General features: G+C 48.7%; 4 protein-coding genes across 9 annotated transcripts; 2 read left to right on the top strand and 2 right to left on the bottom strand.

Moving 5' to 3' along the window:
• Nucleotides 1-17,949: 17,949 nt before the first annotated feature.
• COL9A2 (collagen type IX alpha 2 chain) lies at nucleotides 17,950-57,114 on the bottom strand. The gene is made up of 32 exons (XM_090057939.1): nucleotides 56,916-57,114; nucleotides 54,651-54,725; nucleotides 51,722-51,757; nucleotides 51,560-51,622; nucleotides 48,967-49,020; nucleotides 47,814-47,849; nucleotides 46,711-46,734; nucleotides 45,320-45,373; nucleotides 44,043-44,096; nucleotides 43,139-43,186; nucleotides 41,726-41,782; nucleotides 41,082-41,135; nucleotides 40,486-40,539; nucleotides 38,238-38,291; nucleotides 37,411-37,464; nucleotides 36,571-36,624; nucleotides 35,532-35,585; nucleotides 34,685-34,738; nucleotides 34,034-34,087; nucleotides 32,511-32,555; nucleotides 31,682-31,735; nucleotides 30,907-30,960; nucleotides 29,936-29,989; nucleotides 27,238-27,309; nucleotides 24,761-24,796; nucleotides 24,034-24,078; nucleotides 23,712-23,744; nucleotides 22,041-22,187; nucleotides 20,478-20,532; nucleotides 20,204-20,392; nucleotides 19,696-19,773; nucleotides 17,950-18,873 (listed from the first exon to the last, which is right to left on the bottom strand). Exons 1-32 carry the CDS (start codon nucleotides 56,985-56,987, stop codon nucleotides 18,668-18,670), a joined length of 2,073 nt encoding a protein of 690 aa, XP_089914065.1. The 5' UTR covers nucleotides 56,988-57,114; the 3' UTR covers nucleotides 17,950-18,667.
• A 7,485-nt stretch (nucleotides 57,115-64,599) lies between these two features.
• Nucleotides 64,600-97,369, top strand: SMAP2 (small ArfGAP2). Of its 2 annotated transcripts, XM_090057943.1 has the most exons (11): nucleotides 69,500-69,632; nucleotides 70,577-70,713; nucleotides 85,819-85,952; nucleotides 88,136-88,221; nucleotides 89,189-89,267; nucleotides 89,747-89,833; nucleotides 91,247-91,328; nucleotides 93,590-93,696; nucleotides 93,806-93,971; nucleotides 94,311-94,633; nucleotides 96,125-97,369. In XM_090057943.1, exons 4-11 carry the CDS (start codon nucleotides 88,139-88,141, stop codon nucleotides 96,248-96,250), a joined length of 1,053 nt encoding a protein of 350 aa, XP_089914069.1. In that variant the 5' UTR covers nucleotides 69,500-69,632; nucleotides 70,577-70,713; nucleotides 85,819-85,952; nucleotides 88,136-88,138; the 3' UTR covers nucleotides 96,251-97,369. The 2 variants fall into 2 exon arrangements, with proteins under 2 accessions (XP_089914068.1, XP_089914069.1); XM_090057942.1 differs by lacking the exons at nucleotides 69,500-69,632; nucleotides 70,577-70,713 and adding an exon at nucleotides 64,600-64,789.
• Nucleotides 97,370-106,856: 9,487 nt separating this feature from the next.
• RIMS3 (regulating synaptic membrane exocytosis 3) lies at nucleotides 106,857-163,427 on the bottom strand. Of its 2 annotated transcripts, none has more exons than XM_090057952.1 (7): nucleotides 163,377-163,427; nucleotides 127,855-128,122; nucleotides 111,651-111,792; nucleotides 110,930-111,042; nucleotides 108,388-108,489; nucleotides 107,986-108,125; nucleotides 106,857-107,069 (listed from the first exon to the last, which is right to left on the bottom strand). In XM_090057952.1, exons 2-7 carry the CDS (start codon nucleotides 128,072-128,074, stop codon nucleotides 106,857-106,859), a joined length of 930 nt encoding a protein of 309 aa, XP_089914078.1. In that variant the 5' UTR covers nucleotides 128,075-128,122; nucleotides 163,377-163,427. The 2 variants fall into 2 exon arrangements, with proteins under 2 accessions (XP_089914078.1, XP_089914077.1); XM_090057951.1 differs by lacking the exon at nucleotides 163,377-163,427 and adding an exon at nucleotides 143,939-144,084.
• Nucleotides 163,428-172,742: 9,315 nt separating this feature from the next.
• NFYC (nuclear transcription factor Y subunit gamma) lies at nucleotides 172,743-231,626 on the top strand. 4 transcript variants are annotated; one of them, XM_090057947.1, is made up of 11 exons: nucleotides 182,277-182,510; nucleotides 184,305-184,370; nucleotides 204,450-204,562; nucleotides 209,064-209,135; nucleotides 211,786-211,899; nucleotides 215,717-215,812; nucleotides 221,461-221,634; nucleotides 223,784-223,942; nucleotides 228,229-228,336; nucleotides 229,435-229,494; nucleotides 230,768-231,626. In XM_090057947.1, exons 2-11 carry the CDS (start codon nucleotides 184,340-184,342, stop codon nucleotides 230,885-230,887), a joined length of 1,047 nt encoding a protein of 348 aa, XP_089914073.1. In that variant the 5' UTR covers nucleotides 182,277-182,510; nucleotides 184,305-184,339; the 3' UTR covers nucleotides 230,888-231,626. The 4 variants fall into 4 exon arrangements, with proteins under 4 accessions (XP_089914076.1, XP_089914073.1, XP_089914075.1 ...); XM_090057950.1 differs by lacking the exons at nucleotides 182,277-182,510; nucleotides 184,305-184,370 and adding an exon at nucleotides 172,743-172,915; XM_090057949.1 differs by lacking the exon at nucleotides 184,305-184,370.
• The last annotated feature ends 14,870 nt before the right edge of the window (nucleotides 231,627-246,496 follow it).

Here is a 246,496-nt window from a genome sequence, read left to right as displayed (position 1 = left end):
AGCCATGGGGGCCCGATGACATGGTGCCACAGGCTGGGTCTGGCCTGCAGGCTGGGGGTTGAGCACCCCTGTTATCAGTCCATCCTGTGACAGGTTAGGAGTATATGATATGTAGTAGATTACTGATCCATCTGGTCCAGCCCCTTCCCATCCCTAATGCTTCTGGCAGAGGACAAGCTCTCTTTTCAGCCCCTCCACTCCCAAGGGAATCACAGGGGCCCCTAGCTGCCGAAATGCTGAGTGCCCAGCACTTCAATGGCAGCCAGACAGCTGCTTCCCCTGGCTTATTGTGCAGCAACAGACATGGGAAGGCAAACTTCCTTCCTCCCTCCAGCTGACATTAGGCCCTGAAGCATGAGCCTGAGCCATACCCCAGCAACAGCTGGCCCAGCTGTAAAATCCCGCTCGTTGCCAAGCCCTGCAGGAAAAGCCATTTCTAAAGTAAACCCCGCTTTTTCTTTTAAGCAACATCAAACAATAATCCGAGGATAAAAATAAGCCTGTTTTATGGCATCTCTGATAATTAACTTAGTTCTTAGCCATTAATTGACGTACCCAGAGTCCTCTGTTTAATATTCTAATTTGTGGTTAATCATCTATCAAGAGAGAACAAATGGTGATGAGTTGGTTTTTACCTCCTCGAGGGTTAGGGAGGCAATTTGATCTAATCAATGCATTAGCGTGCACAAGGAAACTTTCTCTCAGCCCCTTGAATTATTCATGTCACCATGGTATGCATCTTGCCATGTGTGCCCATGTTCCAGCCTCCTGTGTTCTCCATTCCCAACACACCTCACACTTTAGCCCCCTGCCCGCTCAGGGCCACAGACAGCTCTGGTACTGCCAAGCTCTTCAGCAGGAGCGGCTTAGGCCAGGCCCTACAGTCAGAGCCCTCAGGACACTGCGATGCTCTGGACTGAACTGTTCCCCGAAAAGTGCTACTGCCAAAGGGAACATGGAAGATTTTTGCAAAAGGAGTTTGCTTCCTTGCAGGAAGGGACCTGCTGCAAGACGCACTCAAATGACACCATCCAGCAGTTTGCACAGAACCAGTCTTTGAATAGTTGGCCCTAAAACCATCTCAATGCCACAAGTGTTGGGTCACATTAGCAGAACACCAGGACTGTGCATCAAGGCATCGGCTCCTCCTTAAAATCAGTATCATTAACGCCCTCCCCCTCCCCCTATGGCCTACAGTCATCTCTGTTCAGGGCACAGCACCCTTCTTCCCTTGAAAGGTGCTAAAGGTGGCACTACATGTTATGGCATCGAAATCCATGCTGCGCGGCAGCACTAGGTGGTGGGGGGCTGCTACATCTGATCTCTACGGCTAGGGGCAGACATGCCAAAGTCTGAGCCTGAATTGATTCGATTTTTGCAGGTTAGTCCAACCTGACTGAGCTGAACTGGTTTGAAACTGGACAGACTTCCCCTCTGGACTGAGGAAGGGATCTCTGCTTAAGCAGCAAGTGGGGTGGGGGGAGAAAGATGGGGGCATGGGCAAGCCAACAGACCCTGCTGTGCCTGCAAGTCTGTGCCGAGCTCCAGCCAGGGAGCAGAGGGGACGGGCCAGCACTGCTGTGGAGCAGAGAGCCCTGCCCAGCCCAGAGACCATGCTGGCATGCTGGGGGACTCTGGTTTAACTTAAACCTACCAGCAAGGGGTCTGGGGCAGACATTGCATAAACTGGTATGAGATAAATCAGTTAAGTCCAATACTACATTCAACCAGGTTGATCTCAAACTGGTTTCAGCCATTTTCAAACTGGTTTATGTGCATTGAACATCTGTTCCATAACAGGTTTAAACCAGTTTCTGAGCACTTAAACCAGTTTGTGTAATGTCTGTCCGTAGCCTATGAGATCAGTAGCTTGCAAACAGCTTATAGACCACCAACACGACACAAAGCATCTTGTGGTCCATCCTCCAGCTACCAGCAAGAAGCATGCCGAGCCTAGAGGAGTTCAGGGACCACTGACCATAAAGTCACATAAAGAGACCACTGCTTTAAAAGAGATGCAAAGCCAATATCCCAATTCCCGATGAATCATGCATAAAAAAAAACAAACCCCAGTAGCAACTCTCCAGAGGGCAGGTGGTGAAGGCGGGCATCCTAGCCACGTTTCTACCAGGGCACATTTTGCTTTGCTTGGTTCCTCTCCACAGCTCAGTTCTGATATGATATTCTGCCCCATGCTTCCCATTCAGAGCTGTGGCACAGCATTAGTTTGTGCAGTTAGCAGCTACCCCACACTGGAAGTGGCTGCAATTGTGTGAGTGTTGAAGTAATCTGTAATCCTCTCCATACGTGACTCCAGGTGGGGTTTTGGCAGTACTAGCTGCTATTTATAGGATATTTGGGGTTTGCAAGGCCAAATGTCACACTTGTGACATCCTGACTCTGTACTTGAGGCTTCCGGGAAGGAAAGAGGCCCACAGTGTGCACCTGGCTATTTCAGCCATGTCGTGCTTGGGGAGCATCTACACTGCAGTGCGGTACTAAAAACTGTTTGGGAAAACAGCTTGAGCACCTCCGGTACCCAGAACAGTCTGATCAGTGACAGCAGGCTAGAGAGGCTCACAGGGAGCTCCAGGCTACTGTGGCAAGACCCATCCGAGATGCAAGATTGCTCAGGTATCTCTATGATGCACCGTGCCATCTTTGATACTAGGACGATGGTTTCCACTAGCAGAGATGCCAACTGGGAGAAGGAGGAGGGGAAAGGGCTACTGTCATGAAACACGACAGCCCTTCTAGCTCCATGGCAGAAGAGTTGGACTTCCGTGTGTTACTCCACACAGGAGGGAAGAGCTGGTGTCCCCTCATTTCCTGCTGGGGACATGCTTTAGTAAGGCTGCCAGCTCAGTCAGACAGAACAACAGTGCACCTGGCCTGCAAGTCCAACATGGGTCCAAGTGATACTTGTCCAAATGCAATCACTGCTGCAGTCCTCACCCGCCTTGACTGCCAGTGAGCAGAAGACCCTTATTACTGGGGTTCCAGAAATGGGACTTCAAAGCTTCCAAGAAAAAGAAGAAAACCAGCAACTTCTGCAGGAGACGTTAGACAGGCCTGGAAGGCAGCCGGCTAGAGTGAGTGAGATGCAGAGGACCCACCACAGCTGACCTGCCTTTTTTTTCTCTGGTTTTCCTTTTCCAACCAGCTTCCCTTCCTCCCGAGACAACAAAATAAGACCCTTCCAGCAAGCAGATAGGAGAAGTGGCATTTTCCCATCCAGCTGGCTGGTTCCTGCCCAGGTTTGGCAAAGGCTAGGGGGCATTTTCCCCCAGGGACAATGCAGTGGCCCCTGTGACGTGAGCTTGTGGCTCTCTTGCTGGGGAGTTACATTCAAACGGAGAGTCCTGTAACAAAGCCTGGCCTCGTCTCCCAAGAAGCAAACGAACACCACAGAGCTTCCAGGTGGGATGTTATTCCTCTCTGCTGAAGCTGTGGTGCCCATTTCCAGGTGGCCTCCACTTCCACAAGGCAGCCCATTGCCCTAATTTACACAGTTGGTGTTTTTTAAACAGGTACATTCAGAACATCTCTACAGCTACTGGACATTTCCACTGCAAATACGAATGGATGGGCTGTAGTGCATCGTGGGATTAAGCAGGGCAGGTTGAGCTACCAGCAGAGATACTTGGTCCCAATTCAATACCGAATGCCGAGAAGAGTGAAGGTACCCAACTATCCACCCCAGTGCTTCTTGTTGGTGCCCAGCATCACAGCAACCAAGTATTTAGAAGATACAGCACTAGGCAAAGATGACCTGGGGGTTGGACCTGATGATTTGGGAGTCAGACCTGATGATCTGTTCAGGTCCCTTCTGACCCTAAGTACTATGATACTATGACCAAGCAGGGAGGATAGATGCACAGATAGTTGCTACCTCGTGCAATTTTATTCCTGAAGTTCTAGCTTATGGAGCGATGCAGGCTTGCAGGGATTGCCAGTTTAAGCACCTAGCCCTCAGGGCTGCAGAGAATAGTGGAAAGGAAAAAAATCATCATCATCAATGCTCAAAAGCTTCAAAATAAATCTGAAGACTCAACATTTACAACAAAAAAAATCCCTTGTGATGTCATGGTTCAACTCCGCATTGTCTGAATGCCTGGGGTTAGCACCACAGATGGTCAAACAACACTTTGCAATCAACTACAGCTGTATCCTAACTTCTTAGTCCTCAGGCACACTCTGTGCAGTAGATGGAAACACCACGCACACCGCTTGAGAGCAAGAGAAAGCAAAGGAAAGCATGTGTGGGGAGGACTGTGCTAAGGTGAAAGAGCACACATTTTCTACCTTTTATTGTAGTTGATGAAAAGCCTTTATCCAGGCTCTTGGGGTGTGGGGTAGAGGGGTTAATGAACTAATGTCTACCTTAGCATCCAAGTAGGTTCAGGAACATCTTGATGCCACATTTTGCAACTACAAATCATCAAAAGGCATAAGCCACGAGAAGATGGGAGGAGGGTCAGAGCCACCAGCAGGTGGACAAGTCAGCCCCGTAGGTTCTTAAAGGTCTTATCTGGGCTAAGAACGACCCCCTTTAATACATTAACTGATCTCCATCCTCAGTTCATGTCCTCTTCCTTACCTTTTGCCTTTCCTCAGCTCGGAGAGCCAGTCTACACATTTTGCTGACCCATCTGCAGCTGATGCTCTGTTTACAGTTACAAACAGCAGGAAGAACCAAAATTCAAAGTTGTTTTTCTGAATTGTATTCTTAAAATAGTATTTAACATCACATTGCAAATGCACAAAAACCCAGTCTTCAGTCCGCAAAGGGAGGGTACCGGGACTGGGGAGTCAGCTCTCCCGAGGTCTTGCTACTTGCACTGACCAACTGTGTAAGTAGTTAGATCTCAATTAACACATCATTAAAAGGAAAGCTAATAAAGGACACCCACTTCAGTAAAGTGCTTTGAGACCATCTGATAAAAAGCACTGGGGGTATTTTAATCTTCCCCCTCAATGCCAACTCCCCTGCCAGACTAAACATGTCCATGTGCATTTCCTTGATGGTATTCTTGGAACTGAATTATCAGTTACTGCGCCCCTCAACCCACAAGGTAGCACAGGGATCGGCACTGGGACAAAGTTCCCACTGAGCTTGCCCAGGGAACAAGCACAGACACCACTGTCCGTGAGGAAAGCCCCCTCCATTAGCAGTCCTTATAACAAACTGCTCAGACTGGCTCCAGCCCCTTCCCTCTGGAGCCCACCCTTCATTTCAGCATTAACAGAAGCATTGCTTGAAAGAAAGCACAGCGTTCAGCGAGCAGGGCCTGTCATGCCACGTGGTAGCACCATAAGCCACTGCAGATCACAGCCTCCCAAGGGAAACGAGGCGTCTCTCTTTAATTAACAGCCCGGTGGAACTGGCAGCAAAGCCTTCAGCTGCTTACCCGGGTGGAGAGTCCCCGTGTCTGTGGCTACCTGAGATTTGCTCTGGTGCAAAGCGGTACTTGCAGCATCCTCATGTCTGGGAGCCTATAGCGACATCACAAGAGGCAGAGGCTTCGGGGGCAGGCAGGTTAGCTTGGGGCTGATGCACGTACTGCTCACAGCTCTTTGCTGGCAGACGGTCAGCTGCCTTCACAGGATGAATGGCCAGGGTGGCTAGCAACTCCAACTGGTGGTTTAGGGAAAGAGGTGAGAAGTAGGAAGTTGAGTGTGCAGAAGCAGAGAGGAAAGGCTGAGCTGGTACCTTGGAGCAAGTGACCTGCTTCAGCAAATCAGGGGAACTCAATGAACTGTTGTTAGCCAGGTGGGGTGCTCCTGGAAGATGCCATCCACTTTCATATATGCCAGTAGAGCAGGGATGGTCAAAATACAGCCCACAGACCAGATCCAGCTCACTAAACGGTTCCAGCCACCCTCCACTCCAGCCAGGAGCCACATGCCAACAAAGCCCTGGCTGGGAGGATGCGGCTGGGGACGGTCCTGCTTTGAGCAGGGGGTTGAACTAGGTGACACACCACCTCCTGGCACTCCAGCGGGGAGCCGTGTGCCATTGAGCCAGATCAGCTCCGTGCCGCCACACGGGACGTCCGGCAAGCCAGTTGGGAGCTGCAGAAACCACGTATGATCGAGCCAGGCTGGCTCCGTGAGGCTCCTGATGCTCCAGCCAGGAGCTGTGCACCACCAGGCTGGGCTGGGCCAGCTCCATGCTGCTGTGTGCGGCTCCCGGCACTGCAGCCAGCAGCCACAGGAGTTGCGTGCGATGTAGCCAGCCTGGGTGGGATCTGTGCCTCCACGTGGGGCTCCCTCCAGCCAAAATAATTGTCCACCCCCAAGGTAGATTCTCACTGGGATCTGAGCAAGGAGTCACCCCATACCTTCCCACAGGGAAAAGTCATCATTGAATGCAGGTTTCCTATGATTAACACCAGTCTGCCACCCCACCTAGCCCCTAAAGCCAACTAGGCCTCTCCCAGCCCACTTCACTGACAGCCACAAACACAGGCCACTATTAGAATTGGTTTTGCAGGCTCAAAGCCAAGATCAGGAACTGGTTTGAACATGTACCTTCATGCACAAGAGGAGCCAGAGACGCACAGAAAAATACTAGTCACTTTATTGCGGCTCTTTTGAGCTCCAAGTGTGGGCCAGGACATCTTTGGGCTAGGGACTGTATACTGGGAGAATGACTGGGATACAGAAGGCAGCTCAGAATAGCTCTTCACCTTGTCCCTCAATAGAAGAAGTGAGCATTGAATGAGACCAGAAAGCAACGCATCTAGAATGGGTCAAAGGAAAGCCCCTTCCAGCTTGTGGGACTGACCGCCACGTGATACCTTCAAGGTGGAGTTCACCAGGGTTTAGGAAGGAAGCAGGCATAACAAGGAGAAGTTAAAAGTTGATGGGCATTAGATGCCCAGTACTTCAGAGGAGCTGAGCCCTCAAGGGCTTGGGAAAGGACACAAAACTCTATTTTCAGCGTGTAGATGAGGACAACTGATCTTCACTGGAAGTTTTTAAGAAGAGGTTGGATAAGCGTTGGCCTTGCAGTTCTCTAAAGGACTTTCCTAGGGGACAGGGGGGTTTCCTCACCAGCACTGCACAAGCCAGGACTGTGAACAAGCTGGAGCTTGGGTCCAAGACAGGAGGGATCCAAAATGTGAGCACACCAGCTAGAGCTGGCTCCTCTGGGCTCTCTTTACCAAGCCCAACGCAGATCTAAAATGTGAAACACAAGCACAAGACCAGGAGAGGAAGAAGAGAGACTGCTCCAGGCAGCCACTTTCTAGGAGCTTTAATTAAAGTCAAATTCTTCCTAATCTTCACAGGCATTAGCCTCTCCAGCCTCAGACTTGGAAGGTTGTTCTAAAAACAGCTTTAATTGTGGCTGCCCTGTAGCATTTTGCTGGCTGCTGCTCCAGCACAGATTAACCACTGAAGGTCAAGCCTTGCTTTGCTCAACTACCTACTCAGCTAGCACCCCTGCAGTTAACACCTTTTGGGAGGCCACTGGCAGCTCTGCCAAGACCAGCAGTTTGGTATCACCAATGCCGGCAAAAGGCTGCGTTCCCCATTGCCCTGTCCTCCAGCACAGCACTGAAAGAAGATGGCAACCCATAAAACAACCTTTCCTCTATAGGGCCTTTAACAGCTTCCCAGACCAGCTGCTTTCTACCAACTGACCAGTGGGGCATGTGCAATGCCAAAATGGAAGGAATTTTACCCTCCTGGATCCAACAGGCAGGGATCTGGCTATGATGAGTTTCCACCTTCCCCCTGTGGCATGGAGCACAATCTTTGTCCTAGGACCTTCTAGACTAAGTACCTATTAACTACCTGCTGTTGCAGTGCAGTGACAGCTGTGCCCTCGCCTCCCCTGCTGCTACCTGTGGCATATTAAAGGGTGTCCCCGGCGTTTCAGGTACTGTGGTTAAGTGTGTAAAGTGGCAATTTTGGGAATTCCCCATTGGTGTCTGCAACAGGAAACCCTAGCCCTGTCACCAGAAGACAGGTTGGCCCCTTTAAGGCCAAAACTTTCTGGCCACAGAGTGCCGGTAAGGAGGGGGTTAAATGCTAAGTCTGGCCAGCTAGTCAGCTGACCGGAAGGGGCAGGCCAGGACTATAAAAACCCTGAGCAGAGCATTAGTAGGGGTCAGTAGTCAAAGGGGAGGGAGTGTGTCCCAGAGCTCCATGGAGAGGCTTGGTGAGTGGTCCAAAGGCTGGAGGAGGGGAACTATGGAGGACCCTGGAGAGATGGCAGTGACCCCAGAAGAAAGACTATAGAAATGTAAGCCTTCTTTACAGGACTGTTCATATTTCTATTTGTCACTGAACAACACTGGTGGTTTGAGTGAGGCTATCTGGGGAAGGAGGAGGCCTCATCGGGACCCCATGACAATGTGGGGACCTGGTGCCAGTGTGGGTGCAGGATTTGGGGTGCATTGACACCATTGCCAAAGAAGGTGCAGTGTTGGGGGTACATAGGCCTTCAGCACCAGTGTGGGCACAAGATTGTGGGGTGCACTTGCCCTGGCACCAGAGGGCACAATCTTAAAAGGCCAGGGTGGTCTGGTGCACCTGAGGTGCAATTTTATCTTTTATTCTCTTTGACTAAGATGAGTGACCCCCTGGCTATGGGACCAGTGGCCAGGCCTCCAGGCCAGGGAGGCCAGGCTCCAGAAAAGAGGGCCACGAGCCTCAAGATGGCGAAAAAGTCTAGAGCCTTGGAGTCTAACCCTGTCTGGGTTTAGATGGGGAGGCCTAGCTACAGAAAGACCAGGGTCAAGGCCTGTGGAGGCAAAAGACCCCAACATATGAAATATAATAGGCAGTCTCCCACTTACAAGAACATCAGCATAACAATTTGCATTAAGACATGGCAGGCAAGTAGACAGCAGGACATAAGAACCTTAAAGGGAACTCCAAGGGCTCCCCATGTAAGGTGTGAATTAATGGGAAAGATGGCACTGGGGTGGGTGACCTGTTACAGTGACCACTAGCCAGCTAATGATGGCCCCTCCTGGGCCATAGACACTGATTCTGTGTTCCTATGATAGGACCAGTAGAAGGGGTGAGTGATGGGGACAGCGTCTCTTCACTCTGGCTGAGACTCTCTCCAGGGATGTCCTCTCTGATTTACCCATGCCACCCAGCTGGGAACCCCGCTCCCCACAAATGATGCTGCAGCATATTTTCTTGCATCTGCTATACATGAGCTGCCATTGCCCTGGTGGCCTGTGTATAGGGAAAGGAGGCAGAAACTAGGTTTTTAATTCCAGCTCATTGCTACCTGTTACAGATCCCAGGGCAAATAATGACTTTGCCACAACCCCCTTACATGCATCTTGGACCAGGGCCCCAGCCAGTCCATAGTGCCACTCAGGGAACCAACCCTGCAGATGTGCAGAGTTGGCTGAAAAGTTTTCCAGAGGAACAAAGACGTGACATTTCTGAGGCTTTTCCCTAACAGCACAGGAAGACGCTGGACCTCAACCTGTGCTGTACAAGGCCCAGCAAAGTAAGGGGGTGGGGGAGGGAGAATAGGGGCCATTAATACCCCTTTGAAACAAAACTAAGCTTGTGTGTATGGGTCCAAAAGGAACTTGTATTTTAAATGGAGGGGTAGGAAGGAAAGCATCATAACCCCACTAGGATGACTTGGACTGTTTCCTAGTGGTAGAAAGAAAATACCTTGGATCAGTAATCTGAGCTACAGACTACTCAGACTCCGTGTCCGATTACTCTCCATCCAGGGGTACCATAAACCCCACTTCATCCCACACTATGCCCAGAGCTCCTTTAAGACCCAGCACAATTATTTCCAGAGATCAAGCCATGGATTAACCCACCCCACCCCCAGCACACTTGCAAGACAGTTCTGCTGCAGTCTGATTTCTAAGGCTAACTGCTCAAAATGATTTGAGTATAAATATGGTTTTCCCTTCCCCCTAGGCTACAGCTAAATAATTAAGCAGGCCCTGTCCCTCATTGCCTGCTCAGTTCCCAGTTTCGAAATCCTTGCTTGTAATTAAGTGAGGATTCTTCCCCCTCCCCAGCACTGGCTAGGCTTTTTTGAGGCATCTGGGCACCTCTTGCCTTGGCTTTGACTAGGAAGGGAGCAGGCGATGAGCATTTCACTAATAATTGTTGCCCAAGATTTAAAGGGTGAACAAGCACAAGACTGCGTGGGGGCTTGCTCAGCAGCAGAAACCCAGATCAAATACTGCAGTAATGTCTCTTTACGGCACATGGTGTCCATGATGAATTGGGCACGCTGTTATTCATGCATGAGTCCAGAAAGTTTCCCCACCTATACTGTATAATACATGGATTGTCTAAAAGAGTGCCCTGAAAAATACTGGGGTTGTGGCAACGCCACAGACCAACCCCAATCCTGATCAACCCTATGTAGCAACCTTCATCTCTCCTACCCCTTGCTGAGCCCTTCTCTCAGGTATTGTTTTGGGATTCATCCTTTCAGGCAAGCTTGGAAAGCCACACTTTCACATCAGATGTTTCCCAAAACCCATCAAAGGCCAACCGCTTTCTCGGTGGCATAGATTATCGTATTAAAAGATGCCACTCATGTATGGATCAGGCCATGCATTGACCGCTAACATAGCTGGCCAGTTCATGAATCCTTATAGTTCTACTGGAAGAAACTGGAGAAGGGTCTTCCTCTTAAGGAAAGGTGTGCACACCAAACTACCCTGACACTATGTCCCTGGTCACTGGGAGTCCCTGGGATGAGAACAAAGAGACGAAGCGGTCACTGTAACATCTGCTCTGTTGAAGTCAATGTGATGCAGCAAAATAAGCAATGGGAGTTTAATCTTGGCATGCTCCGAGCTCTGGAAATAAACCAGGATTACTACTTGCCCCTTTTTGGTGAGTTAAGCCCAAATTAGGACCTAAACCTGGATTCCCCTTCTGCAATGCTTTGGTGGACGCTTAAGAGGTGACCCCAAAAGCAGATTTCTTTTAGAGGAATAGAGAAGCCAAATAGAGCAAGAGGCAGTGTGGGCATGTAGGAAAAGGGTTTAAGAAGAATGGCTCCAAAACAAAAGCCCACATGCAAACATTTCCCGCACCTGGCGAAGATGGGATCCAACAACCTGAGACCTAAATCTGGTGTCGGGCAGTTCCTGGGTCATTCACATCAGAGCAGGTGCAGGTGGTTCCTCTGGCATCTCTACACCAATAATGGTGGATGCTAGAGAGGGAAATGAATAAGGGAGAGATCACTCCCGATAGATCTAGAGTGCAAGGTGTGTCGTTCTGCTCTGACAGTGTGGCCCGTGCTTTGCACACCGCTATCAGTGCTGGCAAATCGGGTCTAGGTGCTTCCAAACATCACGCTTTAAGAATTGAAGCCCTATGTTCAGACAACTATCCTTCTTTGGTTTGCCCAGCCTTTCCACGTACTCCCATGCCTCATCACCTCCTGACACGAGGATTAATATGCATAACAATTTATTCCCACTGTCCATTATTAAATCCCAGGCTGAAAAAATTAGGATAAATCTTTTGACTCATCCAAAACGCAAGACAAGGACTCAACAGATCTATTTCTTCACCTCCACATAACAATGATTTATTAATATTTAGGGCATATCTTGGAGGCAATCCAAACTTTTCATTTCCCCGCATATTCCGATTTCAATCTCTCTCGTCTCTTTAATGGCATCCAATCTTCTATTTATGTGATGAATATTTATGAGGACTCTGATGAAGAAGACCGATTCTGATCGTATTTGTCATTCATTGGATGCATACTGAGCCTGGACTCTAATTAGTATGCAACCTGCTTAATTTCTTGATTAAGTTTTGCCTTACAAATAAAATATTTGAGATTAGCTTCTACTTTGGGAGGGGGGTGTTGGAAAGAGTCCTATTGAAGTTGGCTGAGTGGAAATAAGGGAGAGGGGGTGGCTTGTAAAGAGCTCCTGGAAGCCAGTCAGCAATTTCAAATTGAAATTGAAAAATTAGTTTGCAAGAAATCTATGCACAGCCTGGGGAAACCAATCTAAGAGGACTAAAGAGAACTAGAGTCAAAAAAAATTGCATGGGGAACACAACGTGCATTGAAATGCAGCAAAATGAGTGAACCCCAATGTTTCCCTGGGCACTCGCACACCTTTGTCCTTTCCTCTCCCCAGCATCAGCAGTTCTGATGAGCAATGCTTTGTGGAAGGGCCTGCAACTTCCAGCTGAGATGTGCGGTCCTTCACAAGCAATCGGTCATCCAGCGAAATGGAACAGGAGTTTTCCAGCTTTTTTGCTGTTTCTGCATACCCCCTTACTTGCGCGTACCCCCAACTCCCTCCAAGGCGTCTCTGCACATTCACTCCTTAGGAAGTGTCAATGCCAACATCGATACCATGACTCCTTGCGCATTGACCAATCAAAAACTCCATTGTCGTGATTTAAAAATTAGGCATGTACTTCTTGACAAAGCACCACATACCCCAGGGGTAAGTGGTATCCCCACCTGAAAGCCACTGAAAGAAACTAAACATTTAGTTTCTAGATGGAAGCCCGCTCTGGGCAGGCCCTTCATCCACAGTCATTCTGCCAGGCATCTTAGAAAGCAACCAACCCATAACTAAACTGGTCCTGTACTCCAACTCCCCTGTCCTGTGTGGACTAGCCAGTAAGAAGAGATGAGATGCATGCATTTCATATAAAAGCTTCTGGTTTAGTACCCGACTGGAAAATGAGAATCACTTAGACGGATGAATACTGCATGGCCCTGCCCAAACGCCACATGGGGCCAGACCAGTTTAATTATTTTTAAAAAAGGGACCATGCAGCGCACACCACTTCAGGAGTGCCCTCCATCACTGGATTTGTTACCCTGCTGAGCTTAACATGCTTTACTAATAAACAAAAATCCATTTGCAGTTATCTTCCAAAGCCCAGCTCCAGCCCCTCTCCGGCAGAGCTGTAATCCTTTACATTGTCAGTGTCTGTAATGAGAAAGACACCTGTAGGTCTGGACACAGCCACAGGCTTCTTTTTTTAGCCTATTAAGAGATCAATACCATTCCCAGCCTTGTTAATAGATTTCTCACATGGCCGACTGCAGGAGGACGGAGCTGAATGCTGCATTATTTTTGAGGTGCCTGGCCACTTTCCTACCAAAGTTCAGCCTTCTTCCCCCAGCTGCTCCTCGGGGAACACGGCAGGCCTCAGACAGCCAAGAAATTAAGACCTTGAGTCTTTTATATCAACACCATTTTGTGCTACTCTGGGCAGGAAATTATTTCACCACCTCCGTGCACTTGCCCAGGGGTCTGAGCCCCCAAGAACCAAACTAACTTGCTGTGATTGCAACTCCCTGGAGCTTCCACTCCCAAATTTCTATGCAAATTGAAACACCAGCACATGAAGTAGCATCCAGCAGCTCTAAAGCAGCTGCTTCTTACCTCTCCTGCCAGCCAGGTGTCCTGCTGCTAGGAGTCAAGCGTGCCTCAGTTTCCCTGTAAAGGAGCTTGGTCCTTAAGCCAGCCATGCCTGAGGGAAGTCGAGCAGTCCAGACCGGACCCAGCTCTAGCAGCGGCTCTCCCCCGAGCAGCACAGCTCTTCCAGGCGGTTGGCACAAGGCGCTCGACATCGCAGTCCCTTCCCCAGGGGGAGGCAGTCTCTTATCCCAGCCAGCAAGGGGATGAATGGGACTTCTTCCTGCCTTTGAAGGCAGTGGACCTGACCAAAGACAGAAGGAACAATTGCAAAAAAAAAATGCCAATAGAAAATGAAACCCCTCACAAATTCAGTGGAAACAGTTTACAAGAGCACCTGCCTTGCCTCTAGCCAGAAGGGCCAGGCCCTAAACTCATGCAGGAGTCTGTGTGCAGGTCTCCCTCTCAACCCAGCTCTCATCGTAGCCGGTGTTTGGCCTCACCCCCTGTCCCCGGGGACTCCTGCTGCCTGGTAAGAATTTCAGCTTCAGCTGTGAAGGAAAGGCAAGTTTGGGAACTTCACTTGCAGCTGCACAAAGGGAGCTGAAGGCATGAACCAAGCACCATCAAAAGCCCACAAACCAGGAGGAAGCAACAAGAAGCAAGTAATCTATCTTTTCTTTTCTTTTTTCCTTAAATAAAAGCCTCCTTTTTTTTGTTGTTGGCTTGTTTTGTATTCAGCTCCAGCTACTCTCCCAGCCCAGGGAAGGGCCTCAAAAGCTTGTCTAGCATCTACCCAGCTGAGCCAATACAAGACTTCGCCAAACCGTCCTGGCTACCCATTATTTTGAGCATTGGGGTGATCAAAGCTGCACCTTTATGCTGCCCAGACCCTTCTCTAGGGGCTCATTGCTTACCTTCTGCCATGCATTTCCCCTTTCCAGGAGGCTCTTCTCAAGGACTTCAGCTGCCCCACCTGTTTCCCTCTCCACTCCCCCGCTCCCACCACCTTCATCTAATTACAACTGTTATCACCTGGTCTGAGCCTGCACTTCCCAAGGGCTTCTGTCTAAAACTACATCTCCCAGAATTTATTGGGCTTTTTATAGGATGAGTTCAAGGCAGGCTGGATGTAAAGATGTGGGGAGAAGTGGGCACACTGGAGGAGAGGAACAGAATCCAGCTAGATCTAGACAGGTTGCAGAGGTGAGCAGATGAGAACAGGATGGAGTTGAATGCAGACAAGTGCAAGGTGCTGCATCTAGGGAGAAGGAACCTGCAACACACCTATGGGCTGGGGAAAACCCTCCTCGTCGACACAGTGGCTGAAAGGGATCTTGGAGTCATTGTTGACTCCAGGATGGACGTGAGCCACCAATGTGAGGAAGCAGTCAGGAAGGCTAACTGCACCTTGTCATGCATCTACAGATGCATTGCAAGCAGGTGCAAGGAGGTGATGCTCCCCCTCTATGCGGTGCTGGTCAGGCCGCAGTTGGAGTACTGCGTCCAGTTCTGGGCACCGCACTTCAAGAGGGATGTGGCTACCCTTGAGAGGGTCCAGAGGAGGGCCACTCGCACAGTCAAGGGGCAGCGGGCCAGGTCCTATGAAGATAGACTAAAGGGCCTGAGTCTATTCAGCCTCCACAAGAGAAGACCAAGAGGGGATCTGGTGGCCATCTATAAACTCACTGGGGGGACCAGTGGAAATTGGGTGAGGCTCTGTTCCCCCGGGCACCACCTGGGATAACAAGGAATAACAGCCACACATGGATTGAGAGCAGGTTCAGGCTGGATATCAGGAGGCATTACTTTATGGTTAGGGCTGCCAGGCTCTGGAATGGGCTCCTAAGGGAGGGGCTGCTCTGCCCTACCTTGGGGTCTTCAAAAGGAGGTTGGATAGATATCTGGCTGGGGTATTATGATCCCAGCACTCGTTCCTGCCCAGGGCGGGGGTCGGACTTGATGATCTGTTCAGGTCCCTTCCGACCCTAGAAACTATGAAACTATAAACCCAGTGACTATAATCATCAGTGCACAGACCTTGACCTCTGCTTGTACATCCCTCACTCAGTATCAAGTACTTGACTCCTGTCAAGGACCATCCTTTATATTCTGTGTTCATAAAACACAGGACACACACTCCCAGTCTGTGGCTGGGACTCCTTGATGCTATGTTAGTATTGGAGAGATAAGGACCTGTCATAGGCATGTCATGCCCCTGTGTCTCAGTCTCAGCCATTACCAGTAGGTCATTCTCACCAAAGAGCTTTCAGCTTCAGAGCTCAGCTGTGCCCACTTTCTTCCCTGGGGATGTGATGCTTCTGTGTGCTGTGGGTCCAGCAACACCCAGTGCTAGAGGATAAACCTGGGATCTGTAATACAGCAAACCAGAGGCCTCAAAATCTACGATGTGCCCCAGGAAGAGAGCAGGCAAAACTGAGGGCACTGCCATTGGATTGGGCCTCTGCCATGGCAGAGAGTTTGCTGGGTAAAACATGCCCAGATGAAGGAAAATTCTTTCTTGACCCCAGTGCTCAGTAGTTGGTCATTGGGCTATACACAGAGACATAGATATGAATTGCCAATAGCTGGTCATTGGGCTTTACGTAGAGGTATAGATATGAATTGCCAATAGCTGGTCATTGGGCTATACACAGAGATATAGATACGAATTGCTAATAGCTGGTCATTAGGCTATATGTAGAGGTATAGATATGAATTGTCAACAGACGGTCATTGGGCTACATATAGCGATATAGATATGAGTTGTAGATAGACCTGCATTGGAAATGCAGCCTCTACCACCTGCCGACACCGGTATGTGTCTCCCATGTACAGTCCTAGAGGGAAATTCTCCCTGACCTTTGTAAGAGTATATTGATGTAGAGCATGTTGAAAAGTTGCTTGTTGACAGATATTAGGCCCTGCCTCTTGAGCAGGCTGACCCACTGCCAACGGGGAGCTCCATCCACCATGGAGTGGGAACAGAGGCCAGTCTCCAGGGTTCATTCAGTCCCTGAAATCTGCTTAGACTGACAGCACATGTGAGGGAAGGGCAATCAGAAGCAATTGCAATGGATGCTCTGTGCAACACGGACAGCATCCAGTAGGAGCAAGCACGAGTCCCAAGGAACTCGTCTCATTTGGCGTTTGAGATGTAGTACGTGACCTTCCACTTCTATCATGAGTTAGATTTGCCCCATAAATAAGAAGCCACAGTCTACTGAGCTAAACCCGCTCCTCCTCACTGTGCTCCTGCTCTGGGTTGATAAACAAGGCAGTTAAAAGATGAGGCAGAGAGTTTCTCAGCAATGAAAGATCACCATGCTGGTGGCTGAGCTGGGGAAGCCAGCCCAAAGATGTTGTCCTGATTGTCAGCCCAGGAGCTCTGTGAGGCCCGGCGGTTGAGCTGGTTTCAATGCTGGGATGCCCCCAGGGACTGGAAGCAAAATGCTGGGATGTAATAATCACTCTGCCCTTCCCTGACACGAGACCGAACCACCAGGTGTCACTCCCCTTGCACACTTGCTGCCTCATATTATCCCCCCACCCAGCAGCCCTACTTAACTGACTCTGACTGTCAGTGATTTGCAGCCCGATCCTTCAAAGGGGCCTCAGAAATGCTGTTAACATGCTATAAAGCAACTGCTTAGAAGCCAGCATGCCTGTAACAATCTCCAAGCCTTGGGAAAAGCCTAAATTTGAACTGTGTGTGTGGGTTCATTTCTAACAAAAACAAAGCAAAATAAATTATAGATACATGAATTGCATGGACGTTTGCACAGAAACATGAATTGCATTGCTCCAGTCTTTGCAAGCTGGACCTCCCTTGATGCTCTAGAGAGCTGAATAATGGCAGACAGGCAGCGAGAGGCAGAGCATGCAACTGCTCCAGTGTAAATTGATGAGGCTACTCCAGTTACCTGCAACAGCTTATTTTACTTTCAGTTTGGATCAAATGTTTCCCAGAGCTGGAAAAAAGAGATTGTGTTTATACAGCACTGGCCTGGATGCACAGGGCGAGCCCCTGGATTTGCCAAAGACTGTGTGCGTGTAACCTCAGGCACCTTCTGTGCCTAAAGGCTAGCTAGGCATTCATCTCCAAGGGACTTTCAGCAGCAAAGGAACCATAATTTTTTGTTAGAAGGGAACGAAAAAAAAAAAATCAAGAATAGAAATAAGACCAAAAATTCTGCCCATTTAAGTCCAACCAAGAAATAATTCCACCACTTTCCTTTGGTTTGTGGGTAGCTGTGCAAATTTTATTAGAGTCTAACACACAGGGCATCAGGAGTAAAGATGTTCCAGTTGCAACTCCAGGCTTCCTGGGTCATCACCGAGGATGGCTCCGGAAACAGCCCCTTTTCCTTTGAGATGCTTTTCCTTTGAGACTGGGCACATGCAGAATAAATTATTCCTGTTAATGAAGTTAATCCAGAGCCTGGATTCAGTTTTGTTTTCCACTGGGGAAGTAGTGAACCCCTCCGACTCCTCACCGAAATAAATGAAAACGTTCTCTTAAAAAACAAAACTTGCAAGGCAACAAATTCCTATTCTGTTCAAATAAATCTCAACGCGTTAATTAAGTTAATTAACCTCCCATCTCAATTTTATTGTCCATTTTGTTAAAAAGTGGATGAATGCGTTCATTCTTAATTATAAAATAATCCTATGTTACACAGATTTACAGCTTGGGAAGTGTCCAACGTTAAAGGCGGCTGGAGCAGGAGACTTCATTAAATAGGCAACCATCATTTTTTTTTTCTTCTTGGAAAACAACTAGGACAGAAAGGGGGACAGACAACAATAAGCTTTTGCCTACACACAAAATAGAACATAGAAGAATAAAAGAATATGTAGAAAAAGGCAATTTATTTCTTTTGGGGAGAATGACAGTTGGGCATGGGCAGTCAGACTGAGGTAACTAATGAGCCCTAATGAAGAGGACACAATATTGGAGCCAAAGGAGTCTTATTCTTCTGGCTTTCACCCCCACCGTGATTTTTTTTTAAAGTGTTTGAGGGTTTTTTATATGTCAAATTCAGTCCCCAATGATGTCTTTTCCCTTTAGTTGTACGTCCCCTGGTAACCATTTGTCTCCCTCCTACCAGAAGAGAGCAGGTGGTTTTGATGCCCGGGCATGTAGGTAGAGGTTCCCCATCTATATTGCTTTACACAAGTTGGGAGTGTCCCATCTCTTTGGTTTCCAGCCCCAGACCAGCTGTGTCTTGGTGGTGCTCGGCCAGCTTGGTCGATAAAAGTTCCCATTTAATTTCTCCCAGGATGCCAGCATGCATCACTCAGTACATAGGTCCTTTGACAGCTCCTGGCTCAGTCAGACGTGCCGAGGCATAAGCAGAGGCTCCTAGGCAGGCAGCGGGCTCGCAGAATCCGGGGAGACCAACCGGCCCAGGTAACCCAGGTCGTCCTGGTTGCCCAGAGGATCCAGGAGGGCCTCGCTCTCCATCTTTGCCACTGAGGGCATGGCCAGGGATGCCAGGAAGACCTAGAATGAGAGAGAAATACTCAAGGTCTAGGTGTCTGTTTTCTAAGATGCAGTCCTCTCACTATGAGCCTGATCCAAGGTTCACTGAACTCAATGGAAAGATGTCTACTGGTCTTTGGATTGGGACCTCTCTAGGGAACAGGCCTAATTCTTCCCGGTCGGGGTACAAGCAACTCCCATGGAAGTTAATGAACTATTGGCATTGCAGTAGGCTATTCTCTGACCGGCCAAAACATCTTTATACTTAAACATCAAGTACCCAGGTATCTAGGCCCCCTTGCATGAGAGGTCTCATGGGTTCCTTTGACAGCCATAATTCTGAGTCTTGGATTCAGCTCCTGTGTTGCGTGAGAAGACAACACCTGCTGAGCTCAGCAGACAGCATCAGGAGGGGGATTAAGGAGAGCCGGGTATTGGCAAAACAGTACGAGAGGAGTCCAGGAGTGGAGCATCAAGGGGTGCCATGGAGCAGGCTGGAGAGTTGTCCTCTGCTAGAAGGAATCGGAGTCAGAGCTGTTCTCAAGTGTCTACAGCCCGGCTCCTTCCCAATAGCAGGTCCAAACAGACGATCAGGAGCTCTTGCACCACTCCCAGCCTCGTGCTCCAGCACTTCTAGGATGTCAGTCTTGGGGAAGGCACAGGAGGTCCCATTAGCTATGCGACTTAAAGCTAGATTGGACAGAGCACCAGAAAGTGGGTCCATCGTTCACTAGTTGGGGGACTAGGTGATCTACCGGCGCTTTTTCCATCTTCATGATCTGTACTACAGTAATCTTGACCTTCCGGTTCTGTGTAGCGGTCAGGTTTCCACAGAGGGCTCACCTGGGATTCCCGGAGGTCCCGGCATGCCCTGATGTCCACGTCCAGCATCTCCACGCTCTCCTTTCTCTCCTCGCTTCCCTGTGTGAAACAAGAGAGGTGGCTGGTGTGAACACACCATAGAAGCAATAGCTTCAGGTCTCTTGAAGGGGTGCAAGGGGCAGCAGGTTGTGCTGCCTGGCTGCTGTGGTACAGGATGCGGAGGGCTGAAAGTTCGTGGTGGGCCGAATGAGGAAAAGGAAGAGGAGGAGGAGGAAGATGCAGCCCCTGATTCCACACAGAGACAAAACAAGGCGCTGGATGCGGGGTTGAGGCTGTTATAATCCACAGGGACATTGCATTTGTTAGGAGGAGGGGGGAAGAGACCAATTGCATCTCATGACAAAGCTGACCAATCAACATTGAAAATAGTGGGGACCATTAAAAATAATTAAATTTAAAAAAAATTAGCAAAAATAAAATCCAAAAATAGCTTAGGGAAGAAATCCCAGTTTGGGGCAGTGGCACTTACCTTTGGGCCCAGTGTTGCCAATCTGCCCCATGGCTCCTAAAATGCCCGGGATGCCACGTGGTCCAGGGGATCCATGCAGGCCTTGCTCACCAGGCGGCCCAGGGGGCCCTGGGGGGCCAGGCAGTCCCATCACACCAGCTTCACCTAAAGCTGCTCTCTTGGCACTCACTGCCACCTCTGCCAGCTGTTCTGTAAGGCAGACACAAGGCAAGGGGGGTTGGTGCCTGCAGAGCCACAGGGAGCGTCACCCAGCAGGGGCAGTGCTTCTACTCACCTTGCAACATCTTCAAGACTACATCAACAATGTGCTGGTCCCCAGCATCCCGGCCCTGGGAGCAGAAGGGAGGAGAGAAGCTCAGAGATGCAGCTGCCCGACAAACAGAGACCAATACCACTCCCCAGCTATTCCGTTCAGGGTCACTCCCGCCACAACCCACGGGCAGGCTGGGCAATGGCATCCCATCAGCTGTGCTGCCCCCCACTAAGGGGATCAAGAGCAACTGCTACTTTCTGGAGCATGGAAATCCAGCAGCTTGCTCCTTTGACTGATCTTTGTGTAACACAGGGCTGGCGATTGTCTTAAACCCCACCTACGAATGACTTGCTACCAGGTAGGACAGTCAGAAATAGATATTGGGGTCATAACCACGCTATCCTCTTTGTGCAGCTGCATGGGAAGGAATGCTAGGGTCCTGGCAGGGAAAACGTGAAGTCCTAAGATAAAAGGTATGCTGTGCCCTCTAGTGCTGATCCCGGATTTGGCAGCCCAGGCAGACCTGAGGGTTGAAGATTTGTTGTAGATTTTTCTTCTTGAGATCTGTAAATTTAAGGCAAAATCCAAGCCCTACTTTGAGCCCCTTGATAGTGTCTCACCTCAGCGATTTTGCGCAGGGTAAAATACCCATAATGAAAAAACACATGCACGGCAAAAACAGCCCTTCCTCAGGTACATGCCCATGGAGGGCAGGAATGCATCCTTGTTCAGCCTCCCCAGCTTCACCTGTGCATTGGAAAGCACCTTGAGGTTGTACTAATATTAGCAATTATTAATTGCCAGTTGCAAGTTTTAACATGCTGCATGTGGAAGTGCAGAGATTCCAGTCCATCTACAGCTAAGCGTTCGCCGTGTGCATGAAAACCATCCACAGCCCATGCGTTGCTTAAGAAATAAGCACCCACATTGGAAGCATTTGCCCAATGGAAATAAAAAGAGGCCCAACCTCCAGAGAGCAGAGCTGCAGCAAAGCAGTTATGCAGCCCTGTGCCTGCCTTTGCACTGCTATTATTGGGCACAAGAGGGTACTCTTGTATCACGCCTACTAAATCAGCAAGAGCCAGGGAGCTCACTTAGGAGTGTCCAGCCTGTGCTGTCTATCTCCAGACGGCATCTGTCCTTGCTCCCACTGAAATCAATGGAGTTTTGTCTTGTGACATCAGTGGAGCAGGGCCTGGCACACTGTATCTGCCTGCCCGTGTCCCTTCTCTGGCTCCACCCGCATCGTGGGCTGGATTCCTCCTTTCATGTGGATCAAAGTCGCACTTCACCTGGAACATGTGCTCCCTACCCTGCAGAGCAGGGGTCAGTGACGTTTTTGGGCAGAGCACCGAAAACACCCATAACTTCAACTTGTAAGATGTTGGTGTGCCAGGGGTGGATGACAGGGGAGCCACGAGGGGCCCGATCCTTGCTGTTGGCATATAGCCCTGGCCCCTTCTCCACCACCACAGGCATGTGTGCCAAGGAAAATGCCTTCGAGTGCCATGCTCTGGCATCCATGCTGGGGGTTGCCTACCCCTGCTGTAGAGGGTACAAACCACATATGAAGGGGTCACTCACCGGCATGCCTTGCCGCCCAGGCATTCCTGGCACGCCGCGCTCTCCACTGAGCCCACGAGGGCCTGGTGGGCCTGGGTAACCTCTCACGCCAGGTGAGCCAGCATCACCAGAAGGACCAGCAAAGCCAGGCTCACCACGGATGCCTTGCTGCAATGTAGAAGGAGAGAGGAATCAGCAATTGGAGGATCTCAAGCTAGTCTTGCACTGTAGGCTCTGGACCCTGTGGGTGGACCCAGGCCAGAATCCATGTAGGAGGAGGGCACTTCAAGATACCAAAATCCATCTATGCTCCTGGCTGAGGCTCCCAAATAACAGGCTTATTAGCAGCAGCTGCATTTATCAGCATCTTCTCAATGGGAACTGGGCACCGATTTCCAGTGCCCTTGGAACAGCATTCGATTCACAGCCCACCATTTCGGATAAAGCCCTAGACTGAGATTGTGCAGAGCAACATGGAAGCTTGGCCATGGGACCCTGTGGCAGAAGGCCACCTCTGTCTCTCCCCAAAAACTCTGCCCTGTGATAGTTTGGTTAAAATGGACCCCGCAGACGTCCCATCTCTTTAGGTAACCTGAACTGGCTACATTCCTGGGGGAGGGGGAAACCTGCTCTCTCTGCCTACATGACTGGCATCACATACCTGGGTTGGGGGCTTAGGCTCCCTATTGTTTGAAGCAATGCCAGTCTGCCCAGCAACCAGTGATACATTTCAAATTGGTTGGCTGGCAGCCAACAGGTGCTGGCCTCCATTGGACCAGGTAAATGAGGTCACAAGGTCTATATAAATTAAGGGCTGCCCAGGAAGAGAGTCAGTAGTCATGATGAAAATTCAGAGGGAGAAGAGCTGGACCATCTGAAGCTTGCTCTCTCTCCCTCTCTTGATCAGTGAACGGCCTGCCTCTGGATGATACTTGTGAGTAAGCTACCTGAGATCTAACTAGATATAGAGCTTGCAGTAACTCAGATGCGTGATTAAAGACTACCCAGCCATGCCAGTTTGCTCTGTGGGACTTCTCTGATATTGCTCTACCCTGTACCCTATTCCAAACCTACTCTTTTTAACCAGTAAAGTTCTCCTTTGTACCCAGTGTGGGAGAGTTATTGGGAATGGATCTAGATTATGCCTTGGGATCCCCTTGGTTTGGCTGAATAAGGGAGACCACTGTCTGTGCTTAAGACTGAGAGAAGCACCCCAAGTTCATGAAGCGGGTCGAGTACCCTCAAGGGCTACTAGGCCTGTGTTTCCCAGGGGGCACAGAGCCAGGATCACTCCAGACCCTGGGTGATGGCAACATTACCCTCAGACTAGTGAGTGTGCTCCAGGAAGGGACTCGGCTAGATACAAGGCATCCCCAGGGAGGCACTCAAAGCCTGGAAGGTGGTCGGGCACAGTGAGATGGGTGGCTCAGGCGCAGCAGCCCCCACTACTGGCCCGCCACAGACCCCAGTGGGATCACCCCAAGGTAGAGCCTTACTGTCCCCTCTGAAAGCAACTAACAGACAAAGGCTAGTTCCCTCCCATCCCACCAGCCCTCCACAAAACCCCAGTAGCAAACCCCACTGGTCCCTTGGACACCCAAGAGCCAACAGGTGGTGGAGGGTTATCACAGAAAGAAAGTTCACATGGAAAGGTGCAGGAAGCTGTTAATTCCTAGATTTATAGGCACTCACCTGCCCTTTTGGTCCTGGCTCACCTGATTCACCCTAGACATAAAATAAAGAGGGAACATGGGTGTGAAGTACTGCCACAAGCTCTTGGATTACTGCTGAGCACCGTCTGCTGGGAGACTGTGCAGCAGAGGGTCAGCACCCACCCCTATTCTTGGTGGATCATCTGGGCACATCGGCATGCCCTTAAGCCATCAGTAGGGTCCATGCAACCTTCAGACATTGAATAGCACTGTGGTGTAGCGACACTGTCCTCTGGGGGCATTCTTGTCATGCACGTGTCTCTCTCAAACCAGGAGCAAAACCTGTCTGAAGGGCTCCTTACCTTCTCCCCCTTCTCCCCGGGAAGACCTTCCACGCCAGGGTCTCCCTACATGGGAGGAAAAGAGTCAGTCAATACAATTAATCTCATGCCCTCACCATGGAGAAGACAAACGCAGGCACACACAGAGCCATATTTTTGCTTGGCTGAGCCTCTTATCTGGAGGCTGTAATCTCACATGCTCAGTTACTTGCAAATGCAGTTTAAGACGGTGAGATGTCCAAGCACCTGATTTGCAGCTGCAATTACGTGGATAGAGATTTGTGACTTTGCACCCAATCGTTTGCAGCGCCCATAAGAAAGCAAACAAGCCAGATACCTTTGTTTAAATGTTCTTTGTGCAAAGTTCTTGCAGCAGGAATGGAAAATTACAGTGCAAATTGTTTCTCTTTCAATAAATTGGCATTTTTCTGATGAAAAGCTGTTTCATTAAAACATTTCTGACTTATTCTAGGGGTTTGTTCTTTGCTTTGCTGTCAAGTGTAGGGTAATAAAGGCTCTGCGGACACTAGCAGTTAAGACCTATGTTTCTAGGATGTGAATAACCACTTGGCATTTGATACAGAATGACAGGACCAGGGAAGCCAAGCCATTGACCCATGAAGCTTTTGGGTTAGTCATTGAAAGCAAGTTCCCCATTCAGTAAACAGAAGCCAGTACTGTTAAACCTTACAGACTTCAAGCCCGAGAAAAGCAGCTTACAAGAGCAGCAAGAAGCTCAGAGACTTACCACGCCACCTTTGGAACCAATTTTTCCTGGAAAGCCCTGGACAAAGAGAGAAGAGAGTGATCAGGATCCAGGTCTTTGTGCCTTGGCACGAGACGACAAAGGCAGCTGCATCGCGAGTGTTTTACAAAAGTGGCTAAGCAGGGGCTCGTGACACACCGTGAGACTTCAGAGACCAGTACCTACCCTAAAATCCCCATCCCAGGTTTTACATCAGCCTAACTGTATCAGTCAGTTCCATCCATCTACCCAGCCTTGTTAGAGGTAGGCATTAAAGCCATCAGTGCACTGCTTTAAATCCAAGCCCCAAGGCCAAATTGTCATCTGGGTAATAAGTGGTGCAGAAAACCTAGCTTCAGCTGCACATCAGCATTTATTTGCACTCTTGCTAAGCTGTCTCTGGTCTGATCCTTTCCATGCCCAGAGAGGTCTGCGGGAAGCTTTCCAGAGGCCTTGGATCAAGTCTCCACATCCCTGATTAGGCGCATGAATCAGAGGCTAATTGAGCGCAAATGTGATTGTAAACAACTGCCTGTGCAGATGAATTGCCACTCCACTTTTTGCGGCAAGCCTCCCACCGATGAAGCTCAGCAGAAAGCAGGCAGCTAAGCAGGCAAAGCCCCTGTGAGCTGAAATCAGAGCCTGGGGCTTTCTGTCCCACCAGGTCCTGGGATAGTCCTCTAGGCCATTCTGTCCCAGGGGACAGCCGGACCCTGATCCAGAAGAGTCAAGAGTTATTTAACCCACAGATGAAGTGGGAACAACAGCACAATATAAAACCTGTTTCTCAGGGTTTAATTAATGTCAAGAGCATGTCACCAGGGAAATACATGCTGCCCACCCACTCCCATTCAGCTGGTGCCCATGGGCTGGGAGTGGGCCCTGAGAAGCACCCATGGCACCAAGACCTAGGTTTCCAGCAACCTTAAGTGCAGCTGCTTGGGGCCGATCCAGGCCACCCTCACTTTGGGGTTGGTGCACAGTGAACAGGAGGAGGTGAGTGAGGCTCGTTTCTTTAGTAGCAAGAGTAAGCACCCTGTTGCTGTGACAGGTTAGATATCAGGAGGCGCTACTTCACGGTCAGGGCAGCTAGGATCTGGAACCAACTTCCAAGAGAGGTGGTGCTGGCTCCTACCCTGGGGGTGTTTAAGGGGAGGCTGGATGTACACCTTGCTGGGATCGTTTGACCCCAGTACTCTTTCCTGCCATGGCAGGGGGTCGGACTAGATGATCTGCTCAGGTCCCTTCTGACCCTGGAAACTATGAAACATGGACCCAAAGTCCCAAGCACAGGGGTGGCCCCTGCTTTGGTTTGCAGAGCTTCTTGGATCTGAGCAGCCTGCACAGCTCTCGTTCCCTTCTCTTTCCCAAGGAAGCCTCTGAAGCTAATCCCCATCTGCCCTTCTCCAGCCAAGGCTCTTTCTGCTGCAGCCCAGCATGCAGCATCTATCACGGTGCAGGGAGGTCTTTCGAGGAGCTTGGTAGGAAGGCATGGAGAAAGAAAAGACTTCACCAGACTCAACCACTGCCACCTTCTCTTCCATCATGCTGCTTCTGCTCTTCTCCAGGCAGTTTTCCCTTTCCCTGGGACTCTCAGCCCTAACATGCAGGCATGAAAGGAGCCCTCAAAGAGCACTGAGTCCCATTTCCCTCCTGCTTTGCACTGGAAGCTGCCATTTACGCTTGTACTCAAGGAGAGATCAATGTTTCCAGACCACACCGGGTGCCGTCAACAGGCATTTCTCACTTAGCAGTGGTGCAAACTCTCTGTGCAGCAGCCCCCTGCGATGCCCTGAGAAAACTGAACCTAGGCCAAACAGATTCTCACAACAGCCTCAGGAAAGGTCTCTCCCACTTCTGGTGCTAGCTTTGGTGAAGACCATGTCCTGCAGCAAGTTTTTAAAAGAGCCACCGGTATCAGTAAAAATCAATGCAAAAAGAATTGGCTACTTCTGTATCTCACACGCTGTCATCTGACCAAGCATGTTCAGTGCTATTTATCCATCCATCCACCCCTTCCAGTCATTCACTTGTAACACCTACCCTTATCAATCCATCCACTCTCTGTATCCATCCATCCACCATCATATATCGCCCAACTATGATGTCTGCTCATCTGCCCCTCACTGTATCCACTAGTAAGTATGCAACCATCCATCCAGATCTGCTGTCATCAATTCTATCCTGTTAGCTATCTGTTCTTCCACTTTATGAACCAAACAGGCACATACTATCTCCATCCCCCAACATCTCTGCCATCCATGAATCTGTCTACCATATATCCACCCATCCACTGACCACACACATTGTGTCCAATGTCCATCTATCATAACCAGGGTATATATTTATGGGGCAACCATTCTTCTCTGTAGTATATCAGCTCTTTGCAAACTGTGCCCCTGTAAACCTCTTTTCCCTTCTGCTCTTGCCCTTGGCCCTCTCGATCTCCCTCCCTTCAGTCAAGTATTTCAAGACCTTACCTTGTCTCCTTTGACACCTGGCAGGCCTTGGGATCCTGGGATGCCGGGAGGACCCTGCTCCCCTTTAGATCCCTGGAAATCCAAACAACATGAGAAAGAAAGAATTAATGTTGGAGGGGAAGAAACAGACCTTCAGTGAGGAAGACTCGCTGACAACTGAGCACAGACAGGCAGCTGGGAATGCAAAAACTAAATTTAATACAGTCATGTTCAGAGCCCACAGTGGTGGCTAATGAAAAAACAACGAAGCGTATTCAAGACTGCTGGGGTACTGAACCCATAAGATTAGGAAACTAGACAGGAACAGTAGCTGGGGGCTTCTGTACCTATGTATTCCAGATGCTGCCCTAAGGTAGGCAATGAAATGGTCTGCGCTGCAATGGGCTTGCAAAGAAGTCTGAGACAAAACTCCCATTAGCAGAGCACCGTGCGCTGCAGGATCCAGGCAAGCATCATCCCCACCAAATGGGTCATCCCTCTGGTGTCCTAGCTTTAGTCTCAGTGCCATGAGTACCATATTTTCCTGCATACAACATGCCCTGGAATATAATATGTACATTGCTTTTGAAAGGCAGAATAAAATTAAAAAGCTCTTTCTTGTAGGAAGGAACTGAGTACCAGCAGCTGGGGAGACAAGTCTGCTCGCTGTTCTTTTCCCTGTGAGTTACAAGCAGATTTTACTTTTGCCCTTAAGGACAGAAACTGCTCTTCCCATATTTCTCACAAAAAATGCACACTCCAATTCCCAGCAGCTCGTTTTGAGGGAAAACTGTGTGTTATTTGAGAGAAAATACAGTACCTCTATGGCAGAGAAGATGAATCGTTCTCAACTTTGGCATGTGCTGGCAAGCAGAATACATGCCCAGGGTCTCAGGCAGGTGGGCACAGTCTACATGCATGGTCATGTCACCACATCTTCTGTGTAAGGACCTGGACTTCATTTAAGGAGACTTTTTTTTTATTCACTCAACTTGCTAGATACTGAGAGAACTTCTCTCTCAGTCTCTCTTGTCTACAAGGCCACCCACAGGAGACAGGACAGCCCTCCCCCTGCCAAACAGCCTTACAGCCTCCATTGCACCCTGCAGAGAGACCAGCAGAAAAATCTGCAAAGGCAAAACCCCCCCTCCCAGCAGCACACCCCTCTCCCAGGAGACTCCACTCCCAGCTCCGGCTGCAAACACATAACTGGCATTTCAGGACTGTTAATCCCCAAGCAATTCAGTCCTGCTGGCTAATCCTCTGGCTGTCTGGCCACTCGCAGCAGGCACCAGGCTGGTTCTGTTCCCCTTTCAGGTTCAATTGCTTGGAGGAGGCTCCTGGGGCCGGAACACAATTAATGCCGGCGTTCCTATTAGCGCACCAGTTGGCTCGGTTAAAATGCACCAGGGCTCCCAAAGGGCCAACCTCCCCAGGCCTGAGCCTCAGTGGCACAGTCACGATTCCTGAGTGCAGAGGGAACCGAACGGCGTGGTGCCTTCCGGCCCCACCATGAGAAGAGTCCACACAGCAGCATCACTGTGGCTATTTATGCAAGTCCCCGCATGGAGCTGGAGGCAGTCTCGAGTGCACTGCATGCCCAGCCTTTGGCTTTCAGGTGCAGAGGGTACATAATGCATGTAATACTTCCCAGATTTTCTCCTCTGTGCTTTACAAAAGGAGGGGCATGGGATTTTGCGGGTGATATCTTTTTTCCTACCTCTATAAAGGAGATCAGCATGGCTATTCCCACTTCATAGAATGGGGAAACTGAGGCAAGCAGACGGAAAGAAACTTGCCCAAAGTCGCACAATGGAAGAGCAGGGACTAGAAGACAAGGATCCTGAATCCCAGGCCAGTGCTCAGACACCCTGGCAGGAGCATGAGGTCGATCCCACTTTGCTAATGAGGCACTGACACACTAGTTCCCCTCAAAAGGCTTGCCCTGTCCAGGCACATGGATGTGCAGGCTATGGGATCCCACTAACACTGCATCTACCCCCAACTCTAACCCCAGCCTCATGCAGTACCCATAGGGAACTGAGGGCGTTGCCCTTGCAGTGCAGTAGGACTGTGGCCAACAACTGCCTTGGCAAGCAAGCTCGGATGGTTATTTCAATGTCCATCCATGGGCTGAAATGCACTGTGGCCATGCTGGTTTGGGCTAGGGGGGCGGTTATTCCTCCTCAGAACAATGCACATGAAACAGATGCAGTTTCCCAAGTGCAGACAGATATCTGAGTGTCCCGCCCCACCTGGGAACTTCAAACCAAGCTGCGTTCTTCCTGCTTTGTTGGTGTCCTCTGGCCAGGATGGCTCTGGACCAGAAGACAGGCAGTAACTTTGCAAGGGACTCAGAGTAGCTGGTCTGTCTGCAGAGACACTGGCTTTGCCGGGAGTGGTGACAAGCTGCACCAAGCTGATATGCTTAGGGAGAGGTGCGATACACATGGACCACTAGTGCATGCTCCACAGAGACCCTTCTCTAGCTACAGACCTGATCCAGCCCAGCCTGATCGAGCCATTTGAGCCCTGTGGGCACTGGGCTTTGTCTGAGGAGGAGGAAAAGGTGAAATTCCACGTCCACGTCCTTGCCAAGGCTTTGGTGCCGGAGTTGCTGTATGCACATGCACCTATGCATGCGTGCATGCACTCATGCACGTGCACACACACATGCACATGCGCACATGGGTATGCATGCAAGCAATGCCATACTCACCACTTTCCCCTGAACACCTTGGGGACCCACAGGGCCACGCTCACCCCGATCGCCCTGCAGAGAGGAAAGAGCAGTGGGTCCTGAGCAGATTATGCCTGGTAGCACTCTCCCCATTATTTCACTGCCACCTTCCAGCCTCTGCACAGCCTCTATGGCTGTGCCCCTTCCTCCCACCCCACTACCTACAGTCCCCACGAGCCCCTCTCCTAAATACCAGTGAGGGAGTGCAAGGGTGCTACCTGGTTTCCCATGAATGAGAGGTTAACCCCAGCTTGCCCGTCCTCTCTTCCCATGCCAGGTACTCAGGTGTGTAGCAATAGCTGCCTGGGAGGCAGAGCTGGGTAGGGTGGGATCCAGGCCCCCTGTGCTTGCAGCTCCCTCCCCATGTATGCCAAGCTCCTGCTTTATCACCACTCAGTGGTTGTGTATCCACTCTCCCCAACAGCAACAGGTCTCAGCCACAGGAGTGTGGGAGCTCCCTTGAGCAAATGGCAGTGTCTGCCCTTCCTGGGATGCATTTCAGCCAGAGCAATCTGCAAATGGATTAAACCCCCCACACCCCACATTGCACAGGGAAGGATTACACCCAGTCTGCAGACAGGGAAAACAGAGGAGTGGAGAGGGGCAGGGTCTTGCCAAGGGTCCTGTGGCAACTTAAAGCCAGAACAGAGAGTCCTGATTCCCAATACATCACATCCAAGCAGTGCAACATGTTCCCATCCAGATGAGGAATTCAACCCCGCACTCCCGTTGTCTTGCTCCAGCAATTACTGAAGCACAATACCTGAGTGCGCTCAAGAGCACGCTCCTTCCCAGATCTCAGAAAGAAGTCAGGAGTCCTAGCTCTAGACCCCCAGTGCTAACTTTCAAACCAGGTCCCCTCCTAGAGCCTGGAGAGGGTCCAGGAGGTCTGGATCCCATTGCCTTGCCCCAACCACTAGCTAGTGCTCCAGCGTGTTTTCTGGACTCACCTTCAGCCCAGGAACACCTTGCGGCCCTTGCTCACCTAGAGGTCCGGGCTCACCCTGTGGAAAAGAAATCCTTATTAGGATGGGCTAGTGCTGCAGCACCTCTTGCTGCTCGTCCAGGGCTCTGCAAGCATCCTCCAGGAACACCCACCATCTCCCACCTCTCAGTATTCCCATGCACTCCTTTGCCCTTTGGGGCCTTCCACAGGCAACTTGCACATGGGGGTGATTTCTGCGTGGCGCCTCCTTCCCAGCCATGCCCATGTGAAGGGCTGCAACAAAGTCAGACCCCCCCCAGCTAGTTAGGACTCTAGACTGGACTTACTCAGGGGTCTGGGCAGGGATCCTGGAGCTTCTGGGTACCAGGGGATAGGGCACAAAGTCTTAGCAGGAGTTGTGGAGGTTGTGGATAAGTGAGAATGTGACAACGGGCTGAGCCCAGTGGAGTATGCGTGAGATGCAATGTGGGGCTGGGGCTGGGTTCAGCATCCTTTTGAAAATATCCCTATGCTTCCTCCCACCTCCCGGGTGACTTCGTGCCCCAGCCCTGCAAGCAGGGCTTGGAGCTCCTGCTCTCTGCAGCAGAGACTGCACAAACAGTGGGAGGGGGGAAATGGGGCAAGGGGAAGGGGCCGGTGTTGTTTTCTAATCCACGGGGAAGCTCCAAGAAGAAAGAAAAGCTAACACAGGCAGGAATGGAAGAGCCGGCCCTCTTGCATAGATGGGAAAGGAGCCAGGGGGGCCCAGTAACACACACAGACGGCGTCGCTTTACTTACCGTTTGCCCCGGAGGTCCGGTAACTCCTGCCAGCCCGCGGGGACCTGGCTCACCCTGTGAATGATGCAGAGGCAAAATTGATGGCATGTAGTATGGAGGCCTAGTCACATGCTAGTGCCTAGGATCCCTGGGCATGGACCGTGGTCCTGCTGGGCATGACACTGTGCAAACATAGCACAGAAAAACATACCTTCTACTTTCAAAAAAAGAGGCAGAGGAGAGAGTAAAAAGAAAGCCTCAAAGCCAACCTGAGAAGTAGTGTCCTCAACAAATCCCCAGCTTTGTCCCTGTAAAGATTTTTGTAGGCATCCTGGCAATGGGGAGTTTCCAGGGAGGAGGAGGACAATGAGGAAGTGCTGTGGATGTTTTCAAGGGGCTTTGCCCACCTAGGAGGGGCAGCACATGAGAAGACACAGAGAGGCGTGTTTGACCACTTAACCAGCGGGCAAGGGAAGTTTGCACTGGTGGCCCAACAGAAACAAAGCTGATCTCTCAGTATCCTACAAGAGGTGTCAGGCCGGGAGGGGAGGTGGGGGGCAGCCTTGACCATGAAGACTAGCAACTTAGGGTTCCTGTGATGGAGAAAGGGAAGAGCATGGAGGGATGGAAAGAGAGCAGTGCCATGGTCAAAAGAGCCAGCAAGGAAAATGATAAATAAAAGGTCATAAAGCTGTTTCCATCCATTGACAGATTTGGTCTTCCTGTGCACCAAGCATGCCCATCACAGCCTCCAGCTGCAGGGCTGGGAGTTAGAGAAAACCCACAGGCCAACCCCACCTTCAAAGAGGTTATTCGTTCCAAGAAGCACCCAAAGGCTCTTCTCACCCACCTTTGTTCCTGGGCCACCTTTGGTGCCAGACTGGCCTGGTAAACCCTGCCGAAACAAACCCAGGTTAGTTAGTGTGTGGAAAGTGTTGGGTATTACTGCCCTCCTCGTGCATTTTGGATGGGTGACCGAGGGGGTCAGGGATGGATCTGGGGTGGGTGCAGAGGGGTAGCTGCACCCCCTTTAAATTCCTGGGTTTTAAACCCCAAGTTTAAAAGTAAGTGCATGGCAGTGGCAGCATAGGCATAGGCAGATAAGGCTCTTTGGGTAAATGTGAGATCTTGCATTAGACCAACTCAAACAGTTGGAAAAATTCTTCTTTGCAAGTTTTCAGGCACCTGATTTGTACCCGAAAGTTTGCAAAGAAGAATTTTTCCAACTATTTGAGTTGGTCTAATAAAAGATCTCAGGTTTACCCAAAGAGCCGTGTCTGGCAGCAGAAGCATCATTTTTATTCAAGCAGCAGTGAGGGGGTCACTAGACTTCATGGCTCATTACAATTAACCTGATTCCTCTCATACTCTTCATTGCACAGGTGTTAACGACCAGCTCTCCTTTTTAATGGTCTGAATGTTCCTCTAATGAAACTCTTCTTCCTTCTGCAATTCTGCTGTCTGTCAGCTCTCTCCAGTCATTTCACAGCCCTGCAGCCTGTTTTTAAGTTTAGCCAAAACTTTAACTCAGGTGTGAAAATAACTTTCAATGAAACTCAAGAAGGCTAGATTTTGTTTTATGAATCTAAAAGAGATGTACATTTAATTCAAGTGACTACAGGACAAAAGAACCACCTGATTGTATTTGCCTAGTTCATTGTGTCTTTATAGGTATGATATAGCAAATTCATGCATGTTCCACTAAAGTTGTATTTGCTTGTGCTTTGATCTTAAACTGCATATCATAGCCTTAGGCCCCTAGTATATTAGCAAAGCTTCTAATTTCCTTTTTCCTGGACAAAAATACGTTGTGTTATATGTGGTGATGCACCACCCCATCTGCACCCCACTTTTCAAAATCCTAAACCTGCCCATGGAGGGGGTCCCCATCCTGAGATGCAGTCCCAGGTGTTTTGAGATTCCCCTTGTAGGGAGGGAGAGGTCTTTGCCAGAAGAACATGGTGCTGCTGGGATGGAGCTCTACAGACTGGGAATAAATAGAAAAAGCCAAGATGTAGGGTGGGACACGTCTCAGAAAGTTGGGGTTGAATGAAGGAAGAAGTTCAGAGTCTTCTCCCAACTGCTTGGGCCACAATCCCAAGACTTGCCTGTCCTGGGAGATTGTCTGGACTATGAATCCTGCCTTAGACCATTGCTCAAAGGGCCACCAGGTCACAGGTAGCCTTCTAATAGCAAAGCAGCTGAATGGTCCTAAGGAGCATGAAGGCCTCTTCTCCTTTTCACATCAGAGAATAATAAGCTTTTGTGCTTTATAAGTTTCCACTCTACTTCCTCTCTTCAGATGGCCCAATGACACCGCAAGGAAGGTTGTGACAGCCTGGTTGGGGATGGCTTCTAGGCTCCCATACTTACAGCCATTCCTCGGTGCCCCGGTGGTCCTGGGCGGCCCGGTTGCCCTGCGTTCCCCTGCAAGGGAGATGATAAGCTGTTACTGGGTAGCAGCCAAGAGCAAAGCAAATCACAGAATGGGGTCGAGGCCCTCTGGGCTGAAGGAGCACAGCGCAGATGGGATAAGCGTTCAAGAGCTTTGGGCAATCTGAGCTGGAGGAGGCCAGAGCACTTCCACATGCAACCGTCGCAATGTAAAGGGGAGAACCATGCAACAGCCCCATTGGTAGCCCCTTGTTCTAGAAGGGGGTCCCACCTGGGCATTCCCAATATCCCAGAATACCCAGCCTGAGCTACAAGGATCCCAGTGGGAGGCTGGGTGCTAGTGGTCATGCACAGCATCAGCCTCCATGTCAGGGACACTGAACCCTTTGGTGCTCATCACAGATCCCAGGTCAGAGACCCCTTCTCTTCCAGGCCCGAACACCAGCAACCTGAAGGCTGGCGACTCAGGGTCTGCAAAGGAGCAACTCTAGCTGGGGGAATCTGACTAACAGGAGGCGGAGGAAGAAACTTTCTAATCTGTAAAGGGACAAAGAGACACTGAGACAGACGGATGCCGGGGAGAATGCGGGAACATCTAGAGACATCTGAAACCCCCTTCTGGCATCTTACCTTCACACCAGGGATGCCGGGGGTGCCATCTTTACCATCAATGCCAGGGAGACCCTGCAACAAAGGAAGAGGAACCATCACTGCATAATAATGTCGTCGAAGGGGGTCAGGACTCTCAAAAAAGCATGGAGCCTCCCAGGGGAAAGAGGAGGACCTGCTCCAGGTCCAGGGACATGGGGAGCTGGGAAAAATGGAAGTCCTTGGCTGGTAGAGCAGGATGCATCACCTTGCAGCCTCCTCTCTGGAGGTCTCATGGAGCTGCTCATGGAGCAGGGAGCTCCTGGGTGTAAAGGCAAGTGGTAGTGGGGATGGGATGGCACACAAAGGGCAGCCCCAAACACAGAGAAGATGATGTGAGTAAGGAGCTGGGGAGAGGAAGACCCTCCAACCCCAAAGGCAGCAGGAACACCAGGTGTAAATGATGGGTTTCACCCTTCAATCCAGAGCAGCTGGTGCAGGCACGGGGAACAGCAGCCCCTCTGAGGATGCTCTGGCCCACCACGGAGCAGAGCACAAGTGACAGAGACTGGCTGCGGAGAGGTTTTAGGATGATCCATGAAGAGGGAGGGGAGAAGCAGGTGAGACACACGTGTTCCCCCTGGCACGGGACCTAGGCGGATGAGCTGGATAGGCACAGCATTGAGTGAGCCTTTGCCTAGGGGTAGGACAAGACGGGCTCTGATGGGTGCAGAGGTGGGCACAGAGGAGGTAATAGTGAAATGTCCATTCCCTTCCCTGGGTTTCAGTCCCATCCAAGAGCCACTTCCCTGACTCCCCACCCTGCAACCTCCTCCCCTGCAGCTGCACCAAAGCCAGTAGCTTGAATCCAGACAGGGTCTGTACTTACATTCTCCCCCTTGGGGCCCAGGTCCCCCTGGGGTCCCCTGATGCCACGGCCACCCTGCAGGAAACAAGCCAGACCAGAACAAGCATTACTTTGATAGCTCAGCAGCTCAAGAGACATTAACCAAACCCCAGTGGTTCAGTGCAGGGATCTGCAGCCTGCCTGCAGGGGAAGAGCTTCCTTGCATGGGATACAGGGCAGATTTCAGCTCTGCATCGTGAGTGGGGAGGTGGGAGGGGGTTGGAGGAGAGCAGAGAAAGGCCCTAATCCAGGGTTGGACAGGTACAGGTTTGCCCAGCTCCCCTGCTGCTTGTACACATATCTTCACACTCATGCACGCACAGGAGGCCTGGAGGTCCTATAAGTGCAAGAAGAGCAGACCCCCGGGAGCTCCAGTCCACAGCATTCAGAGGTACCTGTGCTGACCAGAATATGGGGTAGGGGCGAAGGGAGCTGGTGGCAGGGGAGTGGGCACAGACCAGCGTGAAGCTACTTCCTGGACACCAGGAGTAGGATTCCTCCCTTTACCCAGGCACTGCTCCAGGTGGGGGGGTCTCTAATCCCTTAATCCTGTTTGCATGGGAAGTGAGTTGATGGCATTTCCAGCTATGGAAAAACGGGGAAAGCTGAGGATACCAGGACCAGAATAGCAGGCAATTGCTGGGAATCCATCCACAGCGAAGTGCATAAACACCGTGTCTGCAGCACAAGGGCTTGAGGCGCCTCTGCCCCAGAGATACACCTCATGTCACACGTGTGAGGTTGAAAACACCCATTCCTATATATGAGATGGCACCTGGCAGGATACCTCTGGAGGTAACACATCCCAAGTACACAGACACTTGTGCATGAGTGCAAACCAGTGGAAAATATGCCTGCAGGGATAATGGACATAGGCATATCTTGGACACAGCCCAACACGGCTACAACCTATACTGGTAGAATGGACAGGAGCTTGAGGCATTGTAGTGCCCAGGAAAACACAGCTCAGGCACTAACCCAGGAGGCCCCTTAGCACATTTCAAGGGAACCCTTCACTTACAAAATCTCCCTTCTCGCCGGCTCCCCCGGGTGGCCCTTTGGGTCCCTCCTCACCCTATAAAAGAAAGGAAATATAGAAGGGTTTAATTCCAAGGCTCCCAACATCCATCACCCTGTCCAGATGGCAGTAGTGAACAGGATCAGTCTGACGGGGAGGGATGAACACTATGCACAGATCCGGGCCAGCTCTGTACATCTGCTAAGGATCCCTGAGCGTTACTATAGGCACTTTTCACCAGTAGATCTACAAAGGAGATCACCATCCTCATCCTCATCATACAGAAGGAGAAACCAAAGTGCAAGGCAGACACGAAACTTGCCCAGGGTCAGGCAGCAGAGCTGGGAACGCATCTGCCGAGTCCAAGCCTGGGGCCCATTCCAGTGGGCCACATTACCACCCATTTAAAGCCATTTGCTTTGGGATCCTTCACAGAGACAGAGATGTTGCTTCCACTCATGTCTGTGGCTTCCCAGGGTTTGCAAAGGTGCTTTGACCCAGAGATTTCTCAGGGGGTTGGAGACTGTGGCTGCCCTGGGAGGAAGTGGTGCTCCAGGGGGAGTTGATGAGTTTGGGAAATGTCCTGGCTCTTGCATATCTAGGCTGGGGGTCTCGCTTTAATTCTACAAGGGTGTCTTTTAGACCAACGGCCTTCCCTTCTGGAGTTAGTAGGGGACTTTCTCCTTACTCCACCTGGGCTGCACAGATGTTCCCAGGAGCAGGGACTAATGTAGGGGTAGTAGTGATGTAGGATGTGGTGGCCTACGATAGCAAGTCCCTTACAGCCCCGCCGGTCCTCCGTTCACAGCAGCAACCCCGAGAGAGGGAGGGGAAAGGACTTACCGGCTTTCCAGCAGCTCCAATAGAGCCAATCATTCCTTTATAACCACTGGGTCCCTGCAAACAGAGCACAAGGAGGAGGGGTGTGGGTCAGGGTGTGGATGGGAGGCTGTTCAGTGACAGCCACAATGCTGTCCAGACGATGACAATGACAACTGTGCTGCATTCAGATGATGATGACAGTTATGCTGCATCATGCTCTCTGCCATGGATCAATGCCATGGCCCCCATTTTACAGGTGGTAAAACTGAGGCACAGCACGGGGAAGGGAGCTGCCTATGGCAGGGCTGCGTCAGAGAATTCAGCCCCCCCTATCTGCTTGCTCTAAACCAGTGGGTCTCAACCTTTTCAGACTGAAGGCACCCCTTGGGAAATGCCAAGTTTTAGCTTTCCCTCATTTTTTGACTACAGAGAAATAAAAAAGCAATTTTTCTCTTACAAAGAACTCAGAAAAACCACAACAGGGCAAGAGGTTTTTCTCACACTGCATTCCTGCCTGAAATCTCCAGGTTCTCTTGTGACTCATGCTTGCACACCCAACAGTGCTAACACTGTACGCACCCTGTGGCACCCTTGAAAGGATCTCAAGGCACCCCAAGGTACCGTGGCAGCCTGGCTGAGAATCGGTGCTCTAGACGCTAGATTTCATTCTCTTCTGAGAGCTGAAGGAGGCTTGACTCCAGCACCCACCCAGCGTCCACCCACCCCTGCTCGATCTCTCAGGCCCTCCCTCGGCATCAATGCCTTTTCCCTACCCAGAGGAAGCCTGCTGGAGCAGGGCATAATGCAGGCAAGCAGAGCTGTGGTCCCAGTGCCCCCTGGGTGCTTACCGTCTCGCCTTTCGGACCCTCCATGCCAGGGTAACCCCTGGGTCCCAGAGGACCCTGTGCCAAAGAGAAAACACACAGGATTAATTTGGCGCCTCTCTGCATCAGACCACGTGCCAGGAGCAATGGGACTGTGACAATACCACCCCCGTCCTCCCACCAACAAGACGATGATTACTAAAACTGATTGGAAACTCGTCCTTCCTGCCAAATCCCAAACATTTGCAGATCCTGCTGCTCCCCCCAAACTCTGCCAGCCATTGGCAATGCCCTTTCCCAGCTGTCGATGTAACAGCATCCGTGAGTCAGAGCTTGTCATCCTTGCTCATGTGAAACTCCCACCAGCTCCAAAGGGATTTGGGCCTGTTAATTGCTTTTCATCATCAAACCACTTGATAATCACAAAGGCATTAATCCTTCCTGGAAGGTAGGCAGGATAAGCCCCATTTTGTATGTAGGGAAACCGAGGCAGGAAGGAACTTGAGGACTGCGTGCCTGAAGTCAGAGAGAGAGCTGATGTCAGGAGCAAGACGCCCTGGCTCCCAGGTCAGGGCTCTCCTCTCGGGGGTTAATCACTGATTCCAAGCAATTTCTTGGCAACTTAACAGAATCCCACCCCGTAGAAATGGAAAAATAGAGCCTTTCTTGATGCTCACTCATTTGTCATATAAATTCCAACCTATCGGTGCCGTATGCCCACACATCTCTGCCCCAGGCAGGAAGGCTTGGTTATTATAACCATAACCCAGATCATACCTTTGCCTCCCCTCAAGGCAGGTAAAGGGATGAACTTGGGGAACTAAGGAAAGATTTGGGGCAATAAACTCCAGATAAAGGATTTTCCGATGCTATTTTTGAGTCATTCCAGTACAGACCAAAGCACTTGAAGTAAATAAATCCCTATTGCCACGTACTGGTAGGGGACCATGTCACAGCCCCTTTCCTGCAGAGCTTCCTCCTTAATCTAAGGAGCAGGGCTTTGTGCCTTTGTGGCCAGAGAGTTTGGCTGGGAAGACCTGAAATGCTGCAGTGTGCAGACAGCTGAGGACACCGAGCAACCTCCCGTCAGCTGCCTTGGAAACCCATTTCGCTTTTAGCTCCCCTTGTGATGAGAGGGGGAAGGCAGAGACCTCCCATGAAAAAACACACTGCATTCATGTGCTAGAAGGCAACAGCTGAACTCCTTCCATGTATTGTACCAGCCTTTCAGCTCATTTGAAGAAGTATCCCAAGAAGAGGCCTTCCATGAAGCCCACTACCACCTCGAGCACGCACAGCCACCTGTGTTACCGATGCAGATCTGTTATGCTGGCCGCATCCCAGAGAACAGAGGCACACCAACCCATGCGAGCTCTGAACTGGACCCACAGCCTTTTAAAGGGACTCTTGATTTTTAATAAGGGAGAAGACAACCAGATGGCCTGGGGGATGATGAGTTGGCTTCAGAGCCTTTCGCTGCCGAGGCTGGGAGTGAACAGAAGGCATCGCCGTGCAGCAGCTGTTCAGGAATCTGCCTCCTTGTGGGACACTGGAGGACTAGCAATGACACTTGGCTCTTATCTAGCATGCCTCATCTCTGTATCCCAATGGAAAGCCAGCATGACAGTGGATGGGCGGGGGGAGTAAGGCCAAGAGAGGGACAAGGCATGTCTGGCCCAATAAAGCATGTGAGTAGGAGTCCTGAGCGACTCCCCACCCAGCGCTGTACTCCTCAGTCTCTCATCCCTTCCTATAGCAGCAGGCCCAGCAAGGAAATCAAGGCCGGAGAGACAAAATCCTTCAATTCCCATAGGGTTGAGCTGTTTGGATGGCATTATGGGAGGTAAACTCCCTTGTTCATACTGCATTCAGTATAAGCAGAAGACTTCAGACTCCAGGGCTGTTGGAGATCCCCTTGTCACCCTCCTCCTGTCAGTGGCCAAGATGGCCAAGCATCGCTTGAGATCTCATCCTCTGTCAATGGCCAAGACAGCTGTCCATTGCTTGAGATTTTCTCCTCCTGCCATAGCTAAAGCAACTGGCCACCAGGAACAAGGATACTCTTTCTTGTTTCCAAGCCCCTGGCCTGAACCACGCCCCTAATGAGGAGGTGGATCAGGTTGTGGGGATGCTGGGCCCTTCGGGGAGACCCAGTGGAGCCCACTCCCTAAACATCCAGGAGGAAGAATAAGTGGCAGTGACCCTTCCCCACAAGAAGTCCATGTGAAAAGCACCAAGCGGTGACAACAATCAATGGAAATAAATACGTTACTGGAGGGCCGGGGATGCCTTGTTCGCCGGAAACACCCACGTCGCCTTTGGGACCCTGAGAGAAAGCAGGAGGGAGGAGAGATGTCAGTGCAGGGAGGTCTTTGGAGCAGGTGGCAGAGACCGGAGACCCAAGGGCCTCTCTTCCCCACCACAGCACAGGACCTTCCTGGGATGCCAGGGGGGCTCTGGCGCTGGTGTGGAGCAGCCCAGGCCCAACCAACCACACCGTGATGGGAAGAGCAGGAGACCCAAAGCAGACTGTGGGAACTGTCAGCTCCATTAACCTCCTCTCCAGCTTGCCAGCCCCAGGGCGGGCGCCCCTGTCTCCCATCACTGTCTCTACTCATCATCTCCCTCTTCCCCTGCGCTCCTGGTATTTCCCAAACCCCAACTTGTTTCCCACCTGGCATTTTCCCTCCATACCTTGTCCCCTCCTCCATCCCTTTCCTTTGGTCTCCCTTCCTCTCTGTCCCCGGTCTCATGTCCACACGGGGCCCCCCACACTCCTCTCCATCTGCCTGTGACACCTGGTTCATAGGCAGCACTAATCTCTAACTCAAAAGGCCCCGAAGAGCTGGTCAGAGGAGCTGTACTCACCGGCCTGCCCTGTCTGCCCGGCTCCCCGAGGGCACCAGGACGGCCTCTGTGTCCCTATAGGAAAAAAGAGACAATGATTAAAGCACTCCGACATTCAGTGCCACTTCTCTAGTGCTGCAGCTGCAAGGGACATCCGTGGCCTGCCAGTGGGAACATACCCACCCAGGCATGGACCACATGTCATCTGCACATGCACACACAAGTGAAGAGAGGGGGGAAGCACTTTCCTGCAGCTGCAGTTAAGAGATGCCTGTGTTCGCACGGTGCTGCAGCCCAGAGGCAGCAAGGCTGACGGCACATGGTTTGCCCTTTGCTCATAGCTTAGCTCTAGCTGCTTTTACATAGAGAGCTGGCCAAAGGCAGCAGGAAGCCTCCCAGCCCTTTAGACACTGCAGCTATCCTTCAATGTGGATTTGAAGGCTAGTAAAAGTGGGAAGGGCAAGTCACCCCTGTGTCCACAGCAGCTCCCTCCATGGACCCCACGGAAGGGCACGGGCAGGAGTTACTAGTGTGACCCATTGGGACAGAGTTTCCCTTTTCCCTGCTAGTGGCTGGATTGTGTAGAGCAGTTTTCGAGTCTGCCCCATCAGCAGCAACTGATGCTTCCTAGATGCAAAAGTCCCCAGCTGGAGCTGTCACCTTACCTTCAGGCCCTGCAGTCCCTGGGGGCCTTTGGGTCCTGGCGGGCAGTTGGTTGGACACTGGTGGGGAAAGAGAAGTGCACGTGCGAATTAGGAAACAATGTCAGACTGCAGAGTAGCAGCAGAAGGGTCACGTCCAGGCACAGGGCTTGGTGTGAGCGGAGCAGGGATTTGGAACTGGCACTGGGCATCTGAGCCAGGCTGGTATGAGATCTGGGCTGGCATTCAAGGGGCTCAGACTGCCTTGGGGAAAGCCACCAAGGAGGCCAGGCTCTGCCCAGTCTCTCTCAACAGCTCATTAGCAGCGTCATTTCATGTCACCCCAACCCCTGCAGCATTAGCACGACGGAAGGAGAGCGCTGACACCTCCTCCCTCCCCAGCACCCAAGCCTGTCTGATGCTCTGGGGAAAGCCCGCGGGCCTGCCTCTTGCCGAGGCTGCTTTCCTGGGGCCTGTCCTTCACCATGAACTCACTGCTTGGGGCCTGAAGAAAAGGGGAGAAGCAGTGACTCTTGGCAGGGATGGAGATGGCTATTCAGGCTATGCCAAGGCAGATCCAGATCTGCCATCACACACACTGTGCTCAGCTGATGGCTGCATCAGCCTTTCCCCTCTCCCATGGACCCCAGCATCTCTTGGACTGGGCCCTTTGGAGACCTCTAGCCGGGAGGTGCCCTGCAGGGAATAAGCGCTCTTCGTGCATCGACCTGCACCCCTCCGCGATGAAGCCCCCGCAGTGCTAGGCTTCCCTGGAGAAGGGGGAGAGAAGCAGGCAGGCTGTTTATGATGCCCAACCTGTGAACCTAGCAGCTGCTGGGCAGCAAAGAGCCAGGGACACCCACAGAGCCCGGGCAATTGTGAGCTGGTTCAGCGGGAACCCACAGGGGTTTAGGTGCCCATTCAAGGGCTCAAACTGCCTCAGGAAACCCACCCAAGGAGGCCAGGATCTGCCAGGCTCTCTCAGCAGCCCGAAGCAAACCTAGTTGGACTTATGATGCTGCCCTTAGGGGATGTGCTGGCCTCAGAGGCTGAGTGATCATCCTAATGGGGTGGATCAGACTAGCCAGCATTGAGGGCACATGAACTAGAGCCCCCTGGGAGGGAGCTGCTAGCACTGGTTCATAGAGGGAAAGGCAAGAGCTGGCAGATGAAACAAACCCCCAGGGGAGAGCAGGGTGAGGTGCAAAGTCTGCAAGCTGTTCAAGCCCCACAGAGATCACGATTCCCAGCAGCACAGGGATTGGGAGTGGGGGGGGAAGGGGTCTGAGCTCTTCAGCAGCTACAGATCGCTGACTGACCCCTCCCCAGTGACATCCCAATGAGAAGTGGCAGCAGATCTCCAGCTCTGGCCCTACATGTGCTCCCTGCTGCTGCTCGGTTGTGAGGGGCAGTTGGAAGCATCACTGCAGCTCTTACCAAGAAGTCAGCACTGCCTTCTAGGCCTTGGATGTGCCCCGGTGGGCCCTGGAATAAAACAAAACCATCAGGCACCCTAGTGCAGGAAGAACACTACAAGGCATTTTCCTCTCAAAGCACATTGCAAAGGGCGGTGATTATTACACCCTTCTTTAGAGATGGGAAAACTGAGGCACAAGAGTGGGGGGAAGTGACCTAACCAAGGTCGTACAGTGAGTCAGTGGCAGGGTCAGAAAAGAGACCAGGGTCCACTCCTTTCCCTGCGCTAGCCAACAGGCCTTACTCTCTTATCTGAGATACTGGGGGTCCAGACTCCCAGTTCTTCTCCAGAGAGCCAGGAGATATCACCATCTGCAAGCAGTGCCCTGGGAAACCAAGCAGCTCAAAGCAACACTGCGGTCCATGCATGAATCCTGATGGTCGGACTGTTAAAGCACAGACCTCTGTGAGCTGCTTCCAGTGTAGGGGTGAGGGCCTATCTGAGCAGCACAAACCACTGGTTCAGCTATTCTCATACTGGATAAAAGAACTGGGGTGCTTGCTCTCAGCGCCCACCTCCTGATCTATCTGCAGGGCCGTGGACTCCTTCCTTCCTGACCTCTGCAGAGACCAGCTTTACACCCGGAAGCATGAGCCTGGCTCAGCTCAGGCCACCCCCATCCCAGGTGGCTGCCGATAGGGTCAGCTGTCCACTATGGGCCTGCTCTGGGGAGGCATTGAGCTCCCTCCACTGAAGGCCCGATCCTGATCCCCTTGATCACCTTGCTGAGTCTGCACCTAAACCCACTGCTCCAAGTCTCACCCACTAGCCCAAGGGCTGGGATCAAGGACTCTATTTTAATTCACACCCATATGCAAGGCCCCCAGCTAAGAAATGCCAGGGGAGATGGGGGTTAATACTCACAGGTCTTCCTGGGGGTCCTGGGGGGCCTCGTGGTCCATCAGGTCCAGGATCCCCCTGAAAAAGAGCAACCCCAATGAGAACCATAGGTGTAGGAAAGGCATGTAGCTACACAAAGGACTGAGGCAGGGGGAGAAATGAAATACCCCTGTACAGACCTCTGTGCTAGCTCAGGCACCATGGCAGACGAGCCCACAGGAATGACCCTGTGAGGTCCAGCACCGAGCACCGGGCTGAAGAAGGAACTGCATAGGTAGCGGGCTGAGACCAGGCATGCAGCAGAGGGGGAGAGGAAAGGAGACTTCACCAGACCTTGGACTCCAAGCCAAAGCCCGCTGGGCGCAACACGAGTCTTTGCATTGGCTTCAGTGAGCTTTGTATCAGGCCTAAACCAGCATATCCAGCTCAAACCAACACAATGCGCATGCCATGTAAGTCCCACCCCCACCCCTGTATGGCTGGTCCGTAGTGGTGTAGGTAGCCTTTCATATTACGGGCATGCTTGGCCACATCCATCGTACCCCTGGTGCCACCTTCTGACCCAGCTCTGCCCCAACATGGGTAGATGGACACCAGCATTTGCAAAGGGCTTAAAAATGAAGGGGTGGAAGGACAAATCCTATGGGATGGCTGGAGAACCAGTAGCCACTGGAGCAGGAGCGGGCAATTATTTTGGGCAGAGGGCTGCCTGCTGAGTTTTGGCAAGCCATCGAGGGCCACATGACAAGCAGCTTAGGGCAGATAAAAATTGATTTTCTAAATTTTTTAGGGGCTCCGCGGGCCGGATAGAATGGGCTGGCGGGCCGCAACCAGCCCCCAGACTGCATTTTGCCCACCCCTGCACTGGAGGCTTATGTTCACTGTTCCACCTTGCCTAATAAAAAGACTTGCAAAACCAGGGGAGAGAATGAGAAAGCCTCCGGGCTGGGGCTGCCTGTCCCTCATTCAAGGGGAAGACTTGGGAGGCACCAGCGCTACAGGTTCCAGTTCAGGAGAAGCACCGTGCTGAAACAAGCTCGCAGGATCCTGCTCACCCGCCACGCAGTCCTGCAGTGACCCGCAGAGGATGCCATCTCCCGCTCTCTGCTACACAGAGGCAGAACGGGAGTCACTCCATTGATGCCAGCACATGCATGCTGGAGTGGAAATGAGACTGCTAAGGGGGCTGAGCCCCTTCACCATGGAGTGCAGGAGAAGGGTGGCTCATTGAAAATCAGGCTCATTCCTACACTGAGTCGCAATGCACCCAGAAAGATCCTTTGTCCAGCTGGATTCCTCACCTTAGGTCCCAAGGCACCGATTTCCCCAGGAAGTCCAACCTGACCTGAAGGCCCCTTAGCAAAGAAAAGAAATATTCCTTGAACACAGTGACAGATTCTGAGAGCTTGAGCAAGCCAAAGAGCGCTACTGGGTGCATCCCAGCTGCATCTGCTCTAAATGTTTTGTGTGTCTGCTCTGTCCCATGGAAAGTGGACCTCATATCCCATGGAAAGGGGATGTTAAACCTCAGTAAACTCCATCTGTTTTATTCATGGGCAAGTCATTGCGATTTGGCTTCACTCACTGTGGGATAAGAGAGCATAAATGAAACAAATATGACAATGCAGCTGATGCAAGCTCACAAGCAGCAAGTTTGTTCCTCTCATATTAGTTGTTCATCTGACCATGCCTTGATCTAGAGGGTTGGCAAATGCTCTAAAACCAGCTCCTCACCATGTTTAATTCAGCTGCCTGCTCCAAGACTTCAGCTTTCTCATGGAGTAATAAAGTGCTAGGGACAGGAATCAATCCCTTTTTTTTCTAGAAATGTACTAGAGAGCAAATGCACTGGCCTTTTTTTCCCAGTGTTGAAAGTCTTAGGCCCATACAAGACAACTCTGTGCATGTAGCAGGCAAACGCCGCCTTTCTGCGTTGAACGGCAGCAATCAGGTAGACTGAACTGTGACAGAAGTGAAGGCAAGTAAAAACTACCAAATGAGACACGTGACGTTATTGAGAGGGACTGTATAACTGTTATGAGGGCTGTAAGACTTTCCTGTGTTAATGTGCTGAGCTAACCTGTGTTGGGATGAGTGGGATGCTTGCTGTACTGCTCTGATGTATGAATTCAAGGGGAACTCTACAGGAAAGCAGCACCGAATTCCCACCCAGCAAGAAACACATGGGTCGGGGTCCACCTGTGGATGACCCTCAGCCCACGATGGGGTGAGGATGCCCTTGGAGTGACCTGGATGCATCTGAGGTCCACTTAGCTCAGGGAGATAGCACCCAGGTGGAGCACAGCTATGGTGCTATTGCATGCACCATCAGGCCTGGGTAGAATGGGTGCAACTGGACTGTTTGTTGAGACACCGAGAAGATACCTCAAGGTGCTGCCTTGAGTAGTGATGGAGAACAGTAGCTCCAAACCAGCTGCAGGAGGGTTAATTCCTTTGCCTGGTTCCTGATCTTCTCCATTCAGCCCTTCCCAGCTCCAGGGTGGGATGCCAGGGGTTACAACAACCTTCCCAGGGCACCTGGAGGATCTGGCCACAGACCTGGTTTGGGTGCTAACAGGGCTAGGGCAGTTTCATCCCCACTCACAAGGGGCTAAATGGGTTCGATTTCTTCACATCCTATCCTGACCCCACCGCTTCCCAGCCAACCAGCCCTCAGCAGCACAGCACTTACAGGCGGTCCTGGCAGCGACGGGCCCTGCAACAAAAAGAGGATTACAATGGATTACTAAAGTCCTCCAACTCCAAATCAGCTTGCGGTGACTCTACTGCCCTTCTGGGTGGTCAGGATACAGCTCTTGCTCTACATGTTTGCATTCTCCTCCCAAGGGTGAATCCAGAGCACTTCCAGGGGCTTCAAGGCCACTTGCCACTGCAGAAGCAGCCCCATGGAAGGGTAAGTGCTATGGAAAGTGCCTAGGCAGTAACATCTCCAGCTTGAACAAGCTTATCCCCAATGAGAATTGAGGCTCAGAGAGGTTAAGGGGCATGCCCAAGGTCACACAGGAGGTCTGTGGCAGGGCAGATCTCCTGAGCCAGGCCCTAGCCACTGGGCCTGCCTTCCTGCCTAAATGAATGTAGCCCAGAACCATGTTTTCCTTTCAGGGACAGAGCAGGGATAATCTATAGCTATTCTTTTGGCTTGCCTGGTCCTTGATCCACCCCACCCCACCCCAGCACCCTCTGATCCCCCTACCTGAGCTACAGGAGGAGAGTCTGCACTGGCAGCATCTTGGAAACCCAGTGGGATCTCCCCCAGGGAGGCATCTGTGTGATGAGGGACAGGGTTTCACAGACAAATCTGGAGGGGATCTGACAGCTTGGGAGGCCTCTGTGACACCCACAGAGCAACAGAGAACTAGTGACCTCAAGGCACGAATCCACAGAGCAGGGCTTCAGACCAGCTCCAGGGAACAAGGTGCTCCCATATATAATCCAGCAATCTCAGCGGCACTAGCCCTGGCCAAGCCACTCAACAAAGGGGCCATGGAGGCTGAAATCCTTTCCCGTTCTTAGCTCCAGGGGAAGCTAATCGGATAGGGAACGTAGGAAGTCTCTGCTGTCCTTGCTGTGTTAGCTGTGGCCCTTCCCAGGGGAGCTGGAGCAGGGTCATTTCCATGTTGCACCTGGGGAAACTGTGGCCCGGAGGGGTTTGTGCACCTGCCCACAGAATGAGTCCATGGCACAAGTGCGGTTACGATCCTGGCTCCCAGGCCATTAGCCATGGCCATCAACCCACTTCCCCAGCAAGCATTTCTGATGGAAACAGATACTTACAGGGAGTCCCGGAGGCCCTGGAAGTCCAGGCTGGCCCTGTTAGTGCAAGAGGAGAGAGTCAGAGCTAGGAAACCAGAAGCAAGGGGAGGAGGGGGCTAGATTTTCTGACTGGGGAAAAAAAATTCTGCTTTTGGTTGGGGAAAAAAGTTAACAAAATCTTTCCGAGCAAGCTCAATCCATGGGCTAGACCAGTGATTCCTGACCTTGTTAGACTCAAGGCACTCGTCAGAAAATGCAGCTCTTCGCTCATTTTTTGACTACAGAAAAACAACCGGGCCGCTCTCCTGTTGCAAAAAGCTCAGGAAGCCCACAACAGGGCAGAAGGTTTTTGGATGCCTGTTTGAAATCTCTGGGTTTCTCTTATAAGTCACATTTGCACACCTAATCGTGCTAACGTTGTGTGGCACCCTGCGGCACCTTTGAAAGCATCTCAGGGTGCCAGAGTGCCCTGGTCTAGACCCACCACTGGGACAGTACTGATTGACCACTGGGTCAATGAGTACAGCTCTGGGGGCTTCAGTCCAGCTGTGCTGGTTCGAAGCTGCTTGGGGCACTTTTTTAATTCCCCCCGTGTTTGGACAGCACCTAACACAACTGCAGTCCCCATCTATAGCTGGCATTGGGGTCCCAACCCCTGTTGCAATAGTGATTTCTACTAGCTGAGGATCTGTCTCATTACAGACCGGACCCCTCTCCCACTGATGTCAGCTTTGTCCACTCTGCCCATGCTAACAAGCCCTTGTATTTTAATAAGCCCCCAGGCCCTTTGTTCCCCACACAGCTGTCCAAGGACAAGCTGACCAAGGCAGCTCTGGCTAAGTGTGTGCACAGTGCTTGGCATACCGAGCAGGCTACCGAAACGCTAAGATGAAAGTTGCTGCCAGTGGCCCCTTCATTCTGGTCTTGGCCTGTTGCAGAGGTACGGTCCATGAAGCCAGGTCCTTAGCTGGCAGCATCTCACCAGAGATTGCACCAGCCCTGTGCTGATTCACAGCGGCTGAGGGGCTCAGCCTGGTTCCTTTGCACGTCTGACTAGATCCGAATCCCTTGAGACGTGGCAGCACCACCCTGTACCTCCCCCATCCATGCCCTTTGCTTCCAGGAGGAGAGGCCATGCTGCTAGACAAAACAGGCACACATGACCCATGCTTACTTTAGGCCCTGGACGTCCGATGGGCCCTGGTTCCCCTTTTGCTCCTGTCAGGCCCTGCAAAGGGAGAAATTGCGGGAGGTTAGTCTCCATCCTAGACCATTTTTCCTTCTCATTTACAATGTAGTTGACTTCTTCCAGCAGCTGATGTTTCTGCAGGGGCTTCTTTAACCACCTGGTGTTCAGGATTATTAACAAGCTGCTAACATCTATCTCCTCAAGCTGTCGGGCAGGTGACACACGGAAAATACTCGTGTGTAACTTGCATTTGGGGTGAAGTCCCAGTGTCACGAGGCACTTGGGAATGCATCGCTCCAACCTCTCAGCAATGTCCTCTCAGGTGTTTTACCACCTACTCATGTCACAAGACTCTGTGTCTCAATGCAGGGGCCTTGCTCCTTGGAGGAGTGCATTCAGAGCAGATAGGGATGTGACTTGGGGTACCGTCAGTGCTGGATATCTGTCCACACTGGAGCACGCTCAGCTGTGTCTGAATAGCACCAGGCAGCAGGCAAGAACCGTGGAGCGCAATGCCAACAGCAGAGTTGGTGGGGAATGGGGAACAGACCCTGGGGGGATGCAGAGGGGGAGAGTGGAAGTGTCCTGGGAGGAGCAGCAGTAGCCTGGCAGAGGTCAGGATGGAGGGGCATTGGCAGAACTGGGGGTGGCTTAGTCTGGATGGCAAGGCAGGGCTGCAGGCTAGGACTGATGTGTCGGTAGGGAGTGTTTGCTGGGAGGAGGGGTGTGCACACAAGCAGCCCAGCACTAGCACAGCAGGTGCTGGAGATCTGGAGAGCAGTGCAGTTGCAGGGCTCCCCCAGGTTTGAGCTACGCTGACAACAGCTTTCCACACTCCACCCTGCTCTCAGGCTAACGCGTCAGGGCGTTTGTACACGCAACGTTTTTTTCCCTTTCCTGTGCTGCAATTGCACGACTGTTTGCACAAACAGGATTTCCAGATGCTCTCTGATCCACAGCCCCTGCCTTCCCTCCTGCTTGGACAGCAAATGAGCTGCAACTGCTGATGGGGTCTTAGTGGTCATTTGCAAATAAAGGGCTTGGTCTCGCAGACCTTGGCTCCATGGACATCCCTGTATGGGCACTGGATGGAGTCTCATCTCACGTACCATTGCTGCTCTGGATTGATACCAGCAGGTCAGAGCTCACAGGAACTTGCTCAGATGACCAAGGGCAGCAGGGCCTGACACAGCATGCACATACCCCGTTACTAGCCACCCTGTCATCTCTGTATTAAGGATGTGGCTCCTACTTGCACACAGATACAGAGAGCCCTGTAATTGTGTGTGTGTGTGCATGGGTGTGTTTGCAACCCCCATCACTGAGAGCAAACAGCCCAATGTCATTCACATCTCCAGGCCAGGAGACAGATTGTTACAAACCAGGGGCCCAATTTTGCAATGGTCATGGGAGTAAATCCTTACCTAGGTGAATGAGGACAGATTGAGGGGTTTTGGGTCAAGTCCTCAAAGTGAAAAAATCAGCCCAGGCTCACAACTCCCCTCTCCTCCATGGAGCACAGACTTGAAATGATGTAAAGAGCTAGAAAAGTGATCAGCTCGTACGTCTGCTGTTGCTGAGGGAATCATTGACTCCAGGCTCAGATGCTGCAGGGAGGTGGGCTGATATACAGCAGAGTCTAATCACAGTCATGCCTAGATCCATCTGAAAGGACTCCATGAACCTCAGCAGAGCGCAGGGGAAAGCTGGGCCTGTCTCACTAAAAAGAGGCTTATGTAGCCACAGCTGGATGCTAAACTATGCGCAGTGTTAGGTCTACTTCCAATTGCTTTGCTAAAACCCATGTGCTCAACCCAGCTCTGCTCTGCGAAGATTTGTTCTTTTGCAAGAGGATGCATTATTATAATAACTTCCGAATACTCCATTTAGTATTATGGAGGGGGTGGGGAACGAATCCAACAGGTGCATGAAGCCACTTTCAAGGGCAAAACATAGGTCCCTGCAGTTTAATTAGGCTTATTTTTGACTCTGAGTTGCACACTTTAATCCCTGGTTAGAGCTACACCCAAGAGGTGTGTCTCCCAGGCACCAGCCATGCTCAAACAGCCCCTGGACACTGCGAGCACACACAATACACCCCACATTCATACTCACATGCACCCACTCTCACTCCCACCACTTTTTTACCCCTGTAGGAATGTAATCCCCTCCCCAAAACGAATCAAACATCCCAGCACGCCCCAGCCAACAGCAAATATTCCAGTGCACACAGACGCACTCTGATAACACATGAAGACGCCCCTCACTCCCCGTCCTCCAGGACAGCACTGAGGTGCAAGGGTATGTCTAGCAGAGGGAGCGGACAGAAAAGCTGGGACTCAGGAAAGGGTTAATATGTATGGACTGTGCATAGCCCAGGGCTGCAATAGTGGAGGGGGAAGAGGCAACAGCACCACATGTCCAGGAAGATAGGGAGCGAGGGCAGGTGTGCAATACTAGGGGACAATGAGAGGGGGGTAGAGCTAAGTCTACGCAGCCAAACCATATGTGGAGGAGTCTGAACACAGAGGCAAAGCCCTGTCACCCAAGGACTGGCTCTCACGGCACGCATACTTACATCAATGCCTGCCTTCCCTGGAGGCCCATCTGGGCCCGGAGGTCCTGGTTCCCCTTTGGAGCCCTAGAAAATAGGCATTTGGACAAATTCAAAGCCACTTTCTGGAAAGGCGTGGACATACAATGGGTTGGGAGCAGATTGGAAGGCTGGCCACATACTCACCGGGGACCCGGCAGCGCCCGGCGGGCCCTTGTCACCCTGCGGGGGGGAAAACAAGAGGATTATCAGCAGAAAGCAACATCGGTTTCTGCAGCATCTCTCGATCTTAAAGGCCATACAGGCCCAGCCAAGATGCTGAGGTGCTGCTGTGCAGAGCCGACACGCATCCAGCCTGACTAAGAACCGACCTCCACACCCTGAGACTAGAGACAGGTCTGTGCTGCTGGAAAACTCCCATCCAGGCCCATGTCCAGCCTCTGAACAGCTCCTTCCCCCTGTGCCAAGTCATTTCTCTGGTGTAAAATTCAGCCAGGCTCCAATGCATTCAGGAATAGCAGCAAGCACATGGCAAGGGGAAGGCCAGGGGAGCAGAGGTGTTGCGGGGAAGGGGCTGCAAGACCGACCCTCCATCCTGTCTGGGTGCTACATGCATGGAGAAGAACCCCTGGGCAGGAACCCAGGGCCCCCCCTGCTCATTCCTGGAAAGCAGATTTATCTCCAGGGCTTCCCTGCATCTCCAGCATGCTGCTCTGATATCGCTGGATTGTGCATTGCAGGGTTTGGGATGGAGCCACCAATTCTGGGAGGGAAGATGCCCAGGACACACTCCCCAGTGGAAGAAGGGGGAGCCGCTCACTTGGAAACCTCTAACATAGAGCGATCCCTCCATGCCCCCGTGCTGTGAAGCCACCCCTGGGGCATGGCGACTGCTAAACACCCATGCCGTGATGGTCCAGAACAGGATGGGGAGAACACTCCAGCCATCAGAAGGAATTTGGGCGAGGGAGAAAGACTCAAGCTGGAAAGTAACCACTGCAACTGGCTCTTACCACCCAGACCTCCCTTGTACCTCATGCCTAGGGGATGGGGTGTTAAGCAGTCGGACACTGCTGGTCTGGCTGGATTTAAGGGCTCTGCCCACACTGGATTCAAGCACAGGTTAGGATACACCCTGACTGTCCTTTTGATCCAGCCTGCAGGGATAGGACTGCAGCAAGCAACCTCTGGCTGCAGGACCTCCCCCTCTCATTCATCTCTCCCTCAGAAAGGGACGATCAGTCTTTGAAGCCTCCAAAGGCCCCTCAGGACACCAGAGCTTCAGTGTTCATAAAGCCGTGCAGCCAGAGAGGCTGCATCACCAGCCACCAGCTGTGCATTGGGGTATGGAGACCTTCCAAGCAGGCACATGGGCAGCGCCGCGCCGGCCCCTTGGAGATGCCACTCACGCCCCAAGCAGCTGGCATCGCTGTCCAGGCTTGGCTTGAATGCATTGCAAACCTTGGAGAGGGACGGCTTGTTAATGCCCACTAACCCCGCCCCGCCGCCCAGCTCCCATGGGGTGGTCTAAAAGGAGAAGGTCACTGCGTCTATAAATAACCCTAGATAATTCTCCAGGGATGGGGCATATGGGGCTGGGCCCAGAGAACAGGTCAGGTCTTGATACCTTAAAGGGTTGGTTAGGTTCCAGGCTCCATCCCACCGAGTCCCAGGCTGGCGGGTATTCGCGCTCAGACGCCACGTGTCCAGCAAAGATCTCCAGTCTGCTCAGCCAGAGATCACCCCATTGCAGGAGCATCCTGGTCCCTCCCACACCCAGGCCCCAACCCCTGCTAAACCCTGTCTGCCCCATTGCAGCTTTTGATCCAGATCCTTTGGGGCCAGAACCATCCTCACCATCCCTTCTTCCTCCCTTAGGACCCAATCTCCGCTTCTCATCTTGGGCCCTGATCCTATAGGACTTTCTCTTGGAAGCTGATGGGAGCAACCTTAGCAGGAGAGGCCCAGGCTGGGGCTCTCTGCTGGGAGCTGGACAGAGGCGGCTTTGCTCTGGACTGATCCTTTTCCAGTGCATTTCAGAGGTTTGCATAGGTCACTACCATCCTGAGCAGATTAGCACAGACTCTAAGGGGCAGAGCCAGGGTGAGTGGGAAAGCAAGTGTTATTTTAATTACTAACCACAAAATTTCCCCCACAAAAGGCATTTTAGGTCCAGTTTTCAAAGGTATTTCAGAGCCCAAGGATGCAAACAGGGATCTCCTAGGATCTTCAGAACCTCTCTAAAGCCGACTTATTAATGCAACCCTGGCACTTTTGCCTATATATGTATATGTATTATGTATGTATATATGTGTCCCAGAAGCAATGGCCTGTACAGTCCCAGCTTCTGGCAGCTTTCCCCCTTGCCTAGGATGTTTGGAAATGGTCCAGGAGGCCTAACCCCACAAGTGTCTTGGCTTCGAGGCCATAACAGTGAATGGTCCATTGTTTGTATTGCAGTGTAAGGCAAAAGCCTCAGTCAGAATCAGAGCCCCACTGTGCTGGGAGAGGCAACAACACAGAGAGAGACCACCACTGCCCTAGAGGAGCCAGGGGAGTCAGCAAGGAGGGGGTTGCAGAGAACTGGGACAATCCCACCTTTTGGGTAAGTGTCCGCTGAGCAGAATTTTACAGGGTTTGTGTCTTGAGACTCACTGATTGCAAGCTCAGCTGTGACCATTAGCATCCTAAGAGTCTGGGTCTGACCAAGACCTTGCCTCTGATTACGGCCAGAAGCAGATGCTTCAGAAGAAGAGCACGAGAACATAGGGCATGTGGGGAGTGATCCATCCCCGCCATCCAAACCCCGTGTAACGCCAGCCTAAGAGCTGTGCTCGATGATTCCCGCATTGAGAGCAGGATGCGCACGGACTCACCCGAGCTTGCATCAGGCCTAACCCTCTTCCCTGACCTGGGAATAAATAGGGCTTTGCAGAAGCAGCCCAGTAAAACCACATGTGCTGAAAGTACGTGCTCCAGTACCCTCTGCCGCCCACAGCTGAGAACTGCAACTCTGAGCCTATACACAATGCCCCGCTTTGTATCTATGCCTGACTCCCTCCCTCCTCCTTCCCACTTTCTCAGCTCAGGCTTCTGGACTGAACTGCATACTCACATCGATGCCATCAGATCCTGGCACTCCTGGAGGACCCGGGGGCCCTGGTGGTCCAGGATCTCCTGGCGGACCTCGCTACAGAAACAGAAAGAGAAGCACATGCCCCCCATCAGAAAGAGGATCACGGTGACGGCTTCCAGACCTGACAACCCTGAGAGGCGGCAGGGCTCATGCAGACTCTAGCAGGACTAGTACCGACAACGTGGGCTCTTAGCGTGGGACAGCCAACTGCTGCCATGGGGTGTCTGTCCCCCTGCGGGCCCATTCCCTAGGGAGCTGGGAACAGTGCCCAGTGAGACGAGATCTGCAGACCAGACAGCTCCGGACGGGGGATGTTTCAGCTGCTTCCCCCTTTCTCCATTTGCCTTTACAAAGGTCCGGTCCTTAAGTCCTCCAGTGCTAGCAGCAGTTTGGAAGCAGCTGGAGTATGTGTCCTTCAGGCAGGGAGTTATGAAGAGCCCCAAGGAAATCCACTATCTGTTCCTGGCTTCCCCTCCTCATTCCCTAACTTTCTGACCAGGGGCTGTGTTTTCCCCTTCTCTGTATAGTAATTCCCAGGGTCTGACTCTGCTCTCAGATGCACCCATGAAAATCAGGAGTATGGAAAGCAGTGAAATTAAAGACCCATAAGTGAGATCAGAATTGGACCCCCTTCCCCCCCAACCCTGAATCTCCAAAAAACATCCCCCACCTTAAGAACAAGATTCAAAGCAAGCTCCCTTTTTGCCACTCAGCTCTGCCTGATCTAGGGTTAAAAGTGAGCCCAAGAGTCCCAAACCCACTGAGATGGATTTAGAGGCCCAACTGCAATTATTTTAATGGGAACTGAGGGTCCAAATCCCTTGGTCAACATTGCAGATCTCATCCTAGCACTCTCCTAGACAGCTCAGTCGTGCCAGCCCCTGCTTACAACGCCCTTTCAGCAACATCCCTGGCTATTTAGCTCAAGCCAAGCGATCTTTGCAAATACAGCCTGGTCCACAACCCTGCTTGCCTACGGGGCCAGGAGAAGGAAAGAGTTTCTAAGAACCTAAATGGCAGTCCAGGGATCCTTGGAAGTAAAAGCAGATGAACTGGGTGCATGGGAGAGGGTCATCGATGGCTTGGAAATGTATTTTCTACTTCTCAGGGCTCACTGATTTGAAAGCACAGAGGACATTTGGTTGTGCAGATTTGTTAGCAAAAAACCCAGACAAACCTTATAAATAAAACACCAGCCTCCCAGCAGGGAAGAGGTCAAGTTTTCCTGGAAGGGCCCCATGAATAGGCACCTTTGTCCCACACAAATGAGTTCCCAATGCTTCTTTGTTTGGAGAGCTCCCTGCCCCGCTCACTGATGTCCACTCAAGCCAGGTTCTCGCAGTGGGTCCAGGGACCTGCAAACCTCTGGGTAGCCCCAAAGTGCCTCCATGCAAGTGAGCAGGGCTCTGGCCAGGCTGCCCTCCTCTCGGCTCTTCCATCTTCTGCTCCGCTTGCGGCTGGGGAAATTTCTTTTAAAATTCATCCTTCCACGCTTTTTAACTGCAGTTGATTTGTGCTGGTGCCCCCATTGGAGGACTGTTGTTCAATTCAGAGGGTTAAAGCCCTGGCTGGAATAAAGCACTCAGACTGGGGCAGGGAGTAGGGGGCATACCCCATCCTACCAGTACTGACTTTGATCCACGACTCTCTAAAACACCTCCAGGACCACATTTTCCTCTGCTGTTGCAATGCTTCTGGCTGCACAAGTTCCTCCAGGGAGGTGAAGAGTCCCCTGAAATCATCCTGCCATGGGCTGTATTCACCTTAGGCCTCTCTGCAAAGATCCCTGGACCCACACAGGCCTTTGGTCCCTCTGCAAAGCCCTGAGGTCAAGCCCGGGCCTGGCCACAGCCCTTCTCCTGCATGCCTGATGGAGCTTGGCACCCAGATACAATACAGAAGTGCCCCTCTAAGGCACTTCCCCAAGGTGATGAAAGGTGAGACCCTCCTTGCTGGATGAAAACCTGTCAACCCCACCCCCCCGGGAGGACTAGGTATTTCAGCTCAAAAGCCCCCTATCAGATGGAGCCAGCGAAGATGGGGGATCCCAGCTAAGTATGGTATTGGAGGGGCCAGGTGGGTTCTCCTGGGTTAGGTGCTGAGTCCGAAAGCTGATCCCTGTGGCCAGGGGTTCGAGAGCCCTTCAAATAGGGGAGAGACTATGCAGAAAGGGGCCCTTTGCCTCGCCCCCCTCCCCGCATCATCCCAACCCGGGTGTGCAAGGAGACAAAGGAGCACACTTACAATCTGGGCCAGGCACAGGCAGACGGCTTGGAAGATGAGGCAGAGCGTCAGGCTACCCCGGGCACCGGCCATGGTCAGGACTTCTGGCTGCCTCTGAAGCAATGTGCGGTCCCTGCTCCTTTCTGCGAGCTAAAGCTCCAGGAACAGCCAGGCAGCCTTCAAATGCACCAGCCCCGGCTCCAACAGCTGGGCAGACTCCAGCTGCAGCCTGGAGGAGGGGAGAAGGTGGGGCAGGCTCATGAATATGGAGCGGCTCAGTAGGTGAGGGCAGAGGGATTGGCTGTGAGGCCCCTTCACTCCCTCCGTCCCATAAGACCAGGGCTGGCCAGCTACGGTTCATGGCTCAGGTGAAGGGAAAGTTATTTCAGGCAGCCCAAGCTGCAGGAAGGAGTCTAGCCTGCAACGGAGGAGAGACACTAACCCGAAAAAGCAGCCGAGCACAGAGCACGCTCAGGGCTAAGGGTGCTGTGCTGGATGCTGCAAGATCCCAGTGATGACTTTACACCAGGCAAGCTCGGCAGGCTGGGCTGCATTTGGCCCTCGAGCGCGAGGCCTCTAAGGAAAGTACCTGTGCCGGGGGGGAGGGAGTGGGGCAGGGGAAGGCAGCTTACGGCCTGCTGAGCAATTTTATCCAAGCCGAGGAGCTCGGATATCGGCAGCAATGTGGCGGCAGGGGGCTTTTGTGGTGTTGTGTGGGGGTCACATGCATGGCAGTGTCATTTCAGCCTGCCTCGTCTAAAGGGAGCTGTCCTCTGACGTAGGGGGTTTATGGCCAGTCCTGCCCCCGCACCAAATACCTGGGGGTAGAGAACTTGGGGGGGAGTGCTCTGCCCCCTCATTTTCTCAGTGCCAACCCTAGCCACCCTGAGGTGGCTTGACCCCAGTTGTCTTACCTGCTTGGTGCAGGGAGCTGGACCCGATGATCTGCTGAGATCCCTTCCAGCTTTACAATCTATGAACCTATGGGTGGAGGTGGTTTTACTTACCCAGCAGGGGAGATCCCCTTCTTCTTGGCCTTGAATGACTTGGTGCAGTTGAAAGTGAAGCACTGCAGGCAGGCTGACCCCTGCGAAAGTCTACTAAAGCCTCCAGATGCGAGGATCTCGGCTACCGTATTTACGGCAATGGGGGATTGCTCTTAAGCTTTCCCTCTAGCTTGCGCTTTCAGCCTTTTGGCTGGGGGCAAGCGAGGCTAGGCAGCATCTGAACTCCAAGGCCTCCAGACTTAGGGCTTGCGCAGGATGCCTGCCTTGCATGTGGGACTATCTGAAGCCCCAGGCTGAAGTCTGGGCGACAGATACTTGCTGGTGGTAGCCCCATACAGACTTGAACAATTGAGCTCTGCTCCATCGATAGAATTCAGAACTGATTTGGCCTGAGACATGAAATTAAACAATAATTTTCAATGTCAACCATAGCCTGGTACCGTGGGGTGCTGCAATACATATGAGCCAGCAAGGTGGGGGTTCCCCTCCATGGGTCAGTGCTGACCCCCGGGCTGGGGGGCTAGAGGCTCTGCATTCGAGATGCAGTGTAACCCCGAGGCCCCGAGAAATCCACTCAGTACAAATCCAGCCCTAGCAAGACATTAGTCAGAGGATTAATTTATTTTTATAATTGCAGCGATGCTTAGACCCAAATGCCTCGACGTTCCTCTCCTTTGGATTCTGTTGTGGCTTGGATCTAACACCGGGAAGGGCCTTTCTGCTTGCTCCTGCTTCCTTTGCGGCTGACACGACATAAGAACTGCAGGTCACTGCTCCAAGTGAGACGCCAGTGCGTAGAGAGGCATTGCCATCACTGCAGCTGCTGTCTCAGGAGGCTTCTACAACATCTCCTCCAAACCCAGCCCCTAGTCCAGATCTCACCTTTAATTTGCACTGCCTCTGAACCCATGGCAGAGCCAAATTCTGCATCTTTGGCCCATCTACCAGATGCATCGAGCTGTTGCCTGGCTAGACCGAGCCAGGCAGAAGGGGAACATTGCGGGCACTAAAGTAGCAGAGGCCTCTGTCATGGGGAGGCTGCCAGACGAGGAGGACAAAACTGCTCACTGGATTCCGGGTGAGGTTGGTAAAAGCAGGGGAGAATTGAAACTAAGAATTCACCCAGCGCTCATACACACCAAGCCTTAATGGAGGGAGGGACAGGCCTGATTTCTGCAGGAAGGAGGAGGATGCACGGGTCACAGACCCTACACGGTACCATAGGGGTTGTTATCAGGCTGAGCTGCCCAGAGCTGCCCTTGTGCTCTGCTTCACCCTGTCGTGCCCAGAGACCGGGAGCCTACCACCAGGGGGTAAAAACAATGGTCTGTCAAGGCTGAAAGCCTTGGGTCTCCATGCAGGAAAACTCAGTGGGTGTCAGCTTCCATCCCAAGTTCTGTGGTGTCCTTCATGAGGCCTCAGCTCCTGGAGCCCTGGGGATCTTTCCTTTCATTTTCTAAGCAAAGGAAACATATCACCTGGAAACGTATCACTAGGGCTGCCAAGAAAAGCTAGATCCCAGATGCCAGCGTGGCTTAAAGGCTCTGAAAGGGGGAAGCAGAGAGGCAGATCCAATGTGAAGGTGAAGCAATCTCATGATTTTCAGGGCTCCACTCATGACTGCTGCAGCCTCGATATCAGCCGGGCTCATTGCTGCTTTGGCTGACACGTGAACCAACCCCTGATGACATTAAAACTGACCCTTTTCACCCAGCACGTAACCTGTCTCCAGCTCTGACCATGAGGCAGCATGTTACGAGTTTGTCACATATACTGTACATCCCTTCCCTGGACCACGAGCACCCTTCCTCTGACAGGGTGGCCTCTTTCACCTCCCTCCAGCGTGGAACCACCCTGGGGCTGGATTGCAGCCTTCGGCACCTGCCCCTCTGGGAACGTGGGGCTATGTCTGCACCGTGCTGGGCAGTGCCATGCAGAAGTGCCCACCCTGGCTCTGAATACGTTAGCTCTGGGGGCAGCAACCTTTCTGCAGGGTGACCTGGCCACGAGCATTTCCATTGCCATCAATGCCACTGATTGCTACCAATTCCTTCTGCCACCAGATCCCTGCTGAGTCCCACCTCTGTCTGGTTACAATCTCTTCGGCCCGCAGACTATAGGTTGCCAGCCTCAGCACTGGCCCCCATGCCAGAAGCAGCATAGCAATGTTTGTCCGGCACTGCACACTAATTAGCCTTGCTGAGAGCCTCGCAGATGTGACTATACTGCGGCTAGGTCAAGTCCAAGCACCTCTCCCCCTTCTATAATTAATTATTACACGTGTACATTTTTTCCAAGCTGTCTCCCACAGTGGTCTGTACAGCACCTAGCACAATGGCTCAGCTGAGGCCTGCAGGTGCTGGGGGGATCTGATAAACAATGACTGTTATTTCCTAGCTTAGATTTGTATGAGAACGATGCCCAGGGTTCCCAACCCAAGGGGCCCAGTGTGATGGCTGCTGAATAAATGCTGGGTGGAGGGATGTACTCTGCCTCAAATGGCTCAAGCCAGGATACAAGAGGCGAGGAGATGAACAAAAGAGGAAAGAGGAGGAGCGGGGGGCAGGAAGGAAGCAAGCAGGGTTTGGCATACAAACTGCAAGAAATTAAACTCAACGTGACATTTTCATCACATGTACGTGTTACTGGCGTCACGTGTACAAGTGCCCGCTGTGTCCTCTAGCATAACTGATCATGCTCTCGGGGGATTTTTGGCATTCCCAATCCAACAAACACCCATCTCAGATCATGAAAGGTTTTCAGTATGTGTGTGGGCAAGTCAGAGATTCGTCCTAGTGATTTCTTTACAGCAAGATGCACATAAAGCCAAGCAGAAACGCAAAACTCTAGGACTCTTGGTCTGGAGATGACATCTTTGATTAGACCAGCTAATAAAGCCAAGCAGTGCCTCTTGGCTTTATGTACAGCAGGGTGTACATACATAAAGCCAAGTGCCAGCCCCCTGCCACAGCCGTCAGCCAGGTTTGGGCATCTCCTTGGCTCCCAGCCGACGGGGCAGAAGAGAGCCTGCAGCCCTGAATCCCAGCACTGCTGGAAAGCTGCCAATCTAAGTTAGCTCTGAATCCAGCTGTTCAGAAAGCAGGACCAGGCGAGGACGGATCTGCGCAGAGGCAGAGGGGGAGAGTGGCAGAGGGCAGCAGAGAGCAGAGGAACCGCGCTGGCTTTCTCCTGATAATCAGCTGCAAGGGTCAGCCCCACTCTGCCCTTGCCCTGCCTGGGAGAAGGAGAAACCATCCCGTCATGCAGCGAGAGATTACGCCTCTGTTACATCTCAGCTTATCTGCTTTCAGCCAAAGCCTCCCGCTGTGTGCAACAAGGCAGTTTCCAGCTAGCGTTTCCCTTTGCAAGCCTCCGCATAGCACTGTCTGCATCCAAACTGGACCCTCAGAGCAGCATCTGCTGTGCCTTAGGGGGCTTGCTGATAGCCCAGGCAAGAGATGTGGATGGAGCAAGAGGTAGAGTCTGCCCTGAAGTTATCTGCCAGTCACCCTGGACTCCTAGCTGAGTTTCCAATGAATTATTCACTCTGAGCGGCAGGGATAGCAGGGGATCATCTTTTAGCTGCTTATTCCTCCAGAGCATCTGAATCAAGGTGGACGGCTGCGTGAGAAAAGCACGAGACTAATGGATCCTTTCAGGGCTCTGCCACAGACTCCTCGTGTTACCATGGGCAAGTCACTTAGTCTCTCTCTGCCTCAGATCCCCATTTATACTAATATACAGGGTGTGTGAGGATAAATATTTGTGAGGCTAGTTGCTCAGCACGGCAATGAGGGATAGTCGTGTCCCCAGGCAAGCAGGTAGAGTAACAGAGAAACCAAAGACCTGTGCATTGAACCATGAGTGTCATGTATGCACTTTGCAGAGAGTTTGCTTCATTTATAAAGAAGTTTCTATAACAGAATAGAGCCCGTTTATGGCCAAGGAATGCCTCCGCGCCCCCGTGCAGCCCAGACTTAAGTCCGCCTGTGAAACCCGCTGGAGTTCAGTGGAACAACTCACCAACTCCTGTCAAGCCCCTTGCTGCTCCAAGAAGCTGAAGGAACAAATGAAATCAAGTGCTCACTGTGTCCTCTAGCATAGCCATGCTCTCGGAGAGGATTTTGGTAGTCCCAGCCCAGCAGCCACCTATCTCAGATCATGAAATGTTTTCAGTATGATTGTGGGAAATTCAGAGATTCGTCCTAGGGATTTTTTCCTCCTCATCACTTTCCCATGGGGGATAAGGAGGGCAACAAAGCGCTTCAAGCCTAGAGCAAGTTAATTCATGGATATTCTGAGTTGCGTTAGCTCGTCTCCCAAAAAGTCCTGTCCCTGGATCACTTTGCATCAAGGTAAATTAGGAGGAAGTTCATGGCCGTCGGTGGATGTACATCAACACAAACTGATGTCACGGAAAGAAGGATGAGATTCTTGCCTGGTGTAAATCTGTGGCCTGCTTGCAGCAGCTGAGAATCTGTTCTCCAATTGACTCTTCAGTATCTCTCCAAAGTTTTTATTTACACTGGGGTTCATACCTTGGGAAGCCAATGTTTTTTGCAGGATTACGTCTACCAATTATGATAGTTCCAAGCAAGCAAGACTCTCAAAGGTATTCACGTTCAAGGCAAGGGCTTTCAAAAGCATGGAGAGCAGTCACAGGTCCAGTTCCCCCTGCAAGTCAGTGCATACTGGGGGCTTCATCCAGAGTCAAAGATGGACTAAATCACCTCTGGGGTCCCTTCCAGCCCAATGCGTAAATGAGCGGTAACTGAAATAAATGACCCGGGGGAGCAAGGAAAACATTTAAGCTGCTTTTTGTTCTTATTGTTGCCAACCTTTTGCATTTCAGCTGGGATAAGGGAATAGGCAAGGGTTTCACTCAATTAGTTGCCAGTCGGGTCTACTCCTGTACTACAAAAAGTAACTCGTGAATTCCAAACACTGCAGGGAAATGCTTACATTCAGACAAAGATACCAACTTGGGGTGTAGTATTTTGTCGAAACCAAAAATGAGAGATCTTTCTCTTGGCTTTAAGCTTAGGAACATCTCGTTTCCACGGCACCTAAGTTTGGCTCCTGTAAAGTTTATTATTGCCGTTGCAATATTTAATTTTTGTGACCAGAATTTCATCCGTATTACTATGCACACGTAAGGATTTGGGATCAGTGTCACTTTTGGAAGCATTAGATCATTTCAGTCATGTCACCTACTGCTGCAAAGTTTTTTTTTTCTTTTTGACACTGTTGCTCTTTTACTTGCTACTTCTTGTGTAGTGCATTTTTTTTTAATTACTCCACTTAGCACCTCACATTGAGACCTCCAGGATTTGGAAAGCTTGTGTTTATAACACACACATTTTTACTAAAAAGAAAACCCTCAGCTACCCTTTTTCTCACTGCTTATTTTTACCTTGGGTTTAAACTAGGACATTTTTTCCCCATTTGATATCTCTCAAGTGCTGCTGGCCATTTGTGTGAGTGGCCAAGCTGCAGCAATGCAGAGAATTTGTGCTGGTGTTGTTCTTGTGTTCCCACATTGCATTTCCACTTTCAGGGGCATTAATCTTCCTTCTCTGCAAGAAATACTCTTCAGGGGATGTATTTAGGCAAAGGCATGCGGCTAAATATTGGTGCCCTTGACATGACCGCAGGGTGCTGGGTTCACACTACAGCTGCTCAGTTGCTGGTGCAGTGAGAAGACTATAGATGTGTCTCAATAAGCAGCTTTTTCTCCAAAAAACACCTAATTTCTTGTCCCTGCTCTTTGCTCTGCCTCCATGTCACAAGGTGCAGCAGAGCCCTTCTGCTGGGGAGGTGGGTGGAACACGAGCCCCAAAGGCCTGCACATGGGAACCTGGCTCTGTGCTTATGTCTGAGTTAGAGACTAAGGATTCAGGGCCAAGTATTAGTGAGGCCAAGAGGGATGTCAGGGATGGATGAGGCAGGCCCCCTGGGCCAAGTACCTCAGCAGCCACCCTGGCAGTAGGCCTCCGCTACCAAACCCAGCCCCAGTTTAGGGGCAGTTCTGCTGCAAATCTCCTGGCTCCTGCACTCTGGGACTCCTGCTTCCTGACCCACACTGTTGGCTTATTTCTGGACTTCAGCTTTGGATTTCCCTGCAGATATGCTTCCTGGCTCCCGACTCTGGTTCCACTCCGTCCTCAGACCTCGCCCTGTGAACCAGCCCCCCAGACTGGCGCTGCGCTGCTGAGCCCGGGGCCTCACCCCGGTCTGCGCTGTGGACTCTGCCCCCAGCTTTCCCTCTGCTTTCGGTAATCGGTCTCCCAGCCTCTGCCCTAGCCCAGGCCCCTGCTGCCTCAGTGCTCTAACCATTAGGCCAGCACCCCTACGAAGAATGAGGGGCAGTGTCGTGGCTCCTCCAGGAAGCTGCATGGCTGCCTGCCTGCCCATGCTCTCCATCCCTCTTTCGTCAGCTATCCATCCATCCCTTGCCTTGCCCATTCCTTCTGTCCCCTCTTCTCGCCAGCCAGCCAGCCATTCCTCCATCCCTTCTTCCCCCGCCTCGCCTCGCCTCGCCTTGTCCATCCCACCCCTCCCCCTCCCCCTCCCCCTCCCCTTCCCCACGTGACCCGCCCCATTCATCCCTTCCCGCAGACACATCCCGCCCTCTCCCCGCCCCCTCTCCCCTGATTGGCCGCGGCGGCGGATCAATGGCGGGGGCGTGGCCTGGCGGCGCCCCGCCCCGCGGCCGGAAGCAGGAAGCGGCGGGCCGTGCCGTGCCGGGCAGCGCCGGGGCGTCCACGCGCGAGCGCGGCCGGGCCATGACGGGCAAGTCGGTGCGCGACGTGGAGCGCTACCAGGCCGTGCTGGGCAGCCTGCTGGGCGAGGACGAGAACAAGTACTGCGCCGACTGCCAGGCCAAAGGTACCGGGCCACGCGTGTCCGCGCCCGGCCCGTGGGGCGCGGAAGGAACCCCCCCACCCGCGTGTGCGGGGGCGGCCCCGGGGGGCCTTTTTGCGGGGCCAGGACCCCCCCTCTGCCAGCCCCTTCCCCCCGGTGAGGGGAAACCCGCAGGTTCATTCCCACATTTTTCTCCTTTTAAAGAAAAATACATTTTTTTTCCAAGTTCCTCTAGTCCCGCAGCCCGCTCCGGGGCTGAGAAACGTCAGGCTGGCCGGGGGAGACACGCTGGGCTCGAGCGGCCCCAGGGTAACAAAATAGTCGATCGTTGGGGGGGGTTGATGCCCTCTCGGGCTGTTTCTGCTTATCGCGAAGCTGCTTAAATCCCTCCTGTTTTGAGCAGAAAAGTAAGCTAAAAATCCTCTTTCCACACCCATCAGACCTCCCGATGAAACCTGAAGGAAGAGGGCTTTGCAGATCAGCCTGGCATGGGACTTTGGTTTTATGCTGAAAATCCTCTTTTTAGCATCAAACCATCCTAAAAAAAGGGGCAGGGCTTCAGAAGCCGGTGCTGTGTGACATTGCGAAGGGCCTACCCCCTCCGTGAAGTAAAACCTTGCACCGGAGGTGTAGCGTGAGCATTGGGTTATGTTTTAGGAGCCTGATAGTACTGAAGGTTTTGAAAGGAGGCTTAGAGCTGTCAAAGGACAAGACTCCCCCCTCCCCCCTCCCAATAGGATCTTCTCTGCTGGTCTTGACATTGAAATTGCTGCTGATTATTGTGTTCAATGTCAGAGGATTTCTGCTAGCTCTTGTAAACCCAACCTACTTCCTTATCCAGGTTTTTTTTTTTTAACTGAAAAGTGGGACTTACGCAATACAGACGTGGTCCAAGGAGCGTGGTCCAGTGATTATTTTAATTAATTTATTGGGAGTTTCGTTTTACTTGTTGCGCAAGGCGTCTCTGAAGAGTGCTTGGAGACCTGGATGGAACGAGTGGCGGGGCAGGCAGGGGTAGGACTTTGGGCTGAAGTTGGATCTTTAACTTCTTAAATGCTCCCTGTGTATTCATGCTGAAAATGTGATGTCGAAGAATGCCAAACCATGCCTTGTGTTTCTGTGACCCGCACGTGTTTCTAGCATCGTGGCGGTTGGGTCTTTCACAGCCGTGTAGGCTGAACATGGCAACTGGAGAGCTAATTCCTGGATGTATGTATTGGCTATCAGGTAACGACTATGCGCTATGGCTATACTCATCTCTTATAAAAACCCATTTTGAGCAATATAAGCTGTTAATTTCTCCACATCACTATACACGAGGAATCCCATTGGAGGAGTCTTCCGGCGAAGCGTGGATTCAGTGTGACTCCTTATCCTGCTTTATAAATATCTGGAATGCAGCAATTCCAGTATGTATTAATATACAGGAAATGGCAATTCCACAGCTGAGGATTATTACCAAAAATGGCAAATGGCTTGTAACACTGAATAATCAGTCATGTGACCCAAGAATACCCTTGTTCTAAAAACTAAAGAAATTAGTCATGAAGAGTGGGCCTGTGTTCTGTGGGACTGACTAGTAGGTTATTTCTGCAAGAGATCTGTTCTCAGATCTAATGAGAGAGTGCTTCGGCTCTGGGGAAGCTACAGATGGAGTTTCTGCAGTTCCTCACAAACGCACTTTGTGACTGTTGTGGTCAGCAGTGTACACAGAGATACCCAAGTAGTCAGTACTAACTTGCTTACAAGATCAGGTAGGTTACATTTCCATTAACATCTTTTTAATTGCAATTATTGTAGCCTTGAGGCATGGAGTGCTCTGTCTTTCCAGTTGCAGCCATTAAGACCTGGGCTTTGCTTGCAGAAACTAGCCAAAGATCTAGCACCTCTGAAGGCAGTTGCAAACTTCCTCTTCCTTGGCATTGAAAATAGGCCTCTAACACAGTGATTCATTGGCTAGATGTACACCTTGCTGGAGTCATTTGACCCCAGTACTCTTTCCTGCCATGGCAGGGGGTTGGACTCCATGATCTGCTCAGGTCCCTTCCAACCCCTGAAACTATGAAACACTTGTGCAGCGTAAAGAACTTCTTTATGGATACGTGCCCCTAAATCTCTCCAAGGAGACTTCCACAAATGAAAAACCATCTGCCACTTCAGTCCCTTTTTAAGGAGCTTTCTCCTTGTAATAATCTTGGTGTTAAAGAGTTAACTGGTCTGATGTACACCCAGTGATTTCCTGCTGCTAATGACATGCAAGCCTACTCCCGTTACATGAATACGTGTGCTGGTACATGGAGCAGCTTGTACCCTGACATTCTGATGCACTTAGAAAGCTTTTGCTCAGAACATGAGGCTCTGGGGCAGCAAGAGATGGTCTAGTTCCTGGCAGCCATATTTCTGTGTCTGAGGCACTGTTCTGTAACTTGAGCAATTCCAGCTGGAAATGACACACTTTTCTGCAAAAGAGCAATCATTCAGCATCCTCATTAGACTAGGTAGTCACTGCCTGTACGTTGAAAATGGTCCTCAGGAGCATTTTATGCTCTTTTTTTCCTCCAGCTGGCTTTACTTTTAAGGTTTTCTATGTAAAACTATATTACATGTGGAGCTGGAAGCCAGGAAGAAAGATGGTCAAGGCTTGGAGGTGAGGGAGAGCAGGACCTGTTTCTAGCCAGATAACCATGGCAAATCTGTCCAACACTGCACCAGCTGACTTCTTAGCTCTTTGCTTTTTATCTCTCTTTACTAGCTTCTGGCAATCTCATGCTGCTCTAGGTTGTAGTGTCTTTTGAAAGCTAGTGTGACACACATGGCTGGGGACTGCTCAGATGCCACCCACACTTCCATTTCTGTGTGCTGTTCCTGATGACCTCACTCCGTTTCTATGTAGCGGGTTTGACAGCTCAACAGTTGAGCTTGCGAGGAAGAGCTGAGTGAAGTCACTGTACCTGTTGGGGTCAGCTGGTGTCCAGCCATATCTTCCTTCACTGCATTCACTAAAAGGAAACTACCCAAGAGATGTGTATAATGGCCTCTTCTGCATGTGCGGGAGGAATGTCAGCTGTCTGGCTTCTTCTGACCACAGTAGTAGGAATGCTATTGTAGCTACGACTTCTTCCTCATTGCTTAACCCTTCTTGGGGCAGGTCTGCGTGACGTGATGGCAGTGACTTGAAGGCCTTGTTCACAATCGTCCCTTGCAAAGAGTCTAGCCTGCCAGCTACACTAGTTTCCAGCCACTGAGTGTGAAGTAAATGGCTTGCCAGTTTAAGTTGGTGAGTACCATTCAATGTGATTTAGGTCCCCTTCCTTCATCCCACACTCTCATTCAGATAAGTTAAGCTCTCTGGGAATAGCTGTTCTCTAGAGCCTTCTGCCAAACAGCTGCTGGAGCAATTATAAGCACCTCCCTTGTGCCTTCTTGCAATAGCTGAAGTCTGCAGGGATGAGAGCACAGGGCTTTCCTAGCTTAATCGAAGTCTGATAGCAGATGTGCTTTTCAAAGGCTGCTGTTTAGTTTCCTTAAGACTAAGCAAGGAGGTCTGCATGACTCCCAGTGTTCAAGTCCCTGGCACTAGAAGGACAGCCTGACGAAACTGTGGGAGCAGCTCTAGCAGCAAAAACCATCTCGCGCTAATAAGCATGATGGGTGGTGGTTGCAAGTTATTTATTTTGCAGGAAGTTGAGCAAGAGCTCTGATGCAGGAAGGAAGAAGATGCACAGCTAAGTATGACTTGCTGTCCAAAAGAAGATTGCTCTGTTTAATCACAGTTACTTCAGTCGAGGCAGGTGGGAAAAGAATAAATGCCCTGGAGTTATAATAAAGTATGGTCCCCTTCTGCCAGCGGACCTTGGGGATCAAAAGTGCCACCTGTATTATGGGCTTCCGGTAACATGAAGGCTCTGATCTCGTGCTTGTAACAGTGATATGAGACCACAGTAGTACAGTGGTGTACTGCAAGTATAATGCAAATCATTAAGAGTAGGCTCTACTTTGCTTTTCCTGGCCCACTGATTTGGGGGTTATGGAGCTGTTCTCCTCTGGCCAGAATGGCATCTTGTACAGGAAGTGCTTTGCAGGTGTAAGTCAGCCATTTAAAAACACCCTGTTTCTGAGGATTCATAGTTGTTGGGGGCTGGAAGGCACCATATCCATAATCTGGTTACACTCAAAGCAACATGGTAGTGCTTATATTGTCCCAAATGAGCTATGATCTGCTGTCGTGTGAAGGAAGAAGTCTTACTCGAAAGCTGCCTGTCTTCTTTCTAGGCTGCCAGGATGCTTCCATAGAAAGAGACTACTCGTATTCAAGCTGAGGGCCTTCTAAGGACATGGTTTTGCTTTAACACAGTTGTATAATATGGTTATCACAAGCAGACTTGACACTCTCCAGCAGAGATAACGGATGCAAAAGCTACACGAACTTGGACTACGGGTAGACTGTCAGGGTCATGATAAAATTGTGGTGTGATATCAGGAGGGATGTCTTGAATTCTGGATAACAATACCACGCCAAGCTGCTTTTTGAACTACTCCCTCTGTGAGCTGCTTGCCAGCGGTGGCACTTTGGTAGATGCCTGGTACTCAACTACCGCTGAATTAACATGGGGGCTTCGGTGTGTTTCTGGCTCTGAACTTTGACGACGTGTAGATGTTGTATTTGACTCTCTTCCCTCTCCCAAACTCCTCCCCTCTATTCTTCCAGTCCCGTCTTTCCCACAGGCTCCTTGGATCCAGTATCACTGATGGCAGAATGGCAGGTTCCTTCTCGGGGGGAGCTCCCCAGCGATGACCCTTCTCCAGCTCTGCTGTGTCCACTCATCAGCTTAAGGTTGCCCCTGTCATCATCGTCCTCCTCCTCCTGGTTTGTCTGAGTACCCCTCTCCTTTGTCTTGTGAGGACTCTACCCTCAGTTCCATTTGAAATCCTGCCCCTCCTGTATGACTCATTGCCAGCTAGATGCAAAACCTTACCTCTGCATTATTGTTCCTTTCTAACATAGCATAGATTGTTTCCAGAGCTGGTCTCAGTTCTCCATTCTGAGTATTTTGCTTGCTGTTGGTACAGTCATTCTCACCCCTCTCTTGGGAGGGTTAGCACATGTTTTAAGCATCTGTAAGTAACTGATTCAATGCACTACACAAATAAGGAGCCCTGTTACTAGTGGCTAGAAGCTGCACTTTCCTTGCAACGCCTATTCTGAAAGATGCTGTGTTTGTCCTTCTGTCATTTAAACCTGAATTTAATTTTTGGAATCCTGTGCATCGGATTTATCTCCTTGCATTGGTGGCCATGCTACTTGGGCAGATGGATGTATCAAGCCTGCTACTATTCTCCTCCCTGCTCCCCTCCCCAAACTTGCTAATAGTTTTACTGTATCAGTGTGTTTCAAAAAAAGTGTGGTTTTTAAGCATACCCTGCAGCATTTGCAATCCAAATGTGCCAGTACATAAGGACCGGAAGGAGAAAACAGTGAGCCATTGTATATATACAGCGCTGCCAAAGCTGGACCGTAGCAAACAAGTTGCAGGTCACTTCCCTAGAAGGATTTCCCTAGAACAGGTTTTGATGCAAGACAGAATAACTGCACACAACTCTACAATTAGTTATAGAAACTGTATGCTTCACTGTGGAAGGAGATGGGAAGACCCTGGTGAAAGCTAGATCAGGGGTGCCCTAGTCGGAAGGTGCCCTAGTAGGAAGGTGAAAAAGCAAGATGGTAAAACAGCCTGGGTGGAACCAGAAGGGCAAGGGGATAGTTTTTAGTGACACAAAGGAGGGAAGCCAGCAAGCACCTTTTTCCTTTAGGTGAAGATGAAATCCGGTTTCCTCTTACTCTGTTCCTTGCCACTCTGACTCCACCTCAGCTTGTCTGACTACCAGGTTGCCTGCCTTATTGACACCAGCATCCTTGGTCTTGGTAGTGCCGCTGACTTAACAAGCAGGTAGGCTTTCTTGACTTTTTGGGGGGGTTGTTTTTTTTTTTCATGCTGGAATAACAGTTAAACTCCCTTTCTCACACAGCAGGAGTGTGTAGAGTCCTCCTATTAACTAGCTCCCTGTAATAGTTTCATGGGATGAAGAGTGAATTCGGCTCTGGTTCCCGTGAACAGCCTCTTGGATGCTACGTGCCTGTATGATGAGGCACAGCAAAGGCCTGCTGAGTTGCCTCTTCTGTTTGAGGCTGACGTCAGCAGCTCTTTACAGAGAATTGAATAGCAGATGCACTTCCTGCTGCCTGCCATGAGTTCAGAGCAGTTTTTGGAAGCCCTGCGATACATTGCCGTCTTTAATGTCACACAAGAATTCAACTGAAGCTGCTTTTAAGTATAACATCCGCAAAGCGGAAAGAGGAAGTGTGGCCTGGTGGGTGGGGAAAAGGGGAGGCAGGACGGGGATGCTTATATTGGTACTCCTTTTAATTCTCCATGGCTTGATCCTGCTTCTTAATTTTTGAAACATCAGCTTAAAATTACTGACATAGCCTAGTGCACATTTTCCTCGCTGCTTCTATGTTGTCAGCAGTTGTCAGAAGCTACAGAGTTAAACTGGAAGGGGAGAGAGATATCGGTTTCCTGTATGGCAAAGGTTAAAACAACACAGAATTGCCTAGTTTGCCTGGCCAACTGAGCACCGAGCAGAATGAAGTCAGTTTAATGCCTCGGTCACAGCAGTGGGGACTTGCATGAACAAACCTCTCTTTTTAAGCTTTACTCTTATCTATTGCAGATTGCCCTACTGGAAGCAAGAGTTATTTTAGAATAAGTGCCACAGCAGTTCGCAGTCATCACTGAACAATAGAGAGTGAGCTCCTGGTGGGATGGGAAGAGGGAACAAGCTAGGCCCTAGCTGCTGCTGTTTATGGTAGGTGGAGGTAACAGATGCAGACCTTGCAACAAGACTTTCACTTCGTAAGGCTAGGGGAAAAGTCTGCATGAGGAAAACAGCTTTGTGCATGGAAGGCATTGCGAGAGCAGGAGCATTTGGGAATGATGTTGCCAAGTACCTGAAACAACCTCTATAAATGCGCTGACTGCAAACCAGCAGAGAGAGCACGTAGTGTGCTAAGCAGAGGATATAGATACAATCCCTCTGCATCATCATCCCAGTGCTGCCAGATGCTGACCTTGGGCTAATCACTTAGGCTGGCTTAGAAACTGTAAAATGTGGCTAACACTGACTTCTGTAGCTAACTCGCAGCTCTACCACCTTTTGCATGTCAAAAGCCATGACAATCCATATTGCAGAACACAACTTAAGGGACCAAATTTATAGAAAATGACTATAGCTGGCCTCTGAGCTATGCATTGTGATTTGAGTAAAAATTGTGGTTGGTTACTATAGTAACTGCCGGATAAATTACTCCAGACGTCAGACACCTTTCACAATCCCATTCCAGCCTATCTTGCAAACGTTTATCATTCTTTTAGAGATAATTCACCTTGGGGAAAATACAAGTAGTTTATCAATGCTAGAGAGTCAAGAATAATTTCCCAGCAAACTTCAGTCTAGAAAGAGGCTGATCGGCTGTAGTGACTTTTGCTTTACAGGCATCCCTTGAAATCTAGGACAGAACATAATTGGACCTCAAATAAAATCTGTCCTCGGAGCACTGGTATCTTCTCTTCTCCTCTAATTTATGGAGACAAGCCTGATCGTGTATCTAGGGCCTCTCAGTCCTTTCCACTATAAGCAGTTGAATACTGGGTTATCTAATGGAACCAGACTTACACCATGTGGGCTGAAACCTTGCATGCCGTGAGATCTGCCTGAGGCTGGGTTACTTTGAGAGAGCTTCAGTTAAAATACTGGCTGTTTCCAGGAATGATAGAGGAATACATTTCTCCTTCTTGAGAAGTTAGGGTCTGTGCGCATATGTGATTCTTTCAGCATGCGTGTGTGATATTATTGCAGTAAGGGCTTGACATTTGTCAGGTTCCTACTATCCAGAATAACCCTGGACAGCCTGGTTCTCCTTTCTGTCTGAATTACACCCCCTCCCTCACCCAAATGGTCTTTAAATATGCCAAATTAAGTCTCTGAAAATCTCCCTGTAGTGCACGCTTAAAGGTTTGGTAGCTAATTCCTGTGCACTGAGCATGTACTATTCCCCTTGCAGTACCTGCACGTTGAGTAACCTGCTCGTGTGCTGCTCCAACATCGCTATCGATGAAAGCAGGACTTGGCTCCAGTCATTCCTCCAGCTCTGTTACCGGGCACCAGATGAGAGAGCAGGGGCTTTCTCCTAGGCCCTTTCAGTGCCTAGCCAGAGGAAGAAGTCTCTTGATCCAGAAAAGGAGGGGGCAAGAGGTTGGGGGTGGCTAGGAGCAAGGAGGAGGTCAGGAAAATAGAAGGGGGTGTGGTCAAGTGGGGTCTGTCCCTAGGCCTGTGATGTGGACGAGACCTGGAACTGCCTTCATGATGAAAGTTAATGGAGATAATGCTTCAAGGTGGATAAGGAAGAAAACTTAATGGCAGTGGTGGATGTGGTTCTGCTCTCCTCCCTCCTTTTGACCCCACAAAGGGATTTGAGTTCAAGGAAAGGGGAGAGGCATGTCTCATGCGAGATACTGTTCAGAATTGGCTGCGTCAGAGCCCTGTCTTGCTCCCTTCAGATAACAGCAGAAGGAAAAACCATTTTACTCAATTTTGCCAACCACCCACGGGAAGTCCCAGCCATGAACTTGCAGACTGCTTTAAAAATGCTTGCCAGGAAGTGGGGTACTTCCAAATACCCCCCCAGCAACCCTAGAGAGGTGCATCAGACAGCTGCGCTAGACAGCAGCATGTAATGTCGAGTGCAAACATATTTAACGAGAAGAAACTTTCCAGCTGGCGAATAAAGGGAAATGCAGGATCTGAAATGCCTGAGCAGAGCTAAATCCAGCTTCACCACTAAATATAGTTTCATAGTTGGTAGGGTTGGAAGGGGCCTGAGCAGACCATCAAGTCCAACCCCCTGCCATGGCAGGAAAGGATGCTGGGGTCAAATGACCTCAGCAAGGTGCTTTTCACCCCCTCGTTCTAGCCTCCTTATGAAGACCCCCAGGGTAGGAGCAAGCACTACTTCCCTTAGAAGTTAGTTCCAGATCCTAGCTGCCCTGACTGTGAAGATCCTAGCCGCCCGACCTGAATCTACTCTCAGTCAACTTGGGTCCATTATTCCTAGTTACTCCCGGTAGTGCTCGAGGGAGCAGGGTCTCTCCCATTCCCCACTGGTCCCCCTGGTAAGTTTATAGATGGCTACCAGGTCCCACCTCCTCCTCCTCTTGTGGAGGCTGACCAGGTTCAGGTCCCGTCGCCTCTCCTCGTAGGGTCTGCACTACTGCCCCCTGACCATGCGAGTGGCCCTCCTCTGCACCCTCTTGATGCTGACCACGTCCCTCCTGAAGTGCGGCGCCCAGACCTGGACGCAGTACTCCAGCTGTGGCCTGACCAGTGTCGCGTAGAGGGGGAGGATCACCCCCTTGGACCTGCTCAAGATGCATCTGTGGATGCACAGCAAGGTACGGTTGGCCTTCCTGACTGCATCCCCACACTGTTCATCTTGGCCCATGTTCATCTTGGCATCAACAATGACTCCAAGATCCTTTTCTGCCTCTACACTGATGAGAAGGGAGTTCCCCAGCCTGTAGTTACGGTACAGGTTGTTCCTTCCTAGTTGCAGCACCTTGCACTTATCTGTATTGAATCCCATCCTATTCTCATCCACCCACCCCGTAACCTGTCCAGATCTAGTTGCAGCCTGTCCCCTCCCTTCTAGCGTGCCCACATCCCCCCACATCTTAGTGTCATCAGCAAATTTGAACAGGGTGCTTTTTACCCCCTCGTCCAAGTTGCTGATGAAGATGTTGAACAGTCCAGGTCCAAGGACCGAGCCCTGGGGGACCCCACTGCCCACATCCCTCCAGGTCGAAAATGACCTGTCCACCACCACTCTCTGGGTGCAGATATATAGCTTCTCTAGGTCTAAAACTTGGAAATCTCTTCTGGTGCATCTGTATTGGAGAGCAACGCATCTCTAGACTCAACTTCTAGTATTTCTTCCCCCTTTCTAGTTGTCGGCCCCTGCGGCTTTCACTGTTAGTGACTGGAATGTGTTTCGTGACTTAACAACAATATCGGTTCTAGATACTTAAGTGGCCCTCGGCTATGCCAAATGATACTTTCTGGCCATGGCTGTGCATAGGCATCTTGAGGAGGGAACTTCCTGGCTGTATTTGCAATTGTCCTTAAGAAACTGTGGAACTATTGCTTGGCATCTCCGCTGTCCGGAGAAGAGAGGAGGTGGGAGCTGAGCTGTACATAAAACGGGAGTGAGTGCAATGAATGAAGGAGGAAAAAGCCAGGAGAAAGGTGTTCTTGCATGTGTTTGTGGCAGAATAATGCCTTGTTACTAAAGGCACAAGAGTGACTTTCAACCAGCTGTTCAGTTTACACCTGCAAACATGATTTAGTGTGGGCTTTTTGGGGTTTTTTTTTTAACTTGGAAAAATATTGCGGCTTCCAGAGGTATGTCTGACCTGGTTTTCTTTGAAGCCCAGAGGCATGCCTGTTTGAAGAAATTACTGTATGTTCTTGCATATTTTTGCATACTTTCCCCCAAAACCCAGCTGCTGGAAATGAGAGAGCATATTATACATGAGGAAATATGTATTCCTTATGTATATGAGGAAACGTGAGCTCCCCAGCTGCTCCTGCTCAGTTACTTACTACAAGGAAACATCATTTTTTTTCTTTATTCTGCCTTTTGGATGCAAGGTGTGTATGTCCTACTGTGGGGCATGTTGTATGCAAGAAAATATGGTGTTTTTCTTCAGGTGCGGGCTTTCTAAGGACTACCACGCTGGAGTGTTTGTCTTTAGCAAGTGATCTCCTTTCCCCCATCCTGCACATACCACAGCCAGAACTCCAGAATAAGACGCACCACTATAGGCTGTTCTCAGTGCCCAACATGTAACTCGTGCTTTAATGGAGAGGTTACTCCTGCTTTATTTTACAGAGCGAGTCATGTTCTGGTAGCAGCACTCGTCTGCAAGAGCAGCCCCTGCGATTTGGTCAGCTTCCGTTGAGTTTGCATCGTGCATTTTTGTAGGGTACATACAGTTAACTCTGTGGGTTGGCATGCAGTTCCTGGTGAAGCGTGAAGTTTCCAGCTTCTCATCTCTTTGTAAGCCAGTGCTCCCAGTTAATCCTAATAATAAGCAATAATTTAATAGCATCTCTGAGCCCAGATGCTCTAGGGTGGGAATAGCAGCAAAATGAATCCATTGTTTTGTATTTGAGCAAATCTTAGGCACCAGGGCATATGACAGATTTTGGAAATAAGATTATATTGGACTCTTATGAACTGTAGATGTTGGACACGCACCTTGCTGGGGTGGTTTGACCGCAGCCGTCTTTCCTGCCCAGAGCAGGGGGGCTGGACCCAATGATCTCACAAGATCCCTTCCAGCCCAAACCATCTGTGAATGCCCCACACACGGGAGATTTTTCCTCGGTGAAACGAGAATTGAGTCCAGACTTCAGGCTTTTGCCCCAGTCAAAACAGCAGCGTGAATCTTGGTTCCAGTCAGTACCACTACAGTCCTGGAATTGGTAACAAGTTCCTGGAAAAGGACCATCGCTGCTTTTGGAGACAAGTCCAAGGGTGCTGTGTTGCAGGCTTGTCCAAAGTAAAGAAGCTATCATTACTACGTTAGCATCGTCTAACATCTTGGTGGCACCGGTCCATGAAGTCGGACAGGCAGCCTCTGGATGTTTCAAGTATCTGGAGCACGTGGCCATCTGTACAGTGGAAAAAGAGCTCCTCGCTGACTTCTAGAGCAAATAACGTATTCTTCGGAGGCATGAGACTTGACCATCCCATTCTAGCTTGCATTGCCACTTGTAATATTGGTAATTTGATCTAGTTGCTTTCCCCCGAATCCCACTGCTGCACCTGCCTTGCAACCTTGGCTTGCATAGGGCTCCTTGTCCTACGCAACACATCTTCGTCTCTTAGTACTCTAAACAGCAAGGAGGCCCCTCTCTGCTCTTCCCAGCCCTTCTTTTCCTTAAAGAAGGACAAGTCTTGGAGCTCCACTCTTAAGGCCAAGTAAAAGTGCCTAGAATGTGGTTTGGTTGCAACATGCTTGCCTGGCATCATTTTAAACACTTCCTTGTCATCTTGTTCCCTAGTTTTGGGGTTGATGGGACAAACAGTGCCTTGGTGTAGCTTCCCCCAAAACTGAGGTTTGCACCAACTGTGCATTTGACTCCTATTTTTTTTCATTGTACTTAAAAGATCAACTAAGCTATTGTAGAAGAGAGAAAATGGGCATTTGCCTTGGACTTCAGATTCAACCTTGTTAGGCACAAAGTCGTGTGCAGAGTGGTGCCTGCTGCATATTTGATCATGAGGGTGGACCACACCAGGAATAACACTCTTTAAATGTAAGCTGCTAATAAAAAGTCATCATTCCTCACTTAGTTGGCTGGTGGCAGAGTTCCCAAATGCTGTGCGCCTGGGCCAATTTCCTCTGGTAGTTGATCAAAATCTCATTAGTTCTTGCTAAGGGTGGGCACAGGCTCCATATGTTATGTTAAATCTTATGGATAGTTTTGCAATTCTAAAGTTCAGCTTCCCTTTTTTTTTCTTTTCTTCCCCTTCCCTTTTATGAAGTTATTTGTAAAAGTTGCCTTTCTAGGTGTCGTGACCAGCTTCCTGTACACTTCTAAGGTAACCTTGGCTTACCCCTCGCTAGCTGTGATTCTTCTGCTTTGGCCTCCCCTTGCAGCAGCTAATTCATACTTCTCTCATAAGAGAGAGGATGGAGCAGCTGGGGTTGTGCTTGCTGCTAAGAATATTTCCAGTTTTCTGGATTTTTATTTTGTATTTCTTGCAGGGGAGGCAGAGGAAGCACTATTGCTTGAACTCACTGCTGTTCACAACATGCCTTGCATCCCCGGTATCCAAAGGGCTACTAGGGACTCCAAACATGTTGGGTCTAATGTTGACAGCTGAGTTTTGAGAGTTGCATTTGGCACATAGCTAACTCTCTCTCACCATGAAGCGTGGAGAACATGACTGTCCTCATAGATCGCTAACAGAATTCAAGGTCCGTGGGGCAAATGCTGAAACCTTCTGCTGCCATATCAGTGTAATGCTGTTTGCGTGACCACGCATGCTGCCCGTGGGACCCGAGAGGAAGCAGTGTTGTGTAACATGTCTTGCCAAACTCACTGGTTCCTATGAAGGGAGGGGATTCCAGTAAGTTATCTTAATATCTGTTTCCAGAACAGACTTCCCTAGTCAAAGGGCAGCATCGGACTCTATTTAGGGATACGTTGCCTCGTTGGCTGGCTGAACAACGGAGCTGTTCAGCTTCGGTTCACTGGAAGTGCTCCAGCTGGCTAGTAGTAACCCTTTATGCTAGGGGATATGGATGTCTTCATGCTGGGACCATCCCATCCCTGCAAAAGTTCCCTCTTCTGCATCCCTCCTCTTACATGCATTAAGGAAATTCTTACAGTATGTCGGACACCAGCACATGCAGTAATGTTGGTATTGATTAATTGGTCCAAGAGGAAACGTGCCTACTGTTCCAGCTGAGCTTTTGCTGAAATAATTACAGGCAGGGAGCCTGCAAGTTGAACAATTGTTTTCACTGAGATTATTTCATTAGGACTTGAATAGCTAAACACTCTCCTTCCTGCCCTAGGAAAGCATCCATAGTCCCATCCCCCTTCTCAAAAAGAAAGAATGAAAAAGGCAGTGGCTTTAGAGCCAATTTCTGCTTATTCATAAAAGCCTTCAGCAGGGTCATTAGAGGGAACTTTGCATTTTGGCTCCAGCTCCTTATGCAAGTGCTGAATGGATGGTGGGGAGTGAATCCTCCTAGGGATTTTTTTTTAAAGGAAACTCCACTCCACATGCAGTTTGCTCTCTGTAGCAAATGATAAAGCAATAGAATGAGATTTAACCAGCTGAGGACATATGTGACTCTTTTCGTATTTTTATCCAGATGGCTTCTAAATGCAGGCAGTTCTTGTTCCTAGTTAGTCTCCTTTTATTGAAGAGACTGAGGACACTTGAAACTGAGATACTAAATCCTTAAACAGGTAAAACCATTAGCTTGCAGCATGGTATTTTGCTGGAGACAAGAGACTGAATAGTTCCAGAACAGAGGTCGGCAGTGTTTTTGGATGGAGTGCTACCAACCCCACAGCCTCACCTCGTAAGATGCTGGCGTGCCAGGGGTGGACGGCAGGGGAGCCGTTCGCCCAGAGGTGCACGTGCGCCTCCTGCCAGCTGTGAGCTGGGCCAGGGCTCTGCAGACCTCAGTGCAGGGGTTTGCAGCCTCCCCACTGCCTGCTGTGAGCAGCCCAGGGGCTGTGGCGGGCAGCAGGGGCCTTCCCAGAGCTTGGGCCAGCCACGGCAGATAGCCTGGGGGCTGCAAGCCCCATACTGAGGATTGCAGAGCCCCAGCCTGGCTCATTGCTAGCAGGTGCACGTGCGCCTCGGGGCGGAAAGCAGAGGAGCCATGGGGGGCCTGATCCTGATTGTAGCGGTGCAGCCCCAGCCCTAGCCCCTTCCCTTCCCAAGCACATGTGCCAAGCTAAATGCCTTCGTGTGCCACACTCTGGCACGCGTGCTGGGGGTTGCTGTCCCCTGTTCTAGAGATTACAGGCTTCATGTTCCCTCCTTACGGATTAAGGGTTCAAATCTGTTCTGATTTGGTAAACTTTAGCTTATTTAGGTCCTTCTCAGCAATTGTCTTTTTTCCACTCATGCTGGCACCAGCTGGGTAGCTAAATAAACTGGAGACATGCCTTTGAGCTCCCTGTTTTTTTGTAGGGACATATCCCCAGGTCAAGAATGTTTCTGGAGATGCTGCACCAAGGAGAAGAGGTTGGATCCAGGCCTCCTGGGCTCTCGGTGTGCATTCGGCTTCCTATCCCTGCTCAACATAACACCATGTTTTCACCCTCTCTGGCCGGGGTGTAGAGAAGACGCGTCTTTGCTGAGATGCGATTAGAGGCAGGTGTAGCAGTGCTGGGCCCTTTGCTTCTGTGAACACTAACTCCACCTCTGATGGCATCAGGCTTGCTTGCCTAATACGAGCAATTGGCGCAGCCAACTTTTTTATTTAGCTCTTGAAGCCTTTGAAGAAGCCCGATGGCTGTGATTCTGCCAACTTGGATGGAGCTATTCTTACAGAGTTGTTAAAGGGTTGGGTTTTTTGACTGTTTTATGGTCTGCTTGAATTATACACGAGAGCTGCTTTTCTTCCTGTTTTGTTTTTTCAATCATTTGAGTCGGACATGTATCACAATCACAGAGCAAAAGGGTTTTGCGGTAAGTCAAACTGCTTCTGGGAGGCCAGGGGTGGCACAGATGTAGGGCCTAAGCCTCCAGCCCATCATCCACTCAGATACTCTGTGCATTGCTGGTGTAATAAGGGCTGCAAGAGAAGGCAGCACTTTGCATCAGTTCTGCAAGCTGTGCTAACCAACCCCCTTAGGGGTAGGATGCTGCTCTTCTCTCCAGCTTTAAAAGCTGTGTCTTGCCACCAAAATAGTGTTCCTTCACAAGGTTGAGTACCTCTTGCCTCTGTTCATAATTCAGCAAATCCTCTGCTTGCCTTGTTCCCCTCTGGCTGTAACTCTGAATTTCAGCATAGTTTTAGCCTCGATTTTCCTTGTATAATTTTCCAAAAGCTTTAAATTTTCTAGATCCTGAATCCTTCCTGCAGTGTTGCCCGTGCCTGCTCACATAGTGAGGATTTTGGTATACCTAATTGAGTGCAGGAAGCAGTATACTTGAAATACAGACTGTGTAGCTTGACTAAAGAGTGGAAGTAACATGGTGCAAGATGATGTTCTGGGTTAGACTTTCAGACAAGTAACTTCCTGTTTTTTGGATCCCATGATTCTGTAAAAGGAAAAAACTGCACTAAAAATTGCACAGGGAAGTACTGCAGCTTGCTCAGATTTACATTAATAGGCTAAACTTGGTCCCCAAGGTCTGCAGGGCTGGGCAGGCACAGAAATTAGAAATGCTAGCAGCACTTCAATAACATTTTAAAGAATAGCTACTGCTGCAGCTGGAGGAGCAGTGAGGAAGGGTGGAGGGCTGATGTTTTGCTGATTTCAAATACCCAGCCTCTGGCCCAGGGTTGCCTGTTCTGAACAGGCAGTCTCCATTTTGCTAACACCAGGGCAGTCCTAAAGAAGTCCTCTACATCCTTCCATGCTCCGTATTGGTTGAGAAGGCCTGTGAGACTCAAATGGACCCTGGCAGCGTAGTAGCTTGCTGCATGGCTTCAGCTGTGCAAGTTTTTAAGCCACCCTCGTGTTGCCATTGACAGGCTGGTACTTGTGTTCTGCCCATCATTAATGCTTTATTTATATAGTTCCTCTATTTCCACTACCTTGACCCTTGCTGTGTCGGCGCATCACTACCCTGTAGGCAGGCAGGTCTTCCAGTGTGCCATTTGTCTCAACACATTTATTTTACCCTCAAGGAGTGTGTCCAGATGAGTGCAGGCGTGCGGTGTGCAGCACCGCATGCTGCACATGCAGACATTCCCCCGTGCTGCTACTTTGCAGCGTGGAGGTGTTGGGGTTTTTTTTTTTTACCCCGGTAGATCCTGGAATTAAAAAAAAAAACATGCCTAAAAGCAGGACAGCACCCGTGGCAGCAGCGTGCATCACCCAAAACTGGAGCCTGGCCGACTGGAGCCATGCTCCGGCTGCCGGCCAGACTTCCTGCTGCAGCTCCTGGACTCCAGGTAAGGCTGCTGGGATCATCACGGTTGCTGGCCCCAGCCTCCCCTACCCCACCCGAGGCAGCGTGCCGCCAGAACGTACGACGTGCTGCTAGAGCGCGCATGGCACAGGCATTCCCTGGAGACAAGTAGCGGCGGCACAAGATGTGCTGCTGCCACTGTTTGTCCCCGGGGAAATGCACATTCCCACTCATGGAGATGCACCCAAGGAGTGCAATGGTATTTTGTTCCTCTTTGAGGAGTTCACATCACCCTGGCTTAGTGCATGAAGTTTTGAGCAGCTACTACTTGACACAATGAAGAATAAGGGTTGGGCTGTGGATCCCGAATGTGCACGCTCCCACAGGATTGCAGTAGAGATGTAATAGGGATTTATGATGCAGTATTTTAGGTACATACTTCTGACTGTCACCACAGTTGGAGTGTCAGTTCTTCCTAATAATGTGTCAATCAAAACATTGGTTTTGTATCTAAAACACAGTCTGGTATTTCTACTTGCCTCCATTTATTTTATTTTATTTTATTTTATTTTATTTTTTTTGTAGCTTGTCCCTTGGGACTCTTGACTTCACGCGCTTCTCTTTACCTCGCTTTCTTCTCGGATCCTCTTCATTGTGGCGAAGATCAGAGAGAACCCTTCTGTTGGCTTGAAGGATAGCATCTGTTGGTGCCAAACCAGCATTGGCAGCTTGCAGGGTTTTGATGGCTTACATATTAATTTTTAGAAGACCTCCATTAGCAGAAAGCATTTTCGGCTAATGCAAAATGAAATCTCAGGGCTGTGGATGTTACAGCCAGGTTTTCCCCAAGCTCAGATTTCCAAAACAGGGTGGCAGACACCTGTCACTTTATTACTTTGTCCTTGCAGCTTCTTGTCCTCCCTTGTAAATGAAATATTAAAATGACAAGAGATGCATGGAGCACTGAAGACATGCTGCCTGTGAAAGTACTCTATTATCATTGTGAGTAGAAAGGTAAATAGTTTTAAATAAGAAATGCAAAACTCTAAAACTCTTGGTTCAGAGATGATCGCTCTTGTTTAGACCACCTAAGAAATCACAAAAAAAAAAAATTCTGCAAGCTTTCTTGCAATGGTTTTAAATAGCACTACACGAACCTGCCTAGCAAGCTGATTACTATGGCTCCTGAAGTAGGGTCTGGTGCACCATTCATTCTTTTGATCCTACAAACACCAAATATAGCCTAAACCTAGCATTGACTTTAACCCTAAATGATTTCTAGGATCTGTTAGGGTTGGGAACATGAAGTCTCCTGCCCTGTAGGTATTGTTGAAAATGAGTAATCTAGACAACTGCCTCTAAGGATTGCTCTGCTTGAAGACTGGAAAGTGGAAGTCAAGGTTTCTCGGTTCTTCCTGGCTTTACCGCAGACTTTGGAAAGCTGCTTACCTCCCTGCTTGTGTTTTGAGACCGAGCGCTTGCCTCCTGCCAAGAGGCTGTGGCCTTTCCTCCGTGAGCTTTGAGGGTGTGTTGTAGGGCATGCTCATGAACTACTAGATGCTGCAAAGCAGGCTTTATCTTCACCAAGGAATACTTCCGTGCCCCTTGTTGTTGGGTTGGGGACAATCCAATAAAGATTCCTGATGCTCAACTACGATCACCAAGACGGTCCATCTCAGAGGCTGCTTCTGGTAGCAAGGAAGCTGAGAGCTGTGGCGATGCTGACTCAACTTCCATCTTGATGTCCTTGAAGCGGGACTAGACTCCATAATGCCGGCAAAGGCACTGCACAGGTGGGGAGAAAAAAAACCCAGTGCCCTCTGACAGATGCAACTCTTAACTACTTGTGATGTCTTTGCTGTCAGCAGTGCATATGCAAAGCTACAGGAAGGCCAGAAAACGGGAATGCTGTGGGCTGTGAACCCCGATTGCCCTTAAAGGGGAGAAGGACCATCTTCTGCATGGTGGGCCTCCTTCTCTGGTTAGCTTCTGGATCCATCACTGAGCTTTCAGGTCCTGGCTTCTGAACTAGAGACAAGGAAGCTGATGACCCCGTCCCTGAACAGATGTCCTATTGAAGCAAAGCCTCTTGCCTAATGGCGTACTGTTTGCTCGACTAAAACTCCTCTTCGGGGCAGGAACTGTGTGTTTGGAAAGCATTGGCCTGTTGTGGGAAGTACTGCAACGTACTTCCCATTGCTGCCTTTCTAATAGGGGTTGACAGCTGGGGGAAGAAGGGTATGGCATTGTGGTGCCCCATGTCTCACTGCTCCAGATACGTTCGCACAAACCCACCCGTTGAAGTTGCAATGGAAAGACTGAGGCTGGTATAGCATACTAGGGCTTGAAGCCGAATGCCAGGGCAGCGTATTCTGGTTGACAGCACAACTTAAAATGGCACTTGATGGAAGGGGTGTTTGCTCATGGAGAACCAAAGAAAGCATCCTCGCTGTCTTATCTGTCTTTAACTCCAAAGAGAAACTGCTTCAAAGAACTAAAGGCAACCTGGTTCTCCAAGTTCGGGAATTGGCTGTGGCTATTTGAAGATTAGCGAGGAGGTATTTTAATACAAAAATCTGTCCTCTGAGCATTCATATAGTCAGGTGCATGGCAAAGCATCTTCCACCCCGTCTTGCACAACAGCTCTGCATCTCGGGGAATAATACTTTTGCAAGCTTCTTAAGCAAGCAACTGCCTTGGCGTAACATGCCCATCATTTTGATGCAGGGCGGCGAGCAAGCTCTCCTGCGACAACTTGCTGCTGCTGAGTAGATGCACGCGCCTTGTGTACATCTGGGACTGTCTTTCAAATGGCCTTGCTTGAAATAAAGAGGAAAAACAAGCAGACGGTGCCATCCTCCAAGGAAAGACTAAGGAACAACAGCATGCCGGCGCGGGGGACAGGTTTTAAATGACAAACCTTTCTGGCCTTGCACACCCGCTGGCAAAATAGATGCTTGCCACAAGGCCACAGCTTCTCTCTTTATTATCTACCTATAGCCTCTGTCTCTCTCAGTAGGCATAATTCAATGTGCTGGTATTTACTTAATCCTTCAACCTACTGCAGCACAGTTCAAAGGCCAGAACAATGACCGCTTAGGCCTGATATTGTGCTACTTATACTTGTTTGCATGCCGTTGCAGTTTGCAAACCAGCTACGTAAAGGCCCAGCCAGGCTAAATATTCAGAGCTTGGACCTTTTGAGAAAAGAGCCAGCTCTCCAGAAACAAGCCTGATGCTCAGCAAGGTAAGAACATTGCCAAAGCTGTTCTGATCTGGTCTAGCTCGAACGCGGGTAGTCGAGTTGTTTTTGGGGTGCTAATTCTGAGTCCGGTTGAGAGCAGCGTGCGAGCGCCACCTGGTGGCTCCGAGGCGCCGTCTCCGGAGTGGTCTTGGCACTTGGCGATGCATCCGTTTCCTTCGGCAAGAGCCGTGTGTGCCATGAGTGACGTAAACCATGTAAACCTCTCTCCGTTTGTGTCCCAGCATGCCCTCCCTCCTTCAGCACCTTGGAGCTCTCCTGTCTGTCAAAAGCTGCATGCTAATGGTACCTAATCCAAAAGCGTCTAAAACCAACGTCTCTTCCCTCCATCGGGATCCTAGCCAGGGTTCCTGTTTGCTGTATGAATTGCCATCTTAATCAGTCAGGCTATGGGGATATGGAGGGGTTCTGAATGTCCTTGCTACCTTCCTCCATTCTCCGTAATCTTTGCAGCATGGTCATCTTGCGTGTAGCCAACTTCATGGCTCTTCTCAAAAGTGAGGTGCACACATTGTGCTTTGTCTTGGGGTCAGGTGGATCAAACACTAGATGCTACTCATCCTCAAGCAGTAGCGTTTGGCCTAGTTTGATATGGAAATCCAGTTCTTCAGAGCGTGCTGCCCATAGCAGTGACTCTGTATCTCCCTCTGTCCTAAATCAAGGCTTTGAAACTTGATTGCAATGCAGGTCTGGCCTGGCAAGACCTGCTGACTGCACACTGATTGCCCCTGTATTATTCAGGGAGTGGGGAGAGGGGAAGTAAAAGGGTCTTGTTTTAGTGCCATGGGGTTGCTGCCCTTTCACGTGTGTTTGGCTTCTCCCTTTATATGCCAATAGCCCAAACTGGAGGTGGGAATGAACGCAACCCTTGTTGCCTACTCATAAGGATTCGATCTCTTTACAAAACCTGCTGGTGTTTGTAATCCCGACCTCCATTTGAGTTGGAAATACAAAATGGTCAATCCCAAGTTTCTCCCATAAGAGCTGGCTCAGGGTGGTTGCAGGCTGAGCATTGCCAGAGTCTATGGTACCATCTTTGTCTCTCTTTTTTTATAGGGCCACGATGGGCATCCTGGAATATCGGAGTGTTCATTTGTATCCGCTGTGCTGGGATCCATCGCAACCTAGGAGTTCACATTTCCAGGGTCAAGTCTGTGAATCTCGACCAGTGGACACAAGAACAGATACAGGTGAAAATGGAGCTGGGGTGGGATGCGACCACAACTGCTGTGCTGGCGAAGTGGGGGTCAGTAAGCCAAAGGAACGGTCATTTATTGGATCAGACCATAGGTGCCTCTAGTTCAGTATCCCATCCCTTGGAGCAGCAGAAGGTGGATGCCAAGAGGAAGGCTGAACAGGCCATGTCCTGAACCTGGAACAGGATGGTGGAAGCTCCCAGCATTTAGAGTTGTGGGTTTGGGGTGTTTTTTTTCAGGAAACTCCAATTCGGGGCCTTCCCCTCTAGCGACTGTGTTCAGACTGTCTCGTCCAAGCATCTGCTCACTTCCCTTTTTTTGAACCAAGTCAAACAGCCCCTACAACATCTTGTGGCAATGAATTCCCCTCCCTTCCCCCACACAGTTAATTAACACTGTTTTAAAATAACCTTCCTCTTGTTAGTTTTAAACTAACTACTTAATAGTTTCATTTTGCAGTCTCAAAATACTAGAAGTAGGAGACATTAAAATCTCTGTTTACTTTCACTGTGTCATTTTAATATTTTCATATCCTCTATCATCTTCCTGCTCAAGTGTCTTTGTCTTCTAGGCTTGAAAAGTCTTAGCCTATTTAGTCTGCCCTTGGATGGAAGCCCTTCCATGTTCCCGATCATCCTTGACTAGTTTTTTTTTCTCTTTTGTAGACTCTTTAATTCTTCTTTCACCTTTTTTTGAGGTCTGGGGACCAGAACTGCACACAGTGTTTGAGGTGTGGACACACCATAGATTTATAAAGGGACTTGTTTTTTTTCCAATTTCCTTCTTAATCCCTAACATCTATTTGCCACTGAGCTGATATTTGTAATGAACCATCCTCAGTGACTCCAAGATGCTTCCTGCGTGGTACAAGTTTATGTAGAACCCATCATTGCCTGTGGATATTTTGGGTAGCTTTTCCCCATGTGCACTACTTTTACGTACCAACATTTGAATTTTACCTGCCACTTTGCCCATTTGCTCTTTTTTTTTTTTTTTTTTCCCCCCCACAAGATCCTTTTGTAGGTTCTCAGTCTGCCGTGGTCCTTGCCCCCATCCCATCCCGTCCCCCTTCTGCCATGGTCCTTATCCACTATCCCCGCCCTTAAAATAACTTTGGCACACTTAGCACTCTCTCTCTCTTTCCTCCCCCCTTCCCAGTCACTAATGGCATTTGTCCCAATGCAGACCCTCTGGACCTCATTGGTTACTTCTTTGCATTTGGAAAATTGAATAGGTTGGTGAGGCATGATCTTCCTTAAAAAAGCCATGCTGACTTTCCCCTCAGCAAATCACCCAAGTACTGAACAACGTTACTGTTTTCATTTTATTCCTTTAATTATTGTTTCTACCAGTTCACCAGGAACAGGTGTTAAACCCACTGGCCTGTAGTATCCTGGGTCTACAGAGGAATAACAGGTGCACTTGCTTGCATTTGGCCAGATTTCTCCCTCTGGTACATGCCTCCATACACATGCTCTGACATCAAATTGTTCTCAGACTTTTCAGCTTCTTCCCTAATTAGTTTCTTGAGGATTATTTTGAAACTTGGCACGGCTGTTAAGCTGCAGAGATGAAGATCTCTGTACAAACCGTAGAAAATGAGAACCTGAAGTGGAGAAACCCATGTATGCAGAATCTGCCGAGGGAGGGATGGGTACTCCTGCCCTGAAACAGAACTATATCTAGAGCAAGTGGGATGGAAGCGAGAGAAGGGAAACTACAGGGCAGACCCTAACTAAGGGCAATAATTCACTGGGGTTTGAGTTAGACAGGCTACCAAGAAAAATGTTGAATCTCTTGAGTAAAAAGAATAGTGTAAAAATAAAGAGTAAAATCACTGGTCAGATGTATGGGATAATTCAGTAGCACTTTCCCTCTAAATACTAGTCTGAAATTTTGGTAAGCATAGAAATGCCGCCTCTGTGCTCCTCTTGTGCCAAGAAAAAGCTTCAGATGCATGGGGGTCCTCTAGCTGATCATAAGCCTATGCCTCAGTTTCCTCTTTCTCCTCCCTCAACTTAAGCACTTGCTGGCATCCCAGGGGAATATTAAGCTAGACACAAGAGTGCAGGCAAGTTTTTGAAACCTGTGTGCGCCACCTCTAGCCTAAGAAATGAATGTGGCTCACACTCTTGTGCTTGAAACAAATGGCTTGACCTCTGTCTTTTGAATTGCAGTGCATGCAGGAGATGGGGAACGGAAAGGCAAACCGTCTGTATGAAGCCTACCTGCCAGAGAACTTCAGGCGACCTCAGACAGATCAGCATCCTTTTTTGTACCTTGCTACTGGAGGATAATAGAGACTTTTAATCTTGTGTAGAAGGCTTAGCAGCAAGGAGGGTCGCTGCCCTAATCTTCGTGTGCGTGTGTGTCAGCCATGAAAAAGGCTTCCCAGCCAGCCGCCCTCAGTTCAGTGCTTCAGATTTGTTACGTTACAGCTCTCCACGGGAAAGCTCTCAAAAGGATCACTCCTAAGCCATGGAGTGTGAGAACTAAGTAAAGCCAAATGGTTACAACTGTAAGTCCTGGCATGAAATGCCTTGTCGGTTCTGTAGTAAATGAAAGGCCGACTGTCAAACGGGCCCTACAGAAGCTAGTGGGAGCTGAAAGTGTGCTGTGTGTCTCCTTAAAAATAAGACTAAATACTTTTTTAATTACAGAAGGGTACAGCAGGAGTCTAGTGATGATTAAGCTAATGAGAAACAGGATTGCTGTCCAGTGCCGAGCTAGTAATGTAAAAGGAAGCTTAGTTGCCTTGCGTTGAAATGACTGCTGTCTTGTGTAATGTTGTTAAATGTTGCTTTGGCAGAAGTATGCTACTAAATGATAGTAAGACAAATACTTAGGTAATATAATTTGATAATAGTTACTGTACCATCCTGCTTAACAAATGGTATGACCTTGCCTCCTAGCCTGACCTACCTCCTCTTTGTATTGTGTGTGATGTCCATCAGGCTAGCTTACTGGGCTGCGGCTGCCTGTAAAATAGAGCAAAAAAATGGTTCACTTGTTTTAATCTTAAACCAGCTCTAGGAATCCCAGCCACATATTACAGGAGCCTGTCTTAATATTAATGTTGCCTTAAAGGAATGAAAAAGAGCTACTGCTGGAATAGCTTTCTTGAATAGCATTGTTTTGTGGTTGCAAGGTGCTTTTCTAGGACTGTTTGACTCTCTGTACTCGTATAGCTTCCACTCTTGAATGATTCCTCTTTAACAAGCCTCTTGCAGAGCTGTGGAGGGCTTCATTCGGGATAAATATGAAAAGAAGAAATACATGGACCGAAGTATCGATGTCGGCGTTTTCAGGGTTAGTGTCTAAATACCTTCACTTGCATAAAAGAAGCTTTGAAGATGCATCTTTCCTTGTTTGATTCTGAATTGATAACTCTGTCAGGTGGCAGACATACAGGACTAGTGTTTATTTGCTTAACAGTTTGAACATTTTACTTAATAGTGACACTGGTGAAAATACAGATTTCTTGAAAGTGTTGTAGTGGCATCATACACCCTTCTCCAAAGGGAGAGTGTATCTAGGTCATTTGTTTGTTGACTGTTTTTATTATGGGCGTAAAACTATTGTGTGAATGTGCTGAAAACCGATTGTAATCTCTCATGCAAAGCACTAGGGAAACCTGTTTGTTTGCAAATGGGGAAGTGATGTTTACAAGGCAAACAAGATGTTCTTATCAGTTAGTGTGAAAACTGTGTGGAAAACTAGAACTTTGTCTTTCAACTTTCTCCCAATGTTGTCAACTGCAACTTCCCCTTCTGTCTGCCTTGATACAGAAAGAAAAGGATGACAAATGGAAGAGGAGTGGTGAGCCAGCATCAGAAAAGAAACTGGAGCCCGTAATCTTTGAGAGAGTGAAAATGGTAAAAACCAACATTGTTGTGAGTCTGTTGTGAAGGACTGATTTGGAAAGGGAGGTTTCTTTAAGCAGGGTAGGGGTAATACAATACCGATTGAGACTTTCCTGGTCTCTGATCAAGTGAAGAAATTGATGCCTCAAATAAATCACTAGCTTGATGATTCGCAGTCCTGTTTCTCATCTACAACAGTAGTCAGGATCTAGCAGTTAAGGAAAGGGGAAACTTTTTTTTTTTCCCCCCAAATTTTGGAAATTCTGAATGTCTTCTACCATCCCTGTCTCCTGAACCTGGATTGTTAACTGCCCCCTCTTCCCTTTCCAATCTAGCAGCAGGGCTTATCCCTGTGCAGTTGAAGCCCTGTGAGGGTAAATTATAAGCGGGCAACAAGAAACATCGTTATTTGTTGGACCTAATTTCCAAATGGAGTGCCCGGCATGGTACATCTCTCTTATCTTCAAGAGTGATAGATTCCATCTCCCTTCAATTAAAGAGAAGGCAAGAACAGACTAATTGGGTATATCCAGGTCTGCACTGTGCCTTCAGGAATAAATACCTTTTCTTCCTACCCTGCCATGCTAATGTCAGCAACTGCTTGAATCCTGGACTGTGTTCAGGATACACCAGCCACAGCTTATGTTGATGATAAAACCTAAACTGGCTTTTAATCCCATCAAGGGGATTGTGGACCAGTCCAGCTGAGGGAGAGCTGTCTCTGCAGAAAAAAATGAACTTGCATCTATTTTTACTTCTAACTGACCTGATAAATCTGTCAAATCACCTGCAGCTCATTAAGTGCCTGAATACCTAGTTACAGAACTACTGCTGAGGGCTGGCTTTTCAAACGAAGCTGGATGATGCTTGTAAAACATGCAGGGCTGTAAATGGAGTTTCTTGTGATGTGAAGCTTGACTGGATCAGCTGCAAGAGAGGAAGAGCAAGGTTGTGCGCTGAGACCAGCTATGCTTAGGAAGCCTTTGCAGTCTGATCCCTTCTTCCATGATGGGACTGATCTACTACCTTGCTGAGGGTCACTTAAAAGTGCCTCATGTGACAACATGAATACCTCTGCCATGCTTCATAGCAGAAGGAGCAAATGTGTGACATTCCCTTTACATGGCTAATTCTATATAAGCTATATGGGACTGATCCAGCAGTCCTAGGAAAGCCTGTTGAGTCTGCAGTGGTTAAAGTCACACTCCTGACATTCCTCTTCGGGTATCCGGTTTTGGGCTTGTGGCTTCGGTCCTTACAGAGGTTGGCAGACCAGAGTTTGGAAGCCCACTCAGTTTGAACTGGATCAATACAGTGTTAAGGCTTTTTTGAGTTTGATCTCTATTACTTTACCCGAATAAGAGCAAGTTTTGAATCGGTGAAAGGCTTTTGATGTCTGACTGTCTTATCTTGTTTTGATTTAAGCCTCAAAAGAAAGAAGAAATGCAACAAGCCAGGAAAAGTCCCCCGAAATCAACAGAACCTGTAGTGGACTTGTTGGGACTTGGTAAGGGAGCCCTTAAAGAGCATTTTATAGCCCCCTTGGAAAGTGCTGAATCTTTTAGAGAGATTCTCAGTATAATACTCTGTGGCCTGGAGGCTGCCCCTTCACCGTCTCAAATGCCCTCTAACTTCTCTTCTCTTTTAAAAATCCTTTGAGGTAAGTAGGACAAACATGTGCCTCCAGAAACAAGGGTGACCGCTTGTGTTGCATGCTTGTTTGAAGGCTTTTCTAATGCAAAGCTAGAGATTATCTGACTGGAGGGTCTGACACTAATGATGCAGGGAAGACCACTCTTAATGGTGATCTCTCATAAGCGTTTTGATACACATGCATGGGGTTGTATTTGCAGCCTGCTGAGGTGCGTGCCTCTAGGGAGATGACTGCCACTGTAGGCTAGTGTATTCTCTGAGAGCTCTTGACCATAGTTAGGCTGAGCCCTGCGTTATCATAATGAATCTTAGAGACTTTTATTAAATCTACATAATGCAGTCTTGCTGCTCAATCGTAGTCTGGCAGATGCTAGTTCTCATTTTATCAGTGTGGGGTGAAGGCAGAGGCCTCCATGCCAAGTGGCAGGCTGTACTGAGTCCTTCTTGTCTCTCTCTTGGTCATTTGGGATCCTTTCCTGAGATCATTTGTAGATAAGGGGTGAGCAAAATTACAGCCTGCCAGCTGATTGGCTCTGACTTATAGGGGGTGCCCACCAGTTGGTTGGATCCAGCCTGTGGTGCTCTGCATGGGGCTGAGCCCGACACAGGGCAGCCCACACCTTGCTCCAGCCCGTGTCTGCCAGTCCTGGGCTGGACCAGGGCATGCAACTTCCAGCAAGGCTACTTCTGGTGCAGCTTCAGCCACGCAGGTGCTGCTTAGCTCCCCTCGCCTCCATCAGCAGCTCCTGCTGCGCCACTCCAGGCAGAGTGGGCAACTCCCACCCCAGCGCGTGGGGCTCTGGCTCCACCTTCCACCCACCTGGCATGGGTGGCTGGGAAGATGGGAAGCAGCCTGGAACTTCAGCAGAGTGGCTCCTGCCCCAGCGTGCAGGGCTCCATCTCCAGCTCTGGGGTTGGAGCTGCCCAGCTGAGCTGCTGGCTGCTTTCCACCTACTTGGCTGCCCATGACTGGTGGGTGGAAGGCAGCCTGGAGCTGGAGCCCTGTGTGCTAGGGCAGGAGCTACCCAGCTGAAGCTCCTGGGTTCCTTGCACCCACTCGGCAGCCCAGCACAGGCGGTCGAGTGGGTGGAAGTCAGCTGGGAGCTGGAGCCCCGTGTGCTGGGGCAGGAGTTTTCTGGCTAGTTTCCACCCACTCAGCCACCCACACTGGGTGGGCTGTGGCTGGGAGGCAGGGGCATGCAGGGGACGGATTCGATCCCTGCCTGGCCTGCTCCCGAGCCCTGCTCCCCACCCTCCTGCAGCCCCATCCCACATAGAGAGTATTGGTTAATTGGTGCGGGGGGGCAGGGGTGCTGACCCAGACCCCCAACTCGTCAGAACTCCCTGTGTGGTCCCCCCGGCCCAAATAATTGCTCACCCCTGTTGCAGATGTTAAGCTGACATCTGGGTTGCCTTCTTATTAAAAAAATCTAAGTGGCCTGGAAAACCTAAAAATGTTAAAATATTCAGTGAACAAGTAACTTTCTATTTTGAGGCATGTAACTGCCATTGGGGTCCTGGGTCTCTGATCCTGAACAGAGCACTTTCACCCTTAATGTTTGCACTATCTTAAGCTAGTTCATAGTTCTAAGTGTTTCCAGCTCACCTTTTTGGACTGCTTTAGCACAAAGTGCTCTTGGCTGACACACTGTGATGCTGCAAGTCAATGCTTCCATGATTATTACACAGTTCGGAGGCTGAGTTGTGAAACGCTGCCAGGGAAAGATGCTTATGCGTACTAGTCCCTCTGCAAATGAGTAATGAAACTACCATTCGTGAAGCACGCTGGTGGGTTTTGCTTCAACAACTAGTGCAGCTCGAGCACTGCAGCAAAACCTTTCCGTGGCTTCCCCCACGCGGTGCCTGTGCCATAGTATGTGTGCACTGTACTTGCTTCCACCGGCTCGGGCAGCTCTCAAGGCTGACGGGGGAAGGTGGAGTTGGCTCTCAAAACAGTGAGCATTGCCTAAAATAACTGGCAGCTCAAGCAACTGAGGTGAGAGCCTCAATCCCTAATGGCTGCACACTGGCTTTGTGCCCAGCCAAATAATCCAGTCAAGCTAGGGGTATTGGTGGTCTCTGATACCTTCCCCCTGTAACCTTCTCTTTTCCCAGATGCTCCTGTGACCAACACTGTTCCAAATGGCAGGCCTAGCAGTTTAGAAAAGGATCTTGACCTCTTTGCCTCTGTGGGATCAAACTCTGTCTCTGACTCCAGAAAGGTAAGGGGGTGGAGGAGGGGGTGGGATGTGACGTTCCTCAAACACAGCTAGATTCCTAGCGGGGTTGTATGTTGGGATCAGCCTACTGCACTTTCATTTTCACCCCCAGGTCGTTGGTTCCATGCCAACAGCTGGAAGTGCTGGGTCTGTTCCTGAAAACCTGAATTTGTTTCCTGAGCCAGGGAGCAAAGTGGAGGAGACAGGAAAGAAACAGCTCTCCAAGGACTCCATCCTTTCTCTCTATGGTTCCCAGACACCTCAGATGCCCGCTCAAGGTACTGTACATCCTAAGGAGAGGAAAGGTTGTGCTGGCTGGGGTGTTTCGAGCAATGCACCGTAACCGAACAAACTGCTCTGAAATGTCTAGTGCCACACCTTGGATTCATGTGGTCCCTTTTACAATGGATGTGGGCACCTCCTTGACTCGAGTATCAAATGTGCTGCTCATGGGATGGGCCTTCTAAAGGGGCCTGATGCAATGCTGGGTGAGTTTGGCCTTCTGCTCCCTACTACTGAGACAAAGCACAAGAAAACTGAGTACAATCAAGTGGGAGGGCACGTGGTGGACAGCTCCAGGTTCTTCCTTGCCACTCATGTCCCTGTCCTCTTTGCAGGTGCAGTGTTCATGGCCCCTGCTCAGGTGACGTACCCTGCAGCCGCGTACAGTGGTTTTCCAGGCGTCACTCCACCCAGCAACATGATGGGAGGCATGATGGCACCGCCCGTAGGAATGATGCCACAGCCTGGCACTGCAGGGATGGTGACTCCTATGGCCATACCAGCTGGATATGTAGGTGGCATGCAGGCAGCCGTCATCGGTGTTCCCAACGGCATGATGGCCACGCAGCAAGCTGGGTATGTAGCGGGCATGGCAGCAGTACCACAGCCAGTGTATGGCGTGCAACCAGCACAGCAGCTGCAGTGGAACCTAGCTCAGGTGAGAGGGTCGTCATCATCTCATGATCTGGGGGCTTAAACATTTCTTTCACCAAAGCATCTGGCACATAATCTGATTCTGCCAGTGGCATGGAAAGAAGATGTTCCTACTTGGAGATGGGCAGCTTCTTTGGAGTGTGAGTAAGATGCTGACAGCCTGGAATAAACATGGGTGTCCTGGCACTTAGTCTAGAGACTGGACCAGGCTGTTTCTGCTCAGATTTCTCTGATAGGATGTGAAGTCGGTTGGCTTTTTCAGCAGGTAACAGCTCTTTTGCTGCCTGGAGCAAATGTACAGGCAACACTGGAATAGAAATATGCATGTTTTTCTAATCTCTAGGAAAGTTTATCCACATGGAACTTACTTTAATGGAGCCCAGTTATGGATGAGAACGTGTTGTGATTGATCGTGGCCTAACTGCTGTAATGAGGGAGATGACATACAATCTGTACCTCTGTGGCGGGGATGGAGTAGATCAGCCCAACCTATTTATGTGGGGGGTTACCCAAACAGTCTGGTAAGCAGGGGCAAAATAGCAGGAGACATTACTTGAGTAGACTGAGTTGCTGCTGTAGATAAGCCAGCTTAACTAGCCCATGTTGATGCTCGTAGCTCTGATGCCTATTTCCAGGCTTATCAGTTTGCCAGAGCTTGTAAAACGAACACCTGCAGAAGCAACGTGCGTGACTGATTCTTCCCGTTTAAAGTCTATTGCTGCATTGCATCTGTCACTTGGAATAGGCTCAGAAAGGGGTGATACTCCCGTATTGGTATAATTAGACTGGGACTTGGTCTGGGTATAGCAGTTCGCTGAGCCTGTGTAATTGGATTGAAAGTAACTCAGTCTAGCCTCCCTGGGCACCTAGGAAATGAGATTGTACTGCCTTGATTTTAGCCTTGCTTTGTAGCAAAATCTCCATTAAATCGAGCACTCGCAGCTAATTTTCCTGCAGATGGGGGGGGCTAGAGTCCTTCATTGTCCTTGGGTTGCACTGCTTTCCCCATTTGCCTCTGGAAGGCACATGCCTGGTAAAGCACTGTTGCATCTACTTGATGCGAACATGTGCCATAGTACTTTGATTGCATAGCAGGTTGTGCCCCACTGATGTAGCTTGCTCGGCTGTTCCACTGCAGTCTTAGCAGTTGTATCAGTGCAGCTGATGAAAGCAAGGGGTGCTGCTTCTCACTGCCCACACCCAATGCCTCCACGGTCCTGTGCAGCTGTTAGCTGCAGCTGTGTGTGACCCCCTGCCCCCTGAACTGTTTTGCAAACCCTCATTTCTGCGAGGGCGGGAGGGAGGCTAGGAACCCGACCTGTGAAAAACCCAAGTTCTGCTGCACCGCAGGTCAGTGGCATTAAGCGCGTGCTTGAAGCCCAAGCACGTACCAAAGTACTGTTCTAGGCTGGAAGCCTCAACTCGTGTCTGGTTGGTATTGGAATGGCTGCCCTGACTGACCTGGCCTTGATTTGTCTCCTCTCCTCCTCCTCAGATGACCCAGCAGATGGCTGGGATGAACTTTTATGGCGCTAATGGCATGATGGGATATGGACAGTCAATGGGCGGAGGAAGTGCCCAGGGAAGCAATCAAACCCTCAGCACTCAGATGTGGAAATAACCCCCCCTGCGTTCTGACCACTTCTCTGCCTTCGTTTTTTTTGTTTTTTTTTTTAACTGCTCCATGAGACATTCAGGGTTTTGGGGGTTTTTTTCCCTTTCTGATGCTCTGCTCAGCCTGAGCCTCTCTTTCCATAACTGAGACCCATCTCTGCCTTGTTTGCTGTCAATGCTACAGCGAAACCTCAGTGGCCAGAACACCACTTGCAGCTCCCCTGCACTCTGCACAGTCAATGCACACTCGGAGGGGCCATCTCTTCCCCCTTGAGCACACGCACGCAGCTTCACTAATGCTTCTGGGATCGTCTCTGCAGTCAGAGAAAAGGACATCCTGGAGAAATCGTGACTGAAGTAGTGGATTGAGTATTTAGTACTGTCTGCACTTACAGGCCTTTTTAGAGATCACTTAAGCAGTGGTACTAGGTGGGAGAGGGGGCAGGTCGCTAATGAGCCTTTATTTGGTGCTGAGGAACGGGATTTTAATACAGCCCAAACCCTAAGGGGCAAGAGAGTCTTGCCACACCTGCGTTTTTCTTTTCCTTGCTGTGGAGTTGTCTGGAGCCGAGGCCTTGCTGGGCTTGGCTGGTCAACCTTCATTGGAACCAAAGTCATTTTTGAAGGCCCCTGCTGTGAGCAAGCGGGATCTCCCACGGCGCGGGGCACAAACCGTTTGGAATGTGAAACTTGCACTTCTTCAGAGTGGCTTTTTTTTTTCCCCTGTCTAATCTGTGGTGGTGATGTATTTAAAATGAGCAAGCAAACTTTTAATGAACTAACCAAGAGAATTTACTTTATCAAGGGCCAAGAGCTTGTCGTTAAGCTTTTTCTTACACTTTAAAAAGTGATTCTGACATCCTAATTTATACTTTTTCATATTGCTTTGTTTTGTTTTGTTCCTATGTAAGCCCAGTTCCTGGCTATCTCCTGACCTTCTGGTCTCTAAGTATAGAAAAGTGGGTGCGTCAGACTTTTTTTTTTCTTTCTATCACATCCACATCCCTAGAAAACATTCGCTTGAAAGACTTCATCAGTGTGAAATAGAAAAAAAGTGAGAAGCTCTCGGTTTACTTTATCCTGTGTATATGTAAATTCCTTAATAAAATATTGCAGTGAAACATCAGCTGACTTCATAACCTTGTTTTGCTTTCTGCCTATTTCATTCCAGGTCTGAGGTGCAGGTGAGACGGCGAGTTAATCATGTAGGCGCACGGTTTGGATTCATAGTTGATTAGTTCAATCTCCTTTTTATTCTTCAGTGGGGATATAACCAGGTTGTACACTGTATTCTAGTCCGGAAATTTATCTGAAGGCCCTGTGCTATAACTTTGTCTAGCTGTGTAACATCATATGTTAACCAGAGCTGTCAGTTAATTCACACAGGGTTTGCCCTTTTAGTTGAGAGAATAATTATTCTAACTATAAGAGTGTTCTGATTATTTTGGGGGGTTTGGTTTTTTTGATAGCAAATCAAGCAGGACTTGGAAACCTGGTAGACACAGTGGACCTGCTCAAACTGCAGCAAGTTACAAAGCTCTAGCTCCATTCTCCTGATCGGTGTTTTGATCCAGAACTGAATTCAAACAGTTTTTGTGATGATGCAGTGGAAGAATGGCTAGTCCAGCATGTAAAACTCAAACTCTCTACTTCATTTGTTAATAGGGTGCTAAACATCTAACTGATGTATATAGGCTCTGGAAAAGTGCCCTCCTAAACTTCTTCAGAGGACAGGTACTGCAGGACTGAGGACTGGCAATGTCCTGACTCTTACTATGAAGAATTTTTTTTTTTTTTTCCCCAGTGCAAGTGTGTTGGGTTTGAAAGCATCTACTGCTATAACAAAGCTGGCATAGTGGACAGGAGAGGAGTGATCTAATATAAGTCAAATCCTGCTCATGCAGTACTGCCTCATTAAGGAGGGTACCCCTTTTGGCTCTTATAGGAAAACTATTTCAAATGGTTACCTTCTGCTAAATCCTGCATCCCTACCAAGCACGGGGTGATGAAGACATGTACCTTGGTAAGAATAGCTTTTGCTGTGTTAACTGCCTAACAACAGTTTTACGCCTTGTAGCTCAGGTTAACCGATGACTGCATCGCAGTCTTCCCAGGCTCTAATCAACTTGATGCATGCCTTTGACCTTGGCCATTCCTCTGCTACATTATGCTTTCTTCCCCATCCACCCCCAATCCCCTGCCTTCTCAGTCATGCAAAGCCCTTTACTTGTCGTGTGGGGTCAGAGGTGGAATGTCTTGCATAAGAAATATTCTGCAATCCAAGCACAGGACAAGCGAGCAGTTTTCAAACTGACTTTTAATCGTCTTTACTTGCTGCCCGAATACTGTACATGCAGGTAGAAGCCAATGAAGAATGTGAACATCTCGCTCTTTGTTTTTGTTTAGTTTCTCCTTGGAAAATTGGCTAAGAATATCTTACAAAATAGCGTGCACCCTCCCGAGTCATCAAGTCTTGCTGCATATAAACCACAAATATACAAGGAGTTTTACGTTAGGAAAGACCACGCACATATATAAAACATTACATAGCACAGGTAGAAAATTGCCATTTGCTTTTGAAATCTACTACTTTTCTCAAGTACCCATCACAAGCCCATCCCTGTGTCTCCAACCATGGAATGGGAGTGAGAATAATTCACCCCTTCTGTGATGATTTTTTTTTCCCTTGTCTAATGTCAAGTTGTTTGTTTCTGAATCTGTCATTAAGCCAAGAAGCTTATTTCAGAATGGAAAACGAGGGACATAAGAGCTCCATCAATAAAAGCAGCCAGACCTGACCTGTACTAGCTAAACTGCTTTCTTCCCTGCAGGATAAATGCCCATCCCAACCCTGAAGTGCACCGGTGCTGTTACAGATGTTAACTGCTCTCCTTTTGACTTTTCAAATGGAAAAGTTTATAAAGCTTGCTAAAGACCGTAAGCACCTCTGGTATCTGCTGCTGAATTGAGTAGAACTAACACATGTCTACTATTTAAGTTTTGTACTTATAGGAATTTGAGGCATTTCTGTTGCTGGGGGTCCAATTTCCCTCTTAACTACTGTTTCAAATCGAGGGAAGGTAGTGGTTTTGGCTGGCTTAATTAGTTTGGAGCAAGGGCCATGCAATCTGTTACAACAGAAGCACCTTCAGTTCAAACAGCTGGAAGGCTGCAGCAATCCAGTTAGCTTAAAAATACTCATCTTGCTTTTGGCTTCCCAAAAGGGAGCTTAGCTCTAGGAACTGAGCTGCTCCTGGTCATTCATGCCTGGCTGCGCAGCATTAGGCTTCCAGCAGATCTTCAGGAGCTGCCCAAACACTTGCTGAACATTGGACCCAAAGATGTCCTTCCTGCTCAGGTGTGTTAATAGCTCCTTAAATCATCTCATTTCCCTTTTAAATTAGGAGTCTGGCCAAGGTTGAAAAGGATGATCTACCCTTACTTAAGCACAGAGTGAGGGTGAGACTTCTCAAACCCTGCAGTTCACTGGAAGCAAGAGTCTTGCCTTTTGCTGACACTTGTGCTCTTGGGTATTTACAGGTAGATGCTTTGGGAAAATCTCATCCTTGGTTGCTTCTTTACCCTTTTTCTTCCTTAAGTAAGTTTGTATAGCTGAGCTATAAGCTCCTGAAAATAATGACAGATTCTTGGGTGTCGGGCACGGCTACAGCGGCCCACGTACTTGTTTGTATTACGCTGTTTTGAGGTGGGGAGTAGGACGGCACGATGGGGGGAGATTTTATTTAGCTTTTTAACTGCATGAAAAGATCAAGCCCTTTTAAGAAAACAAGGCCACCAACTTCAAAGTGCTAACGTTCGAGAGGCATTCGGTGCCAGAATACCTGGCCGGTTGGTTACAGAAGAGGGTAGTGCAGCTACCTCCAGAGAAAAATAAAAAAAAGATGCCATTTCCAGCATCAAAACATTGCTTCAAGATCCTTGCTATAAACATTAGGACACAATCTTCCTTTCTAGCAAGTGCTGGGACGTCTTGTCCGTATCCAGTACGTGGACAATTGCCCCTTGAGGAACAGACAGGTCATCTGCGACGCTCCCTTTTCAAATTGAAGTAAAACCCCTCTGCTTCCTCCTAAGGCTTCCTCTTTCCACCTGCACTCAATGCAAATACTGTAGGGAGGGAGCAGGGTCCCCAGGCTCCCCCTTTTGTATAGCTGCTTAAAAGCCCTCAGATCTCACATCTGAGCCATGTACTTCTTTGCTGGCCCTTACAAATTTAAAAAAAAAAAAAAAAAAAGGAAGAAACTTTGCCGGATGAGGGAAAGGTTTAACAACCCTGTGTGCCAAAATAAGGGTAAGAGAAAAGGTGCTAGACCTTTTAGAGAAGAGGTGGAAGAATGGAAACCTCAAGGCCAATTTTTGCGGCAATGGTGTGTCGTCAAGCCGAATTATCCCACGCTCAAGAGAGCCTCAGTGCTTCTTGTATCCCTTACCCTTTAGCTTGGCAATTGTTACCCAGTGTGACAAAGCAGGAGCAGACCCAGAAGCACAGGCTTTGGAGCAGACGCGTTGATGAATGCCCCAACACACCTGCCCTTCATCACGGACATCTAAAATAAAAACCGAAACAGTACAGCGCGCTGAACTAGTTATAAAAACGTGAGGTATACTAATGATGCGAGTGCCGGAAGGGCCGAGTACTTGCACTGCTCAGTGCATCTCAGTGGCGGTAGTGTTGTCCTGGGTCCAATGTCCAGGGAAACGTGCTAGACACATGATCGGGGTGGAGAGGATTGGTTTGGTAAAGGGTGTGATGGTTGCCCGTATAAACAGTGAGACGAATGGTCAGCCCCTTTACTGAACTTGCTCTCCGTTCTCGGGTCCCGTCTTCAGAGTCTGTTTATTCCACAATGTACCGTTGCCACTTGATGCGACTGGCCGAGCAGATAGCTCTCCTCTGGACGTTGTTGGAGTAATAGGATTTCTGCTTTGTTCTATACAGGATGCCAATATTTATATTTCCCCCGCTCCCCTCCACTCTAGTTGCTAGTGGCCGCGTGCACGTCCAGGTTAGCTTCGAAGCAGGTATTTTCCTGGTACTAGGAAGCTTCCCTGCAGGCTGCCACAAGTGTAGCATACAACAGTCTTCAGTACTTGAACCTCTAGCCAGCTACCTGGGTCCTAGCATGTCTTTGCATCTCCCACTAGCATAAGACAGAAGAAGACCTCCATTTGAAACAGCTTCATTAAGAGCCTTTTAAGACCGACACAACTGGCAGCATCCCCTACTGCGCCATGTCACAAGTTGCTAACCGTTACTGGAAGGAGAGGAGTGATTTTTTTTGTTTTTCCCAGCATGTACATCTCTAGACACTAAGTGCTCACAGGAACTAGAGAAACGTGGCAACATATTTCTGCTGTGGGTGATGGAAACGATAGCAGCCGTGCTTGGGATTCAACCGCTAAGGAGCACGGCGGCTAAAAGCATGTAAAAGGCTGGCGTTTTTCAGTATGGGAATGCATCAAAAGGAGCGCCTGGATGTGTTCACAAGCCACCTGCGTGGGCAACTGCTTTGGGTTTGTGTTTGAATCAACTGGAGATCATTGGAAAGGGGATTATTTGCCTGAATCAAAACCAGGCCAGTGCTGTTTCTACAGATGGTCTTCCGCTTAAAGGCCCCTAGATTACATGCTGATGCTACGTATTCCGGCAGTCACCGATGCAATTGAGACTGTTTCAAGGCATTGGAAATACATTCTCACGTGTGCATGCAAGGCTGGAAATAGTCTTTCAAGAAGCTGAGCAGATCAGATCAATCAGCGAATGCAATCCTGACCCCAGTCCTTTAGCTAATAGTTTCCGTCTTCTCTCCAGAAAACAGATGCGTTTCGTATACAGATGAACTGTTTCAAGTGCCATGTCCAGCACTGCTAGCAGCGCCGGGGATGTGGTTAGGGGTGGAGTACTTGTTATAATCTCAGTTGCACGTGGTATTTTCTGGTCCAGCTTCGGGGATTCTGAAATCAGCTGGCAAAAACCGGGATGGCTCGATGCCTCCTTTGATTGTTTTGCAAGACCAAGCCTCAGCTCCCACCACATTCATTAGTACCTTTGCAAATGCCATGAAGCTGACAGCATTGTAATATGTTGTCTGGTGAGGGCCCACCCTTTGCTCTCGCTGTATGGATTGGGGGTGCCGGACAGCAAGTAGCTGCTAGACGACTGCATATACTAGCAATAGGGCCTTAAGCGCTGATCTGCTTTAAAGCATCTTCACAGCATCGCCTAAAAGGAATGGGATTAAACAGTACCAGTCGTGGAATCGCGTCACATTCTCTTGCTAATGGTTCGTGTAATCCTGCCCTTCCTTTCATTAAGGGTCTGTGAAACTTGTACAGCAAAACACAAAGCTTCCCCAACAGGCCCTGGCTTTACGGTTGCTCACAACCTTAGAGCAGTCCATGCTGTTTGTGTGAGTGCTTCCAGCTAGCCAATTCCTAATTGAGCTACCCAATTCAGCTCCTAGACTGTAGGCAAAGTTTCACTCCAGACCTAATTATGGCCAGTCGGGCCTATTGCTAGCTTCCAGCAAGCCTAGAGCCAAGGCTGAGTTTGCATCAGAGCCGTGCAGGGTTGCTCTTTATAGTGCATGGTTGCAGCTGGCTTTTGTTTGTAATTATTTGGGGTGGAAGATATTAATGCTGGGACTCAAGGGAAGTCGTTTAGGCAGCTCATCCTTGTAACTACCATAGGGTGCCCGGGGTGAGATCCTGATGTCTCTTACGCCAGCACCGCTCCTCTGACCTCAGCTGCGTCGCTTCTGTTGCCCACAAAATCAGCATTATTGCATAACTCGGTGCTGTGCATGTCTTGCGGCTTCCTGGGGGCCGGCTACAAAGAGGCAAAAAGAGACTGCAGGCAAGTTCAGCTTAAGACAAGCCAGAGCCATGGGTGAGTTTTGCAACCTAGACAGATGTGGAATCAGTCTTACCTGCCGTAGGGGCTCAAAACACCCTAGCCCTGATTGTTGCTGCTGTGGCCTGATCTCCCTGTACCCTGGCCAGCCAAGGTACAGGCTCTCTGGGGGCTGCCAATCTTGGTGCCCCTCTTAAGTCCACCTGCCTCCCCCTAGTTAGGCTGCTGACACAAGCAATCCCCCGGGAGAGGGGTCGGTATCCTGCCTTGATGGAAAAAATGATTGTGGGGTGGAGAGAAATGCCTAGTGGTAAGTAATGTTCAGTCAAATCGTCTGTCCTTTGCCAATCGAATAACGCAGACGAAACGCCCTTTGCAGTGGACCAGTCCCTCGAGCCCCTCGGACAAAGCCTTGCTGTCCATTGGGTTGTGTCTTCTGTTTTATCATGTGCAGAAAAGCCGGGTCGAGCCTTTTGTCTGAGTGAGGAACGTGTCTGACCCTTGGTCTCATGCAAGAGGAAATAAAAGTTGCTGACGTCACAATGTAAACACGACACACTTCAGTCTTTCTTTTTTTGTTTGTTTTTTGCAAACACCACCCCCCCCCCCCCCCCAAAAAAAAAAAAAATCCCAGGAGCCTCTGTCCAGAAGCTCCTGAAGGTGAATGCAAATCTGTCAGGCCAAAGATGCGGTGCTGAGAGTGAAGCATCGAAAGGTTTGAAGGGGTTTCAGTCTGTCTAGAGGATGGTGTCAGTCACCTAAAGTCCTTGGCCGGGTGGCTTTGTCTTGCCAGGCCGTCTTGGTCAGCAGAAGGAATCGTCCCCGTGCTTTGCTTTCTGGTTTTATAGACTTCGGTCTGTACTGGAAAGGAATCTGGAGTGGTATTTGTTCTGATCAGAGCGAATTGCTTTCCCTCCAAAGCACGGTCTTTATTCATTAGAAAATCACAAAGCCACAGTGCTCGGGATTGTCCCTGGAGGTCCCAGGCATCTCCCTTGGAGCAAAGCGCTTTTGTCTCGGTGCTCGATTTTCTGCTGTCAGTGTGAATGGGCATTTCCAGCTGCTGCTTAGCAGCGGACCTCTTCATACGTTGTTGTCTCCTCGTTCTTGGTGGGCTACAGCTGTCCTGGAAGAAGTGGAGGAAGAAGGCTTGACCACTTCAGCTCAAGCAAAGTGCTGTACCGGGGGGAAATGTCCCGTGGAGTTGGAGGTGTCGCATCCCTTACGTTGGTGATGAAGAGGATGGGGCTCTTTGTAAGGCTGTTGATGCTCACGGGAGCTAGGGAGAGCCAGCAAAATCTGCTCTAGCCAGTCCAAGCCAGCGACCAAAACTGCCTTTAAACTTTCATGTCAGCTTTTTCTCTGCTAAAATCAGACCTAGTCATTGCTTTAGCAAAAAAAAAAAGGCAGGCCTTTTCTATCACTCAGATGATGTTAGCCTGGAGGAAGTAGGTAGTTCCCTTAAGTTTCCCTCTTTAGACACCTTCCTTCATGTGTATGCAAAAATCCAGCGCTCTGGAAGAACAAAAAAAAAAAAGAAGAGTCCAGCCAGCTCACGTGGACCTTGAGTAACAGCTTCGTGCCCTGGAAGAAACTTTAAATTTTTGTCTTCACATTCTGCTAGTTCCAATGACTTGGGCGCAGAATAGACTCCCTCAAAGGATCTGCCTGAGGTTAACCATACTGCGGTCCAGCAAGTGGCCCTTAGGTGTGAACCCGAGGATCGGCGCATATTGCTTGCACTGTCGCCCCATCCAGCATAGCAGACAAGCTGTGATACCTTAGGAGATGGGGACTGGGGAGCATTCAGAGTCACTTGTGGCTGTGGTTAGCCCCCTGCTCACAGCTCCATTTGGTTTGGTAAAGTTGAAATCCAAAGTCCAGCAGAGCAGCTGAAATCCCTTGGCGCAGCATTGTAGAAATCGTGGGTGGTGGTCACACAAGACAACCGCCGTGCGGTAGGAAGTTGCCAGCTAGCAATTTCCGTTTTGTAGAGAAGACTGTTTCATAGTGGACTTCTTTCCTTTTAGGTTCATCGGTGTTTCTCTGTGGCAACAGGTTCTGGTTACTTCATCTTGGCTAATAATGCAAGAGGAACTGTAGGCTGTGTCTTGTGCTCTGTACATTGCGAACTGCTCTTCTTGCCAAAAACTAAATGAGTGAGTAACCCCAGCTTTCATCTTAGCGGATTTGTCTCAAAGACTGAAGGTCGGAGCTACCCCTTGTCCCCCTTCCAGTCTGATGACTGATCCGTCTCTGGTTTTTGGAAACTGATCCTTCAGTCCTTTTATAAGAATTTTTTTGTTTAATGAAGAAACTGCAGTTTGTAGTGGTGTCTCCCCTGAGTATTTTCAGCAAATTTCATTAGGCACCTTCATAAAAAGCTTCCGTAATTCTCAGTTTTGCTACAAGAACTGGTCCACTTCAGGAACCAGAGTGCTGCTTAAAAAAATAAAAAGGAAGTAAAACAACTCATCGTTGTCATAAATTGAAAGCATTTAGATTTTAGTTTGTTCTTTTTATTTATTTATTTTTTTGTAACCTATCCGTCATCCTAATTCCAGAACAGCAAGGGATGCTACTGAGATCTTGCCCCGTCATGTACCGATGAGTCGAGGGTTGGAAAAAGGTGCATTCTGCCCATCTTTCTGGTAAGCCCCCTGCTCGCTACTTGCAATTCAAGCAACTGAGAGTGGAAATGCTCAGACTTCCAGCCGGCCCTCATGCAGCTGTCCACACACAAGGAAGAGATTGATAAGGAGCCCAGTTCCGCCATGGCTGCAATTTTCCCTTTTTCCATCACCTTCTCCCCGTTTCAGTTGCCGTGCGAGGCGTCACAACGTCGACACTTCGAGAGGGGAAGGGGAGAGCCTGCCCGCTCATTTTAAAAGGCGACACGTCAAGCGAGAACCATCTCGGATGTCGGTCAAATGCACCTTGTTCTTCCCTCTCCTCTTGCGGCAGTTGCTTATCGTAGGCTACATGCTACCCAAAAAAAGAAGCGTTCAACAGAACTGCTTGCACAACATTTCGCGATCCATGCCAGGAAACTAAGAAACCAGGAAGCAATGATGGATGTTTCCTGCGGGGTACGTAGCATGTCCCTTGGAGATACTGCAGAGTGGACAAGTGGGTTAAATTAGCACGTGGCAGGCTACATAAGATCATAAGATGCTACATTACTTGAAAATAAATTAGTAGTGCTGACTTGGATCTTTTTTTTTTTTTCTTTTTCCCCAAAAAAGCTACCTTTTTCCTCAAAGGAGAAATTTAAAATTGAGGGAAAACAAAACCAAGTTAGCATGCTACTTGCAGTCGGGTGGAGTGAACCGGATCAGAGAGGCTCGTGCCAGGTTTCTGGGTGGGAAATCCATGGCGTCGTTGGACTCCCGTTCAAAAACGACTCGATGAGTTGCCGTAACAGTCTTGGGGCTGGTAGTCACAGGACTTGCTCTGCATCACAGGGTTTTTCTTGGGTTTTTTTGTGGGTTTTTTTTTTTTCTCTTGATTCTCCTTTTTTTTCCCTTCCCGTCCCTGTGCCCTCACTCCAAATTCCCCCTCCCTGCACGTCGGGATGGCGAGGTCGGTGAGGAACGCAGCGCGAGAGCGTGTTTGTTTTGGGAAGGGGGGAAAAAAAGACAGAATATTTACAGCTGTTCCACAGAAATGTTTTGGTAGGTTGAGTTGCTTTCGTCCCCGTTCCCCCCCGGCCTCTCCCAACAGCCCCGATCCCCACCCCCTACGGACAGGAAGGACTCGTGGAGCTTTCTAGAGAGGACTGGGAGAGGCGGCGGGTGAGCGGGCCGATACTGGAGTCTGCCAGCGAGGAGGTGGGGAAGAGTTTGTACCAGCCTGTGACCATGTTGGACAGGTCTAGCTCCTCCAAGACGATCTGCGCCATCCCCATGAAGCACTTGTGGTCCATGCGGCCGTAGTCTCCCCACACGATGACCTGAAGGGAAGAACGGGGGTTAGCTGGGTTGACCTGTGCTTATGAGGAAAGCCTGGGAGAGCTGGGGTCATTCAGCCTGGTGAGGAGAGGAGGGAATGGGTATTTGGTAGGCGACATCCATTGCAAAAACAGTTGGTTGCGAAGAGGGCCAAGATCAATTGTAAGGGGCTCAGATTGCAGCAGGGGAGAGTTCGGGTCAGTTATTGAAGAAGAGCTTCCTCCCCACAAAGGTGGCTGAACTCTGGAGCAGATCGGCTGGGGAAAGTGTGGCGTCACCAGCACGCGGTGTTTGCAAGGGCATGCTGGGCAACCGGTTATCAGGGATGGTTTAGACTGGGATGGTCCTTGCGCAGAAGGATGGACTAGACATGACCTCTCCATTGCCCCTCTGGCCCTGTGTTGCTCCAAGCCTAGGCAGGGCTCCATACCAGAGGAGGAAAGCTGGATAGATCTGGGGATTTTCTTGCCCTTGTTCCTCCCATCCAGCAGTGCTTACGTGGGGGAAGGCAGGCAGGCCCTTCCATATATGTACCCGTTGCCATTTTTTGTTGGGCGGGAAGGGTGGGCCTAAGACAAAAGCAGTGGGTTTCATGGTTCATGGCCTTGTGCATATATCTAAAAGAGACTGGATGGAGGGAAAGGTCAGAAGTCCCTCCATCCCAGGGTCAGTGCCCCTTTAGGCATAGCAATGCCACTCCAAGGCAAAGCCGCCATTAGGACTTGTGTTGAGCCAGTGGGACTAGGGTGAGGGGAGGCGACTTGTCTAAGTTCATGGAGGGGCAGAGCTGCAGATGGACCCCAAGCGTCCCAAACTGCCAGACCCTGTTCTCCCTCATCCCTGTGAAGGAGTCCCAGGTTCTCCGGTGAGGCCTGCCTCGATGCTGTCCCAACTCCCCTTGCTGTACCGCTACTTCACCTGCAGCACTTTGCCCTGAGGGCCCTCGTCAAAGAGCAGGGCCTGCTGATACAACGGGTCACAGGTCTTCTTGGCTGTCTTGGTCTTCTTTTTGGCCAAGCAGGCTCCGTTCTCCAACAGATAGACTTTAACATAGGTCGCTGCATCAGCAAAAATAGAAAACAATGAAGAGAGAGATGGAAAACAAGCTCTTGCCATCATCGATGGCAACCACTGGTTTTGGCCCTCTTTTGCAGTGGGGAAACTGAGGCACACTGCAGCGCATGCCCTGCACTATAGTGGGAAGAGTGGGTGATTTGGGAATGGGGTGTTTGAAGGTGGGTCCCCTGGCTGGTCAGAGGTAAGGTCATGCCCTACTTTGTTGCATGGCTGTTGTGCTAGGACTGAGACGTAGACACCTACCAGGGATGGACTTGGAGCCCATCTTCGGCATGAGGCCCCTGGCCTGTATCACTTCCACCTCCAGCTGCCCATTCCTGTCGGTCATCCCAATGTGGACATCACCTAGAGCAGACAGGAGAGACATGAGACTCAACAACCTTATCAAGTGCCATTGTGTGTGAAGGAAGCATCACGCTCAGCTGAAGCCATATGTCCAAACCTGCTCCAGCAAACAACCCATCGTTGCCCTTGGGTTCGACAGCCATGCCCTCTTTACCTGCTGGTCTGGGGCTTCCTCCACCATCCCACAGCTGCTCTAAAGCCTCAGGTGTGCTGCAGAGCCAAGTCCTTCATGCCCAGGGTCTTGGAGCAGCTCGGGTGCTGGAGCTTGGCTGGAGCACAGGGCTGCTGAGCAGATGGGCTTCCATCTTGAACAGCTTAGAAATAACTGAAGAGCTGTCAGACCCCTTTCTGGAGAAAGTTGGGATGGGAACGTGTCTCAGAGAGCCTGGGCACCTTACCACAGCAGGGCAAAGTGGGAGACCATTCAGAGGAGGGCAGTGCCTGATGGGCAGCCATCCAGGGGCCAAGCTGAGCATGCTAACACAGGATGTCTGAAACATCCAGGGTCTTGTGTCTGTCTGTCCATGCACAGCCACGTCTCTCCGTCCATTGCAAAACACACCTTCTCCCCAACCCGAAACAACTGCTTGGGAGGTTGCCGCTTGTTGGGGATGGGTGTGCTAGGAAGACAATTCAGCAAGAACGGGAAAGCATTTGCAGGCACCCGAGGAAGAGCTGAGGACACGGTGCTGGAGTCGGGGGTGAGGGAGAGTCCAGGGGTCGTCGGCCTCTTTCAAACTGCGGCGTGTTGTGGGTCCAACTCGGGATGAGTCCCCAACAACTAGTTTGCTATAAGTCTGGGGTGGAAACTTGCCCTGCCTCAGCTGCAGCTCGTTTTCGGGGGGCTGCTAGAGAATCCTAGGGAGGGTCCGTGTCTCCATCCAGGCTTCGAGATTCCCGAGGCTCTTTGGCGTCAGACTCCTTCCACCACCCCTGTCTTGTACCTACCAAGGCCTAATCCTCCCTCTGGTCATACATCTCCCACCTCCGTCTAAACCTCTGATAGAAGGCAGGGCAAGTTGGCACCTTAAAGCACTGAACCAGTTCAAGGTGCTGACCTGCCCTACCTTGACTTTGCACCAACAAGGCTACCTCGTTCTAAAACTCAGTCTTTGTGCGGGTCATTTCTATCTTTGGGCAGAGATCCGAGGAAGGGTACGGTGAGACCCGAAAGCTTCTCTCGAGTCTATCCCAACCGTGCAGCTGGTGCAAGAAGGGAACACCCACAAAAATCCATGATTTTTTTGCTTTTGTACCCATTCCTTTCCTTGGCTGGCAGAGGGCAGCAGAGGCCCACGCGTTCTCCCCCCTGCAGCTGCAACAGTGAGCGGCTCAGCAGGGAGAGAGTTTGGTTTGCAGCAGCAAGAGGAAGCAAAGACAAAGTCCTTCCCCAGCGCCTTTGTGCAAGGACTAAGCATCCGGCAAAAATGACACGACCTGCAGCAGGAAAGGCCACGGAGGGGAAAAGAGAGACGTGAACCAGAAGGGATGTAAAGGGAGAGAAAACGCTTCCAAGGTTGCAACACTGATGCCTTCTACTGCTTGCTTTGTCCAAGGCAGCACCTGCACCCGCGAGCCTCAGGAATGCATAGCCAGTAGGTCCCGTCACTGGATGGACACCTTCTGCCACCACCTCCCGAAGCCTAGGGGGAGGGAGCAGGTGAGGGCAGTGTGTTGTCCTGGGGTTTATAAAACTTGGAAAGCTTGGAGCAAAGTTTGCTTTTAAGAGGCAGGTGGGACTAGAGGCAGGGCACCCTGCAAGAACTGGGAGGGCGCTGACGAAGATGACTGTGGCTGCGGCAGGGATGGAGGGTGAATGGCTCGGGGGTTTCCCTTGTGCCCTAAGGCAAAGTGGCTCCTTTCCTCCCCCGCTCTCAAACCTGCTACAGAAACTTCTATTCAAAAAAGGCATTAAACACACAACAGCCCGCAAGGCAAGCTGGGCCCTGCCTCCTGCTGCGGAGAGGGGCGCGGAGGCAAGACCTCTCTGCTATTGAAGGCCTGGCTATTCCTCCAGCCACCACGCAGGTCTCCAGATCACCCATCCCTGTTCGGATGATCCCTCCGATGCTGGTTGTCTCTGCTCCACTCCAGAAGTGGCAGAATTTCACTGCAGAGAGGGCAGAAACCCTTGGACAGGACGTCATTGGGGGAAAAGGGGCCTGCTTCACTCAAAGCAAGAGAATCATTTTAGGAGCACGGGGCTAGACGGGGCTGCCTGAGCTGCTGAGTCCGGTCCCCTACGTCTGCAGGCAGGTGTGAACCAAAGGCATCCCCCGAAGAGCTGCCCTGGACCCTGGCGTGCAGCTACAAGGCAACTGCACCGAGGAGCGCGAGCATCGGCCTCCTTGGAGCGCGAGATGCAGGCTGGGCACAGAGAAACACCGCTCCTTCCTCCCTGGGCCGGGGGTCCCCACCCTCTCGTGCCACGGGGACTCACCCATCGGAGGTGTCGCCAGCGTCTGCCGGCCCACGATCTGCGCCGGCCCCAGCCCATCTAAGAAGTCGCTGAACTGGCTTTCGGCTCCCAGTCGGGTGGTGGGGAAAATGAACCTGAAATTGGGGTGGGGGGGAGGGAAGAGGAAAACGACGGGACGTTTGGGGTGAGACATGCCCCTGTAGACATGGGGTTGCAGCCCCCAGGCTTTTGGATGGGGAAGCGTCTCCTGCCCGAGGGTCCCAAAGCAGGGGCCCATTGATGCAGAAGGGGAAACCGAGGCACGGGAGAGGAGAAGCACCTCCTTGCGGTGCATCTGTGGTGCATCTGTGGCTGAGCTGGGAGTGATGGAGCTCACCCATCCCCTGTCCAGACCCAAAAATAAATCCAATTACTCGTCTCCGCCTTCTGGGGGCTGCTCTGAATTGTTCATAACCCTGTGGTCCTGCTGGGCTGAGCCCAAGGGCACCCGTCCTTCCTGTTTCCCTGGAGAATGGCTCAAAGCGAACCCCATTACTTAGGGCTTGCTAATGAGGCCAGGCGAAGCTCAGGAGACCACTGCCCTAGGCAGCCTCCTCATCACAGAGGCCTCCTTGCTGCCTACGTCGGACCAGCCGCCGCAGCCCAAGCCATGCGCCCTGGAGGCAGAGCAGCAGCCATGGCCTCTGAGCCCACCCAGGTCCTTGCTCCTGCACCTGGATGCCCACCCGAGCCCAGGCCTTACGTGCCGTCGGAGCTGTTGCTGTTGGTGCTGCCATCGGTGGACTCCCGGCTGCCCTGCCGCGTCACCCTGCTCCTCATCTCCACCGCGATGCCGGTCTCCGTGCTCCTCCGGATGTTGCTGCGCAGCTTCTTGGGACCGCCGTCTGCAAGGGGAACGTGGTCCACATGGGCTGAGAGATGCCCCTCTGCCCCCCTCCAAGGGATGGGAGCCCAGCGTCTTCACCCAGCCCCTCTCTGCGTCCTCTGGGGGGGACAGCACACAGCCAAGCCCCCTGGCTATGAGGATCCCTGCTGAGTGTGGCCTCCCATGCAAGGAGATGCCCTTGGTGCATTGAGCCCACGTTGTTGACCAGGCCCTCGTGGGGTTCCTGTAATCCAACTCCGCTCCTCTGACCCCTTGGCACTGCCAGGGTGAAGCTCGCATATGCAGGAAGCCTGGCATTCCTGGAGCCTGTTCCCAACTTGGAACAGCCTTGCTGAGAAAGTAGAAGCCACCCCCGAGACCATCCTGGCCACCCACAATACCCTCCGCTTTGGCTCTGCTGAATACAGAAATAACACAGCCGCTTAAAAAAAAAAAACCCACGTGCCATTTCCCCTGGGAAGGAAAGGATGAATCAGCTGCACATGACAGATGCTAGACACCTCTCCCAGCGCCGCTGCATCGCACTTAGGGACCACGGCAGAGGTCGCACCCCCTGCCCGAGCGTGGCAGGAAGCAGGGATGGGCGCCGGTGTGGGGGAAAGGGTGTAATCAGGAGGGAGGCAAACTCTGCTGCCCTGGCAAAGGGGCCAAACTCCCCGCGGACAGGGGGAGTTCTTTCCCCTGATCTGATCTCTCCCTGAGCGAAGTCTGTCGGGGCCAGGCAAGTCCCGAGCTTAGCAGGGCACCTCCGCACAGCTGTCCGGGAGCCTGCTGGACACCAGGACCTCGAGGGCACCTCCCGCACAGCGGCACTGCCATGTGCCCAGGTGAGGCGGAGCAGGCAGGTGGGAGCATCCTTCCCTGAGCCCGCAGGGCAGGGGTCCCAGAGGAGGCAGGCTGCTGGGCCCGGTGGAGCTGGCAGCCCCCCCCCATCAGCTGCACCCCCTTGGGCCTGTTTCTAGGACTCGGGAGCCTGAAACACCCTCCAGCCCCTCTGCCTGCTCCCTGCCGGCGTCACGATGGACAAGCCCGGCCCCTGCCCTCTCACCGGTGCCGCGCTCCAGCCGAAAGGCTTCAGCTCTCCTGGGGGACGTGGCCTTTGCTACTGCCCTTTCCACTGCTGCAGCAGGGAGTGGAGAAGGGGCCGGCTGTGGTGGTCTCTGCCCCCAGGGGTGCTGGGGGGCAGAAGAGAAAATCAAAGGGCTCCAAGCAGAGAGAGCATCGCAGCAGGGCCCCAGGGCCGTGCTGGCAGCGGGCTGCTCCTGGGCCTTTGATCCATTATTCACCAGGGGGCCATGCAACCTTTGCACAAAAGCCCTTCAGGGCCTTTCATGTGCTTGCTCCCCTCCCAGCCGGTAAGGGCATCGTTGGCATGTCCCAGCATGAGCCTTGCTGTGCTCCCCCCTGGTAGGACCCTGCTGCCCCAGACACCCCATCACCCCGAGCTCCAGGAAACCTCCTGCCCCCCTGACCCCAGCCTCCAGGAGTCTCATCCTTGTCTGGCAATAGCAAATGGGACCCATGCACAGGAAGCCCCCACAGCAGGTGCCCACCTGTTATACCTGCAGTAGATAGGCCACCACCCCCATCCATCCACTCTCCATCACTTATAGGAACAGAGTCCTGGCAGTAAGCACACACGAGCTGCAAAGAAGAGCCCCCCCGCTACCCTCCTACGGGGTCTGCACTGAACAGAGACCTCCCAAACTCAGCCCACCGGTAACCACGCCACCCCTGCCCGGTGCCCAGCCGCAGCGAGCTGCGAAGCACGCGGCGGAGGTTTTCATGTAAGCAGGCCACCTGCCGAGCCAATCGAGATCACAAAATAAACTAAGCTATATTTAAATACACCCAACGCAGAGCGTGGCTAGGAGCCTCCACTTTTACAACCGCGGGGGCTGGACTCCCTCTCTGTGGAGAGGCGACCTAGCGGTCCTCTCTCTGCTGGGATGGCCTGGATGCTTCCTCCCATACACCTGGCATTTACTGGGAACCTCCAAAGGGCCAGGATCCAGCCCAGATGCTGAGCTGAACTCGGAAACGTGCGGGATCGGTGAACGCTGAGCTGAATCTGCACCGAACACTAGGAGCTGCTGTGGGAGGAGTGAAACCCTGCCTGAAATCTGGGTTGCCCCTTTGAGAGCAGCCCCATACGCAGCATGGGCAAAGCCCCGGACTTGGTGAGGCATCAAGCCCCACATCCAGGCGCTGGAAATCCCATGGCTGCCCGGTGCGGCCTGGGTGATTGCAAAGCCACGGTATCCTAATGTCGGAGCATTGCACCATGCCCCCCTTGCAAGAGAGTGCTAGCCCTGCCACTGTGCTGCTGTGAAACAGAGGTGCTGGGGGCTGCGACTTGCTCAGGATCCCACGAGTCAGTGCGATGAAGCCGGGCACTGAACCCGGGTGTCCTGAGCCCCAGCCAAATGGTTTAACCAGAGGAAAGCAGAAGAGCAAAGGAAGCAAAACACAGGGGGACCCTTGATGCGGCTCCTAGAAAAACCGGCCTGGACACAGGTGCCGGGAAGGAGACGCAGTTCGCAAACTCCTACTACCTCGGGGCCGGCAACTTCTTTTGCTCAACAAGCAAAGCCCCAGTCTAGTTTTCACGGTTGCCAAGATAAAGGGCAAGCAAAAAAGCAGATGCCACCGGAGCTGGCCAGTTATCAGGGTGATTTTGCAAGCGGGGAGGGCGCGCTGGTTGGATTCCCCAGCAGGACTGTGAGGCTGCTTGTTCCCTGGCTAGGAGCCTGGCTTTGAAATGATATGATTCATGTGTGCAAATATCTAGTTGGTCTAATAAAAGACACCACCTCTTCCACGAGTTTTGATTCCTCCTGCCTCTAGACCCCTACAGCTACCACCTGGATGCCTGCCATTATTGCTGCCACTGCAAGAAAGAGCCAGGGATTTCTTTTCTGCCCTGAAGGCCTGCCTGGTAGGCCCGCCAAAGGTGTGGGAAGGGGGTCGCCTCGCATAGAGCTTCTTCTTCCTTAATCCCCCACCTCCTCCACCCTCCTTTCAATTTGACTCGGACTCTGTGCAGCATCTTCCCCGTCAGGGTTGCCATGGCAATGCTGTCTGCAACGCGGCGGGACCCCTGCAGCCAACCCCATGCTCCCCTCCCTGCTAACGGGATCAAGGAGATGCCGCGGAGACCTCCCACCCGCCGGGGCGGGCAAGACAGGGAAGGCATCAGATCAGCTGAATGAGTGTGGACGAGGGGGAGCAACTAAGGAAAGGGTTGGGGTCAAACGGATTATTACTGGGGTCGCGCAGATCGTTACTCAGCTCCAAAAGCCCGTCAGGGTGCCTGCTTGCTCTGCTCAGCACCATCCTGGCAGTAACACACATGAGCTGCAAAGAAGAGCCCCCCCGCTACCCTCCTACGGGGTCTGCACTGAACAGAGACCTCCCAAACTCAGCCCACCGGTAACCACGCCACCCCTGCCCGGTGCCCAGCCACAGCGAGCTGCGAAGCACGCGGCGGAGGTTTTCAGCTGACGTGGGCGGCTCACCAGCTCGAGTGTCACACACACGTGGGCTGAAGGTAATGTTTTGGCAGGGCCCCAGTTCTTCTCTGGGAGAAGGAGCTGGTTCTTCCACCTGGGGCTGGGTGATGCCCTTAACCCAGCCTGGCATGGCCAGCATCGCCTGGCTTGCATTCGCTGTTGCCTTCACAACTGCTCCCTTGATTCACATCGTTTGCCAGGGACACGGGATGCTAGGAAGCACGTGCCCATGTTGTCGTGGCTTGTGCATTACTAGTACCCTCCCCATGGATGGCTTGAATGCAACCAGCAAGGTGTCTTGTAGCAGCAAGCCTTCTGCTTCCCTGGCACCCTCTGGTGTGAGTCTGGGGTGCAGCTGGCACCGCCTTGAGCACGCACGCTGCATGGCCTCGGAGCCTTCCCCCAGTGGCACGGGTTTATGAGTAAGGAGATGGGATCATTGGGAAACCAGAAGTTGTTTAGTGCTGTATCCTGTTGGCCATGGCTGTGACTGCTCCTCACCCCAGACAGCTGCCTCCTCTTCCCCTCCGGCCCAGCCTGGGATACCTGGCCGTCCTGCAGCCCAGGGACAGTGGTGGAGAGGGACACATAGCCTTGGCGGGAGGTAAAATGAAGCACTCTCTCCTGGGCATAGCAAATGAGCAGGAATCTTATATCCCTTCCACTGACCTTGGCCCATTCACCTGTGTGCCTCAGTTTCCCCACTTTTTCTACCCTCTCGTCAGACAGGGATGCATCGAGAGCTAACATCAGCACTCAGGCAGAGGAAGAGAGACGAGTGGAAAGAGTCTGACCCCAGCCACCCTTCCACCCAGGGAGCAGCGTCCCGCTGGCTGAGTTGTCCCTTAGCATGTGTGCTGGGAGCAAGGCCATATATGCCTGTGAGCTGGAAGTGGTACCCCTAGCTGGTAAAAGAGGAAACCCATGCTTCTGGCAGCAGCAAGCCTGCTCAAGTGGCCAAATGAAATTGCTCCTGCAGACTTTGGCCTTACTGCAGCGGGACTGGATGGGCAGGGTATACTCCAGGATGTCCCCTTTGAGACTGGGGGGGAATCTCCCAGTCACCATTTGCTAGGAAGAGGGAAGTCAGAGGGCATCCGAGCCCACCCAGGCTCTGGATCTCAGCTCCAGCCCCCATGTCCCACTGGTGTCCATTGGTGTCGGCAGGGGAATTGGCCCCCTGGCATCTCCAGGGAGCTTCTTTCTCTTCGATGGTTTTCCTTTGAACTTCCTGGTCCGAGTTGAACTCAGAGCCAGAGACTTCACTTTTCAGTGCAGGGCCCCTCTAGACTGAGGCAGGGAGACTGAGGCTTGGCTCAGGGGCAAGGAGGTGGAGGTGGGACCAGGCCCCAGAGGAGACAGGTGAGACATGCCCGGGGCATCCATGGCTGGGACAGAAGTGGTGTCCTGCCTCAGCGCGGGAGCAAAACCCAGTGCTCCAGGAGTTCAGGACACCCTTGATCTGCCACTTGGGAGCCGTGGATTTTGGCCGTGGGCTGGGATAGACATCCCAGAGATGGCAACCGAGGAGCGATCCAGGGCCAGGGAAGGAGCCGCTCCTTCTCCCGTGTGCTGACAGGAGTGGGAGCCGTCGGCCTCCGTCCCAAGCCACTGGCTTGGAAATGCCCCTGCCCTCCAGCACGAGCCCTGGCTATCATTCCCCTTTGGCTCTACCGCAGCCTCCTCCTCGGCCTTGCGGGGCAGGAGCCCTTGCAGCCCAGCCCACAGGAGAAGGGCCGCGGGGCCTGGCTTTGCTTCAGGTGCTGCGGCCTGAGGAAGGAGGAGATGGGGAGCCGGAGCAAGGGAAGGAAACAGGGGAGCGAGACCAAGCAAATGGAAAACCCGCGCAGCCGGGCGGGGATAATAAGCAGCCGAGAAAGCAGGCAGAGCCACACGAGACTGCTCCCCTCCACTCGCCTGGTCCCAGATCATCCCCATCCGTGTTTCGCACTCGCCTCCCCCATCACCTCCCCGCTTCGGTCACAGGTTGCCATGCCAACCCCTCCCCATCCCTTCCTCCCTACCCCCCATCTGGTTTCTTGCCCTCGCTAACACTAATTTGCTCTGGCATCCCTCGGCTGCCCGTGGACCTGGTCCGCGGCTCATCACGTGCCCGGCTGTGCCGTGACAGAGAGCAGGCGCTGGCCGAGGGAGCATCTCGTGCCAGAGCAAATGACTCCTGCTACTTCCAGCCTGGCTCGCTTGCATGGACCAGCCCTGCCCTGGGCTTCAGCGGGGTCGTTTCCCATCTACCCCAGAACGAGGGGGAGCAGTGCGAAATGGGTCTTTTGGGGGCAAGGGAAAGAAGCATCAGGGTCCTGATTTCCACAGGGTGTAGCAAGGTTTTGCTTGTACTGGAGCCCGGGATGGGTCAAATTCATCCCTGACACTTCAGGGACATAGTGAAGGTGCTGGCATGTAACCCTGAGAAAAGAAAGGGCCCAATTCTCTTCTTGGCCCCAGGTCCTCAGACCCTATGGGAGAGGCTTAGGCTCCAGTGGCTGAAAGGGAGGAGATGGGAGCCAGCTTGCTCTGCGCCATCTCCCCACCCAACTCCCTGCTGTCCCCGGAGGCCCATCCAGCCCCCGGCACACTCATTCTGCACATCTCCCACCCTCTGTAAACGGGGCTGAACCAAGCTCCTGACCCCTGAGAGTGAGTGGCTTGTGTCACTAGTCCCATTTTCCAGATGGAAAAACAAAGCCCCAGGTGGGGGTACGGTTTGCCCATCATCCCACCAGGAGTCAGTAATATCTTTTGTGTTAAAGAGGACTTCAGTGGTCGCAAAAGGGGGTCTCTCCCAAAGCTGCAGGACATTTGCACAGACCCCGTTGTTCTCTCGGGGCGTGGACAGACAAATTATCTCACTTAAAAGTGGGGTGAATGACTGCAGATCCGCCGATCCACGGCAACTGTTTCGTCTCTCCTCTCTACCGGTGATACAACCTCTATCGTGCAGTGCACTGAAGCTAAACGGGAGCAGTTTACCCCTGAATGAAACCCCTGGATGATGAGGCAGAGTGGATCCATATAAGAGACACTCTGGATCAACTCGTGCCGGGGAAGCACCCCTTCATTTTGCACTCAGTATATTTTGCCAGTTCAGAGATCCTGTGTGGACCCCTCTTTGCCAGCGTAGGCTACCACGTAGGTGAGGAAGGGCCTTCCTACATCCCAGGCTGGCCTGAGCAGTCCCAGCCAAACCCCGTTGCCCTGCTGCAGACCACGCTCCTTCGGGCACTGGGGACTGCTGGTAGCTGTCACGATGCAAGCGAAGGCAAAGATACAGCCAAACCAGTTTCATGCTTCGGGACCTAACCTGATTACTGCGGAGGTCAAGAAGAAACCTGCCCTCTCCTCTTGCCACGTACTGCATTGCACCACTGCCCGGGTGCATTCGGGGACTGGGGGTGGAAGGAGACGGTTTTGTTTTCTGCAGGAGCTCGAGGCATCGCCCGGTGTCAGAGGCAGGAAACTAGATGAGACAGTGAGCTGATCGGAGATGGCAGATAATCCCAGTAAATTCATGATTCATCTCCCTTGACTAGACACTGAATGTGGGCCAGTCTCCAAATGCCACCAGCCCACATATGACCAGCATCTCCTGCTTGCTGGAAAACCACCCACCTCCCTTGGGGGCTGGGCAGGGCATGAAAAGAGAAGCCACCAACGGGGCTAACGGCAAGCGGGTCCTTTTCTTCCACTATCTCCAGTGCTGCTTACAGCACTCGACTGGCACTCAGGGGACATGGGCTCTCCACCCTCTCCCCAGGGCCACAACAGGAGACCCCCATCATGCCCACCACTTGACAATGGGATGTCGTGCCCACCTCTCTCCTGCCAGCGAGCATTTGATACCTTCATCTATTGCTGCTCCAAGGTGGAGATAAACTTGCCTGTCACCTGGGACTCGGTCTTCATTTCTGTTAAATGGAACAAGGTACCAGCAGCTGTGATAACTCTATCTCTCTCTGGTATTTCTGGGTCCCTCATCACCATAGGAGGTGAGCACCTCAGCATCCTTAATGAGTTCTTCCTCACAGCCTCCTGGGAGGGAGGAAAAGGCTGGATTTTATCCACTTTTGCTTTTGTAAGGTTTTACTGGAAACCTGGACCATGGGGCTTGGAAATCACAGGCTAGCACCCTAAATTGGGCAGGGTGGACCTGTGTGAAGAACTGGATGTTTGGTTCCCTGGCAAATGGAAAAAGGAATATTGAAAGCAAAAAAAATAAAATAAAATCTGGGTCACCATGAAAATCATCCAGTTTTCTGGCTGAAGACACCAAAAAAACGGGATTTTGTTTAAGTCAAATGAAACATTTTGTTTCAGCCAAAATGAAATACTTTGTTTGGTTTTCTTTTTTTTTTTTTTTTTCCATCTCGCTGTTTTAATGTTTTATTCAAGTTAGGACAATTTAGTCCTGGCATGTTGCTGCCGCAGGAAAAATCAAAATGTTTTCTTTCCAATTAGTCATAATAAAATGGTTAGACTTTGCCAATTTTTTGGGGGGGGGAAATGAAGCAATTTGCCTATTTGGTGATTCTTTTTTTTTTTTGGTGAGAAACCACAGCCCATGCAGTGGATGTTATTAGAAACCAGACCATCATACAGAACAAGTCTGCTCTCTGTGACAGTTGTGTATTGCAATTCTTCAGCTCACCATTTCCCCCCATATATAAAAGTAGATAAATAAAGGTAAACTATTTGTGGCGATATTCTGTGTGTGGAATTTCTTTTCTTTCAAAATACTCTGGGTATTTGTTCAAAAATGCAAAAGAAAAAGTGACCAAAACTTCAGTTTTTCCACTGACAAGGAGGGGCAGGGGGTAGCGGGGAGTGGAGGGAAGAGGTGGGAAATTCCATGAAAAATTTTGGAACAAAAAACTTTCATTTCAGTTTTCATGGAAAACCTTTACTAGGGTTTACTGGGTCTAATAGGTGGCCACCAACTGGGTTGTTTTCTGCTTTACATATATACAACTGGTGGTGCCTACAGTTTGGTTCCTGACTTCAAAAGAAAAGAGGAGCTGATCAGTCACTCTCAGATCTCATGGGAAGCCCATAGGAAACAAAAGGCTTCTTTAAAAGTCAGGTATCTAAAATAAGCAAGTGACCTTGCATCCTGGGTTGCACAGGTGCTTTAAGAGCCGGCAAGAAGTCCAGGAGCTCTGGGGCAGGTGCTAAGAGCAGGCAATTAAAGGTTGAAAACTGCAGGCTGGGGCTTGAAACCGGAGCCAGGCTCCTCTCTTTTCTTCTCTCAAACAATCAGGACAAGTTCTGGGAAGGAGGACAGTATATAATCTGCATCGTTCTTGCTAGCCTGCCAATGAGCCCTAAGATGAGATGGGCTGGAGGTGGGTTTTGGTAGCTGCCAGCCCTTGGAGGACCCCTGGAAGAAGCAAGCTGCTTCCCTGCAAAGGTGAAAGTATTTTCTTATGCTGGTTTTGTTTCAAGCCTTTCCTTCTCAGCAAAACTTTCCTGCCACTTCCGGCAGAGCTGGGCACAAGTTGGGTAATGGGCCAGCTAGTCTGGGTCGCACCTTGCTGCCCTTAGTGAAGCACGTACATGGTTGCTGGGTTCCTGTCTTCAGGAAACCGTTCTTGGTAACTGGGGGGGAAAGGGCTGAAAAGTGCAGGAGGGGACTGCAGAGCTCCCTAAATCTCCCAGGAATTAGTAAAAGGTTATGGGAGGTTTAAAAGACTGACTTTTTCCTTCCCCCGTGTGCATACCTGGCACTACTAGGGATCTGAAACACTTCCAGCCCGGGCAGATAAAGTTTCATTACCTGTAACTATCTTCCCTGAGATACAGAAGAGGGCTGGAAGCTGCAAAGCAGCGATGGCACTACATCTACTCGGGGCTGTGACACTAATTGATCAACAAAGTCTCCCCTTCTACTCCCAGTTACATCTGTGCTGGTGCCAAGTGTCTCAAGGGTCAGTGTGTGATGGCAGATGGAGGCAGACAGCGTGATGGATGGCAAGGTGTGGACTGGAGGTGAGAGACAGCCAGGAGCTGGCGCTCCTGACGGCTTGCTGCCCATTCCCTGTGCATATGAGTGTTTGGAAATGCCTGGCATGGATCAGATTTGTCTGGCGAACCGAGGGCTGGCTCAATAGGACCACTCGCATGAGTAAGTGTGAGCTAGCGATGAGTAATGGGATGAGGGAACTCTCCCTCTGTCTTGGAGGGTGTAATCTCCTCTTTCAAACCATGGCAGTCTGACAGCGGGACGGTGCTAAGGTGCAGGTGAAACGGGCTGGAGAGGTTCTGCTTGGGTTGTGTATCGCCGACCTGCAGGAGCCCAGGGGGAAATTTCTAATGGGATACTGATCTCTGGCACCGGCGTTCAAGGTCAAATCTATCTGAGCATGAAAGTGAGATGGCCTGTCAGTGCTTCCCTTCTGCCCTCCCATGAAATGCATTGGTAGGAGCATGGCTTACCGCAGCCTAGTGCACAGCCACAGTGAGTGGCCCCTCCTTTTTCCCCCCCCACCCCTTGCTTATCTTGACAATCTCTGTAGATAAAGCAGGAGTTGAATATCTCTTTCCCCCCCTCCCCCCCCAATAAAAAGCCTCATCTTTTTAACCAGCTCCTCTTGGCCTTTGGCCTTGAACCTCTTAGAGTAAGGTTGTGAGATGGGCCTCCTAACTGTGGGCTGTCCAAGTTTGAAGCCAGTGGGGGCCACACCAGCAGGGGTGAGGTGAGCCCTGGGTCACTGAGCCAGACAGATGCTCCCCGTGCATGCACACGGTGCTCTGCGCACCCACTGCTTTGCTGGACTGTGCACCCCCCACCCCCACTTCTGCACTGCATGGGCACAATTCCCTCCTTCCCTCCCTCCCATTGCAGTGTGTTACCCTCTCCTTTCCTCTGCCCCCACTGTTGCTCCATGCGGGTGTGATTTTTCCCTCTGCACAGCTGTGTGTGTGGCCTGAACTCACCCCTGGCTCCCCTTGCTGCACTGCCCTGGAGCAGGTGCAGGAAGTAGCTGCTGGAGGAGAGGGGGGACCCCAGAGATGCCAGCTGCTAATCCACTGCCCTGTTCTTCCCCATGTCTATCTGCTGGGTCACATTAAATCAGATCTGGCCTCCGCCCTGTGAGGCAGCCCAGATGACCTGCCAGTTAGGACAGGACATCAGCCTAGGACTTGGGGGAAATTCAGATTTAAGCTGCTGCCCTGCCACAACCTTCACGTGACCTGGGGCAAGTCAGTCTGTCTGGGCCCTTGGTTCTCCACCTGCTAAACTGGGATAACAGCCCCTCCTTTCCTCACAGGGGTGTGTGAACTTGAGCACATCGAGCGTTGCAAGCTGTCCGGATACTGCCCTGAGGGTGGGCACACGAGGACCTCTTTGAACGCTTCTATTCTGAACTGCGTTGGGCAGACCCCTGGGACGCGAACACAAGGTCTTGCAATTTCTGTAGTTTAAGCCAAAACCTTAGCAGCAAGAAAAGGAGGGCTGGGGAAAGGTGCTGAGCAGGCGTGCCCCAGACAAAAGCGCCACCAGGCACTTGCAGTGAACTTCCCCTACAGTGCCTCATGAGCATGCCCTGACCCAGATCTAGAAGCCCAGTGATGGGAAGTCAGTCTCACTTAGTTGACCTGGGAGGTCAAACTGGTGCCAGATGTAGGAGGGGGGCTTTAGTGATGTGGGCACTTGTCTGTCCACTTCCCACCCAGCACTAAGAGCCCAAGCCAGGGCCTTTCTATACAACATCTGAATGGAAAAAAGGCCAGGGTGGGTTATATTGCTCTTGGTGCCTTTAGGCTGTGTGATGGGATTGATTTCTGTGTGGTTCTACGCATAGACTACACAAGGATTTGCATGGGGTGGTTCGGATCAGGGTGATCCTGTCTCAAGAAGGGGGTTGGACTAGATCAGCCATTCCCAATCTGTAGTATGGGTACCGCGGGTGGTACGCAGACACCCGGTGAGCAGTATGCATTAACAGACTTATTATAATGACTTGAAGTGACAAAAAAGTGCTGGTGGCACTTAAGGTTGAATCATTTTAAATTGCCGGTGTGCGATCTGTCAGAGTTTGGGAACCGCTGGGCTAGGTGACACCTGGAGGTTTCTTTTCAGCCCTACTTTCCTGTGGCAGTGGCTCTGTTTAATAGCAGCTAGTCTCTATTTGCTTCAGGCCCAGGCTTAGATGAATTTTAGGCATGGCTCTTTGAGGAGACATCCCTGCTGGAGCGGAGACTGGGGGGAGAGGGGGAGGCCTGGCCTGGAGAGACACCGAAGCGGGAGGGGGTGAAAGCAGCACGCAGCAGCTGTGCAGGGCGATGCTGTTGCCAGACCAGGCGTGATGGCTTCCGTGATTCATCCTCCCTCTCGCCACCCCGTATGTCATGGGAACGGGCCCCAGCACCTTCCCTTGAACTCCGGGAACATCTGCCGCCTGCCTAGCGGCTGCCTGCCTCCTCGCTGACGCTTGTCCATGGTGCTGAAAGCTTCGATATTTTCAGGGCAACGTCCCGGGGGGGCCCATCGCATCCTCCTGCGGGGAACTGGGGATGCTCTGTACCAACCCATCATCCCCTTGAAGGAGCAGGTCTAATGGAAGTGGCATATCTGTGCTGCGCTGGCTGGAGCGAAGCAGGCACGCGCTGTCTGTTTGCTGACGCTGAGCTCTGGGCTCGGCCGCAGAGAGGCTTTTCTTCCTGGCACCGTGCAGGGTAGATTTGCACTGTGCGGACTAACTAAATCAGCGATGTGTAGCATAAGCTTCTGTGAGTGTGAGCTCACTTCATCAGGAGCTGTGAAAGGACATGCATGGAGCCATGTGTCAAATTCAGGAAGGATGTGGAGAAGCTTGAGAGAGTCCAGAGGAGAGCCACGCGTGTGGTCGGAGGGCGAGAGAGCAGGCCTTGTGAAGAGAGTCTGAGAGCCACGGGACTCTTCAGCCTGGAGAAGCGAAGGCTCAGGAGGGACTCGGTGGCAGCCTATAAGTACATCAGTGGTGAACAGATGTCCTCCCAGATCCTGATGCACACCCGAGCGCCCCAAGGGATGACCAGGACCAACGGTCACAAACTCCAAGACCATTTTAGGCGGCACATAAGGAAAAACTTCTTTACTGTCCAAGTCCCTAGGGCCTGGAATAGACTCTCCCCAGAGGTGGTGCAAGCAAATACTCTGGACACTTCCAAGAAGCATGTGGATGTCTATCTTGCCAGGATCCTTTGACCCCAGCTGACTTCCTGCCCCTTGCGCAGGGGGCTGGACCCGATGTCTTTGCAAGGTCCCTTCCAGCCCTAATGTCTATGAAATACAGAGACTTGAGTACAAAAGATGGGCAAGGTGGGGCGCGGTGCTGGAGGGGATTGTGGATGTGTGTCTAGGTGAGGGCTGGGAGTTGGACAGGATGGCCCATTGCTGTTGGTTTAGATCTGCTGGCCCAGAAAACTCTTTTAGGGCTACACTTATTTTTTCTGGCAGCCTCATAAATTGTCTGCCAAACTGCAGGGGCAATAGTGCTACATTCAAGAAGGCCTCTTTATGTGTGTGTAAGTGTGGCAGAAAGCCACCTTGGTTTCTCCCCAAAATCTCTGCCCTGTGACAACATGATTAGAGGGACCAGCACAGAGGAGTCGCACCTCAGCCTGTCTCTTTAGGTAACCTGAGCTGGCTGCAGTCCTGAGGGAGGGGGACACCTGCTCCCTCTGCCTAGGGGACTGGCATCAGCCACCCGGGTGAGGGGCATCTACCTGGGGAGCTGGAATCTGCCCGGTAACAGGTGATGCATTTCAAATTGGTTGGCTGACAGCCAACTGGGGCTGACCCCCACTGGCCCAGGTGAATGAGGTCACAGGGGTATATAGGTTGGGGGGGGGAAGGAGGCTCTCTCTTCGGCCATGAGGTGAAGCAGCAGCCATGCGGGGGACACAGGAGCTTTACCATCTAAAATTGGCTCTCTCCCCCAAACTCACGAGCTAGAAACCGCCTGCCTCCAAAGGGAAACAACACCAGCCTCTGGAAGATGCTTGTGAGTAAGCTACTCGAGATCTGCTTAGATCTCTAGCTGGCAGTAACACAGATGCGTAATCAAAAGGCTACCACAGCCACACTGTTTGCTCTTTAGGATTCCTAAGATATTGCTCAACCCTGTACCCTAGTTTCCCCTACCCCTCGTAATCAATAAAGTTCTCCTTTTTGACTGGTGTGGGAGACTTATTGAGGGGTGGGTCTAAATTATGCCTAAGAGACCCCTTAGGTCTGCAGACTAAGGGAGACTTTGCTTTTTGCCCCCTGACTGGGGGAAGTGCCCCAAGTGCCTGTACCGGGTCGAGTATCCGTTGGACTATTAGGCCTGTGTTTCCCCGAGGACACAGGGCCGAGACAGTCCCTTCTTGGGGTGGTGGTGGTGACGTTACCGCCCAGACTAGCGAGTGTGCTCCGGGAGAGGGGTCGGCCGAGCATAAGGCGCCCTAGGGAGGCGTTTGGAGCCTGGCAGGTGGTCGGGTGCAGGGAGGTGGGTAGCTCAACGCAGGAGCGCCCCCTACTGGCCCACCACACAAGTAGGTGGGTGGGGGCAGAGGATGGGATGGAGTTCACCCAATGTATGACTACATGGCACCTATTGATGTGTCAACACCTTTGGGTGCCCATGGGTCTCTAGGTGGTGTGGAGGTGACCGTCAAAAGAGGCATTGCACCCTCTGTATGAAACTCATGTGCACTGACCAACTTGGCACACATCAGACCCCCTGAACACGTGGCTCCAGCCCTGCCTGTGCTGGGGGTGGAAGCTGCCATCAGCATTGGCTTCTTCAAGACTGTTTGTTTGTCTTGGTGCATGAATTGGATCAGTCTTTCCAGTTTCTCTTCCCCCTCAGGCCCTTCAGGAGGCCTGGGCTCTGTTGTCCCCAGGTGGAGCTTTGCCCAGCTTTGTTTTTTTGTTGGGGTTTTATTTTTATTTTTTTTGGATATGCTCTTTGCCTGGCTCGGGGATAATTATAACCCTTCAGAAACCTCTCCGACGTGCAAGGCTTGCAAGCTCCAGATTAACTCCTCTTTATATAACATCTCTTTACCGAGCCATGAAATGCCAAGAAGAACCCAAATTACAAAAAAAAAAAAAAAAAAAGCAATACTTGAAAATGCTGGGACTAAAATGGGCTTTCCGATTTTCTTTAAACAAAAAAAAAAAAATCTATTTTAAGCACTTAAATTTCCCTGAGCCGGAACATTTTGACATTTCCCCCCCCCCCCCCCGCATTATCTTCCTCCCTCCTCCTTTAACATTTACTATTAAGTTTTCAGTGAGAAGCAACTACAGCTAGATGAAAAGGAGGCTAGATCCTGAGAAATGTTCTCACTATTTGTCTTGGCAAAACTCCCACTGAATTTAGCAACTTCTCTCTCCTGGAGCAATGGAGCTCTTTTGCAATTGGAGTAAAGGTTTTCTGTGCAAGGGGAACTGGTTTGAGACTGGGGGATGAACAGTCACAACCTTGCTACTGTCCCAGAGCAACATGATGTAAAAGAAAATGCCCGACTAGAACAAGCCATTCCAATGTCTAAGCTTTTTGGGGAAGGGAGAAGGCAGGAGAAGAAACGGGAGACAAAAATACCATATTTTCTCACATGCAATGTTCACCAGAATAAAATATGCACCTTCATTTTGAAGGGCAGAATGAAAGGGGAGGGAAAGATTTTTTTTTTTATAGTAAGTAACTAAGTAGCAGCAGGTAGGGCACCTGGCTTGCTCACTCTCCTCCCCATGGAGCACCAAGTGCAGAGTGACTTTCACTTTCTCCCAGCCCAAAGAAACTGCTGTGACTGTATCTCCTCTCCTATAATATACAGCCCAATTTCCAGCACCTGATTTTTAGGGAGAAAAAAGTAAGGTGCATGTTTATATTCAAGAAAATATGGCATTAGTCCTGTTGCTCAAAGCACAATAGAAAGGTGCTGTAGTGTAGTAGCAGAGCAGGGGTCTTCCCCTGGAGATGCCAATCTCAGGATTTAGCCCTAAATTTCTCTCGACCTCTTCAACACATCTCCCATCCTGCAGTCCAAGCTCCACTGATGGGCCCCGGTAATTGGACCCTGCCTGGAGATTGCAGGGCGTCCCAAAAACCCAGCTATAAATGGAAAGGCAATGCAACGCTAGCATGGGTCCACACTGCCCCGTAAGGGAACTACCGAACCAAATGGTGCTCACTGGGGTTATAAGGGGCATTTGTACATGTGCTCTGGGGGGGAGAGGGGGTGCTTTAATTTAGAACGGCTCTGAGAGCCACTCTATTACAGCACCTGGAGCATCACGTGCATCAGTGTCCCCATGCTGAAAAATGGTGGCGGGGGTACTTTAACTAAAGCTTGTCAAACGAGCTTTACTTAAAGTGTCCCCGCTGCCATTTTTCAGCGCAGGGATGCTAATACACATGACACTGGAGTTTGCTGGAGCGCAGTAATTGCCATGCCCCAGCAGACTCGATTTAATCGAATCTGCTCCGATGCACTCCAACAACGTGGAGCAAGGACCTCCTCCCCGTGCCCCAGCTCTGCCCCTTGCCCCATCTTCCTACCTGGCTGGTTGAGCTGCAGGGTGCTCTTGCTCCACTGCGACAGCCCCACGATGGCCACCATCTTGGCGCCCAGGCTGGAGCGCCTCTTCTTGTTGGAGGTGATGCTGGCCGAGTCAACGTTGCCCCCGTTGCTCTTCTCGATGTTGTACATCTCGCCGCTGATGCTGGAGCTGCGGACCACGTTCCGCGCCGAGGAGGAGCTCGTCTCCCCGTTAAACATGGTCGGCTACTTGCTCTCCGTCTTGGGGACTCCTGGGTGAGGTCCGCTCTGTGGGGAGACGAGAGGAGTGGGTTATGTTTCGCCGTGCAGCAACATGGCACAGCACTCGGGCCCGCAAAGGGAGCTTCCCTCTGCACTGCAGGAGGAATAGGCAGGACCGTGGAGAGGAAGCCTGCACTGATGGTAGAGGGGCATTGCCTTTTGAGCTGTTGGTGGCACTTGCTTTAAGACCAAGGGAGCAGGAGTTGGGCAGTGACCTCTATGGTGCAGCCCCATCACAGGGAAACTTCCCCAGGGCTTTGGTCTGTAAACCTCGAAAGAGGATGTGACTGCTACTTGCTTCCCCGGGTCCCATCCAAGACATGGTCCCTGCCTCTGAGTGCATGCAACCTGGATGGATCGTAACACCTGCTTTAGAGAGGGGAGCTGAGGCCCTGAAGTGACTTGCCCAAGGTGGGGGTTGGTGGCAAAGCTCAGCACTGAACCCAGACGTCCTCAGTCCTAGCTCAGGCCGTAACTGAGATCAGCCTTGCCCTAGAAAGCATCTGGCTCCAGATGTTCAGAGTCCTGGCAGCCTTGGTCCTAGACTTACCCCCAGCCCCGGGCAGGATTCAGGACTTTGGCTTGCACTTGGGTTCAAACCTGCCACTTGGTGTGAAAGGCAGAAAGTTCAGCCCCATGTAGGTCTGCCCAAACAAAGCTTATCACGTGCCCTTCTAGGAAAACCCCAAGACCCCGGCAGGATTGGCACTGCAGGGCCCCAGGAAGGGTGTGAATCACTTGACCGAAGAGGGGCCCTGGCTCCCACACAGGAGAGGTGCTGGTGCCCTGGCACTGCAGGAAGGGTGGTCCTGGGTGAGCACAGAGGCTTTAGCTTGGTGCATTGGATGTGGCATCCCTCCAGCTGGTCCCCAAGGCCCCCTGGCAGAGGCTCGCAGACGCTAGGTGATTGTTACCGCAGCTTGGGGGGCTTCTGGCCCCCCAGGCACTAGGGATGTGGATGGGGAGAGAAGTCTGGAAGCTGGCAGCTTGCGCTCGCCTGGGCTGGCAGGGTGTGGGGGAGGGCTTGTGTGTAGGAAACCTTATCAAAGCACGTCAGCCGAGCAGCTTTGCAATGGCAATTGTCAAGGGAGAATGAAAGCCTGCGGTACGGAAAAGCGGCTTGCACACGCACATCCTGCCATCTTGACTGGGCTTGCCAGCCCTGCTCCCAGGACACCTCCTCGGCCAATGGGCCGGGGGGGGGCCAGGGCATGGGGAGGTCTCCTGGCCCCAAGCTGCAAACCTCCAGAGCTCAGGGCAGCTTCTGCATTCATGGCTTTCAAACTGGAAAAGCCAAGCCTAGTGACAGCCCCTAAAAATCTCCTGCAGTTTTCCCCTTCTCTCCCCAAACGAAGCCTGCTGCAAACCCAGGTGTCCAGGCTCCTGCCTCCCTTGTTCCACTTTGCTACATTTCTGCACATTCACTTCTCAGATGACAGCTATTGTAGACTAGAGTGACTCTGCAATGCTACAGCAGCGGCCTGGTTCTACCCCAGAGGTGGCTGCATTTCACTCGCATGGAAAGCCCCTTTTCTTGACGTGCATGTGGCATGCGAGTTGGTTTTGCTAGTGGTATTTTTTTGGTGGGAGAAGGCAGGAAGGGGTGGGTGGTTTCAGGCAGGCGGCAGTATTATTCCTCAGGAGACACGGTTTTACACGGGGTTTCAAAGCCCTTAATAAAATTGGCCCATCCATCCATCCCTGCTGGTCATTGCTTCTAGTTTAGCCTCAGTGGACAGTGCAGAGGTCTGGGGGCTGCTGGACACAGAAGCAAAGGGCAGCCCTGGGTGCCCCTTTCCTTGGCGCTGTGGCCCACGCTGCACCCTCTGATCGCAGCAGCTCCTCGCTCCTGGATGGGCTGCCTTGGTGCCAGTTTGTAGCAGGCTGCCTCTCCTGGCCCGTATGCCCCAGCTGCACCAGTCCAAGCCCTGCTCATCATGGCGGTGAATTGTAGGTGGATGTGATCCAGCAATAAGAGAGAACTTGGCAGCACGATAGCTTGGAAATGCACACCTTTCCTCTCAGGGGGTGCAAGTACTGCACTGTCACCAGGAAGAAAAGGGGTACAGTGCACTCGGTATGGTCCCTGCAGTGCTGCCGACACCCCAAAAACATAGCAGACCATGCTCTGAAGGGGCCTGGAAAAGCAAGGGAGGCTGCAGGGCAGGTTGGAGGGGCCCTGGCAGACCGGTGGGGAGTATGAGGGACACTGTTAGAGCCTGGGGATATGGGGGAAGGGACTTTCATCCACTTTCCCTACAGGGCTCCTAGCTCGAATGAGCCCTGCACTTTCACATGTACCAGATCCATCCTCAAAAGGCTGGGAACAAATGGTGCAGGAAGTGGCAGAGATTTGTTTTAATTAACAAGGCCAGACAAGCGAGCGCGCACGCACGATAATGACCCCACGCCTCCCTCGCTGCACCAAAAGCCCCAATTACTGCTCAAAACTGCAACCGTGTCTCTTCCCTGGAACTGCTATCTGTGCGCGCTCCTCTGCACTTTCATATTTTTGTGACAAATGCCATCTACCAGACCCTGTTAAATCTAATCCGTGCTGTGCTGATGAGCTAAGCCAGCCAACAGCTCTCAGGGCTCTCAGCGAGACCAAGTCACCGGGGAAAACATAATATCACCACGCAGGCACAGATGCTATTACCGATGCCCTGCTCCTGTGGACAGATGCTGCTGAGTCGCAATGAAGTCCATAGGGATCCATGCAGGGGTGGGATCCTGCCCATGCAGATTCAACCACAGGATCAGGGCCCAGACTTGCAGAGCAGCCTGGCGTAAGAGCTCAGCTCCCAGCCTCCCATGTAACCCTCCGAGATTTAAACACCCCTCTCTGGTTGTAGCCTTGTGCGTTTGATCTGGGCCCAGAAGTGAGTCTTGTCAAAGGTGGAGGGAGATCCTCCCAGCTCATCTGGAGCCATCGTGGTGCTAGCGCCCCAAGGTATTTGGGGGTGTGGTACGGGGGAGGCGAAGGGGGATACACCTCCCAGAGAGCGTTCCCGCTTCATGCCAATGCTGGGTCCATGGGGAAGGCCTTAGCTTAGAGGAGGACTTGGAAGATCTGACTCTACCTCGGAAGGGTCCTTTGGTCTCCTTTAGACCTTGTTTCCATGTCTGCTTCCCTCCCTGCTTAAACTGGACCCCCGAGCAGGATTCATCCAGACGGAGAAAGAGGATGCAGACACAGCGTGACACCGCAGCTGAGCTGCTGGAAGGGGCTGGGGCGAGTCTCGCCTTCCAGCCCCTGCTCCCAGAACGGTTTCTGTACGTTGCCTTAAATGCCCATGGGGTAAAAACAGAAGCAGTCATCGAATCATAGAAAATTAGGGTTGGAAGGGGCCTCAAGAAGTCATCCAGCCCAACCCCCAAATTAGGGTTGGAGAATAAGGACCAGAACCACCCTTTCCCATACAAGTGTTTCTTCTCGCATATACAGTCCTTCTCTCTTTACAGATCCATAGCGCTTGCATTTCCCTGTGGAATAGCGTCCCCGCACCCCAGCATAGCCCAGCCTTTGGGGCAGGGCAAGGGGGAGATGCCTGCTGGTGGCAAAGGATGGACTTGAACCCGGGGGTCTCGCTTTCAGGGCAAATGCTCGACACGCGATTATTACCCTAGAGCAGGAAGGCCGGCAGCGGTGTCACCAGTGCCAGCTGCCACGTTTTAAAAGAAAAGCATGAGCCCTGTTCTGTGCATCCCTAGGCGGAGGAGCCCGGGTTCAGAAGAGGGCTCCAGGCCGCAGTGGGTCCCGTTCAGAGGTGTGTAACTCTCACCGAGTATTGAATAGGGAGAGCAGGTACGTAACTTCGGGTTCCAGCTTTCCCCTCGGTGACTTCATGGGGTTTACTGAATCTGGCCCAAAGTCACTTTTGAACGTGGGACTTAATTCTTTTAATAGGAGGAGATAAGCAGCAGGGAGACCCTACGGATCTGTTCCTGATCCCACTGTGGATCTGCTCAGCCCTCCTGACGTGAGCCAGCCTTGCGTGGCAGGAAACACGGTCAAACGTCCGTCAGCTCTGGCGTGTGTTGAGTGGTGTCAGCCTGCAGAGGCCTCACACACTCCAAAGCAGAAATGCTTTGAATGAGGCTGGGACTCCAAGCGCTTGATTCATATGACTGCCCATGCCCTAAATAACGTAGACGCTGGAAATACTACCCGATAACTCCCTTCTCCCACCCGTGCCTGTGTTGTCCCTGGATGAGTTTGTTTCTCTGTTTAGCACATAGCGCAGCAGGGCTCTGATCTCTGCCAGGGCCCCGAAGTATTGACTGCAATCACTTATGAACACTTCAAACAACCGGGCACGCAAACCTGGAGCGCGGTAGGCAGCCAGCCCTCAAAGAACAGCATTAATTACAAAGTGAGAGCTGACGACAGGGGCGTTTGCACAGGTGCGCCCAACAGCCGTAATTAATTTTTTCAAGCTGCATTTGCAAAGAAGCGCGCGTGCAAAGGACTTGCTGCTCGGGGTGGGCTCCACTGCTAGCTACACCCAAATCACTTGGGTGCCAATGGATCAACACCAAGCAGGCTCCAGGTCACCGTGTATCTGCAGGGTTGTTGGTTCGGCTAGGAGAGGAGGCTGCCCGGGAGAAACGGGATTGGGTTGATGGCAAACTCTCTGAGGCGGGTTGGCAGGAGTAAGGCCGAAGCTTGGTTTGCAGCCAGCAGTGTCCAGAAGTTTGTCTGCCTCTATTCTCCTACTTCCATACCAGGCCTGAAGCAAATGTTACGGGGAGACTGTCCCATGGGGATGTGAGGACCGTGCATGGGAGGAGGTTTCGAGCAGTGCAGGCAAGTGTAGCATCAAGTGACTCCCTGGGTTTAATTAATTGAGGGGAGATTTCAGGGGTGACAGTTCCTGGTTCCTTCCAGGGGAAGAGAGGTCTGTGAGTAGCAGTGATTTGGAGGTCCAACCGCGGGGAGTCAAAGCCGGGCATTTGAAACAGAAATCAGCCAGGGATCTTAGGTAATTAACCCCCGGAGCCACATACTGAGGGCGAGGGTGGATTCTCTACTCCAGACCAGATGCTTTCCCTCCTCTTGCTCTGGCTCAGTGAGAAATCCCGGATGCATCAAGGCCCGGTGTCATGCAGGTGGCAAGGCTGATGGACCACGATGGTCCCTTTTGGCCCAATCGTCCATGAATTTAGGCCAAATCGGAGCCTGGAGACAAAACGGCTCCATGCTCCACGGTTTCCGTCGTCCCTTGAGATGGGAAACTGAGGCAGAAAGAAGGGTAGTGACTTGCCAACTACAACACAGCATGGTCAACAGCGGAGCCGGGAGCAGCCCGCAGAAGTGACTCTGGGCTGGCTCCACTCGCTGTGCCAAGCTGCCCCTTCCAGCACCAGCCCTGTCAGCTCCTCCCTTGTCCATCCCACCTGGTATCCACCCAGTGGGCAGCTATCCCAGCAGCCAGGGCTGTCCCTCCCCATGAATATTTCAAGGGAAACAGGACAGGAGCATCCATCTTCCAGGGAAAAGGAAATGATTAACTCCATAGCAAGTGAAGACACTTTATAATCGTAGAAGTGGTGGCTGGAAAAATGTTTCTCTTGAGAGCAGCAGTCAGGCCCGCAGGAAGATGAAGGATGGCTGCCTGCTCCGGGGACCAGGTGTTCTCCAGGGGCCCAGAGTAGCTATGGGGCTGCAGCTGGAGTCGGATCCAATCAATGCCAAGGGCCAACATTTCTGCAGTGACTGTTTCCCTTGGAGGCGCTGACGCTGTTGGGTATTTTGGCTGCAAGGGTGCAACAATGCCTGGGGTTTGCATGGGGTGAGGCAGAGGCATTCAGCAGGGGAATGGGAAATAGCTGCCTAGGACTTTGGTCAGGACCTCAGCCATGCCTTGCGCTAGTGTTGGTGCCAGGGCAAAGCAAGCCCAGATTGCTCCCAGATGAGCGGTCACCAGGATTGCACCAGGAAAGGCCAGGATGAGGAGCGGGAGTTGCGGGATCGGACCTGAAGAAGGAACCCTCCTGCCCAGGGGGAAGAGCAGGTAATTCAGCTCAGCACCAAGCTTGGTCTCTGCTCAGCAGGGTCCACAAAAGAGGCTCCCCCCTGCCCAACCATCTCTGTCTCTCTCATGAGCGCCTTGATCTAGTGAAGCGGGGGCCAACCTTTTCGGCAGGAGTGCCACAAATGAGCCCTCCCCAAGCGCCACTCCGATCCCCTTCCCCTGCCCAAGCTGCTGCTCTGTTTTCTGCTTCCTGTCCTGTGTGCCACCGGGCCACAGGTTGGACACCCTTGGTCTAGTACTTGCACCCTGCTAAGGTCTATCACACACCTCCTGGCTCAGGCCCAAATGCAGGGAGGCAGCTGCGGTCCTGCCTTTGAAAGGGGAGGAGGAAATACTGAATTCAGACTCTGCCCCAAATTCAAATCCTTCCTCTGCAGAAGGGGTTTTAACCCATGTCTCCCACTTCCCTGCAGCAGGCTACAGGCTATACTGCGGGGAGGGGGACAAGCATTCCCGAGCCCATCTTTTGAAGCAGTCTGCTTTGCAGAAGAGAGTTTGAGGCTCTTCAGACCTGCAGCCACGTGAGCTGTGCAATGGTACAGGGCCCTGAGCTGGCCAGAGGCACTGGGACCTCGCAGTGATGTACCCCATAGGGTCCTGGGGGGCTATGTGAAGTAGCCGCCTGAAACTCAGCCTCTGTATGGGACCCCCGAAGGGTACACACTGCTGCCGATGGGGCGAGGATGAGCAGGGCACTATATTTGCCCTTCTCCAATCATTCGGGACCTGACCACCATGAGTTTCAAAGATAATGGCCAACACCCTCAGCACGCTTGGCTGCATCGCATCCAGCCTAATGGACGTGTACGCACCCAGAGTTTCTCAATAGTCCCTAACCTGTTCTTTTGCCGCTGTCAGCTGCTCACCTCCTCCCCAACCTATGTTGCCAGGTATCGTGATCTGGGAGCTGCCCTTGCCTATGAGGACTGAAGGGAAAAAAGGCTACCTCCCCCCGAGCTGAGCTCGTGTCCCCGCTCCCCAGCCCCATTCCACCCCATGGTTGGCAACGGATCAGTGTTCACGTTGCACCCACCGTCGAGACCTGGGCCCCACCAGGGAAGCTAATGATCGTCCTAGCGATCCGAATACGGAGAACTTTCCAAGGAATCCCGGGGATACTGCTGCTGACGTTGTGCAATCCTATGGCTTTCGTGCTCGGGGGCCTGCGCTCCATATCTTACAATGTAAATGCGGAGGGTCTGTCAGCTGCCAAGCGAAGCCCCAGTCTGCATGGTCTTAGGGACTGGGACCGGGGAGATGGAGAGAGTTGAACCTGATCAGCACTGTAGCCAGGGAGCTGCTGCATAAAGAAGTGCTGGAGCTGTCCCTGTACAGCTCCATCCATTAGGATCTAAAAATGCCTCCTGGGCCAAGCCTTTCAGGGGAGGTCAGCAGAGGAATGCCCTGTTTCTGGCTCTTTATAAGGTTTCGATGCAAACTTGGCCATAACTGTCCTGCCCAGTGCAGGCGCAGGCACTCGTGGGTGGAAGGAGAGGTCTTTCAGGCTCCTGGGAAGAGCAGAGGACCGCCAAGCTTAAGCAGCAGTGAAGGGGCCCTACCCACCCCAAATCCAGCCTCTCTTCCCTGAGCCCTGCTGGGGATGGAGGCCTGGGAGCCTCCCAGCCCACCCCCGTAGCATATCCCTGCCACGAGGGACGGCGGGAGAGAACCTGCCTATCTCCTCCGCGCCGGCCTGGAGCGCGTGGGTAGCCGAAGCAGCGACCCCACTGGTGCTCCCTGCCTCCGCCTGACAAGCTAATGAGCCCTTGGCGGAGCCGGTGGGCCCGTCACACGGCTCTGCCTGAACTCGGGTATTTATCAATTATAGAGGGATGGAAATAGGTTCGCAGACAAGCAGGGCGATTAGTCATAATATCATTCATTAGCTCCCACTCGCAGGGAACGGGAGCATTTCAATATTTACCTTTGGGCTGCTATTTTCCACGCAGGCATGCAGCCTTGCCCTTCGGGCGCGTGGGGGGAGCGAGGAGCTGTTTCCTTGTACAGCGGTGCTAGTCGGGGCCCTGGAAAGGCGGCCTGACGAGGCCGGTGGTCAGGGAGAGGTGCCCCCTGGCTCTGAGTCTGCAGGATGACATTTCACAGGGAGCACGAGGGCCAAAGCTTCCCCAGTAACCCTTTCACGGCTGGTCCGCCTTGCCCCCCGCTGCTGACCACCAGCTTAATGCCCAGGGCCTTAGCTCTCCAGAGCCATTGTCCCCTCCTGTTCTGGTCTCCAGTATCCCACGATTCCCTCACAGGGAAATCAGCCTGGTCATAGAGGAGCTTGGGGAAACTTTGGTACAATGCCCAGCTCTGCCACTGACTCGATGTCTGGCCTTGGGCACATCACTTAGCCCCCACCATGCCTCTCCCCTTTACTCCACCCATCCAGTTCCTTACCATGTGCCTACCCCATGTATTAGTCTGACCCATCATGGCCATTGGGTGCTGGACGTGGGCTGATGCTGTTTAGAGGTAGTGCCCCACAGCGACCTATGTATTATGGTTCAGAAATGCAGTCAGGTCCTGCTTAACTCAGAATCAGTCATTCTGTCCTTCTGCCCTAAGGAGAGCCTGCCTCCACATACATGTCCCGCTGGGTGGTAAAGCAGCTTGGCTGGCATGTGGGGGAGTGACTTTTCATCTTAGTCTTCGGGGTGGCAGGAAACACGGCTGTTGTTTTGTTCTGGGAGCTCCAAATAAGTCCGGAGTCGGACTCAATACTTGGGTGTCCTTCCAAGGGCTTGTTTTCCCACCTGAAACACTGGATTGCTAGAAAGCCTTGAGCCCAAGGTACTCAAGGCTTTCTAGCAATCAACAAATGCTTTCTAGCAATCTAGGTAGAGTCAATAATCTCTCTTTTTTTTAGTTTATTTTGGTAAGGGGGAATAGGGATTTTAAGCTGGGCCCACATTCTGCTCTCAGTTACAGCCCCAGAGGCAGCGCTGCCCGAGTGACACCACAATGCATCCGGAGCAACAGAAATTTGGTGTGTGGCTGCCCATCAACAGCACCCACGAGACTCACTAAGGAGCTGACAGCTGTACTATGTCAATGGAAATAACATGGTTATGGTGGCAGGGACTCAGTGCACCCCCTTACTGTTTGTACTGGCAAATGGAGAGGGACGAGGTTTGCCCAGTCATCCAGCAGGTCAGGAGTTGAACCTGGCATGCTGCTAGCTCCATGGAAGCAGCATTTCGCCCTTGGCAAGGTGCCTTCGCATTGAGCATTGGCCCCTGTCACGTAAGCATCATGCCCATTTCAGTGGTTTGGGAAACTGAGGCATGGAAAGGTTACATCATCCACCCAAAGGAGGGAGCGAGGAACCCAGGTGTCTCAGCCCAAGGTGTGGGCGCTCAGTGCCAAGCACCAAGATCTCCTCTCCAGCAGCTGGTCTCTCACTTTCAGCAGCTATACCCTCAGCTGCTCCAACCCAACAGGGCTTTTTTTTGCTAGCGATTTGCATTTGGATAAATGCAAATGCCACGAAAATAATATGGCGGCTGAATGCTCAGCTGCAGGAGTCAATTAGTCCCATAAATCAGCCAGTCTCAGGGGTAAATGCTGCCTCCTCCACTAGCCTTTTGTGCAGGACCCTGAAGCTGGAAGCAAACCCGTGCTTGGCAGCCAATGGCGCACCTTCACCCACGGCCGGTGACACGCATGAAATGGGTTAGCGTGTCGCGCCATCCCTCCCCGTACGGAGGCGCATGGCAGGGGTGCCGTTTGCTAAGCAGACAGTAATTGCCAAAGCAGTACTTAGCACCGTGGTGAAATTAAAGGGCGAAGTCGTGCTCAAACAGAGGCCTTTCAAATAAAAAAGCTCATGTTGGCTTTACAAGCGCTTGCTTTTCTTGCTCTCGTCCCGGCCGACCTTTCTGACACCGCGCAGACCCCAATCAAAGGCTGCCGCAGGCCACGGCCATCTTCCAATTGATTTCAGGGGTCTTTCAACCAGGCCCATTGCTGGCAAGCTGTCTGGGGCAGCAAGGGCCAACCTTTTTGGCAGGCATGCCACAAGCTAAGTCCCACCGCCTCCCCGAGTACCACGCTGATCCCCTTCCCCTGCCCAATCTGCGGCTCTGCTACCTGCTCCCTGCCCTGTATTCCTTGTCCCATCTGCTGCTTTGCTTTATGTGACCTCTCCTGTGCTCCCTGTCATATCTGCTGCTCTGCTTTCTGCTCCCTGCACTGTCTGCCACTGTTCTTCCTGCTCCCTTTTTGGTGTGCCGTACACAGACTGCTTGTGGCATGCATGTCGCAGGTTGGCCACCCCTGGTCTAGGGCATAGGTTGGCAACAAAGAGCCCACAACTTGGCCACCATCACTGCCACTGTTTGTCCCTGCCACTGCATAACCTCATGGCTGGGAGAAGTAGCAGCCATGGTGGTGGCAATTGGGCCAGAAGCCAGGCAGATATAGCCCACCCCTGCAAAACCCTGCTGTCCACTGGGCTGGGGCAGTGTGCTCAATGTTTTGGCCCCATGGGCCAAATGAATGGTGCTGGAATGGTCCACAGGCCAGACTGGACCCCATATGCCAGGATTGGGCCCTGGGCTGCCCCCATGTGCTGGGATTGAGCCCTGTGCTGCCCCCACCCACCCCTGGGTGCTGATATCAGGGTCTCAGGACCCCGTGCCACCTCTGCCCAGCCCTGTGTACAGGACTGCGGACCTCTGCCACCTCCTCCCAGCCCCACACACCAAGAACAGGGCCCAATCTAGCACACCAGGCATGGGAAACCCTATAGACCAGATGACCCAGGGCTGGGGGTTGAACCCCCCGTGGTCTAGGACATGGGATCTCCTCCTGGAGGGTGCAAATGTTCCCAGGAGGCATGAACCTCCCTTCCCCTCTGCTACACGGGAGAGGGGACCTGGCATGTGACAGGGCTGTAACATGGGATGCTCCAGGTGACGAGCTGCTGTGCTGGGGAGCTGTCACTGGCAGTGGTCCAGAGAACTGCCGCCAGCCTTGCCAAGGGGGGCATCTCCTGTCCCTGGAGTGTCCCTGAGGTCCCAAAATGAGCAGGACTTGGGGGTCTTCTCTTGGCCTTCCCCTCCAGCCCAAAACAGATCTGCGCAGACCCCCTCCCAAGCCTCTTGTCCACCCCGTGGAGTCTGCTCCCTTGGATTCCCCATAGAGTTTCTCCAGCTGGACGAATGCTGCCATACCTCCCAGACAGCCATTCAAAGTATGGCTGCAGAGCGCCACGTCCCAGCTCAGTGCTTCAACAATACTGGCCCTGCGTCTACAGCCCAGCCGACCACCCTGCCTGGCCTGTGCCCACCCACTCGCTAGCAGTTCCCTGCTATCAAGCATTGACCCCTGCGTCCTCTCCATGAGTTTTCAGTATCCGTTTGCCATGTTTCGCAGCCAGCTCCCCTCCTGTGCCAAGCCACATGCCTGGAAACTGCTCCCCTTAAAAATACTAGTGGCCACAATATTGCCCTCCTTACAGTTCACGCCCCCAGCTTGGAGTGCTACAACCACAGCTTATCACCAGCGATGTCCCCTCGTTGTGCTCCTCCTCCCACTTCCCTGCATTCACCCCTTGCCTCTAACCTGGTACATAATCTGCAAGCCCCTTGCGGCAGGGACCCTCTACCTTTATGTTATCTGTTTGCACAGCACCTAGCACAGCGCAGTTGGGGCCTTCCCCAGCTAGTGTAAACACAGACAGACTGGCACAGTCCTAGCATCTGGGACTGCGGAGCTCAGGCAAGCTGCGGGGGCACAGGGAAAGCCAAAGAGAACACCACACAATGTACAATCAACGGTAATTTAGTACCAGCAGATGCCACTGTGTCTGCCGCGTGCTTTCATCTGCCGGGAGAGGGGCGGGGGTCCCTGTAGCATCTCTGCAGGAGTGACTGGAGTGTTTACAAAGTGCTTTGAGACCCTTAGTCACTTTATAAGTGCAAGGTGTTACTATCACAAAGCCTCCCATCATGACAAGGGAGACTGGTACGGAAATAGCCCTGCGCAGCATGCCTGAAGAGCAAGCTGCTGCTTTTATGAACCTCTCGCTTGCAATCTGCTTGTTGAAATCTGCTCCAGATTTATAGGGAACACCCAGGATGGAAATAGGGAAGCAATGTAATCACAGCGGAGAGCATGGGGCTGGATTCCCTCATGCCCGTGGCTCAGTCCCAGACTCCAAGAGCGATCTGGGATGAGTCACTCTGTCTCTTTGTGCCTCAGCTTCTCCACCTGTACATGGGGTATAACTGACACTCCCTTGAGAAGCTCTTTGAGACGCATGGATCAAAGCAACTCCATGAGTGCAGCTGAATGGGGCAAACTCTGCTGTTACGTTGGTGTAAATCAGATGGAACTGCACTGATGTAAGCAATGGCAGGATGCCTCCCAGTATCGCCATGTATTTGAGAACTCTACTGATTCGGAGGCAGCTGAGTCCAGTCCAGGTTTGTTGCCTCTTCTCTGCAAATGAATTCAGCAGCCTGGGAGCCCTTTACCTGCCTGGCACCAGTGCTGGCTTCATTAGCTATGCTTTCTCCTTTGCAGAGCAGCAAGTAAATCCTGGACTGGAGCTCAGCCCCTGGTTGCAATGCAGGCTTCCCAGTCCCAGCTGCTCAGTGCCCCGATACCCACATCCCAAGGAAGGACCCCAGGTCCTGGGCATGGCCATGGACCGGGCTGCACCGTGCCCAGCTTGCAGCATGGTACTGACTGAGCGTGGGTGTACCAGCTGCATGAAGGGCAGGAAATCTACATTTTGAGACTTTGGGAAGCTTCAAGACTGTTAAGTGCTTGTGCTGAATCACCAGTTTTCCCTCTGGAGAGCACTCACTGCTTAGCAGATTGTCTCCTTTCCAGGCGGTGCTTGGAGCACGATGGATGAGGGCTGATCTGGACATCTTTTGCACAGCTTAGATCTGGGCTCCATGATGGATCTGGGTATCTTTTGCACAGCTTCTGGGCAGCAGATCGCCCCAGCTAAACAGGCTTTGGAGGTAACCTCAGTTCTACCCTGACCCAGCCGTGCTCACCCTGCCTTGCTCTGTGATTTACCCGCGTCTTCCATTGCATTGCCTAGCAGAAATCCAAGACAAAAACAGGCTCCAGGGGCAGGGACTGAGCCTGCCAGGTTATTTCTCAGGGAGTGAAATGCATTGGGCAGAGCTGGCGGATCTCTCTGCCTCCCCTGCCCAGGCCAGTCCTTAAGCACATGCTTAATTTTAAATGTGGGAAGCAGCTCCAATGCAGTTAATAGGAACCATCCTGTGCATGTGCTTAAGAGGTTTGCTGGGCTGCACTCTGGATACAGGTTATTTATTTTCCCCCGATTTCATCAGTTAATTGGCCCCGATATTCTGCAAACTGCATTCCTTACCACCTTTGCATCACCCTATGGTTGTTTGGGAACTAGTCTCTTCAGCCCCCTGCTATTGGCCATTCCTATTGCGTGGGTGGCTACCTGGGTCACATGCTATTGTTTCTGTGCTCTCAGTGGCGGGCAGCTGTTTCCAAATTGGAGGACAACACACTTCCCAACTGGACGTTGCCATTAGTCTTGCTCAATTCCATGAAATGTTTTAGATGGGGGGATATTTTCATACACAGTCACTGAGTGTCCAGATCCTGGCCTGTATCTAGTGTAGCTTCCCCATGGGATCCAACGCTGCTATCCACGAGTGGGCTTCTTGGGAAGTCATCGTGTCCCTACAACAGCAAGACACTGCCCTTGGGCGCCTAATGCCCAGGGTCTCATGCCAGTTCTGATGCTCAGTCCATGTGATGCCTCCAGCATCTGGTATCCCCTCTCCATGCCTCAGTTTTCCCATCTCTACAATTGTGACAAGACTAATGCAGCTATCACAAATCTAGGGCCGCTACCATGTCACTGTTTCATTATAGTGGGTAGGAAGAGCTTCTGAACTTCCATGAAACTATAAGAATATATTCTCCCTTGGTCATAAACAAACCCGAACTCCTGAATTGTATAAATCATGGGATTTATCTAATTCTTCTCATCTGAAACGCTCCAAGTCCTTCAAGGGGCATGAACATATGTACTATTTCGCCTGCTCTGGAAATGCAACTGTATCTGGGGTGGGATGTAGCAGCTTTTCACTAGCACAAAGCAGTCCCATTACAAAGACAGGCCCCAACCCAAAAACACATAGTAGGGTTATTTGTGTACTTCAAGATAAGCATGTGTATTGTAGGAGCAAGGCAGAAGACACAATGCAGTTACCCAGCTGGGGCTGGACTCAGAGATCTTCCGAGGTCCCTTTCAGCCCCAAAGTCTATGAAATGAATGACGGCAACCTCCTATTTTTTTACACGCACACATACACACACGTGCACACACACGCAATCACACGCCACAGTTTTCAATGTCATTTGAAAGAGAATACCCCAGGCAGCACAGTGCCCCCTTGCAACACCGCAGGCAGAGGCTCCGATCTATGTCTGGAGGATAAATGACAGAGGTCTGCGTTTCTTTCTCACCTCCAACGCGTCCCGCAGCTCGCTACAAGATCTGCAGGCGAAGGCTCCCATAGAAGGGCTAAGTAGCCTTATTATTTATAAAGCCAGGAAAACACAAGAAACCCTGCCGCTGTCTTCTCCTCTTCGCCTGCCACTGACAATCACTGAGCTCTGGTGGTAACAAATTAGATCATTACAGCACAATGCTAATAGGATCCTTTTCAATGCAACGCACACCGGATAATCCACAGGAAAGGAAGGAGAAAGCAGGCTCTTTTATTACTAAGCCCAAAGGAAGGATTTGCTGTTCCCCGGCCTCAATTTTACCTCTATCTCTGCTCCTGATCTGCTTATGGCTTCTTCGGAGGATGGGTGCTCCCAGCTGGGTACAGTGGAAGTGCAAAGACACACTGCTCGCTCTAGTGAAAGAAGCTGGGTGCTCGAACATGCCCAAGTATCTAGAAAGCACATACAGACGCCAGAAGCTCTGACCAGTACCAGCCTGTCAAATGTAACATGCTACCGCAAAAGCATCTTCCATCCAGCCTCTGCACCCCTTGGGGTTGGGCTCTCTTTCTCTCGTCTTCAGTTTTGCAGGCAGCGGATTCAGAGTCAGTTTACGATTCCCTTTGTCTAGCCCCCCACCGCCTTCCTTTTTTGCTCCCTTGGCTTGATTTTGCCGAACACTAATATTCTTAGAGCACATTGCTGCAATGCCTAAATGAAACGAGAGCTTCTTGCTCCTCTGCCATGAAGAGAGCTCCAAAACTGTGAGCACGGGAGAAGAAGAGAAACCGGAGAAAGATGAGGGCTTGCAGCCCCTAATCTGGTTGTTTCTTTCTGCCGGGCACCATTCTTACGGTTAAAGGAATTTAAAAGAAAAAAGGATGGAGCATCTGAAGAAGTTCCCCAGTAAATGAGCTCCATTTCCCTGCATGGTCTGGGATCAGTGCTAGGGTTTCAGCAGGCAAAATCACTTCGGGACATATGGAATAGCAAGAAATCAAATAAAGGCAATCCAATGAAAGAATGATACGATGATAGCAGCATTTCCCCTGACGATCTCTGGGTTTCATGTAAACACACACGCGCGCACACACACACGCTTGCACGCACAGACAGAAATCTCTCTGTATGCACCGCAGCAGCTGCACACCATGCAAAGGCACAATCAGCTGGAAAAAATGAATTCCCTGTTGCATTATTCCGATTCACGCCACCCAGGGCTTGCCTCTGCAAACGCGATGCGAGATCCAGCCCTATCCCTCCACATGCTCTCCCCTCACCTTTAAGGAAAATAAGTAATAGGAACGATGCATCTTACCAACGAGACGAGTCCTTCTGCGTGTGGGTGCCAGAAGACTCAGACCCCCCTCTTGCGCTCCCAAACGCGCGCACCCTGCCTTCCCTCTTGCCTGCAACAACAACAACAAAAAACCCCAAACCCAAAATAGCTTGCCCAAATCAAGGGATTCAACCCCCAAATCCCATCCCTGGCACCGGGAGAGTGGAGATGACAATCTAGTTAATCTTTAAAGGTTTCAGGAGAGAGACGGGAGCAGGGCTGCACACTCTTTGCTTAAGCATCTCCATGGTTACCTCACTGACCCAGTTCTCCTCGCAGCCAAAAGCAGGGGGAGAGAAGAAATTCAGAAGTAAGATGGGAGGCATGTGTGGCATGCTCCCGGCAGGTATTCCTCAACCCCTTTTTGGTGGGAGCAAATGAACTGGGTCTTGAATATGGGTGGTTACTCCTCCTAGCACCTGTCCCGAGGCTTCTCACCCTCCTGGAGAAACAGGGACACAGTTCAGGTGTTGCAATAGTGCAATACTATACATTATGGGCCCCCTGAGCCAAAATCCCCAGATTTTGGAGGAACTCATCCCACATCCAGCTGTCACTAGGGAAGCCAAGACGCGTAGAAGAAAAAAACCGTCCATCAGGTCTGGAGGAGCCTGATCCCAAGACGAACACTGCCACTGGGCACCCATCACTTGGGGCTGGGGGACTCAGTCCAGGAAACAAAGAGCTAACTGAGCTAACGGGGGCGGATGCTAGACCTTGAGGACGCACCCAGCACTGCCTCTAGATCCCCTTCCCTAGTCGTGAACTTGTGCATCTACAAGTCACAGCTGAGATTGGGTGCTAACTGTGCTAGGCGCTGTACATAGCCTCAAGTTTACAATTGCAGCGAGGAAAATGGACACAGGTAATATTATCACCCCCTTTAACACATGGGATATTGCAAGACAGAGTGACGTGGATGCGGTCACACAGAGCATCTGTAGCAGAGCTGGGATCCAAATGCCGACTGTCTAACTCTCTAGGTCCCTAGCCTAGCCACTCTTTCCACCTTAGGTGAAATGAATGCCTGGAGCCATCCGGATGAGCTGCCCCTTTAAGGTGCAAAATCTTACCTGTGCCAGGTGTGATTCTTGCACCAGGTGGAGGGACCTAAAGAGGTCACATGATGGGGAAAGCATGTGGCTCAGCTCCAGGCAAGGAGAGAGAAGAGGGGCTGATTTGTGTGTTAGTTAGAAGGTGGTTGTGGTCTTCTCCACCCAGACTGGGGCTAGGTATGCAAGATTAAATCCTGGAAAGATACTGCCTTTTGTCTTATGGGGTGATCAGCTGAATGGTTTAGTTGCCCCATGTGGGAGATCAGATCACCAGTAGGGGTGGGTGTAGGTCCTTCCCATGGCATCATCTTATGAGACGGTGCAGCCATCCCAGGCAGAAAAGGATGTCAGCTGAGGAGCCATGGCAATGCAGACTCCAGAAGACTGCAGGGGAAGAGGGCAGATGTGAGGGACAACAGCTGTGCCTGGCTACAGTGAGGTGGAAGAGGCTGGGAGGGCCTTGGGGGGGTTGCTTATTTTAGGGCTATCTGAAGAATTAAGGTGCATCTTTACTGCACCAAAGGCTCCTCATAAGGGCGTTGCAGTGGCTTTGGGGTGGCAGCAGAGAAAGGAAACTGAGGCAGCAGGTGGGTTTGATGCCAGAGCTGGTAAGTCCCCACTACAGATGTCCTCTTGCAGCTTCCAAGTGCTTGTAGCTAGAGCTCTGCTTTCATGTTCGCCGCCCCTCCCTGCAACCTGGTTCCTGTTGGGTCCCTAGCTCTACTGCCCAGGGAGGCAGCCTTCAAACAATGACCCAGCCTTGGCTTTATCAAGGCAAATAAAACCCCAGACTCCTGCGTTTCAACATCATTCCCCTCCCCACATTCCCCAAAAGTTGTATGGAGGGTCATGTGGCTGCCTATCAGATGTGCAGTGGGAGCCCTCTACTTTTCCCCTTGGCTTGGGCTAACATTTGAAGGGCGTCTGGGTACGTGTGTGGTGCAAAGTGCTATTAAAAGCCACACTGGGAGCAGCGGCCCCAGGAAGCTCTCCCCGGTAGGTTTAGTCTCCTGGAGGAAAAGGAGGGAGAAGACTCCTTGTAGCCTTTAAAGGATGGTCCCCTAACTAGGATGGGGAGGGGGATAGAAAGCATGGTCTTCTCTTGATTAGCACAGCTGCATAGAAAGCAGCTGGGCCATCTTTTGCCCAGCCATCTTAGTAAGCAAACAGGAATTTCTTGCAAGGTGATGCTCTACTACTGGCATATCATCCCTGCCCTCCTAGGAGGCACCTGGGCAACAGGAGAGCAGAGGTTACTGGCAGAAAGTCTCAGCTTCAAGGAGCAGGGTCCTTTTCTTGTTGTCTGTTTCCAAAAGGCAGCATTGCTAGCCACGAGGGCACCAGAGCTTGCGTTCTGAAGAGTTAGTTTGGGTAGATGCTCCAGCTCCCCTCCCATTACCCCAAAGGGGGCAGGGATGGGGCTGCCACAAGGTAGAGGACTGCCTAGGGATAGCGTGTATGGGAATTGCGAACCCCATTGCAGAGCCATCTCCCCATGGAAAGTGTGAGCCCTCTTGCTAAGAGCCATCTCCCCAGTCCTCACCCAGCCAAAGTACATGGGCCATTCCCGTTCCAGCCACCACACTGGGCTATAGATACTAAAGCAGAAGTGCCCGCTGGGATTTCCCTCTCTGGTCACTTTTGCTCCACTAGGGTTTTGAGAAACCGCACACTTGCTCAGCTCCTAGATTTAAGTTTCGGCTCCTTGGGAGGGGCAATTGCTGGGACTCCTGTAGTATCTGCTTGGATTTGGGAGCCTGTTGATCAAAGCCCATGGAACTGAATGCAAGAGACTTAGGCCAGAGTCTTGAAACCCAAAGCAGATGTTTCGGCGTATTCATGACCCACAGGGAGGGCAGAAGGGTAAATCCAGGGCACTGGTCAAACCCCAGCAGAGTTCAGATCCAGAACACAGGATGCTTCTTATTTCCTCTCAAGTGCTGAGATGTAAGAGCCACTGCCAGAAGAGCCCTGCCAACTCTTAGCGTAGTGTAACGGGAGGCTTGGAAGGTGAGGAAAAACAGACACTCTTAAAACTCACGAGCATGCAAGTTTAAGTCTAGTTAGGAAGGGGGGGGAAAAGTCTGTCCCTGGATTTGCAATTTTAAAATGCACTTGGGTGCTGGCATCTGGTTTCTAATGTTTAAATCGCTCACCCAAGCTGAGCCAACAAGGAACTGTGCAACAAGATGAATAACTGCATGCAGTGGAACAAGAACTTGCAAGCGTAACTACCAAATACACTCGCTCAGTTGCTTGCACAAGTCATATGCACCTAATGTGCTGCCATCAGGTCCTTGGGTCTGATTTGGAAGGAAAATATCCTACTTGTGCAAGCTGTAATGGTTTCTTTCTAGAAATCTGGAATCCAAAGCTAGGTATGGATGCACCCAGTTGGTACTGTATTAGCATTTGGGACAGAGGTGGGCAATTATTTTGGGCAGAGTGCTGCTTACTGAGTTTTGGCAAGCCATCAAGGGCTGCATAACAGGCAGCCCAGGGCAGATAAATACTAATTTTCTAAATTTTAGGGCCCCGCGGGCCAGCTAGAATGGCCTGGCAGGCCGCATCTGGCCCCCGGGCCGCATTTTGCCCAGCCCTGGTTTGGGAGGACCGCGGCCTCATGGCCTTGCGTTCCAAGAAAAGCCTTTTCATCCCAACTGCATCTTGTTTTATTTTAGTGACTTTAAATCTCGGGTCGCCCAAAACTGGCATGTTCTGATCTGCCGGAGAATCAAACGGTTTGACATGGTAACAAGAGCTGATACTTGGATTTGCATGCTGCCGTCTAATTGGGTGGCTTCTCGACCAGGCAGAGCATCACCCAATTGAACAGCACCATGCAAATGTTAGTGTGTATTCCTAACTCCAGGGGATGCAGTGGCGAGGAAACGAGTGAAAAAATGCCGGATTTGGATTATTATTATTTTTTTTTTAGAGCAGAGTCTTTTTGGAATGGGAAGCAAGAGGCAGCTGGAAACACGACGGTTAGGTTGGCAGGGAGAGGTGATTTGATGTTAGTCTGCAGTCGGGCAGAAGGCAGAGTAGATTTGTACCTTATAGACTAACTAAATGAGAGGCGGATGTAGCATAAGCTTTCGTGAGCTGGAGCTTGTGGCAGAAAGCCACCTTGGTTTCTCCCCAAAATCTCTGCCCTGTGACAACGTGATTAGAGGGGCCAGCACAGAGGAGTCACACCTCAGCCTGTCCCTTTAGGTAACTTGAGCTGGCTGCTGTCCCGAGGGAGGGGGGAAACCTGCTCCCTCTGCCTACGGGACTGGCATCAGCCACCCGGGTGAGGGGCATCTACCTGGGGAGCTGGAATCTGCCCAGTAACAGGTGATGTATTTCAAATTGGTTGGCTGACAGCCAACTGGGGCTGACCCCCACTGGCCCAGGTGAATGAGGTCACAGGGGCTATATAGGTTGTGGGCAGGAGGGAGGCTCTCTCTCTTCGGCCATGAGGTGAAGCAGCAGCCATGCGGGGGACACAGAGGAGCTTTACCATCTAAGGTTGGCTCTCTCCCCCAAACTCACGAGCTAGAAACCGCCTGCTTCCAGAGGGGAATTTCAGCCTCTGGAAGATGCTTGTGAGTAAGCTACTTGAGATCTGATTAGATATTTAGCTGGCAGTAACACAGATGCATGATCAAAAGGCTACCGCAGCCACACTGTTTGCTCTTTAGGATTTCTAGGATATTGCTCAACCCTGTACCCTAGTTTCCCCTACCCCTCGTAATCAATAAAGTTCCCCTTTTTGACCGGTGTGGGAGACTTATTGAGGGGTGGGTCTAAATTATGCCTAAGAGACCCCTTAGGTCTGCGGACTACGGGAGACTTTACTTTTTGCCCCCTTGACTTGGGGAAGCACCCCAAGTGCCTGTACTGGGTCGAGTACCTGTCGGACTATTAGGCCTGTGTTTCCCCGAGGACACAGGGCCGAGACAGTCCCTTCTCGGGGTGGTGGCGGCAATGTTACCCCCAGACTAGTGAGTGTGCTCCGGGAGAGGGGTCGGCCAAGCATGAGGCGCCCCTAGGGAGGCATTCGGAGTCTGGAAGGTGGTCTGGCACAGGGAGGTGGGCGGCTCAACGCAGGAGCGCCCCCTACTGGCCCGCCACAGAGCTCACCTCATTAGATGCTGTGGAACAGGGAGGGGGGAGGGTTTTTTGGTAGCAGGAAGTTGCTTCTGCAAACCACATCCAAATTAGACATCCAGCTAGTTTGTGTAACCTTGAGGAGGTGAATGAAATCAGCCAGAGGGTAAGGGTAAATGCATGGCATGCTTGCTGACCTGCAAGGCCCGGATGCAGATGGGACAATTAGTGAAAAGCCAATAGGAGTCACTGGATCACTTTGAATTAGGAGTGCAAAGAAAAAGCAAGCTGCAGGATATGACTTCCAATAGGAAGGTGGACTACCAGAACTATTGCCCTGCAATACTAATGTGAGGGTAACAGAGCGGGACTTGCCTGTGATTTAATGAAATCTTATTGCTCTCACAAGTCTTGTGATGTCTGGAGTTGTTTTGAGTGCCAGCTCTTGAATTCCTCCTCTGCTTTTACCAAAATGATTTTTCTCCCATCTGCTTGCAGAGATGCTTGCACAGTCGACCTCCTAAAAGCTTCGAGACCCAGCTAAGAACTCTGAAATGTTGTAGTAACTGGCTTATGCATTTCAAACGAATCATGACTCTTTTGAGAGCCCAAATCATGATTTGGGGACACCTGAGGTTGGCAATACTGTTCCAAGTCTGAACTAGAAATACATAAAGCAACACTTTTTTTTTTCCAGTTGATTGCACTAGTCTCATTTTGACCACGACCCATCACTGTCAACATCGCTAACAGCTTTAAGAGGTGCCACGGAGGCCATACTGATCCATATCAACTCATCCCTCTACAGCAGTGGTTTGTAACATCTTTTCAGTGGCAGACCCCTAAAAATATTTGATTGGAGGTAAAGACCCCTTTGGAAATGAACGGCTTCATCTGGGCTCAGAAACTTTATTTCACAGGCGTCTTAAGTGGACCCTTCAGACGTAGTCTACAGACCCCTGGGGGTCTGCACACCACATGTTGAAAACCACTGCTCGAGGGGGATCTCCTAACTGCTACATAGACTTGCACCTTGAATACTGGGGACTTCCTCTTAGTTGCTTTCCACTTCCCATGTTCCTTTTGATCCATCTCAGATGGCTCTCATGGTTTATTGGATTTGGTCGAGCCACACCCAGACACAGGCATGGGCGAACCGGGTAGCCATCAGGGGCCCGAAAATGGGGGGAAAAATATTACAATTGCAAAAAAGAAAGTGTTAATATTGCACATATATGGGACTGGCAATGTTATCAATTGAGAACGAACTATTTAAAGACACCGATACCACAGATGCAATAAAGACTTTTGCAACAAGTCCGATTATTATTATCATTATCTCTGGCGAAGCAATACTAAAAGTTTGCCTGGGGCTTCCAGGAGTCTAGGTACGGCACTGGCTATATGAAAAGAGTCGCTCGGGGCTAGGGAGGTAGCAAATTTTATACAAAAGCAGGTTGCTGAAGAAGCCCAAGAGCACCATTGGCTACTCTGTCTCCCTACTGCATGCCTCTAGCTGTGTCTATTCAATTATACCTGCTGCCCTCCATGGGTCTGCTTCTATTTGGATCCACTGCTAAGTGGATGAGCACACCCCATTCTGGGTGCCTGGTGTGAAAATAGTTAGTGATGGAGAGCCTCCTGTTTCTGTAGCAAATTGGATGGTTTCTTAATGCTGGAATATAGCTATAATCCAGTTAATGGAGCAAAAGGACACTTCCATTATAGCTGGTAGGTCAAAAATGCTACCACTTGGAAATATCAGGTTTCTTGGCCAAGCCACCTCTGCAATACTCCTATCGGAAAGTAGGGCTCGGGTTGGAAGTGAGGGTGACTGCGCTTCCCAGATCCACAGGAAACTTAAACCCTTTTGCAGTGCCCTTGGTGCGCGTGGATTTACCGAAAGGGCCTGTGCATCATGTGGCTGGTGACTGATTAAAACAGGTAATCAAATGATCTGGGAATATTAATTGGTGTTCTCTGCACAGCCTTCCTGAAGATAAATTTCTCTGGAGACCCAAGCAGGGCCTGGGCCATCCACATATCCTTGGGTAAATGGAGCGAGTCAGGTGCTTCACAACACTTCCCTTTCCCAAACCACAGACTGGATTCACATCATCCACAGAGCCTGGGGATTGACAGGAAGACAAGCCTCAATGTGTTTCCTCTCAGCTGGTGCTCTGCTCTCCGTCCTTGGCTAGCAGCGAGGCAGAGAGAAGTGCTAGGCTTAATGGAAAGTGTGATCTGGATCGATAAGCCATTAGACCCACAGGCTTGTACAGAGGGTCTCCAGTGCACTTTGAGTGGAGACGACTGAAAGTGTGATTATTGATTGCCCTGCACTGCAACTCGCAACTTCTTGTCTCGATGGCTTTGGGGCATATGTCGAGGGGCAGTCACCTGCCTTCTCAGTCACAGGCATGGCAATGTCTTTCTAGTTCCCATTCATAGCACATGTGCTCATCTCACCAGGGTCCCTGTTCACTGTTGCAGATGCTGTTCATCTTCAAAAATAGTCACTGCACACTGCTAGCCTGCAGGGAAACCCCAGGGTAGGGATGGATGGGCAAGCAGATAAATCTTCCTAAGAAGAACAGGCCCAGAGATGGTGCGTGTCTTGCATTATTTGCTGGTTCAGGAGGCAGTGCTCTGGGAGTCAGAAGTGGTTCAAAGCAGCTCTTCTCTTGTCCAGCTCTGGGACCCTGTGTGAGTCGCATTGCTTAGGTTGTCCTTCCTTCCCTTGTCTAGCACCCTTGGACCGTAGGCTCCATGTGCCAGGGACCATAGTTTCATAGTTGGTCGGGTCAGAAGGGACCCGAGCAGATCATCAAGTCCGACCCCCTGCCATGGGCAGGAAAGGATGCTGGGGTCAAATGACCCTGGCAAGGTGTCTATCTAGCCTCCTTTTGAAGACCAATGCTACGCCTGTACCTTGCTTAGCCCAGCGTGGCCCCTAGGTGCCACTGTGATATCAGTAATGGGAGGACAGGATCCCTTGGTACTGGAGCTGACCATCAGTGGCCCACTTCATACCTGAGCCCAGACTCCTACCAGGAAGATCTCTGTTGCCTGCCTCCCACTGCAGCAGCTCCGAGTCGTCGCCACAGGGCTCAGGACAAAGCGCTGGTTGCACTTGTAGCCAAGCCGCAGGCGCAGCACACCCATCCAAGGCCCCCCAGAAAAGCAGTGGGTCTGTGGCTTCCTTTGTTGGCTCAGGGGGTGGGGAGGGAGACGGATGGCCATCCTTGTACACCAGTCTGCAGTCTCTTGCATTCGCAGTCTGTGGCTGGGAGGCAGTGGGACGTGAGCAGGAGCAGGCTTAGTATTTGGGGGTGTTCATAAAGGCCTTTCTTGAGGGTCTCCTTTCGGCTCCGCTCCTACATAGTCCCATGGATCATCTGGGACTGCCCTGAAAATTGCATTCCTCAATGGGGAAGGGATCAAATGCCTAGGCCTGCGTCACCCACCTGAAAACTTAGTCCCAGCAAATTTAGAGATGAGGAGATGGAAGGAAATTGCCACAGGTCCATGACATGGCCAGAAACAGAACCTGGGTGTCCTGGCACCCACAGGCACTGGACCATGCTCTCTGCCATACGCTCATTATTTGACCAGAGGCCTAGGAAGCCTGGACAGTTAGTGTCTGAGTAATGGGCTCCACATCTCTCCCCGTGGTGACTGGTTGGGAGAGGGCTGCAGCAGCGTGCAATGTTGCATTGTTGTGCCAAGAGAAACTCTGGAGGCTTCTGGTTGTGTGCGCTTGCATGAAGGTGCCTCCTTGGCTCTGAGCCACATTGGCATTTGAATGTCCCTGCCAGATCCAGTGGGTGCCCGGAAAAGTTAGATCCCACATGGACCCTGTGGTCCCAAGTCTTTGGGCCAATCAAGTCTAGCTCCAATACAGCAAGCAGAGAATGGCCAGATATAGGCCTTGGTAGGGGTGGGGCTGAGATGAGATCCTTAATGGATCTCCGAGGATGGGGAGCATTCAATGAGCTTATTACTTTTGAATAAACTTCCTAAGCAGAGGATCTGGGTGGGTCAGACTGTGTTCCCTGTAAGCAGTACAAGCATAAGGACCCAGGAGCAAACTGCAGACACCAGGTCAGCCAGGGGAGTGCAGGCATCGCTCCTGTCTGGTGTCTCTGCATGACGTCATTCTTGTGCTACTTGCTCTGGGTCACTCCAGATGTGATCTGTGCTGAACCGGGCTTGCTTCCGAGGCACCGCAAGGGGCTCGGAGGTGTAAATATCCCCTGGATGGGGCAAGGTTGATGGGCAGTTCTGATCTTCTCTTGGGACAGGGTCCCCTGACTTGAGGATGAATTGGCTCCATACTGGAGTAACTCAGCCCATTACATTAGATGCTAAGTTGTACTGAGATGGCCTCTTCCTGACTGGCCTTGCACATGCAGAAAGGAATTGGACAAACTGGAGACAGCCCAGCGGAGGGCAATAAAAATGGCTGGGGCACCTGACTGATGAGGAGAGGCTGAGGGACCTCGGCTTGTTTAGTCTGGAGAAGAGAAGACCGAGTGGGGATTTAACTCCCTGCAGGGGTGTTGCAAAGAGGATGGAGCTGGGCTGTTCTCAGCGGTGGCAGATGACAGAACAAGGAGCAATGGGCTCACGTTGCAGGAAGGGAAGTTTAGATTAGATATTAGGAAAAACTTTATCACAAGGAGGGTAGTAAAGCACCGGAACAGGCTCCCCAGAGAGGTGGTGGACTCTCCATCCTTGGAGGGTTTTAAAACCTGACTAGACAAAGCCTCAGCTGGGATGATCTAGTTGGGGCTGGTCCTGCTTTGAGCAGGGGGTTGGACTAGATGTGACCTCCTGAGGTCCCTTCCAATCCTCATTTTCTATGATGTTATTCTTTTTCCACTGGTAACTTGGTCCCAGTGTTTGTAATCGCAACCACCTAGTTGGAAGGAGACCGAGTGTTTCTACAGCAGCGCTTCCACGCTGGAGAGTGAGATGCATCCCACTACCTGGGGTTCTGCTTCTGACTGGCAGAGTGGGATATCACAGGCAGGGTCGCTAGTCCCAGTAATGGCTAAGCAATTCAGCAGTGCCCCAGAGACCAGTAGCTGCAATGAGTTGGGGAATTTCCATTGTGGGAGACCATCAAATTGAGGGGATAAACAAGAAATCAGAGTTATACATCTGGGTGCTCTTATGGGGGTTCACCCCAAGGCAGACTAAAGAGCCAGCTGGCGGTGTGCTGGCTTTTGCTAGATGGGATCCGAACTGTTTCATAGCCCTTACGCTGCAAGGAGAGTCTCTTCTAAGGTAAAGCAGGGAACCTGGAGTGCTAGCTCTGCAATAGCTTGTGCTGCCTAATCTGGCCAGGATCTTGACCAGCCATAGCAGTGTCAAAGCCCCCATCAGAATAGGTTAGGTCTAAAATGCAGCTGCAGTCTGAGTGGATGGCCAAGGTGTGGCATGATGCCCAAAAGGACACAGGGAGGAACTGTTGGCCAAGGACCCCTCTCCCATGAGAAGCCAGGTTGGGTTGCTAACACCCATGCATAGTTTGCATGGAAAGGCTCGGTCAAAATGTGCCCCCTAGAGTAAGCTGAAGATCTTATTGTTTCTGGTGCAAAGGAGAGGGGGCAGCTCAGGGACCCTGGGAGCTCTTGATCCCTGCCACCTTGGGACTACATTTCTTAAGCCTGCAGGATCACCCCCCCACACACACCCCTAGACCTGATAAAGCCAACAGCTCCCAACAGACCCTTGCACACTGGACAAAAGCATCTGCAGCCATTGCAATGAAAGAGTCAAATGCCGTGGCACAGAGAGCCCAGGACCTGGGAGCAAGGCTGGCAGTGGGGAGGGGGCACTCATCAGTGCCAGAAAGGAAGCTTTTCCCTCGTACCCCACAACCACTGCTTAACCCCCCGCGGGCTCCGAGTTCTGCAATGCAGCGCGCGCCATTCCCGACTGGCTGTGTGTGAATCCTATCAATATTTCATGGAGCGGCTCCCTCCAGGGGAAGGATCACTATCTAGTGCTCAGCCTCTCTGCTGCTCCGACCAGCATTTGCCTTCTTGCACAGAACATCCCATTTCCTCTTCCCATCCTGCAGCCCACCCCCTCCCTCAAGGTTTTCCACCCTGTTTACATGCAGGATGTAGCCCTGCAGTTCAGATGAATCTCAGATCTACTCAGGGCAAGCTCTATAAAGGCTTCAGGGGCATTAGTCCAAGCCCTTGGCCACCTTTCCCTCTTTGTGACTAGTCTGCTTTCAGAGGATGTGGGATTCCTCTTGCCTTCCATGCTAAGCCTGGTGTGGTTTAGTTACTGTGCCCCTCCCCAGAAGCAGCTGCAATCTATGCAGCACACGAGGTGGATGTTCCATGCATGATTTGCATGGTATGAGTTCGCTTTAAGCTCGGGGTGTCAAACTCCTCTGACTTCACAGGCCAGATGAGTGGCATGGGGCCGGTCTGTGTACCAGATCAGGCCCGTGGACTGCCTCCCCCTTCTCCCTCCCCCAGCCTACCTTTTTGGGCAGTTGCTACAGCTGCTCTGGGATCCACATTGTGTGCAGCACAAATCTCAGAGTGGCTAGAACATGCTCCAGATGCAGTGCAGTCCAGCCGGAGCAGAAGCTGTGCTGCATGCGGTGTCTGACCTGGCTGGACTGGGCCATGGGGTGCCCACCCTGGCAGCTCTGGGGGCAGCACTGCATGCGGCATCTGCTCAAGCTACCCCAGGGCCCATGCTGGAGATATGCCACTGCATCCAGCTGGACATGGGGCACATCCCGGCGATTCAGGGATCTGCGCTGCATGCAGCATGAGTCCCAGACTGGCTGGAATGGCCACCAGACCAGGCATGCTGGAGGTAGGGGAGGAGGTTTGTGGGGCAGACCCAGGGCTATGCCCTACATGGGTCTGCTCAGATCCAGAGGCAACACCGAGAGCCGGATGGTGGGGCTCTGTGAGCCAGATCTGGCCTGTGGGCCGTATGCCTGACTCCTCTGCTTTAAACATATACAGGTCACGGGGCTGCTTGATCTGGGGCGGCCTTGCTGTCGTCTGTGGCTTACTTCAGAGTACGTGCTTTAACGTGCCTTGTGGCGCTGATGCACAAGACTGAACTTGGAGACAATGCCTGCAAATGCAAGAGATGACTCTATAGCCAGGAAGGCCCCTTCCCACCTTGTGTCTCTACCTCCTGTATTTGCCTTTAATGCTATAGCTGGAGTAGAAGATGAGAAGCAACATGTTGGCAGCAGACACCATCTCTACCCCCAGGCCCACAACGCTGCATTTCATTGCCCAACCTCGGCCAGCCTGGAGCCTACAAACCACAAGTCTCCTGTGCCATACCTACCACTTCATTAAGACCTTACATTTCCCCAGAAGTGCTGAGCACCTACGGTTTCTCCTGATTGCCGAGAGTGCCCGAGAGCCAAGCTATTTGTGGGTGGGGAAAACAAATTGCTCCATAAAAGTGGAGATCATAGTAATATTACAGTAAACGACTATTAAGGAATAAGCAAAGAACTTGTTTGCCTGGGCAAGTGGTGCTGAGAGACCAACCAAGATCAGGGCCTCATCAGCCCTTCCCTGAAGAGCCTGCATCTTAGCCTAATGTGGCAGGCAAAGGGTGAGGGAAGGAAATGCTGTTCCAGGGGTACAAAATGCAGGTGTCTTGGATGTAGGCACTGGGCTGGGATCCAGGGGAACTGCTTGCTGGTCTGACTGTGACCATCAAGGGGAGGAATTGCTCTTTAGTGAGTGGAGATACTTCTAGACTGGCTGCCTGCTGGAGTTGAGCCATAGTATAGGTTAAATTGCTGCTTGAAGTGTTGAGACCTTCCGTCTGCATCCACTTCGGGCTGGTGGTGGTGGCACAGGGTTGGCAATACCACTTTTCTTATAGAGCAAGTGGAAAGGACATTTAAATCTTCAGTCACTGGTTCCTTTTCTTCTGCAACCTGCTACTCCCAAGGACAAAGTCCAGAACTGCCTCTAGCTTCTCTCATCCACACCCCACTCCCACCCCCTTCAAGAGGCATGAGCAGAGAGGGGTCAAAATATTGTGGGCTGGGCTTTGCTCAAACAGGTTTTAAAAACAATGTGATTCTTGGCTTTGTATCGGCGGCCTAAAGATGCAGTGAACCATGATCATAAGTGTTTCTGCTTCTTATGCAGTGGGGGGGTCCCCACCCTGCCCCAAACAGACCCTAGAATAGAGGCAGGTTCCTTGACTTCTATGTCTCTTTTTGTCTCTATTATAAAATTGCCTGAGCTGCTCCTGGGACCTTCTGGGCAGGTTGACAGTAAATTTCAGTGGCCCTGGGTTCAACCCATGCGTAGGGCGTCCTCGGTGGTTTTTCTTCAGCATGCACTTCAGAGGCAACCTTATCTATAAAGCCCATGTCCAAGCCAAGCTCTCAACTCTTCAGAGCACTGCTGGCCTATTTGTTACCTGTCAAGGACCCAAAGGACTTGCTGGATAAGTTTGTTCCTTCACAAGGACCTGAAGTAAAGTTGTCACCAAAGAGTTAGGATTAGGAGCCAATTGTCTCCTTTGCTGGGGCTGCATGCTCCTCTTTTCCCCCTGCAGTAAGGGATACGGTGCTTGTCATCTGATTGAGAAACACAGTCTTTCCAAGATGGTGTTAAAAGATCTAAGGGGTCTGGCTGAAGAGCTGGAGCATCTGAGTGAGAAGCTTGAATTGAAAGCACTGAGATCTATTAGATCGTCTAATCTGCCACTATGGGATTTTTGCCTAAATGATAATTTTCTGTACCAGTGTCAGCAGCACTCCTACATGCAGCCAGGCCAGGCGGTTCCATAGGAGAGTGGTGGATGCAGGGGTTCCCAATAAAATCAGTAATTTATCTCATTCCTCCATAAATCACTCCATTGGAAGCAGCCTGTGCCACAGACTGATATCGGTTGGTTTGTGCAGCCCTTGGCACAAAAGGTGCTCAGGTTAGTGGAGGTCTCTGTCCACTATTACAATGCAAACTTCTAATACCCTTGAGTTGATTTTAATATTGAGGGAATGCCGCCTTTTACAAAGTGGCCCTTCTTATTTATGCAATGGCTCCAAATTCAAAGGTAGAAAGACGAGAAACTTCCAAGCAGAATAACACAGAGATGTGGGACTGTTTGCAAACCAACTTGCGGAGCTTGTTGTGCACCAGCTGATCGGAGACTGCATCATTAGAGCGATGTAGCTTCATCAACAACAGGGCTGGTACTTCCCTCTGGGAGTATTAAGCAAGCTGGGAGAAGAGCCCTGAAGAGGTGGTACTGCTCATGCACGCTTACCGCAGACAAATAGTCTGCACATCTCTCGTGCCCACTGGGAAGAAGCAGGTACCTCAGCCCTGGTGCAGAGTGGGACTTGAACCTGGGTCTTCCACTGCCCAGATATGCCCTAACCCTGTGGTTTGCAACCTTTTTGGACTTCAAGTGCTCGTCAGAAAATGCCAGTTTTTGCTGGTTTGGGTTTTTTTGTTTTTTTCTGACTACAGAAAAATAATAGAGCAATTCTTCTGTTGCAAAGAACTCAAGACAACAGCAACAGGGCAGGTATTTTTTTTTAATACTATAAATTCTAGTTTAAAATCCCCGAGTTAAGTTTAATTTGCGCACCTAAATGCTACCACAGTGTGACACCATGCAGCACCCTCGAAAGGATTTCTAGGCACCTCCGAGTGCTGCAGCACCCTGGTTGAGAATCAGTGCCCTAACCACTGGCCCAATGACTACTCTGGTCAAAGCCAGGGACCTGCAATCCAGCGGTTCCTCCCCAGATCCGAGAAGTCACGGATAAAGCTTTCCTGGAACTGATGTGTTTCTGCAAAAGCTTTGCTTTTTGGAAAAGCTTGTTTGGATGCCCAACTAACATCTCTCAACGTCTGGCTTCAAAAACCGTGCAGTGCCTCCAAAGACAAAGCTGAGCTGTTTGTAACAGTCTAAATCGGATGCTAATTAGCTTGGGACCAGGAGCGAGATATGAAGCAACTCATCTCCACATCACCTGCTGCAATCTGGCTTGAGTTAGCAACCTAGTGTCTTTAGCAGCCAGCGGCTCTTCAAAGACATGGGTATATGATCCCTGGCAGCTTCCTGCTAGGGAGTGCTGCTGTTGCAGATCCCCGCTGCAACTTAGGATCTTACAGTCTCCTGGGTGAGGGATCTGTTCCCATTGAAGTGAAGGAGTTTTGCCATGGTCTCCAGTGGGACCCAGTGGAGCCTGGGGTCTCTCCATCAGCAGTTTCCACCTTAAGAGAAAGGTGCCCCTCTACTCACCGTCCTGGGGGGAAGGGGCAGGCCATCCTGCTCTGCAATCAGTCGCTGGATACAAGCTTCCATCTGCCAGCCTGTCAATGCTGCCTTAAATCTCTTTGAAATAATTGCTAAATTAGCCTGTTTCCCTGCTATCTGAGATGGTGTGACATAATGTTAAGTGCACGGGGGGGGGGAAGAAAAGTGAGAAGGGTTGAGAGGAGATGCTGCCACACAGCTTGGATCTTAACCAGAAGGAAAACTGGAGGCTTAGATAGACGCATTTAAGGTTATCTTGCAAAATGTGATGCTTCCCAAAGGGCAGAAGCAAACACTGGAAAGAAATACACAGGGCCTGATTGTTTCTGACCCTATTCTTGCTCCCAGGAAAGACGGGGGCAAGGGGGCTGTCAGCCGCTCCTGCTTCCGATAGGCAGGGTTTTGTTCACCTCCCACCCCTTGCAGAAGACTGAGCCCGTGTCAATCTTGGCTTGAGTTTCCCAGATCATGGATCTTCCCATGGTACTAGAGCTGCTGTTGCTTTGCTGGGAGACAAACTCATGTGCAGCTTACATCAACTTGTCCCCGGAGCAGCGGCCACCTCTAGGGACTAAGTCTGCCTACGTAGAGACCCTTATATATTGCAGAGCAGCCCAGAAGACCCTCAGCTGCCCCTGAGAATTGGGCCTGTAATATCTGGGTAGAATATTACTTGTTTCTCCAGAGGGAAAATTAAACAGCAGGGGAGGGAGATATATATATATATATTTCCTCCACCAAGTAGCTGCTGAGCCAACAAGAGGTCATATTTTTAGGCTTGGTTATGGTACATAGCAAGGACACAAGTTCTACTCCTGGAATATGAGTTTGGATGGGGCAAGCCAGCAGGCTCTTTATTTTGAGATGGCAAACTTTGCAACATGTAAGGGAACTATACTAGGCAGGAGGGACTGGGGGCTTGAATGCAGACCAGTCTTTAAGCCTGCTTCCTTTCCCCTTTGCTGGGACCCCTGCAGGGAAGGGCTCCAGATCTACCTGGAAAAGTGAGCAGAAGGCTGCCAGAGTAAGAGGAGCCTGCAAGAAATGAAGGGAAAAGGACAGACGAGCAAAGACAGCTCTGTCTTAGCAGCCAGGAAGGGAAGGGATAAAGCAAGACCTGAGCTACACCTTGCAGGTTAAAGCAAACTTTACAGCGTTCCTGGGCCCCACGGAGAAAGTAGCTGTGCAGCTCTTCTAGGGGGAGGTAGTAGGGAGGGATAGTAGCCTAACCAGTGTGTTTACGGTGGATCAGTTTACAGAGGGGACATTATGGACGCGACAAGAAAAGACTGGCTTGTAACCCGGGATGTCCCTTCTAGCCCGATGTTCCCACTTCGGATTAACTCCTTCACAAAACAGCCTTGCTAAGGGGGTCAGGCGACCACTTAGGCTCTGAAACTGGATACAGTCATTGAATCCCCTGGGCAAGAAGGGAGCTGAAGGCCAGGCTGGCTCATGCTCTCACACAGCACTAATGAAATAAATCACCACAGGCCCACAGGATACTCCCCGTGCGCCAAATGATGCAATTCAGCTCCGAGCTAATTGTTTTGTTCAGCCTGGAAGGGCCACTTTAAATGTCTCCTTGCCAGAGAGGCAGGCGCAGAGAGCACTCCGGCGTGTTATACTCAGTATCCCATTAGCATCTAATCGAGGCGCGCTAGCCTAACTTGGCAAGACTGTGCTGCTGCTCCTCTTTGATCATATGCTGGAAGCATCTGATTTTGCTTCTGAGTGACTAACACTTGCCCTAACAAACTCCCTTTTTTTTGGTGGGAGGGGGGTGATCTAGGCAGCCCCTTCTGCACAGCCAGGCAAGTTCAAGTTCAAGTGCTGACTAGGTCACAGCAGCCACCCCTGGGCTGCATCTGCACGTTCATTAATGTCCTGTAGGTAATGCGCATTAAATCTAGTACTTCCATTGTGAGGCACTAGAAAAATGCACATTAATCTATTTTAATGCGCATTAGCTAAAGAGCATGGGGCATTCATAGATGTGCTCCGGGAGGTGGGGCACTTTAATTAGCCAGACACGTGGATTAGAAGCACCCTGTGTATTAGCATCCCTGCACTTGAAAAATGTGCTTTGAACTAAAGCTTGTCAAAGGAGCTTGAGTTCAAAGCTCCCTGCCCCTGCAGCCATTTTTTCAGCACAGGGATGCCAACACGCGTGACACGGGAGGCTGCTGGATTTACAGCGCATCAGGGCAGCCTCTCTGCATGTGCATAAGTGCCTATGGGGTTTCATGCATATTAAAATAGGCTAATACGCAGTAAAGTATACGTGTAGATGCACCCACTGGTCTGTGCCCACCGGTCTCTTGAAGTGGGGAGGGGGAAGGCCTGTCAAAGATCCCAAAGCAAATGTCCAGGGCACTTATGCTGGGAAACACTGAATCAGCAGCTGAGATGCAAGTATAAACCTACTGGTAGACTCCGAACAACTTTGAGTCCTCGTGAATAATTCAGAGTTAAAAAGGAGCCAAGTTTTGCCAGCCAAGTGGCTTTCTGCAGCAAATCTGCCCAGCTTAGAGGCAACCTATCTATCTATGACCCCTTTGGGCTCCATTACTGTGTGGAACAGAAAAGGGGTAACAACCCTGGTGTAGAAGGTGTCTGGAGGAAGTCCGCAGCCGGGCAGGGTCTACCTATCCAAGCAGAGAAGGGTCCAGGGGAAGCACATTTTATGTCGTTCCAGTACAACCGAGCTCCCTGCAGCTCCAGATCAAATGCTCAGGGGAAGACGAGGGACACGCATGTCTCTGGGCATCTCCCACTTGCCCCAGAGCATACACACTCCCCCTGCACCTGAGCTGTTTGCTAGCAATCCAGGCAACTTCGTGTCCGCCACCCAGAAGCCTCCTCCACCATTCCCCTGAGGGACTGCCGCTATCCTATTAAGCCTAATTGGAGGATGGCTGGAAGGAGCAGCTGCAGAGCTTCTGGCTGCTTTTGGGCAGGATTTTAACCCACTGTTTGCTGGGCGTTTGGCACGCTTGTCCTTTCTCAGTGAGACACGCGAAGCAGGGTGGATGTGGGAGTCTTTGGAAGGCGGGAGCCAGGTTTGTCAAGATTGCTCTGAAGCCAACGGAGACACAACTTGCTTAAAGCCGGCACCTCCAAAGCTTAAGAACCTCTCCCATAATTTTCCAACCTCTTTAGGATCACCTGGAGTTAACAGGATGGGGCACTCATCCTTGGAAGGAGCGGTCCTGGTAGGAGATTTTGTCCTCTCCATCTTTGCCAGTTCCTCCCAGTACTTCCCACAACCAGCGCTGCATGCTTTCATCGGCCTGAGCTGAAGTCCGAGGGATATTCAGCCAGGGTGACAATACCCCCATCTATTCCTAAACCTGGAGGGTAGGATATACCACCCCCTCCCCAGTGGTGTAAAGGTAGCTCCTGGTCCTGGGAGCCAAGAAGGGGCATGGATGAGTCTTGGATCCTCATTCAAAGCAAGCAGCTGCCAGAAAGCAAAGAGGAGGGCTTGAAAGGGACTTGCCTTAAAAGCCCGCAGCTGGGAGCAGAGGTGCCCCCGCATCGTCCGCCTGCACTCGGGACCAGGATCAGCCCCTTCCCAAGATCTCCATGCCATCCTTTGGAGCAGTGGCACACAGGGGTGAAGCTGGCGCTGTGGCTGCCCCAGGGTGGAGAAACTCCCCTTAAGGAGCCCAAGGGGTCTGCCACAAGCCCCACACCCCGCGGCGTCCTCTTGCCTGCTGCTTCCCTAGCGGCAGCTGCTCCGCTTTGCTGCCTTCCCCTTCCCCCAGTGAGGTAGGGCCATGGGTGCTAGTGATGCCAAACCCCCCCAGCGCCCAGGGACCCCCAGGACTTCGCTCCGGACACTTCTTCGGCCCCCTCCCCAAGGCAAGGCAAGCCCAGGGCAGGGTGGGCGCAGCCTGATGCCCCGCGGCAGGTGCAGCCCAGGTGCCCCGTGCCAGATGCCAGCATCCCAGCCTGCTACTCACCCGCTGCCTGCCCTGCCTGCGGCCCGCAGGATGCCCCTGGATGGATGGATGGATGCAGCTGGTCCTGGTCCTGCTGCCCGGGCGGGGCTCGCTCATGGACCGGCGCCTCCTGTGCTGCCGCCGCGGCCCTTTGTTCGCTGCCCGCGGGTGCCCGGGCATGGGGGTGGGGTCTGCGCCGGCCTCCCCGCCCCGTGGGCTGCAGCTGAGTCTGGGGAGGGCGGGACATGCCCCCCCCGCCCCGGGGCTGCAAGGGCTGCTCAGCAGCTGCCCGCCTCCTGCAGCGCCGTGCACCCAGGGGCCCTTCCCCAGCCCAGAGCCCGTGTTTGGGGGGTTGGAGAGCCAGGGAGGGTGCTCCCCCACCGCCCTCTCTGCTCTCAAGGAAGCCCCCCTGCTCAAGCCCAGAGGCTTTTAGGGGTGGCTGAGCCCAGGGAAATAGGCTCCCCCCCAAAGATGCTGGCTTTGCTGTAGCTTGGGGCAAGGATTCAGTCAAAGACCCCCACCCCCAGGAGCCTGGGGAGCCAGCTCGGCCCATCCGGAGCATTGCCCCCCGCCCCAGGTGCGTGCAGCTCGCTGCTTTCTCTGGGGAGCCGTCCGTGCAGCTGGCAGGGGTTTCCACCCAACACACCTCTCTGCCGTCCAGTCCCCCCACCCCGCTGTGAACTGTGTACTGGGTTTTTTTAATGGTTCAACTGTCAAAGCACGCTATGATCTGCCAAGTGAACCACAAAGGCTGCTTGGCAGAGTGTTGGAGGTAAAGTTTTATATATATATATATATATAGGGAACAAACCCAAAAACTATTCCCCCCTGCAGCTTGTTACAGCCTTAAAATAGTTCTTCCCCCTCTCCCCCACCCCATAAGGAAGTCCCTGGCATTGGTAAGGTGGTCCCTGCTTGCTGGGGGGGAGGAAAGTGCCTGTGGCTGGGGAGTCAGGGCCGTGAGACTCAGACTTCTCTGCTACAATGGCTGGTATGTGCCTTGGCCAAGTCCCTTCACCTCCTTTTGCTTTTGCTCCCTCATCTGGCAAAGGGGATACCACCTCCTATGTGCTGTTTTGTCACCTCTTTGGGGCTACATCTCTCTGGACTACATCATGGCAGGTGCTGTAGGCACAGTGGAGCCCCAGAGGAGGACAAGTCTTCAAGCCACTACTGTAGTGCCTGAGCAGTCCTGTTCCTCAAAGTTGCATCTCCTTAAATCCCTCCTGCTTTTTCTCCATGTACTGGGAGCTGAAATGGCACCCGTGTGGCACTCAGAAATCCTGGTTTGCTGTTTGTATCCCTGCCCATCCCAAAGATAGGAGCGGGCTTCATTTTCCAACCAGTAGTAAAACAACTGAGCACTCCTGATGTACTCCTGAGCCCAGAAAAGAGGGACAATTTGCAAATGCCACATCTGCCTTGAAAGCCATCTCCCTTTTGATATTTGTGAGTGAGGGAGGAAGGGCAAATGTGGAAGGTAGGTGCCTCCGAATTGGAGGGGAGGGGTCGTGTGTGGTACACCAGGGAAGGGGATGATTGCCTGGGACACCCTCCAAGTCCTCTGAAAAGTCACACGCTTATAGGACCTGTAACTGTACAATCAAATGCTCTTTCCTAAGGATGGAGGGGTGAGACCGAAGGGACGGATTGAAGCGTCTCCAAGGCCAGAAGACATCTCTGTCCCTGCACATATCTCCTTCCCCATAAGTCCAAATCTGGACTCCTTTCAGTTCACTCTCCGTCCCAGCCCACATTTGCTCTTTCACATTCCCATGGGTACACGTTGTCCTTCCTACCTTTCCCCTCCTCCAGCTAAGCGGATAAATAACCAAAGCAGACTGTGAACAGACGGTGAAATCGCAGTTTCTGAGGTCACATGTGCAGGCTAACAGGCACCTGCTAGAGGGAAATCCTGGCAGTTAGTTAAGTCAGAGATGAGCAGAGATAGGCAGGCAGATGGGGGTGGGAAAAGAAAAAGGACCCAGCTGCCATCTCAGAACCAGGTTTAGGACAAGACCATGAGGTATTAGAAGACCCTCCCCAAAGTCATCAAACTTGCACTAGGGATCCAGGACTGAAATATTGGGGGGTATTCACTGGGCAAGGGGAGACCCGTCAAGCCCACACACACACAGGATAAAAACCTTGAAGCCCTTCACACTTGTATTACAGATCTGAAGGGATGTAATATATTAGCAGGGTCTAAAAGTCTCTGTGCACCATGCAGAGTCCTGGGCATGGTGGTGTTAGCTGGGAAACAAAAGAGGCAAAGTTGGTGCTCAAGCTGAGCAGATGCCTATTTGATTGTATTTCAATCTGTAGTTTAATTGTTTGCTTTTATAAACTCCTACTGGTTCATGACGTCAGGGATTCCCTATATCCTGATGGGAACGGGCCCTTTGGAGAACTCGGACAGTCACCTCTTGGTAGGTAATATACGGTCATAAAAATGAATCCCAGCTATAAATGAGTGTCATTTCAGTGATTTTGTGTCAGGGTTGTACTTGTCCCCATAAGTCTAGCTACCGATTACCTTTAAGTCAATCTGATGACTCATCACATTAAGCAGCATGAACGGTATTGTTCGTGGGGTTGGGCTCTGAGCAGCAGAGGCTGCATAGCTGGAGTTTGGTGTAACTGCCATTTAAAAGCACGTATGAATTCAGAGCAGGTTTTTTTGTCCTTTACCTTGGGGCAGAAAGAGGCAAAACGATTTGTAAAGGAACCCTGAGATATCAAAAATAAGAACAAGAAATGAAAGGTGATTCAGTCTGGAGAAAGAGGCCAATTAATATAATGTGGGGAAAATAGCCCAAATCACAGGTTTTCAGAGGGACAAAGAAACTAGGAGAACTGAGACATTACAGAAAGACCTAGGGGTAAGCACAGATGTCCTGTGCTGATTGTAGTCATCAAGGAACGGGGAGGACTCAGACAAGGAAAAACTGAAAGAACTAAATATGAAAAACTTAGATCAGCTAGAGCACAAGTTGGGATATGATTGTTGAACCGCATTTAAAGGGAACAAGCATACACCAAAGATCGAGAGGAACTGCATGAGGGTGACCCCACTGGGTGATCAAACAAGCAGAGGAATATTTGCAGAACGGGTTAATAAGGTCTCGAAAGAAAACGCTGTTTGTCAAAAATGAATTTCCTATTTCCTTCAGGAAGAGGTCGATTTAGCAGCACTTTTGTTCAAACATATGAAAGCAAGCAAGTTGGTTAGGAGGCGATATTCCATCGTTGACACCTTTGGAAATTTCTTTAATGAAATATTTTTACCAAAAAAACATAATGTAAAAACCCGAAGGACATGTTTTAATTTTATCGCAATGAGATGTTTTGATTGACCCAAATCAACATTTCTGGACATTTGTTTTGGCAGGAAATGACAACCTTCTTGGTTTTCTTCCCCTTTGGACCAAATCAGATTTCAAAATCAGGGAGGTTTCCTAGAAAATGGAAATTCCAGCTCCTGCACAGTTCTTATAGCTGAATACAAGGAAATCTTTCCCAATCCTGGGCCTTGCTCACCTCTCACCCCACGAGGAGCCCTAATGAAGGAAAGTTGGATTCTTGCCATATGAAATGCTACTAAAATGAGTAGGGGTATTGCAGTCTGGGCAATGCAGTCTGAGATCCATTTGACCATGGAAGAGTTTCCCCGTGGAAAGTGTTTGAAGTCTCCATTGCCTGAGTCAGTTGAAACTAAACTAGAGGAAGCCTTGGGCATTTTGAGTCATAATCCTGCACTGGTCATTTGATGTCTTTCAGGTCTCTTTAATTTCTATTCATTTTTAAAGGAGCTCGGCCTCTTAGAGGCACTGGGTCCTCCCCCTTTTTCAGCTGAGACAAAAGGTGCTTGTTTAATGCAGGGGTGGGCAAAATGCAGCCCACCAGGCCAATCTATCCAGCCCGCAGGGCCCCTAAAAATTTTAGAAAATTAATATCGATCTGCCCCGGCTGCCTGGCATGTGGCCCTCAATGGCTCGCCAAAACTCAGTAAGCGGCCCTCCACCTGAAATAATTGCCCGCCCCTGGTTTAATGGGACTGGTCTGTGAGAGGCTTCCAGGGACCCAGATTTACTGCATTTTGAGCTCAAGCAGGTGAGTGTAATAGCACAGGGCTGCTCTCTGGGGAGGCGGGTCCCGCCAGGCATTTGGCTGTGCTGTCTGGGAATGGGGTATTGAAAAGTTTGTGAGCCCTCACTCTCTTCTAGAAAACATGCCACCCCAGTCCATGTGCAGGTGGGCTGGGCATTGTGCATATCTGGTACACGGGGCTGGCTCTTTGGACCCCACTGAGCCTGTACAGGTCCTTCATACTATCTTTGTTGTGTAAATGTGCGAAGGACACAAAGCCAGTCGATAAGGGATGGCTGACGGTGTGTGGGTGGCGTGTCACAGTAAGAGATATATGAAGTGGCAGGACTCATAGTCACAAGCTCAGGGATAATCTACATCCAGCAGATTGCTGCTGCTTCCTTGCATGTCTGCTTAAGAGCCAGCAGCTTTCCTGTGTGGTGCGGACAAATGGGGGTCAAGGTCAGGGTGGCCCATCCAGTCACCGGTGCATGGGGATGACCCATCCTACCACAGGTGAGAGAGAGTTATCCTGAATGGTGAGTCCTTAACACAGGGCATCTGGAAATGCTTCCTGGGGATGGGGGGTGGTGTGTCAAAAGAGGGGCAAGGACTGAGGGTAGTTTTGGGGAGACGGCTGTCTGTAGAGCACAGCTTTGTTCTTGTCATTGCCTGTTGGAGGGGTGGAGAGGACGGGCAACCGTGCAGCTTGTGGGTGGAAGAGAGGGGAGAGCAAAGGGCAGAACCGCACAAGGTTGCATTGAAACTGCAGACTTTTGGAAGGGCTTTTCCAGCCCTTCTCTCTGCACTACCTGGGCTTGGCCAGTGCCTCCAGTGTGGCCAGCTTTGCTGTGCAAGAGCAGATGTGTTGAGCACAGCTGGCCATTCACATCTGTTTTGCTCTCCTGGCTCCTGCTCCCACTAGGGTGAGGTTACCCTGGTAGGGACTGCCAAGGAGTCCATTTTTAATTCTCCGTGTGAGTTAATGATGCTGTTTACATCCTGCTTTTTTCCAAGAGAAGCGAGGAACCATAACATCCCCTTTAACATTCAGAAAAGGAGTGAATAGGCCCCTTGGGTTCAGGTATCTCTCCTGGAAGATCTGTCTGGCCTGTCCATTTGGCATTAGACATGGGAGCAGACAGGGCAGCACAGCACCACTGGCTGGGCTGGTGCATACCAGGGCTGCCAAGTGTCCCGGATCCAGCGTCAGGCATTCAGAACAGCCCTATTCTGTGTGCTGCGGTGGGGAGCACATGGGACCTTTTGGGGTTCAGGGACTAAATGAGCTGAATGGATGACTCTCCTTGGTCAAACTTTTAGCTAGGAGGTGCGTCTTTCTTTAATAAGAAATGTGTGTAGCTGGGCGTTGTGTCCTTCTTTGAGCGGATAGATGCTGTGCTAAGCATCTCAGCCGGGAATTACCCTTTGCGGCTCTTACATGAAGGTTTTCAATTTTTGTAACCATGGGGGTTTTAATGAGTTCAGTAGAAACCTGCGAAACATATAATCATATTACAAAGAAGTAACTGTGTTGCTTTACCAGGTATTAGTCTTTCCTTTGTTACACCAAATGTGTTTTGATTTGTAATACGGTGAACGCGTTAACTTAACAGACCTTCTTCTGCAAGCCACTTCACTTTCTATTTCAGATCCTCTGTTTGCACTGGGAAATAATTATTTAAACAGCACCCTGTCTGTAGCAGGGGGTTTCGAGTGGGTTCTAGTTTGCAACAAAGCACAGCCTTGTTCTTGAAGGTGAGGGCTTGCAGGTAATAATCATCTGCTGTCTATCTCCACCTGGAGGAAAGAAGCAGAAGTACAAACTTGAAACAGCTTCGGTCCCCAACCCTAGCACGTTGCATCGAAAGGTGAAAATTAGGTCTATGTTTATTTTAATTCTTCTCTAAGAGGCATGCATGTGGCCAGAGAGGTGGAGTGGGCTGTCTGGAGAGCAAGGCAATTTAGCCTGGTTGATCACTGTTTTTAATGTTAGGAATATTAGGTGATAGCTACCCTGATCTGGATGATGGGTAGCCTCTAGTTATGGACAACTAGAGGCTCTCACAGGTGCCAGGGCTCTGCAACCTTACTGAGAGCGCCAGGAGTTTTTAACCAGACTATCAGTGTGCTTTGATCTGTACAAATGCCCCTCTAGCTCAACATCTAACAACCCCACCGGGTGAAATGCGTGCCTTGTGATTCTGACATTTCTTTTCCCCAACCCTTTCAACTGGGGATTAAGACAAACTTTGTGTCAGTGTTTTACTCCCGAGGCATCTTGCAGCAAAATAAAAAATGCATGGAATACAAGCTGTGATCTGCCTTGTTTCAAAATCTGACCCCAAGTCTCTTTCTCCACGCATACAAAAGATAGCATGGCTCAGATGCAATCAAGTAATACAGTAGGTACCCGTACTTATGCCCTGCAGCAAAAAGACCTTGGGGTTTGGTAAGTATTCCACAGCAAGCCATGCTAATTTATCCTTTGAGGTGTGTGGGAGTTAAAGTACCATTGTGTAGTTGTTTGATTTGTTTGGAGAGCACTTAGGAGAGTGGCATGGCAGTTGTTCCTGAGAGAACTGAGTGTAGAGTAGGGACAAACGCTTATAAGAGAAAACGACTCCTAATGTAGGGCCTGATTCTCAGAAGTGCCAACCAACCTCCGCACAGCCCATCTGAAAATCCGGCCCTTGGTGTTAACGTTGCAATAAAGTTCCCCTAGAGTTGGCTGCTGATACAGCAGAGGTGGCCAAGCGGGTGACAGATGTCGTTAAATGCAAAATCGACAAACCAGGAAGAAATATTTACACAAGCACCGATGAGAGGGCAGCGAGTGGAAAAATTCTTTTTTGCTTTTCTTGGCCTTTTCCATATTGCAGTCAGGCTGGCACAAAGACCCCTGTGTTTGCAGAAGGCTATGATCCTTTCAAAGGAACTGGGTCTCTTTAGCATATCTACTGCTGCTGAGAAAGCAGGTGGAAAGGAAACAGAGCATCATGGATGCACCCCAATAGAAATAACCTGGAGAAAGAGCATGGAAATTGGCAACAACAGCCCTATAGAGCATGACTTCCAGCTCCCAGGGCAGGTGGCTTATTCTTTAGCTGCGCCTGATGGATAAATCAGCAGCAATACTGGCTAATGGGTTAATAAATGAGCTAATGTGAAGAGGGACACTGCAAGTGCCCAGGGGTAGAAAATTTCTATAATGGCAACCCCAAACATTAAGAAATAATTAAAAAGTCTTAATTTCTAAGCCAATTTCCTAACAAGAATGGTGAGATTCATGTTCTTTTCTTTGGGTTTCTGTGCCGTTAGGATATATTCAGAACATATTTTCAAGATTTGTTTTCCTACAATCACAAGGGCTATTTATTAAATGCTGCTGAGTCAATGTTCACATGACTCCAAGAGCTGATACTTTTAAAAGAAATACAAGACATCATGAGATTCTCTATGAAAATCCCCAGTATTGGGAACAAGGCATCTCCCACGGTTATGTAACCACTCAGACCCAAACTTCACTGGGGGAACTGAAATCAGATGATATAGGGTAGGAGTGGGGTTATTAGTCCACAGCCTAGTTAGATATATATCACATCGCACATATCTCTACCACCCAACTATGTAACCTTGCTGGCAGGCTCAGTTATGAACCAGGCTGAGTTCCTCTTTCACACGGGAGTGTAAAATATTCATAACAAAATGTTATTCAACATTATGCTCTCAACAACACCTAGGTCCAATTTCAGAAGATTTATAAGTGGTTAAAGGTTAGAAGCCAGGAAGAACCTTTTCCCATCCCAAGAAGTTAGGAAAGTAATCTTTGTTAGTTGTAAAGTGGATGAATTCCTTCTGGAAATTAATGAGACACAATGAAGATGCATCAAATGAACATTACTTGGACAGTTACTTCTTCAAGCTGCACTCTTTAATGGGAAGGCTACAGAAGTGGAGAGACTTGTTTTGTGAGTCTGTTAAAAAATGAGAAAGACCTTGGGGAAACGGGATGGCTCAGTGAACTGGGATACAGAGAATTTTTCTTCATTCAAATCCAGCTTGGGGAGGATAGTCACAGAAAGCTGCCATGCAACGACGGAACGGCTCACTCATATGAAATACATTAGTTGTCTGAGTCCTGTTCCATCTGGACAGTTTATCAGGATCACAACTGGGAAACCTCTCCAGTTAGGCCCAGGAGTGAACAAGCGAAGGAGAATTAGCTCCCCTTTAATCCCTATGCCCGGTGCAGGCCAGAACTGAAGCACGCTGGTCGCGATTTCCAATCCCCTGGAGTTATCTACCGAACCCAGTGCGTTGGTGTATGCAGGTTGGTACTAACAGTTGATTTGTCTTGGGAAGCCAACGACCTACCCATAAAAGCTGGCTGGTGACTAAGAACTCCAGCGCAGCAGAGCCTGAGTGACAGAGACATAACACTACGTTTCTTGTTAACTTGAGCAGTGAGCCCAGCGTGCATCGCTCCATGAACATGCAGGCCTCCCCGGAGGAGAGCTCTGCGCGCCGGCAGAACGAGGGTCCTGGTTCACTGGGCGAGACGGAGGGGGTGGTCACTCCTGAATGACCAAACCATCACACACATCACACGAGGGCTGCTTTCCCCTAGCCATGTGACCGTCATTTGGGAGGTGACGCAACGCATCGCTGTGGTCGACACAGCCCCAGTGCGGGGAAAGGCCCGTGCAGGGCCGATGAAGCGATGCTTGCAAGGGCTGCGGCAGGGGAAAGGAACAAGGGTGCCCACAAGACAAGGGCATCCTGCCCAGGCCAGGACTGCTGACAGGCAGGGAGACGGGGAGGGGCAGAGGCAGTCTTGCCAACTCTCATGATTTTTGGTGTTGTGCTGAAAGCCTATGCTTCGGGAATGTGAAAAACTTGTATTTTTCTCTTTTATATGTATGTGTGTGTGCACGTGCACAAGTATGTGTGCGCATGCATATATATGTGTGTGTACATGTATGTGCGAGTCTATGTATCTGTATGTGTATGCACGTATGCATATGTACGTACATAACTGTGTGTATGCGTGTGTGTGTATAAACTGGGTGTGTGTACATACACACACATACATATAAAGGAAAGAGCTAAGTTTAGCAGGACTCCTGGGGTCCCCCGCCCCAGAACTCGGAGGTCAAGACTGGGGATGTCCCTCTTCTCCCGCCGCCGCACTGGGGTGGGGGGGACACCCCCCCTCGCCCCACAGAAATCTCGCGAGACTCTAAGACCGGGTCACGCGCACGCGCAATGCGGCAGCCCGAGGGGGAAAGGGGCGGAGCTTCCCCGCTGCCGCCTCACGGAGGCGCCGCCATCTTGTTTCTCGGCCGCTCCGCGCTCGCTCAGCTCAAGCACCCCCCCACCCCCTCCCTTCAGCCGGGCGGGAGGTAGAGCGGCGGCACGTCCCTCTCCCCTCGGTGCTCCGGGCGGGGGTGGCGGCGCTGGCCGGGCCGGTGAGTGTGGCAGGGGAAGGGGGAGGGGTTGGGCGGTGCGAGACCCACCCGCGCGGCCCGGGGGCTCGGAGTAGGGTGGTGTCTCTCCCCTCCCCCACCCTGCGCGAGCCAGCTCCGTTCCCATTGGTCGCGCGGTCTCGCCCGCGCTGATTGGCGGGCGGCGAGGAGGCGGGCTCTGAGGTGTTTCTGCCGATTGGCTGCAGGCGAACGGACCGCGGAGGGGACTGGGGGCGGCCTCAGCTGTGATGGAGGGAAGGGGGTTGGGCAGCTGGAGGCGGCTGAGGTCAGTCTGGGGTAGGGTCAGGCCCACCTAAACTATCCTCTACAATCAGTGCAGCATCCTAAACTCTACTTGAGACTATCAGCTGCCCTGGGTAAAGCAAGGGGGGGGAACCATGCAAAAACCTGAAATGACCAAACTCTGCATCTAACACATATCCTGACAATACGAGGAGCAAGGAGAGGCTCCTGGGAGCTCCAAGAAATAATCCAAGTTGTTTGGTTTTGAGGTTGTTTCTTTCCCCTGAGGGTTTTGAGAGCGATTTACGAGATTTAAATTTTGGCCTGTGTTCTGAAACTGGGTGGGGGCATTTTAAACAAGCCCTGAAGAATTGCAAAGATATGTGTGTGTGTGTGTGTATATATATATATATATATTTTTTTTTTTAAGTAAAATGATCAAATTGATTTAAAAATGCAATTCCCTGCAGTGTTCAACTGCAAATATTGCCACGTTCGTGCTCTGCAAATGAAGGTGGCTAAAACAAAATTAAACTGGCTGCTTAGACGTTTGTTTCTGGAGTTGAGAGAAATGAAAACACTGAACGAATGATGTCCGACTAACAAATCCTTTTTTTTTTTTTAACTGGTCTGTATTAAATGTATCCTACATATGTATGCATAGAACATTAGCGTCTTAAATTGTGCTTTAAGCTAAGCTCTTCCATCACCTTGTGAAATTGTCATTGTCTGCTCTCACTTTGGCTGCTTACCAGCACGGGGAAAAAAACACAGTATTTTATTTTCAGCTTGTTAGGCTCCTGCACCTGGCACAGCACGTGCCCAGAGGAGGTATCACATTAATTTAACCCGGATCTCCCAGCGTCTGTATAGATCGTGCGCTGATTGAATCGGCTTCAGATAAAAGTGCCAAAAAGCCCTGCTGAACTGCCTGATCTATAGAGACGTTGCATAGATCAAACCAATGTGATGCCTCTTTCAGTAAAGCACTGGGATTTTTTTTGGTAGGGTTTTTTTCCATGTCTGTCAGAGGCTTCTATGTCTATTTAGATGCTTATGTGGTCATTACCATTAATATCTGAGGGCCAAGCATTACTTGCTTTTATTCTTATGTTATCCCTATAAAAAAGGGAAGTATTGCCCCTGCATTACAGATGGGGACCTGAGGCACAGGATCGAGGACTTGCCTAGGCTCACACAGGAAGCCTGTGGTTGAATTAGATTTGAAGGATTTAAGCATGTCAGCTGAAGTCTAAGAGCCCCATCTCTTTGCCCACCCTTTCTCTGGAAGTTATACAGGGAATCATTCTCAGAGCTGGGAATAGGACCCAGACCTGCTGACACCCAGTTCGGTACCTCAGTGGCAGATTGGTCTAAAGCACTGATGTCAAAGATATGGCCAGCCTCCAATGCTGCCCCTGGGTCTCATAGTTGACCCACGTGGTGCACACCAGACCTGTCCCATGCAGAGGGCCCAGAGTGTGTGCTGCATGGGTACTTGTTTCAGCTGGAACAGGATGCATGCTGCAAGTGTTGCACAGTCTAATTGGTCTGGGGTGCATGCTGCATGTGGCACCCTCTGGATCCATTGTGCAGGGTGAGGAGCGCATGGGTCCCCCATGTGTTGCATCCATTGCCTGCCCTGGCTAGACTGGGACTGAGTGTCCACTCCAGCCATGGAGCAGGTGTCTCATTTGGCTAACTGGTTGGATCAGGTGCCACGAGCAGTGGATCCAACATTGTGCGGGTGTGGGAGTGGAAACCATGGACCCGATCTGGCCCATGGAGCTAGGTCCATGCCGGTCATCCAGGGTGTGGACCAGTGCTCATCCTCACCCCGCCCCCCCGGTTCATTCTACACTAGGTGATAATAGCTGAATTCTCAGTGTCAGATACTATTTTTTTTCTTGAAATCTTGTGGTGTTGAGAGTTCCCAAGCTATTCCAACATCTCTATGAATAAGTCTTCTATGAATAGTCCTGCAGTAGTCTAAAGCAGCTGGACTTAAACTGATGTGAAATGGCAATTTAGTAACTGGCTGCATTTGTGGCTCTGAATGAAGGACCTGGGAGCACGCAAGACAGGTTTACTTTGTCAGTTTATAAGGTGCAGTAGGATTGCAAAGGACCTCTTGGGTCATTGAGTCCTGCCTCCTGCTATCACAGGCAACCACGTTGTACAATCCCTTTCATAAATAGCTCAAGCTTAATCTTGAAGACTAGATTTTTTGCACCCATTTCTCTTATTGGAAAGTTGTTGCAGAATCTTATTCTTGTGATGTTTAGGAACCTTCAAATTTGCAGCCTAACTTTATTCCCAGCCAGTTTATATAATTTATGTATCAATCATAAAGAAAAATAACCTTGTATAACTTTGCTTCTCTTCACATAACCTCTACCAATGTATTGGTATCTAGAGCTGTTTTCTCCATGTCGATCACATTGGAGTGAATGCAATTTATATGCATTTCAAAACTAATGCAAAATTTCTTGTCAAATGAGCCAGAAAATACCATGTGCTAGACCCCACACAACAGGTTGAGAGAGTTGCTTTTTGGGAGGGAGGGACATAGTCAGGACCATTTGAGACTGCTGCTGGTTGACTGAGTGACCTTGAGCAAGTTGTATAACCTGTACCATTATTTCCCATTTGTCTTTTCCTGCTGTGTAGGCTTATGCAAGTTTAATCTTGGTAAATAGTTTTGAGATCCTATTATTGAGAATACTATATGAATGCAGAATAACAACCATTAGCCTTCTCTATATACATAAAATAGTTAAAGTTATAAAGTGAAGGTGATCTTTGAAATCCTTTATTCTATTTCTTTTTATAGCAGTAAGATCATTTTGCAAAAATTAAACTGTAAATATTTAGAATGAATTTGGAGGTTTCTAGAGGTAAGGTTTATGTTGCAGGGGTGGACAGAAGGAAAACCTTCAAGAGAAGACCGTATTTTGACATTTTTAATGTCTTTTTGTGTGCAAGGGAGAAGAGTGGCATCAAACCTCAAATCCCTGGTTTCTTTGTATGATGTGAAGCATTCATTTCTTGATAAAGTGACAATATAGAAGTGTTAAACCACAAATGCTTTTAGCCTTCAGTTAAGTGAAGATAAACTTTCTTTCATTATTAGCATGGGGGAAACGTATGGACTAGCTGTCAATTGTCATACTGTAAGGGCTATTTATCTTTAATGGATGTGTAGGTGTGGTCTTCCTTAGGGGTGGGCTAGTAAAGATTTTCATGGCCAATACCAGTGGCTGATTGTTAACCAGCCATATTGGTCTATACTCATCCAATAGCCGATTTACAGGAATGGAGCCTGGCAGCTTGGAGAGCAGCGTCTGGCTGGTAAGTGTGGGGAGAAGGGGCAGTGGGGGGAAGATCGAGGCCTCCACAATGAGGGAGAGAGAGGGGCAGGGGCAGGTGCTGCCCAGCCAGGGCGGTGAATGTGACCCCGGGAGCGGGATGGAGCCGTGGGCTGCTCATCCAGGAGCCACTGGGGTGGGGGGGCGCACAGCAACTCCTTGACACTACACACATGCTCGGAATCATGGGGTGCTTGTGCCCTCCAGATGTGTGGTGGGCTGCCAGCTGCGGGTTCAAGGCCAGGGGGTGTGCTGGCCTCTTCCTGGCAGGGGGGTCTGGGCTTGGGGCAGGAGGCAGCAGCTCTGGGAGCAAGGGCTGCAGGGAATTTTGAGGTAGCTGTAGCTCACTCCATAGTCACTTCTTTCAGCAGTGCCCTTGCCTACCCCAAGCCCAGTCCCTGCTCAGCTGGGAAGAGGCCAGTGCAGCCCCTGGCCCAGAGACCACAGCAGGCAGCCTACCTCTCCCTCATGCACAAATCCAGGGTGCACATGCCTCCTATACCTCTCCTGGGGGTTATGCAGCTGCATGGCACTACCTACCCCCCATGTCCCTGCTATTCACCTCCACACACACCCCAGATGAGCTGCCTGCAGCTCTGTCCTCCTCCTGGCTGGGCAGTGTCTGCCCCTGCCCCACTCCTTCCCTCACCCAGACTTACCAGCTGGATGCTGCTCTCCAAGCTGCTGGGCTGACTCCTGGCTGCATGCATGCCGTAGCTGTGTGCATGCATGTGATGTTTATCGGTGATATTATTGGCTACACCGGCCAAAAAGAACCAGTTGCCGATAATGTTAATTTTCCTTTTATCAGTGTCAATCCAATATGTGACTGATATATTGGTGCACCTTTAGTCTTACCAAGTTCTGGGTGCTGTACACTCCATTGTTAGCAGTTAAAGTTGTGAACTATTACCACTTTTGCGGGACTGGACCTATAGTTAGAAAGATGGGTTTAACATGGTGGTAGCACAGATCGTGAGCCATCTGTATACAAAACTGTTCAAGTCTGGATACATTCCTTTCCTTTTCTGGATAATATAACATCTTCAAAATCAGTTTCGGGTTAAAGTTACTGGAACCTTCAAAGAACATAGTTGTTTAGCAAGCCTTAAAAAGATAAGATACCTGTAAGTTACTGTTTTTATGAAACCTGTAAGTTTCTGTTTTTTAGAAAAGGGTAGCAAAATACATAGATAAGTCAGCAAATTGTGCTGCTGCAGTAAACTTGTAACATTGCCAAAAATGTGAATGACTCAGTTCAGACATGAAAATAAAACTTCTGATATTACTTCAATCTTTTTTTTATCTCTGCTCACCAAAAGTGAAGATTGGGGAATGCAACTTTTTTTACTCTGCTCCGAACTCATTTTTATGCCAAGAACAATCTGTTCATAATGTTTATATTTAAACAGAAGGAAAATAGTTCTATATTGTTGAGTAACTGTACATTTGGCAGGTGTTCTGTTGACTGTTCCTGACACACCTCTTGTTTTAAAGTCTTCTCTTTAATGAACCTATTTAGGATTTTGAAGCAAGAGCTGGTTCTTTGTAGTTTATGTACCTTTAAGATACAACATCAAATCTGCATTGTCTTTATTTAGGAATGGTCGAAACCTTAAGGCATTTCTGGCCTTTTTGGCTAGTTAGTCTGACTTTAGTCATTTGGGCCTCTCTTGTTTTAATGTGAGCAAGTTTTTGTGTTAAAGAGCTTAATCTTCCATTAGAATAGTAATTAATAATGTAGGATGAGACCAAACTCAGGATTTTTCTGAGTTGTTTCTAACATACCCACAGAAAACTATTTGTAGGGGTTTTTTCCATCTCTACCCAGATCATCCAGTTCACACTAATGTGGGATTGGTCGTTGCAGTGTTCTTTTTTTTTTTTATATATTTTAAACTGATTTGTCCAGTCTTGTTTTGTCTCAGGTGACGGAGCCTTTACCAGATCCCTAAAGAAGGAATTCCATGGGCAATTAGATTTTACTCTTGAGATGTTCTGAGTTATATTCAGTCCGTTTTCTTCTCTGCTCAGCTTCCTATAATACTGTTTTTAACACTGTGGTAAGGCACTTGTGCTCTCCATTTCTCCCAGTTGCCTTCACCACTAGTAGTAGCTCTGGGACAGCTGATGTAGGCAAGGTGCTGCAAATGGCTGGTGTTCCAAGCAGAGAGCTGTGTGGTGTTGTGGGAAAGAGTCGGACAACACTGTTTAAAGGCTGGCTACTTGCAGCCTGCTCTTTGCTAATACCACCACCAGCTGAGGGACATGGTTGAGAGCAATGGTGAGAAATCTGAAGGGGAAGATCTCTCTAATTGTATAGCCCTTTCTGTCTGTAGTACCCCTTCGAACACTTGTGCACAATTACCTTGTCTCATCCTTTGGCAAGGATGCATTTCTAAATTCATTTTGTTCTACATACTTTTATGGAGGTGGGCTGTATGTTTTATTTTGAGTGGCCTTTAAAAAAAACAACACAGAGATTGATCTTTGGATATTGATGTTTTCTTTCCCTGGTTGCTGGTACTAATCCTTCCCAAACCAGCAGGGTCTGAAAGGTAACTTCACCATCATCTTATGGCTTTTTCAGTAGGACATGTGGAAGGAATTGATCATTTCATTTAGTTTCCTGGAAGATGGTTCTTCACATTGTAGAAGCTAGCTTTACGAATGGTATCCATATCAGTCTGTTACAAAGCCAGAGATTATTTAATTGTCTGTATATGTAATGCTAAAGACGGCCATTAGGATTCCGTAATATCCATTTGTCTGTGTGGTCCCAGTTGTCCATTTTAATAGTATAGCTAAATACCTTTCAGCAGATTGTATCAATTTTGGTAAACATGATAGCTTCCAGTAGCCAGCATAATAATCCATATACCAGTCATGGGTTCAACACCCTTGTCTCTTAGTATCCACCATTACAAGCTTTTATGTGGGATTTTTAAAAGCACTCAGCATTGGCTTAACCACTCCCACTGTGTGTACAATTTCACAATACGAATAATCAGCTCAGTAAATCAAACATAATCCCCTGAGCCTTTGGAGTGCCACAGGCAAAGAATCTAACTATTATTAGCTTTTCTTTTCTTTTTTTAAGATATTGAACTTTTAAAACTAATCATAATACTTCATAAGCCACTAAGGTAACTATTTTTCTAAGTGCGTTAGTTTTACCAGCTGTTTGGGTCTAATTTAATCTTTCTTTAGTGTTGTGTTTGCATTTGTTGTGCTTCTTAATTTTTCTCTTCCCTGCTATTATATATGGACACCATAAGCATGTTCTTTTTCTCGTAAGAAAACATCTTGAAATACAGTTTGTTCGAATCCTACTATGAAAAATAGAGTTATGTTGCTCGTTGGTATATACCAAGTGAAAGCACAGAAGACAATCCTACCTCAGTGTAGGTATTACAACTTTGACTGTATTTTATAAACATGTTATTAAAACCTTGGCTCTCAGCCAAAACCTATTTAAGTCAAAAGGAGTCTTTCTGTTGACTTAAATGGGCTTTGGATCAGACCCATTGTTGTTTTAAATGTTGACCTTGAAACGTAGCTGTCACCATGGCCTGATTTGTATAAAGATTTCCATTCAGAGTCCTTGTTGTCAGTTGCTTTTAATTTTCTGAAGGTTTCCAGGTTTTTCTCTGTTTTAAAGTGATTATTTTATTTAGTGTTTTGTGGAGGAAGGACATTTTTAAAACAGTGTATATGTCTGAGATCACCAGTTTGAGAAGGGGCTTTAGGAGGAAACCTGGTTTCAAAACAGTGGTTGCAACCTGTATTTTGAACAGGAATGGCTGAAAGTAGACACTTGAAATCAGGTATAGAGAGACAATTCGTTGACAGTTGAGCCGTTATTAGTATTTTGCTGTGAAGAAATAATGATGTGGTTGCCTTCAGAGCCTTTGAAAACTGAAATACTGAGCAAGTTTAGAACACTTAATGGCTGTATAATTGAAAACTGCAAGGCTAAAGAAGGTCACTGCACATGTGAGTATGGTCAAGAGCTGCATAATGAGGTATTTCATGCAGGGGGGATAGAAAAGGTTCCTTTTTTATTTTTTTACTTTGTTCATGAAGAATTTTGTATTGTATGATGGTAACATGGCAGGTACTATGGAGGCCTTGCTCTCATCTTTGGGAGAACTTAAGGTGCTTGTGTCATGGAAGTAAAATTGGCACCACTCCTGCCATTCAGCTGAATGCACAATAACGTAAATCTTACAAACCTCCTAGTAACTGTGCAGGAGCTTCCTACTCTGGTCTTCATCAGGTTCATGAGATAAGACGGGTGGCTAACCTGCAGCACACATGCCACAAGTTGCATGTAACCCCTGTGTGCAGCATGTGGCAGATTGGGGAACACAGCAACAAGGCAGGAAGTGGAGCAACAGTTTGGACAGGGAGCAGAAAGCAGAGGAATACATTGGGCAAGGGAAGGGGATCAGAGTGGTAATTGGGGAGGATGCAGGGCTTACCTTACTCTTAGCCTGCCAAAAAAGTTAGCCCCCACTGAGATGAGGGATTCTGTGGTATAAGTGAATACTGTCAGTTAATGCTGAATTTGGGAAATGGAGATGTGTGGCCTACTCTGGTATTGGGTGCTACTGCAGTGTGTCTGCCGCTTAGTAAACTAAAATCATTAGCGAAGGGACACAGCGAACCTTAGTTGGTAAGTTGTGTAAAATATTTATTTCAACCACAGACATGCATCAGTGAACATTTACTGACACAGATGAATTATCTGTGTTTTCATCTAATTTAACTCTACAGTTAACACTCGTTTCTTGAAAAGCGCTTACTTGCTGCTTTCAAGACCCTGGAGCATACTTAAGTTTTTTAGAAAAACCTTTGTCCAGTTTCTCAAATACTGCAGCATATAACCAACCACGTGTATGCATTAAGATGTAGTTCTTCATAAAAACAGGGAGCAGTTTCAGTGGGCCATATTCAAACTCTGGATGACATCTCATGACTCAACTGCATAACTGCAGTTTTAAAGTTCTCTTAATTTTTTTTAATAGAATTGATTAGAATGAGAGAGGCTTTTTGAAAACCTGGAGCAGGTCTTTGTGCAAATAGTCTAGATTAGGTCTTAAAGAGATTACTTCTGTTCTGCTACAATTCTGCTAACTTTAAAGTTGTTTAATTGCCTCTGGCTGGCTTTTCCTGTCTTATGATGACAAAAAGCCTAGGAGTTTTTCACACAGTAACTTTCCAATTTGTGCTTACTGTCTTTTCAGATTAACTGCTATATGATCTTGTACCAATATTATACAGGCAATTTGTCTGACCAATCACATGCAGCTAAATTACCCTAATTATTTTTAAAAAATGGAACTCCAGGCAGCCAGTAAGAGATGCTAGGGGTGGCAGATATTAAGACTATATTGCAATGTCAGGAAAACTGTCAAATATGCAAGGGAGACTGCCTCAGACACCAAAATCTTATCTGTTTTTTGGGTGGCGTGTATTTGCTAAATATTTCTGTACACAAGTTTCCTTCTAGTTTGAAGTCTGTGTCTGACCCCTGTTCTGCATCTCAAGGTAACTTTAAAACAGGAAGTGTACGAAGGAGGTTAGTGATGACACGAGCAGCCAATCCGGGCGTTGTGATCTTCTCAGATAAAGGAACGCAGCCAATGAGCAAGCAGCGGAGGCAAGGTTCGGTGTCAAATAGCATGCTAGATTGAATGTCTTTGACTGTTAAAGTGGAAGGAGGCTGCACAGTGTTTCATTGGAGACTCGGGAGTTTTTCACTGAGGCAGGGGTCAGCTGAAAGACAAAGAAAAATGGCGAATAGTTTGCTGGGAGGGCAGCTGTTCGGTTTTGCACTGCAGTGGACATTCCCGAACCATTTTTCTGCATCTCCTGCTGCCTTTGTTTCTTCCTCCTTTTTTGTGGGGGAGGGCTAGGAATGACTAAATTCTCCCTGTCTGGAGAAGCATAATTATTTGCATGTAAAATTAATGCAGTTCCTGGTAAGTTTAATTTTTGTTTATGTAGAAATCCTAGAAGCTGTCTAGTTTAGCAGCTAGAGTAGTTAAGTTGGACTGTCTCAGAAAATGGCCACTTTACATTCCTTGCATACCTTAAAGTGCACCTACTGTACCTTGTTCTGTTTGGATTTTGCATGCCCTTCAACTGTTTCTTTTGATAATTCAGTAGAGGTAAGAGAAGATGAAACAAGAAAGATGTTAATTTGCAAAGAAATACAGTGATAAAATACTTATTCTGTGCCCTGCATATGTTGGTTAAAAGCTTGAACTATTTTTCAGAGTATTTTTTCTTTGTTTAAGTGCACTGAAGCTTTCATATAAACCAGAACGTAATTTTAAGTGGTTTTACCCCACTATCCAATAGCCTCTATTTATAGATGCATAGAGTACCTGTGGTATTGTTGCAGATTTGTTTAAAAACATGCCTTGCTGTACAGTAGGATTTCATGCTTAAGGCCCTGCATCATAAAGTTAAATTCTTCTGTAACTTTACCCACCAGCAGTACTGTTGCTTTAAAATGGACATATAATAATGGATATAATTCTGCTGTCTTCCTTTCACCCCAGATTCTTTTCAAGCACGTTCAGGGTATGATTATATATTAATCCTGCAAATCATATGTTTTATCAAGATAGCTAAGTTAACTTTTCATATGATGTGTAGTACAAGAATAGCTCATCACTTCATATATCATGCTCTCACAATTATGCTATTCTTACATTTTATTGGCGTGTGAAAGTTAGAGAAGGTGCAGCATGTTGTGTTGCCCTTGCAGATAATGCCAGATTTTTAGTCTAGGGAATGTAGAGCCTAACAGCTGTACGTGGGTTTCTAGTTGGGAACTATTCCGTTTTTGTGGGTACTGAAGCTTTGGATCCCTTTTACAAACATGAACAAAATATTTGAGAAACATAAGCAACCCTTTGTTTTCCTTTTTATTTGCAATTAAGGAATGAAGGTCATTGGAACGTTCCTGCAGTAAAGCAGTCTCAGACAGGAACTGTAGTCCTGTGAAGGACAGCTATGGCAAGAGAGAATGAGAGTGCACTTTAGAAGTTTTCCAGTGGAAAGGGTTTGCTTAGTCCACCAGATAAAGATTTGTATTCCAGATTTATTAATTTATTTTTATTGCTCCGGCATTTGGAGAAGTGCTGCAGTCAAAGTTGCTGGAGCAAGGCCTTCCTTCAGCAAGTGACCTTGAAATACCGCTGCTTTGAGTTTAGAGAATGAAGGACAAAGTTTGTTTAGGGCTCTCTGCACTGAAAAAAAATGAAGTTACTCTTCATGTATCAATACACTAAACTCTGTATGAATAGGCTGTAGACCTAAATTAGAAATACTTTTCAACAATGAGCCAAACTATATTATAATCCTTTTTTTTCCCTCCTTTCACCTATATCAAAAGATCCTAAGTGTTTGTAGTGTTACTGTCCTTGCATTGTCGTGAGCAAGCTGCATGACATTAATTCAGTATTCCCATACTGCTGTTATCTGTCTTCTCATCGTTACAGCCTTGAGACTGGTATTTTGAAAGCTCAAAATAGTCATGTTTGCAACTTAGCTTTTTTCTTAAACTATCCTACTAAACTAAAACATCACTTCTGAATTTTAAGACTGCTTTGTTATTAATTGTGTGAATAAGGGAGGCATGCTGGGATTAAATGTTAGTACCTGAAGGCCATGCTAACTCATGGCCTCTTCATGCTAATAGTTACAAAAATGTATATTATGTCTTCAAATTAATAATCTCTGTTAATGTCATGTTCTGTTTGCAGACAAGGCTGCTTCAGCTTCCTGCAACTTTTGGGTTATGTCAGTAATAATCCAAATTAAAGAGGGTGGTAAGTTGAGAGGCACTACACCAACACTGACCAAAACTGGCTGAACACTTTATGCATGTGAGCATAAGCAGTATTAAACATTTGTACCCAGAATCAGTGAACAATACTGTGACTAAAGTTCGTTGTTAATGCAACCTGTGGAAACTTTCCTAGAGCCATGCTAACATTTTGCTGGAGAAGCAGTGAAACATTATATACGTTATTGAGAGTATGTGAGAGGCAGTGGACATACATTTACTGTAAATATAAAATAAGAAATCCTAACTAAAGGATTTTTCAATTACAGTGGAGTTTTATTAATCTCTCATTGGCGAGGGTAAAAAGCAAAATTAAGACAGACACCTCTTAGTTCTCCCTCCCCTTCCCTCCCCTGAAACACCCCCCTCCCCCCCACCCTGTGTCAGGAAGGCAGAAAAAATAGATCTATTGGAAAACTTTTCTGTCAGCAAGACTCATTTGCAACTCATGCCATACTTTCGTCTCCATCACTGTGCAGGGACAAAGATATAGTTCTATCCCATTTTACTCATGCCATAAGATTAGTAGGGCTTAATCATCTATTCTTATCTACCCAAAACCCACATTGGTTTTCCTGGGAGTTTAGTGTGCCTAAGGAATGCAGATTTGGGATCTTGGTGTTTTGAGAAACAGATTTTTTTAATTTGGTTTCACCATCATACAGGCTTGAAACACAATTTTAATTTAAATAAGATTCCTACACACATTTACTTTCCATTGTTAAAAGTCAACTGGGAATATCTGTAATGAAATTTTAACATTCAGGTTTATAGTGGAAAATTGTCATCTGTAGTTTGAAAAGGCAGCATTGGGATATGTAGATGTTTAGTGGTTGAGTATACCATTACCCACTGGAGGTGACCTTTAGAACTAAGGGGCTGGTAATTTCCCTATAAACTAAGTCCCATTCTTTTTTTCCACATTGGTGAAATTTCTGTATTTTAACTTGTATGGGCATATGAACTAAGCCCTGCCAATTTCAGGGCTAAACAGTTTGGAACTTGTAATAAAGCGAATGACACTTTTTATGGTGATTAACTTGCAACCTCTTCAGAGTTTTGTTTTTAGCACAACATTCTTGAATTAATTTCCTTATGCCTTGCAGTCTTAGAACATGGTCTGTACCTGTTATAATAATACTGTGATTTCAAGAGCAAAATGCCACAATCCTAATCTTTACTGAAAGTTACATGAAAAAGTTTCTGCAGATGAGATTCCTTCGACAATCATGAGATTCTCTGTTTAAAGATTTTTTTTTCCAAATCTGGGAGCTTTTCTGCAGTTCCTTTGTAACTTGCTGTCTTTTTTGGTCACTTCCTATAAAACTGGGTCAGTCTAAATTTTTCCTCCCTTTTCTTCATTGACTTACTGAAGGTGAGACTTGTGTAGATTAAAGTCTGGGTAGGACTTGTATAGTGCCCGTTACAGATCAGAGTGGTGGAAGCTAGAGACAAAAAAGGTCTTACTAGATCATTTAGTCTACCTTTCAAGCAATATAGGATCTGCTCTCTTTATGCAAGGTCTTCTTAGCTTAAAAATAATGTATATTATTTTTATAAAAAGAAATACTTGAGTCCATTTTCATGTTTAACGTTCAGCTTTCCAGTTTTTTATGCACCAAGTGTACAGATTATGGATGAATAAAGAAATATACAGGAAAATGAGCATGTTAGTAACCACAGTCCTCCACTGAAATAGGTGAATCTCCCATGAAACACAAACCCTATGTTTGCATACCTTATCTAGAGTATAACTTTTATAAATCTATAATTATGCTTCTCTTAAGCAGCCTTTCTTTTAACAAAGGCAATTACAAGAATCCCTTTTGTTTCCACCCAGTAGTTTTATATGTGTTGTCTGCTGATATTTAGTTGTGTTTTAATTAATTATTATTTCTGCCTTTTTCCCCCCTGTCCTATGTCGTGGCTGATCCTAAGAACGTAGCATAAGAGCAAAGAAATGTGCAGCACTTGGGGCTGCATTAAGATGAAAGCATAACTTTGTCCTAAATATGCTGTGGCATCTGTGTTTTAACTCGGTATCATATGACTCCTGGCCAATCCAACTGTCAACTGGTTGGTAGTTTAACCAGAAGGTTTATAGCACTTACCCAGTTGAGGCCTACATAGTTAAACAATTGAACTGGCTGAAAAGTGAAAAAGCGGGTGGGTCTGATCTCGAACGTCTTCATGGGAATTTTGCCTGATTAAGGACTACAGAATGAACTTTTTTTTTAGGTATAGTGCACAGTTGCTGCTGTTTGCAATACAAAATGCAAAAGAAAAAAAGTTTTCAGTTCAGCATGAGGTTAAGCTTCTCTTATATGATGCCTCATATGGTCCTAAACTCTACGCTCAGGGACAGGATGCCTCTCCAGTGTGGTGGTGCCCTTCAAATGAGGGTTCTGACATTCAGGATTACATTGACATGCTGTCAAGAGTTCAGTTAAGATTTTTCCAGAAAACGTAAGGTAATGGTTCAGTGAACCTTATGAATTTGTGAGGGGAGGTGGGAGATAGGAATGTGTATATCTGCTTGCAGAAAGAAGATGGGGAATCCTGATTGAAACGGGTTGTTGAAAACACCAGCTTCAGGGACTAGTAGCAGGAGAGTCCCAGCACACATTAAGTGAAATGATTCAATGCAAGATGAAGATTGATCCGAGCCAGTTAGAGTATGTTCTTACATATAATATTATCCACATCTTATCAAATTAAAACCCAAAGCTTAATATTTTTGCATCTCAAAGATACCCCAGTGTTCATCTGTAGGAGTTTAATCACTGAAATGGCTTTTATACATTAAGTTAGGAAATAACTGATTTAAATAGAAGGATAGGTTAAACCCAAAATAGTAAAATGGCTAGTAAAGCCTATGTAACTGAAACTATTACTGCTACAGGATTACAAAAATTTCTTTACTTGCATGCCTTCAATTCTGTTACTCTTCTTGTGCCGGCCACCCTCTTTTGAATACCTATATAAGAAAATAGTTGATATAATTAACAATTCTAATTGAAGAGAGGGCAGCCAAACTGAAGTTAAGGAAACCCAGTCTGTGGGTCTTTTTTTAAACAGTAGGTTCACTATTTCTCCAGGAGTAGGAAAGAATTTTTCTGTGGGTTTTGCTAGACATTTTGAAAGTCTTCTTTAAAAAAACCCCAAGCAAACGACCCTTCCCCCCCACTATTGTTTTTATGATTTAGGAGCTTGTTTAAAATGTTATACTTCTGATCAGATTAAACTCCAGTATTTTTACTAATGTGGCTAAATGACACTTGCTTTTCCATATGTATTTAAACATTTAATCAGATACTAGCCTAAAGCTGATTAGAGAATAGTGTCCATTGTCTATGCAAACTAAAAATTCTTAAAAATGCTGTTGGGCTTTTGAGGTTATTAATCTATCAATCAAAGCACATTCTGTATAAGAGCTGTTTGAAATGCTACATTCATACTACTGTCTTACTGCAGCCCAAAGTAGCATATATCAGGTCCTGCAAATGTTTGTTTGTATGGAAGAAGTCCTCTTTTTCAGTTTTTGGCATTAGAATATAGTACTTAAATACATTTTGAGGTATGTGACAAATCCATTTTGACATATATGATGTCGAATGCAAGCCCTGTAGTTTCAGTAGTTTACATAAAGTACAAATATGAATAAGATGCACCATGTTTTGGGAGTGGATAGTTGCCACACGCCCTTCATCAGTACTTAAAGTGAAATAAAACTACACTGCATTGGCTATTAAAAATTCAGCTTCTGAGGTCAAGTGATTTTTTTTTTTAATAGATGCATTTTAAATATCATTTACTACTATTTTTTCTTTTTAGGATCATAAATAAAAGCATGCGTTTTCATGTTCCTAAATTAGGAAATTAGTACAATTTGTGAATGTATGCCACCTACCATTGTTTAAGTTATAAAACCTCAGTATGTAGCACCAGCTGTGTATTACATTTTTCTGAAAAACTGAGATGAAAATTTTGAGACAAAAGGGTTTTTTTGATACTGCTTTAGTATATACCCCAAATAGTATCTTGTTGTGTGAACTAGATCTTATTTTAAGTGTTCAGATTTATTTAAAAAAACTTAGCAGTTTGGCATTGGCAGTTGAATATCGGCAATGTACACCTTAAAAACATTAGGCCTTAATGTGTCTTGGGGCATTTAGCATCTATTTTTATTCTGTAATCGGGGAGGAAATCTTGCTGATGCCAAAACCAAGCCTGGACAGAGACTGCGATGCAAAAGGAAAACACATTAAAAATTAGTGAATGTTTAACTTCCAAAGCAGCAAATCTTCACTCTGACCCTTGCACTCTCTGGTTCAAAGGCAGAAAGGAAACTAACTGACACAAACAGCAATTCAGATTTAGTTCTGCTTATGTTTTTAATTGGACCTCCTGTTTAAAGACATTCAAGTTGAGTGTTTTACAGGTACAGTATGATACTTTAGGTTAGGTGCTGCATTATAGAACAGTTTATACTTGATTCCCTGGCATTTAATTTAATGCCTTACAATGAATGTATTCAAGGCATCTTGTTAGTGTTTTTACCTTTACAAATCTTCTGGTATTTTTATGTCTAATTTATAAAGCAAGATTGGAGATCATCTCTAGGATTAAAATTAAGTGAAACAAGTTTGCGTAATATGTACACTTAGTCTTTCTGCATACAAAATCATATAGATAGCACTGCAGATATTTTGCATTTAGTTTATTGTAAATGTTTTATAAAGGCAGATATCCCTACAGTTTATAGGTAGCAAAACTGAGGTATAGCAATTTTGACTTGATCAACATTGCAGTGTATACATATGATTTACAGCAATGGGGTCCTGCCTGTGCTTTAGCAACTAAGTGACACTGCTCTAGGCTTACTAATACAGGAATTTATGCACTCATCTCTATGTATAAAAGGCTTTTCCCTCCTCTCTCCCCCCCTTTGGTTTATGTGTACAGTCTGTATGACCTACCAATGTGCTTGCCAGGCTGTTTTAAAAATAGTGGCTCCCTTTCACAGGTAATTACAGAAGAGGTGGAGAGTTGGTACCTGATCCTACAGTGACTTGTGCACATGCCTACCTTTTAACACATCACTTAGTCTTATTAAATTCAACAGGGATGCCAGTATGCTTAAAGCTCATCATATATAAGCTTTTGTGAGAGTAGAGACTTCATCTCATGAATTGCACATAATATCAGAAAAAGTCACATGGCCAGTTCTGTTTCATTTCATGTGTGTTCTCTTCCTTCAGTCTGGCCGAATGCATTGCATATGCTGTTGGGAATTAGTAGGGCCTGATTCTGGTATCTGCAACAGACCGTGACCTTGGGCAAGTCATTCCACTCTTGTGCCTCAGTTCATCTGTGAAAATAGATTATTTGTAATAGAGGTTCTGTGGAACTAATATTGTATAAAGCCTTGTGTCCACTGTTTTTACACAAATAAATAATGCTACATATTACATACAGTGCTTTTGAACTGCATTGGTTGGGAGTTTCCTATGCCTGCCCTAGTCGACCACTTCTAGCTGCCTGCACAGTATGTGCTAACATTGTTTTTACTTATATTTTATGCACCTGAGTCATTTAAGCATATAGGACACTAGAGATTAAAACAAGAAAAACATTCAGCTATAACTAAGGAATTGTAAAAGTTTCTTTAGGTAAGGTATTGAAAGGAAGCACTGGCATTTGAAGTGTTTTGTGGAAAGAAGTTAAGGGCTTGCAGATTTTTGGCTTTTATTTAAAGAAAAAAAATTAAGGGCTACATATTAATTTTGAATATTGACATCAGATTCCTGCTGGAGTCTGCAAATGATATTTGCTAACATCAGAAGGAAGATTCTTGCTTTTTAACACAGCCTTATGGCATTATGGTTTGAAGCTTTTGGAACTATCATGTAAACTTCTCAGCAGAAAGAAGTGCCAAAATCCTTTTGACTCAAGCCTGTATTTTAGTCCTAATTTATACATACTGCATTTCTGATGCACCAGGATAAGCTGGAAGCTGCCTCCCATGCCACGGAAGCTGCTTGGCTCCAACCCAGCTCCTCCTAGCCCTCCCGTCCACCCCGCCTCCCCCAGGCCTGACGCACGCATGGCACAAATAATGCAGGATTGCTACAACCCTATATGAGTTATTAGTGGTATACTTTTGGTGGAATGCAAGTTATTTGGATGTGACTCCTATTAATACTGATGGCTGTAATGTGGCTAAATCCTGGCTAATGCACTGCTAAATTTATTCCAAGAAGTCTGCAGAATTGCAGAAAGCATTGAAAGAATTGAATTCACAATTCACAGATGGAAGTGATGGCTTGAAAAAAAATGCAGGGAGCAACAGACCCCCACCCTGTCTTGGCTGGGGCTTTAAAGTATTATCATAATATGAATGCTTCTTATTATGATTAAATATTTATATTCTGGTGTATTTTGCAATTAAGTGGGAGGAGAAATGTCACAGAATGATGAAGTATTTTGGGGGGCTCTGGCAGTACCATGGCCCTGCTATAAAACAAATAACCTTTAAGAAGTAAAATACAGGCAGTGAGGACATTGCTACAAATCTCTGGAGATCTGACAACTCACCTTCCTAATGAGATTTTCATAAACGCTGTGAAGTTTAATTGCGTTCTTTCCAAGGACATAACAAGACTTCCTGTAGATTTTTAAAAACTGTTAGTTGAATTAATACCCTACAGCCTGATAGGAACATTGAGATTTATTGGCAATATTGATTGCAGAGGATAAAAAAACATGCTACCTCACTTCCCTAGAAGATGTAGTTAGTCTTTATCTGATCTGGTGGTAGTCTGAACAGCGAGTTCTAACAGCTGAACAGAATCCTATAGGAAAGTGGGGCACATCAGTCGCCCTAAGCTCATGTGCCAGGAGTCCATATAAAATGTAAAAGTGACTACCGTTGAGTCGCTTTTGAAGTTAATTCCAGTTGTGACCAGTTAACTCCAGTTAGGGGATATAAACATGGTTATTATGCGTCTCAAAGGTAACTGGGAAATACACAGAGGTCCTGCAGGGTAAATCAAAAAGAGCAGTATTGCTTGAGGAACAGTCTGAGGCTGTGGTTTATTGCTTTGGTGGTTGCTAAAATCGGATGTCAGTCACCACCCAAAGGAGGGGAATCTTAGGCTTCTTATAAAGTGTGTATGTAGTAGGTTTTATGTGTACACAGTGCTTTTGGAGTGAAATGTGCTTACAGGAATACATTTGTACTGCTGCTTGCTTTAATCATTGGAAACTTTGTCCCTTTTCCCCCTGCCTCCTCATTCCCTGTTCCCTGAGATGAGAAACATTTAAAAAGCAGTTGGAGAAAGCTTTTAAAAACTACTGCAGGGACCATTCCCACACTGGTTCAGACAAATGAACCAGATGTGATAGGATTATTTAGTCTTTCTTAACTGCTTATTCAAGATAATTTTTTCTTGCAAAATAGGAAATCCATATAAATTGGGAAGCAGTTTTTCTCTCATCTGATCACTTCTCTCATTTTTTAGAGCAGCTCTGCATGTATTCTGTTTGTTTCTACTAAAGAACTAGCTTGCTAGGGAATAAAGCATTGATGTATAGAGTGGTTTTTATTAAAGTAATTCTAGAAGACTCCAGATATATACAAATGCTGATATCCATGATGTTCAAATAGGGGTTCCTTATTGTGTTTTCTAGTATACAAGTTCTCATTGCAGTACAGTGGTGGTGTGTTGAAATCAGGTTCTTTTCCGTCCCAAAGTATTAAACAGATGTACAAAAATATTTTTGTAAATGTGAATGTTTTTCCCCCCAGCTTATGAAACATTTCCTTGCACTTTTATTAATTTGTCTTAGCAAAACTAGAAACAAATACCAGCTGAATGTACAGATTCAGATCTTCCCATTTTTTCATTTGGCATGTGGAACTGACAGTGTATGTCAACCTAGGTCTTTACTGGTCAGAGATCCACTTTGCTCTTTGTTTTCAGGAATCCTCAAAAATGGGAAGCCCCTCCAACTGCCATGCAATACTTACTCATCTCCACACATTATGACTTCTGCGTGACCAGACTTGTATTTCAGGAGGGCTGAACTTGTCAAGTTCTACGTGCACCTTACTACTTGCTTCAGTGTAATGTGTGGTGTTCCTATACTAACAGAGGTACTATAGCACAGCTGCTAGAACATTTTTCAGAGTGGTCTCCCAGTGAGGGCTTGGCCCTCTGCTTTATACAGTGACATCTACATGTTGCACTGCAGTGATGCAGTATGTCACCCTATGGTGCGCTATGGTGACGTAGCGATCACCATAGTGGCGCACTTCCCTGGTATAGTGCACTGCTACGGCAATGTAGCAGCAAAATCTACCTGTGTGCACGATGCAATAACCATCTGTATTGCACCATGCTTTAGTTCTTCCAAAAGGAAGTAATAAAGTATGGCGATGCGTAGATGCACCCCCAGTGATCCCTATATTGCTGCTACCAGCGATGGTAGGTTCTCATGTAGGCAAGACTAACTAGGTTCTACCACATTAAGAATCCACACTAGAACTCTAATGGTTGAGAAGCAGAGGAAAAGGATTGAGCAGGTGGTGTCCATGCAGTGTTTCTCCACCCATGGGTAGCGAACCAAAAGTGGGTTGCAAGAATATATGAAAGGCTTGCGAACAAACTTTAAAAATGGATTTTCCTTTGAAGGAGAAAAATATGTGAAACCCAGTGCTTTTCCCTTGCAGGGTGGCAGGGTTCCAGCCTGTAAGGGGCTGCTTGGGGCCCCCCACACACCCACCCCCTACCCCACACACTGGGAGGCTGGGGGTGGGGGGCAGTGGGTTGGAAGTAAGGGGCACTCGGTTGGGACTGGCCATTGATGTTTACCAATGGGTTCTTGTACAGAAAAAGTTAAGAACCCCTGGTCTGCAGTGGTGGTTTGAAAGAAAATCCGTATGCATTGCAGGATTAACTTTGCTGGTTGTCTGGAAATTGTAGAGTTTCCCCAACCCTTTCCATCATGGTGATCCTGTGTGGTCAGGAGCTAATATGTTATGCTTGTGAAGAGAGTACATTCTTGCTATGAAAACTGGTTAAGAAGTATTTGGCCTGTGTTAAATAAAAGTTATATTGTTTGCAATGGTTAATGGAAGACATTTGACTCTTCAACATTATTTCATGAAAGGTGGGTCAGCTGCATGTTTGAAAGTTCACGCATCCTCTTGAGTAGGCTTTCAAGTAGAAAGATATGGGGAGCAAGTTCAGGCACAGCTTCTTTTTCAGAAGTAGTCACCAGACCATTGGTTTGATTTCCCAGAGGATGGTTTCAAAGCAAGATCACAGTAAGCTCTTGGGACTGGATCAGGGGAAACTCTCATGTAGATGAACAGTGCCATTGATCAGTAGTTGAGAAACCAGTTTTCAGGAAGCTAAAATGTTGCTAGGCCTGTAGAATATCTTCTTGGGCAGTTCATTTTCAAACTCAAAAGTTTTTGTTCTGCAATCTGACCTGAATACTCTACTCCTTTTTAAAAGGTGGGCAGTTTGTCTTCCCAACTGCAGTATACCTGCAGCTTATTTCTTTTGCAGTTACGAAAAGCCCCTGCTGTTTCCTAAGTTTAAAGAAATGTTTAATTAAAATCCAGTTAAACCATGTGCCCCTTTTTGTAAAAATATTTCTTTTTTGCTACATACTTCCTTCTGTTGCTGCCATAATCAACTGCTTGACACTGTAGTTCATTTTGCAGGGAATATCTTAAAAAAGATGATAAATGTAGCCTTGCATACCTGATTCTAAAACAAGGGGCAGATTCTGGTAACTGTCCTTGAAGTTTGAGAGATTTTTTAGTCTAGAGTTTTGTTTGTACTTTCCAAATATTCCATAAAGCTATATATGTGTGTTTATTAGGCCTGTGTGAAGCTTTGGTCCCTGACTCAATTTGGTGTGGTTCAGTGGCCGAATCTCCAAACCTGAAAAGAATGAGAGGACTCTTTAACCTCTCTGAATTGAATTGGAACCCTCCAAATCGATTTGGAGAGATTCAGAAAGATTTGGACATAGACACAGCTTTAAATGTTTTTTCTACATACCTCTAGGTAGCAGGCATGGCTCATGAATGCTGTGCTGTTGGGGCACATGAAGTGTCCCACAGGAGCGCGGGGGGGCTCCCCAGCGCTCTCGGCAGCACACCCAGAAGTGTGGACCAGAAGCACTTCAGGGTCCGCTGGGGAGCGCACTGGGGACCCCCCTCACGCATGTGCTCCTGGCTCAGCGAGTGGTGCCTTGCTGGGTCTGGTGTGGGGAGCACTTGGAGTCCCCCCAAGGCTGATTGCTGTGCTGGGGTGGGGGTTCCAGCATGCTCCCTGGCAGACCCAGAAGTGGACCAGAAGTAGTTCTGGTCCACTTCCAGGTTTGCCACCAAGCACCTGGAGGACACCCTGCACTCCTGTGGGACGTTCTATCTGGCCCAGCATTCACAAGCCACGCCCAATGCCTCGAGGTATGTAGAAAAAACACTTAAAGCTGTGTCTATGGCTGAATCGCTGATTCTCCGAATCAGCATTGAATCTTCAGATTCGGCCGAATCGAATCGGGGACAGTGATCCGAATCAACTGATTGAATCGCTGTCCCTGATTTGGGCCGAATCCGAATTAAATAGGGCCCACTTCACGCACCCCTGGTATTTATACATGTAATTGTAAATTTTGACAAAGAACTGATGTGCGTGTTCATATTCCAGCTCTACATACACACATTTAATTCTGTTGGTTTCCAATTTTTTTGTGTTGTCAGTGGGAATTGTGCTTTTTATTTCATGTTGAAGGAACGATGCCTTTGGAAAAAAAAACCAAACCAAAGGGTCTGAATTATTCTTTCTCTTCTGTACCTGATCCTCTTAATGGTTAGAAAAATGTTTGGTAAATTCCTTGCAGTAGCAGGCCTTGTAGCACCAACAGCAAGCTGCTGGTTAGCTTTGACCATTTTCATTTTAGTGCTAACCATTTTTGGAGGTTTTATTCTTTTTATATTTGAGAAATATACTAGAATCCAGCAGAACAACAAAAGGCAGATCACTTTTTATTCCTGAAACTGCCTGCATTGAAAACCTACATTTCATACATTATAAAATTGTAGTTAAGTGCATATTTATTTATAATTTCATTGTTTCATGAATTAAAGGCAAAAATGAACAGTCCAATTAAGAATGCAGCACTGATGTTTGGATTGTAAACATATTAGATGACAAAATCCTCTTAGATATAAGCATTAAAGCAAACAGAAAAAATATAGGAGTAACTTAGTCCCATGTTTAATATACCACTACAAGCCAAAAAACTCTGATTCAGCTATTGACTTGTTTTGTAGCCATAGGCAAGTTGGTCAGTCTCCTTCAGCCTTCTTCCCTGAAAAATGGAAATTGCTTTTGATTGTTGAGGGATCTAGTCAGGAGAGGTTTGTCTTACTAGAGAGTTTTTGTCTTATATGGACAGATATTATTTTGTCTTATTGGAGAGTTTTATCTTATCTGGTGGCTAGAGACAGCATCTTGGAGTTCCGGGCTGGGGAGGGGATGGGGAGAGCCTCTCGGGAGCCGCTTTAATTAAAGTGCCTGTGGCATCTGGAGTGTCCTGTGTTTCCAAATGTGGCCGTGAGCACTTTAACTAAAGCTCATTTGACAAGCTTTAGTTAAAGCACCCCACAGCCATTTCGAAATGTGGGATGCTGAATGCACAACATGCTGCAGCGTTCTGATTAGAAAGATGATTAATCAATTCTGTTCCAATTCGTCCTAATCAGAATGTGCTGGAGCACGTGTAAAAATGCCCATAGGTCCTGAACCCACCAACTAGCTCCCCAGTTATGAGGGCAAAGATTTCAGGACTTTCAGACTTGTTTCTCAGCAGAAATAAAGCCAGGATTTCCTTGGCTGAGCAACTCTAACAGTGATACCATCCCCATGGACAATTTGGATTGCTACAACCATGAAGCCTCTCTGGAAAGCAAAACTGCAGTGCTTTACTTGGAAGGCTTGGTTTCTAGAGCCATGTGAATAATGACTCCTTTAATTTGGTGGCCAAACTGAAAATATACAAGTCACCCCAAAATGGCAGCAAGAAGTAGTGAGGTGTGGTTCTCAGTCTTATATATTGCAACAGAAGTCCTGCTGGCCACTCTGCAGAAAGGCATTGTCAGTCAGACTCATGGGATCCTCTCCTCTACTGAAAGGATGATGACAGGACCATGGGGAGGGGTCTCAAACTGGGGACCATGACGATCCCAGTGGCTCACAGATACAGGCCTTCAGCAGAAGAGGTGTAGAGTATCATGAAGTCTGCTCTGCACATTACACTTGTACCAATTAAAGACAATTTTATTTTAGAAACTGCTGCAGTTAAATCACTACAGTAGCTTCCTTATGTTTGTGCTTTCTGTTTATCTTGTTTAAACGGATTCTGACATGAGACAGATTTTTTCCCCCCAGCAAAATTGAGAAAAAATAGCTATTCATGATGAGTCCAATGAGAGTTTTCATTTTAGCTGATTTTTTTAAACAACACCTATTCCCTCTGACTCCCTGTGCCTGAAGAAGGATGCTTGTGCCCAAAGGCTTGTAAAGAACAGGTTTTCCAACTATTCAGTTGGCCTAATAAAAGATAAGGCATTTACCCAAATAAGCTTATTTGCTTAGGAAAATACTGGACTATAACAGTGCAGTATTTTTTCCCCTCTTTAAAGTCAGAACGGGGAGGGGGGGGGGGGAGTGTTCTTCCTCAAAACTGCATTTTTCAGCAAGTTTTACTATTGGCTGAAAAAAAAATTAACCCAGATCAAGAAGTGTCACTACAACTTGATGTCCTTGTCTGTCTTCTGTACTGAAGAACTGTCATGTATGGGATGTTTTCTCTTAGCTGTTAACATATAGCTTCCAAGTGTAAAGTGGGGGAAAAACTGAAACATTCACTACAAGCATGGAATGCAAACTTAGGAACTTCACATAAAACTGTTTATTTCGTTTCCCCCATCCTCCTCAACTTTGGGCATCTTAGTCTGGGTTTTCCCTTCTTTAAAGACTTGAGATGGAAAAAACGTTTGCTGTTTTACACAGTGTAGCACTGTAAATGCTGATCATTAGTATAAATGATCTTTATTGTCTGATTTATCCTGTGCACTGGGCATGTCCACATGTGCATTAATGCACTTTTCCTAATGCATATTAAATTTAGTATCTTCAATATGAGGTACTAAATTAATGTGCATTCAGCTGCCATAATATGCAAACACATGTTTTTAGGTGACAATACGCAGTAGCCTGTTTTACTGTGCGTTAGTGTAATAGCATGCTTTTTTTACACAATGCTTTAATGCACAGTAAAATAGGCTGCTGTGCATTAAAGCGCACGTGTAGATGCGCCCACTGTGATCTTTGTTTCTTCTGCTGCTGCTGGTATTAGCAGAGTCCTTGTTGATATATATTCTCAACTCAGTAGTTTGTCATCTTGAGAGCTTTTGATTAAGTTCAGAGGCACCTTCTTTCACAAGGCTGTCAGGTTGTTCCCTGTAGAGCTCACAGTCTTTGTCCCTTATTAATATTGGGGGTAATTATGATCTGGGACTCCAGCATGAGGGAAGTAGCCAAAAAAATCTCTAAATTCAGTTCCTGGCTCTGGAAGTGTTTTGCTATCCTTTTGCTTAGTTCAGTCAGATTATCCCTCTGATCTGGGTGCTTAACTTTTGAGTGCTCAACTTGAGATGCTTGTGTCTGACCTTTCTGACTCCTTCATCCCTCCTTAGTAATGATTTCATCTTAGTACCTTGGTTTGATTCTTCTCTAAAACTGCAGTTGCATAGTACTTACCTGCCTCTGTAGAACTGGTTGTAAGGCTTTTGGCTTTTCAAGTTTACTGGATGAAAGATGACCTATAATTGCAAATGTTGATGCCCTAGTTGGAGTTACCTGCACCTCTGACCTATCTGTGGCCTTTTCAAGGGCACTCCACATTTAGGTTCTGTCTGGTGAGAGGTTTCTGCACACACAAAGGGGATCGCATGACCTAAATATACTGATTTCATCAAATTAATAGGTCTTTCTTGGGTAGACAAGATCTAGTCCGTGCTGATTTCCACCTGCCTTTACCTCTCCCCCTCATCACTATAGGTTAGTGGTGTTATATTTTTGGACTATAGGCCTACATCCCTCTACAGAGCTCAGGTATCTGATTTATAATGTGTTTCTTTAAATCCATCCTTGTGTTCTGCAAACTGTACAGAATTCATCTACTTGATGAAATGATAGCTAGAGTTTCAGAATGACAAGTTTCTGCATTTTGGAAATCCTGAGATATTACATTGAGCTAACAAAAACCCCAGGACATTTTTTCTTTCCTTTTAAAGACTGACTTTATAAATCAAATACATTCTTTAATTTTTTTTATTTTTTTTTTTTTTACTTGTGCCACTGACTCTGTAATGGCATCTCAAGATGTTTTACTTTGCCTAGGATATACTAACAGACAGGATTGTTTTACATCCTTTCCATAAGGGTAGCATATTGATAGGCATCTGTAACAGCCCACTGATAACTCTTGTTTACAGCTGCATGGCTTTTACTCTAGTCTGGATAATCATTAATAGATCCATACTTGCCTAGAACTGGCTTCTCTTTTGCTTTTCCTAATAACTATGTTACTTAAAGTAGCAATTTAATTTTTGAATCAAATATCAGTCTGTTAATTTTTCATTCTGAAATACTGGTTTTGTGTTTATTTACTTGGACAATAGGATTTTTGTTCACTGAGAGGACTTTTTAAAATGTAATGACAAGATTAAACTGGTTTTGAGTTCTTTCGGGAGCCTGGGCTAATGCGTATTCATATATGGAGCTCAAGAAAAAAACTTATTTTCATACATACTGAAAGTTGAAAAGAAATCTTTTTCCTTCGTGTAATTTGAACATTTGTCCTTTTCTGCCACTCAAGAATGTATTAAGTAGTCAGCTGTCATTTTGAACAGTCTAGTTTCATAGATGTTGGGGGCTGGAGTTGGAGTGCAGGATGTGTTGGGTTAAATTTACAAAGTTACAGGATGTATTTGATTAAAACCGAGAATTTGTGCTGCTTTTCATTAGTGATATCAGGAATGAGTTATGGTCAGCTTCTGCAGTGAAGATCACTATCTGTATTTCACTTACTCTGTCAAAAGTATGACTTCTGGCAGCATAGTAAAAGATGCCAGGAACTCAGCATGCCTTGGTGTATGTAGACTTTACCTTCAGAATTAGAAGACTCAGAAGTTTGCATGTATTAGGCCAGTAGCTGTTTTTTTTTTTAAAGTGATGCTGGCAAGATATTAGTAAATGCCTTACCTCTTATGAATGCCATTTTAAAACTGGAGATGGGAATTAAAAATGGAGTGGACTTTTTACTATCTTTCTCTTCACTTCCAGAATTTTGCTCAGACTTGACAGTGTTTACTGGATAGTCTCTCGACACTTTTTCATTCTCATGCAGGGTAGTGCTGTAATGTTTTTTTAAACACTTCTACCCTGATACTTGTGTTTGTAAAAACTTTTCTGTTTCCATTTTAATTACAAGCATTTTCAGAGGGTTTCTGTAAGGGTTGCTCCCATAAAACAAGTTAGTAGTATCCATGTTGGCTTTAGAAATAAACGTTTTCCTAGTGATTGTCTTTTTTTAATGAGTCAGTTTTTATTTTACTTCTCCGTTTCTTGCCGTTAGTATTTCATTCCATTATAGCAATTAAATAGACCTAAATGCAAATAATCTTTGAAGTAAAACCACAGAAAAACAGTGCTTTTGCCTTCTGACTCAGTTGCATCACTGGTTTGGGAAAAGTCCCTGTGGTGCTAGTGGCATTGACGTATGAGTTCAGTTATATAATGGAATAGTGGCCACGCAGAGCAGATTTGAAGGATTACTTTGCATTATGCTCCTAAAATGATGCTTCTGAGCTTCATATGACAAAGCAGAAAGAAAACAGTCAGAATTTGGTTATAATATTTTTATTTTTGTTCCTTTTAAATATTTGAAGCTGCTTAGCTTCTAGATAATTATGCAAATGAGTTCCAGTTGGTGCTACTGAGTGGCTTGTTGGTCTTTTTTGTTCTTTTTTCCAGAAAGTCTATGTCTATATGCAGGGTATTTATAAAATTCTTGTATAACTTTAAACTTCAAAAACTTTGGGTATACACATAATAGAAGCAAACTGTAAATGGCGATTTGAAAGCATAATTTATTAATTTTTTTAGCATAGTGTAAGCTATGCATAGGATAAGGATCACAAATGCAATTCATGAAATCACTCAACAGCAACTGGAAAATGCTTTCTAAGAGTTGGACAATCAGATTGAGTGTTGCATCACGAAAGATGGCAGTTATGTTGAAGTCTAGAATTTGAGCTGGATTGTGTTAAAACTTAATGAGTTATGCTCTCGGTCGTTGTTTACAGTTTGCTTCTATCACATATACATCCAAAGTTATTAAAGTTGCACAAGGACTTTATAAACACCGTGTGTGTGTATAAAAGCAAAAGTCATTTTGTGTGTGTGTGTGTATATTACACACACACAATGATTTTTGCCTTTCTTTTGTCATAATTGCAACAGTTTTCATCTCTGAATTCGTCTTTGTCCTGCTCTCTCAAACCAGCCAGAATTTGTTTTTAATGTAACCGCTTGTAAGGCTCCTTTATGGTCTGAACTGAAAAGTATAGAGTGTACAAGAAGTAAATTCCCATCAGTAAGCCACTCTAGAATTATCCAGCTTATATTTTTATGGAAAGTCATTACTGTATTTGGTACAGTGGAGTCTTAAAATCTACCAGCCATTGCCCCGGATGACATTTGAAACTACGTCATATTGTAAAATTTAAAATTACTTTGCTCCTCTTGCAGCTTGAGAAATGACTGGAATAAGCCATTATACACAATGGTTCAAAAGAAAATGGGAATTGTGCCTGCTTATGCTAGGTCTAAATTTGGCCCTATGTCTTTTCCCATTACATCACCCTACACAAATATCTTTGTATGCTGAGATTTATCTTTTCAGAAGCAGCCCATAGTTTGTTTGTTTTTTTCCCTACAGACTCCTGAACTTTGAAGAATGGGGGTTGGATGGAGAGGGTGGGTTTTTAACAAAAAGATCAAAGCAGCTTTGGGTGACCCCAGAAGAAGATCTAATAATTCACTAGCTAACTCGGGCTTTGTTCCATTGGGAAGTGAGCAGTGACTTTTCTGACATTCACTTAAAACATTTTTTGTGCTTGGGGAATAACAAGTTCTGTCCTGCAGCACTCTGTTTCTGTAATTCATACGTGCCATCACGACTGGAATGTTGTTAGTGTCTAACCAGCACTTCTCAAGCATTCTTCTGACAGAGCTTTAACGATTGCCAGAGTATTGTCAGGAACTCGAGAAACCATGCCCCCATACGTCATTTTTCTTATTTTTGTAACACTGTTTCTTTGTAGTTAGAGCATTTTCTAAGCATATTTTATGGTTGTCTAAATTAGCCACTTTGGGCTTAAATCCCATAAAAGATTTTTGACCCTAGAAACAGGGTTTGCTTCTGTAGTAGCTACAAGGCGAAAGACTTGTGTTCGCTTACATTGCAGTTACTTAGGAAAGGCAAAGGATTGGATCCGGTTTAGTTGCGTGTAAATTAGAGGTTGATGATAAGGTGACTACCACTTTTAAAAATGGAAAGGCGGGACACAAGTCCACCTCCCCCTCGGTGGCACAGTTAGAGCAGAGCTGAGCCAAGCCCATGGAGGGCGGGGAGGATGTGGGCTGGCTCAGGGCTTCCCATCCTAATGCCCTCCCCGCAGGAGCCCCGTGCCACCCTGGCAAGGTGCCCCCTCCCCGCTCAGCAGTGGCAGGGGGCACATCTCTGCACCACCGCCCCTGCTGCTGCTGGGTCAGCAGAAGGTGCCGTGCCATGGTGTCATGGCCAGTGCATGGCACCTGGCAGCAGCAGCACCAAGCTTCTCTGCCCTCCCATGCCAGGTCCTGCCCAGTGGGCCACGGACACCTCTGGGAGAGGACAACAGTGTGCGGAGCACCGATCCTGCAGCAGTCAGCCCCCACTGTGCACAAGTCTTGCGGGGCATGTGCCCTTCCATGACCCACTCCCCAGGAGTGTGCGCAGTGGCAAGGAACTAGCCCCACTGCTGCCCTCTGAACAAGCCACACACGGCTCTATCCCGTTCCCCGGCTGGGCCAGGCAACCACGCATTCCTGTGCCGGGCCCCAAGCCTCATGCACAGTCTCAGCTGGGCAGGACACACTGCCAGCCTGCAAAGGAAACCCACCATTTCCCATGCTTTTCTGCAGGGAACAGAAAACCTGGATCCATGAATGACATTACAAATTCAGGACAAATGCTATCCAAGAGTCATGTAGCCCAGGCCTGGGACTTGATGTTCCCATTCCAGGACTGTCCCACCCAATTAGGGAAGGGTTGTCACACTAGTTGATATGATGGTGGCATAGCTAGCTGTCTTCCAGTCTTTTCTTTTTCCTTTGGTATTGTGGTCAAATAGAAAGGTCAGAACTCAGTTACTGCATCTCCCATGTTCTTTGATTTCTACCCCAGGTGTTAATAAACTCTAAGTTGCTTTTTAGCAAGGTGCAGGCTATAGGGAATCCTTCAGTTAGATTTCATGTAGTCCTAAAGTCAAACAGAATTTGCTGAAGTCAAACATTTTTGGTGTACTCAATGGCTGACCAGCATTATTTTGTAAAGTTGCACAAATACAGACAAGTAACTGAAAACTTCCATTTTAAAAGCCCCACAAAAGTTCATCTTTTCTTCTCCCTCTGTCAGTAGCATTTTACCTTAATTTTAAAGATCAGAGCTCTTTTTCTTATTGTATTTATTTTATGCATTTAACAGTGCTTTGCTTATGGCCAGGTAGTTTTTCCATTTGTTTGACCTGCAAAAAATCTTAGAGGGGTGGAGAGGTATTTTTAAAATAAGAACCTGGGATTTAAAAAATGCAGAAATTGACAGAACTGAAGTAGGTATACAAATATAAAAACAATTCTAAATTTTAGGTTGATCTTTTTAAAATAATATTGAATATAGATGGGCATTCGTGAGTTGAGGCTGAAATCTCTGCAATATCTAGGCACAAAAGAAAAGAAATATCTAAGCACAAGAGAAGCAAGCTAGCCACAATGGGTGCCAACAAAGTTAATTTTGCCATAGGTGGACCCAAGGCATGGGTTAAGGCAGAATAACAGTTGCTGCCAAGACCTCTTTGATCTTGTTAAATTGATTAATTGTTGGGGGAAGCAAAATTGGAATTTATTTATTGTCTTCTTTTTTGTTAGTTTAATAAATCTACTGAAAATCTTTCCCATCTGTAGTATTAGCAGTCTTTGAAATCTTTTATGGATACTTTGTATGCCCTTTTGGAGTAAAAAGAAGGCCTAGGGGACCAGGGTTGTTTCTAATGGCTACAATCAGAAATTACACATAAACCGGTATAAGTGATTGGAAACTGTTTCAAATCTGCAGAGACAAGACAACCTGAGCAGGGTGTGGGACCCAGGGCAAATCAGCCTGGCCGTGGCCCTGCCCCCGGGTGCGAGGAAGCCCGTTGCTTATTGGTTCAGTCTACGCAGCTTAGACTGACCTGTGAAGATTAAATTGATTCAACCTTGGGCTTTTTGACTGTATGTGCTTAGGCTTAAAGACTTGCTGGTTTAGATAGGCAGGAGCTTTCATAGGCAACCAACCCACTTTGTTAGATGGTATGACCCACCTCTTGGAGGAGATGTACGATGTGTGTATTTGGATGATAAAACACAATGGGGAGAGCATCCTAAATTTTGTAGCCATCCTTATATCTTTGAAATTATATTGCAAGTGGGCCCTCCCCCAAAGACCACAGGTGTTTTATCACTGTTTATTGTGTGAACTTGTGAAACTTGTTTTATTTTGAGGGTCCCTTCCCCCCGACTCCCTCCCCAAACTCCTGGAGAGACCCAAGAAGCCTTTAGGACTCTGCAAACCCAGTTTCCCTCTTAATACTGTCATTTTTTCCTTCCAGTTACCAAAATGTCCACAGATGGTGGTTTTGGCGCAGCTGGCAGTAGCGATGCTCAGCAGAGTCTTCAGTCTTTCTGGCCTCGGGTTATGGAGGAGATACGAAATCTAACAGTGGTAAGAAAGTCTCAGGAAACTTTCGGAAAATTTCTAGTACAGGAAGAGTTACAGCATTTTTCATAGCACTAAAGTTGTGAGTATCTGGTCACCTGCTGCATTTGGATATGTATTGAAGACCACCACAGTGATTGTGCAGGAGTATATCAAGGTGGATCCTGGTTTCATGCACATTTATACAATAACTTTGAATGTTAGAGCTTTGGGCTATAAAGTTTGGTCAACAATTCATTCAAATACCTAGATTTTTCAAAATATTAAGCCCAGCTGAAATAAATTTTACAGTTCAGTGAGACATGATAGTCATCCATGATGAGCATATTGCAATTTTAAACCCAAATCTGTTAGAAGGGAGACAGTGTTTGATGGAAAGACTTTTAGTGTACTGAGAGATGCTGTTGGTTTCCTAAAGGGCATTAGAAATATTTTAAAACCTTTTGGGAGAAGTGGGAGTGAGAAGATTTTGGAATAATGTAAGTAAGTGCAATTATTGTCAGGTACTGGCCGACCTTGAGACCAACTGAAGGTCAAGAGATTGGGAATATATTGCATAACATAATACATAGCGTATTGCTCACTACTCTTGTTATATTCCGTAATACATCATATGCAGGTCAAAGTGCTTCCAGATTTTTGCTGGAAAGCTGACACTTTCTAACTGTACATAGTATTGAAATGTTTCTCAGATTTGAAAAAAAAATCTGTGGCTTAAAGTTGGATTTTTATTTTCTCTTTCCAGAATGGGGTTTATAATGTGTCATGACTTGGTACGTTCATACACACGTTTTTATACCATTTCAAGTTTTATGAGCAGCAGCATTTAAAGCAGATTTTAGTACCAGTACTCAAGGTTTGGGGTTTTTTTCCTTCCCCCCACTCCACTAGCTTTTCTTCACTTGATAATACCACTTCTAAAACACCTTGTAACAGAGACTTTGCTTTCTCCTAGTTCTCTTATGCATTTAATGAAATAAAGTGAGAAAAATTACAGTTTTGCAACTTCATTATTTAGAATCTAAACACACACATACACTACTTTTAGGTTATTTAAAGTTGGGATCTCTTTATTAACCTCTTGTACAGTACATTAATAACATCTAGATGTTTGCAGACTAATTTTTTCCCTTGCATTTTTAAGGACATATAATTGATATCCAAGCCATGGTATCAAAGATAAAGGTATCTTGTAGCCTAATGACCTACACAATTGTCTGTGTATGAACAAGACAAATTTTCTTTGGTACGTAATCTACTGATAGTTTTAAGATCAAAAGTGCACCCTGAGAATCTCACATATATACTGTTTTTGAAGAGTGTAGTGTACCCAGTTTAAGGTCTAATCTTTGATGCGTTTGAAGCTTTGCAAATGAGTGCATTGTTTAAAAAAACACAGTGCTTGCTACCTTTTGTCATGACTCAAATCATTTAAACCTGAGTGTAATTTTGACATGCACTTTAGAAATTTGCTTGTAGATGGGATGAAAAGCTGAAATTTCAGTCCAGATTTTTTCTTTGAAATGTGAGTGGCGGAGAAAAGGGGCCTGTAACAGAAAAGCCTCTTTTAAAGAGACTGGTGCTTCTATTGTAACATTAATATAGTCTGTCTTGTCTTAAATGTGCAGTCTTTTTTTTTCATTGCGCTTCACATAACAGGAAGGCTTGATTTAAAGATGGGTGTTTAAAATGAAGAAACCTGTTTTGATAAAGTAGTCCATAAAGATAAAGCTTTAATCATATACACACCAACTCAATTCAAGAAGCAGATTTAGAAATGTTTATTCATAAAGCAGAAATAATTACTTTGTACCTTTAGTATATTGAGCTTGTATGTGCGAGAACTATAGCTTGCCTTCATCTCTGTGTGGCAATTGAATTTTTAACACTGCTGTCATGTGAATCTGTTTATTGCATTGCAAGGTAGCAAAATGTTGCTTACCAAATTGTAGCCCTTCTGCCTGAATGAAAATTTTAATGAGGACAGTGCAAGCGAGGGGGACAAGGCTGGTGGGGAGGGACAATTACTAACTGGTCCTGCACCTAATCAAGCACAGACATTACTGTATGTCTTGTCATAAAGCCAATACACAGTGTGCTACCATATATGTGTACCTGAGCAAATTGAGATTTCATTTATATGTATTGTGTAGCTGGGGTCAAAGCAGTCATCTGAGGTACAAACTGTTCTGGTTGCCTGCTGTTTGAGAGGATCTTTAATTTCTATTCTTGTGCTTTTGCAGTGTGCAGATTTTTAGCTATTATTAAAGGAAAATAGGAACACAGTTCAAAAAAATCCTTGAGATTTCAGCCTCCCTTATTAAGCAAAGAAGAGAAATGGCATTATATTCGAGGGCTGGTAGAAGATCTGATGAAGGATGCATTATAGCTTCAGAATTAGAGGCCTGGTGAAAACACTGAGACCTATTTTGGAAAAAAAGGAAAGATGAGGAATTGTTAGCTAGAGTTTATTTAACTGAGTAGCAGCCAGACAACATGCCTACTTCCCTTACACCAAAATTAATGCAAAAGATAAGCAGATATCAAAGAGCTCTACTACTTGTTTATAGGTATAAAACTTTCCCTGCAAGTATATCTTAAATTTAAAATGTTTTTCACATATTTTATAGAAGCTACAGAGCGGATGCACTGCTGAGAGCTTTTACAGAGGATCCACATATCTTCCCAGAAGTTAACACTAATTGGCAGCATTCTCAACATCAAAAAATTTGAGCACTTTTAAATTAGCTTCTCAACATCGAGGGGATTTGTCTATAAATTCCTACGGTCTCTCTTTTAAAAAATAAATTCTGTTTTTACCTGTCTTCGAGTTTGCAACCTGCCGCCTCTCCCTCCTTGCCGTGTGTATGTGATGAATACTGGTAGAAAATTCTGTTTAAAGGCATACTAGTGGGCCTTTGTTGTCCTTGTAGGCTTTCTGCCCAGCTATCATTCTGGTCCCTAATAATCACCAAATAAACTCCAGCAGCTTCCCCCCAGCCTTAGGTAAGGGATGTTCCTTGGCCCCTAACCTCCATTAAGTTTCCTCTCCCTGTGCTCTGAAAGGTGTGAGGTACCTGCTATGCTGCATTGCACCTTTCATGGGGCTTTTCCCCTGCCCTACAGACAGTCCAGGCTGCTACTTGCAGCTCAACATCCTTTAGCTGCTGAAAGGTGAAAGTAGGCAGCTCAGTCAGTTCCTGAGCTCTTTCTCTGGTTTGTAAGCACCCTCCAAAATAAACCCTTATTTGTGATGTGAAACAATAATATCACAAGCATTATGCCCACTGAATTAGCATTTCCTTCCAATCCAGCAGAACAGAGGCAGTCCTTTTTAAATGAAAATGCCTCCTGCTGCCCTGCTAGTAGAGCCAAATGCACCCTCTCCCGTCTCAGTGGAGGATGGCAAATTTTTCTTCTCTTTACTGAGAACATTTGCACTGACATCTCTCTCCAGGGAAACATGTTTCCTTTTATTACGCCTAGCAGATTTTTTTTTTTCCCCCCTTAGCTTTCATTTGAAAGGGAGAAGGCATTCTACAAAGCACTTTGTGAGAAGGGATGGTGCATCCCCTCCTCTGATGTGTAGATACTGAATGCTTATCAGTGTTTAAAGGCTTCAGGAGAAACATTATTTTCTGAGCAGGGAAAAGGGACGTAAGGAGATGTTGGGGAAAGGGGATTACATTAGAAATGAAGTACAGCTAATCCCTTTAGCATTGGAGGTTATTCTCTGGACATAAACCCTAACAGGACATTCTTGGTCCTCTTTCTGCAGGAAGGGGTATAATTGCCGCCTTATTGCTTTCCTATAGACTGCGTATGTGCTGGATGTTCAACAGGGCATGGCAATTGGACCAGTTGCCAGTGGCCTGCTTCCCCCTCCAGACCATGACCTTTCTTCTCTGTGAGCCAGCCAGCCACTTCATTGGCAAAAAAATTGGGCAGCTCACTTGTAAACAGTTTTTGCCATCTGCTTCATGCCGAAACTGGCAGCTGGCCACAAGTTCAAGTAAAGGGAAGAAAACTCTTGGCCCCATGCTGGCAACCAACGCTTGTTTTTCTCATCTTCTGCATCTTCTTTCTCCTGGTCCTTTTGGTGAATTTGTTCAACACCTTCTGGTTGTCTAAAGTATCCCAAATGAATGCACTCTCTGTAAACAAGAGTTAGTCTAAAATAGTGTTTGGAAATGGCACTGGTATACAGCCACCTTCTGGAATTTGGAAAGGAATTTGGAGCAAGATAAATAGGTATGTACCAGCATCTGCCTAAGACACTGCTGACTGTATAACAGCGAGAAAGGCAGCGAAAAGTGGATGAAAGGAAGAGCACAATATGCTGAATAGTGGCTACTATACTTTGGACAAGAATAAAAATGACTACCTCTTAGAGGAAATTGTTTGTGAGCTGATCCTGATTCTTTGTAGTTCCACTTATATGCTACCTTTGCTTTGAATTATGTATTGTTTGAGATTTAATAAACCGTATTCCTGTTGTTCTCCGCAGAAAGACTTCAGAGTACAGGAGCTCCCACTGGCTCGTATTAAGAAGATTATGAAACTAGATGAAGATGTGAAGGTAAGTTCTTGCTTTCTCCTTTACATTATGAAACAAAACATGCAGTTACGAACACTTTAAATGAGTAGCATAGCTTTCAATCCCTGGAGTACAACATTTAATTAAAAAACATTATTGAACAAGTCTGTTTGAAAACTTACAAGAGTTAAAATGCAGCATCAGCTAGTATAGAACAATTAAGCTGATGTCAGTATGAAAGGCCTCCTGTGGAACCTGGAGTGTGTTTTTTGAGAAGTGCTCTAAAATTGTGTTTAAATATTTATCTTTCAAAATAAAGTAGCTGTTTAATACAAACCTGTCTACGTACTTTACATGGCAAGCTCCCTTGTCTGTTAGTATCAGATTGCTTAACGAATGTTAACAAATTGATCTGTAAAACACCCTGCGAGGAATGTAACGGCACATGGGGAGCAGACGCATGGAATGTGACTTGGCAGAGGTTAAACTGGGAGGTATGATAGCTTCCGAACTGAATCCCAATTCCTTGCCGTAATCAATAGACCAGCCTTCCTCACAGCACATTAGAGAGAATTATTTCTTTCCACATAAAAAAAAATGCTCAGAATACACTAGATGAGAGGTGTCAAACTCATTTCGCCATTGTCCAGATCTGAACCCACCTCCAGTGGTGGGATGAACAGCAGCGGTAGGGTGTCAGGGAGCTGCTAGGATTAATGCAGCTGTTGCTTACAACACCACTTCTGAAAGATGTCCCAGGATTCAGCTGTGGGTCCAGGCCTCAAATTCTCAGCCATTCCAGGAGCCCTGTGAGCTGGAGCACGTGGCTCTGAGGGCCAAACCCTTGCCCTAGACACATTGACAGCTCCAAAACCACCAGCATGGAGGCTAACTTTGTTAATTTTGCTACGTACTTCATGGATTTCACAGTGCTCATCAAATTAAATTGAATGACTTTATTATTCACCTAAACCGTAAAGTCTGGGCAAAAACATTTAATGTTTTGAATATAGACTTCCTGATGCTTTTCAGTTGCAAGTCCCATCCATCCATGTGTCCTTCCCAGGCATTTTTTGGTGTTTTCCTAGTTCTGCTAGTGTCCTGGTGTTGTCTGTCACTTTTCCAATCCTCTTTTTGTGTTTGTGGTTTTCATTTTTGCAAAACTAATGCAAACATATTGACATCTTAAAAATGCCTGACAGTTAAAGTGTTTCATTTATTAGCCTAAAACTTAAGCATGTTTAAATGATTCAGAGAAGATGGTCTCTGGCATAAGTTTTAGGTCTAAAACGCTGAAATCTTTAAAAATGAAAAATCAATATTTAGCATGTGACTGAGGAGAATGCTGCAGTCTTCCATATACGTAGGAAGTTATATGTAGAGCTGGTGAGTAAAAATGATGCTTCGTCTTGCATAATAGGAAAAACAAAATGACAATAAATATTTTGGTGTTTTCTGATGAGACAGATAGAGATCTTTTTGCTTTTACTCTAGAGGTCTCTGAAATGCTAACTTCCAAGGACTAAATGACTTGAACTCTTCTAATGAATACCACCTGTAGGTTAAGAGAATCTTTAACATTTAAATAAGCTCCATAAAAAGGTGTGTTCTTTGTCCATCTGTACAAAGGAATCATTCTTTTCAGCTTTGAACCAGATTGAAACCAAACCTCTTGAGTCCCAGTTCACTGCCTTACCCAAATTAATGCTAAATCCAATATAATGAAGGTAAAAGCGAGATGGAAAACAAAAGATCAGTGGCTTTCATTTAGTAAGGAGGAGATTATCCTGGGAAATAAATTTAATGCAAAGGTAGATAAAGTGAAGCAGAACTTTTAATAGAAAGGGAATTTGAGCTGTATACAACTAAGAAAATGGAGCTTGGTGCAGGTTGCTGTGTTTTATGCTGCATTCATTAATATAAAAGTGACTTCCTAAATAAATACTGTTAATAGTCTCTAGCTGTAAGGACCAGATTTTGGGAAAAGGTCTCAGTGTAACCTCTGAATTTCTGCCATTTTCTTCATGTGCAGAATTTTTGCTGTGCAAAGCTGGTAGATGATTGACTACCCAGTTTTACATATACCAAATACCACTTGCAACCGCAAGTTAAGGGCTTTGTGAGCACAGTGTTCCGTTCTGAAACTTGGCCCCAAAAAGTCAGTCATAACCAAAATTTCCACAATGCCTATTGTATGGTGCATGATAAATCGGTCTGAGAAAAGTGTGAACTCTGTTATGGATTATCCATCAGAGTGAAAGAAGGAACCTATCACTCTGTGACAAGAAGCTTGTCCACCATATAAATTATTTGTGGTGTTTCAATTCCAGTTGTGTTCTTGAAGATTAAGACGAACTGAATAAAACTTTTTGTGTTGGCGTATCGTAATCCAGCAAGCTGAGCAATGAAACTGATGCTGCTTTATTAAATGCTCTTTCAAGGAGAATTACAGCTGACCAGTCCTCCTATGCCTGTGCTAAGTTTGAAACTAGAAGCCCTTTGGACTTTCAGATCTTTCAGTGAGAAGCTCCAAATGTGGAAATCCCTTAAAACTTCCAGATTGCTGTGTTAGTCACACATAGACTATTTATTTGTTAATACTACAAAACCTCCGTGACTGGAATTCCAGGGTTTCTGTAGTACAGTAGCACACTTATTGATGAATGAATAAGATATGTTTTTCTCATTGCAGATGATTAGTGCTGAAGCTCCTGTGCTGTTTGCCAAGGCTGCTCAAATATTCATAACAGAATTGACGTTACGGGCATGGATACACACTGAAGACAACAAACGCAGGACACTGCAGGTAATGGCAAAGCTACTTCTACTTGGTCTTGAGCTGCCATGCTTCTTTTCTGACCCTTTACTTTCTAAATGTGCACCCACCTTTAATGGGTATATATTCATGTTTTTATAGTCTGATGTTTATGGTGTATTGAGACCTCATTATGTGTACAACTGCACTTCTTCAACTGCGCTTTCATTCTTAGGTTTCCTCTCTCTGATTTTATAGCAGTTAGCTAGTAAACTGTGGTCTGTGTAGTTGTTTTGGAACCCCTCACTTCCTCAGTCTTCACCTGTATTCATATTCATAGATTTTAAGGCCAGAAGGGACCTTGGAAGATCATCGGGTCCAGCTCCCTGCGCCAAGCAGGAATGCCCCCTGCACCATGCAACGTAGATTGCATTCTTTCAGTAATGTGCCTAACACAAGCAAAGTTAAGATAATGCACAATCAGAGGGATTGGCAAAACTGTGTAAAGATAGAAACCTAAAAATTGCCCCACACAAAACTAAGCCAGAAATCCGTCTAACGTATCCCTAGGGATAACCAGTGTTGTATGCATTAATTGTCGTCACTCCAGGCCTCAAGCCACAGATAATTGTGTGACACTGGGGCCATGCTGGATTCCTTGCTTCACTTTGACAGGCAAATTGCCACGATGGTAAAAGGTGGCATCTAGTTTCAAACCAAAACCTCCATTCTCTTGGATGTGCATCTAGTCACTCTGATTCTGCCTTTCCATTGCTGCCAGGATAGGCTAGTGAAGCTTACTGTGCCTGAGCTTGAACATCTTCAGCAGATGAAGTCTCATGATTTACCAAATGCAAACAGCACTCTCTTAAGCAACAAAAGCCAGCACAAGAATTTCACACTAATGTATTTCAAAGTCCAATAACTCCTTGTTTGTTTCAGAATCAGTTTAAAAATCCTGATCCTAATCTTTAAGGACCTGTGTTAATTGAGGCCTTGTTATCTTTAGGACTACCTCCCTCTCCACAGCAGCTGCCATTGCAAAACAGCTGCTTTCCATGGGGACTGCGCAGTTGAAGAAACACAGCTTTAGCTTTCAAAACATTTTTAGTGGACCTGAGTCATGGAAGTCCATGGCAGAGGAAATTAGATTGAACCCAGGCCTGACTGTTAAAAGAAAAATACAAGAATATATCTGTTTACTAAAGCCTTTTTCCAGAGAAGATGTTCCTTAAAATATACACTGCCTGGGGAAAAGGGAAGAAAATGTCTTTCTTGCGCTCTTTCTTCATGACCATTGTTTAGTACTTAAATGCCGAGATGATACATGCCTCAAATGCTTCAGATAACCTAAAGTGTGAGGCCTGATAACCCTTCTAATTTGTTCTCCTAGCTAGCAGGAAAAAATGCAGGTATTTTTAACTCAATCACATTGTGCTTATCACATGTAGAAGTCTCTAGCTTCAGTAAATTTCCTTCACTTCTTCTAGTGCTGAAATAGGATCTCCCCTTCTTGTGTAAACTCTTGAAATCAACCCCACTATTTCTAAAGATGGCCTACAGGTTAGGCTACTTTCCAGCCATGCATTTCAGCAGTTTTTTATTCACAAAAAACATACTTTCTTTTAAAAAAGAAAAAAAACCAGCTGCTTTTGCCCTTGAGCTTTGTCAGGACTTGACATAGTGCTGTCCAGCAATGATGGACTGCAGCCTAACTCTTGTCGGTTCAGATTCTCGCTATCCTGATGTGACACTAATCTTATGGTTACTCTTCAAGTAGTGTATAGCCCTATCACCATCCAAGGTGATAAGTACTAGTAATTTTTAGGGGATAATGTCATTTCTAACAGCCCCCCACAGTTGCCTTGGGCTCTTCTCTCCTTCATGGATTTTTCTTCTGATGCATTTAGTCTGCTGAGTCTAGATCTTATCTTTTTGTTCTGCCTGCTTTCTCTTAACCATCTCCATTGCCATCCTGCATGCTAAGTATGTTCCTTTAATGTTAGTTAGGATGCTTCTCTCCAAATAAGACTCCGTAATTCCCAGTTAACTCTTTCTCCTTTACTCACCCTCCCTCCCTGCCCCTGCCATCCCACCTCTCCCACTGGTTATATATTCTTCCACTCTAAAATATTTTAAGCAGTTTCCAGGCTGTTGCTGTGAATTTTGCTCTCTTTATGTTTCTAATTCCTCTTTATGATATCATAACACTACCACTTGTGTATACCCCCTTGAAAGAATATGGAATATAATCAAACTAAATTTACCTTATAAATTAGTGGTTCACTTGCACTTACACTAGAATTGGCTCAAAAAGTAACTAGCAAGAGTAGTCTCTTCTTTCTTGCCCCAAAAACAACTGTGGGAGGTTGTTAATAGTATTGATGCTTGCCTCATTTAAGCGTTAGCCTAGTGCAGTAGTGAGAGAGATATTTTAAGTAAAGATATTTGGTTTTATAATGGCTACTATATAGTATCCACTTGTGTGGCAATTAGTATACTTAAAAAGTGCACACTAGTAAGTCTGTAGGAGCCGTTAAATAGAAACCTATTAAAAAGACTGAATTTTACAGCATCGAGAGTATTTATTGCAGAAGAGGGACTGTAGTCCATCAGCCTGGGGTTTCTGCGTCCAAGTAAAAAGCCAAAAGTACTATCCAGTTTGCGGTGATCTTTATTGCATACAAAAATGATTGTCGAGTTTGCTTTTTTTATCTTGATACTAAACTTTTTTCTGCATTACTAGATAAAAAGGAGTGAAATAGTGAAATGAAGATTGTATTCAGAGCTTGTTCTGAGTACACACAAGCTGTTGATCTGTTACTAATTTGCCTCTTGCTTTGGTGTGTTGCAGGGTCTCAGAATAATGTGCTTACAGCTAGCTAGCCAAGTTTGCAGTGCCCTGGCTAGCCGCTGCTATTTCTCTGATTCTGCCTTTGAGTGTGATTTAACTTGATATAGCTAGCACGCCAGATCTATTCCAGAATTCCTGGGAACATTCCACATGTCAGTGGGCAGAATCCAACTGATTTGGGAGGAATATCAAGGACCAGAAGAGAGAAAATGAGGCATTTACAGCCTTTGTCCCCTGTTTAGCAAATCCACAACTGCAGGCACCTTTTAATTGTTGATAGCTAAAGGAACTGCTGAAGGGTAGCCACAGATACCTTCCAAAATAACAATATCCCTGTATCACTGCTCAGCATGCTTGAAGTAAGGGGGAGCACAGTGGCAGGGGAGTTGCTGTGTTTCAGTCCACCCTCTCCCATCACAGGCCCCTTACCATGCTGTGCAAGCTTCCCATGGTCTGGGGCAGGCAGCATGGGCACTGCTTGTCCCCGTCCTGTACTTGAATCTAAGATGAGTGGTTTTCCCTTCACCATTGAATGGGTGACCTCATCTTGGATTCAAGTAATTATAGCAATGAGGAAGGAAGGAGGGGGCACAAATCCCCTGGAATGAGCAGAGGAAACAGAGAGGGTACAGTAGGTAAGGGAGAAGGCAGTAACAGCACACAAGCCCTGGCAGAGAGAGAATTGTAGGGCTTGCTTGGAAGGAAGGTGGGCACATCAAGACCTGTCATGGGGAGAGAAAATGGGAAGTAGGCCCCTGGCATGACAGAGGAAGTGGAGGAGTTGAAGGAAAGTAGAGGGATGGGAAGATAGACACAGTGAACATTTTTTTAATCACAAATGATTAAATGAAATGAAGGGGAATGCGGGAAGGTCCTGCTTATGTTTTTAGTGCGCTCAACCCACAGATGCTGCGAAGTGAGCAACGCCCAGCATGTGTGCACCAGAGTCATTCAGGAAAATCAGGGTTATCGACTCTGGCAGCTACAATTATTTCCATTTGTGTTTTGTTGCAGAGAAATGACATAGCCATGGCAATTACCAAATTCGATCAATTTGATTTTCTCATTGATATTGTTCCAAGAGATGAACTGAAGCCTCCAAAACGTCAGGTGAGAAAAGAACATTGTTACTGCTATTCTTTTATTTGTATGGGTGAATTTCCACTGCGGGAGTTTCTGCCTTTATGAGGTGAGCTTCAAATGTAAGTAAAAGACAGTTGTCTGCTGGCTTGCAGCATTTAATGTATTTCAGCTTTTTGGATTATTTGTGTTTTCTGTTGTCAGTATGGTAAATACTGGTGGTGACTGCTGTCGCCATTTGCCTCTGAGACACATAATTGAGCCCAAGTTAGAAACCGGAGTTATAGCATGTGCATTAAATACTGAAAATGCCAACAAGAATTGCATAAAACAGAACATGCGATTGTCATTACATGTACTTATAGTCGTGTAAGTAACAAGTGTGTGGCTGCATATGGTTGCACCCGGTATCTGTTTGGATAGAGAAGAAAAAATAAAAGTCCATGTTTTTTTCCACCATTGAAGCTCATGAATCTGTTTCATGAAACGTTTCTTCTTCAGTATATGTAATTGCTCTATTTTAAAGGGCCATAATGACTGCTCATATAGGTGGCAAGCGCACTGGGCAGGAATTTGGGATACCAGACTTCTATTCCCAGCTCTAATCTCTGCCTGCTGAGAAATTTCAGACCAATCATTTCCTTGCCTCTGTGTTTCCATTTCTCCATGTGTGAACTGTGGGTAACAATACCAGCCCCCATGTAAAGCTTTTTAATTTAATGATGAAAAGTACTGTGTTGGAACCACATAGCATTGTTCTGGTCAAAATCTGAGAGAGAGAGAGAGAGAGAGAGAGAGAGAGAGAGAGAGTGTGTGTGTGTGTGTGTGTTTCTTTTGGCATTTCCTCATCCAAATGTCCAACTGGCAGCACAAGTTAGATCAGGGGTGGCCAATCTGTAGCATACATGCCACAAGTAGCCCAGGCAGCCTCTGTGTGTGGCACAGGGCAGATCAAACACAACAACAAATAGGGCAGAAAGCAGAGCAGTGGATCAGGCAAAGGAAGGAGATTGGATTGGCACCCAAGGAGGGTGCAGGGCTAATTTGTGGCATGCCTGGCAGAAAGGTCAGTGCTCACTGAGTTAGATTATAGAAAATTTAAGCTATTGGCATTTTGCAGTAACAGTTCTTTTTAAACTGGAAATTTGTGTGAAACTGACTTTTCCATCATGCCTGAGGGACAGGATGTTTAATAGAGATGATATATAACAAATGTTGTTAATATTATAAATGCAAGAATGTCTAGAAACCCATCTACCTCTTGTATTTTGTCTGGAGGATAAGAAGGAAACACTGCTTCCCATACAAGTACCACATCCTGCATCTTCCTGGGCAGTCGATGCTGCTGTAAACATCCTTGACTGGAAGCTGTAAGGTGCTAGAAGGAGCTTTCAGTCGGATGTTTACAGCGGCAGGCTGCCACAGTCATCCGAGTACCAGGTGTGCTTTGAAACTTAACAGGTTTGTGCTTTAAGAGTCCTTGTTTCTCTGCCTCTCTTGAGACCATGCCAAAAAATGGACCAGGTTCAGGGTAAAGCCTAGTTTCATTACCTCTGAATGAACAGAGTAACAGATCTTTCTGCTAGGCTGGTTCATCACATGTAATCTAAAAGGTTTATATTCCCTCTGCTGCTTAAAATAACCTGTTCAGTTAGATGGCTATTCATCTCTTTTCCATGGTCAGACTGTTGTACCTCCTTCACTGCTAGCTGCATGGTAGGCTGAATTAAAGGTGGGTTAACATCCAGTAGCTTACAGCCTTCTAGAACATGTCTGGAGTTGCAAGATGAGACTTTGTTCAGTAACTCCTGGAATCAGGAGTTCTTGAATTCTTGACTTCTTTAAAGTGTGCAAAGCTGAAGCGATCCCTTCCTCTCCAGGTAATTTGGGTCTAGTGCTTTGTAGGTACTATAACAAATGCTTTGCTTGCTGGTGGGACCACTTTTGTGATACTTGTGAAGGTTTGAGTTTGCCTATGAATTGTGGAAAATGCAAGGTAGCATTGAGAATTTTTTACACTAGCAACTACCCTAGCACCTCTGGAAGTGTGATAAAGGAGTCTGCTTGCTCGAGGATAAATCCCTGCAGCCGTATTGCATAGGAATTGTTCAGTTGTGCATTGAGCTCGGGGAAGTTTCCCTTCAAATTCAGATTGGCTCACACACAGAAGATATCTTTGTTTCAGATGCCGAAAACAGCAGTTTCAGTACTGATATTAATCTTTGGTTTTGCACAGTCTTTTATCAAGGTCTTCATGGTGTTGGTAGCGGCCCTTCAAAAGAAGGAAATACACATTTATCCTTTGACTTTTTGCTATAGGCGCAATCACCTACCCTGTCATTTCTGGAAACCTGTGGCTTTCTAGTGAACAAGAAAGTAAGTCTACGACACCCACTTCACTCCCAAATGCTACATAGAGTAGTAATAGAATACCACTTACTGGAAGGCATTCTTCACGGGGGGAAAACATGCATATAAAAATCAACAAAGTCCAATTATTACAGTACATATTTGTTGGGAATAATGTGGTCTAAATATACTAGCTCACATGATGAATGTCGTATATGAAAGCATTATGTGCATTCCTTCCTTTCCCTAAGACTTGCTTGCTTATCCCCACATCAGTAAACGGAATACAGTTTCTCCAAAGATAACCTATTATTTACCAAAATAGTAGAACTGATTCTCAGTGGAGCACCCTAGACAGCAGCAATATGGAAGTAATTAAGAATACTAACTTGAGGAGGGGGGGGCCTGCATCTCAGGAGACCTGGCACAATTGGGAAAACTGGTTAGGCATAAAGACATAACTAGGCTGTAAGTGAGAACAATCAGTCATTGCCCCAGAGAGGAAGTCAGTCTCTCTCCCAGATGTATTCCTGTTTGATGCTCCCAGTCTTCGATTTTATACAATACTGTATAGTTCTGTCCAGGTAGGACAGGCAAAACACCTTAAACATAATAATACTCCATACCTAAAGGACATGGGGTTGTTGCCTTGCATGTTTAACATTTCTTATGAAATGAATGCAGTAAGAATAGTATTTAGTTATCTAATCCAAAATATAAAATACTTTGGTAGTATGTTACAGCAAATAACAGTAACTGTACACATTCACGTCAGTCTTTCTCAGTGATCCACTACAATAAAGCTTTTTCCCCTGGGTTGCATAGCATAAATACCTGTGGAACCACGTCAACGCTTGCTCTGAGAGAGGCTTTGCAAAATCTCTGCTGCAGATACACCTGCAGATGTCCGTGAACAGTGCTGAATCAACTAGAAATACATTTTCCGGGAGCAGGAGAGTTATGATGGGTGATTATAACTTATAAAGTAGAGGAAGAATTTTTAGTGGAAAAGCACAAGTCTTATTCAACAACTTTGCAAAGTTGCTGCCTGAAGGATGAAAGCTTGCATTTTTGGCTAAGGCTGCAATCTCTATTTTATCTCTACTGCAGCTAAGATCATTTGACAAGTTAGTGGTGATTACATGGAAGAGTTGGTGGAGAAATGCACTGTTATATTGCTCTGCTAACTCCAGCTATGGGCTGAATATAAAAGGCTTCAAATCATAACATGTAACCTGGTTTAAACGGGTTCATATTTTAAAGCCATTTCTGCCTGGAGCACTGTGATACATTAACCTGCACTGCATGCTTTAGTACGATGGTGAGTTGGTTTAATTCTTGTTCGAGAGCTTAATTAGGAATCCAGAGCATTGCCATCCTTGAAACAGGCTCTCTGAGTAGCTTGCTGTGCCAGAATTGCTACAGCTGTTCCCTTTGCATGATTTTTCATGATTGGATGAAGAGAGACATGACTTTAACTGATGTACTCTGCTAATAGCAAGAACAGCAGTGAATATGTTTTAACTTCGTTGTGAATAGCATGGAGGGTTTATACTGTAAAGAGCCCAAGGAAGCAGGGTGAAAATAATCCAGTGAATTCACTCGCATAGGAAAGGATGTAAAAATAAATTTTGGGTGTTTTGGGTCTGTACTTGCCACTAGGTGGGTGGTACTGTTTACTCCCAGATTCAAGCTCAGAAGTAATTTCTTTCTCAGCTAACACGTTTCTTTTGCTTTCTTAGGGAGAAATATGCATAAATGTTTCGGGAGGAGGAGAGGACTGGATGCTGGAGTGCACTTGCACTTCGATTTTTCTCTGATCTGACTCTGCTTTGCATTGTGTATCAGTAAATGCATTCAGGATTGATAGTGCTGCCTTTGTACACTGTAAGGGTATCGAGTCAGCAGTTTTGCATGCTTGCCCCCACATCATCCCTTGCCAATGTGTCTCACCTTTCCTTTGAAGAAATCAGCTCACATGAGGGAGGGGGAAGCTCAGGTTCTAGAGGCGATTCAGTCTTTAAATCCCTGTTCAAACGGACAACAAAGGTTCCAGTTAGTGTCAGGGATGCAGGCACCTGTCTGCTAGGAACTGCGCTCATTTTACATACGCCACTAAGAAGCCATCCAGTGAATTTTTTTCAGTTGCTTTCAACTTGAGCATGGACTGAACTGGCAGCTTGGAGGAAAAGGTAGCACTTTTCTAAACCCCTCGCCATCTGAACTACCCATATCTTGATCTTGTTTCTCTTGAGTGTATAAATTGTTTCACATTAGCATCCTAAATAAGTAATTATAATTTATGCTGATTTGTGGGGAACCTGTGTTTAATACAGGAGAGTTGAGTAAGCTTTAGTAATCTGGAATTTACCATGCTGTAGCATGTGTAAACATCCTACACTCTCAGCTGTGAACTCAAGGTGGCTGGGAGAGGGTTGTTTACGCCTTCTGCCATGGTCTGAACATCTGGAGGAGTGCATTCATTACTAGGTGTACGAACAGTCTGCTTCTTAAGAGCCAAAGTATGGCTTCTTGAATGCAAGCTCATCTCTGGCTAGTGTAATAGCCAAACGTTTCACTTTGTAGCCTGAAATACCATTAACCAGTGTGGTTTCAGTGTTCCCAAAGCCATGGTTAGATAAACTTGAACAGGAAAAAGCTGCAGCATTTCCTGCACTTGTAACAAAGAATCATAACAGGATCTTTAGGTCTTTGATGTAATAAATGTTGAGGTACTTCAATGCCCCCCCCCCCCACTGAAATCAGATAGTGTGCAATAGCAATGCTTGTCAGAATCATTCCAGTTCTGGAAAACTTCTGTTCCCAGATCCATTGGCATATAGAGATCAGGTTTGTGGTTTTTACTTCCAGTGGTTTAACAGCAAGAGCTAGACTGTTCTGCATACAAGCTAAAGAGCAGGCTTCAGAGAGACAGTATTTGTAAGTCTCTTCCTGGTGCAATTGCAATTAGTTCTGTGCTGAGATAACAGACCTTGATGGAATTTACTGACGAGCACTGCAGTTGAATGGTTTTTAACTGTGGTAATTGTTTGCTCATTTGCTTCCCATAATGAAATGGGTGATTACTTTGCATTCAGAAGTCTGAAATGCTTTGATTTTGTGTAGCTCAATAAAAGTCTGTGGAAACCCATTATTTCCATTTTGATTTATCATTATGGGACTGGTTTTTGAATTCACTTTCCCCTGGCTTAAACCATTGAGAACCTAACATTAAGGATTCTGTTGCGCTGTTTATAAGGGCATATTTCAGATAGAATTTTGTTGTTTAATATTCTTTTCTCCTTACCTCTTTTCCTCTCGTGCTGCAGGAAGAAGTGCGTCAGGCTGTGACTCCAGCTGAACCTGTCCAGTACTATTTCACTCTTGCTCAGCAGCCTGCTGCAGTACAGGTACAAGGGCAACAGCAAGGACAACAGACCACCACATCTACAACTACCATCCAACCAGGACAGATAATCATTGCTCAGCCTCAGCAGGGGCAGGTCAGTGAGCAAACACAGCTTGAGGGACTTGTGATTCCTCATAGCCAGTTAAATCCTAGATTTCCTTACTCTAAACCAGGGCTGTCCAGTTGGTGGCCCATAGGCCATGTATGGTTCTCAAAGGAAAAACCTGTGGTCTTCAGGCTTCAGGACTGGGTGCCACTCCTGCCATTACTGTCCTGCTGCTGCTGCCAGAGCCACCAGGCTCCCCTTCCCTCCTCCAGCTTCTGCTTCCTGCCCTTGCCCCTGGAGGCCGGGCAGAGCAGCCTGTGGGTCTAAGGGAGCCTGTGGCTGGGAGAGTTGGAGGGATCTGGAGGTGCTGATGGGGGGAGAGGGGCATGCAGTGTGCAGCCCAGGAAGCCTCCAGCCACTCAGAAGTTGAATGGCCTGGATCTGTGCTATGTAGAAAAAAATCTAGCATGTGTATTTGGCAGGTGCTGTATTTCTTACCTGACACACTCTGCAACTAATTACTTCTTAGCCATTCACTAGGAAAGCTGTTGCCATACTATGGGCAAACTGTATTGTAATGTCTCAATTTAAGGTCATCGTGCAACTCTTGAATGAGAGCAAGCAGGGCTACAACAAAGAGTGTTTTCATTTCTTCCAAAATGAAGTTCTATATTTTTCATGCACAGTTGTGGTGGGGAATTAGCTGTATGGTCACTTAATCATCCCTTTGTTAATGCAAATAATTTGTCCTAATAATAAAAGGACTGTAGGATAACCATAGGCTGCCTGGTATATCTCCTCTAGGGAGTCGCTAAAGAAATGGTACATCCTTTATGTATTTTAAAAATAGATCGCATGCACTGGTTTTGTTTTCATGAGGCTTTAAAAAATCATCCTGCCACTTAAAAATTTAGCTATCCAAATAAATTATGTATTGTGTAACTTGTGAAGGGAGAGGTGCCTCCAGTTAACCAGAACTCCCAGCAAGTAACATCTCCCAATAACAGTAGAAAACTATTTTTTTTGATGTGGCTGAAAGTCTCTAGAAAACGTAGCACTGTCCATCTCCACCTCCCAGATCCAAAGGATAAACCTCTTTTAATGTCATAGGTCTGTATTCGTCTCAATTGGTTATTGTAAAATTATATGGGAGACCTGGGAATATATGGACAGACTGTGTACAATGCAAGTCATGTGTTTTGCACTGAAGCAGAGATAGTTAAAGCATTTGTACGAGCCTCCTTAATAGGAGAATGATGTTCCCATATTTTCAGAAACAAATGTAGGTCTGTTGCTTCATAGGAGTAAGCTGATCCGTTATTCCAAAGCAAGTGAGGGCAGCTGTGTGACAGATTCTGCCACTTGCATTCAGAAGTGAAGCTGTAATGCATTTTTGTCCATGAACGGGCACTGTCAATCATGTATCTCTCACAACTTTACTGGATTTTATTCTTACCCCTGTTTATAAACACATTCTAAAGCTGGAAAGTAGTGACACTTTGAAAATAAAATATAGTATGTATAACATGGGTGGGCAGTTGAAGAGAGAACATGGAGCCAGCCTAGTTTCTCTGTGTTTAGTAAAAGTTTGTTGCTGTGTTTCTGGTGTTCTAGGTACCAGTGTAGCTTTTTTTTGTCCATACAAGCATCTTTTTTGGAGGAAAGACATTCCAGTGATTATTCCAGTGTCTAACTCCGGAATTGAGAAACCTGGCTTCACGTCCTTGCTGTGCCCCAGGCTTCCTGTGTGGTATTTGCCAAGTCACTTAGCCTTCTTGTGGTTCACTTCCCCCATCTGTACAATGGGCAGAATAGCACATTGCTGGCATGGGTGTTGTGAGGATAATACATTGGACTCTAAGGTGCCTAGGTACGACAATAATGAGAGCCAGGTAAGCACCTGAGAGAGAACTTAAGTAATAGCAAAAATGCATGTTCACATCTGCAGATAAGCTTTAGTATTAAACTCTGTAGATTTTCTTGAAATCTAAAATTACCACTTTCTGTTTCTTGACAGCAGTAGATTTAGAATCCTGGAAATATTCTCTGCTAGCTTTTTACAGCATGGAAGTAGGCCACATTTTAAGCATCAGCACCAGGGGTTATAACATAAACCCTTGTTACTGGCTTTAGACTTCTGAGGTTCTGCTTCCTCTCGGACCAGGCGGTCAGCATTCCTTCCTGTCTTTGCTTGCAGACTACCCCAGTGACCATGCAGGTTGGCGAGGGTCAGCAGGTACAGATTGTCCAGGCACAGCCCCAAGGACAAACGCAGCAGGCTCAGAGTGGAACCGGGCAGACTATGCAAGTCATGCAGCAGATCATCACCAACACTGGAGAAATCCAGCAAATACCGGTAAGGCTCTACCAGAGAGCACAGAACAGTCTAAGGTCCTGGGTCAAACTCTGTTCTGTCAGACCTGTTATAGGACCAGGCATCTGTGTACTTGATGGTGAGAGAGGAAATGTATTGAGTGGTATTTTTTGCCCCTCTTCCCACTAGAGAAAAAGTGTATGAATCATATGTGGCACAGAGAAAAAAATTATAACTTCACTCAGACCTTTTTCTTGCGGGGGAATAATTAAGCATGTCTAGGAAGCTGTGAATAAATCTTTACAACATATGCACTTACGCACTCGCTGCATAAGTTTGTATTACTAACAGGGTCCTCACCAAGGCATATTTTACCTCTGTTTGCTTGATTCTGCACCTGACCATAAGACAGGTGCTATCTGTGGCACTGCCACAACAATTAACCCTGACTTTCACAGCACATCTTTATAAAATGTTTTCAGATTACTAGAGGGAAAGTTCTAAAGGAGCAGAAAATGCTTTTATTTTAATTATTAGGCTTTCATATTACCATAGGCCTGGCTGATGGTCCTCAGCATTTGGTCTCTAAACACCAAGAACAGAAGTAAAATTCTGGCATTTGTCCTAAATAAGCCTATAGGTCAAATGGATGCCATTTTCCCCCCTCTCTGTAGGGTATAATCACAACAAAGTTCTTGCCTGGAAAATTTCACACTCCTAGAAAATCTTCGAGCTTTGTGTGTTTGAACACCAACACACAGGGTTAGACTTAGTGTCCAAGAGAACCATCTCTAATTGCTTTTGGCTTCATTTACTGAGGCTTTTGTACAGCAGTGGTGAGATCTGTGACCACAAAACGATCAGTCCCACTTGTCAGGATGAGCAAAGCTTCAGCCTAGTTTTGTTTTAGTAAACATCCCTGCCTTGACTCAGCATTTGAGAAAGATTCATAATTTAGATTTTGAGTATTTTGAGGTTGAGTTCCCAGCTCTTTCCACTTTCTTTCAGTTCTTAACTACTTGGTTTAAAGTGTAGGGCAGAAAGGAAATATGTTCCATGCCAAATGTAGCAGCCCCCCTTCTCTGCTCTCTCTCCCCCCCAGTAGCATCTTTTACTTACAAAGCGTTATGTATGCTCTGCTCAATTAGAAGCCATGTGATCTATAGGAGTCTAGAGCACTCAGTAAAAACAGCCTTCCTAGAATTATGCTAAAATGCACATAATGTTCCCTGTTCTCTGTGTTTCTTTTACACACTTTTGGTTTCCTTTCCATATGCAAGTCTCTCCAAAGGGTTTGTTCTTAATATCGCTTGGGAGAGAGATCCTTTATGCTAGTAAGCTTGTTTTATTATAGTTGTGCTTACTAATATGACTCCAGTTTAGTTGAAACAGCTGTTTCATTGCTGAAACTTGGTATTCAGTAGAGACAAGTGAAGAGCAAAATTCCCTGCGGGGAAGGGACTTGTGAGATCCTGCAAAGAGATGAGGAAATCTGCGTGGCACTGCAATACATGGCTTTTGAAGTGTTTCACTGAAAATTATTGTTGATCCCTATATGTGTGGATCTCTGGTGAGAACTTGCCTTGTATGCAAAAGGATAGAGACCTGAGATGCAGTGTTTGTAGGGAGATGGTCCCTCTGGCTCTTCATAGTCTTCCTTTCTCAGGGGCCTAAAAGGCATCTCAACCCTCTTTCAGCTTCTTTCACCTGTCTATAGATGCAAGCCAAATTGCTGAGTGCCCGACCTGCTAGTTTTTGGGATTGCAGCATCAAGCTTAAAACAAATTCAGAGTTCTGATTCTTTTGACATCTGACTGCTCTGTTCTGCATCTTATCTGGACTGAATATTGCTTGGTAGATACTCATGTTCAGGGCTGTTTACGTGGTAGATTTGAAACCTACAGGCTTTGACCCCTGCGTGTGCTGCAGTGAACTGACTCTCCTAAGAGGTGGACATAATAGGTTCTTTCCTATTTAGAAGGATCACACCTACTGAGACTGAGTAATGTGCTGTCTATCACTTTCTGTAGTGTAATATAAGAGATGAGGCTAGTGCATTCTCTTCTGCAACAATCCATGTGGATCTCAGTATACCATCAGGAAATAAGTTCCAGCATTCTGCTTATGTAGAAGCCAGTATCCTCTGATGCCCAGCTGAGCAGATAAGCAACACTAGTGAAGTTGTGTTGCTTATCTAACATCATTTGTGCCAAAGAACTAGCATTAGTAAAGTCTCTGGTGCTCGGAGCACCATATACTTCGCTCTAAAGGATTCATACTCCTCTTTATCATTGCCACTGATGTGTTCTGTACACCTTCAAATATAGAACACTATCCTCTAATGTCCATCCTCAGCACCACAAAGGGATCTACTGCCTGCCATCCCTCAGCAGACCCATTCCCTGCTAGTTAATCAAGAATGGCCATTATGCAGCTATCCTCCAGCGTCCCATAGTATGCTGTTGTGCCCTATTGGGATCACTGGAGTGCACCATCTCAAGCACTGAGAAGCAGGTCTCTGCCATCTTCCAAAGACAAAGTGAAGCTCTTCATCATGAGATTTTTTTTTTTAAAGAGGACCTTCAGTTATACCATCTGCAGCATGGTGGTTATACCTCTTTTGCTATCCTGCTTTTCTGGATCACCCTATTTGATTTCAGTGTCTTCCTTTTAATGGCTCATTTTCGACACTGGTTTCCTCCAGGGCTTAGTTAAGTCGCATCCTGTCTCTTGCAACACATACATAAAGACGAATACTATAAAACTGGTAGCACCCTCTGTGTTAAGTTTGAGATGTTCCTCGGAACCTGCTCGCTCAGGTTTTCACGTATTTATAACTTTCTGGTGGAAAAAAAAACTGCATTATTATTTTCTATGCTTGGAGTCATCCCCTGTGTCACAAAATGGCTCCATTTTTTCTTCGACTTGGAGGGAAGGTGGGTGGACAAGCCAGAGTTGTTTTGCTCTTGCAACTCAATAACTGAGCATTAACATTTTGAGATGTTCATGTTTGCTGGACCTCAGAGCATTCATCCTTTTTTGAAGAATCAAAAACACATTATGAGCATGCTACTTCTGTTTTACCCATTATGTTAGTACTGTAGTTTAACATCTAAGTATCTTTACTGAAATATCTAGAGAACTATGTCCAGTTTTGCCCCCCCTCTGCAGGGGGGTTGCAAAGAGGATGGAGCTGGGCTGTTCTCCGTGGTGGCAGATGACAGAACAAGGAGCAATGGGCTCAAGTTGCAGTAAGGGAAGTTGAGGTTAGATATTAGGAAGAACTTTTTTTACGAGGAGGGTAGTAAAGCAGTGGAACAGGTTACCCAGAGAGGTTGCAAAATCTCCATCCTTGGAGGTTTTTAAGACCCGGCTGGGCAAAGCCTTGGCTGGGATGATCTAGTTGGGGATGGTCCTGTTTGGAGCAGGGAGTTGGACTAGATGTGAACTTCTGAGCTCCCTTGTAACCTCCATTTTCTCTGATTCTGTAAAATGTTTATGCTCATGTGGAGCCTTTAACTGTTGTAGAGGTTATTAGTTCGAGGCCAACACTGGAGCTCCGAGACAAAACTGGTGAAAAAGCTGCAGTGTTTGTGTAGCTTCCAAGACCAATAATTCTTCTTCCAAGCTTCCCTAGCGCATCCAAATTTTCTTAACCCTATTTCAGAGGAAATATAAAATGCACTTGTATATAGCAAATTATCCACAAGGGAATTAATTTAAATATTCACAAGTCAGTCAGTGGAAAAAGTTACGTTTTTAGCAGTATATTGATGCAGACCATATACCAACCTCAGTTAGGTCAGAAGTAAAACCCTGCGGGAGCGTTCTGTGTTAAAAACTTGGATGTCATTTCCTTGCAGTATTCCTGATTCATGTCAGTGCTGTTCCCTCCTTCTCAAGAAGATGAAACGTCATCAAACATACAAAAAAGATCAAAATAATATTATAGCGTCACTAGTTGCAACTATCTCTGATAGCAGTTTTCTTGTTTTATAGGAGTCATTTTATATACAAAAGAATTAACTTGATCACTCATCATACTTGACATGAAAAGTATATGCCCTTGCCTCCAAAGGTCTTTTACCTTTTAGAAAAGGCATGCTACAGTGGCCATTTCAGGTTTAATTAAAGAATTTGAAGTTTCTCTTATTTTCTTTGACAAGATCCATGTAACTATTCATTTAGAGTGCTAATCAGTTCAGTCCGCCAAATATGATCTATTACCATGGTTTCTGTTGTGGAAACAAGAAGGCAAGTTTGTGTGTTTCAGGTTACGCAGTGTCTGTTTTATTTTCCTTCCCTACCCCACTCCCACTCGTTCCTAGGTTCAGTTGAATGCTGGCCAGCTGCAGTATATCCGCTTAGCTCAGCCTGTGTCAGGCACCCAGGTAGTCCAGGGACAGATCCAGACACTTGCAACTAATGCACAGCAGGTATGTACTCCTGTACTAAGGGCCTGATGTTAACTCTTAAACTCATTTGTTTCAGTAGGTATGTCCATTTTGGCTCTGTCTGAAAAACCATAAGTATATCCATTACACACATGTAAAATGGATAGCTGGCCCAGTGCCTCACATTAAACTAATATAGATATATAGAGCTAGAGATGTGGATATAATCCCTTTCTCTTTCTTTTGCAACCCATCGTTGACTTGGTTATTAGCCCACATTGGTTGTGCATCAGGTGTTAACCTATAACCCATCTCTTCTATTACAACTGCCTTGTCCTTCCATTTCTTTCTCTGGAGCAGTGGTTTTTCAAACAGGGGTACACGTGTTCTTGTGGGCAGGAAGAGCTTTGCCAAGGGGTATGTGCCTCAATTTTAGTAATGATGCTGCAGCTTGAGATTTTGATATTGGCACTCTTCCTAAGGAATGAAGATGCCAAGACCCATCATATGTTGTGGGTACAAGCAGCAATATTTTTGCAGGTACAGGGGTATATGGCCAAAGAAGTTTGAAAACCACTATCCTAGGCTTTCAGTAGGAACAGCACTAACCCAATCAATGCCAGTGTTGGGCTGTTTCATATTCTTGTCACACAGCTGTCACTGAAACATGATTTTTATCCACCTTTAAAGAATGGAAGAACTGTTACCTCTCCCCTCTGATCTGCGAGTCTGTGCAGTGCTTATGAAAGTAAAAGTGGACTTGCTTATGTTTTGTTTTGAATTATTGAATCCTGTCGTGCCTTTTATTCTCAACTAGCATTCAGTGTTATGCTATTTTATGTGTGGTTTCATTTCTTTTGTTTCAACTGACATTGCTGAGAACTTGTACAGGAGACTGATACAGCACAGAAAGCTAAGTACTTGAGAGATGAGACTTAGATCTCTTTGGTCTGCCGCTGACTTGCTGATATGTGACTCCAGGCAAACTACATAAACTCTTGTGGTGCTTTACCACATTGTAAGGCTTAATTTAAAAGCATCTGGCAAAACTCCAGTGAAAGGGAGGACGAAATACTGTTGTCAACCCTACAAGGAGTTAATAAAATCCTCTTAGTGATGATTGGTGTCTTTTTATTGTAGATCACACAGACGGAAGTCCAGCAAGGACAGCAGCAGTTCAGCCAGTTCACGGATGGACAGGTACGGAGCACGGAGCACGTGGCAATTGACTGAATGTTAATTAGCCAAAGCCCCCAGAAAGTGCAGGGGCTAAGAAATCTCTCAGTCTCAGGCACTGACTGTCTAAGCCTGTAGAGAAGTCAGCTAAAGAAGACTTCCAAAGTATAATCAGGAAAAAGGATTCATAAGAAATGGAACAGAGACTTGCAGTGCATTATCATACTACGTTGGCTCCATATTAACCTGGTGCTTTGTGAAAAATATAGTAAATCAGCTGCCTAACCTTGCCCTATGTGTATCATCCCAGAGTTTACTGGAAATAGGATGTTATTTTTTATTCAGATAGAAAGTTTTTAAACCAGTAAGGACAAAACTTTGTAGCCTCTCGCTATGTCGTTGGAAGGCATTCTGCTACTGATCTGATGGAGAGAACAATCTGTCTGTGTAAAGGGAGTTTAGGGAGAAGTTTAGTGTATTGTTTTTAAACTGCATCTAAACTAGATTAAGTAATTACTGTGAGTCCTTTGGACTTTGTAAGGACTTTTGAATCCAGTTTGTTGAAGATGGGAGCAAGTGATATGAAAATTTAGCCTCATTAAATGTCAACATTTAGAAAATGGAGTTTGCTTTTTTACATGGATGTTGACCAAACTGGTAGTGAATGCATAAATAGGAGATGCAAACCAGATAGCAGAAACCACTCAATAAATCAAACTTGGCCATAAGATGGGAAAAGATGTTGAAATGTGTTGGAGGGCTTATGTCTCTCTGTTACTCAAATGAGTTGTGACAGTAGTATTTGGTGCCAGAACAAAAGTGAGTTCTGTCTGCAAACAGCATGTAATGAGATTTTCAGTCTGAATGACTGAGCAATAATTTACCTTGAAATATGGACTGCAAAATAAGGATGTTTTAGAAATTACCTGACCAATCTATCCAGTACTTAAAAGAGGTTCAGTTATCAGCAGGATCTTTTCCAATCCTAATCATGTCAAGAATCAAGCTCTAATGGGATTATACAGAGAATGTTTTGTAAAAATAAAGTCTGTCAGATTCAAACAGGTTATTAGATATTCACGAAACTCTTTCAGTGTAGCGTCCATCCCATTTAAGTACTGAATGCCTACCAGCATTTCTGGCCTAATCTGAGGCAGGGAACATATTTTACTTCCTCTGACAGCTGATTTTTACATTAATTTAGACTAAAGAACTAGCACGGGACTTAAAGGGAATGCTTGTTGACTATCCTGATGGCACTAAACTACCTCTTCTCCCGTCCTTTCATCTCTTACAGCAACTCTATCAAATTCAGCAAGTAACCATGCCTGCAGGTCAGGAAATCACCCAGCCCATGTTTATTCAGTCCACCAATCAGACCTCTGATGGACAAACAACACAGGTGACGGGGGACTGAAAAGCTGCACTAGCAAGTATTCTGTGGGTATGGAAACTGGCTCACACCAGCCTAACTTCTGCCATACCAACCTCGTCTGATGATCACATCCTCTTCTGTGTATCTGTACTTGATATTAAGCCTCTGGTAGGCTCTGATCTCTGGTGCATTATATGCCCTTCTCTGATGGGTATGAGAGAACATCCAACAGAAACTGAAAAGGATGCAATTTTTTTTTTTTTAAGGAAACCAACATTTCACCATATTCCGTTGCTTGTCCAAGCCTATGAAACTGAAAATAATTAAGCAAAAAGAAATGTATAGTATCATATTGGACAATGTAGTTGAACAGTTTTTTTCTCCAGTAAAATTTTTTTAAAGGGTACTGCGTCTTGTTTTCCAAAAGAGCTTTATTCCCAGTATCCTGTTTGTACTCGACTCTGAATAGAAATAGACAAAGTCATCCCATCCTGTTAGCTCAGTAGGGGTGTGCGTGCGTGTGTTTTGGGAGACTTTCCTCTCCTGCCTCCTTTTTTGGTAAGCTTGAACATTGGATATTTGCAGCTTTTGGAAAAAAAACATTCCTTGTGTTACGAGAAAAGTATTTTCTAAGGACAAAAGAGGCTTTAACTTGGCCTGGTTTATTCCAGAAACACTAAGGGAAATCTGGAAACAAAAAAATGTTGCTAACTGTTGTGATAGTTTGTCAGTGCATGTATTATAAGCTTCATAAAACGCAATAAATTTTCTTTTTAGATAAGTGGTGTTTTTTCTTTCTTGCTGTTTGAGTCCATGCAAGTTCCAAAGCACAGCATAAACTCCCAAGGTATAACCTCCTACTGAAACTTTTAAGGACGAGTCCATGGGGGAAATGGCCTATAACGTGTTAATTAAAGTCTAGCAAAAAGAGTTTAGTGAGGGAGAGGCTGAATAGGGGTCCTGTTTCCTGGAGATGACCTCAAATGCAAGATGCAGCAACTAATAGGATTGCTGCTTTCACACCGAAACATCGCCAGGCTCTCCAGGAACCAAGATAGATGGACAGATGTTTCTTCATCCACCTCTGAAAAGGAGCAGTTCTTCGGATGGATATACAGTAGGTAGCTGTGCCCAGCAACAATATGCAGCAGCTCACTACAAGAGGTGAAGTTGAAACTGCAACCAGGGTGGGAACACAGGGAGGCAAAATGTGATAGCCTGAGAGTCATTTTGGCCAGGATACCAGAGTTAAATCCCTATTTTTATTCCATGTGACCAAGTATACTCAGGACTTCTGTTTTGCATCTGGCCCAAAAGGCCCAAGGAGCTTCATTAGATGCAATGCTGTCAAATCCGTTTGAGGCAGAACCAAGGGTCAAGAGGCCATGGATAGGTGTGGAGCACTATGGCACAGCGCTGTGTGGGCGAGCCCCCTTTTGTACTATATTTAGCTCCTCTGACCACCTATTTTCAAAAGCACAAAATCCACTGAATTTTCAAAGCGAGGGAGCTGTAGGTAAGACCACAGCCCAGCAGGCAATCCAAGTGCTTCAAACACTTAAGTTGTAACAGGCTGTGGCCAATTACATGTCAGTGAGACCATCTGTTTCTTCCTTACAATGCCAAACTCAGCTGTGCAGCAGGCAGAGTAAGCATGTTGAACTTCCCGAGTAGGCATCTGCCTTGAGGCATAGCCTTGGACGCATGGGAATTCCAGAGATAACTGCCTCCAACGAGAGAAAACTCCAGTTGCTTTCAGTGCTTGACTGCATCAAAATAATAGACCCAAAGACCAGCTTGTTTGGATTCAGAGTCAAGCAGAGATTTGTTGCACTCAAACTTGGAGGCCCTGCGGACTCAGGGGTATGCTTAAAGTTGCAGAAAAAAGCTTCAGACCACGTGGTCGAGGTGATGCCTTTTATTAAACCAGCTAAATTTTTGCAAGAAAAAATGTCTTAGATTACACCCTGGATACCAGAAAAAGAGCTTCACGTTGGTGTTCTCTTATTACAGATTTATCCTTTAAGTGACTTGGATGAGTATTCTTGATCTCTAGTCCAGTCATAGCAGTCTTAAACATTTGCTTTTCTTTAATAACACACTCGGACGCAGATGAGAGGGGATCAGTCCCGTGTGTCTGGGCTTCGCAGACGTTTCCTTTCTAAAGACTGGCCGCTAGAGGGTACCACATGACTGTATATTTACATAAGCCGGCGTCCTGTGGCACCAGAGAAGCAAGGAGCAGAGGTTAACCTTGGGAACGCGTCTCGTACGTGTGTGTGGATGTACTGTCCTCCGCAGAACTACATAGATGGACTTCATTAGGCAAGTATGTGGTTGGTGGGTTCTGTCTTTGCTCAACAGATGACACTTTGCGGGATCCCCACCTCCCCCTCACTGGCAGCACATCAGGTGTGTTCTTCGCATAGCTAGCCTCGTGTCAAAAAAGCTGTTGGAAATGGATAGTGTCCTGGCTAACGTGGCGTGAATACTGGCCAACTTAACCCAGCAGCATTGCCCTTCTGGGCCCAACGCAAAGTGCTTGGGATGATGACAAGAAGTTTCTTGCTTCATAAGCAGCTCTGCTGGCGGAACAACATTTAGCTTATGCCTTGGAGGATGCCAAGCAGCACAGCTGGAGAATTAGCTTGTAATTAAGGAAGGAGTAGTACAGCACTTTGGGTCAAACGAGCACAACTTCTGTAAGGGGAAACTGCACCTTTCTCAACTGTCCCACTGGCTTGCAAAAGTTAAAAGCTGATGCACAGGGGTAGAGTTTACAGGGCTTTTTGCTTAAAGTCTCTCCAGAGTGTCTTAATTCATAAAGGGGGGGCATTTCCAAGCCTTTTGATGTCCAAACATTTGTCCAACAGCTTTCCTTACTACGCTGCTGGTCTAGTAAAAGAGACCACACAAAAAACTTTTGCCTCTAAATCCATACAGGAAAGCAGCAATTGGGTGAGAGGCACAGACAGAGCAGGAAGGAAAGCTTACGGGAAGCAGATCCCAAACAGGCATAGTGGTGAACAGAGAGGACCCTTCATAGGTTAACATGGGGTTTTCTGAAACCCTCTGAATTGGCTTAATTGCTCCTATGGGAGCGTGCTTGTTCCTTCGGCTTCAAATAAGATGAAGCCAAAGCCGAGGGCTGTTGAAACCACCTGCCCTTCCTGGCTTGAAGTGGGCAGCACATGCTGAAGTTCACCAGTGACAATTGTTTTGGCTGATACAAGCTGTGGGGAGATCCCCGATTTCCCTCCATGCTCAGCGTGACGGGTTTAAAAAAAGCACAGCAACAAATGGAATTGGACGGCGAGAAGCGTAAGCAAACGCATGCGACTGAAATAAATGCGTGAGCTGTGGACCTGCGGCGCCCTCCGAGCAAAGCTGTCGGATTCCTGATGGGGAACTCGGTGGGAGTATTACGCAGCAGCGGTTCTCACGGCAGGTATAACACGCAAGTGAGCTGCAAACTGCGCAATGTTCAGCCTGATTTATGGAGTGTTGTGCATGGCGCTGATCACCCCCCTGAAATACAAAGTGAAAAGAAACCAGCCAAGGGTACAGGCAGCGATTCAGTGGGGCCTGGGTAAGGCCAGGAGAAGCAAAGGACAGGGGTCTTTAGCTTGCATGGGCGGGGGGGAAACGGGAGATTTTGAAAACTGATCACTCCCCTCCTTGTTGCAGGAAACGCTCCAATAAACGAGCCCGCTGCGTCGATAGAAGGGAACGCTCCTCATCTCGGCGTGATGCCGGTGTGTGATCAGCTGCTGCCTGAGGCTGCCGGGACATGTCCTGCCTGGATTTTAACCAGTGTGGGGTAATTTTGCAGCTCTGCAAAGACAACACACTCAATTATGGGAGCACCTGGCTGCCGTGCCCTGGCCTGGGCAGTCCAGAGGGGTCAGCGGAGCATTGATCTGGGGTCCTTTTTGGCTTTAAAATCTATGAAATGGTGATTCCTAAATCTCCTGCGGCATGACACTAAACAATGGTCTGTCTGGCCTGGAAAGGAATTTCTCCCTTGAATCCGTGTTCAAATATAAATGATGCGTTTAAAATGTCTATGTGGTGTAGAACAGTTGGGGTCAACCTTTTTGATGGGCATGTCACAAGTGAAGACCCTCACCCTCGCTAAGTGCTGTTCCAATCCCCTTCCCCCGTCTGACCTTCTGCTCTGCTTTCTGCTCCCTGCCCTGTGCTTCCTGCCTGATCCGCTGCTGAGTTGCCTGTCCTCTCCCTGATGTGCCCCATGCTACACATGGGTCAGCCCCCCCCGGTATAAAGCACCATTAAGGCCTGAAGAGACCTTAACTAGCTGATCCCAACAATCTGTTCCCCACCCTCCCCGGTCCTACTCCTTCAGTCCTGATAAGAAGGCAGAAACAGTCTGAGCTTAGCCGAAGTGTTTGCACGCTCTGGTTGGAGGGAGCTGGTTTTGGCAGGTAGCGATAACCCATGCTATTTTTGCTTCTCCTGCCAGAGAGGTCCCGAAGGCCACTTAGCATTTATACTTCTGGGCCTGCCATTGTTTATGATTTAATCATGAGGGGGTGATTTGGTGTTTGCTTTTTCTATCTGATCTCAGCGTTTGTGCTCACGCTTGGATGAAAGTTGACCAGGAGCCAGGCTCTTCCTTTCCAAGGAGTCTGCTGGATCAATTGAGGTGTCTCTTCCTCGGGAGTGATTAGCTAAGCACAAACTCTCCGCGAGGATGTGCGGTTGCCGCTTATGCTTAGGAATTGGGATTCTCAGTTTACTGCCAGTTCCTTACCGCTGGCTTCGCTGCCCTTGTCTTGAGGCCTTTAAGGCATGTGACCCCCTTTCCCCACTTCTCAGGAGTCAATGGTGCGAAGGTCACCTCTGGACCAAGGACTGCGGCTGGGTTGGAAGTGCTCGGAGATCGTGCCCAAGGGGAAGCCTAGCAAGTCCCAGGCGATATATGGCTGCCGACAGCTGAGCTCTGAGGGTGCATTGACCGCAAAAACAAAGTCAGAGGAATGCTTACTGTGGGGTTGCAGATCTGTATGGAAACATGTCGTTCTGGGGTAGGGGGTATGTAGCCCTATGTCTATGTAAAACCTCAAACTGCTGTCTGGTAGCACGTCATGCAAGGCAATGGAAAATCGGGCTGGTTGCACCATGCAGTAACATCCTATGTTGTCCTGCTCTTCTGTGCCCACACAGCCCTGCTCTGGTTGAGAGAGGTGAAGTCCAAAGGCCCGTTAGATCATCAAGTCTGGCCTCTGGGATAGCACACGCCTTTCGCTGTCACCCTGCCAAGTAGGCATCTCAAGAACTTGAGCGTGGCTGGGACCCATCTCCCAGAAAGGCACCTGTCAAAGGGGGAAGAGTCCACCACTTCCCTTGGTAGCTTGTTCCAGTGATGAACCCCCTTCTCCCGGTTCAAAAACTTGCACCTGGTTGGGTTTGCCGGGCTGTAACTACTACAGTGGATTTGGAGAGCAGACTCTGCTCTTAAAATGTGGTGGGGGGTAGAGGCCGGAGTCAGGTCAGTGCCACAATCCTGACTGCACTTCCCAGAAAACCCTTAGACAACATTTCAGTTTGCTTTCCTCACCTCCTGGCTTGAAAGACTTGGATGCACAGCAGTGAAGGATCCACCTACCTGCCCAGAAGACAACAAAACTAAGCTGATTTACACTAGCTGGTACGGAAGACTTCCTGTAGGGTTCACCGGAAAAGCGCTTACTGGAAGTACCCACACAGGTTCAATAGCAGGGATTTTTTTTTCTCCCCCCTGTGCAGCTAGGTCCTCTCAAATGTTTAGGTGAGGTGTTGTATGCTCTAAAACTAAAGCACTCCGATGAATCAGAATATTCCCACTGAGCTGGTCTTTGGTTTTCTAACCCTTTGAACCACCCACCTCCATGCCGTCTAGTTCAGCCCAGAGTGCTGAAGATGCAAGCAAGTTTTGCTGCTGGGGTGAAGTTGCCTCTGTACTGGGGAAGGAAGCCTTGTTTCTTGTCCCGCCAGAAGAGGGAGCGTGATGGCCTCGCTCTGTGATGGATAACCCTGGAGGCATGGATGTTCATCAGTGGCAGGTCTTGTCAGACCAACCTGGTGGCCTTTTACGATCAGGTCACCAAATCATTAGACGCAGGGGTTGCTGTGGATGTAGTCTTTCTGGACTTCCGGAAGGCTTTCGACACTGTCTCTCACCCTGTCCTCATCAAAAAGCTGGGAGACCGTGGTGTCGATGCCCACACGGTCAAATGGGTCGCCAACTGGTTGGAGGGCCGCACCCAGAGGGTGGTAGTGGATGGGTTCTTCTCGACCTGGAAGGACGTGGGCAGTGGGGGTCCGCAGAGCTCGGTCCTCGGGCCCGCACTGTTCAACATCTTCATCAGTGACTTGGATGAGGGGGTAGAAAGCACCTTGTTCAAGTTTGCTGATGACACTAAGATGTGGGGGGATGTGGGTGCACTAGAAGGGTGCAATAGGCTACAAGCTGACCTTGACAGGTTGCAACAGTGGGCGGATGAGAATAGGATGGGGTTTAACACTGACAAGTGCAAGGTGTTGCACATGGGGAGGAAGAACCGGCACCACACTTACAGGTTGGGGAACTCCCCTCTTGCCAGCACGGAGACGGAAAAGGATCTTGGAGTCGTCATTGACTCCACGATGAACATGGGCCGGCAGTGTGGGGAGGCAGTCAAGAAGGCCACCCGCACCTCGTCATGCATCCACAGATGCATCTCGAGCAGGTCCAGGGAGGTGATCCTCCCCCTCTATGCGGCACTGGTCAGGCCGCAGCTGGAGTACTGCGTCCAGTTCTGGGCGCCACACTTCAAGAGGGACGTGGACGATATGGAAAGAGTCCAGAGGAGGGCCACTCGTATGATCAGGGGTCAGCAGGGCAGGCCTTATGAGGAGAGGCTACGGGACCTGAACCTGTTTAGCCTCCACAAGAGAAGGTTAAGGGGGGACCTTGTGGCCTGCTACAAACTGGTCAGGGGGGATCAGCAGGTATTGGGGGAGTCCCTGTTCCCCCGTGCGCTGCCAGGAGTGACCAGGAATAACGGTCACAAGCTGGCGGAGGGTAAGTTTAGATTAGATATTAGGAGGCGCTACTTCACAGTCAGGGCGGCTAGGGCCTGGAACCGGCTTCCAGGGGAAGTGGTGCAGGCTCCTAGCCTGGGGATTTTTAAAAGGAAGTTAGATGAGCACCTTGCCGGGGTCATCTGACCCCGGTGCTCTTTCCTGCCAAGGCAGGGGGTCGGACTAGATGATCTACCTAGGTCCCTTCCGACTCTAGCTACTATGAAACTATGAAACTAAGATATTATGGGTAAAGTCATTTCTGGTACTACCTATATGGCCTTTCGTGTCTGAGAAGCCCAGAAGGCTTTAAAGAAGGGGGGCCATGGTTTGGGACCTCTCTGAAGTCTACAGGGCTCCTTGCCATGGCAGGAGGGAACTCCTGGGGTCTGGGAAAGGAACAGACTACTGAAATGCAGCTGTTTCTGGGGTGGAGGACAGCCAGCAACACATGTACAGCAGAAAACACACACACAGCAGAAGGAGAAGGAGGATACCATGATGGGTGCAACTCTTTACTCTCTGAAAAGTGCCGTGGGATCTCTGCATGCCCCGAGAGGGTGGGTTTTCAGGTTTTGTCTAATAAGCACTCCCCTACCTACTTACTCAGGTGCTTGGGAAAGGTACAGAGAAGGGCAACCGAAATCATTAGGAGCCTGGAGCAATTGTCAGGCAAGACTAAAAAGGCCAGGACTCTTCAGCTTGGAAAAGAGAAGTCCGAGCGGGGGGGAATATGAGGTCTATAAAATCATGAAGGGCGCAAACCAAGTGAACGGGGAACTTATTTCCCCGGTATACTAGAACAAAGGGCACCCACTGAAAATAGCAGGTGAGAGGCTTAAAACTAACAAGAGGAAGTGCTTTTCTATGCAACACGTTGTTGCCGCAAGAGGTAATGGAGGCAGAAAGTACAGCCAGGTTCAAAAAGGGACTGGATGAATTCATGGATGATAGATCTTTTAATCTACGGTCAGAGATGTTTCCTCTGACCCAGCAATGGTGGATGCAGGGGAAGGTACTGAATAGGGGATAGCTCACTCGGGAGAGATCCAGTTCAATGCTCTCCCTCTACAGCATCCATTCCTGCCGCTGTTGGAGACGGGGCCCGGGGCTAGACGGACCAGCGATCTGACAGTGCGGCCTTTCTTCTGTTCTGAGGACTTGCTCCGCAGCTAAGCGGAGAGATTAAAACTGATCTTGTAACTTAAACCCAGGACTCCAAACAGCCCAATTGGCTCAGCTCACCTGTCCCCTGCTTCATTTTCACAGTGCCTACTGCTGCAATTTGCCAAGTATCTGGCCGCCTACAACGCAAGGACAGGCTGCGCTTGGGCAGCGGCGTCCTCTGCAGGTGTCCTGGCCAGTCACCCCTCTGTCTCCGGTGCTTGGCTTGGCATCGGCGCGGAGGCAGGCGGGAACAGCTGAATCTAACGGAGCTCTTCTTGCAGCTGTTCCTCTGCTCGGCTCTGCCCGCCGCAGTGCTGGGGTGGATCAGTGGGGCTGGGGCATTGCTAATGTGTCCAGAATGCAAACAGGTGGCTGGTCCTGTTGTGAACACGGCTCATCGGAGAGGCTGCAGAAAGGCGCAAGCCAACCTGATGAGCAACGCTTCCCCGCTGCCCTCCCTTGGGCAAAGGGAGGTGCAAATGCTAAAGAGCTCGGGCCAAGCTAGACCGAGGTGTGTGTTCCCGTAGGGAACTTACCGTGTTGTAACGTGCTCAAATTTGACTCCCGTTCCAGAAATGAGACCGTTTGGGGTCTTGGCAGAGAGGGCAACCAGGATAGCAAGTGGGCTGGTGATTCAGAGCTGTTCCTGGGACACAGGAGGTGCATCTCCCAGCATCACCCCTGCCTCATACGTGCTGCCAAGGACTTGAATGTGGGAATACATCTGAGTTTCTTAATGTCCTGAGGACCCGGCTACTGGTCGTTCTGCGGTCTGTCGGTCTCTCTTCCATGTCTCTGTCTTTCTCTCTTGTCTCCTCTCTCTTCTTTCTCTCTCTCTCTGTCTCTCTCCCCAGAAATTCATGCCAGCAATTAAACCTTTTCCTCAAAACCACATCTTTTCCATGAAAAGTTTTGACAAACCAATATCTTGTTGGCAAATTCCTGATCCGCTCCACTCCTGGGATTAGCCTTGTTGTTGGTCTTAGTTTGATATGTCCTGGGGTGATGCCAGGAATCTGCATCCTGTTAGCGAAGGAGTTTGTGAGAGTTGCTGGAAAGCTGGTGCAGATGCTTGGGGAAAGCTTCAAGAACCATCTGTGTGTGGCAGGTTTCAAAACCTAATGAATCTTCTGCTTCTCAGTGATTGCGGGAAAGGATTTGGACTGAAAATGTTTAGCTTTCAGGAACTCCCCTCAAACCATCTTGGGTCTAGCCCTGGGGTGTGATTGGGAAAGAGGAAGATATATTTTTTTTTTCTTCAATAAAAGAATCCAAATATTTTCAACCTGCTCTATTTTCCCTCTCTGTCTTCTCTTATTGCCCTCGTGCTGATCACCAAATTATATCAGACCCTACCCAAACACCCCTCACCCCCTCCATCTCACATTGACTCTCAGGCCAGAAAAACCCCCACACAACTGAGAGGGGGGTTTTTTTTGCTTGTTTCTAGGCTTTGTTTAGTTATTATTTTTAAAAAGGAAGACTTTATTTAAAAAGATTAGTATTTTTGTCTGGGGAGCTGGCTTTCCTTTTTGATCACTTCTCCTGGCAACTCTTGAATGTACCTGTCACTGATTGCAGAAGTCATCTCACTGTTTTATTTTTTTCTTCTTGTTTGCAATATTGCTCAAGTCGCCTTGCTGAGAGAGGGGACGTGTGTGTGCTTGGTTGTCGCAGAAATCCGTGGGAAGCGAGACTCCCGGGTTCTCCGTCAGATTTTCTTATAGACTGAGGTCCATGCTGCTGCAGCTGAAAAGCTCTGTCTCCGAAGCCATGGCTCTTAACTTTCCCCTGTGCAGGTTTGGCTGAAAGCATGATGGTTTTGAGGTAGAGGAGAATCTCAGACAGAGCAGAAAGCCTGATTTTCTTCCCATTTTGGGGGGGGTTGTGATAATGCTCTGACGATACGTGCTTCGGCAAAGCTGTTTCACTTTCTCCAGTGCCTCAGCATACTGCTTGCCGCTCTGTTTCTACAAGACAGAAGGGAATGAGGAATGAGGTTGCTTTTGCAACCTGCCCCCTAAACTCATCTCCTGTCCCAGACAGGCGTGCAGAGGCGGGCTCAGCGCAAGGCGGGTGGATCAGGAGGAGGGAGAGGGGAGCAGGCTCACCCCTGGGTAGCCTCAGACCAACCTGGTCCCAAGCGACCACAGGTTGCTCATTTCGATGCATTGATCTTTACGGTCTGTTTGCAACGACTCCCGGTGCAGTGTGGCCCTCAACAGCTGGGACCAAAGCAGAGGCCACTCTGGGAGATTTTTGGCTTCCTCTTCTGCTCTTCAGCCCTGCATCACTGTAAGGAGGATATGGACCAGCCTGAGCTGCTTTGGTTAGCCACCACCCCCAGGGGTTGGCCACCTGTGTCCCACAGGCTGGCAGATTCAGTTTGTGGGGGACACTGATTTAAGACAGCTTCATTAAAGCACCTGTTTAAGACCCCTTCTCTGCCCTCACTGTTCACCATGGCTTAGGGCAGCAGGGGCTCAGGGTGGGGAATCGGAAGGGAGCCTGCAGTAGCCGCTGGCCAAGTAGCCGGCTCCAGGCCCGTTGCTCCCATCAGGTGCCCACCGCTGCCCTCGGGAACGAATGCAGCTCCCAAGGCCCCTCTGCACCGAGAGGCAGTGCAGTTCCCTCTGCTTTCCTGCTGGAGCAATTGTTCACGTCTCGGACTCTTCTGCTTTTTTCCCCAGCGCTGGAGGTTCCTCGTGGGGCTTTAAGGGCTAATGTTTTTCATTGCACTTGTAAAACCAAAGGAAAACAGCCCACATCCCACAGCGGGGGAAACACAGGGCAGCCACGAGCTGATACAACTGCGGCAGGGACAGGTTTCGTTTCCAGGCCTTTGCTTTAGCAGGTGAGGGATGCTCACGGCAGCCGCCACTGCCGCAGCATTTAAACATAGCTGTGCCCTCGAGGGGATGTGCCAGGCCAGCCCCAGGGCAGAGGAATTCCTGGCAGCTTAGCGGCCGCCTGGGTTCCTCAGGGGAGCTGGCTCTGAAACGCAGCTTCGTGGAGGAGCTCAGGAGCCTCTGGGGGGGCTCCTGGGAGGGTGGCTGCTGGCCTGGGCCAACTCTGGCTCCATGCTGCAGGCCAGAGACACGGTCTGTGAACCCCTGCGGTGACTCCGTGCTACCTCTGCTGCATTCAGAGCTGCCCTTACCGGTGCTTGCCCTGGGCTGAACTGAGACGCAGGCTCTGCCTGCACTGCCAGCTGGATCTGGTCTATGTGCCCGTCCCTGCAGGCACTACCACCCCTTCCTCGTCAGCTCCGACCGCCCTGGGGGGTTTTGATCTGAGCTGCCCCCAAGGCAGCTGAGCAAGCATTGCTGCTCGCCAGCCCCGCTTGCTTGATTCCCGGAGCGCATGCTGACGCACGCGGCGTGTGAAAGTCAGCTGGCGCCTTCTGGCTCCCCAGGGCTGTTTTGCCCCCACCCGCCAGCCACTGCAGTGCTGGTACCTGGGTCCTCTTCCCCCCTCTGGGCCCTTTCTTAGTGGTGACATTTAAGTGGCTTTAATCAAAGTTTCTGGTCTGCTGCAAATCGCTGCACCCAAAATGGCAGAGCCTGAGCAGAGGAGGGCAGCTGTGAGCCAGGCCAGGAAGGGGAGTGGAGGAAAGGGAGTGGCTCTGGGCAAAGGAAGATGTTTCATTGCTCTGCTGACCATGAACCCAAGCAACTGTAATGTGCCAGCTACTGCTTGCACACTGGGGCTAAGGCAAGGGGAGAGCTGAGCCCTTCCAATGAGGAGCAGAGCATCCAGCTCTGCCACTGAATTCCTGGGTGACCTTGGGCAAGTCCCGTTGCCCCTCTTGGCCAGTCTCCATTGCAAAGCACCGGGGGGGTTGTGTCTGACCAGGGTTGTCTCTGAGACAAGCTGTGAGAGCTCAGGGGAAGGCTGCAAACACGGCCCCTCCTGAAGAAGACATGGCACAAGGCGCGAGTGCGGTATGGCTGGGGAGGCGCCGCCAGAAGGTCAGGAGGATTGGCTGATGCAGGCCTCGTGCTCTTGAAAAGGGGGCTGTTTTTTAACACTGGAGCCAGGATGAGGGTAGGGCTCAGGAAAAGGTCGTCGTTTCAGCAAAGGGAATCCATGGGATCCCCCCGGGCCCAGCGTCAAACACGTCGGCCACGCTCCCATGCTTGGAGAGAAGCCCCTGCATGCATCCAGGCAGGCTTGGGGGCCCCTGCTGCTGCCATTTCAAATGTAGGGGTACCCCCCGGGTGCAGGGGGGTTAATGGGCTTAGAAAGCAGATACAGTGGTTGCAACAACGCAGCCTCCAGCTGCCCTCACTAAGCCATCGACACTGCACCCGCTCGCCCATCACGTGGGGAGAAGTCCTGCTGTTTCTTCTGTTGCTCTGCCTGACTGCACACTAGCGACACTCGCCAGCCCAATTTCCTGAGCGCGGGGGCTGGTGCCGCCTCTGACGAAGCCTGCACCCAGGGAACCAGCGATCTGAGCTCCTGATGAGCGCACCCAGGGCCTCCGCAAGACCTAGCTGACTGGCTTGTGAGCCGGTCTCTTTGCATTCGACCCAGCTAAGGGGCTGAGTTAGGCCCTTGGCTGCCTCACTGCAACCCCAGGCACTGGTGTGGGGCTGCCCTGAGGGATGCAGTGCAGCAGGCCATCCCCAGAAGCAGCCTTGTTTGAGCTGGGAGGCCGCGGAGTGACTCTGTAGGGCCCTCTCCCAGTCAGGCTCACAGCAGGACTGCCCGATCCTTATAGCCCACAAAGCAAGCTGCTTCTGTCTCAGAAAGGGGGCTTGGGTCACTGCCTTGCTTTGCTGCCTTGTTTTGGGCTGCAGGGGCAGTGCCTCTGTTCAGCCTCTTCTTCTCCTCTGCCCCGAGTTGGGGGGATCCCAATGCACTTTGCAGCGCTCGGGCCCCTACAAGCAGAGGGTCTCAAAGCTCTTAGCAGACTGCGTTTGGTCTCAGAGAAGAGCCAGTCTTGTGAACCTTGTTTCAACGAATAGGGAAACTGAGGCAGAGAAGCTCAGTGTCCCACCCAAGGCCACGGGCTGAGTCAGTGTCGGGCCCAGGTCTGACTTGGGATTCCCTTCCTACATCCCTCCTCCCATCCTCCCCCCAACTTTGGCCAGAGCTGGCGGGAAACCCAGCAGTCCTGACCCCCAGCTCTGAGGCTTCAGTCATTGGGCCATGTTTCAGCAAGAGGGAGGAGGGCAGAGGAAGGCTTGACAGATGCTCCTCTCGCTGGGCTGCCTGGGAACGCACCCTGACACAGAAGAGATCCTGGCTGCGTTCCCAGGTCAAATCCCAAAGGCCCCGGGTCCGGGACCTTTCCCCGCTCCACCCATGACCTGGCTGAGCTGGGCTCCTGGCCTCCGGTGACCAGCAGTTGCTCCAGCGCACGCTTGCCTCCGGGCTTCTCCGCACTGCTTGTGCAGCCTGGAGGAGGTGAAGCATTCGTGGCTGGGAAGGGGTTAAGCATTGGCCTGGTCCCTGCTGCAAGCTGTCAGGAGCTGCTGTCACTAGGGAATGGGCTCCAAAGACTCTTGTTAGCACTGTACCAGTGCGCGCAAGCAGGGAAGCCAGCCGCTAATTGCCCTGGGCTGGGGCCAGCTCGGGCAGGCAGGTGCTCTGCAGTCTCTCTGCCGCTGGGAGCTACGACAGCCCCTGCAGTGCATCCCCTGCCACCCCACCCACAGGCCCCCATGCCGTGCAGGAGCCTCCAGTGCCCCTCTGGCCTGGCCCCCAACCTCCCTGCCGCCCATGCACCTGCTGATGCCCAGCCCAGTCCTGACCCTTCTTCCCCTGCCCCGAGCTGCATCCTCCTCTGCTCTGCCAGGCCTTCCTAGACGGACCGAAAGGGAAGCTGTAAGTCCTGGCCGTGTTGAGGAGGTGTAGTCAGGACAGGGGTGGAGCTGACGGGCTGTGGTTATGTCTCCACACCCCAGCCCACCCTGCTGCTGGAGGGATGGACCTGTTGGCATTTTCCCTGTGACCCCCAGCAGGTCCCCCTGGGCTGGGGTCTGCTTGGTGCTCCTCGTGCCTCCCCTGCTCCAGGCTGGGATTGCTGCTGGGAGCTCCTACCCCCACCTAGCACAAGGCTGGGGCCGGGCTCCTCCCAGCATGGTGGGGGACTTTTGTCCCCTTCTGCCCCCACCCCTCGCTGCACCATCCAGGCTGTCCCTGCTCCTTCCCCAGCTGCCTGGCTCCAGCATACCAAGCCTGCAAAACTTACTGGAAAGCCTGTGGATGCAAATTTTGTCCTCTCTGCTGTGCCAAGAATTTAAGCTGCAGTCCCAGGGGGGGCCCAGCCCAGAGCAGGCCTTGTTCCCTTCCGAGCAGGCCAGGCCTCCAGACCCTCTTTAAAGTTTCATCGCAAAGTGGGGCTGGGGAAGGAGAAAGGGCTTGCAAAGCCCCAGGCAGCCAGACAGGGGTGTGGCAGAGATGGTGGCAAGGCAGCTGGGAGAGTGGGCCAGCTTCCCGAAACCTTTGACAGTGCTGATGGATCGGTCAGCACGGTATTGATTTCGACTCCTTGGCTCGTCACCAAAGACTGAACCGACCCACTCCCAGCTCCGGGATCAATAGAGGAGTTTCCAGAGAGGGGAGCATGCCCCGCTGCAAGGGCAGAGGTAAAGACCCCTGCAGCTGGAGGGCAGTGCCCCAGGGGCCCTGTCCACAATAACCTTACATGCTGCTACAAGCCATGCAGTGGCCAGGGAAACACCTGAGTTGGCAGGGACTCTCCATTAGCTCAGTGGCCAGGTTCAACAGAAGGGAGATGCCTGGAGAAAGCAACTGTGCAGGGACTGGAAATGCGCTGCCCAGAAAGAGAGACGGTCAGGATGACTGAAACCCCGAAAGGCTGTCTGGTAAAGCACAGCATCAACCAACCTGCAATCGATAGGAGCTAAACCTGAATGGGACGTGGTCTGTAGGGATTTCAACTCCAGCCTTGCACGAGTGCTGGAAGGGGGGCGGGGATGAGCCGAGAGGGAAGTGGAGCTGACCTAAGAGCAGCCAGGAAAGTGAGCGATAAATCAGCCTGTTTTGAGATGATTTCTGTTTTAATCCCGCAAAGGTTGAATTAACACGCAGAAGGAAAGTGGGGTTTTTCAGAGGTGAAATTGCAAAAGGCAAAACACTGAAAGCTGAGCTGGGAAGGGCATCGATTCATGATCTATCAGTCTGGTTGTTTTGACACTCCCTTTTGGGGTCATTTATTAGCAGGGGGTTGGCCGCATCCAGAGGAGAAACAGTGTCTTTGTTAAAAATTCAGCTCTTTTTGCCCACCAGTAAGCATGTTCTCCTAGACCTCCCGCTTTTGCTCCCACAAATCCAGGCTGGGCCTTCCTCATCCGTAAAGGTGAACGTGCAAGAGAAGAACAAACAATGTCATCCCCCCCTCCCCGGCTCTCCAATGCTGCTTTCTCATATGCTGGGAAAAGAAGA

This window comes from Crocodylus siamensis, chromosome 7 (assembly GCF_052110815.1).
Source record: "Crocodylus siamensis isolate JL-2025a chromosome 7, ASM5211081v1, whole genome shotgun sequence".
Lineage (NCBI taxonomy): Eukaryota > Metazoa > Chordata > Crocodylia > Crocodylidae > Crocodylus > Crocodylus siamensis.
This window is presented reverse-complemented; position numbering and strand designations above follow the sequence as displayed.

What these genes read in the sequence shown, in the direction of transcription:
- COL9A2 (XM_090057939.1), bottom strand. Translation starts at nt 56,987, where the DNA reads ATGGCCGGTGCCCGGGGTAGCCTGACGCTCTGCCTCATCTTCCAAGCC. An exon ending in TCGGTGCCTTGGGACCTAAG is followed by an intron (nt 44,097 to 45,319) that starts GTGAGGAATCCA and finishes GCTCTTTTTCAG; the next exon opens with GGGGATCCTGGACCTGATGG. An exon ending in AAGGTGTTCCTGGGCTGAAG is followed by an intron (nt 29,990 to 30,906) that starts GTGAGTCCAGAA and finishes TCCTCTCTGCAG; the next exon opens with GGCGATCGGGGTGAGCGTGG.
- SMAP2 (XM_090057942.1), top strand. Translation starts at nt 64,687, where the DNA reads ATGACGGGCAAGTCGGTGCGCGACGTGGAGCGCTACCAGGCCGTGCTG. An exon ending in TCTTTGAGAGAGTGAAAATG is followed by an intron (nt 89,834 to 91,246) that starts GTAAAAACCAAC and finishes TTTTGATTTAAG; the next exon opens with CCTCAAAAGAAAGAAGAAAT. An exon ending in CTGTCTCTGACTCCAGAAAG is followed by an intron (nt 93,697 to 93,805) that starts GTAAGGGGGTGG and finishes TTTCACCCCCAG; the next exon opens with GTCGTTGGTTCCATGCCAAC.
- RIMS3 (XM_090057952.1), bottom strand. Translation starts at nt 128,074, where the DNA reads ATGTTTAACGGGGAGACGAGCTCCTCCTCGGCGCGGAACGTGGTCCGC. An exon ending in CCTGCAGCTCAACCAGCCAG is followed by an intron (nt 111,793 to 127,854) that starts GTAGGAAGATGG and finishes TTCCCCTTGCAG; the next exon opens with ACGGCGGTCCCAAGAAGCTG. An exon ending in CTCAGGGCAAAGTGCTGCAG is followed by an intron (nt 107,070 to 107,985) that starts GTGAAGTAGCGG and finishes TCTTCCCTTCAG; the next exon opens with GTCATCGTGTGGGGAGACTA.
- NFYC (XM_090057947.1), top strand. Translation starts at nt 184,340, where the DNA reads ATGTCAGTAATAATCCAAATTAAAGAGGGTG. An exon ending in AGATACGAAATCTAACAGTG is followed by an intron (nt 204,563 to 209,063) that starts GTAAGAAAGTCT and finishes TGTTCTCCGCAG; the next exon opens with AAAGACTTCAGAGTACAGGA. An exon ending in GAGAAATCCAGCAAATACCG is followed by an intron (nt 223,943 to 228,228) that starts GTAAGGCTCTAC and finishes ACTCGTTCCTAG; the next exon opens with GTTCAGTTGAATGCTGGCCA.